Genomic DNA, 288,358 nt, shown 5'->3' on the forward strand with positions numbered 1-288,358 from the left:
TAGCTGCTTTTTTCTTGCCATAATACAAATTCTAACAGTCTATTCAGTAGGACTATCAGCTGTTTATCCACCAGACTTCTGCACAACACAACTGATGGTCCCAACCCCATTTATAAGGCAAGAAATCCCACTTATTAAACCTGACAGGGCACACCTGTGAAGTGAAAACCATTTCCGGTGACTGCCTCTTGAAGCTCATCAAGAGAATGCCAAGAGTGTGCAAAGCAGTCATCAAAGCAAAAGGTGGCTACTTTGAAGAACCTAGAATATAAGACATATTTTCAGTTGTTTCACACTTTTTTGTTAAGTATATAATTCCACATGTGTTAATTCATCGTCTTGATGCTTTCAGTGTGAATGTACAATTTTCATAGTCATGAAAATACAGAAAAATCTTTAAATGAGAAGGTGTGTCCAAACTTTTGGTCTGTACTGTGCGTATACTGTATATGGGTGTATATATGTATACTGTATATGTGTGTGTATATATGTATACTGTATATGTGTGTGTGTATATATATACAGTACAGACCAAAAGTTTGGACACACCTTCTCATTTAAAGATTTTTCTGTATTTTCTTGACTATGAAAATTGTACATTCACACTGAAGGCATCAAAACTATGAATTAACACATGTGGAATTATATACTTAACAAAAAAGTGTGAAACAACTGAAAATATGTCTTATATTCTAGGTTTTTCAAAGTAGCCACCTTTTGCTTTGATGACTGCTTTGCACACTCTTGGCATTCTCTTGATGAGCTTCGAGAGGAAGTCACCGGAAATGGTTTTCACTTCACAGGTGTGCCCTGTCAGGTTTAATAAGTGGGATTTCTTGCCTTATAAATGGGGTTGGGACCATCAGTTGTGTTGTGCCGAAGTCTAGTGGATACACAGCTGATAGTCCTACTGAATAGACTGTTAGAATTTGTATTATGGCAAGAAAAAAGCAGCTAAGTAAAGAAAAACGAGTGGCCATCATTACTTTAAGAAATGAAGGTCAGTCAGTCCGAAAAATTGGGCAAACTTTGAAAGTGTCCCCAAATGCAGTTGCAAAAACCATCAAGCGCTACAAAGAAACTTGCTCACATGAGGACCGCCCCAGGAAAGGAAGACCAAGAGTCACCTCTGCTTCTGAGCATAAGTTTATCCGAGTCACCAGCCTCAGAAATCGCAGGTTAACAGCAGCTCAGATTAGAGACCAGGTCAATGCCACACAGAGTTCTAGCAGCAGACACATCTCTGCAACAACTGTTAAGAGGAGACTTTGTGCAGCAGGCCTTCATGGTAAAATAGCTGCTAGGAAACCACTGCTAAGGACAGGCAACAAGCAGAAGAGACTTGATTTGGCTAAAGAACACAAGGAATGGACATTAGACCAGTGGAAATCTGTGCTTTGGTCTGATGAGTCCAAATTTGAGATCTTTGTTTCCAACCACCGTGTCTTTGTGCGACGCAAAAAAGGTGAACGGATGGACTCTACATGCCTGGTTCCCACCGTGAAGCATGGAGGAGGAAGTGTGATGGTGTGGGGGTGCTTTGCTGGTGACATTGTTGGGGATTCATTCAAAATTGAAGGCATACTGAACCAGCATGGCTACCACGGCATCTTGCAGCGGCATGCTATTCCATCTGGTTTGCGTTTAGTTGGACCATCATTTATTTATCAACAGGACAATGACCCCAAACACACCTCCAGGCTGTGTAAGGGCTATTTGACCAAGGAGGAGAGTGATGGGGTGCTACGCCAGATGACCTGGCCTCCACAGTCACCAGACCTGAACCCAATCAAGATGGTTTGGGGTGAGCTGGACCGCAGAGTTGAAGGCAAAAGGGCCAACAAGTGCTAAGCATCTCTGGGAACTCCTTCAAGATTGTTGGAAGACCATTTCCGGTGACTACCTCTTGAAGCTCATCAAGAGAATGCCAAGAGTGTGCAAAGCAGTCATCAAAGCAAAAGGTGGCTACTTTGAAGAACCTAGAATATAAGACATATTTTCAGTTGTTTCACACTTTTTTGTTAAGTATATAATTCCACATGTGTTAATTCATAGTTTTGATGCCTTCAGTGTGAATGTACAATTTTCATAGTCATGAAAATACAGAAAAAGCTTTAAATGAGAAGGTGTGTCCAAACTTTTGGTCTGTACTGTATGTATACTGTATATGGGTGTATATATATGTATACTGTATATGGGTGTATATATATGTATACTGTATATATGTATATATGTATACTGTATGTGTGTATATATATGTATACTGTATATGGGTGTATATATATGTATACTGTATATGGGTGTATATATATGTATACTGTATATATGTATATATGTATACTGTATATGTGTGTGTATATATATGTATACTGTATATGGGTGTATATATATGTATACTGTATATATGTATATATGTATACTGTATGTGTGTATATATATGTATACTGTATATGGGTGTATATATATGTATACTGTATATATGTATACTGTATGTGTGTATATATATGTATACTGTATATGTGTGTGTATATATTTATACTGTATATGTGTGTATATATGTATACTGTATATGGGTGTATATATGTATAGTGTATATGGGTGTGTATATATGTATACTGTATATGGGTGTACATATGTATTCTGTATATGTGTTTGTATATATGTATACTGTATATTGGTGTATATATGTATGCTGTATATGGGTGTATATATACAGTACAGACCAAAAGTTTGGACACACCTTCTCATTTAAAGATTTTTCTGTATTTTCATGACTATGAATATTGTACATTCACACTGAAGGCATCAAAACTATGAATTAACACATGTGGAACTATATACTTAACAAAAAAGTGTGAAACAACTGAAAATATGTCTTATATTCTAGGTTCTTCAAAGTAGTCACCTTTTGCTTTGATGACTGCTTTGCACTCTCTTGGCATTATCTTGATGAGCTTCAAGAGGTAGTCACCGGAAATGGTTTTCACTTCACAGGTGTGCCCTGTCAGGTTTAATAAGTGGGATTTCTTGCCTTATAAATGGGGTTGGGACCATCAGTTGTGTTGTGCAGAAGTCTGGTGGATACACAGCTGATAGTCCTACTGAATAGACTGTTAGAATTTGTATTATGGCAAGAAAAAAGCAGCTAAGTAAAGAAAAACGAGTGGACATCATTACTTTAAGAAATGAAGGTCAATCAGTTCGAAAAATTGGGAAAACTTTGAAAGTGTCCCCAAGTGCAGTTGCAAAAACTATCAAGAGCTACAAAGAAACTGGTTTACATGAGGACTGCCCCAGGAAAGGAAGACCAAGAGTCACCTCTGCTTCTGAGGATAAGCTTATCCGAGTCATCAGCCTCAGAAATCGCAGGTTAACAGCAGCTCAGATTAGAGACCAGGTCAATGCCACACAGAGTTCTAGCAGCAGACACATCTCTACAACAACTGTTAAGAGGAGACTTTGTGCAGCTGGCCTTCGTGGTAAAATAGCTGCTAGGAAACCACTGCTAAGGACAGGCAACAAGCAGAAGAGACTTGTTTGGGCTAAAGAACACAAGGAATGGACTTTAGATCAGTGGAAATTTGTGCTTTGGTCTGATGAGTCCAAAGTTGAGATCTTTGGTTCCAACCACCGTGTCTTTGTGCGACACAGAAAAGGTGAACGGATGGACTCTACATGCCTGGTTCCCACCGTGAAGCATGGAGGAGGAGGTGTGATGGTGTGGGGGTGCTTTGCTGGTGACACTGTTGGGGATTTATTCAAAATTGAAGGCATACTGAACCAGCATGGCTACCACAACATCTTGCAGCGGCATGCTATTCCATCCGGTTTGCGTTTAGTTGGACCATCATTTATTTTTCAACAGGACAATGACCCCAAACACACCTCCAGACTGTGTAAGGGCTATTTGACCAATAAGGAGAGTGATGGGGTCCTACGCCAGATGACCTGGCCTCCACAGTCACCAGACCTGAACCCAATCGAGATGGTTTGGGGTGAGCTGGACTACAGAGTGAAGGCAAAAGGGCCAACAAGTGCTAAGCATCTCTGGGAACTCCTTCAAGATTGTTGGAAGACCATATCCGGTGACTACCTCTTGAAGCTCATCAAGAGAATGCCAAGGAGTGTGCAAATCAGTCATCAAAGCAAAAGGTGGCTACTTTGAAGAACCTAGAATATAAGACATATTTTCAGTTGCTTCACACTTTTTTGTTAAGTATATAATTCCACATGTGTTACTTCATAGTTTTGATGCCTTCAGTGTGAATGTACAATTTTCATAGTTATGAAAATACAGAAAAATCTTTAAATGAGAAGGTGTGTCCAAACTTTTGGTCTGTACTGTATGTATACTCTATATGGGTGTGTTTATATTTATACTGTATATATGTGTGCATATATGTATACTGTATATGGGTGTATATATAGGTATACTGTATATGTGTGTATATATAGGAATACTGTATATGTGTGTATATATATTTATACTGTATATGTGTGTATATATATGTATACTGTATATGTGTATATATATGTATACTGTATATGTGTGTATATATGTATACTGTGTATGTGTATATATATGTATACTGTATATGTGTGTATATATGTATACTGTATATGGGTGTGTATATATGTATACTGTATATGTGTGTATATATATGTGTACTGTATATGTGTGTGTATATATATGTATACTGTATATGTGTATATATATATACAGTATATATACTGTATATATGTGTATATATGTATATATGTGTATATATATATGTATACTGTATATGTGTGTATATATGTATTCTGTATATGGGTGTGTATATATTTATCCTGTATATATGTATACTGTATATGTATGTATATATATATATGTATACTGTATATGGGTGTACATATATGTATACTGTATATGGGTGTGTATATATGTATACTGTATATGTGTGTATATGAATACTGTATATGGGTATGTATATGTATACTGTATATGTGTGTATATATGTATACTATATATGGGTGTATATATGTATACTGTATATGTGTGTATATATATATGTATACTGTATATGTGTGTATATATGTATTGTTATGTTCTGCTACCAGAGCTAAGGAAAGAGGGGAGATCTGTCCCTACGATAGAACTCAGCTTGATCCCTACGATGTAACAGGGAACCTGATCCTGCGATCAGACCTGCTAAAGTCCTCAGCTAGTCTGTACGGAGACCTATAGATGTGGGGAAGGAATCCCTACAAGTGCTAGGGACTGGGAGCAAAATGGACACCTCCTAACAGAAATAGTAGCAGACAGACGAACAAACAAAATATATAGAACACAGAGGTCCGAAGACCAAGCAAACTAACAGAGTTAGATACAGAGCACAGGCTAGCTAAAGAGTAGTAATACAATGAAGTCCAGCAAAGCCAGAAGGGCGGAGCAGGACTAAATAGGCCAACAAGGTCATGTGACCAGCAATAGAAAAAACCTAAGAGCAAGGTTCTAACAGTACCCCCCCCCCCCCCCCCTTCTAAGAGGATCCTCCGGATCCCCTAGGACCAGGCTTATCAGGAAATCTCCTGTGAAACGCTCTGATAAGTCTGGACGCGGAAACATCATCCGACCTCACCCATGAGTTATCCTCGGGTCCGAAACCTTTCCAGGCCACGAGATACTGCAAACTACCTCTATACCGTCTAGAATTAAGGATGCGAGAAATTTCATATTCCCCGTCCTCCACCACCGGAGGAACAGAGGCAGAGGCGTCACAATCCGACACAACAGCTTTTTTTTAACAGAGAGACATGAAACACCGGATTAATTCTCCAGGAGGTAGGAACCTCCAACCTAACAGCAGATTGGTTGACAACCTGAAGCACCTTAAAGGGCCCTACAAACTTGGGACCCAATTTCTTAGAAGGAATCCTCAACCGCAGATTCCTAGAGGACAACCAAATCATGTCACCAACAGCGAACAAAACCTCCTGTCGTTTCCTATCAAAGTAGTCTTTAGATTTTCTGTTAGCCTCCTGAAGATTACCACGCACATCCGTCCAAACTCTCTCCAAATCGCCGGAAAAATTCTCCTCCTCAGGCACGGCAGATACCAACTTGGAGAACGACCCAAACGACGGATGTCTCCCAGAACAACAAAAAAAAGGCGAACAACCAGCAGAAGAAGATGTATGATTGTTCAGAGCAAATTCAGCAAGTGGCAGAAACTCAGACCACCCCTCTTGATTGTCTGCCACAAAACAACGCAAGAACTGCTCAACATCCTGGTTTTTCCTTTCTGTCTGGCCATTAGATTCAGGATGATATCCGGATGAGAACGACAAATGAACACCCAACCTGTCACAAAAGGCGCGCCAAAAACGAGCCACGAACTGAGGTCCCCTATCAGAAACAATGTCAGTAGGAACGCCATGAAGTCTGACAATTTCTTTGACAAAGGCCTTAGCGAGAGTCTTAGCGCAGGGCAGTTTGACGAAGGGAACCAAGTGACACATCTTGCTAAAACGGTCCACGACCACCCAGATGACAGTAAAACCCTCAGAGGGGGGAAGGTCAGTTATAAAGTCCATAGCCAAATGTGTCCAAGGAGCACTGGGAACCTCCAGAGGGCAAAGTAACCCCGCAGCAGGAGTATGTGAGGACTTAGATCTAGCACATATAGTACATTGACGCACCCACTTAATGACTTCCTTCTGCCATCCAGGCCACCAAAAACTGCGACCCACCAGTCTCTTGGTCTCAGAGATTCCGGGATGACCTGCCAACCGAGATTCGTGACACTCAACAAACAAATCTCTCCTAAAGGTCCCAGGCACAAACAACCTCCCATGGGGAGTGTTAGATGGGGCATTCTCCTGTGCTTTAAGAATCTCATCTTCCAAAACGGAGTCCAAAGCAGCTATCACAACACCTTCTTGTAAAATGTTCTCCTCTTTCTCAGCACCGACTATGGGAGAAAAACTGCGAGACAAGGCATCCGCCTTAACATTCTTAGTACCTGGGATGTAAGTAACGGAAAAATTAAACCGCGAGAAAAACAGTGCCCACCTAGCCTGACGGGCATTCAGGCGCTTGGCAGCATCAAGATATATCAAATTTTTATGATCCGTAAAAACCTGAACGGGAAATTCAGCACCTTCCAAGAGGTGGCGCCAGTGTTCAAATGCGAGTTTAATAGCCAATAATTCCCGATTACCAATATCGTAATTCAGTTCAGTCTCCGAAAATTTTTTTGAAAAAAAGGCACAGGGATGTACTCCATCCCCGTTATCCTGAGACAATACTGCGCCAACCCCCACAGAGGAAGCATCAACCTCCACCAAAAACGGCTTAGTCACATCAGGCTGCATAAGGATGGGAGCAGAGGTGAACCTCTCCTTGAGATACACAAAAGCTTCAATGGCCTCAGCAGTCCACTGAACCGCATTAGCACCTTTCCTGGTGAGATCGGTCAGAGGTTTGACAATAATAGAAAAATTTTTAATGAATTTTCTATAATAATTGGCGAAACCCAAAAACCTCTGTATCGATTTCAAACCAATAGGCCTAGGCCATTCCTGCACAGCTTGAACTTTCACCGGGTCCATCTCAAAACCTTCGCTGGAGATAATGTAACCCAAAAAACTAATTCTCTGTACAGCGAACTCACATTTCTCCAGCTTAGCAAAAAGCGAATTGTCAATTAATAACTGTAATACTTCACGTACGCTCCGCCAATGAGATTCCAGATCCGGCGAATAAATCAAAATGTCATCCAAATACACAACCACATTTTTGCCGATCAAAGGTCTAAGGATGTCATTAATAAGATTCTGAAAAAATGCTGGAGCATTGGTGAGACCAAAAGGCATAACCAAATTCTCAAAATGACCCACAGGAGTGTTAAAAGCAGTCTTCCATTCGTCACCCTACTTCATGCGCAACAGATTGTATGCCCCCCGAAGGTCAATTTTAGAGAACCACTTGGCCCCCACTAACTGGTTAAACAGATCAGGAATCAATGGCAGTGGGTAAGGATTGCGTACAGTAATTTTGTTAATCTCACGAAAATCCAGACAAGGACGTAAACCGCCGTCCTTTTTTTTTACAAAAAAAAATCCAACCGCCACAGGAGACTTAGAGGGCCTAATGTGACCGGCGGCCAAACTTGTCTGTATGTATTCCTCCAAAGCCTTTCTCTCAGGAATAGTAAGGTTAAATAAACGACTTTTAGGAAGAGTCGCTCCAGGGACAAATTCAATAGTACAATCATAGTCTCTATGGGGAGGCAAAACCTGCGATTCCTTCTCAGAAAAAACTCTCCAAAAATCCTGAATAGGAACAGGCAATTCCCCCCTATCCACAGCTGCAATACGCCCGTTACAACACTTGTCATAACATTTATGGCTCCAGGATTTAATTTCATTGGTAGACCAATCCAGTACAGGATTGTGCAATTTTAACCAGGGCAATCCCAACACCACCGGAGAAGGCAAGTTATTCAAAACTACCAAATCCAATTTCTCATGGTGAACACCATTAATAGTGAGAGGAAATTCACAGACCTTGAGAGTAACATTCTTCAAAGGGGAGCCATCCACAGAAACCACAGCAATGGGGGATGACAAAGGTTCGGGTTTTAAATTGAGTTTTTCCAAGAATCCCCCATCAATTACATTCAGAGTAGACCCACAATCGACAAACACCCAAAATTCCATTAATTTTTCCTGAGCAATAGTGGAAGCAGCTAAAAATACACCCTTGGAATTTAAACAGGCAATACGGGCATGACTGACCATTTTTTTTTCTTTCTTCATACGAAGCACACAGCTTTTAATGAAATGACCAGAATTTCCGCAATAGAAACACAAACCTTCAGAAAATCTGCGGTCCTTTTCTTGAGAGCGAGGTGCCATCGCTCCAATCTCCATCGGCTCTCCCCTGTCAGTACACACATTCTCATGACCAGAAACTGACATAGTAGAGGATTTGCTCTCATTAACCCTTGCACGCAGTCTCCTATCCACCCGTATAGCTAATTGCATAGCCTGTTGCAAATCTTCAGGTGTGGGATAAGCAATTAGCAGGTCTTTAACCCTTTCACTAAGCCCAGCAAGAAACAGACTCTTCAGAGCAGAATCGTTCCACCCTATTTGAGTAGACCACCGACGGAAATGAGTACAATATTTTTCCACATTACCTGATCCCTGTCTCAAACGTCTCAACTCAGTCTCAGCAGATGAGACACGGTCAGGATCATCATATAATAGCCCTAAAGCAGAAAAAAAAACTATTCACTGATCTAAAGCATGTATCACTAGGTTGCAAAGAAAAGGCCCACTCCTGAGGCTCTTTGCGCAAAAGTGACATTATGAACCCTATGCGCTGGGATTCATCCCCAGAGGACCTGGGTCTCAAACGAAAATACAATAAGCAAGCATTTTTAAATGAAAAAAAATCTTGGTGTTCACCAAAAAATAAATCAGGCAAACGTACCTTAGGCTCCAAGAAATGTGCTCCAGGACAGTTACTCACGTGCTGATGGAGCTCGGCCACCTCCAGAGAGAGTCCCTGCAGGCGTTTAGCCAAATCCAGAACCGACACCATGATAGAACAGAAAATCTTTCCTTAGAGAATTTGCAGGCTGGACTTACTGTTATGTTCTGCTACCCGAGCTAAGGAAAGAGGGGAGATCTGTCCCTACGATAGAACTCAGCTTGATCCCTACGATGTAACAGGGAACCTGATCCTGCGATCAGACCTGCTAAAGTCCTCAGCTAGTCTGTACGGAGACCTATAGATGTGGGGAAGGAATCCCTACAAGTACTAGGGACTGGGAGCAAAATGGACACCTCCTAACAGAAATAGTAGCAGACAGACGAACAAACAAAATATATAGAACACAGAGGTCCGAAGACCAAGCAAACTAACAGAGTTAGATACAGAGCACAGGCTAGCTAAAGAGTAGTAATACAATGAAGTCCAGCAAAGCCAGAAGGGCGGAGCAGGACTAAATAGGCCAACAAGGTCATGTGACCAGCAATAGAAAAAACCTAAGAGCAAGGTTCTAACATGTATACTGTATATGTGTGTATATATATGACGCGCCCCCTGGGCCGCGTGGGGAACCCGGAACGGGGCCTCTGGTGGGATGCTGGGGGTGGTAGTCTCAGTGTGGCGGCGACCCGGTCTGTGGCTCAGGGTGGTCAAACCAGTGGCAGTCTTAGTGTAATAACAAATGTCCGACTACGCCACCCGTGGATTGCGGTCAGTGGGGACCGCCGCTGCGCTGCAGACCGCTGAGGCTGATGTTGTAAGCACAGTCAAGTATGGGATAACTCCCCACGGGAGAAGTATTGCCTCAGGGCAGCTAGTGTGGATGATGGGAGTGATGGTGTGAGCGTCCCAGTACTAATGGTGCTGGTGCGGCGATGAAACACAGACGTGTGGTGCAGTTCAGGGTCTTTACTGATGGTATAAAGCAGACCCTCCCGGGAGTACTGGTTAGCAGTAGAGGCCTGGTCAGTCTGTGAGCAAGCTGGATCTCCCCTGGCCAGGCGGAGTTGTAGGCCTCCCCGTCTATCTGCACTCTTTCCTGGCTACCTTGCTGTAAGCGGTTACAAATAGCCCACGTCCCTGAGTATACCGTGTGGTGCTCACCCGTATGGCTGGTGACTTGGGGCCTTCTGTTAGCCTCCGCTCCTGGATGGCGGCGCTGGCCCCTTTCTTGTGACTGAGCCTCCGGGCTTCTATGGCCAGAGGACCTGGAATCCCCTGCCGGCTGGTTTCTGCTGCTGGGTGTATATCAGTCCCCACAGCCTCGGACTCCGGTGTCCGGTTGTAGTGTCCTCAGCCAGGGCGAGCTCTGCTCAGCTCCAGCCCCTGGTCTTCAGCTACTGTTCCTACAGAGCTCCTGCTGTATCTTTCCCTCTCCAAGCTCTAACTAACCTAATCCCGCCCCAGACCTAGTTTATAAGGGCAGATTCCTCCCCTCCCAGGTCTGAGTGGGCAGTGTTGCATGCTTAGGGCTCCTGACCAGAGAAACCTCCCACTTGCTCTCAGACATAATATTTCTATTACTATGGCAACCAGACCCCTGGGGTGCCAGATTCCCCCCTAGTAAATTTTAGTACTCCGGGACTAAACACATTTTTAAAGAAACATGAAGACAAGGGTATAAACGATAATACAATAACATATTTACATGAAGCTTTAGTTCTTTAAAGGTCACGGCGTGTCCCCAACCGGGTGTCCATATCACCCAAGGTGAAGTTTTAAGCGAAGTAGGGGACCTGTCCAAAGCAAACCCCTTGCGTTGGCCTTGGGCGTGGCTGCAAGGCTGAAGCTAACTACTTTGGGCCGCAAGGAGGCCACGCCAGACAGGTTTTCTCTTCCGCGGCCATCTTCGCAAGAGGCACAATGTGCAACTATCTACAAGAATTGTTCCGGTTATCCAGCGTCCATAACCTGTTAGTCCAAAGAAATCTACAGGGTAACTGAGAAACATAATTAATAACAAGCAACAACAAAAACCGTAAACATTTTCAAGAAACAGGTACATTTACAGTGCATTAGTTTATATTTTCTAGCGAGCGGGCATCTGACCTCTAGTGACTCTAGTGGACCTACGGAGCTCACTAACTGGTTCTGCACTACAGGGTGTAGGGCATGTTGCGGGTAGGCTGGGCAGCTGTCTGCGCACTCTTTGGCTCACTAGGGGCACGACTGGCTCACTACTAGCAGAGGGTTGATTCTCCTGGTCTGCTGGTATGGATTCTTCTGCCTCCTGGGCCGGCTGCTCTTCCAGCTCTACCTGGTCTTCTGTAGGCACTTGAGGGGCTGGCTGGAGAAATGTGAGGACGGGCACCACGATAGCGTTGTTTACTTGTGTCCAGGACCGGGGAAAGTCTCCGAGTACGGTGCTGATCATTTCCTCCTTTTCCTCTACGGGTTGAGGGTCTTCCTGATCTTCATCCGTGCTTTGCAACTTCTCGGGGCACTTTTTCAGGTGGTCTCTGGAGACAGTGGCTGTGGTCTCTCCTCCATCCTTGCTGATGACGTACACCTTTGGATTATTATGGCTTGAGGGCAGTACGGTGTACGGGTCCTTTTCCCACTGGTCGTCCAACTTATAGAGCCGCCTTTTTCTTTTCAAGACCTGCTCTCCAGGTACCAGGGGAACAGTGAGAGCATGTTGGTTATAAGTCCTCTCCTGCCTTTCTCTTGATTGACAGAGACTTCGCTCGACGCTCTCCTGTACTTTCTGGTACTGCTGCTGCCGTTCTGTATCCCAGTCTGCCTCTGGCGAGGTGTCCTCAGGTGTCAGGACTCCCATATCCAGGTCAATAGGCAGCTTACCAGGTCTTGCTCTCATTAGGTATGCCGGGGTACAGTTGGTGGAACCTACAGGGATGTGATTGTACAGGTCCACCAGATCGGGCAGTTTCTCAGGCCACAGGCTGCGTTCTTCCAGGGGCAATGTTTTTAGCAGATCTATCACCACCTGGTTCATCTTCTCGCAGAGTCCGTTGGTCTGCGGGTGATAGGGCGTTGTTCTTATCTTCTTGCAGCCATACAGGTTGCAGAACTCCTGGAAGACCTCTGCTTCGAAGGCTGGTCCTTGGTCTGTCAACACTTTCTCCGGGTACCCGTGTGGACGGCAGAAGTGCTGCTGGAAGGCTCTAGCTGCTGTTTGAGCCGTTAAGTCCTTGACGGGAACCACCACCAGGAACCGGGAGTAGTGATCTACGATTGTGAGGGCGTAGGCATACCCAGATCTGCTCGGAGCCAGTTTCACATGGTCCAGGGCTACCAGTTCCAGTGGCTGTCTGGTGATGATTGGCTGCAGGGGAGTCTTCTGGCTGGCACGGTCCTTTCTTCTTAGGTTGCACGGGCCACAGTCTCTGCACCACCTCTCGATGGCTCCTCTCATGCCTACCCAGTAGAACCGTTCACGCAACAAGTACTCCAGCTTCTTCCATCCAAAATGCCCTGCTCCATTGTGGTATGCCTCTAGCACCATAGCCGCGTCTCGTCTTGGGACCACTACCTGCCAGGTCAACTCATGTGTTCGAGAGTTAACCATTCTTCGGCATAGCTTCTCCCTGTAGAGGAACAGCTTACTTTTCTCCTTCCACAGTTGCTTGGTCTCCTCCGGAGCGTCTGGGTCAAGACGGGCATCGGCCTGTGTCAGCATTTCCTTTACCAGACTGACTGCGGGATCACTGTCTTGCGTTTCCGCCCAGCTGTAGTGGGGCAAGGGATTGAACGTCACAGAGCGCCTGTCCTTCACACGGTGGGAATACAGGGTAATCCCATGACTGTGGAATGCAAGGAGCTCGACTTCTTCCAGATCTTCTGGATCTTCCCCTACGTCCGGTAAGTTTGGCATTCTAGACAGGGCATCCGCGTTGGCATTTGAGCGTCCCGCCCGGTATTTGATGGTGTATTCATAGTTGGACAGGCGGGCCATCCATCTCTCTTCCAGGGCACCGAGCCTTGCAGTGTCCAGTGTGTCAACGGGTTGTTATCCGTGTACACGGTGAACTTGGAAGAGGCAAGGTAATGCTTAAAACGTTCGGTTACCGCCCACACCACTGCCAGGAATTAGAGCTTAAATGAGCTGTAATTCTCAGGGTTTCTTTCCGTGGCTCGCAGTTTTCGGCTGGCGTAAGCAATTACCCGTTCTCTCCCCTGCTGGATCTGGGACAGTACGGCTCCTAGCCCGATGTTGCTTGCGTCCTTGTGGAGGATAAAGGGCTGGCTGTAATCAGGGTATGCCAGGATTTCATCCCCCGTGAGGGCCATCTTCAGCTGGCAGAAGGACTCCTCTTCCAGCTTTTCCCACCTGAAGGGCGGCTTCTGGTTTTTGGCTTTCCGAGATTGACCTATCAGGAGGTCCTGCATAGGGGCTGCCATTTTGGTGAAACCGGGAATGAATCTTCAGTAGTAGCCTACCAACCCGAGGAACTGCCGCACTTCCTTTATGCTGGAGGGTCTTGGCCAGTCTTTAATCACGGTGATCTTATCGGGGTCCGGAGCCACTCCGTCAGCACTCACCACGTGTCCCAGGTATTGCACCTTTGGTTTCAGGAGGTGACACTTGGAGGGTTTCACCTTTAAGCCATAGTTTGCCAGAGCTTCAAACACTTCGGCCAGGTGTTTAAGGTGGTCCTCGTAGGTCTTGGAATAGACGATTACATCGTCCAGGTATAATAGGACCGTCTCGAAGTTCCGGTGTCCCAGACAGCATTCCATCAACCGTTGGAAGGTTCCTGGTGCGTTGCAGAGCCCGAACGGCATACAGTTAAATTCACTGAGACCCATCGGGGTGGTGAATGCGGTCTTCTCCCGGTCCGCCTCTGCTACAGGAACCTGCCAGTACCCGCTAGTGAGGTCCAAAGTAGAGAAGAAGTTAGCAGATTTTAATGCAGCTAAGGACTCTTCTATCCTTGGTAACGGGTACGCATCTTTGTGTGTGATACGGTTGACCTTCCTGTAGTCTACACACATTCTCATGGTGTTGTCTTTCTTTTTCACTAAGACTAGTGGAGCTGCCCAGGGGCTACAGCTGTCCCTAATTACCCCAGCCTCCTTCATGTCCTTTAACATACCCTTGGCGTGCTGATAGTGTGCAGGGGGTATGGGTCGGAATCTCTCCTTTATGGGAGGATGGTCTCCCGTGCGGATGTGATGTTCTACCCCCTTTACTCGCCTGAAGTCCAGCGGGTGTTTACTAAACACTCTCTCGTACTCTTGAACCACCCTGTAGACTCCCTGTTTTTGGTGTGAGGGAGTGGAGTCAGTACCCAAATGCAGTTGCTGACACCAGTCCTCCATTGGTTTCTTAGAGCCGTTACCTTCCTCTGGTTGAGATGGAGGCAAGGGTTCCACGGCCTGTACAGAGTTCTGGTTTATGGTGAACAATTTGGCTAGCGTGGCATACCGGGGCAGGTATACTTCTCTCTCCCCGATATTTATGATGCGGACGGGCACCCTCCCATGACGTACATCGACCACCCCCCGTGCTGTCAAAATGGTGGGCCTACTGTCTGAGTAGACGGGTTCTACCATTGCTTGGTAGTCTCTACCTCTCAGACCAATAGCTGCCCGACACCAAATCATCATCTCACTTTTTGGGGGCATGGCAATAGGGAACGGGTCACACATTCTCACGCTACCTATCTCACCACCAGATAGTTCCACTTGTTGCCGCTTCATCAGTGCCCGGATCTCTTTTTGGAGCACACGCTGCTGGCTGGAACTGGCGTTCTTGGCAACCTGCTGCAAAATAAGAATCACCTCTGCAAGACAGTTTTCAATTACGTTAGTACCTAGGGTTATTTTTGGGTGACTGTCGCAACGGTCAATGTCCACAATGATCAGTCCTTGTGCCGGCAGTTCAACTTTACCGACCTTGATGATCACCTCTTTAAATCCTATCTGGGGCACGGGCTGACCATTGCTGGCGATAATGCTCAGGTCGTCATCTGGGTAGCGGGTTATGTCCGAGTCATTCCAGTACCGCTTGAAGAGCACGTACGGGATGGTGGTGACCTGTGACCCGGTTTCCAGTAGGGCACTCATAGGAATGCCGTCCAGTATCACAGGCAAGACCGGACGTCCTCCTACGTATTTGTCACGCCAGTTCGATGGGCCTGATGATCTTAAGCCTGGGGGTTGGCCCTCTACCCCAGGTTGTGCCCGTTTAAATGACAGTACCTTGCCATATGTCCGGGTTGATTGCAGCGGCGGCAGATGGGTCGTCCGTCCTCGTTGTATCTGTCGCTGGGTCTTCCTCTGGCCGGTGGGGCCCTCCTCAGTCGGCGCCACGGGACGTCCTCTGGTCCGGATGCCAGCTGGATCTTTCCTGGAGAAGAGACCTGCAAAGACTGCACAGTTCTGGTTAGCGCGGCAACGCTCTTAGTCAGCTCTTGGACCTGATGGTGCAGGTCTGTAGCCGGGTTATTATTCAAAGCCTGCGCATCAGCTCCCACAGGCCCTGCAGACAAGGGCGCCACGTCCTGGTGATAAGTGATAGCAGGGCGCCTGTGGGTCACAGCGCCACCTGGTGCCGGCTCTCGGAGCACCCGGATGGCTCTGTCCTTGAACTGTGCAAAGTCCAGGTCAGGGTCCTGTAAAGCCATTGCCCGCAACTGGGTTCGGTGGGCATTGCACAGTAGACCCTCAATAAATTGTTCGGTCAACAGCTTGTCTTCATTTCCCACGCTGTCAGGGTCTGCCTGGTTAATGGCTCTCAGGGCCTCTTGTAGGTTTAGAGCATAGTCTCTTATACTTTCATGTGCCCGCTGTTTGCACCCGTAAAATCTGAGCTTTATTTCGGCTGAGGTTCGGGTATCAAATGTGTCTTTCAGCCGGGCTAGTATTTCTCTGACAGTCCTCTTCTTCCCAGGTGACCAGGACTTTACCTCCCTTTGGGCTGCCCAGATTAACTGGGCCACCAGGATGCTTACTTTTTGCTCTTCCGTGAGGGTGTATACCTGGAAGAGGCTATCCAATCTTTCCCTAAAGTCACTTAGGGTATGTGACTCCCCTGAGTACTGGGGTAGCCAGGTTGCCCCCGGGATATAGGGCATGGTAAATGGCATGACCGCTGCAGCGGTTGCGCTGGAGGCCGGTGGAGCTCCCCTCGGTATCCGACATCCTCCTTCCCCCCTAGTGGACCGTGGCCTACCTTGCGATGCTCTTCTTCCATAGGCCGCGGCTCCGCAGTCACTTGTCGGGGTAGAGGACCTGGCGTCGCGCTCCGATGACGTCAGCGTCGCTCTTCCTCCCTTCCAGGACCTTGGCAAGCGTCAGTGCGTGGGGCGGAGCTTCGGATCTCGCGCGCTTTCGGCGTCCACGCCCCTCTTCTTCCCGTGCGGCTTCCCGAAGATGGCGTCCGATGGTGGGAAGTGGCTGCGGATGGCGGAAAGACGGCAGAAGATGGCGGGAAGCGACCCAAGATGGCGTCCGATGGCGGGAAACAACTCCGGACGGCGAGAAACTTCGCCACAGGTAAGTACAAAAGTCTTTTTTCAGACACGCAGTACCCGGTGGTTGCAGGCATGAAATCCTGCCGACTACGCCAAAATTGACGCGCCCCCTGGGCCGCGTGGGGAACCCGGAACCGGGCCTCTGGTGGGATGCTGGGGGTGGTAGTCTCAGTGTGGCGGCGACCCGGTCCGTGGCTCAGGGTGGTCAAACCAGTGGCAGTCTTAGTGTAATAACAAATGTCCGACTACGCCACCTGTGGATTGCGGTCAGTGGGGACCGCCGCTGCGCTGCAGACCGCTGAGGCTGATGTTGTAAGCGGAGCCAAGTATGGGATAACTCAGAAGTATTGCCTCAGGGCAGCTAGTGTGGATGATGGGAGTGATGGTGTGAGCGTCCCAGTACTAATGGTGCTGGTGCGGCGATGAAACACAGAGACGTGTGGTGCAGTTCAGGGTCTTTACTGATGGTATAAAGCAGACCCTCCCGGGAGTACTGGTTAGCAGTAGAGGCCTGGTCAGTCTGTGAGCAAGCAGGATCTCCCCTGGCCAGGCGGAGTTGTAGGCCTCCCCGTCTATCTGCACTCTTTCCTGGCTACCTTGCTGTAAGCGGTTACAAATAGCCCACGTCCCTGAGTATACCGTGTGGTGCTCACCCGTATGGCTGGTGACTTGGGGCCTTCTGTTAGCCTCCGCTCCTGGATGGCGGCGCTGGCCCCTTTCTTGTGACTGAGCCACCGGGCTTCTATGGCCAGAGGACCTGGAATCCCCTGCCGGCTGGTTTCTGCTGCTGGGTGTATATCAGTCCCCACAGCCTCGGACTCCGGTGTCCGGTTGTAGTGTCCTCAGCCAGGGCGAGCTCCGCTCAGCTCCAGCCCCTGGTCTTCAGCTACTGTTCCTACAGAGCTCCTGCTGTATCTTTCCCTCTCCAAGCTCTAACTAACCTAATCCCGCCCCAGACCCAGTTTATAAGGGCAGATTCCTCCCCTCCCAGGTCTGGGCAGGAAGTGTTGCATGCTTAGGGCTCCTGACCAGAGAATCCTCCCACTTGCTCTCAGGCATAATATTTCTATTACTGTGGCAACCAGACCCCTGGGGTGCCACATATATGTATACTGTATATGGGTGTATATATATATGTATACTGTATATGGGTGTGTATATGTATACTGTATATGTGTGTGTATATATATATATATGTATACTGTATATGTGTGTGTATATATGTATACTGTATATGTATATATATATATATATATATATATATATATATATATATATGTATATACAGTACAGACCAAAAGTTTGGACACACCTCATTTAAAGATTTTTCTGTATTTTCATGAGTATGAAAATTGTACATTCACACTGAAGGCATCAAAACTATGAATTAACACATGTGGAATTATATACTTAACAAAAAAGTGTGAAACAACTGAAAATATGTCTTATATTCTAGGTTCTTCAAAGTAGCCACCTTTTGCTTTGATGACTGCTTTGCACACTCTTGGCATTCTCTTGATGAGCTTCAAGAGGTAGTCACCGGAAATGGTCTTCACTTCACAGGTGTGCCCTGTCAGGTTTAATATGATAAAGTGCTTTATTCTTTGTCAGGTCCAGGGGTCCTGTAGAATGTGAATCCCTGAGGAACAGCGTATCCTTGGCTTGTGCCAAGACAGAAGATAAGTTGCTGAACACTTGGTACCCCAAAGTGATCAATCTATTTGCCAATCAAGATGCCCTGCAGTTGATTAAAGCGGACAAATTGGATTCCTTTTATAACTGCGTCTCGACACTTATGTCCAACCAGGCAAAGGCGGCTGCAAGATCCGTGATATATAAGGATTCATGTTCATTATTGTATCTCTGGGTCAAACATAGACTCAGAGTGGTATTCCCATCTCATATATTTATGGCACATCCACAGTCTGAGGACGCACATCCGGCTGAAGTATATTGCTGCGCAGGGACATGCCGGGTCCCTGAGCTGCAGTGCATGCCACCAGACAATCAAAGGCCGGTAGCTCATGTCGGCGTGCCAGTCACGAGTGACACATGGAAGTGACGTCATGCGCTGCCCGTGCCGGCACACTGAAATCAGCTACAGAAGAAGACGTCGCATGTCGTGGGAGCGGAAGAAGGTAAGAAGAATCATTTATTTTTGTTTATTTAATGTATTGGAAAAGAACGACAGAACATTATACCAGGAAAGGGCCAAGGATGGGGAGCATTATATAAGGAAGGGGCCCAGGATGGGGAGCATTATACAAGGAAAGGGCCAAGGATGGGGAGCATTATACAAGGAAGGGGCTCAGGGTGGGGAGAATTAGACAAGGAAGGGGCCCAGGATGGGGAGCATTATATAAGGAAGGGGCCCAGGATGGGGAGCATTATACAAGGAAAGGGCCCAGGATAGGGGGAATTAGAGAAGGAAGGGTCCCAGGATGGGGAGCATTATACAAGGAAGGTGCCCAGGATGGGGGGAATTAGACAAGGAAGGGTCCCAGGATGGGGAGCATTATACAAGGAAGTAGCCTAGGATGAGGAGCTTTACACAAGGAAGGGGCACAGGATGGGGAGCATTACACAAGGAAGGGGCGCAAGATGGAGAGAATTATACAAGGAAGGGGCGCAGGATGGGGAGCATTACACAAGGAAGGGGCGCAGGATGGGGAGCATTATACAAGGAAGGGGCGCATGATGGGGAGCATTATACAAGGAAGGGGCGCAGGATGGGGAGCATTATACAAGGAAGGGGCGCATGATGGGGAGCATTATACAAGGAAGGGGCGCAGGATGGGGAGCATTACACAAGGAAGGGGTGCAAGATGGGGAGCATTATACAAGGAAGTAGCCTAGGATGAGGTGCATTACACAAGGATGGAGCGCAGGATGGGGAGCATTACACAAGAAAGGGGCGCAAGATGGGGAGCATTATACAAGGAAGGGGCGCAAGATGTGGAGCATTACACAAGGAAGGGGCGCAGGATGGGGAGCACTATACAAGGAAGGGGCGCATGATGGGGAGCATTATACAAGGAAGGGGTTCATGATGGGGAGCATTTTACAAGGAAGGGGAGCATTATACAAGGGAGGGGTTCAGGATGGGGGGCATTGTACAAGGAAGCGGCCCAGGATAGGGAGCATTATACCAGAATGGGGGTCATTATACCATGACATGGGCCAGGATGAAGGACATTACACCAGGAAGGGCACAAGGATGGAGGTCATTATACCAGAATGGGGCCTAGGATGGGGGACATTGTTATAGGATGTGGGACATTATACCAGGATGGGGGACATTGTTACAGGAAGGGGCCAGGATGGGGGACATTATTACAGTAAGAGACCCAGGACCAAGAACATTATACCAGGAAGGAGCCCAGGATTGGGACATTATTGCTGAAAGGGGCTCAGGATGGGGGGTATTATACACAGAAGGTGGATATTATAACAGGAAGAGGCCCAGGATAGGGGATATTATAACAGGAAGGGGCGCAGGATGGGGAACATTATACCAGGAAGGGGCCTAGAATGAGAGACATTATTATAGGATGGGGCTACGATGGGAAACATCCAAGGCAGGGGCGAACACACGCATCATTATCGGATCTAGAACGCTACAAGGGCCCATACATCTGACCAACATGCGGTTGGGGGCCCAGGTCCAAATTTTGCACATCTACAGGAACATGACATATGGCATAACAGTATGTCATATGTTGGGAAGGGTTTAAGCTACAGCACATTACATAGCCTCTTGCAGCTATATCAATGGAAAAATTAAAAAATGTATGGCTTTTTGAAGAAGGGAAGGAAAAAATGCAAAACAAACAATTATCCGGTCCTGAAGGGATTAAGGAGTTCCCACCCACAGTAAATGTTGTCACTCAGCTTTCTTCTCTTATGGCCCAGTCCGTCTCCCTGTTTTCTGCACCACTCTCGTAGTCATGTATTTTTTCTCCTTATAAACACTAATATATACTTGCTGATTTCTCCCCCCACAGGTGAGAGACCTTCTGCAGGAAACTGTAGAAACTTATGTCCGTTTATTTGACCTGATAGACGTGCAATTTTTACCAGTCTTCAAAATGCAACTTACATTTGATGACGAGAAAATGGATTTCTATCCAAGCTTCCAGGACGTAGAAGAAGTTATACTATTTATATTAACTCCGATCTCCAAGACCCTTCAGGTATCAGGATTTTTTTTCTATGCTGACAACTTACTTTTTATAGTAGGTACATGTGTGGCTCACAGGTAAAAACTGCAGTAAAAAAAATTGGAAATTTGCTGCCACCATTTTGGAATATCACAGCAAAAAAAAATATTGTACCGGCTGATTTACAATTGCTATTGGCTGTCACCTAGTATATGAGCGTCCGCAGCAGTATCCTCCGGTGGGCCCCCATGCAGGGATAGGACAACGAGTATATTGACTCTGTAATACACATTGCAAAAATATATGAGAATTATAAGTAGAAGAGTTGGATAGCATGAACACTTTTACAGGCTTGGACTGGCCAACAGGAGAACTGGAGAATCCTCCGGTGGGCCCCCATGAAGGGATGGCTCTCCACTCCAGTCCCCTATTAAAGTGCACCTGTCAGCAGGAGTGTGTTCAGTAAACCACATACACTGTCAAGAGGGCGACATTACACAGAGTAAAATGATACCTTAGTTGATTAAATTCGTCCTGTGGTTCTTGTGTAATCTTTACTTTCAGTTTGGAAATAATGATACGCTTATGCTCCGGGGCGGCGTGTGGGGGCACTCTATCTGGTGCTCTGCTTACATATTCATGTGTATGCTCTTATGACAGCTCACTGATTGTCCACTGACCTGCCTCCTATTTTACCTAGCCCCGCACTACTAGATGCATTATGTAAAATAGGAGGCAGGTCAGTGAAGGCACAGTGAGCTGTCATAAGAGCATACAGATGAATATGTAAGCAGAGCACCAGATAGAGCGCCCCCCACAGGCCGCCCCGGAGCACAAGCATATCATTATCTCCAGACTGAAAGTAAAGGTTACACAAGAACCACAGGACGGATTTAATCAACTAAGGTATCATTTTAATCAGTGTAGTGGCACCCACTTGACATTGTATGTGTTTTACTGAGCTCAATCCTGCTGACAGGTGCGCTTTAAATGTATAAGTGGTTAAATCTGAATTTTTGGGGTGACAGATGCCCTTTAAGCTCCCATTAGTGGCCACTGAGGATACACAGCATGGCAGCTTTTATTCTATGTCTATGCTGAGGATATGGAGCTTTGTATGGAGTTTTTGATTTATTTATATCATAATAGGTGGCTGTTCAGGGGGTTTATATTAGAGACTTCTGCAGTATTCATGTCACTTTATAGAACGTTCTTCTTTGTCCAGAACATTCAGACGGTGCAGCCGTGGCTTTCTGGTAGTAACACGGTTCAGATCATCGAGGCCAAACTCCCTGATTACATCTTTGATTCTGCTGCGCTGAAGCTGAAGGAGGCCGTCAGCCACAATCTACACCAGCCATTCAGGCATTTCCAAACCTACGGTAAGCGGGACGTGAATCATTAAAGGGATGGTACATATGGTAAGCTGGACGTGAATCATTAAAGGGATGGTACATACGGTAAGCTCGACGTGAGTTATTAAAGGGATGGTACATACGGTAAGCTGGCCGCGAATCATTAAAGGGATGGTACATACGGTAAGCTGGACATAAGTCATTACAGGGATGGTACATAGGGTAAGCAGGATGTGAGTCATTAAAGGGATGGTACATACGGTAAGCAGGATGTGAGTCATTACAGGGATGGTATATACGGTAAGCTCGACTTGAGATATTAAAGGGATGGTACATACGGTAAGCTCGACGTGAGTTATTAAAGGGATGGTACATACTGTAAGCTGGACGTGAATCATAGGGATGGTACATACAGTAAGCAGGACGTGAGTCTATAAAGGGATGGTACATACGGTAAGCTGGCCGCGAATCATTAAAGGCATGGTACATACGGTAAGCTGGACATAAGTCATTACAGGGATGGTACATATGGTAAGCAGGATGTGAGTCATTAAAGGGATGGTACATATGGTAAGCAGGATGTGAGTCATTAAAGGGATGGTACATACGGTAAGCAGGATGTGAGTCATTACAGAGATGGTACATATGGTAAGCTTGACTTGAGATATTAAAGGGATGGTACATATGGTAAGCTCGACGTGAGTTATTAAAGGGATGGTACATACGGTAAGCTCGACATGAGTTATTAAAGGGATGGTACATACTGTAAGCTGGACGTGAATCATTATAGGGATGGTACATACAGTAAGCAGGACGTGAGTCTTTAAAGGGATGGTACATACGGTAAGCTGGCCGCGAATCATTAAAGGCATGGTACATACGGTAAGCTGGACATAAGTCATTACAGGGATGGTACATACGGTAAGCAGGATGTGAGTCATTAAAGGGATGGTACATACGGTAAGCAGGATGTGAGTCATTACAGGGATGGTACATACGGTAAGCAGGATGTGAGTCATTACAGGGATGGTGCATACGGTAAGCTCGACTTGAGATATTAAAGGGATGGTACATACGTAAGCTGGACGTAAATCATTAAAGGGATGGTACATATGGTAAGCTCGACGTGAGTTATTAAAGGGATGGTACATACTGTAAGCTGGACGTGAATCATTATAGGGATGGTACATACAGTAAGCAGGATTTGAGTCATTAAAGGGATGGTACATACGGTAAGCTGGCCGCGAATCATTAAAGGCATGGTACATACTGTAAGCTGGACATGAGTCATTACAGGGATGGTACATAGGGTAAGCAGGATGTGAGTCATTAAAGGGATGGTACATACGGTAAGCAGGATGTGAGTCATTAAAGGGATGGTACATACGGTAAGCAGGATGTGAGTCATTAAAGGGATGGTACATATGGTAAGCTGGACATGAGTCATTACAGGGATGGTACATACGGTAAGCAGGATGTGAGTCATTAAAGGGATGGTACATACGGTAAGCAGGATGTGAGTCATTAAAGGGATGGTACATACGGTAAGCAGGATGTGAGTCATTAAAGGGATGGTACATACGGTAAGCAGGATGTGAGTCATTAAAGGGATGGTACATATGGTAAGCTGGACATTAGTCATTACAGGGATGGTACATACGGTAAGCAGGATGTGAGTCATTAAAGGCATGGTACATATGATAAGCAGGATGTGAGTCATTAAAGGGATGGTACATACGGTAAACTGGACATGAATCATTAAAAGGATGGTACATACTGTAAGCTGGACATGAATCATTAAAGGGATGGTGCATACGGTAAGCTGGACATGAGTCATTACAGGGATGGTACATACGGTAAGCTGGATGTGAGTTATTAAAGGGATGGTACATATGGTAATCTGGATGTGAGTCATTAAAGGGATGGTACATAAGTAAAGCAGGATGTGAGTCATTAAAAGGATGGTACATATGGTAAGCTGGCCGCGAATCATTAAAAGGATAGTACATATGGTAAGCTGGCCGCGAATCATTAAAGGGATGGTACATACGGTAAGCTGGCCGCGAATAATTAAAAGAATGGTACATACAGTAAGCTGGACGTGAATCGTAAGTATTAAAGCGATGGAACATATGGGAAGCTGGACGTGAATCTAGTATTAAAGGGATGGAACAATCACAATCAGAAATCTCCTGCCGGCGCTTGCAGCGTGATCTTCCTGTGGACGCTTTGATCCTGATACCTTTCCAAAAGCCATTGAACTCAGTGTTAGGGGTTCCCAGGGGTGTGATCCTCATCTATCAGACATTATCATGCAGAAATACTATATATCATTGGTCTAACAAGCACTTCAAAGAGGATCTGTCTCTAGATTTCACCATATAAATGTAGATTATCAAATTGATCTCTTAGACCTGATGAAGCCAGAGTACTTGCTTTCAAAAATCCATGTCCGATCAGCTGTATAATCCTCTTTGAAAGTTTTCTCCGCCCGACATTAAGATGAGTCTAGATACAACTATAAATTCTGTGTTATATTATTTGATAGTTGAAAGCTTCAGCTGGCTGGTGGATGGTTCAGCCGCGGAGAAAGTAGAAACTTTCTTATCCGAGGAGCACAGTTTTGATGAATACACAGAGGTACGTATGTCTGATCATAATGTGTTTTTTTTTTACATATTGGACTTTCTTGCTTATTATCTCGAACCGTCATTATGTTAAATTGACTCATCCCTGCACAGCAACACTGGCTTTGATGTTTCTAGTAAAAATCGACTGCTTATGTGCCGTTCATCATATGCAAGTTATCTAGGACTAGTCCAGCGGGACGTCACTTCCCACAAACAAATCCCACCTCAGATGCTGTGATCACACCCAAATCATGGCATCTTAGTCTCACCTGGTGAGGTGGATCTTCTAAGCCTCAGGTCCGGGTGGCCACACGGACCCCAGGCGTTGGTGTGGTAAGCAGGAAGGCACATGAGCAACAAGGAATTGGCACTCAGGAATCTTGGGAGCTGCAGGATGGATGTAGCGTAACCCAGTAGGAATGGAAGAAAGTTAACGCAGAAGGTGGAGCACACCAAACAAAAGTCTAAAAACTCAATCCTAAGACCGAGGTGTGTGTCCTAACTGTCCATAAATAGGATTTAGGAGATTATGTCACTGAGCTACACAGGATAACCTGTAAAACCTGACGTGGAGCACAGCACGGGGCAGCAGACCGAAGTGAAGGAAGCAGAGCTCGGATACCCAAGACAGGTGTATAATACTTAATTTCACATGCCCAATTTACATATGACGGCCGGCACATAAAAAGTTTAGTTTTTTAAGGTAGAAACATTTTTGCCAGATATATACCGTGGATGTCAATGCAGGAATTTGGCATGCCTGAAGAACCTGACAGGTTCACTTTATGGGGACCCCCTTTGGTTCATTTGAAGGGTCCCTTGACAATAAGCTGATCACAGCTGTAGTCGGGTGGACGCAGCAACGAGGACTAAGTTGCAGGAATCATTTTCTTACCATTCCCATTAGAATCAATACTGTCCTAAGTCCTACAGAGCGAGGGGTGCAACGTGTCCGATAATAATTGAGGGTCAAATCAGAAATCTCAAGGGTAAACGAGACTGATTTATATTTGTATTCCAGTTTATAGAACAATTTCACACCCTGGCCAGAGATATCATGGGACTGCCCACCCGCGCTTACTTCACCATGGTACACCTCGACTGCGATGACTTAAAGCAAGGCCTGGCTGACAAAGCAAAAAGCTTTGCAAATATATTACTAGATAGACTGGTGACAAATCACAGATTGGAGAATGAAGAGTGAGTAAAATCCTGGATTCAAGGAGGTTTCACAATAGAAAAAAATAATCTGTAATGGGCCTCTAGCTGCCATGTGCCGTTCAGGGGCCCTTGGGGTCGAGGTCAAGTGCTACTTCTGCTATGATTTCATACAGTGAGTTATAGATGCTGATGCTACAGTAAAAGTTAAGAATCTGACATTACTTTACTTATGATACTATAAAATATCATCACATTCCAGTATATAATATACAGGTGCATCTCACTAAATTAGAATATCATCAAAAAGTTAATTTATTTCAGTTCTTCAATACAAAAAGTGAAACTCCTATATTATATAGAGTCATTACAGACAGAGGGATTTATTTCACGTGTTTATTTCTGTTAATGTTGATGATTATGGCTTACAGCCAATGAAAACACTAAAGTCATTATCTCAGTAAATTAGAATACTTTATAACAACAGCTTGAAAAATGTTTTTAAAATCTGAAATGTCTGTTCAGTAAATGCCTCAATACTTGGTCGTGGCTCCTTTTGCATCAATTACTGCATCAATGCTGTACGTACGTCCCTGGGTATAATTCGTGTAAAACATAATATATAGGATTATTCCGCTATTTCTTGTGTCCTGGTTAATATGTATTTTTCCATATATAGGTCATGTCATACTAGCTATACTTACCACTCCCCCTCCAGGTTTCAGTGATGAGATCCCCAACATGATCATGTGATTGCTGCAGCCTATCAGTGACGACGGTGGTAACCTGCTACAGCCAGTGATTGGCTACAGAAATCACATGTCCACATAGAGCAGGAAGAACACAAACCGATGGAGGGAACTGTAGTTGTGGAGCATCAGTATCATTTTATAACCTAAGTTTTTGGAAAAAATATAATTGGTGCAACCCCTGTGATTGTAGATGCTAGATACATTAATACAGAGTGAGTTTCATTTTTTTAATTTTAGGAGTGTCAGCGGAGGATGAATTATCTTCTAGACGTTCATTTATTTGTACCTGAAGATATCATCCTGAACTCAACAGTGTTACTGTGGCCAAAAAATATCAACCCAGTGTTTGATGAAAATGACCAGGTATGTGGGCTAATTTCTGAAAATGGGGTCTCGGGTGCCAGCTCCAATGAAGCAGCAGCCCCCTGCAGTGTCCAGGTAATTAAACAGGGGGTGCTCTGGGAGCGTTTTTTGATAACTGTTCCTTTCTAAAAGCTGATTGAAAACGCCAAGCGTAAAGGAGAGGGCGAGCTGCTGGGGAAAAGAGAGAAGCTTATGCTGGAACTGGAGAAACTTTCGCGTCGGATGGAAGAATTTGCAGAGTGCTCTGAGCTGGATATGATGCAGCAGGTATGATAGTCACAGGCTGTGTTATAGTTTTCCCTCTTCTTATTTTCATTACTTTAAGACTCTGTTCATATTTGTACAAATCCTTTTACCCAAAACGCATCATGGTTGTCGTGAACGATAATTTTTTTGTCCAACACAAAAGATCATTTCACCCGACGAACAAGTGTTTGGCCATTCGTCGGTGATTGGCAGCCTATTTATACTGCACAATTATCCTTAAACGAGCGTTCCTGGGAAGTAGTTATAAAATGCTCCCTAACTCCGGTTTGGAGCTGCATTAGGCCTTTTTTATGTTGTTTTTTTGGGGGGGTTCTATCCCTTTTTAAAGGCAAGAATCAAGAATATTGAGACTACAGCCAATAGTGTAACCTGAAGCTTCAATGCAAAATCTCCATTAGGGCCCCCAACTATTGCAGGTCTTTAATAGTAGTGGTCTTCTCATATGAGTCAAAGAGACCTTTTGGACCCCCCTTAGCTCCAGATGCGACTGCAACCCCTGCACGCACTGTAGTTACGCCCTTGACTGCAGCATTATTTTTGCTATACAAAAAAAACCTATGAAAAAAACATAAACCCGACTGACCACCATTATCATCCAGAACAGTCTTTATAGAGGCAGTCCCTAGTGCTTGACCAGAAGTGCAGTCAAACAAAGGCAGGTCAGTGGCAGTCGTCACACCTGAGCACTGGCGTATGAAAGCGTCCACTAGGCCTGAAACGCGTTGCGTCCAATAGGCCTGAAACGCATTGCGTCCAATAGGCCTGAAACTATTTGAGTCCAATAGGCCTGAAACGCGTTGTTCCAATAGGCCTGAAACGCGTTGCGTCCAATAGGCCTGAAATGCATTGCGTCCGATAGGCCTGAAACGCTTTGCGTCCAATAGGCCTAAAAATCGTTGCGTCCAATAGACCTGAAAATCGTTGCGTCCAATAGTCCTGAAATACATTGCGTCCAATAGGCCTGAAATGTATTGCGTCCAATAGGTCTGAAACGCGTTGCATCCAATAGGCCTGAAACGATTTGCGTCCAATAGGCCTGAAATACATTGCGTCCAATAGGTCTGAAACGCGTTGCATCCAATAGGCCTGAAACAATTTGCGTCCAATAGGCCTGAAACGCGTTGCGTCCAATAGGCCTGAAACTCATTGCGTCCAATAGGCCTGAAACGCGTTGCGTCCAAAAGGCCTGAAACGATTTGAGTCCAATAGGCCTGAAACGCGTTGTTCCAATAGGCCTGAAACGCGTTGCGTCCAATAGGCCTGAAATGCTTTGCGTCCGATAGGCCTGAAACGCGTTGCGTCCAATAGGCCTAAAAATCGTTGCGTCCAATAGGCCTGAAAATCGTTGCGTCCAATAGGCCTGAAATACATTGCGTCCAATAGGCCTGAAATGTATTGCGTCCAATAGGCCTGAAACGCGTTGCATCCAATAGGCCTGAAACGATTTGCGTCCAATAGGCCTGAAATACATTGCGTCCAATAGGCCTGAAACGTTGCGTCCAATAGGCCTGAAACTATTTGAGTCCAATAGGCCTGAAACGCATTGCGTCCAATAGGCCTGAAACTATTTGAGTCCAATAGGCCTGAAACGCGTTGCGTCCAATAGGCCTGAAACGCATTGCGTCCAATAGGCCTGAAACTCGTTGTTCCAATAGGCCTGAAATGCGTTGCGTCTAACTCATTTTCTTTAATGGAGGCAGTCCGGTTAACTCTTTACTTATCTGTGTTTATTGTGCCTGGTTTCAGTACGTGACAGATGTGAGGACTGTACAGAAGCGAATAGCAGACGCAGAGGAGGCGGTGGCTTATTTTAACAAAGAAGAAGCACTGTATAAATGGGACCTTACAACATACCCTCAGCTGGATTCTTCAAAAGTCAACATCGAACCTTACCAGAAACTTTTTGCACTGATTAACAAATGGCAAAAAACTGAAAAAAAGTATGTGCACCCCATTGGGGAATTCTGAGTTAACTCTTGGCATGCCGTTATTTATTAACACCATATGTGATCTGAAGTGGAGAGTAAATGGCGCATATAAACAAGCTGATGATCATTCCCAATTATCAGCCCGTGTAAATGTGCCAGTGATCACCCGATAAACAAGCAAAACACTAATTCGTCAGGAACGAATCATTTATGGCAGCAAAAATCATCTTTATCTACAGCACTTTGCCCCTTGTAACGTTATAGGGACAAAGTATATCTAATAACCAATCGTTCTGTCCCCATCACTGTTCTTCAGTCCTGGAAATAACCAAGCGCCAAAAGTCTTGCATATATTACAAGGGGATTATGTGTTATTAAAGGGCTGTCCGGCCTTGGGGCACAAGTCTGCAGTCACTCCATGTGACTGCAGACATGTGAATCCTCACAGCATGTGTACTGTGCGCGTTATAAGGATTCTCCAGCATCGGGAGCACAGGCGTGTGACAGCAAGTATGTGATTTGCATACATACGGTCACATCCCAACTAGACATATCCGGCCTTGCTCAATGCAAGCATATTGAGTGGAGCCAGACACGTCTAGTCGGAATGTGGTCAGAAGCATAGGCGGATTATAATGAGGGCAATCCGGGCGACCGCCCGGGGCCCCGAGCCTGCAGGGGGCCCGCGGCTCCAGGCGGGGTGTCTAATGCCGGATTGCCCTCATTATATGTGCGGGCCGCCGCGGCACATAGCAGTAGCAGTGGCGGGAGGGGGGCCCCGGACCGCTCCCTCAGCAGCGGCCGCCGCTACTTCTTCATCGGCCGGGCCAGCACTGCAGCAGTTAACTTCCCTGTGCTGGCCCGGCCGCGTCACTGCTAGGAGACACGGCCCTGTGCGCGGCTGTGTCTCCTAGCTGTGACTTCACGCCGTGCTCCCCGGCCTGCAGTGCTGCACCGGAAAAGAGAGAGAGCAGGCAGGAGGAATGGAGCCGGGGGATGGTGAGTGTGTGTGTGTGGGCAGATGTGTGTGTGTTTGTGGGCAGGTGTGTGTGTGTGGGCAGGTGTGTGTGTGTTTGTGGGCAGGTGTCTGTGTGGGCAGGTGTGTGTGTGTGTGGGCAGGTGTGTGTGTGTATATGTGTGTATGTGTGTGTGTGTGTGTGTGGGCAGGTGTGTGTGTGTGTGTGTGTGGGCAGGTGTGTGTGTGTGTGTGTGGGCAGGTGTGTGTGTGTGTGTGGACAGGTATGTGTGTGTGTGTGGGCAGGTGTGTGTGTGTGTGTGGGCAGGTGTGTGTGTGTGTGTGGGCAGGTGTGTGTGTGTGTGTGGGCAGGTGTGTGTGTGGGCAGGTGTGTGTGTGTGGGCAGGTGTGTGTGTGATGTCTGTCTGTGTGTGTGTGTGTGGGCTGATGTCATTGTGTGATGTCTGTTTGTATGTATTTTTGTGTTTCAAATGTGTTTATGCGTGTCTGTATATGTTTGTGTGTGTGTGTATGACTGTATGCGGCCTCCTGCTGAGTATAGTTGGCGCCGTGCGGCCTCCTGATGTCTCTGGGGGGGGCACCGTGCGGCCTCCCGCTGTGTATAGATGGCTACGTGCGGCCCCCCGCTGTGTATAGATGGCTACGTGCGGTCCCCCGCTGTGTATAGATGGCGCCGTGTGGCCCCCCGCTGTGTATAGATGGCTACGTGCTCCCCCCGCTGTGTATAGATGGCTACGTGCAGCCCCCCGCTGAGTATAGATGTCGCCGTGCGGCCTCCTGCTGTGTATAGATGGCTATGTGCGGGTTCCCGCTGAGTATAGATGGCGCTGCGCGGCCTCCTGCTGTCTCTGGGGGGAGCGCCGTGCGGCATCTATACTCAGCAGGAGGCCGCACATAGCCATCTATACACGTATACTCAGCAGGAGGCCGCACGTAGCCATCTATACGGCGCCATCTATACACAGCGGGAGGCCGCACGGCGCCATCTATACACAGCGGGAGGCCGCACGGCACCATCTATACACAGCGGGAGTCTCAGTGCTTGGCAAGAGCAGTCAATAAATTCTGCTTGACTAATTCTGAGCACCATAAAGTCTGGTTCGCTTCTAACCTACTGTCTTCATTTTCAGCTTGCTGAATTCTATCTCATTTACTGTCATTCGAGACGATGCCTTTGCTGGTCTCTTTCACCTTGAATACCTGTAAGTGCTCCACTTAATGTCAGATTTTTGATTCTGTCCTTCTTCATCTTTTGGCATGTGCAATTGTATGAGCAAGTATTCATATGAATTTATGACCTACTTAAACCTTGGAGGACCTTAAATTTTATTCAATCAAATTTTTTTCCAGTTTAAAACTATGGGACATATATGTGCCTTGGTCCTCAAAGGGTTTTTAAAGGGGCTGCAAACATAAATACGAAAAAAATAATTCAATTAGTGCTTTTTGTGTTCATTTAATTTTTATTTGAAGTCCATTTTTTTTATATACCTTGAAATTAAGCCCTACCCCATGGAATGAAGCCCTACCTACATGACATCTGAGAGCTACATGGATTCCGCTTGTGAGGTGCCTGTCCGTCACTACTATTCAGTTTTAGGGTCCACTCACTAAGCCATATATTCTCTCATGCAAGAGAATAGGGCCAATTATGCTAATGACACTCGGCTCAAACTCTGTCAGAGCTTCAACTGAGTGTGATCCGATTCTCTCGCAGCACAGATATGGAGAAGATGGAGAACTTAATTTCTCCATCTTCTCCATAGTCTCTGTGAGTGTTCATCGGACTGCACTTGGATGACATCCGAGTGCAGTCCAATGTTTTACGTGCACCCATAGACTTGTATGGGTGCACATGGTCCGAATATCGAATGAGATTATTTTCTCATGCCAATAATAGCAGATCTGCACTGTCCCATAGTATAACATAGGGCCGAGTCCTATCCGATAAAACATCACATAGCATTCGGCCGTGTTATACGACAGTGTGAGCGAGCCCTTAGAGTCAAGGAATATTTACATGCAGATGATGATATTACTCTCCAAGTGTATATTTTTTTAGGCGAGTTCATAGTAAATGCTTTGCCTTTTTGACATGAGATCAACTAAAGAACAAGAAAGATTTAGGACCTCCCCTATAGAGAAACGGAAAATAGTTTGGAGGACTTGCATGTCCTTTTTTATTTATTATGAGAAAATCATAAAAGATCCCATTTTTTAACCATGCTGTGACTTTCTGCTGAGGGAGAGGGAGAGAGCTGCCCTATTCAGAGTCTGTAATAAGACCTGCTGACAAAAGTGTTGAAGATACAGTCTAATGTGAATTAACAATGAAAAAAAGTTAATTTCACAAATGGCTTGTATTTTTTTTAATACAAACTTTTTTGTCTTTACAGCTCCTTTAAAGGGAATCTGTCATCAGGTTTTTGCCACCTAATCTGAGAGCAGCATAATGTAGGGTTAGAGCAGGGGTCTCAAACACGCGGCCCGCGGGCACAGACCCCTTGACGATCCCGACCTGGTCCAGGAGGAGCCGCCGACAGCAGCGCTGAATTGCCACACAGAGACTGTTTCCCAGCACTGCATTTCCAATGTCAGCCGCCGGCCAATCAGAGGCCAGCAGCTGATATCTGCGTGTCGGCGCAGCGAGTATGACGTCATTGCCATATGCAGATGTCAGCTGCTGGCCTCTGATTGGCCGGCGGCTGACATTGGAAATGCAGTGCTGGGAAACAGTCTCTGTGCGGCAATTCAGCGCTGCTGTCGGCGGCTCCTCCTGGACCAGGTCGGGATCGTCAAGGGGTCGGACTCTGTGGTGCCTGCGGGCCACATCTGCAGGAAGGCCGCCGAGGGAACGGAGGACAGGTGAGAATCATCTTTTTTTTTTTCTATTTTATGTGTGTGAAGAACAACACAGGGGGCACATAGCCACAAGAGGGGACCTGGATGGGGCACATAGCCACAAGAGGGGACCTGGATGGGGCACATAGCCACAAGAGGGGACCTGGATGGGGCACATAGCCACAAGAGGGGACCTGGATGGGGCACATAGCCACAAGAGGGGACCTGGATGGGGCACATAGCCACAAGAGGGGACCTGGATGGGGCACATAGCCACAAGAGGGGACCTGGATGGGGCACATAGCCAAAAGATGGGGACCTGGATGGGGCACATAGCCAAAAGATGGGGACCTGGATGGGGCACATAGCCAAAAGATGGGGACCTGGATGGGGCACAGAGCCAAAAGATGGGGACCTGGATGGGGCACAGAGCCAAAAGATGGGGACCTGGATGGGGCACATAGCCAAAAGATGGGGACCTGGATGGGGCACATAGCCACAAGATGGGGACCTGGATAGGGCACAGAGCCAAAAGATGGGGACCTGGATGGGGCACAGAGCCAAAAGATGGGGACCTGGATGGGGCACATAGCCACAGGATGGGGACCTGGATGGGGCACATAGCCCCAAGATGGGGACCTGGATGAGGCACATTAGTACAAGATGGGCGCCAGGATGGGGAACGTTGCTACAGGATGGGGACCTGGATGGGGCACATAGCCACAGGATGGGGACCTGGATGGGGCACATTAGTACAAGATGGGGACTTGGATGGGGAACATTACTACAAGATGTTTTCCATTATTACTATATGATGCTAATTGTAAGACAATATTACTGTATGTGGCCAATTGGGGGAAATAAAATTGTATAAAAAATAAAATAAAGCATGAAAAAATATTGGGCACTAAAAATGCTGTTTTATATGTAAACTAAAGTAAACACAAAAAAGTGCACGTTTATTATCGCCACATCCATAACGACCCAAGCCATAAAAAAATATACACGGCAAAAATGTTCAAAAGGTGTATACAAAAAAAATGGTATCACTAAAAATGTCACATTGAACAAAGAATGCGGCCCCCCAAATTCAAATTTTTTTCATGTGCGGCCCATATACCCAGCCGAGTTTGAGACCCCTGGGTTAGAGGCACTGATTCCAGTAATGTGTCACTTACTGGGCTGCTTAGTGTTGTTTTGATAAAATCATTGATTTGTCAGAAGGTAATTATCACTAGATGACTAGTAAGTTCTGTAGGACCCCACCCCCATCACTGATCAGTAGATTTCTGTGTACACTGAGCATGGGCAGAAAGCTGCCAATCAGTGGTGTGGGCGGGGCTATACAGAGCGCAGCATTCAGAGAGCTGCTAGATCTGCAGCAGATAAAACGGTGATTTTCTCAAAATGACAACAAGCAGCTGAAAAAGTGACACATCGCTGGAATCAGGGTATCTGCCCCAATATTGTGCTGCTCTCAGATGAGGCAGCACAATTAATATTGTGCCAAATTAATTTCCTGTGAACTATCACATGATCTATCACAGGGGATCATGTGACATGTCACGTGATAAATCAGGTGGGGGGGGGGGGCCGCGCCTTCTAAACTGCCCGGGGCCCTTGCTACTCTTAATCCACCCCTGGTCAGAAGTATGCAAATCACATACTTATGGTCACATAACAGCCCGTTCCCGGCACCGGAAAATCCTCGCAGTGCGTGCAATGTGAGGATTTACAAGTCTGCAGTTACATAGACTGTAGACTTGTACCCCAAGGCCGGACAATCCCTTCTGCAAAATAGGAGATAAATGTATGATCGGTAGGGGTGCTCTAACCACAGGGTCCTCCAGTAATCCTGAGGACAGAGGTTCCTAAGTCTGCTGTGTGAATGGAGTGATCGTGCGCATGCATAGCCAGCGCTCCATTTGACGCGCCCCCTGGGCCATATTCTTTTAGGGGGAATATCCGGAGCCGGATCAGATGGGGGTTGTAGTCTTCCGAGTGGCTGTGACCCGGTCCGTGCCCAGGGTGTCAAACTGAGTTGTATGTGGCAGTCCTACAGATGTTATAAGTTCTTTATTTGTCGACTACGCCACCCGTTGTGTTGCGGTCACTGTGGCCGCCGCTGCAGCAGGGTCCGCCGAGGCTGGTGGTGTTGGTGCAGCTTGATAGGATAACCCCCAACGGGAGGGGTATAGCCTCAGTGGGATCAGGTGCAGAGGATGGGAGTTGTGGTGATGCAGTGTAGACGGCAATCAGAGACAGAGTCGGGTTATGCAGTTTAGGATGTTTACTCACTGCTGATGTTCTGGTCACTCCAGCTTCGAGTGACCTCCCGAGCCGTGCTGCGTCCACCAGGTTCTGGATCCAACCAACTCCCAAATAAGTCCGGAGCGTGACCCTGAGCTCTACTTCAGTCCTTTCTCTGGCCGTCCCCACTATTGATCCACCCAGGTCCAGCTCCCTCGGGCCTTCTGTTGGGAGACCCTTGGCCTTGGGTTCCCTGACCCTCCTCGTGGTATGCCTTCGTGGTGGATGTGGTGGGTGACCGTGGCAAACGCTGCCCACGGTCTCCGGTCTCTGGCTGGGGAGTGTTTTTACCCCCACCAGCTTGGGTTCCGGTACCCTGATGCCGACTCTTCACCCGGGGATTTAAGTTGGGATCTTGGAGTCCTTTTCTGCTGTTTCCCCCTCTGGGTCTCTCTCTCTTCTCCTCTCTCACTCTGGGTCTCTCTTCTCCTCTGCTCCTGACTTTCTCTCTGCAACTGACCCTGTTCTTAGTTGGTGCCCACCTTATATACACCCTCTATGTGTGAGCTCAGGTGACCAGCACCCAATGAGCTCCTATCTTTACCCAGGCTGCTCCCCCTATCTGCCCCTACACTACTTGGGATGTTCCACCCCCCTCCCACTCCAGCCAGGAACAGACTCGGTCGTACCTGCACATTTCTAAGTGGGAGTACCGTCGGTCTGCTCCTCGGAAATGGGATGTGTGTAGTGCATGCAGCCTACCGAGCTCAGATCCACACTCCATCCTTACCCGGGAGTGGAATATCACACCTCTGGGTTGAGGTGCAATACCCCTGTAGCAGCCGAATCCTCAGGGTGCTACACATTCATGGGAGCAGTCATGCGCATGCATAGCCATCACTCCCATAGATGCACACATGCTTCATTCACAAAGCTGTATCTAGGACCACCGCTTTCAAAACTGCTGGGGGCTGCAGCAGTCAGACTCCCAGTGATCAGACATTTATCAACAACCTTGTGGATAGGTGATTAAACATTATTTATGGGACAACCATAGCCATAGATGTAGAAGAGAAAAAAAGCAGAATAAACAGTAATAGATGAGCTAAAAACATGAAATTTATCAAAATATGTCTTGAAAAATCTCACGCTTCCAGGTGGATCGACGGCGCTTTCCTTGACCTGAACGGAGAAAGCATGGAAGCCGAGGTGGACGAATTCTTCCAAGAGGTCTACAAGATGATGAAACTATTTCAGCAGAAGCAGAAGACGTTAGAAGAGGAGAAGAAAAAGGCGGCTCAACACCGGACACTGTCTGAAGATAAGGATTCGGTGGACGAGGAAAAGAAGGAAAGCCGCATAGTTCTCATGTGTTCTGCCATCACCGAGCAAATCAAGGCTTTTAAGGTAGATGCATCAAATAATGGATATATCAGTAATCTGGGCCAGGTTTGCTGGAGCGCGCTGTTACCTCCCAATCCCAGCCAACTTCAGCACAGTGGTTACTATCGAGACAGCAGCGGTGGTCGGTCTCCTAGGCAACGATCTGTAAACAAAAGAAAAGTGTTAATATCTCAAGAACGGCTGCAAATGTCAAGAAGCAGTAAATTGCCAAAGTGCAGGTTTTTACAATATCTATGAAGATGGGAATAACCCTTTGATTCATTTTTGTAGCCGTAATCCCGGGACACTGATTATGATTGACTCCTTTTTCAGGAATATATCCCTCTGGTGAGCATCCTTTGCAACCCAGGAATCAGAACCCGACATTGGCTCCAGATGTCTGAGATAGTTGGCTCTGAGCTCACTCCGAATTCTGGCAGCAGCCTGAGGAAGGTTCTGGAGCTGAGCTTGGATCCGTACTTACACCAGTGTGAACAGATTAGTGCGGCAGCTAGTAAGGTAAGCATCTCTGGCTAATAAATGTGTATCGGTGGTCGAGAATACTATCCTGTTATTGAAATGAATAACAAACAATGGAAAACCAAAAAAAAACTAAAGGAGAATTGAGTTAAAAGAAAGCCGATAGCTGTCAGGGGAAAGTGCTGGAGCTTTTTACATTTTAGAAAGCTGAACATTTAGTTCCCACAAGGAATAAATTGCTGCAAACTGTTTGTCAGGGACTTTTTCCCATCTCGCTGTTTAATTAAGCATGCATGCTCAGCCGAGCAGGGTGTGAATGTGTATTGGGAGAAATAGCTGTCTACCAAAGGGCAGTTTCGCCAGTGGCTATCTCAAGAGTGTGACAGTTTCTCCAGTGGCTATCTCAAGAGTGTGACAGTTTCACCAGTGGATTTCTCAAGAGTGTGACAGTTTCTCCAGTGGCTATCTCAAGAGTGTGACAGTTTCTCCAGTGGCTATCTCAACAGTGTGACAGTTTCTCCAGTGGCTATCTCAAGAGTGTTACAGTTTTGCCCGTGGCTATCTCACCACTGTGACAGTTTCTCCAGTGGCTATCTCAACAGTGTGACAGTTTCGCCAGTGGCTATCTCAAGAGTGTGACAGTTTTGCCCGTGGATATCTCAAGAGTCTGACAGTTTCACCAGTGGCTTTCTTAAGGGTATAACAGTTTCACCAGTGGCTATCTCAAGGGTATAACAGTTTCACCAGTGGATTTTTTGCCTGTGGCTATCTCAAGAGTGTGATGGTTTCGACAGTGGCTATCTCAAGAGTGTGACAGTTTTGCCAGTGGCTATCTCAAGAGTGTGATGGTTTCGACAGTGGCTATCTGTTACGGATCCGGGTGGTGGAACCTCTGTGCTGCGGTGCAAGGAGGGACCCAGAAGGGCGTAACTAAGTATCAACTCGGACCGACCTAGGTCGTTCGGCGGCTAACGACACTGTGACCAGGGAGGGACCGAGCAGAGGGACCAGGTGCTACTCTGGGGACGACCTTGTAAGAGAGCAGGTAACTCCCACGGGTCAGATGGCAGAGACTGACCGATACTGCAGATGGGCACAGCAGGCAGGCTGACGAGAGGTCCGGGTAGATGAACTGGCAGAGACAGCAGGCGACAGGCAGGAGCCTCTAGGTAGGCTGTCAGGTGGTCACGGCAAGTGACGGGAAGGAGCCTCCGGGTAGGCTGACAGGTGGTCACGGCAAGTGACAGGCAGGAGCCTCTAGGTAGGCTGACAGGTGGTCACGGCAAGTGACGGGCAGGAGCCTCCAGGTAGGCAGACAGGTGGTCACGGCAAGTGACAGGCGGGAGCCTCCAGGTAGGCAGATAGGTGGTCACGGCAAGTGACAGGCGGGAGCCTCTAGGTAGGCTGTCAGGTGGTCACGGCAAGTGATGGGCAGGAGCCTCCAGGTAGGCAGACAGGTGGTCACGGCAAGTGACGGGCAGGAGCCTCCAGGTAGGCTGATAGGTAACAGGCAGGTGCTTCCAGGTAAGCAGGCGGACAAAGCCCATAGACAGACTGGCGGACTGAACGGAAGACAGACTGTCGGGCTGGAGAGTAGTCAGGTTGGCGGACTGGACTGATAGTCAGGCTGGTGGGCAGGACTAGTAGTCAGGCTAGCAGTGGGACCTGAGGGCTGAAGCAGAGGTAAGTACACTGTGCATCAACTATTGCTCGGGCACCTCCATATTGGAGGAGGTGCTTTAAATATGGGAGGACCTCCGGCAATTGGCCAGGGACTCCTTAGGGCGGCGCGCGTGGCCCCTTTAAGAGGGAGGGAGCGCGCTTGTACCCTTAGCACAGTGCCCGGAAGCTGTGCGCGCCGGCAGAAGCAGGAAGAGGAGCACTGGAGGACGCCGGGCGGGGAGCGCGGCGGTGAGAGGGGCGGCGTCTCTGCCTGGCAGGCGGCAGAGATGCCGATGCTACACTATCTCAAGAGTATGACAGTTTCGCCAGTGACTATCTCAAGAGTGTTACAGTTTTGCCACTGTCTATCTCAACAGTGTGACAGTTCCTTCAGTGTCTATCTCAACAGTGTGACAGTTTCGCCAGTAGCTATCTCAAGAGTGTGACAGTTTTGCCAGTGGCTATCTCAAGAGTGTGATGGTTTCGACAGTGGCTATCTCAAGAGTGTGGCAGTGTCGCCAGTGGCTATCTCAAGAGTATCACAGTTTCTCCAGTGGCTCTCTCAAGAGTGTGGCAGTTTCGCCAGTGGCTATCTCAAGAGTGTGACAGTTTTGCCAGTGGCTATCTGAAGAGTGTGGTAGTTTTGCCCGTGGCTATCTCAAGAGTGTGACAGTTTCACCAGTGGCTATCCTAAGGGTATAACAGATTCACCAGTGGCTATCTCAAGGGTATAACAGTTTCACCAGTGGATTTTTTGCCAGGGGCTATCTTAAGAGTGTGACAGTTTCGCCAGTGGCTATCTTAAGAGTGTGACAGTTTAGCCAGTGGCTATCTTAAGAGTGTGACAGTTTCGTCAGTGGCCATCTCGAGTGTGACAGTTTCACCAGTGGCTATCTCAAGGGTATAACAGTTTCACCAGTGGCTATCTCAAGGGTATAACAGTTTCACCAGTGGCTATCTCAAGGGTCTAACAGTTTTACCAGTGGATTTCTCAAGAGTATGACAGTTTCACCAGTGGCTTTCTCAAGAGTGTGACGGTTTTGCAGTGTCTATCTCAAGAGTGTGACGGTTTCGACAATGGCTATCTCAAGAGTGTGGCAGTTTTGCCAGTGGCTATCTGAAGAGTGTAACAGTTTTACCAGTGGCCATCTCGAGTGTGACAGTTTCGCCAGTAGCTATCTCAAGGGTATAACAGTTTCACCTGTGGCTATCTCAAGGGTATAACAGTTTCAACAGTGGCTATCTCAAGGGTATAACAGTTTCGCCAGTGGCCATCTCAAGGGTATAACAGTTTCACCAGTGGCTATCTCAAGAGTGTGACAGTTTTGCCAGTGGCTATCTCAAGAGTGTGATGGTTTTGCCAGTGGCTATCTCAAGGGTATAACAGTTTCACCTGTGGCTATCTCAAGGGTATAACAGATTAACCAGTGGCTATCTCAAGGGTATAACAGATTCACCAGTGGCTATCTCAAGGGTATAACAGTTTCGCCAGTGGCTATATCAAGGGTATAACAAGTTCACCTGTGGCTATCTCAAGGGTATAACAGTTTCACCAGTGGCTATCTCAAGGGTATAACAGATTCACCAGTGGCTATCTCAAGGGTATAACAGTTTCACCAGTGGCTATATCAAGGGTATAACAAGTTCACCTGTGACTATCTCAAGAGTATAACAGTTTCACCAGTGGCTATCTCAAGAGTGTGACAGTTTTGCCAGTGGCTATCTCAAGAGTGTGATGGTTTTGCCAGTGGCTATCTCAAGTGTGTGATGGTTTCGACAGTGGCTTTCTCAAGAGTGTGACGGTTTTGCAGTGTCTATCTCAAGAGTGTGACGGTTTCGACAATGGCTATCTCAAGAGTGTGGCAGTTTTGCCAGTGGCTATCTGAAGAATGTAACAGTTTCACCAGTGGCCATCTCGAGTGTGACAGTTTCGCCAGTAGCTATCTCAAGGGTATAACAGTTTCACCTGTGGCTATCTCAAGGGTATAACAGTTTCACCAGTGGCTATCTCAAGGGTATAACAGTTTCACCAGTGGCTATCTCAAGGGTATAACAAATTCGCCAGTGGCCATCTCAAGGGTATAACAGTTTCACCAGTGGCTATCTCAAGAGTGTGACAGTTTTGCCAGTGGCTATCTCAAGAGTGTGATGGTTTTGCCAGTGGCTATCTCAAGGGTATAACAGTTTCACCTGTGGCTATCTCAAGGGTATAACAGATTCACCAGTGGCTATCTCAAGGGTATAACAGATTCACCAGTGGCTATCTCAAGGGTATAACAGTTTCGCCAGTGGCTATATCAAGGGTATAACAAGTTCACCAGTGGCTATCTCAAGGGTATAACAGTTTCACCAGTGGCTATCTCAAGGGTATAACAGATTCACCAGTGGCTATCTCAAGGGTATAACAGTTTCACCAGTGGCTATATCAAGGGTATAACAAGTTCACCTGTGACTATCTCAAGGGTATAACAGTTTCACCAGTGGCTATCTCAAGAGTGTGACAGTTTTGCCAGTGGCTATCTCAAGAGTGTGATGTTTTGCCAGTGGCTATCTCAAGGGTATAACAGTTTCACCTGTGGCTATCTCAAGGGTATAACAGATTCACCAGTGGCTATCTCAAGGGTATAACAGATTCACCAGTGGCTATCTCAAGGGTATAACAGTTTCGCCAGTGGCTATATCAAGGGTATAACAAGTTCACCAGTGGCTATCTCAAGGGTATAACAGTTTCACCAGTGGCTATCTCAAGGGTATAACAGATTCACCAGTGGCTATCTCAAGGGTATAACAGTTTCACCAGTGGCTATATCAAGGGTATAACAAGTTCACCTGTGACTATCTCAAGGGTATAACAGTTTCACCAGTGGCTATCTCAAGAGTGTGACAGTTTTGCCAGTGGCTATCTCAAGAGTGTGATGGTTTTGCCAGTGGCTATCTCAAGTGTGTGATGGTTTCGACAGTGGCTTTCTCAAGAGTGTGACGGTTTTGCAGTGTCTATCTCAAGAGTGTGACGGTTTCGACAATGGCTATCTCAAGAGTGTGGCAGTTTTGCCAGTGGCTATCTGAAGAATGTAACAGTTTCACCAGTGACCATCTCGAGTGTGACAGTTTCGCCAGTAGCTATCTCAAGGGTATAACAGTTTCACCTGTGGCTATCTCAAGGGTATAACAGTTTCACCAGTGGCTATCTCAAGGGTATAACAGTTTCGCCAGTGGCTATCTCAAGGGTATAACAGTTTCACCAGTGGCTATCTCAAGAGTGTGACAGTTTTGCCAGTGGCTATCTCAAGAGTGTGATGGTTTTGCCAGTGGCTATCTCAAGGGTATAACAGTTTCACCTGTGGCTATCTCAAGGGTATAACAGATTCACCAGTGGCTATCTCAAGGGTATAACAGATTCACCAGTGGCTATCTCAAGGGTATAACAGTTTCGCCAGTGGCTATATCAAGGGTATAACAAGTTCACCTGTGGCTATCTCAAGGGTATAACAGTTTCACCAGTGGCTATCTCAAGGGTATAACAGATTCACCAGTGGCTATCTCAAGGGTATAACAGTTTCACCAGTGGCTATATCAAGGGTATAACAAGTTCACCTGTGACTATCTCCAGGGTATAACAGTTTCACCAGTGGCTATCTCAAGAGTGTGACAGTTTTGCCAGTGGCTACCTCAAGAGTGTGATGGTTTTGCCAGTGGCTATCTCAAGTGTGTGATGGTTTCGACAGTGGCTATCTCAAGAGTGTGGCAGTTTTACCAGTGGCTATCTGAAGAGTGTGGCAGTTTCACCAGTGGCTATCTCAAGAGTGTGACAATTTCACCAGTGGCTATCTTAAGGGTATAACAGTTTCACCAGTGGCTATCTCAAGGGTATAACAGTTTCACCAGTGGATTTTTTGCCAGTGGCTATCTCAAGAGTGTGACAGTTTCGCCAGTGGCTATCTTAAGAGTGTGACAGTTTCACCAGTGGCTATCTTAAGAGTGTAACAGTTTTGCCAGTGGCCATCTGGAGTGTGATAGTTTCGCCAGTGGCTATCTCAAGGGTATAACAGTTTCACCTGTGGCTATCTCAAGAGTATAACAGTTTCATCAGTGGCTATCTCAAGGGTATAACAGTTTCACCAGTGGATTTGTCAAGAGTATGACAGTTTCACCAGTGGCATTCTCAAGAGTGTGGCAGTTTCGCCAATGGGTATCTCAATAGTGCGACCAGATCAACTTTTTTTACAGTATGAAATTGGTCACTTACCCACTTAGTTTAGATATATTGGCCGAACCTACATTTTTGACAGGACTAACCATCCAGTGTGCTTGGGGTTGAGATGGGGGAATGACGATCACAAATGTGGAGGTGATAACTTGAATTTCAACTGTCAGACTGGCTTCCGCTTACTCCCCTCTTCATGTACAGGATATATACCCGCTGAGATCAGATAGGCATGAATGTATATTCTGAGAGATGGGGTGGGATAGATAGCTGTTGGGTAGCCTTAATGACCAACCTAAAGCTCAACCTAAAAGTCAACTTGATCAGCCAACAATATAATGTGAATGAAGGCCGTCTCGCTATCCCCTGTTGGCCAATGTCAGAGCAAAGAGGAATCTGCTACTAGTGAAAAGTTTCTGTGTTTTCTTATTAGGAGTTTTCCTGGAGAAATCGATGCATACCATGGAAGAAATGTGGGACTCCATATCCTTTAATACCAGTCCCTATCGAGAATCTGGCGTTTCTATTCTATCAGCCGTGGATGAAATCCAAACCACTCTGGATGAGCAAATTGTGAAGACTCAGACAATGAGGGGATCGCCTTTCATCAAGCCCTATAAGAAAGAAATCAAGGTATAAAATCTTCACTTGCTTATTAGCAGAAGCTAAGGTTTCATTAGGATCTCCGAGGCTAAAGTTACATGCGGCTCCAGCTTACATGTAAAGGGGATGGTATCAAGGAGTCTCACCAAACTTTCCCTACAAATGTCCAACAATTCAGAATTCATATCCATTGATAATTTATCTTCTAAAATGATAGGATTTTTTTCTATCATTTTCATTTTATGTGTAATTAACTTTTTGCTCTCCTCCTTTAAGCAATGGGAGGAACGACTGATAAGGATCCAGGAAACCATTGATGAATGGCTGAAGGTGCCGGCCCAGTGGCTTTATCTAGACCCCATCTTCTCTTCTGAGGACATCATGCAGCAAATGCCTGAAGAAGGACACTTATTCCAGACTGTGGATAGAAACTGGAGAGAGATCATGAAACATTGCGTTAAAGACCCGAAGGTAAATGGATGCTTCATGGTGGACTGATACAAGAAAGCACGGTCATCTTGCATCCAGGATTGATGTTTTCCAAGAGTCCGTGTCCTGATGCTTCCATCACAAGGATCCCGGGTTATGGGGCTCCGCACTGCCTGGACTCCAGCCTCCCGCATCTTCTATTTTCTATCCAAATAGGTTCTAATTTTTTTTTTAATATGAACTATTGGCATAATAGTCAATGAATGTGACCTTTTTTCAGTCTCTATAACTATATAATGGAATCTTACTTATGGGCTATCTACTTTGTTTAAGGTTTTAAGCGCCACTTCTCTGACCGGACTTCTGGAGAAACTTCAGGACAGCAATGTGCTTCTGGATAAAATCATGAAAGGGCTGAATGCCTATCTGGAGAAGAAGAGACTTTTTTCCCACGGTATAGTCCTTTCACTTGTTGCAATGATTCTATATACTCCTTAAATAATTTTTTTTTTTCTTATTTAAACGCATTGAAATCATTTTTGTAATTGGATTTCATGAATCATTTTGCACTGTTTGCCTTCTATTGGCTCTGTGTTGCGCTGGCTATTGGACTTATTTTTAATCTGTCTTTTTCCAGCTCCTCTTAGCCGATTTATGACCACAGATTACATCAAAGCTGAATGTGCAGGAAACAAAAAGCCTAACGGTGCAACATTTTTAATGAAACTGAATTGTCGCAAATACTCGCAATTAAATGGGTATTCCCATCTCCAAGATCCTATCCCAATATGTAGTAGGTGTAGAAATAATAATAATATTAGCAAATACCTCCAATTAGAAGTGTAGTATAGTTCTCCTGATTCGATATGTCGGTTTCCCCATGTGCAGGGCATTGCAGTAGCTTCGGTATCCATGGTTACGACCACTCATATAGTAACAGTTATTTGCTAGTGGTCGTAACCTAAGCTACTGCAATGCCCTGCACATGGGGTAAGCGACAAAGCAAATCAGAAGAACTATTCTACACTTCTAATTGGAGCTATTTGCTAATATTATTATTATTATGCCTACTACATATTGGGGTAGAATCCTGGAAATGGGAATACCCATTTCAGTTAAATAAAAAAAGTTCCCAAAGCTGGATAGACACTTTAAGCTAGCCATACGCATGAGATATGAGATACCCGTGGTCTGAATGGTTATTTGGCTATTTCTCCTGACTCCCACATATTCTGCTGAACAGTCATGTGTTTTTAATGGGGAGAGAGGAGAAAGTCGGTACTGGACACCTCCGGCAGTGGGTTATCTCCCCTGAGAACCAAAAGACCGGGTATTGAAATCCCATCTGCCTGATCCTTCTGGCCCTGACATCCTCTATCGGGGGAGAGTCAGGAGACCCCCATACACATCAGTGGGTAGGCCGGTCCTGCTGCAATCGTCAGGTTTAAACTATTTTAGTCCAATGTGTATGGGGACTGAATCTTTACTTTGAAGCTTTGCTTTTCTATTTTCTCTCACATAGACACTAATACAAATGGCGCCTGACCCAATACTTTAATGACATTTTTATCATATTGTGCATTTTGGCTTTAGCTTTTTCTTCCTTTCCAACGACGAAATGCTAAAAATTCTCTCTGAGACTAAAGATCCTCTGCGGGTCCAACCACATCTAAAGAAGGGCTTGGAAGGCATCGCAAAGCTGGAGTTCCTTCCTAACCTAGACATCAAAGCCATGTACAGCACCGAGGGGGAACGCGTAGAACTCATCCAGACCATCTCCACCTCCGAGGCTCGGGGGGCCGTGGAGAAGCGGCTCATCCAAGGGGAAGATGTCATGTTAAGGAGCATGCATGATGCTATTGCTCGGCCACGAATGGTACGGATCTACCTACAGACCAAAAGCATTAATTGGAACTAATCTAGTACTTTTATATTTGTATAAGATTATTTGGCAGCAGTGAATGATTTGTGGATGATGCATCTCTTGCAATAGAGCCAGGTAGCAGATCTTCTACCTGCAATCGGTAGAAATGAATTTGCTAGATAATACTAGTAAGGTTGTCCCTCTCTAAAATGTTTCTGTCAACGTAATTTAACTTTGTTTTTTAAAAGGCATACCCCGAAACTGCAAGAAAAGACTGGGTGAGGGAATGGCCGGGACAGGTCGTGCTCTGTGTGTCTCAGATGTTCTGGACAAGTGAAGTGCATGAAGCTATCGGCAGTGGCCCAGAGGTACGGCATAAGCTCCTTTACTCATCAAGGTTGCTTCACTAGAAACAGTCATGGCCGGAAGTGTTGGCACCCTTGAAGTTATTCTAGAAAATGAAGTATTTTTCCATAAAATTATTGCAATTGCATGTGTATTTTCTGTTATACACATGTTTATTTCCTTTATGTGTATTGGAACAACACAAAAAAAAACAGAGAAAAAAAAGGCAAATTGGATATAATTTCACACAAAACCCCAAAAATGGGCGGGACAAAATTGTTGGCATCTTTCCAAAATTGTGGGTAAACAATTTTGTTTCAAGCATGTGATGCTCGTTCAAACTCACCTGTGGCAAGTAAAAGGTGTGGGCAATATGAAAATCACACCTGAAACCCGATACAAAGGGGAAAAGTTGACTCAATCTTTGCGTTGTTACGTGCCTCACTAAGCAGGGAGAACAGAAATAGGAGAAGACAACTGTCTGAGGACTTGAGAACCAAAATTGTTGACCAATATCTTCTTTTCGTGTTGTTCCAATACACACAAATTAAATAAACATGTGAACAACAAAACATGTGTAATTGTAATAATTTTCTGGGAGAAATACATATATATACATTCATAGACAGACTTCATGAGTTCTCCTGCTAATAGACTGTCATACCTAGGGACGCAGCTTATAGGAGTTTCCAGGGGCGGATATACCATTGGTGCAACAGAGGTAAGGGGACCCACATTCACATCAAAAGATGCAAGCAGCTTCTTTCACAGTACGTTATTAGACTGCAAAGAGCCCATGTATTGTTCTTGCCCAGGGGTCTTCTCCTGGGGGTTGCAGTTGTACAGCGGCTCAATATCTTGAAGGCACCCAAAAGGCTCCACAGTATTGTTGGGATTTTGCATTGATTCATGCATCTTGTCTAGAGATGAGCAACTAAATTTGCAGGACCTTGGTCTAAGAGAGCAGGTTAGTAGTCTGTGGCTGTTGGATGGGAGCCTTGCTAACCACCTCTTACATGCCGGCATCCCTGGCTCCTCTTTTGATTAGCCGGCCAGGCGTGATGTCATTTGTGCCTCACGCCACAACTATGACATTGACATCAAAAGAGGAGCCGGAGATGCCGGTTCACGGGGCTCCGGTCCTGCGGCCGTGGAATACTGACCCGACTGTTGGACCAGAGTCCTGCAAATCCATTCGCTCATCTCTACTCTCGTCATATCTACCAATAAGGGAAGACATTGTATGGGATTTCCCATAATACCAGCATAAAATGAATCCATCTGCATTGAGTTTTCCATGCTGTTTGTGGCAGGGTTTTATAGAGGTACATCTGGGTATTTGGAGCTCTGGGTTCAATCCAGATCTCCAACTTCTATAAAGATATGTTGTAAAATTGTTGTGTACATTAAAAAGTGCCTGCATATTGTGGAGTTCTCAATCTAGTCTGCAGGCTTATAATCTGTAGATATTTCAGCCCCCTTGCAATATGTATGTTCTATGAATGTTTCTGCAGATGATTTCACCGTTACATCCTTCTTGTAGGGCCTGAAAAACTCCTATGATAATCTGCAGCTCCAGCTAAATGATATTGTGGAGCTTGTGCGAGGAGGCAAATTGTCCAAGCAGACTGGCAGCACATTGGGGGCTCTCGTCACCATAGAGGGGCACGCTCGTGACCAGGTCATGGAAATGATCCAAACAGGTTTGTGCAAACATCATGGCTGGCACCAAACTTTCCAATACCATGTTCTATTTATTATACACTACATGGAGAAAGGTATTGTGCCCCCTCCACATTACACCCACAGGAGCTTTTATGGCCTCCTATCCTAAATCTATATACCGGATGTTAATATGGAGTCAGTCCCTCTACAGATATCACAGCTCAATATGCCGAGCACCTTCATACATTTCACCACATTCCTATGCTCTTTCCATATCTATGTTATATTCCCCCCTCTTTTCTTTGTGTTTTCATAGGACACAATTGATCTTGTCACAGTAAAGCAATCTTGGGGTGTACTTACAATGACGTCTATGGGGCAGTAGTCATTATGCATATTGAGATGGTGGTCACTATATAGGAATGTTTTGGCATCTGTAGGTGTCGGCATCCCCTGTATATGACTCATTGCCACAATTGATATTCTTTATAGTCAATGTTGTGGATGGCCTAGGTGCGGTTTGTAATATTTTCTATCAATGGTGTGTGTGCCCTCCTCTGTGCAGTGTCGTTCCATAACCATGGATGTACTAATAAAGGGTTTTTTATTTCAATTCCTTTAATGACCTTTTATTCGGTTTCTTTGTAGGTATTATGTAATTCTCCGAGTGGTCAGCCATTCTAAGCCTGAGCAGACATATGGCAATGTAATTGATGTGTGACTGACATTGTTCTTCCCTATGTTGCGGTGACATATTTATGCTGCCATTGTCCAGTATTTTTTCTAATTAATCATCCTAAAGGTGTTTAGTGGGGTTGAGGTTGAGAACGTGTGTGAAACAGTTCTGCTCTTCTATTCCCTTAGGGTTGGAAGCTACAATTGTTTAAAATGTCTTGTGCTGAAGCATTAAGATATCTTTTCACTGGAACTAAGGGGCCTAGACCAACCCCTAAAAACAAGGCCATACCCCCACCACCAAACTGTACAGCGGGCACAATGCAGTTAATAGGGTAACATTCTCCTGGCATTCACCAAATCCAGACTCGTCCATCAGATGCCAGATAGAGAACTGTGATCTGTCACTGCACAGAACTGGTCTCCTCCAGAGTCCTGTGGTGGCGGCTTCACACCACTCCATCCGACGCTCGGCATCGTGCTTGGTGATCCTTGGTGCTCCTCCTCACTATGCTCCGCACTATTGGCCTCAAGGACACTGTTCTCTCCTGGTTCTCCTCCTATCTCTCTGACCGCTCCTTCTCTGTGTCTTTCGCCAGCTCCTCCTCCTCTCTCCTTCCCCTTACTGTCGGGGTTCCTCAAGGATCAGTCCTAGGCCCCCTTCTTTTCTCCTTATACACCGCTCCCATTGGACAAACAATCAGTAGATTCGGTTTTCAGTACCATCTCTATGCTTATAACACCCAATTATACACCTCTGCTCCGGACATCACCCCGGCATTACTACAAAAGACCAGTGATTGTCTTTCTGCTGTGTCTAACATTATGTCCTCCCTCTGTCTAAAACTGAATCTGTCAAAAACTGAACTACTCGTCTTTCCTCCCTCCACTAACCTACCTGTGCCCGATATTGCCATTTCCGTTTGTGGCTCAACCATTACTCCCCAACAACAAGCCCGCTGTCTTGGGGTAATTTTTGACTCAGATCTTTCCTTCACTCCTCACATCAAATCACTCGCTCGTTCATATCATCTACACCTCAAAAACATCTCAAGAATCAGGACTTTTCTCACCTTTGACTCGGCAAAAACTCTTACTGTCACTCTTATTCATTCTCGTCTGGACTACTGCAACTCTCTACTTATCGGGCTCCCTCTTACTAAACTCTCCCCTCTCCAATCCGTCCTTAACGCAGCAGCCAGGATCATATTCCTCGCCAACCACTACACCGATGCCTCTTCCCTGTGCCAGTCATTGCATTGGTTACCCATCCAATATAGAGTTCAATTTAAACTTATCACGCTTACCCACAAAGCGCTCCATGCTTCAGTACCCCCCTACATCTCCTCCCCTGTCTCAGTCTACCACCCTACCCGTGCCCTCCGTTCTGCCGGTGACTTAAAACTTAAATCCTCCATAATCCGAACTTCCCACTCCCGTCTCCAAGATTCCTCGCGTGCTGCGCCAATTCTTTGGAATGCATTACCCAGGACAGTTCGATTAATTCCCAATACTCACAGTTTCAAAAGGACCCTAAAAACCCATTTCTTTAGACTGGCGTATCGCCTCCACACATTATCTGTCCATCCCAGTTGTCCGTCCCAGTTTTCCCTCATATTAAAATCTTCTTCAATTTCAGGTTCATACCAACCATGCACATAATAGCCTCGGTCAGGACTGCACACATACTGGCTGGCGACCAGTCCATGTATTATTTATCCTATATAGTATATCAAGGCTGCATTATACAATATATGTACATTCTACCTTTTGTGTCTCCCCCATTTCCTCATAGACTGTAAGCTTGCGAGCAGGGCCCTCACTCCTTTCAATATGAGTTATGTTTATTCTGTATTGTTTGTATATGTCCCCCCTAAAATTTGTAAAGTGCTGCGGAATATGTTGGCGCTATAAAAATAAAAATTATTCTTATTCTTCTTATTATTATTATGTAAGGCTGCATGCAGCTGCTCGGCCATAAAGCTCCTGGCGGGGGCGCAGTATTTGTGGTGATGTTGTTACCAAAGGAGATCTGGACTCTGCAGTTATGGAGTCAGGAGAGCGTTCTGCCCTCTGCTCCTCAGCACTCAGTGACCCCGCTCTGTAATGTTCCGGGGTCTCCTGAGTTGCTGCAGTTCCTTCCACTCCTTAATAATATCACTCACATGTGATGGGGGAAGATTTAGGAGGGAAGAAATGTAATATGCAGACTTGTTACCCCTGTGGCTCCTATTACAGGACCGCGCTGGTATCAGAGATCTCTGCACCACCAGCCGTTCTGTCATATGTTAGTAACAGCACACAGCATGGGAGGGCGGATGTTATACACCGGGGGGCGTGGGGATTGATGTTATACACTGGTGGGGGGCGAGAGTCTTAATGTTATACCAGGCCGAGGGGCCAGATGTTATACCCTAGGAGTACGAGGGGCTAGATGTTATACATGTCCGAGGGCTGGATGTGATACACTGAGGGGCGAGGGGACGGATATTATACACCAGGGGCGAGGGGATGGATGTTATACACCGGGGGGCGTGGGGATTGATGTTATACACTGGTGGGGGGCGAGAGTCTTAATGTTATACAAGGCCGAGGAGCCAGATGTTATACCCTAGGGGTACGAGGGGCTAGATGTTATACATGTCCGAGGTCTGGATGTGATACACTGAGGGGCGAGGGGATGGATATTATACACCGGGGCGAGGGGACGGATATTATACACCGGGGCGAGGGGACGGATATTATACACCAGGGGCGAGGGGACGGATATTATACACCAGGGGCGAGGGGACTGATATTATACACCGGGGGGCGTGGGGATTGATGTTATAGACTGGTGGGGGGCAAGAGTCTTAATGTTATACAAGGCCGAGGGGCCAGATGTTATACACTGGGGGTACGAGGGGCTAGATGTTATACACTCAGGGGCGAGGGAACGGATATTATACACCAGGGGGCGAGAGGCCAGGGGGAGGGAGCTAGGGGACAGATGTTATACACCGGGGCTGGGGGCCGGATATTATACCCTGGGGGCCGGATGTTATGCAATGGAGGGCTTGGGGTTGGATGTTATACAGTGGGGTTGAGGGGATGGATTTTATGCACTGGCGGGGGGGCGAGGGGACGGATGTTATTCTAAACTAGGGGCGAGGGGTGGATGTTATACACCGGGGGAGGCGAGAGGCCGGATTTTATAAACTGGGGGCTGAGAGTCCAGATGTTATACACCGTGGGTAATGGGACTAAATTAAAAAAGCAGAATTCGGTGACTCGGAGTTTTGTCCTATAATGTATGTGCATTTGCCTTCCCTTTAGAAACTCTCCCTAGTGATTCTGCAGTGTCTTAGAGGTTGACCATCTTTTCCTACATTGCTCAGGAGTTTCTCATGAGACAGACTTCCAGTGGCTTGCCCAACTCCGCTATTACTGGGAGAATGAGAATGCGAGAGTGCGAATCATCAACTGCAATGTGAAGTCCGCCTATGAGTACCTGGGCAACTCCCCACGCCTGGTCATCACTCCGCTCACTGACAGATGCTAGCGGACTCTGCTATGATGTGATGGGTTATGCTCAGAAATGACTTTTGTATGATGCATGAAACTTACAAGCAAGTTTATTGATATTTCATACCAGTTCTTTCATGTTTCATTGGAAGATCGGTGCTTTTTATCTAAATCTTGGTGGAGCTCCAGAAGGTCCGGCCGGCACAGGAAAAACTGAGACCACCAAAGATTTGGCCAAGGCGCTGGCCGTGCAGTGTGTGGTCTTTAACTGCTCTAATGGTTTGGACTACATAGCAATGTCAAAGGTACATACAATGTTAAGCTGCTCCATTGCAGATAATAAACTGACTCCAACCGATGTTCTGCTGACATCTTTTGATTATATAGTACAGACCAAAAGTTTGGACACACCTTCTCATTTAAAGATTTTTCTGTATTTTCATGACTTTGAAAATTGTACATTCACACTGAAGGCATCAAAACTCTGAATTAACACATGTGGAATTATATACTTAACAAAAAAGTGTGAAACAACTGAAAATATGTCTTATATTCTAGGTTCTTCAAAGTAGCCACCTTTTGCTTTGATGACTGCTTTGCACACTCTTGGCATTCTCTTGATGAGCTTCAATAGGTAGTCACCGGAAATGGTCTTCCAACAATCTTGAAGGAGTTCCCAGAGATGCTTAGCACTTGTTGGCCCTTTTGCCTTCACTCTGCGGTCCAGCTCACCCCAAACCATCTTGATTGGGTTCAGGTTTGGTGACTGTGGAGGTCAGGTCATCTGGCATAGCACCCCATCACTCTCCTTCTTGGTCAAATAGCCCTTACACAGCCTGGAGGTGTGTTTGGGGTCATTGTCCTGTTGAAAAAGAAATAATGGTCCAACTAAACGCAAATCGGATAGAATACCATGCTGCTGCAAGATGCTGTGGAAGCCATGCTGGTTCAGTATGCCTTCAATTTTGAATAAATCCCCAACAGTGTCACCAGCAAAGCACCCCCACACCATCACACCTCCTCCTCCATGCTTCACGGTGGGAACCAGGCATGTAGAGTCCGTCCGTTCACCTTTTCTGCGTCGCACAAAGACACGGTGGTTGGAACCAAAGATCTCAAATTTGGACTCATCAGACCAAAGCACAATTTTCCACTGGTCTAATGTCCATTCCTTGTGTTCTTTAGCCCAAACAAGTCTCTTCTGCTTGTTGCTCGTCCTTAGCAGCGGTTTCCTAGCAGCTATTTTACCATGAAGGCCTGCTGCACAAAGACTCCTCTTAACAGTTGTTGTAGAGATGTGTCTGCTGCTAGAACTCTGTGTGACATTGACCTGGTCTCTAATCTGAGCTGCTGTTAACCTGCGATTTCTGACGCTGGTGACTCGGATAAACTTATCCTCAGAAGCAGAGGTGACTCTTGGTCTTCCTTTCCTGGGGCGGTCCTCATGTGAGCCAGTTTCTTTGTAGCGCTTGATGGTTTTTGCAACTGCACTTGGGGACACTTTCAAAGTTTTCCCAATTTTTCGGATTGACTGACCTTCATTTCTTAAAGTAATGATGGCCACTCGTTTTTCTTTACTTAGCTGCTTTTTTCTTGCCATAATACAAATTCTAACAGTCTATTCAGTAGGACTATCAGCTGTGTATCCACCTGACTTCAGCACAACACAACTGATGGTCCCAACCCTATTTATAAAGCAAGAAATCCCACTTATTAAACCTGACAGGGCACACCTGTGAAGTGAAAATCATTTCCGGTGACTACCTCTTGAAGCTCATCAAGAAAATGCCAAGAGTGTGCAAAGCAGTCATCAAAGCAACTTTGAAGAACCTAGAATATAAGACATATTTTCAGTTGTTTCACACTTTTTTGTTAAGTATATAATTCCACATGTGTTAATTCATCGTTTTGATGCCTTCAGTGTGAATGTACAATTTTCATGAAAATACAGAAAATTCTTTAAATGAGAAGGTGTGTCCAAACTTTTGGTCTGTACTGTATATATATTCAGTAGAAAGTGGCTGGATTGCTCCTCTGACGTGTTATATATTTATATTAAGTAGAAAGTGGCTGGATTGCTCCGCTGACGTATTTTGTGCGGGATTGCTCCGCTGACGTATTTTGTGCAGGATTGCTCCGCTGACGTATTTTGTGTGGGATTGCTCCGCTGACGTATTTTGTGCGGGATTGCTCCGCTGACGTATTTTGTGCAGGATTGCTCCGCTGACGTATTTTGTGCGGGATTGCTCCGCTGACGCATTTTGTGCGGGATTGCTCCGCTGACGTATTTTGTGCGGGATTGCTCCGCTGACACATTTTGTGCGGGATTGCTCCGCTGACGCATTTTGTGCGGGATTGCTCCGCTGACTTATTTTGTGCGGGATTGCTCCGCTGACGCATTTTGTGCGGGATTGCTCCGCTGACGTATTTTGTGCGGGATTGCTCCGCTGACTGTGTTGGAGTACTCTGATAACTATTCTATATAGTAGATATATATATGTATATTTGTATATAGTATCTTCTTTAGATATATATAGATATATGTGTAATATATATATCTATATATACTACAAAATGTTTTTTTAAGCTAGAGACTGGAGGCGCTGTGTGACACAGAAATCTTCTGTCTTTAAAACGGCGGTGAAGTGTGAGGGTACGTTACATATTTAAATTATTAGTGATGTCAGGAGAGGGCGAGGGAGGGCGGGGAGAACACTGACGCCGGATCAGCGCCTGCACAGACCTCGCTTTCCGGCGACAGGGGTACATAACATATTTAAATTCTAAGTGATGTCATGATAGGGTGGGGGAGAACTGTGACTCCGGATCAGCGCCTGCTCAGTCTGCGCTTTCCGGCGCCATCTTGTTGAAGACACAATTGAAATGTGTCTTCAATTAAACGGTGCCGGTAGCGCGCTATGCGCATGCATCGGTACCGATGGTGGATCCCGGCCTTCTGCCTGAAGAGACGCTGCGGCAACTGACCTCCTGGATAGGTAAGTTGTTATGGTGCCGGAAATCGCGGTATGCGTTCAGTGCTTACGTATACCGCGATCTCCGGCGCCACAATCCACATCCTCGTTTAGGATGGGGATGCATGCCTCTGTGGGGTCCAGACTATGCAGGCGCGTCGCGCTTGCGCAGTCTATCGAGGCTTCAGACAGAGGGACGCATACCCGGTTATATTATAGATTATATTGAATATCATTGGCTGTAGGGCTTGCAGGGCACATTCTAGAATGTTGTGACATCACAGGACCGGCGCCATGGTCACCTCTGCCTGGACATTATGACATCATGAAGGTTATACAAGCAATCGCTCGCCCGGAACTCCTTTGAGGGTTAAAGAAGAAGTTTTACAGTGAGTATCTGTATCTTACACTTCTGTCCTGTCCTGTTATTATTTCCCATTTCCTATCTATATAAGTTTCTGATTTCTTATCACAAGCTTCCTCTACTTCCCAATTCTCTTATCCCAAATATTTTTAATGAGAAAACTTTATATTTGTTCATTAGTTATGGCAATATGTACTACTAATAAAACTGGGATTTAAGATCAGGATATTTATAAGAAAACCTCTCTATTTGTCCATTTAGGTATTTGTGATTATTATAGCTACCAGAAAAAAATCGAGCAAACAACGGAGAGCAATTTATGTAAGTCCAAAATAAGAAAAGATCTAGATAAAAATGAATTTCTGTTGTCTCAAGTCCATTCTTTATGCACGGCCAAATGCCTGGACCAATCAGGTCAGCATGATTATGACGACACCAAACTTGACTTTGTTTTCTTTAAATGGGATATCCGGGACTTTGTAAAAAAAAAATGTGCCTACACACTAACAGGCGGCTAGTTGCTACCTACCTGCCTGTTGTGCCCAGCGCCATTCTTCACTGGCACATTCAACTGTCGGTCTCTGCTGACGTCACGCTGACAGATTGGCAGTTTCTTCTCTGCTCTGTTGAGGAGGTGTGACTGCCGGCATCATGCTGATTGACATCCGGCCCCCCAGTTAGGCAGCGGGCCCCTCTGTGTCGGTATAGAATGGAGACAGGGATGACAGAGAGGTGGCCTGCCTGTTAGTATTTAGCCACATTTTTTTTTTATGAAAAAAATTCAGAAATTTGTAAAAAAATAAATAAATTAGCTTGAGTCGCCATTTTCAAATGCTCATAACATTTTTATTTTTTGGTCCCTGGAGCTGTGTGAGGGCAGGTTTTTGGTGTGGTGATCTGATGTATTTATTGATACTATTTTGGAGTAGTTATGCTGCTTTGATTGTTTCTTAATGCGTTTTTTGTTGAGTTGTAGCAACCAAAGAGCCACAATTTTCATTGTTGTAAAGTCACTAGCCTGTCCATTTACTATTTGCTTATTTCATTAATTGTTGTTACTCTCACCTGCTTTTATTATGAATGTAACCTAATAAAATCTTGTATTTTATGGTAAGCAGGTCATTTGATTTATTCTAGATTATCCTTATGTATTGATTATATTGAGCACTATGTGGGGCCATTATACCATATGGTTCACTACGTGGAGCCATTATACTGTACTAGATGGTGGCCCGATTCTAACACATCGGGTATTCTAGAATATGTATGCGGCCGACCGGGCGCAATCAGCAGAACGTTGTTTAAATTTGGCGCCAAAATCGCTGATTGGTCGCAGCCGGCAACCGCGACTAATCAGCAAAGCTGTGTTTAAATTTGGCGGCAATATCGGTGATTGGTCACGGGTGGCGGCCGCGACCAATCAGCGAACTGTGTTAGTGAGGACCGGAGAGCTTGTTTAAATTTGGCGATAAAATCGACCACTCAGCAGAGCGTTGTTTAAATTTGGCGGCAAAATCACTGATTGGTAGCGGTCGCCGGCGGCCGCGATCAATCAGCAGAGCGTTGTTTAAGTTTGGCGCCAATCTCGCTGATTGGTCACGGCTGGTGGCTGCGACCAATAAGCACAGCGGTGTTTACATTTGGCGCCAATCTCGCTGATTGGTCGCGGTCGGTCGGCGGCCGCGACCAATCAGCAGAGCGGCGTTTAAATTTGCAGCCTATATCGCTGATTGGTCGCGGCCGGCCACCGCGACCAATCAGCAGAGCGACGTTTAAATTTGCAGCCTATATCACGGATTGGTCGCGGTCGGCCACCGCGACCAATCAGCAGAGCGGCGTTTAAATTTGCAGCCTATATCGCTGATTGGTTGCGGCCGGCCACTGCGACCAATCAGCAGAGTGGCGTTTAGATTTGCCGCCCATCTCGCTGATTGGTCACGGCCAGCCACCGCGACCAATCAGCAGAGCGGCGTTTAAATGTGCCGGCCATCTCGCTGATTGGTCGCGGCCGACCACCGCGACCAATGAGCAGAGCGGCGTTTAAATTTGCCGGCCATTTCGCTGATTGGTCGCGGCCGGCCACCGCGACCAATCGGCAGAGCGGCGTTTAAATTTGACGCCCATCTCGCTGATTGGTCGCGGCCGGCCATCACGACCAATGAGCAGAGCGGCGTTTAAATTTGCCGTCCATCTCGCTCATTGGTCGCGGTGGCCGGCCACGATTAATCAGCAGAGCGGCGTTTAAATTTGCCGCCCATCTCGCTGATTGGTCGCGGCCGGCCACCGCGACCAATCAGCCGAGCGGCGTTTAAATTTGCCGCCCACCTCGCTGATTGGTCGCGGTCGGCCGGCCACCGCGACCAATCAGCAGAGCGGCGTTTAAATTTGCCGCCCATCTCGCTCATTGGTCGCGGTGGCCGGCCGCGATTAATCAGCAGAGCGGCGTTTAAATTTGCCGCCCATCTCGCTGATTGGTCACGGCCGGCCACCGCGACCAATCAGCACAGCGGCGTTTAAATTTGCCGCCCATCTCGCTGATTGGTCGCGGTCGGCCACCGGGACCAATCAGCACAGCGGCGTTTAAATTTGCCGCCCATCTCGCTGATTGGTCGCGGCCGGCCACCGCGACCAATCAGCAGAGCGGCTTTTAAATTTGCCGCCCATCTCGCTGATTGGTCGCTGTGGCCGGCCACGACCAATGAGCAGAGCGGCGTTTAAATTTGGCTCCCATCTCACTGATTGGTCGCGGCCGGCCACCGCGACCAATCAGCGTCGTATTAGTGTGGGCCCGGGAGCGGCGCTGCTTGTGCGGCTCCGTATTAGCGAGGACCGGGGAGCGGCGCTGTCTGTGTGGCTCCTTCTGCTGCGAGAAGCCGGGAGATGAGCGGCTGCTCGCAGCAGAAGCATCCCGACCGGCGGCTCCGCTCCCCGGTCCTCCGTTCACACTTGCTGTCAGGAGATCAGCGGGCCAAGCCGCTGATCTTCCGACGTTAGCCGCATGGAGGTCAGCGGCACCGGTCGGGGTAGTTGTGCAGCTAGCGCCGCTCATCTCCCCGCTGCATCGCCGCTGACCTCCGTCCGCCAGATGAGCCGCTAACGGCCGCCATCTTTTTTCAGAAATCCCGCGGCGCTGATTGGCCGCTGCCGGACCAATGAGCTACGCGGGATTTCCAGGACAGACAGACAGAAAGACAGACAGACAGACAGACGGGATAAGACGATTATATATATAGATGGTGCACTATATGGTGCACTATATAGTGCTCTTATACCATATTGAGCACTATATGGGGCCATTATACTGTATGGTGCACTATATGGTGCACTATATAGTGCCCTTATACCATGTTGAGCACTATATGGGGCCATTATACTGTATGGTGCAATCTGTGTTGCCATTATACCATAACCTTGCTTATGATACTTCCACCACCAGCCGCCTTGCTGATGATACCACCACCACCAGCCGCCTTGCTGATGATACCACCACCACCAGCCGCCTTGCTGATGATACCACCACCACCAGCCGTCTTATTGATGATACCACCATCACCAGCCTCCTTGCTGATGATACCACCACCACCAGCCACCTTGCTGATGATACCACCACCACCAGCCGCCTTGCTGATGATACCACCACCACCAGCCGTCTTGCTGATGATACCACCACCACCAGCCGCCTTGCTGATACCACCACCACCAGGCGCCTTGCTGATGATACCACCACCACCAGCTGCCTTGCTGATGCCACCACCACCAGCCGCCTTGCTGATACCACCACCACCAGCCGCCTTTCTGATACCACCACCACCAGCTGCCTTGTTGATGATACCACCATCACCAGCCGCCTTGCTGATGATACCACCACCACCAGCCGCCTTGCTGATGATACCCCCACCACCAGCCGCCTTGCTGATGACACCACCACCACCAGCCGCCTTGCTGATGATACCACCACGACCAGCCACCTTGCTGATGATACCACCACCACCAGCCGCCTTGCTAATGATACCACCACCACCAGCCGCCTTGCTGATGATACCACCACCACCAGCCGCCTTGCTGATATCACCACCAGCCGCCTTGCTGATACCACCACCACCAGCCGCCTTGCTAATGATACCACCACCACCAGCCGCCTTGCTGATGCCGCCACCACCACCAGCCACCTTGCTGATATCACCACCACCAGCCGCCTTGCTGATACCACCACCAGCACCAGCCGCCTTGCTGATACCACCAGCACCACCAGCCGCCTCGCTGATACCACCACCACCAGCCACCTTGCTGATACCACCACCACCAGCCGCCTTGTTGATGATACCAACATCACCAGCCGCCTTGCTGATGACACCACCATCACCAGCCGCCTTGCTGATGATACCACCAGCACCAGCCGCCTTGCTGATACCACCACCACCACCAGCCGCCTTGCTGATACCACCACCACCAGCCGCCTTGCTGATGATACCACCACCACCAGCCGCCTTATTGATGATACCACCATCACCAGCCTCCTTGCTGATGATACCACCACCACCACCAGCCACCTTGCTGATGATACCACCACCACCAGCCGCCTTGCTGATGATACCACCACCACCAGCCGCCTTGCTGATGATACCACCACCACCAGCCGCCTTGCTGATACCACCACCGCCAGCTGCCTTGCTGATGATACCACCACCACCAGCTGCCTTGCTGATGCCACCACCACCAGCTGCCTTGTTGATGATACCACCATCACCAGCCGCCTTGCTGATGATACCACCACCACCAGCCGCCTTGCTGATGATACCCCCACCACCAGCCGCCTTGCTGATGACACCACCACCACCAGCCGCCTTGCTGATGATACCACCACGACCAGCCACCTTGCTGATGATACCACCACCACCAGCCGCCTTGCTGATGATACCACCACCACCAGCCGCCTTGCTGATGATACCACCACCACCAGCCGCCTTGCTGATATCACCACCAGCCGCCTTGCTGATATCACCACCAGCCGCCTTGCTGATACCACCACCACCAGCCGCCTTGCTGATATCACCACCACCAGCCGCCTTGCTGATACCAGCACCAGCCGCCTTGCTGATACCACCAGCTCCACCAGCCGCCTTGCTGATACCACCACCACCAGCCACCTTGCTGATACCACCACCACCAGCCGCCTTGTTGATGATACCAACATCACCAGCCGCCTTGCTGATGATACCACCACCACCAGCCGCCTTGCTGATGATACCACCACGACCAGCCGCCTTGCTGATGATACCACAACCACCAGCCACCTTGCTGATGATACCACCACCACTAGCCGCCTTGCTGATGATACCACCACCACCAGCTGCCGTGCTGATGATACCACCACCAGCTGCCTTGCTGATGATACCACCACCACCAGCCGCCTTGCTGATGATACCACCACCACCAGCCGCCTTGCTGATGATACCACCACCAGCCGCCTTGCTGATTATACCACCACCACCAGCCGCCTTGCTGATATCACCACCAGCCGCCTTGCTGATGCCACCACCACCAGCCACCTTGCTGATATCACCACCACCAGCCGCCTTGCTGATACCACCACCAGCCACCTTGCTGATACCACCACCCGCCTTGCTGATACCACCACCACCAGCCGCCTTGCTGATATCACCACCACCAGCCGCCTTGCTGATATCAACACCACCACCAGCCGCCTTGCTGATACCACCACCACCACCAGCCGCCTTGCTGATACCACCACCACCAGCCGCCTTGCTGATACCACCACTATCACCAGCCGCCTTGCTGATACCACCAGCAACCTTGCTGATACCACCACCACCAGCCACTTTGCTGATACCACCACCGGCCGCCTTGCTGATACCACCACCTCCAGCCGCCTTGCTGATACCACCACCACCAGCCACCTTGCTGATACCACCACCACCAGCCACCTTGCTGATACCACCACCACCAGCCGCCTTGCTAATGATACCACCACCACCAGCCGCCTTGCTGATTATACCACCACCACCAGCAGCCTTGCTGATATCACCACCAGCCACCTTGCTGATGCCACCAGCACCACCAGCCACCTTGCTGATATCTCCACCACCACCCGCCTTGCTGATACCACCACCAGCACCAGCCGCCTTGCTGATACCACCACCAGCAGCAGCCTCCTTGCTGATACCACCGCCAGCACCAGCCGCCTTGCTGATACCACCACCAGCCGTCTTGCTGATACCACCACCACTAGCCGCCTTGCTGATATCACCACCACCACCAGCCGCCTTGCTGATACCACCACCACCACCAGCCGCCTTGCTGATACCACCACCACCACCAGCCGCCTTGCTGATACCACCACTATCACCAGCCGCCTTGCTGATACTACCACTATCACCAGCCGCCTTGCTGATACCACCACCACCAGCCGCCTTGCTGATACCACCACCAGCCGCCTTGCTGATACCACCACCACCAGCCGCCTTGCCACCACCAGCCGCCTTGCCAATACCACCACCACCAGCCGCCTTGCTACCACCAGGCGCCTTCCTGATACCACCAGGCGCCTTGCCGATACCACTAGCTGCCTTGCCGATACCACCAGCCGCCTTGCCGATACCACCACCAGCCACCTTGCCGATACCACCACCATCAGCCGCCTTACCGATACCACCACCATCAGCCACCTTGCCGATACCACCACCATCAGCCACCTTGCCACCACCAGTCGCCTTGCCAATACCACCACCTCCAGCCGTCTTGCCGATACCACCACCACCAGCCGCCTTGCCACCACCAGCCGCCTTGCCACCACCAGCCGCCTTGCTACCATCAGCCGCCTTGCTACCACCACCACCAGCCGCCTGGCTGTCACCACCACCAACCGCCTTGCTACCACCACCACCAGCCGCCTTGCTACCACCAGTCACCTTGCTACCACCACCACCTGCCGCCTTGCTACCACCACCACCAGCTGCCTGGCTACCACCACCATCAGCTGCCTTGCTACCACCACCACCAGCCACCTTGCTACCACCACCACCTGCCGCCTTGCTACCACCAGCCGCCTTGCTACCACCACCACCAGCCGCCTTGCTACTACCACCACCAACCGCCTGGCTACCAGCACCAACAGCCACCTTGCTACCACCACCACCAGCCACCTTGCTACCACCACCACCAGCCTCCTTTCTACCACCATCAGCCGCCTTCCTACCACCACCAGCCGCCTGGCTACCACTACCAGCCGCCTTCCTACCACCACCAGCCGCCTTGATACCACCAGCCGCCTTGTTACCACCAGCCGCCTTGCTACCATCACCACCAGCTGCCTTGCTACCACCACCACCAGCCGCCTTGCTACCGCCACCAGCAGCCACCTTGCTACCACCACCACCAGCAGCCTTCCTACCACCACCAGCCGCCTTCCTATCACCACCAGCCGCCTTGATACCACCACCAGCTGCCTTGCTACCACCACCAGCCACCTTGGTACCACCACCAACCGCCTTACCACCACCAGCCGCCTGGCTACCACCACCACCAGCTGCCTGGCTACCACCACCACCAGCCGCCTGGCTACCACCACCACCAGCTGCCTTGCTACCACCACCAGCCACCTTGGTACCACCACCAACCGCCTTACCACCACCAGCCGCCTGGCTACCACCACCACCAGCTGCCTGGCTACCACCACCACCAGCCGCCTGGCTACCACCACCAACAGCCGCCTTGCTACCACCACCAGCCTCCTTGCTACCACTAGCCGCCTTGCTACCACCACCACCAGCCGCATAGCTACCACCACCACCAGCCGCCTTGCTACCACCACCAGCCGCCTTGATACCACCACCAGCCTTGATAGATACAACTTTTTTATTTTTTTTAATGCCAATTTTGGATGGCAGCCCAATAAAATTTGTTCTTGATTTCTACCTTTCATTACTCCTGAATTTCTTTTTATTTACGGCACCCTGTTTACATGCTGCTCTCCAGACTAGGTTGTGCTCCCTGTGCTTTTTTTTGTAGACTCAGAACCAGAGCTAGCACTGCCTGGCTCAATTGTCCAGCACTTGCTTCTACCCGCCCAATACTCACTCATTGGCTGTTAGTAATCCGCCTCAGCACTGACCTCATTCATTCCAGCATTGGAACTGACTGAGCAGTGATCCTGTGCTTTTATCTGTGGCAGTGCAGCACCGATCACTTCATCTCACACCCCATCCACAATGATGTCAGTATCATCCCATGTCCCCTACATTACCCAGGGGCGTAATGATTGCGGTCTCATAAAGTGCAACTGGACCCATATGACTACTTCAGTCGGATGTGCACCTCAGGATGCACAATCAGCTGAAGTGTGTTGCGGTGCAGAGAATCGTTGAGTCCCTGCACTGCGATACATGCCGCCGGCCAATCAGAGGGCAGCAGCTGACGTTGATGTGCCAGGCATTGGTGTCGCATGGCAGTGACTAAAGCCCACACACATGGTCTAGCCTAGGCTGGGGCTACACGAAGTTTGGTTACAACATAGGTCAAGCTGCCAAACTTCGTTCTATGCCGCTGCTGCATGGTAGCGTGATGCAGGTGAGTAGGGTCACATTGCGACTCCGGCGGTGACAAGCTCCAATTTTTTTTAATCTGCTTGTTGCAGTACGTAATTGTGACACCCCAGGGGTCTGGTTGCCACAGTGATAGAGATATTACGTCTGAGAGCAGGTGGGAGGTCCTTTGGTCAGGGATCCTGTGCATGCCACACCTCCTGCCCAGTCTTGGGAGGGGAAGGACTTCCCCTATATAAACCTGGGGCTGAGGCAGGGTAGGGAGTTCTGAGAGGAGAAGACAGGGAGCAGAGCTGCTCTATGGGCTCTGCTCCACAGGCAGGCCCTGTCCAGGGGCCTGAGCCTGGAGTCAAGGAGAGTAGAGACAAGAAACAGCAGAAGCAATACTACTACAAGTCAGGGGCTGGCAGCTGCAGAGCTCGCCCTGACTGAGAAGCTTTCTTACCGGACCCGGCGTCCGAGGCTGTGGGGACTAACTCTTACCCAGCAGCAGAAGCCGACCGGCAGGGGATTTCAGGTCCTCAGGCCCAGAAACCCGAAGGCACGGTCACACGCGTGGGACCAGCACCGCCATCGTGGAGCGGAAGCCATTAGAAGGCCCCGAGTCACCGGCCATACGGGTGAGCACCACACGGTACACTCAGGGACGTGGGCTTCTTATATCCGCTTCTAGCAAGGTAGCCAGAAGAGTACAGTCAGTTTGGGAGGCCTACAACTCCGCCTGGCCAGGGGAGATCCCATCTGCTCAAGGACTGACCAGGCCCCGTTCACTAGCAAGTACTCCGGGAGGGTCTATCGTTGTTACCAGTAAAGACCCTGAATTACACCGCATCGTCTCTGAGTGGTTCCTGCTACCCCCATCATCCACATCTGCTGCCCTGAGGCCATACCCCTCCCGTTGGGGGTTATACCATCTACGCTGCACCATCCATCCACCGGCCTCAGCGGACTGTCCTGCAGCGGCAGCTCCATAGCTGCATTCAACGGGTGGCGTAGTCGTCCTACATCTACCGCTGTTACATCGCCGCTCAGTTTGACTCCCTGGGCACGGACCGGGTCACCGCCACGAGACTACAACCCTCAAGAGATCCGGCTCCGGGTAAGCTCCCGCGTGCGCAACGCAGCGCGACACAGGCCCAGGGGCGCGTCAACTTTGGCGTAGTCGGCAGGATTTCGTGCCCGCAACCACCGGGTACTGCGTGCCTGAAAAAGAGACTTTTCAAACTTACTTGTGGTGAAGATTCCCACCATCCGGCGCCATCTTCAGCCTTCTTCCCGCCATCGGTGAAGTTTCCCGCCATCCGGCGCCATCTTCTGCCTTCTTCCCGCCATCCGTGGAGTTTTCCCGCCATTGGACGCCATCTTGAGGACGCCGCGCGGGAAGAAGAGGGGCGTGGACTCTGAAAGCGCGCGAGAACTGAAGCCCCGCCTCACGTCCGGACGTTGCGTAGGGTCCTGGAAGGAGCCCAGCAGACGCCGACGTCACAGGAGCGCGACGGAAGGTCCTCAACCCTGACGATCCACTGCGGAGCCGCGGCCTACGGAACAGGATCATCGCAAGGTAGGCCACGGTCCACTAGGGGGGAGGAGGACACCAGGAACGGACAGCAAGATGGCGAACCGGCAGCAGACTAAGCTGCCCAGCATCGGCAGCGCCCCAGCCGTCGCGGGCCCCGACCAGCACCAGGAGAAGACGTGTGACGCAGGAGCGGTCGCGGGAGCAGGTAAGAGGAGTCTCCCTGTCCCGGACGCTGCCAGCGTCAGCCTGCTCCCGGGCCCCCTGGTGGAGCCGCTGACCCCGGGCGCTGCGAACACCGACCTGCTCCAGCCCCCGCAACAAGCCCTGCGGCCGGGCCCTCCAGCCCTGGGCACCGCCACCACCAGCCCGCGCCCAGGCCCAAAGTCGCACTCTCTGACCCCGGGCGTCATCAACGGCGACCCTCTCCAGGCCCGGTTGCAAGGCCTAGTGAACCAGGGCGCCGCTGTTCCAACAGTGCCCTCTACTTCCAAAGCACCCCCGGCCTGGTCGCAAGGCCGAGTACCCCCGGGCGCTGCCGCCCCTACGGCGCCCTCAACCTCCACAGTGCCACCCCTGGGCGCAGATCTTTTCGCACAACATGCCAGCCCGGACGGGCACCGCGGACGTGATCTCTATCCGGGTGATGTGGTTACCTTCACCCGGCATAAGGGTGCCAAAGGACTGTACGCCCTCCATGTACACCGTCTGACTGAGGAGGAGCTGCAGTACTACCAATACGAGGAAGGCCAAGAGGACCCGGACGGGTCTGAAGCCTACACACAAAAAGGAGCAGGAGGATGCCGTTACTGAAGTACGGTAAAGTGGAACTGTACATAGTTACCCGTAGGGGTACTTGTGTTGCTAATTAAAATATGGTCCCCGTTGGGACAAGTGTGAACTGTTCCCGTGTGTCCCCTATCCTTAACCAGGCTGAGGACTGTGAGCAGCCATCCCATCTCCCCACAGGCTGAGGACTGTGAGCAGCCAATCCTTATCCCCACTGGCCGAGGACTGAGAGCGGCCATATCTTGTAAATATTATGTGTTTCCAGTTATTTATAGGAGTCCTTGGTGTATTTACCGGGAATCCTTTGTACAGTTAGTGGAGCATAACCCAGGATGGACTAAAAGACTGTTAAGGACTCGGGGTAGGACAGACCCCTACCTGGTTACGTCTCCCTGTTTTGGTGAAATGGACACCTTGCTTTTCAAAACTGCACCCGGTTGCGGACACGCCGTAACCATCTTATGTGTTTTTCTTATTGTATTGTTATTGTTATACCTTGTTATGTTTTTCTAAAAAAATATGTTTAGTCCCGGAGTACTAAATTTCACTAGGGGGGAATGTGACACCCCAGGGGTCTGGTTGCCACAGTGATAGAGATATTACGTCTGAGAGCAGGTGGGAGGTCCTTTGGTCAGGGATCCTGTGCATGCCACACCTCCTGCCCAGTCTTGGGAGGGGAAGGACTTCCCCTATATAAACCTGGGGCTGAGGCAGGGTAGGGAGTTCTGAGAGGAGAAGACAGGGAGCAGAGCTGCTCTATGGGCTCTGCTCCACAGGCAGGCCCTGTCCAGGGGCCTGAGCCTGGAGTCAAGGAGAGTAGAGACAAGAAACAGCAGAAGCAATACTACTACAAGTCAGGGGCTGGCAGCTGCAGAGCTCGCCCTGACTGAGAAGCTTTCTTACCGGACCCGGCGTCCGAGGCTGTGGGGACTAACTCTTACCCAGCAGCAGAAGCCGACCGGCAGGGGATTTCAGGTCCTCAGGCCCAGAAACCCGAAGGCACGGTCACACGCGTGGGACCAGCACCGCCATCGTGGAGCGGAAGCCATTAGAAGGCCCCGAGTCACCGGCCATACGGGTGAGCACCACACGGTACACTCAGGGACGTGGGCTACTTATATCCGCTTCTAGCAAGGTAGCCAGAAGAGTACAGTCAGTTTGGGAGGCCTACAACTCCGCCTGGCCAGGGGAGATCCCATCTGCTCAAGGACTGACCAGGCCCCGTTCACTAGCAAGTACTCCGGGAGGGTCTATCGTTGTTACCAGTAAAGACCCTGAATTACACCGCACCGTCTCTGAGTGGTTCCTGCTACCCCCATCATCCACATCTGCTGCCCTGAGGCCATACCCCTCCCGTTGGGGGTTATACCATCTACGCTGCACCATCCATCCACCGGCCTCAGCGGACTGTCCTGCAGCGGCAGCTCCATAGCTGCATTCAACGGGTGGCGTAGTCGTCCTACATCTACCGCTGTTACATCGCCGCTCAGTTTGACTCCCTGGGCACGGACCGGGTCACCGCCACGAGACTACAACCCTCAAGAGATCCGGCTCCGGGTAAGCTCCCGCGTGCGCAACGCAGCGCGACACAGGCCCAGGGGCGCGTCATAATGTGACCCTATTCACTTCATTTCTGCTGCTATGTAATGTAGCAGCAGCTTACAATGATTTTAAGCCGCACAACCTGAGCCATGGCCAAAATCACTGGATAACCAGCATCAATATATAATAGTGTAATGTAGAGGTGAACAAAAAGATTCACAGGACTCCATGGGAATCGGATCAGGGGCAAGTAAAGTTATTCAGTCGATCAAGAACTAGTGTGCCCTTGTATTAAATGCTACATACATCCAAGATGCTTCAGTCTGAATACCAGCCGAAGAAGTTTTACAATAGATCCTGCCGATTGGCTGGAGTCTGTATATTCTACTCTAATATATATGAGGACAAATCTATGCAGTTTTTGTTTTACATATAGAAATGTAACCATATAACTAGAGATTCATATAGGAAAAAAAGAGAAAAAATCAGCACAAACAAAATGTGAATGGCTGGGTGCCCGTCCTCCAGGTAAATACCAAACCTTCTTACATATGGAAAAAATAGTAGAGACAGCACTCCAAAAACAGATGATTTATTAGCTCAGCAAGAGCTGTGGCAACGTTTCGGCTAGATATAGCCTTTTTCAAGCAAAGTGCAGAGTATACAGGTGAGGTATATATCAGATCAACCATTTATAGTACAATTATATTATAAAGTGCAAAAAGTGCAACGTGCAAAGTGCATAAAAACATACAATACATATACATAGATCATAATGTATATACATTTCTGTGATTCATAACAATACATACACATCATTTGGTCTCATAATGTGGCTCAATTTACTATGCATCTAGATAGGTGCCTTGGGGGTCTAGTTTCCAAAATGGTGTCACTTGTGGGGGGTTTCCACTGTTTAGGCACATCAGGGGCTCTCCAAACGCAACATGGCGTCCACGAATTATTCAAGCAAATTTTACAATCAAAAAGTCAAATTGCGCTCCTTCCCTTCCGAGCCCTGCCGTGCGCCCAAACAGTTGTTTTTCCCCACATTTGGGGTATCTGCGTGCCCAGGGGAAATTGCACAACAAATTTTGGGTCCATTTTTTCTTGTTACCCCTGTGAAAATAAAAAAAATGGATCTAAAGTAACATTTTTGTGAAAAAAGTTAAATGTTCATTTTTTTCTTCCACATTCCCAAAATTCCTGTGAAGCACCTGAAGGGTTAATAAAGTTCTTGAATGTGGTTTTGAGCACCTTGAGGGGTGCAGTTTTTAGATTGGTGTCGCTTTTGGGTATTTTCTGTCATAAAGACCCCTCAAAGTGACTTCAAATGTGATGTGGTCCCTAAAAAAATGGTTTTGTAAATTTTGTTGGAAAAATGAGAAATCACTGGTCAACTTTTAACTCTTATAACTTCCTAACAAAAAAAAATTTGGTTCCAATATTGTGCTGATGCAAAGTAGACACGTGGGAAATGTTATTTATTAAGTATTTTGTGTGACATATCTCTCTGATTTAAGGGCATAAAAATTCAAATTTTGAAAATTGCAACATTTTCAAAATTTTAGCTAAATTTCTGTTTTTTTTTCACAAATAAACGCAAGTGATATCGAAGAAATTTTACCACAATCATGAAGTACAATATGTCACGAAAAAACAGTCTCAGAATCAGGGGGATCCGTTGAAGCGTTCCAGAGTAATTACCTCATAAAGTGACAGTGGTCAGAAGTGTAAAAATTGGCCTGGTCATTAACGTGCAAACCACCCTGGGGGGGTAAAGGGGTTAAAATTGCCCTGACCAAAATCTAATTAGTGAGCGCATCTACAGATCTGATGGGTAACGAGCACAATAATCCCCTTAAGCCCTACTAAATGCATAAATGTCCAATATGAGTACAGAGCAGTCCATACAGAATGGATGATACAGAGGGCAATACAGTTAGATAAAGAAGTAGAAAGCCAAACCAAGTAAATGTCTCCTGAGATCTCGGCTACTGAGGTCTCAATTGCGCATCTGCTGCCTCAGGCGGCCATTTGTGTAACACAAGCGATCGGAAGATCACAGCTTCTAGTCTGCTAAGGAGACTATTGAAGCATGTAAAAAGTAAAAAAAATATATATATAAAAATTCAAATCACCCCCCTTTTGCCCCATTCAAAATAAAACAATCAAAAATACACGTTTGGTATCGCCGCCTTCAGAATCGCCCGATCTATCAATATATAAAAAGAATGAATCCGATCAGTAAACGGCGTAACGAGAAAAAAAATCTAAACTCCAGAATTAAGTTGTTTTGGTCTCCGCAACATTGCATTAAAATGTAATAACAGGCGATCAAAACATCATATCTACACCAAAACGGTATCAATAAAAACGTCAGCTTGGCGCAAAAAATAATCCCTAACATGGCCCCAGATCACAAAAAATGGAGACACTACGGGTCTCGGAAAACTGTGCCATTTTTTTTTTTACATGCTTTGGATTTTGATTTCACCACTTAAATAAAATAGAACCTGTACATGTTCGGTAACTACGAACTCGTAATGACCTGGAGAATCATAATGGCAGGTCAGTGTTAGCATTTAGTGAACATGGTAAAAAAAAAACTTTTGTGGAATTGCACTTTTTTTGCCCTTTCACGACACTTGGATATTTTTCCAGTTTTCCAGTGCACTATATGGTAAAATCAATGGTGTTGTTCAAAAGTATAACTCATCCCATGGGCGTACCCACCGTGGGGCGGGGGGGCAGCTGCCCCCCCTAGAAGCAGGGACGCACGCCACACACCAGGGCCGGTGTCAGCACCCAGCGCACCCGGGCAAATGCCGGGGCCCTGAGCAGGCGGGGGGCCCCTCACCGTCGGGCACCCCGCGCGCTATGGGACCCGTGAGCGGAGGAGAGCGGTGTCAGCACCCGCTCCCCCCCGCTTGCTCAGGGCCCCGGCACAATACTTACCACTCCCCGTGCCTCCGCAGCAGCTCCTGCATCCTCCGCTGCTGCTGCACTGTGACGTCTCAGGTCAGAGGGCGCTCTCTCCTGAGCAGTCACTGCGCAGAGCGGGATGAAGCCGGCGACGCTGGAGTCCGGAGCAGCGGCAGCAGGTGAGCCGTGAGGTGAGTATTTGATTTTTTTTCTACTGTATGGAGGCCTGTGGCAGTATAAGGGAGGGGGGTGAGGTGGGGGTGTGTGACATCCTACATGTGGCATTATATGGGGTGGTTGTGTGACATCCTGCATGGGGCATTATAAGGGTGGGGGTGTGTGACATCCTGCATGGGGCATTATAAGGGAGGGGGGGTGTGACATCCTGCATGGGGCATTATAAGGGAGGGGGGGTGACATCCTGCATGGGGCATTATATGGGGTGGTTGTGTGACATCCTGCATGGGGCAGTATAAGGGAGGGGGGTGTGTGACATCCTGTATGGAGCATTATAAGGGTGGGGGTGTGTGACATCCTGCATGGGGCATTATAAGGGAGGGGGGGTGACATCCTGCATGGGGCATTATAAGGGAGGGGGGGGTGACATCCTGCATGGGGCATTATATGGGGTGGTTGTGTGACATCCTGCATGGGGCAGTATAAGGCAGGGGGGTGTGTGACATCCTATATGGAGCATTATAAGGGGGGGGGTTACATCCTGCATGGGGCATTATAAGGGGGGGGTGACATCTTGCATGGGGCATTATAAGGGAGGGGGGTTGTGTGACATCCTGCATGGGGCAGTATAAGGGAGGGGTGTGTGTGACATCCTGTATGGGGCATTATAAGGGAGGGGGGGTGACATCCTGCATGGGGCATTATATGGGGTGGTTGTGTGACATCCTGCATGGGGCAGTATAAGGGAGGGGGGTGTGTGACATCCTGTATGGAGCATTATAAGGGGGGGGTTACATCCTGCATGGGGCATTATAAGGGGGGGTGACATCTTGCATGGGGCATTATAAGGGAGGGGGGTTGTGTGACATCCTGCATGGGGCAGTATAAGGGAGGGGTGTGTGTGACATCCTGTATGGGGCATTATAAGGGAGGAGGGGGTGACATCCTGCATGGGGCATTATAAGGGAGGGGGGTTGTGTGACATCCTGCATGGGGCAGTATAAGGGAGGGGTGTGTGTGACATCCTGTATGGGGCATTATAAGGGAGGGGGGGTGACATCCTGCATGGGGCATTATATGGGGTGGTTGTGTGACATCCTGCATGGGGCAGTATAAGGGAGGGGGGGGTGTGACATCCTGTATGGAGCATTATAAGGGGGGGGGTTACATCCTGCATGGGGCAGTATAAGGGAGGGGTGTGTGTGACATCCTGTATGGGGCATTATAAGGGAGGGGGGGTGACATCCTGCATGGGGCATTATATGGGGTGGTTGTGTGACATCCTGCATGGGGCAGTATAAGGGAGGGGGGGGTGTGACATCCTGTATGGAGCATTATAAGGGGGGGGGTTACATCCTGTATGGGGCATTATAAGGGGGGGGTGACATCTTGCATGGGGCATTATAAGGGAGGGGGGTTGTGTGACATCCTGCATGGGGCAGTATAAGGGAGGGGTGTGTGTGACATCCTGCATGGGGCATTATAAAGGAGGGGGGTTGTGTGACATCCTGCATGGGGCAGTATAAGGGAGGGGTGTGTGTGACATCCTGTATGGGGCATTATAAGGGGGGGGAGACATCCTGCATGGGGCATTATAAGGGGGGGTGACATCCTGCATGGGGCATTATAAGGGAGGGGGGGTGTGACATCCTGCATGGGGCATTATAAGGGGTGGAGGTGTGACGTCCTGTATGGGGCATTATAAGGGAGGGGGTGTGTGTGACATCCTTCATGGGACATTATAAGGGAGTGGGGGTGTGTGACATCCTGCATAGGGCATTATAAGGGAGGGGGTGTGTGTGACATCCTGCATGGGGCATTATAAGGGAGGGGGGTGTGACATCCTGCATGGGGCATTATAAGGGAGGGGGGGGTGACATCCTGCATGGGGCATTATATGGGGTGGTTGTGTGACATCCTGCATGGGGCAGTATAAGGGAGGGGGGTGTGTGACATCCTGTATGGAGCATTATAAGGGTGGGGGTGTGTGACATCCTGCATGGGGCATTATAAGGGAGGGGGGGTGACATCCTGCATGGGGCATTATAAGGGAGGGGGGGTGACATCTTGCATGGGGCATTATATGGGGTGGTTGTGTGACATCCTGCATGGGGCAGTATAAGGGAGGGGGGTGTGTGACATCCTGTATGGAGCATTATAAGGGGGGGTTACATCCTGCATGGGGCATTATAAGGGGGGGTGACATCTTGCATGGGGCATTATAAGGGAGGGGGGTTGTGTGACATCCTGCATGGGGCAGTATAAGGGAGGGGTGTGTGTGACATCCTGTATGGGGCATTATAAGGGAGGAGGGGGTGACATCCTGCATGGGGCATTATAAGGGAGGGGGGTTGTGTGACATCCTGCATGGGGCAGTATAAGGGAGGGGTGTGTGTGACATCCTGTATGGGGCATTATAAGGGAGGGGGGGTGACATCCTGCATGGGGCATTATATGGGGTGGTTGTGTGACATCCTGCATGGGGCAGTATAAGGGAGGGGGGGGGTGTGACATCCTGTATGGAGCATTATAAGGGGGGGGGGTTACATCCTGTATGGGGCATTATAAGGGGGGGGTGACATCTTGCATGGGGCATTATAAGGGAGGGGGGTTGTGTGACATCCTGCATGGGGCAGTATAAGGGAGGGGTGTGTGTGACATCCTGCATGGGGCATTATAAAGGAGGGGGGTTGTGTGACATCCTGCATGGGGCAGTATAAGGGAGGGGTGTGTGTGACATCCTGTATGGGGCATTATAAGGGGGGGGAGACATCCTGCATGGGGCATTATAAGGGGGGGTGACATCCTGCATGGGGCATTATAATGGAGGGGGGGTGTGACATCCTGCATGGGGCATTATAAGGGGTGGAGGTGTGACGTCCTGTATGGGGCATTATAAGGGAGGGGGTGTGTGTGACATCCTTCATGGGACATTATAAGGGAGTGGGGGTGTGTGACATCCTGCATAGGGCATTATAAGGGAGGGGGTGTGTGTGACATCCTGCATGGGGCATTATAAGGAAGAGGTGGTGTTATCCTGCATGGAGCATTATAAGGGGGGTGACATCCTACATGGGGCATTATATGGGGGGGAACTGCCTGCATGGGGCATTATGTGGGGGGAACAGCCTGCGTGGGGCATTATGTGGGGTGAACAGCCTGCGTGGGGCATTATGTGGGGGGAACAGCCTGCATAAGGCATTAGGTGTGGGAAACAGCCTGCATGGAGCATTATATGGGGGCCAGTATTCTGTATGGAGCGTTATATGGGGGCCAGTATCCTTCATGGAGCTTTATATGGGGGCCAGTATCCTGCATGGAGCGTTATATGGGGGCCAGTATCCTGCATGGAGCTTTATATGGGGGCCAGTATCCTGCATGGAGCGTTATATGGGGGCCAGTATTCTGTATGGAGCACTATATGGGGGCCAGTATCCTGTATGGAGTGTTATATGGGGCCAGTATTCCGAATGAAGCGTTATATGGGGGCCAGTATCCCCAATGATGGGGATTGGAGGGAGCAATGATGGAGGAGGTGGGAGGAGAGCAATGATGGAGGTGGGGGAGAGAAATGATGGTGAATTATTTGGACGCTATATGTGACGCGCCCCCTGGGCCAGTGCTGTTAGGGATACCCGGAGCCGGATCAGATGGGGGTTGTAGTCTCCGAGTGGCTGTGACCAGGTCCGTGCCCAGGGTGTCAAACTCAGTGTGTGGCAGTCCTACAGATGTTATTAGAGTTCTTTGTGTCGACTACGCCACCCGTTGATTTGCGGTCAATACGGCCGCCGCTGCAGCAGAGTCCACTGAGGCTGATGATGTGAGTGCAGCTTAGGTAGTATAACCCCCAACGGGAGGGGTATAGCCTCAGGGGGTCAGCCGTGGAGGATGGTGGTTGTGAAGGTGCAGCAAGGAGACTCAGAGACATAAAATGCAGTTCCAGGGTTTTACTTACTGGTGTTGCTCGGGTCACTGTGTACAGCATTGACCACCCAAGCCGTGCTGCGTCCACCAGGTCCTGGACTCGGTCAACTCCCAGGCAACTCCGGAGTGTGGTCCTGAGCTCCTTTCTGTCTCTCCCTTCTTCTGGCCGTTCCCACCAGGGATCCACCTAAGTCCGGCTCCCTCGGGCCTCTTGTTGGTCAAGCCTCCTCTGGGCTCCCTGACCCTATTCTTGGTCTGCCTTCCGGGTGGATTTAGTGGGTGATCGTGGCAGATCCTGCCAACGACCTCCGGTTCCTGGCTAAGGTGTGCTGTAGCCTCTGCCAGCTTGGGATCCGGTACCCTGTTGCCGACCCTTCACCCTATTAGCTCTCTTATGGGCTCTTGGGGTCCCCTCTGCGCCTCTGGGTCTCTCTCTCTTCTCCTCTGCTCTGCTTCTCAGGTTACACTCTGACAGACTGACTGACGTCTCACAGACTGACAACTGACTGACTGACTGACCCTGATCTAAGATGGTGCCCACCTTAAATACTCCCTCTATGTGTGAGCTCAGGTGACCAGCACCCAATGAGCTCCTAGCTTTACCCAGGCTGCTCCCCCTATCTGCCCCTACACTACTGGGATGTTCCACCCCCCTCCCACTCCAGCCAGGAACAGACACTGTCGTACCTGCACATTTCTCTAGTGGGAGTACCATTGGTCTGTCCCCCGGAAATGGGATGTATGTAGTGCATGCAGCCTACTGAGCTCAGTTCCACACTCCATCCTTACCCGGGAGTGGAATATCACACCTCTGGGTTGAGGTGCAATACCCCTGTAGCAGCCGAATCCTCAGGGTGCTACATTCCCCCCTGGTAAATCACAGCACGTCCTCGGGCTGTAAAATATAAACATCCAAAACATACAAATTTTTTTTTTCATAACATAAACATATAAAACATATAAACATTATCAGCAGCATAAACTTTTCATATAAATAACATTCTTGTTTCTGGTTCCTCCGGTCACTGTGCAACTTGTGACCGGGTAAAGTGCGACAGTCTCTTGAAGAAAACAGTTCCCTATAAAACCGGTAGGGGGCGCTTTAGGAAGCGCAACTATATACAAGGGGAATATGGCCGCTCTCAGTCCTCGGCCAGGTATTAGGAACTAGGGACACACGGGCATCAGTTCACACTTTGTCCCAACGGGGAACATATTTTAAATAAGTAACAGTTCTTGGTACCCCGACGGGCAACTTTATACAGTCTCTCTCTACCGTACTTCAACGACGGCGTCCTCCTGCTCCTTCTTTATCTTCAGACCCGTCCGGGTCCTCTTGCTCCTCCTCACACCGCAGCTCCTCCTCCGTCAGGCGATGTACATGGAGGGCGTAGGGTCCTTTGGCACACTTGTGCCGGGTGAAGGTGACCTCGTCCCCTACATACAGGTCACGACCTCTGTGTCCCTCCGGCAGATGGCTTTCTACGTCTCTGCGGGTGACAAAGACGTCGCCGGGGGTATGATGGTCTCTTATGAAGCCCCACCCATGCTGCAGGTTGAATTTAATCACAGTCCCGGTGGTACGGGGACCATGAGCTGCACGGGGGTTCCTCCTGGTCCGGCTCTTCTGCCCTGCGCTCTGTTCTTGCAGCCGCTGCTCTCGGACCCGCCTCTCTCTCCGTTCTCGCTCGAAGTCTGCCAACTGCTGGCGGCAGCACTCCACTCCCTCTGCTGCGGCTGCCCGCGTTTCTTGAGTGAACCCCATGAGATCTCCTCCGGTGGGGTCCCACTCGAATTGTGCTTCTTCTAGCGGGAGCGGGGTTCTCCTGACGGGCTTCGAAACCGGAATCAGGGGCTCATCTAGGGGTCTTTCTTTCCGGAGTCGGGGATGGTGAAACTCCGGTGGCCACACAAAGGGCTGCCCATCCGGGCACGTATGCTGGGCGAACAGGTCTTCACCCAGGTGCGGCACTCTAGATGTTGAGGGCGCGTTGATGGTAGCGGCGCCCGGGTTGACCAGGCCTTGCGACCAGGCTTGGGGCACCCTAAAGGCAAAGGGCACCGTAAGAACGGCGGCGCCCGTGGTTACTCGGCCCTGCGGCCAGGCCGGTGGCTCCGCGGAGGTAGGGGGCGCTGTTGGAATGGCGGCGCCCGGGTGTACTAGGCCTTGCGACCAGGCCGGTGGTATTTCCTGCTTGGCCACGCTCGAGGTCGAGGCGTGTGACGTCACAGGGGTCGCGGCCGCGGTTTCCGGTTGAGGCCTAGTCGGCGGCGGTGACGATGCAGCGACGGGCACGGCAGGGGGAATTTCGGGCTCTGCGACGGGGAGCTGGGGCAGGCACGCGGTTTCCCGGCTCGGGGTAGAGACGTCCCCTTTACCTGCCTCCATTCGTTCAGCTCCCTTCTCGGCGCCGTCTCCTGCCTTCATTCTTCCTGCGCCATCCTCAGAGGCGGTCTGTCTCCTCGTCTCAGGTGGCGTGCTCCGCTGTCGGGTTTCGGTCTGCTGGGCCATCTCTCGGCTCCACTCCGCCAACGTCTCCCGCTGCACCCGGGCCATCCTCCGTGCGAGGCCCTCCAACGCGGTCTGTGCACACTCCCGGTCTTGGGGGAGCTGTGTTAGGATCTCCAGCAGGCCTTCTGGAGTGGCGACCTGCAACAGGCTCCTGACCACTGGGTCGGTGCTGCCTGACTCTCCCTCCATCTCCGGGTAGGCTCTCTCTGGACTCTCTTCCAGACGTCTTGTCTCCGGGTGCGCTCTCTCCAGACTGCTCCAGGCGACACCCATCTTTGTTCTCTTCTTCTGTCTCCGCCCACATCGAGGGTGGTCCTGGGGCAACTTTGTGATTGTCAGTTCCAGGGGCAGTTCTCTCACGCTGATGGACACTTCCAGCATCACAGTCTCTGTTGGTGGGCGCGGTTTCCGCTTTTGGCGCCATTCTTCGACCTGGCCCACGATGGGAGGTGGCCTTTTGCCACCCTCTGGCACGCCCATAATGGCGTCCGCTCTTCCAAGGCGGGAAATCTTTGGAAATGGCGGGAATCGTCTCCCAGTGGCGGGAAACTCCATGGATGGCGGGAAAAAGCTGCAAATGGCGGACAACCGGCGGGAAACGACCTGTGATGGGGTCCGTTGGCGGGGACCCTCCGGAACCGGCAGGAGACTTCTTTTTGAGGTAACGGTGAACTTTTCTTCAGGCACGCAGTACCCGGTTGTTGCGGGCACGTAATCCTGCCGACTACGCCAAAGTTGACGCGCCCCCTGGGCCAGTGCTGTTAGGGATACCCGGAGCCGGATCAGATGGGGGTTGTAGTCTCCGAGTGGCTGTGACCCGGTCCGTGCCCAGGGTGTCAAACTCAGTGTGTGGCAGTCCTACAGATGTTATTAGAGTTCTTTGTGTCGACTACGCCACCCGTTGATTTGCGGTCAATACGGCCGCCGCTGCAGCAGAGTCCACTGAGGCTGATGATGTGAGTGCAGCTTAGGTAGTATAACCCCCAACGGGAGGGGTATAGCCTCAGGGGGTCAGCCGTGGAGGATGGTGGTTGTGAAGGTGCAGCAAGGAGACTCAGAGACATAAAATGCAGTTCCAGGGTTTTACTTACTGGTGTTGCTCGGGTCACTGTGTACAGCAGTGACCACCCAAGCCGTGCTGCGTCCACCAGGTCCTGGACTCGGTCAACTCCCAGGCAACTCCGGAGTGTGGTCCTGAGCTCCTTTCTGTCTCTCCCTTCTTCTGGCCGTTCCCACCAGGGATCCACCTAAGTCTGGCTCCCTCGGGCCTCTTGTTGGTCAAGCCTCCTCTGGGCTCCCTGACCCTATTCTTGGTCTGCCTTCCGGGTGGATTTAGTGGGTGATCGTGGCAGATCCTGCCCACGACCTCCGGTTCCTGGCTAAGGTGTGCTGTAGCCTCTGCCAGCTTGGGATCCGGTACCCTGTTGCCGACCCTTCACCCTATTAGCTCTCTTATGGGCTCTTGGGGTCCCCTCTGCGCCTCTGGGTCTCTCTCTCTTCTCCTCTGCTCTGCTTCTCAGGTTACACTCTGACAGACTGACTGACGTCTCACAGACTGACAACTGACTGACTGACTGACCCTGATCTAAGATGGTGCCCACCTTAAATACTCCCTCTATGTGTGAGCTCAGGTGACCAGCACCCAATGAGCTCCTAGCTTTACCCAGGCTGCTCCCCCTATCTGCCCCTACACTACTGGGATGTTCCACCCCCCTCCCACTCCAGCCAGGAACAGACACTGTCGTACCTGCACATTTCTCTAGTGGGAGTACCATTGGTCTGTCCCCCGGAAATGGGATGTATGTAGTGCATGCAGCCTACTGAGCTCAGTTCCACACTCCATCCTTACCCGGGAGTGGAATATCACACCTCTGGGTTGAGGTGCAATACCCCTGTAGCAGCCGAATCCTCAGGGTGCTACATTTGCTGTTAATATTTGGTCTTGTCACGGTGTGGTGATATGTGGTCTGGTCATGGTGTGGTGGCATTTCTCCCTTGTATGTAGTATTATTCTGTCACTATTGTGGTAATATGTGTTCTGGTCATGGTGTGGTATTTCTCCATTGTATGTGGTATTATTCAGTCACCATGTGGTGGCAATATGTGGTCTGGTCATGGTGTGGTGGCATTTCTCCCTTGTATGTAGTATTATTCGGTCACTATGTGGTGGTAATATGTAGTCCAGTCATGTTGTGGCAGTATTTCTCCCTTGCATGTGGTACTATTGGTATTGTTATAGTGGATTGTGTTGTGTATGGCGGTCATTTGTTCTCTCTGATATTAATTAGGAGAAGATTCTTTATTTCCATTAGTGATTTAATACTTGGAACAAGATGCACTTACAGGGGTTCTCCGGGGAAAACAAGTAATCACCTCTCCACAGAGTAAGTGATAAATTATTGATTAGTGGGGGTCTGACTGCTGGGACCCGCACTGATTGGTAGAATGTGGAGCTTTTTTCCCCATTAGACTGGACCTCATGTGTGTTTCGACCACGGATCTATACATTCCCTCAGTGGCTGAGAGCGCTGTTCTTGTTTTTCTTCTGGAAGCCACAAAGAAAATGAATGAAACTGCGGTCAGACGTCCCACCTGCCGCTGCATTTTAAAATTGGGATAAGTGTCCTGCCAGGGATAAAACTTCCCCATTCTTCCGATAGGTGCGTTTTCCAATGTTCGGACCCAAACGATCAATAAGTGATCACCGATCCTGTGGATCCCGTGGATCGGTGATAACTTGTTTTGACCAAAGAACCGCTTTAATGCAAACTACCGTAATTATACATCCCAGTTCTAGCGGTGCACAGTATATGTGCAGGAGCCGCCTGTGATTTACAGCCGACGCTCCACTATAACGGGGATATCGGCTAACAGTTACTTGCATATTGCTGTAGGGTGGGCCCCGAGGATCAATTCCTCCTGTGGGCCCCAGACACCCCAGTCCGACACTGGCTGCACTCACCATTCTGCTGTTACATCATATCTTATCCTCCAGTCACCTCCAAAGCTGCAGTCACTATTCTGCTGTTACATCATGTCTTATCCTCCAGTCACCTGCAGAGCTGCAGTCACTATTCTGCTGTTACATCATGTCTTATCCTCCAGTCACCTCCAGAGCTGCACTGACTATTCTGCTGTTACATCGTGTCTTATCGTCCAGTCACCTCCAGAGCTGTAGTCACTATTCTGCTGCTACATCATGTGTTATCCTCCACGCACCTCCAGAGCTGCACTCACTATTCTGCTGTTACATGATGTCTTATCCTCCAGCCACCTCCAGAACTGCACTCACTATTCTGCTGTTACATCGTGTCTTATTCTCCAGTCACCTCCAGAGCTGCAGTCACTATTCTGCTGTTACATAGCGTCTTATCCTCCAGGCACCTCCAGAGCTGCAGTCACTTTTTTGCTGTTACATCATGTCTTTTCCTCCAATCACCTCCAGAGCTGCACTCACTATTCTGCTGTTACATCGTGTTTTATCCTCCAGTCACCTCCAGAGCTGCACTCACCATTCTGCTGTTACATCGTGTCTTATCCTCCAGTCACCTCCAGAGCTGCACTCACCTTTCTGCTATTACATCATGTCTTATCCTCCAGTCACCTCCAGAGCTGAAGTATGTATTCTGCTGTTACATCATGTCTTATCCTCCAGCCACCTCCAGAGCTGCAGTAACTATTCTACTGATACATCGAGTCTTATCCTCCAGTCACCTCCAGAGCTGCAGTCACTATTCTGCTGTTACATCGCATCTTATCCTCCAGTCACCTCCAGAGCGGCAGTCACTATTCTGCTGTTACATCACATCTTATCCTCCAGTCACCTCCAGAGCTGCACTCACTATTCTGCTGTTACATCGTGTCTTATCCTCCAATCACCTCCAGAGCTGCAGTCACTATTCTGCTGTTACATCGTGTCTTCTCCTCAAGTCTCCTCCAGAGCTGCACTCACTATTCTGCTGTTACATCGTGTCTTATCCTCCAGTCACCTCCAGAGATGCAGTCTCTATTCTGTTGTTACATCGTGTCTTATCCTCCAGTCACCTCCAGAGCTGCACTCACTATTCTGCTGTTACATCGTGTCTTATCCTCCAGTCACCTCCAGAGCTGCAGTCACTATTCTGCTGTTACATCGTGTCTTATCCTCCTGTCACCTCCAGAGCTGCAGTCACTATTCTGCTGTTGCATTAGGTCTTATCCTCCAGTCATCTCCAGAGCTGCACTTACTATTCTGCTGTTACATCGTGTCTTATCCTCCAGTCCCCGCCAGAGCTGCACTCACGATTATGCTGTTACGTCGTGTCTTATCCTCCAGTCACCTCCAGAGCTGCACTCACCATTCTGCTGTTATATCATGTCTTATCCTCCTGTCACCTCCAGAGCTGCAGTCTCTATTCTGTTGTTACATCATGTCTTATCCTCCAATCACCTCCACAGCTGCAGTCACTTTTCTGCTGTTACATCGTGCCTTATCCTCCAGTCACCTCCAGAGCTGCAGTCACTATTCTGCAATTACATCAAATCTTTTCCTCCAGTCACCTCCAGAGCTGCAGTCTCTATTCTGCTGTTACATCGTGTCTTTTCCTCCAATCACCTCCAGAGCTGCAGTCACTATTCTTCTGTTACATCTTGTCTTATCCTCCAGTCACCTCCAGAGCTGCACTCACCAATCTGCTATTACATCATGTCTTATCCTCCAGTCACCTCCAGAGCTGCAGTCTCTATTCTGCTGTTACATCATGTCTTATCCTCCAGTCACCTCCAGAGCTGCAGTCACTATTCTACTGTTACATCGTGTCTTATCCTCCAGTCACCTCCAGAGCTGCACTCACTATTCTGCTGTTACATCGTGTCTTATCCTCCAGTCACCCCCAGAGCTGCAGTCTCTTTTCTGCTGTTACATCATGTCTTATCCTCCAATCACCTCCAGAACTGCAGTCACTATTCTGCTGTTACATCGTGTCTTATCCTCCAGTCACCTCCAGAGCTGCACTCACTATTCTGCTGTTACATCATGTCTTATCTTCCAGTCACCTCCAGAGCTGCACTCACTATTCTGCTGTTACATCATGTCTTATCCTCCAATCACCTCCAAAACTGCACTCACTATTCTGCTGTTACATCGTGTCTTATTCTCCAGTCACCTCCAGAGCTGCAGTAACAATTCTGCTGTTACATCAGGTCTTATCCTCCAATCACCTCCAGAGCTGCACTCACTATTCTGCTGTTACATCGTGTCTTATCCTCCAGTCACCTCCAGAGCTGCAGACACTTTTATGCTGTTACATTGTGTCTTATCTTCCAGTCACCTCCAGAGCTGCACTCACTATACTGTTGTTACATCGTGTCTTATCCTCCAGTCACCTCCAGAGCTGCTCTCACTATTCTGCTGTTACATCGTGTTTTATCTTCCAGTCACCTCCAGAGCTGCACTCACCATTCTGCTGTTACATCATGTCTTATCCTCCAGTCACCTCCAGAGCTGCTCTCACTATTCTGCTGTTACATCGTGTTTTATCCTCCAGTCACCTCCAGAGCTGCACTCACCATTCTGCTATTACATTGGGTCTTATCCTCCAGTCACCTCCAGAGCTGCAGACACTATTCTGATGTTACATCGTGTCTCATCCTCCAGTCACCTGCAGAGCTGCACTCACTATTCTGCTGTTACATCATGTCTTATTCTCCAGTCACCTCCAGAGCTGCACTCACCATTCTGCTGTTACATCATGTTTTATCCTCCAGTCACCTCCAGAGCTGTGCTCACTATTCTGCTGTTACATCGTGTCTTATCCTCCAGTCACCTCCAGAGCTGCACTCACCATTCTGCTGTTACATTGTGTCTTATCCTCCAGTCACCTCCAGAGCTGCAGACACTATTCTGATGTCACATCGTGTCTTATTCTCCAGTCACCTCCAGAGCTGCAATCACTATTCTGCTGTTACATCGTGTGTTATCCTCCAGTCACCTCCAGAGCTGCACTCATTCTGCTGTTACATCATGTCTTATCCTCCAGTCACCTCTAGAACTGCACTCACTATTCTACTGTTACATTGTGTCTTATCCTCCAGTCACCTCCAGAGCTGTAGTCAATATTCTGCTGCTACATCAAGTGTTATCCTCCAGGCACCTCCAGAGCTGCACTCATAATTCTGCTGTTACATGATGTCTTATCCTCCAGTCACCTCCAGAACTGCAGACACTATTCTGATGTCACATCGTGTCTTATCCTCCAGTCACCTCCAGAGCTGCAATCACTATTCTGCTGTTACATCGTGTGTTATCCTCCAGTCACCTCCAGAGCTGCACTCATTATTCTGTTGTTACATCAGGTCTTATCCTCCAATCACCTCCAGAGCTGCACTCACTATTCTGCTGTTACATCATGGCTTATCCTCCAGTCACCTCCAGAGCTGCATTCACCATTCTGCTGTTACATTGTGTCTTATCCTCCAGTCACCTCCAGAGCTGTAGTCACTATTCTGCTGTTACATCATGTCTTATCCTCCATCCACCTCCAGAGCTGCAGTCACTATTCTGCTGTTACATCGTGTCTTATCCTCCAGTCACCTCCAGAGCTGCAGACACTATTCTGATGTTAGATCACATCTTATTCTCTAGTCTCCTCCAGAGCTGCACTCACTATTCTGCTGTTACATCGTGTCTTATTCTCCAGTCACCTCCAGAGCTGCTCTCACTATTCTGCTCTTACATCGTGTCTTATCCTCCAGTCACCTCCAGAGCTGCAATCACTATTCTGCTGTTACATCGTGTCTTATCCTTCAGTCACCTCCAGAGCTGCAGTCACTGTTCTGCTGTTACGTTTCTTATCCTCCAGTCACCTCCAGAGCTGCAGTCATTATTCTGCTGTTACATCAGGTCTTATCCTCCAATCACCTCCAGAGCTGCACTCACTATTCTGCTGTTACATCGTGTCTTATCCTCCCATCACCTCCAGAGCTGCACTCACTATTCTGCTGTTACATCGTGTCTTATCATCCAGTCACCTCCAGAGCTGTGGTCACTATTCTGCTGTTACATAATGTCTTATCCTCCAGCCACTTCCAGCAGTCACTATTCTGCTGTTACATCATGTCTTATCCTCCAGCCACCTCCAGAGCTGCGGTCACTATTCTGCTGTTATATTGTGTCTTATCCTCGAGTCACCTCCAGAGCTACAGTCTCTATTCTGCTGTTACATCAGGTCTTATCCTCCTGTCTCCTCCAGAGCTGCAGTCAGTATCCTGCTGTTACATAGTGTCTTATCCTCCAGTCACCTCCAGAGCTGTAGTCACTATTTTGCTGTTACATGAGGTCTTATCCTACAATCACCTCCAGAGCTGCACTCACTATTCTGCTGTTACATCGTGTCTAATCCTCCAGTCACCTCCAGAGCTGCACTCACCATTCTGCTGTTACATCGTGTCTTATCCTCCAGTCACCTCCAGAGCTGCACTCACCATTCTGCTATTACATCATGTCTTATCCTCCAGTCACTTCCAGAGCTGCAGTCTCCATTCTTCTGTTACATCATGTCTTATCCTCCAGTAACCTCCAGAGCTGCAGTCACTATTCTGCTGTTACATCGTGTCTTATCCTCCAGTCACCTCCAGAGCTGCAGACACTATTCTGATGTTACATCACATCTTATTCTCTAGTCACCTCCAGAGCTGCACTCACTATTCTGCTGTTACATCGTGTCTTATCCTCCAGTCACCTCCAGAGCTGCTCTCACTATTCTGCTCTTACATCGTGTCTTATCCTCCAGTCACCTCCAGAGCTGCAGTCACTATTCTGCTGTTACATCGTGTCTTATCCTTCAGTCACCTCCAGAGCTGCAGTCACTGTTCTGCTGTTACAACGTTTCTTATCCTCCAGTCACCTCCAGAGCTGCAGTCATTATTCTGCTGTTACATCAGGTCTTATCCTCCAATCACCTCCAGAGCTGCACTCTCTATTCTGCTGTTACATCGTGTCTTATCCTCCCATCACCTCCAGAGCTGCACTCACTATTCTGCTGTTACATCGTGTCTTATCATCCAGTCACCTCCAGAGCTGTGGTCACTATTCTGCTGTTACATGATGTCTTATCCTCCAGCCACTTCCAGCAGTCACTATTCTGCTGTTACATCATGTCTTATCCTCCAGCCACCTCCAGAGCTGCGGTTACTATTCTGCTGTTACATCATGTCTAATCCTTCTGGCACCTCCAGAGCTGCACTCATCATTCTGCTGTTTTATCATATCTTATCCCCCAGTCACCTCCGGAGCTGCAGTCTCTATTCTGCTGTTACATAATGTCTTATCCTCCAGTCACCTCCAGAGCTGCAGACTCTATTCTGCTGTTACATGATGTCTTAACCTCCAGTCACCTCCAGAGCTGCAGTCACTATTCTACTCTTACATCAGGTCTTATCCTCCAGTCACCTCCAGAGCTGCACTCAATATTCTGCTGTTACATCGTGTTTTATCCTCCAGTCACCTCCAGAGCTGCACTCACCATTTTGCTGTTACATCGTGTCTTATCCTCCAGTCACCTCCAGAGCTGCACTCACCATTCTGCTATTACATCATGTCTTATCCTCCAGTCACCTCCAGAGCTGCAGTCTGTATCATGCTGTTACATCATGTCTTATCCTCCAGCCACCTCCAGAGCTGCAGTCTCTTTTCTGCTGTTACATCGTGTCTTATCCTCCAGTCACCTCCAGAGCTGAAGTCACTATTCTGCTGTTACATCACATCTTATCCTCCAGTCACCTCCAGAGTTGCACTCACTATTCTGCTGTTACATCGTGTCTTATCCTCCAGTCACCTCCAGAGCTGCAGTCAGTATTCTACTGTTACATCGTGTCTTATCCTGCAGTCACCTCCAGAGCTGCAGTCACTATTCTGCTGTTACATGATGTCTAATCATCCAGCCACCTCCAGAGCTGCAGTCACTATTCTACTGCTACATCGTGTCTTATCCTCCAGTCACCTCCAGAGCTGCAGTCACTATTCTGCTGTTACATCGCATCTTATCCTCCAGTCACCTCCAGAGCTGCACTCACTATTCTGCTGTTATATTGTGTCTTATCTTCCAGTCACCTGCATAGCTGCAGTCACTATTCTGCTGTTACATCATGTCTTATCCTCCAGTCACCTACAGAACTGCAGTCACTATTCTGCTGTTACATCATGTCTTATCCTCCAGTCACCTCCAGAGCTGCAGTCTCTTTTCTACTGTTACATCATGTTTCATCCTCCAGTCACCTCCAGAGCTGCAGTCTCTTTTCTACTGTTACATGTTGTCGTATCCTCCAGTCACCTCCAGTGCTGCAGTCAATGTTCTGCTGTTACATCACATCTTATCCTCCAGTCACCTCCAGAGCTGCACTCACTATTCTGCTGTTACATCGTGTCTTATCCTCCAGTCACCTCCAGAGCTGCAGTCTCTTTTCTGCTGTTACATCGTGTCTTATCTTCCAGTCACCTCCAGATCTGGAGTCTCTATTCTGCTGTTACATCTTGTCTTATCCTCCAATCACCTCCAGAGCTGCACTCACTATTCTGCTGTTACATCGTGTCTTATCCTCCAGTCACCTCCAGAGCTGCACTCACCATTCTGCTGTTACATTGTGTCTTATCCTCCAGTCACCTCCAGAGCTGTGGTCACTATTCTACTGTTACATCATGTCTTATCCTCCAGCCACCTCCAGAGCTGCAGTCACTATTCTGCTGTTACATCGTGTCTTATCCTCCTGTAACCTCCAGAGCGGCAATCACTATTCTGCTGTTACATCAGGTCTTATCCTCCAGTCACCTCCAGAGCTGCACTCACGATTCTGCTGTTACATCGTGTCTTATCCTCCAGTCATCGCCAGAGCTGCACTCACCATTATGCTGTTACATCGTGTCTTATCCTCCAGTCACCTCCAGAGCTGCACTCACCATTATGCTGCTATATCATGTTTTATCCTCCGTTCACCTCCAGAGCTGCGGTCTCTATTCTGCTGTTACATCATGTCTTATCCTCCAATCACCTCCATAGCTGCAGTCACTTTTCTGCTGTTACATCGTGTCTTATCCTCCAGTCACCTCCAGAGCTGCAGTCACTATTTTGCTGTTACATCGTGTCTTATCCTCCAGTCACCTCCAGAACTGCAGTCACTATTCTGCTATTACATCACATCTTTTCCTCCAGTCACCTCCAGAGCTGCACTCACTATTCTGCTGTTACATCGTGTCTTATCCTCCAGTCACCTCCAGAGCTGCAGTCACTATTCTGCTGTTACATCGTGTCTTTTCCTCCAATCACCTCCAGATCTGCAGTCACTATTCTGCTGTTACATCGTGTCTTATCCTCCAGTCACCTCCAGAGCTGCAGTCACTATTCTGCTGTTACATCAGGTTTTATCCTGCAATCACCTCCAGAACTGCACTCTCTATTCTACTGTTACATCGTGTCTTATCCTCCAGTCACCTCCAGAGCTGCACTCCCCATTCTGCTGTTACTTTGTGTCTTATCCTCCAGTCACCTCCAGAGCTGCAGTCACTATTCTGCTGTTACATCATGTCTTATCCTCCAATTACCTCCAGAGCTGCAATCACTATTCTGCTGTTACATCGTGTCTTATCCTCCAGTCACCTCCAGAGCTGCAATCAATATTCTGCTGTTACATCGTGTGTTATCCTCCAGTCACCTCCAGAGCTGCACTCATTATTCTGTTGTTACATCAGGTCTTATCCTCCAATCACCTCCAGAGCTGTACTCACTATTCTGGTGTTACATCATAGCTTATCCTCCAGTCACCTACAGAGCTGCATTCACCATTCTGCTGTTACATTGTGTCTTATCCTCCAGTCACCTCCAGAGCTGTAGTCACTATTCTGCTGTTACATCATGTCTTATCCTCCATCCACCTCCAGAGCTGCAGTCACTATTCTGCTGTTACATCATGTATTATCCTCCAGTTTTCTCCAGAGCTGCACTTACTATTCTGCTGTTACATTGTGTCTTATCCTCCAGTCACCTCCAGAGCTGCAGTCTCTATTCTGCTGTTACATCAGGTCTTATTCTCCTGTCACCTCCAGAGCTGCAGTCAGTATTCTGCTGTTACATCGTGTCTTATCCTCCAGTCACCTCCAGATCTGCACTCACCATTCTGCTGTTACATTGTGTCTTATCCTCCAGTCACCTCCAGAGCTGTGGTCACTATTCTACTGTTACATCATGTCTTATCCTCCAGCCACCTCCAGAGCTGCAGTCACTATTCTGCTGTTACATCGTGTCTTATTCTCCAGTCACCTCCAGAGCTGCAGTCACTATTCTGCTGTTACATCAGGTCTTATCCTCCAATCACCTCCAGAGCTGCACTCACTATTCTGCTGTTACATCGTGTCTTATCCTCCAGTCACCTCCAGAGCTGCATTCACCATTCTGCTGTTACATTGTGTCTTATCCTCCAGTCACCTCCAGAGCTGCAGTCACTATTCTGCTGTTACATCATGTCTTATCCTCCTTCCACCTCCAGAGCTGCAGTCACTATTCTGCTGTTACATCATGTCTTATCCTCCAGTCACCTTCAGAGCTGCAGTCACTATTCTGCTGTTACGTCATGTCTTATCCTCCAGTCACCTCCAGTGCTGCAGTCACTATTCTGCTGTTACATCGTGTTTTATCCTCCAGTCACCTCCAGAGCTGCACTCATTATTCTGCTGTTACATAATTTCTTATCCTCCAGTCACCTCCAGAACTGCACTCACTATTATGCTGTTACATTGTGTCTTATTCTCCAGTCACCTCCAGAGCTGCAGTCACTATTCTGTTGTTACATCAGGTCTTATCCTCCAATCACCTCCAGAGCTGCACTCACTATTCTGCTGTTACATCATGGCTTATCCTCCAGTCACCTCCAGAGCTGCATTCACCTTTCTGCTGTTACATTGTGTCTTATCCTCCAGTCACCTCCAGAGCTGTAGTCACTATTCTGCTGTTACATCATGTCTTATCCTCCATCCACCTCCAGAGCTGCAGTCACTATTCTGCTGTTACATCATGTATTATCCTCCAGTTTTCTCCAGAGCTGCACTTACTATTCTGCTGTTACATTGTGTCTTATCCTCCAGTCACCTCCAGAGCTGCAGTCTCTATTCTGCTGTTACATCAGGTCTTATCCTCCTGTCTCCTCCAGAGCTGCAGTCAGTATTCTGCTGTTACATAGTGTCTTATCCTCCAGTCACCTCCAGAGCTGTAGTCACTATTCTGCTGTTACATCATGTCTTATTCTCCATCCACCTCCAGAGCTGCAGTCACTATTCTGCTGTTACATCATGCATTATCCTCCAGTTTTCTCCAGAGCTGCACTTACTATTCTGCTGTTACATTGTGTCTTATCCTCCAGTCACCTCCAGAGCTGCAGTCTCTATTCTGCTGTTACATCAGGTCTTATCCTCCAGTCTCCTCCAGAGCTGCAGTCAGTATTCTGCTGTTACCTAGTGTCTTATCCTCCAGTCACCTCCAGAGCTGTATTCACTATTTTGCTGATACATGAGGTCTTATCCTACAATCTCCTAGAGAGCTGCACTCACTATTCTGCTGTTACATCGTGTCTAATCCTCCAGTCACCTCCAGAGCTGCACTCACCATTCTGCTGTTACATCGTGTCTTATCCTCCAGTCACCTCCAGAGCTGCACTCACCATTCTGCTATTACATCATGTCTTATCCTCCAGTCACTTCCAGAGCTGCAGTCTCCATTCTTCTGTTACATCATGTCTTATCCTCCAGTAACCTCCAGAGCTGCAGTCACTATTCTGCTGTTTCATCGTGTCTTATCCTCCAGTCACCTCCAGAGCTGCACTCACTATTCTGCTGTTACATCGTGTCTTATCCTCCAGTCACCTCCATAGCTGCTCTCACTATTCTGCTCTTACATCGTGTCTTATCCTCCAGTCACCTCCAGAGCTGCAATCACTATTCTGCTGTTACATCGTGTCTTATCCTTCAGTCACCTCCAGAACTGCAGTCACTGTTCTGCTGTTACAACGTTTCTTATCCTCCAGTCACCTCCAGAGCTGCAGTCATTATTCTGCTGTTACATCAGGTCTTATCCTCCAATCACCTCCAGAGCTGCACTCACTATTCTGCTGTTACATCGTGTCTTATCCTCCCATCACCTCCAGAGCTGCACTCACTATTCTGCTGTTACATCGTGTCTTATCATCCAGTCACCTCCAGAGCTGTGGTCACTATTCTGCTGTTACATAATGTCTTATCCTCCAGCCACTTCCAGCAGTCACTATTCTGCTGTTACATCATGTCTTATCCTCCAGCCACCTCCAGAGCTGCGGTCACTATTCTGCTGTTACATTGTGTCTTATCCTCGAGTCACCTCCAGAGCTGCAGTCTCTATTCTGCTGTTACATCAGGTCTTATCCTCCTGTCTCCTCCAGAGCTGCAGTCAGTATCCTGCTGTTACATAGTGTCTTATCCTCCAGTCACCTCCAGAGCTGTAGTCACTATTTTGCTGTTACATGATGTCTTATCCTACAATCACCTCCAGAGCTGCACTCACTATTCTGCTGTTACATCGTGTCTAATCCTCCAGTCACCTCCAGAGCTGCACTCACCATTCTGCTGTTACATCGTGTCTTATCCTCCAGTCACCTCCAGAGCTGCACTCACCATTCTGCTATTACATCATGTCTTATCCTCCAGTCACTTCCAGAGCTGCAGTCTCCATTCTTCTGTTACATCATGTCTTATCCTCCAGTAACCTCCAGAGCTGCAGTCACTATTCTGCTGTTACATCGTGTTTTATCCTCCAGTCACCTCCAGAGCTGCAGACACTATTCTGATGTTACATCACATCTTATTCTCGTTACCTCCAGAGCTGCACTCACTATTCTGCTGTTACATCGTGTCTTATCCTCCAGTCACCTCCAGAGCTGCTCTCACTATTCTGCTCTTACATCGTGTCTTATCCTCCAGTCACCTCCAGAGCTGCAGTCACTATTCTGCTGTTACATCGTGTCTTATCCTTCAGTCACCTCCAGAGCTGCAGTCACTGTTCTGCTGTTACAACGTTTCTTATCCTCCAGTCACCTCCAGAGCTGCAGTCATTATTCTGCTGTTACATCAGGTCTTATCCTCCAATCACCTCCAGAGCTGCACTCACTATTCTGCTGTTACATCGTGTCTTATCCTCCCATCACCTCCAGAGCTGCACTCACTATTCTGCTGTTACATCGTGTCTTATCATCCAGTCACCTCCAGAGCTGTGGTCACTATTCTGCTGTTACATGATGTCTTATCCTCCAGCCACTTCCAGCAGTCACTATTCTGCTGTTACATCAGGTCTTATCCTCCAGCCACCTCCAGAGCTGCGGTCACTATTCTGCTGTTACATTGTGTCTTATCCTCGAGTCACCTCCAGAGCTGCACTCACTATTCTGCTGTTACATCATGTCTAATCCTTCTGGCACCTCCAGAGCTGCACTCATCATTCTGCTGTTACATCATATCTTATCCTCCAGTCACCTCCGGAGCTGCAGTCTCTATTCTGCTGTTACATAATGTCTTATCCTCCAGTCACCTCCAGAGCTGCAGACTCTATTCTGCTGTTACATGATGTCTTAACCTCCAGTCACCTCCAGAGCTGCAGTCACTATTCCACTCTTACATCAGGTCTTATCCTCCAGTCACCTCCAGAGCTGCACTCACTATTCTGCTGTTACATCGTGTTTTATCCTCCAGTCACCTCCAGAGCTGCACTCACCATTTTGCTGTTACATCGTGTCTTATCCTCCAGTCACCTCCAGAGCTGCACTCACCATTCTTCTATTACATCATGTCTTATCCTCCAGTCACCTCCAGAGCTGCAGTCTCTATCATGCTGTTACATCATGTCTTATCCTCCAGCCACCTCCAGAGCTGCAGTCTCTTTTCTGCTGTTACATCGTGTCTTATCCTCCAGTCACCTCCAGAGCTGAAGTCACTATTCTGCTGTTACATCACATCTTATCCTCCAGTCACCTCCAGAGCTGCACACAGTATTCTGCTGTTACATCGTGTCTTATCCTGCAGTCACCTCCAGAGCTGCAGTCACTATTCTGCTGTTACATGATGTCTAATCCTCCAGCCACCTCCAGAGCTGCAGTCACTATTCTACTGTTACATCGTGTCTTATCTTCCAGTCACCTCCAGAGCTGCAGTCACTATTCTGCTTTTACATCGCATCTTATCCTCCAGTCACCTCCAGAGCTGCAGTCACTATTCTGCTGCTACATCGCATCTTATCCTCCAGTCACCTCCAGAGCTGCACTCACTATTCTGCTGTTACATCGTGTCTTATCTTCCAGTCACCTCCAGAGCTGCAGTCACTATTCTGCTGTTACATCGCATCTTATCCTCCAGTCACCTCCAGAGCTGCAGTCACTATTCTGCTGCTACATCGCATCTTATCCTCCAGTCACCTCCAGAGCTGCACTCACTATTCTACTGTTACATCGTGTCTTATCTTCCAGTCACCTCCAGAGCTGCAGTCACTATTCTACTGTTACATCATGTCTTATCCTCCAGTCACCTCCAGAGCTGCAGTCTCTTTTCTACTGTTACATCATGTTTTATCCTCCAGTCACCTCCAGAGATGCAGTCTCTATTCTGCTGTTACATCATGTTTTATCCTCCAGTCACCTCCAGAGCTGCAGTCTCTTTTCTACTGTTACATGTTGTCTTATCCTCCAGTCACCTCCAGTGCTGCAGTCAATATTCTGCTGTTACATCGCATCTTTTCCTCCAGTCACCTCCAGAGCTGCACTCACTATTCTGCTGTTACATCGTGTCTTATCCTCCAGTCACCTCCAGAGCTGCAGTCTCTTTTCTGCTGTTACATCGTGTCTTATCTTCCAGTCACCTCCAGATCTGGAGTCTCTATTCTGCTGTTACATCTTGTCTTATCCTCCAATCACCTCCAGAGCTGCACTCACTATTCTGCTGTTACATCGTGTCTTATCCTCCAGTCACCTCCAGAGCTGCACTCACCATTCTGCTGTTACATTGTGTCTTATCCTCCAGTCACCTCCAGAGCTGTGGTCACTATTCTACTGTTACATCATGTCTTATCCTCCAGCCACCTCCAGAGCTGCATTCACTATTCTGCTGTTACATCGTGTCTTATCCTCCAGTCACCTCCAGAGCTGCACTCACTATTCTGCTGTTACATCGTGTCTTATCCTCCAGTCACCTCCAGAGCTGCACTCACTATTCTGCTGTTACATCGTGTCTTATCCTCCAGTCACCTCCAGAGCTGCAGTCTCTTTTCTGCTGTTACATCGTGTCTTATCTTCCAGTCACCTCCAGATCTGGAGTCTCTATTCTGCTGTTACATCTTGTATTATCCTCCAATCACCTCCAGAGCTGCACTCACTATTCTGCTGTTACATCGTGTCTTATCCTCCAGTCACCTCCAGAGCTGCACTCACCATTCTGCTGTTACATTGTGTCTTATCCTCCAGTCACCTCCAGAGCTGTGGTCACTATTCTACTGTTACATCATGTCTTATCCTCCAGCCACCTCCAGAGCTGCATTCACTATTCTGCTGTTACATCGTGTCTTATCCTCCTGTAACCTCCAGAGCGGCAATCACTATTCTGCTGTTACATCAGGTCTTATCCTCCAGTCACCTCCACAGCTGCACTCACTATTCTGCTGTTACATCGTGTCTTATCCTCCAGTCACCGCCAGAGCTGCACTCACCATTATGCTGTTACATCGTGTCTTATCCTCCAGTCACCTCCAGAGCTGCACTCACCATTATGCTGTTATATCATGTTTTATCCTCCGTTCACCTCCAGAGCTGCGGTCTCTATTCTGCTGTTACATCATGTCTTATCCTCCAATCACCTCCACAGCTGCAGTCACTTTTCTGCTGTTACATCGTGTCTTATCCTCCAGTCACCTCCAGAGCTGCAGTCACTATTTTGCTGTTACATCGTGTCTTATCCTCCAGTCACCTCCAGAGCTGCAGTCTGTTTTCTACTGTTACATGTTGTCTTATCCTCCAGTCACCTCCAGTGCTGCAGTCAATATTCTGCTGTTACATCACATCTTATCCTCCAGTCACCTCCAGAGCTGCACTCACTATTCTGCTGTTACATCGTGTCTTATCCTCCAGTCACCTCCAGAGCTGCAGTCTCTTTTCTGCTGTTACATCGTGTCTTATCTTCCAGTCACCTCCAGATCTGGAGTCTCTATTCTGCTGTTACATCTTGTCTTATCCTCCAATCACCTCCAGAGCTGCACTCACTATTCTGCTGTTACATCGTGTCTTATCCTCCAGTCACCTCCAGAGCTGCACTCACCATTCTGCTGTTACATTGTGTCTTATCCTCCAGTCACCTCCAGAGCTGTGGTCACTATTCTACTGTTACATCATGTCTTATCCTCCAGCCACCTCCAGAGCTGCATTCACTATTCTGCTGTTACATCGTGTCTTATCCTCCTGTAACCTCCAGAGCGGCAATCACTATTCTGCTGTTACATCAGGTCTTATCCTCCAGTCACCTCCAGAGCTGCACTCACTATTCTGCTGTTACATCGTGTCTTATCCTCCAGTCACCGCCAGAGCTGCACTCACCATTATGTTGTTACATCGTGTCTTATCCTCCAGTCACCTCCAGAGCTGCACTCACCATTATGCTGTTATATCATGTTTTATCCTCCGTTCACCTCCAGAGCTGCGGTCTCTATTCTGCTGTTACATCATGTCTTATCCTCCAATCACCTCCACAGCTGCAGTCACTTTTCTGCTGTTACATCGTGTCTTATCCTCCAGTCACCTCCAGAGCTGCAGTCACTATTCTGCTGTTACATCGTGTCTTATCCTCCAGTCACCTCCAGAACTGCAGTCACTATTCTGCTATTACATCACATCTTTTCCTCCAGTCACCTCCAGAGCTGCAGTCACTATTCTGCTGTTACGTCAAGTCTTATCCTTCAGTCACCACCAGAGCTGCAGTCACTATTCTGCTGTTACATCGTGTTTTATCCTCCAGTCTCCTCCAGAGCTGCAGTCACTATTCTGCTGTTCCATCGTTTCTTTTCCTCCAATCACCTCCAGAGCTGCACTCACTATTCAGCTGTTACGTCATGTCTTATCCTTCAGTCACCACCAGAGCTGCAGTCACTATTCTGCTGTTACATCGTGTCTTATCCTCCAGTCTCCTCCAGAGCTACAGTCACTATTCTGCTGTTACATCATGTCTTATCCTCCAGTCACCTCCAGAGCTGCAGTCACTATTCTGCTGTTACATCAGGTTTTATCCTGCAATCACCTCCAGAACTGCACTCTCTATTCTACTGTTACATCGTGTCTTATCCTCCAGTCACCTCCAGAGCTGCACTCACCATTCTGCTGTTACTTTGTGTCTTATCCTCCAGTCACCTCCAGAGCTGCAGTCACTATTCTGCTGTTATATCATGTCTTATCCTCCAATTACCTCCAGAGCTGCAATCACTATTCTGCTGTTACATCGTGTCTTATCCTGCAGTCACCTACAGAGCTGCAGTCACGATTCTGCTGTTACATCGTGTCTTATCCTCCAGTCACCTCCAGAGCTGTAGTCACTATTCTGCTGTTACGTCATGTCTTATCCTTCAGTCACCACCAGAGCTGCAGTCACTATTCTACTGTTACATCGTGTCTTATCCTCCAGTCACCTCCAGAGCTGCACTCACTATTCTGCTGTTACATCATGTCTTATCCTCCCAGTCACCTCCAGAGCTGCAGTCACTATTCTGCTGTTACATCGTGTCTTATCCTCCCGTCACCTCCAGAGCTGCAGTCAATATTCTGCTGTTACATCATGTCTTATCCTCCAGTCACCTCCAGAGCTGCACTCACTATTCTGCTGTTATATCGTGTCTTATCCTCCAGTCACCTCCAGGGCTGCACTCACCAATCTGCTTTTACATTGTGTCTTATACTCCAGTCACCTCCAGAGCTGCAGACACTATTCTTATGTTACATCGTGTCTTATCCTCCATTCACCTCCAGAGCTGCAATCACTATTCTGCTGTTACATCATGTCTTATCCTCCAGTCACCTCCAGAGCTGTAGTCACTATTCTGCTACTACATCATGTCTTATCCTCCAGGCACCTCCAGAGCTGCAGTCACTATTCTGCTGTTACATGATGTCTTATCCTCCAGCCACCTCCAGAGCTGCACTCACTATTCTGCTTTTACATCGTGTCTTATTCTCCAGTCACCTCCAGAGCTGCACTCACTATCCTGCTGTTACATCGTGTCTTATCCTCCAGTCACCTCCAGAGCTGCAGTCACTATTCTGCTGTTACATCGTGTCTTATCCTCCAGTCTGCTCCAGAGCTGCAGTCACTATTCTGCTGTTACATCAGTTCTTATCATCCAATCACCTCCAGAGCTGCACTCACTATTCTGCTGTTACATCACATCTTATCCTCCATTCACCTCCAGAGCTGCACTCACCATTCTGCTGTTACATTGTGTTTTATCCTCCAGTCACCTCCAGAGCTGCAGTCACTATTCTGCTGTTACATCGTGTCTTATCCTCCAGTCAGCTCCAGAGCTGCAGTCACTATTCTGCTATTACATCAGTTCTTATCATCCAATCACCTCCAGAGCTGCACTCACTATTCTGCTGTTACATCACATCTTATCCTCCAGTCACCTCCAGAGCTGCACTCACCATTCTGCTGTTACATTGTGTTTTATCCTCCAGTCAGCTCCAGAGCTGTAGTCACTATTCTGCTGTTACATTATGTCTTATCCTCCAGTTACCTCCAGAGCTGCAGTCACTATTCTGCTGTTACATCATGTCTTATCCTCCAGTTTCCTCCAGAGCTGCACTCACTATTCTGCTGTTACGTTGTGTCTTATCCTCCTGTCACCTCCAGAGCTGCAGTCACTATTCTGCTGTTAAATCATGTCTTATCCTCCAACCACCTCCAGAGCTGCAGTCACTATTCTGCTGTTACATCATGTCTTATCCTACAGCCACCTGCAGAGCTGCAGTCACTATTCTGCTGTTACATCGTGTCTTATCCTCCAGCCACCTCCAGAGCTGCAGTCACTATTCTGCTGTTACATCATGTCTTATCCTACAGCCACCTGCAGAGCTGCAGTCACTATTCTGCTGTTACATCGTGTCTTATCCTCCAGTCACCTCCAGAGCTGCAGTCACTATTCTGCTGTTACATCATGTCTTATTCTACAGTCACCTCCAGAGCTGCGGTCACTATTCTGTTGTTACATCGTGTCTTATCCTCCAGTCACCTCCAGAGCTGCAGTCACTATTCTGCTATTACATCGTGTCTTATCCTCCAGTCACCTCTAGTGCTGCAGTCTCTATTCTGCTTTTACATCAGGTCATCAGGAAGCCAGGGATTGAAGCTTGAAGAGGACAATTTGCATATTCCAGGTGCCTTCTGGGAAAAGCGAAGAGTCTCCCTCAGCTAGAAGATCGTTGGGTACAGCCGGGACCAGCTGCTTGGAAAGCATCGCCAAACCGCGCAAATTTGTTTATCCTAGGGTATCACAAGAAAGAAGACAGACATCAAGTCAGCAGGGACAAGGAGCAGCATGGCAGATGTGACAACCTACATGGTGAGCTGCAACATGTGCTACATGTTCACAGATCGACCAGAAGATGAAACCAACTTCACCTGCCAGAAGTGTAGACTACTGGCTCTTTTAGAAGAAAAGGTGTGGCGACTGGAAGAAAGAATTGCGACATTAAAGCTCATCAAGGAAAATGAAGACTTCCTGGACAGAACAGAAGCGTCACTACTGGTCACGGAAAGTGAAGGAAGCGTCAGAGAACCTCCAGAGGCAGACAAGTGGAGGCAAGTGACCAAAAGAAGCAAGAAGACCATGGAGACACCACCAACCACACAACTGAGAAACAGATTCCAAGGACTTGTGGAGGATGAAGATGGCACACCTAAGGATGAGGAACTACCAGCAAGCAAAAAAGGAAAGAGCACCCAGAAACACCCAGAAGCGACAAGAAAAAGGACAGCCGAGAAGGGAAGAAGAGTGGTGGTGGTGGGAGACTCACTACTGAGAGGAACAGAAGCAGCTATCTGCAGACCGGACATAACCGCAAGAGAAGTATGCTGCCTCCCAGGGGCGAAGATCAAGGATGTTACCGATAGGATACCGAAGCCCATCAGTTCCAAGGATGTCCACCCATTTCTTCTGATACATGTTGGCACCAATGACACGGCAAGGAAGGACCTACCGACAATCTGCAAGGACTTTGAAGCATTGGGGAAGAAAGTAAAAGAACTGGATGTGCAGGTAGTTTTTTCTTCTATCCTTCCAGTAGACGGGCATGGCGTCAGGAGATGGAACAGGATCCTTGATGTGAACAACTGGCTGAGACGATGGTGCAGACAACAAGGATTTGGATTCCTGGACCACGGTGTGAATTACCTCTATGACGGACTCCTTGCCAGAGACGGACTACACCTCAACAAACCCGGGAAACACACATTCGCCAGGAGACTCGCAACACTCATCAGGAGGGCGTTAAACTAGAAGAAGAGGGGATGGGAAGAAAAACGCCGGACACGAACATGCAACCAGAGAACATACTAATGAAAGATATGAAGTGCGACAAAGAAGGTCCAAGACAAGATACTTGGAAGTAAATCGTGTAAAGTGCGTGCTAGCAAATGCCAGAAGCCTGACAAACAAGATGGATGAACTGGAAGCAGAAATATCTACAGGTAACTATGACATAGTGGGAATAACCGAGACATGGTTAGATGAAAGCTATGACTGGGCAGTTAACTTACAGCAGGGGTGTCCAAACTTTTTTCTAAGAGTGCCAAATTTGATGAAGTGAACATGTGCGAGGGCCGATCATTTTGCTTGACATTCTTTGGACCATTAAAATGAATGCAAATAAACTTTTTTTGCAAAGTTTATTGAAAACGGCATACTTTTTATTTTGTGACTTGGATGACAAATCTAAACAGGTGTTTAATCAATCTGCCTTAAAGAGGTTAACCCAGACATACCCCCATTCTCACCCAGGAAGCCCCTCCCCGACTTGAGCATCGAAGCAGTTTATGCTCCAATGTCCTACTTTTGCCCTGCACTAAATTGCGCAGAGGAAAGGCATTTTCTGGAGTTCTAGTGACATACCCGGCTCTCCACGGGGCTGGCAGAAAGCCCAGTGACGTCACCGGCACTGATGGGCGGGCTTTATCACCAGTAAACCAGCTAGAGCAGCGCTAAAGCCTGCACATTAGAGCCGGTGAAGCCTCCTACCGGCAGTGTGTCATTGTAAATAGCACAGGGCAAGGGAGCACATCGGAGCATGAGATGCTTTGATGCCCATGGCAGGGGGGCTGCCTGGGTGAAAAAGGGGGTATGTCTGGGTTCTGAACTTGGACAACCCCTTTAATATAATAAAAACAGGAAACTGAGATATCTCAGGAACATTTTAAAGTACATTACACAAAGTAATGTAAGGTTGTCTGTCAACTTATAAGTTCAAAAAATGTGAACAGGAACATAACAGCAAGTATACATGTGTTCAAATATATAACTGTCTATCCAACTGACATTAATTGAGATTTTACAACATATTAATCTCAATTAAAAAAAAGAAACTAGCCTGCACTAATGTGAAGGGTGAAACTGGGATCTGGACTGCAGCACATAGACTAGGTCTGGTTCAATAGCCGTGGTTTTGATGCGCAAAATGTCACGCAGGTGAGAGTCACTTAGTCTTGTCCTCACGCGGTTCTTGTTAAAGTTCATAACAGAGAATGTCTTCTCACACAAATATGTTGAGCCAAACAAGCTCAGGGTTTTCTTAGCCAATGTTCGAATCTCTTGAAACCGGCTCTTATCCAGTTGGCGGTAAAAGTTAACAAGAGAGAGCTGTTGATGACGACTGCGTAACTCGCTGTCACAATGTAGCTCAATGAGCTCGAGCTGCAACTGATCAGGAGCATTGTCGGGGTCAACAGAGAATGGAGAGGAGAAAATGCTGATCTCCTTTTCAATAGCTGCAAAATCTTGAAAGCGCCGTTGAAACTCCCCAGCCAGAGATGTGATGTCTGCTGCATACCTGCTTATTTGCGCATGGATATCATCCTGTGGAAAACTGTTAATTATTTCCTGTAGCGCTGAAAAATGGATGGTATTGGGCGGTGTTTGTGACAACTGCCTTAGGAAAAGTTGCAGCTTTGTTCCAAAGGCTTTGAGGTGTGAATAAAGTTGGTTCACCGCTGCATCTTTGCCCTGAAGATTCATGTTCAGTACATTCAGATGCTTTGTTAGGTCGACTAGAAACCCCAAATCAGCCAGCCAAATTGGATCAGATAGTTCTCGCATCGTTTGTCCCTTTGTTTCCAAGAATTCTCCTATTTCCTTTCTGAGAGAGTAGAAACGTTGCAGTGCAGACCCCCGACTGAGCCATCTTACATCGTTATGATATGAAACATCTTCATATTCAGCCTGGATATCCAGTAGAAACTGTTTAAACTGGCGGTGGCACAGGGCTTTAGAGCGGATAAAATTAATGGTCTTTAGTACCGGTTTCATAACATGATCATATTGGAGATGTTTAGCACAGAGAACTTGTTGATGAATGATGCAATGAAGTTTAATAGCTTTGCCTCCTTCTTCGCTCACCTTGTTACAGATTAGGGTTGATAATCCACTTCGTTCACCAGTCATGGCAGGTGCCCCATCAGTAATAATCCCAGTAACTTTGTTCCAAGGCAGTTTCATGTCATCTATGGCAGAACTAACAGAATCAAATAAATCTTTCCCTCTTGTTTGATCCTTGAGGCTCTGGAGGTCAAGTAGCTCTTCAGTCACATTCATTTCATCGTCCACCCCTCTTAAAAAAATCAGCAACTGAGCCGTGTCAGATAGGTCCGTGCTTTCATCACAGGCTATTGAAAAGAAGTCAAAATCAGCTCCTTTTGACATTAACTGTCTCTTAATATCCGATGAAATTTCTTCAATTCTCCGTGCTACAGTGTTACGAGCCAGGCAAATGTTGGAAAACTCTTGCTTCTTCTCGGGACAGACATTCTCTACCATTTTCATAACACATTCTTTGATAAAGTCACCCTCTGCAAAAGATTTGCAATTTTTAGCAATTAACGCTGCCACCTCATAGCTCGCCTTTGTGGCATTTTCATTTGACTCACGGGCTCTTGTAAAAAATCGCTGTTGTGACAATAAAACAGCTTCAAGTTGCTTATACTTTTCACTTCGGTCGTGCCCTGTTAGCTTGTCGTATGTGCTATGTCTCGTCTGATAGTGTCGCTTGACATTAAATTCTTTATAAACAGCAACGGTCTCTTGGCATATCAGACAAACACAGTGATTCTTTATTTCAGTGAAAAAATATTCTACTTTCCACTTGTCCTGGAAGCGGCGGCCCTCACTGTCAACTTTTCGTTTCTTATTTGTAGTTGCCATTATAAAAATTGGCCAGAAGGGGAGAGATTAAAAGGCGCAGAGGGTGGAACAGCAAAAATAAGATACTGCTATATGCTTTATAACACAGGCAGAGAATAGCAAGCTGTGCAACAGTCGCACATCAGATAATGGAATTATAGCACAGTGACAGGCAGTCAGGGGTTAATGAAGGGTATGACAGCTTGCTACCACAAGCTTGTGTGAGAGCCCTGCTGGCCTAACCTTTCTGGAGGTGTAAGGTGGCGCAGGGACTTATATATAACTTAATATATATATTATTTATATAATTTTACACAACTAAGCTGAGGTCTTCAGCCTATCTGACCTCTGAACGTCTTACAACCCCTGGGGGCTGGAGATCTCGCACGTCGCGAGATCTTGGCTGGCCGGTTGCCGCCGCTCAGTACTCCGGCGCAGGGAGAAGGAAAGCCGAAATCTCGCGATGTCCGAGATTTCGGCTCTTCTCCCTGCGCCGGAGTACTGAGCGGCGGTGGCGACGAGAGCGGCGGTGGCGACGAGAGCGGCAGCGGCCGCAAGGTACATGCTGCTGGATACCTGGGGGCCTTATTAGTCCGGACCGCGGGCCGCAAATGGCCCGCGGGCCGGACTTTGGACATGCCTGACTTACAGGGTTACAGTCTGTTTAGAAGGGATCGAAGAAATCGGAAAGGGTGTGGAGTCTGTCTATATGTAAAGACGTCTCTAAAGCCTACAATACGGGAGGATGTATGGGAGGGAAATGAGGAGGTCGAGTCCTTATGGGTGGAGATACATGGGGCAAAAAACAATAATAAAATTATCATAGGAGTCTGTTATAAACCACCAAATATAGCAGAAGCCACGGAAAGTCTATTAATGAGACAAATAGACGAAGTAGCAAAAAATAACGAGGTGATTATTACGGGGGACTTCAACTACCCCGATATAGACTGGGAAACCGAAAGCTGTAGATCTCAGAAAGGAAACAGGTTTCTGTCAATTATCAAAGACAATTATTTGTCACAACTTGTGCAGGAACCAACTAGAGGGACGGCCCTTTTAGACTTAATATTAACTAACAGGCCAGACAGAATAACTGAGGTGCAGGTCAGGGGGCACCTGGGAAATAGTGACCACAACATTATACAATTCCACATGTGCTTCAGTAGGTGCCCAGCAAGGGAGTCACAAAAACACTGAACTTCAGGAGGGCAAAGTTTGATCAGCTAAGAGATGCCCTTCACCTTATAGACTGGGATAGTATCTTCAGTAATAGGAGCACGGATAGAAAATGGGAAATTTTCAAAACTGTCCTACATAGTCACTGTAGAAGGTACATACCTTATGGGAATAAAAGGGCGAGGAATAGGAGGAAGCCAATGTGGCTACATAAGGAAGTCAAGAGGGCAATGAAAAACAAAAAAAGGGCTTTCGGTAAACTTAAACAAGAAGGCAGCGAGGAAGCGCTAATATCTTATAGGGAAAAAAACTAAATCTGTAAGAAACAAATAAGAATAGCAAAAGAGGAGACAGAGAGACTAATTGCCAAGGAAAGTAAAACGAATCCCAAACTGTTCTTTAACTATATAAACAGTAAAAGGATTAAAACTGATGGAGTTGGCCCATTGAAAAATAACCTGGGTAAAATCATAGAGGGCGATGAGGGTAAAGCAAACCTACTCAATAGCTTCTTCTCCACTGTTTTCACAAAAGAAAACAATTTATCGGAGGAAATGCAGAGTGATAAAGTAAACCCTCCGCTAAATATCACCCACCTAACCCAGGAGGAAGTTCAGAAACGCCTAAATAATATCAAAATAGACAAGTCACCAGGCCCAGATGACATACACCCCCGGGTACTAAAAGAATGAAGTAATGTGATAGACAGACCGCTGTATCTTATATTCAAGCACTCTTTATGGACAGGGACTGTCCCACTAGACTGGCGCCAAGCAAATGTGGCACCAATATTCAAAAAGGGGTCTAAAAGTGACCCTGGGAACTATAGACCAGTAAGCTTAACGTCTGTTGTGGGTAAATTGTTTGAAGGATTTCTTAGAGATGCTATTGTAGAATATCTTAATGATAATAACTGTCTAACTCCATATCAACATGGATTCATGAGGGATCGCTCCTGCCAAACAAACCTGATGGCCTTCTACGAGGAGGTGAGCTCACAGCTGGACCGGGGAGAGTCAGTGGATGTTGTAGACCTTGACTTCTCCAAAGCGTTTGATACCGTGCCACACAAAAGGTTGGTATATAAAATGAGAATGCTTGGTCTGGGGGATAATGTGTGCAAGTGGGTAAATAGCTGGCTGAGTGATAGAAAGCAGAGGGTGGTTATCAATGGAGTAAGCTCAGGGGGTGTCAGGGTTAGTAGCGGGGTGCCTCAAGGGTCTGTCTTGGGCCCTATATTATTTAATATATTTATTAATGATCTAGTGGAAGGGTTGCATAGTAAAATAGCAATATTTGCAGATGATACTAAACTTTGTAAAGTAGTTAATACAGATGAGGATAGGGCACAGCTACAGGAGGATTTAGATAAATTGGGGAGTTGGGCCAAAAAATGGCAAATGGGGTTCAATGCCGATAAATGTAAGGTCATGCACATGGGAAAGAAAAACAGCAGTCACCCATACATATTAAATGGGAAACCGTTGGGGAAATCTGACATGGAGAAGGACCTGGGCGTCTTGGTTAACAGCAAATTAAATTGGAGTGCCCAGTGTCAGGCAGCAGCTGCGAAGGCAAATAGAGTCATGGCATGCATCAGAAGAGGAATAGGGGCATATGATGAGAACATTGTTCTTCCTCTGTATAAAGCGCTGGTAAGGCCGCACTTAGAATATTGTGCACAGTTCTGGGCTCCGGTGTTCAGGAAAGACATATTGGAGCTACAGAGGGTACAAAGGAGGGCGACTAAGGTAATAAAGGGAATGGAGGGGCTAGAATACCCGGAGAGGTTGTCAAAATTAGGCCTATTTACATTGGAAAAGAGAAGGCTTAGGGGAGACCTCATAAACATGTATAAATACATCAGGGGGCAGTACAGAGATCTCTCCCATGACCTGTTTATACCAAGGATGGTGACAAAGACGAGGGGGCACACTATGCGTCTGGAGGAAAGGAGGTTCCTGCACCAGCATAGAAGGGGATTCTTTACGGTCAGAGCCGTGAGACTCTGGAACTCTCTGGGAGAGGAAGTGGTGATGTCCAACTCACTTAATGAGTTCAAGAGAGGCCTGGACGCCTTTCTTGAGAACAATAAAATTACATCTTATGTTTAGTGATAGTTAATTAATCCAGGGATTTAATCTGACTGCCAGATTGGAGTCGGGAAGTGAATTTTTCCTCAATGATGTAAATTGGCCTATACCGCATGGGTTTTTTTTTTGCATACCCCTGGATCAACGCTGCGGAATAGCTGCAGTGCACAAGAAATAGGCTGAACTGGATGGACGCTTGTCTTTTTTCGGCCTTGTAGTACCTGTTCAAGAGATTCGGTGTTATGCAAACAATAAGCCATGGATTACAAAAGAGTTGAAACATTTACTAAACATGAAAAAACTGGCTTTTAAAAGGAAGGACAAGGAGGCATTGAAAATTATACAGCGAGACCTAAAGGGGAAAATTAAGATTGCCCGTGAGGCATTCAGAGTTAAATTAGAAAATCAATTTGCACAAAAAAGCTCCAGAGAGGTGTGGGCTGGAATGAAGCTAGTGACTGGGTTTAAGGCAAGGTCGGAGCAGGGGGGTGGTGGACTTAGAATGGCTAATGAAATTAATGAGTTCTTCAATAGATTCAGCAATAAAGGTGCGGTAGCAGCAGGGAAGGGGGAGGAGGCCGGGGAACAACTAGCTAAATTAACAGGGGGTGAAATAGATCATTTCTCGGTCTCCAAAAATGACGTGAGGGACCAGTTTAGTAAGCTGGCCAGGGAGTTGGTGATGAGCTATGGAAGGTGCAAGAAGGTATGCCTACCTGCTACCATTGACGGTCAGGATGTGGAGATGGTGGACAGTTTCAAATATTTGGGGGTTTACCTGGATAGCAAGCTAGACTGGAAGTGCCACATGGAGAAGGTCTACAAGAAGGGGATGAGTAGATTGTACTTCCTAAGGAAGTTAAGGTCTTTTAATGTGTGTGGCAAAATGCTTGAGGTGTTCTACCAATCCATTGTGGCTAGTGCCACCTTTGAGGCAATAATTTGCTGGGGTAACAGTGTGCGTGTTGCTGACGCCAACAAGCTCAACAAACTTATAAAGAAGGCTAGCGCGACGGTGGGCCTACAGCTTGGGACTTTTGAAGAGGTGGTAGAGGATAGGATTAAGAAGAAGTGCAGAGCTATAATGGGCAACAACACACACCCGCTTTATGAACTGTTTGCGAAACAGAAGAGCACATTCAGCAATCGCCTAATACAACTAAGGTGTAAAAAGGAAAAATACAGGAGATCGTTTGTTCCAAAAGCTATGGGGGTGTTTAACAAATGTCTGAAAAGCAATGTCTAAAGCATTCCAAATGTTATGTTATCATATGTGTCATGTTCGAGATCTGTGTTCTGCTGCTGTGATACCGCAATTTCCTCCGGGATAAATAAAGTATGTCTTATCTTATCTTATCTTATAAACTATGTAACTATGTGTGTGACATCCTGCATGGTGCATTATAAGGGAGGGGGTGTGTGTGACATCCTGCATGGGGCATTATAAGGGAGGGGGTGTGTGTGACATCCTGCATGGGGCATTATAAGGGAGGGGTGTGTGACATCCTGCATGGGGCATTATAAGGGAGGGGGTGTGTGTGACATCCTGCATGGGGCATTATAAGCGAGGGGGTGTGACATCCTGCATGGGGCATTATAAGAGAGGGCGGGTGTGACATCCTGCATGGGGCATTATAAGGGAGGGGTGTGTGTGACATCCTGCATGGGGCATTATAAGAGAGGGGTGTGTGTGACATCCTGCATGGGGCATTATAAGGGAGGGGGTGTGTGTGACATCCTGCATGGGGCATTATAAGCGAGGGGGTGTGACATCCTGCATGGGGCATTATAAGAGAGGGCGGGTGTGACATCTTGCATGGGGCATTATAAGGGAGGGGTGTGTGTGACATCCTGCATGGGGCATTATAAGAGAGGGGGGGGTGTGACATCCTGCATGGGACATTATAAGAGAGGGGGGGTGTGACATCCTGCATGGGGCATTATAAGGGAAGGGGTGTGTGACATCCTGCATGGGGCATTAAATGGGAGGGGGTGTGTGACATCCTGCATGGGGCATTATAAGGGAGGGGGGGTGACATCCTGCATGGGGCATTATAAGGGAGGGGGGGTGACATCCTGCATGGGGCATTATAAGGGAGGGGGGGTGTAACATCCTGCATGGGGCATTATAAGGGAGGGGGGGTGACATCCTGCATGGGGCATTATAAGGGAGGGTGTGTGTGACCTCCTGCATGGGGCATTATAAGGGAGGGGGTGTGTGACCTCCTGCATGGGGCATTATAAGGGAGGGGGGGTGTGACATCCTGCATGGGGCATTATAAGGGAGGGGGTGTGTGACCTCCTGCATGGGGCATTATAAGGGAGGGGGGGTGTGACATCCTACATGGGGCATTATAAGAGTGGACATCCTACATGGGGCATTATATGGGGGGAACAGCCTGCATGGGGCATTATATGGGGGGGAACAGCCTGCGTGGGACATTATGTGGGGAGAACAGCCTGCGTGGGGCATTATGTGGGGAGAAAAACAGCCTGTGTGGGGCATTATGTGGGGGGAACAGCCTGCATGAGGCATTATGTGGGGGGAACAGCCTTCATGGAGCGTTATATGGGGGCCAGTATTCTTTATGGAGCATTTTATGGGGGCCAGTATACTGTGTGGAGCGATTCGCCGGTTTCTGAACTATTGTGGAATTTACAATAGATATCACTCATGTAATGTAAGAAGTGAAATCTTTGGCCTTGTACTATATATATATTTCTCTGCAGTATCTGTGCATCATGAATCGTGTATGTATTAAAGGGGCCCACTGAGACTTTTTCGCCTGGGGCCCAGAAAAACCTGGAGCCGGCCCATCCCATATATTGCTCCATACAGTACATACTGGGCACCATATATTGCTGCACAGTGTAATGGCCCCATATAGTATATAAAGGACCTCATATATTGGTCCATACAGTATATACTGGGCCCCACATATTTCTCCATACAGTATAATGGCTTCATATAGTATATAATAGGTCCAATATATTGCTCCATACAGTATAATGGTCCCATATAGTATATAACAGGCCTCATATATTACTCCATACAGTATATAATGGGTCCCATATATTGCTCCATATAGTATTATGGCCACATATAAGATATAATGGGCTCAGTATATTGCTCCATACAGTATATACTGGGCCCCATATATTGCTGCACAGTATAATGGCCCCATATAGTATATAATGGGCTCCATAAATTGCTCCATACATTCTAATGGCCCCATATAATATATAATGGGCCCCATATATTGCTCCATACAGTATAATTTCCCCCATATAGTGCTCCATACAGTATAATGACCACATAAAGTATATAATAGGCCCCATATAGTACTCCATACAGTATAATGGGCCCCATATATTGCTCCATATAGTATATACTGGGCCTCATAAATTGTTCTCTACAGTATAACTGCCCCATACAGTATATAATGGCCCCCATATATTGTTCCATACAGTATAATGGCTCCATACAGTATATACTGGGCCCCATATATTGCTCCATACAGTATATACTGGGCCCCATATATTGATCCACAGTATAATGGCCTCATATAGTATATAATGGGCCCCATATATTGCTCCATACAGTATAATGGCCCCATATATTTTATAATGGACCCCATATATTTCTCTATACAGTATATACTGGGCCCAATATATTGATCCACAGTTTAATGGCCCCATAGAGTATATAATGGGCCCCATATATTGCTTCATACAGTATAATGGCCTCGTGTAGTATATAGTGGCCCACATATATTGCTCCATACAGTATAATGGCCCCATATAGTATATAATAGGCCCCATATATTGCTCAATACAGTATATAATGGACCCCATTGATTGCTCCATACAGTATTTATTAAGCCCCATATATTGCTCCTTACAGTATAATGGCCAAATATAGTATATAATAGGCCCCATATATTGCTCCATACAGTATAATGGCAACATATAGTATATAATGGGCCCGATATATTGCTTCATACAGTATAATGGCCCCATATAGTATACTAGATGGTGGCCCGATTCTAATGCATCGGGTATTCTAGAATAGGTATGCGGCCGACCGGGCACAATCAGCAGAGCTGTGTTTAAATTTGGCGCCAAAATCGCTGATTGGTCGCGTTTGGCAACCGCGACCAATCAGCAAAGCGGTGTTTAAATTTGGCGGCAATATCGGTGATTGGTCGCGGGCCGCGGCCGCGACCAATCAGCAAACCGTGTTAGTGAGGACTGGAGAGTGTGTTTAAATTTGGCACCAAAATCGCTGATTAGTCGCGACCAATCAGCAGAGCGGTGTTTAAATTTGGCGCCAATACTGCTGACTGGTCGCAGCTCCCGACCGCGACCAATCAGCAGAGCGATGCAGAGCGGGGTTTAAATTTGGCGCCAAAATCGCTGATTGGTCGAGGCCGGCGACCGCGACCAATCAGGAGAGCGTTGTTTAAATTTGGCGCGAAAATCGCTGATTAATCGCGGCTGACGGCCGTGACCAATCAGCAGAGCGTTGTTTAAATTTGGAGCCAAAATCGCTGATTGGTCGCGGCCACCGGCCTCAACCAATCAGCAGAGCGGTGTTTAAATTTGGCGCCAATCTCGCTGATTGTTGGCGGCTGGTGGCCGCGACCAATCAGCAGAGCGGGGTTTAAATTTGGCACCAATAATGCTGATGGGTCGCGGCCGGCGACCGCGACCAATCAGCAGAGCGGGGTTTAAATTTGGCCCCAATACTGCTGATTGGTCACGGTCGCCAACTCCGCGACCAATCAGCAGAGCGTTTTTTAAATTTGGCACAAAAAACGCAGATTGGTCGCGGCCGGTGGTTGCGACCAATCAGCAGAGTGAGGTTTAAATTTGGCGCCAATACTGCTGACTGGTCACGGCCAACAACCGCGACCAATCAGCAGAGCGGTGTTTAAATTTTGCGCCAATACTGCTGATTGATCTCGGCTAGCGACCGCGATCAATCAGCAGAGCGTTGCTTAAATTTGGCGCCAATCTCGTTGATTGGTCGCGGCTGGAGTCCGCGACCAATCAGCAGAGCGTTGTTTAAATTTGGCGCCAATTTCGCTGATTGGACGCGTCCGGCGTCCGCAACCAATCAGCAGAGCGTTGTTTAAATTTGGCGCCAAGCTCGGTGATTGGTCGCGGCTGGCGTCCGCGACCAATTAGCACAGCAGTGTTTAAATGTGGCGGCAAGATCGGTGATTGGTCGCGGCCGCTATATAAATGTGGCGCCCAAATCGGTGATTGGTCGCGGGCAGCGGCCGCGACCAATCAGCAGAGCTGTGTTTAACTTTAGCGCCAAGATCACTGATTGGTCGCGTGCGGAGAGCGCGACCAATCAGCGAATCGTATTGGTGAGGAGCGGGGAGCGGAATCGTATTAGTGAGGACCGGGCAGCGCCGCTGCCTGTGCGGGTACTTCCGCTGCGAGAACCAGGGACATGAGCGGGCGCTCGGAGCAGAAGTATCCCGACCCGCAGCGCCGCTCCCCGGTCCTCCCTTCACACCCTAGCCGCTGATGTACCCACAGTATCCGCATGGTGTTACAAAGGTCCAGACATTTGTGTTAAAAATCGGTGATTGGCCGCTGGCGCTGCCCGCGACCAATCACCGATCTTGGCTCCACATTTAAACACCGCTGTGCTGATTGGTCGCGGCTGATATTTAAATTTGGCGCCCAAATCGGTGATTGGTCGCGGGCAGCGCCAGCGACCAATCAGCGATTTTTAACACAAATGTCCGGACCTTTGTAACACCATGCGGATACTGTGGGGACATCAGCGGCTAGGGTGTGAAGGGAGGACTGGGGAGCGGCGCTGCGGGTCGGGATACTTCTGCTCCGAGCGCCCGCTCATGTCCTGGGTTCTCGGAGCGGAAGTATCCGCACAGGCAGCGCCGCTGACATCCATGCGGCTAGGGTGTGAAGGGAGGACCGGGGAGCGGCGCTGACATCCAATTGGTCGCGGCCGCTATTTAAATCTGCCGCACAAATCGGTGATTGGTCACTGTCTTGGCCCGCGACCAATCACTGATCTTGGCGCCAAAGTTAAACACTATTGTGCTGATTGGTCGCGGACGCTGACCGCGACTAATCACCGATTTGGGCGCCAAATTTAAATATCGGCCGCGACCAATCACCGATCTTGGCTCCGCATTTAAACACCGCTGTGCTGATTGGTCGCCGACGCTGGGCGCGACCAATCACCGATTTTGGCGCCACATTTAAATAGCGTCCGCGACCAATCAGTACAGTGGTGTTTAAATGTGGAGCCAAGATCGGTGATTGGTTGCGGCCGATATTTAAATTTGGCGCCCAAATCGGTGATTGGTCGCGGCCAGCGACCAATCAGCGATTTTTAACACAAATGTCCGGACCTTTGTAACACCATGCGGATACTCTGGGGACATCAGCGGCTAGGGTGTGAAGGGAGGACCGGGGAGCGGCGCTGCGGGTCGGGATACTTCTGCTCCGAGCGCCCGCTCATGTCCCGGGTTCTCGGAGCTGAAGTATCCGCACAGGCAGCGCCGCTGACATCCATGCGGCAAGGGTGTGAAGGGAGGACCGGGGAGCGGCGCTGACATCCAATTGGTCGCGGCCGCTATTTAAATGAGCCGCACAAATCGGTGATTGGTCGCGGTCTTGGCCCGCGACCAATCACTGATCTTGCGGCTAAAGTTAACCACTACTGTGCTGATTGGTCGCGGACGCTGCCCGCGACCAATCACCGATCTTGGCTCCAGATTTAAACACCGCTGTGCTGATTGGTCGCGGCCGATATTTAAATTTGGCGCCCAAATCGGTGATTGGTCGCGGGCAGCGTCCGCGACCAATTAGCACAGCGGTATTTAACTTTTGCGCTAAGATCAGTGATTGGTCGGGTCCGAAGACCGCGACCAATCATCGAATCGTCTTGGTGAGGACCGGGGAGCGGCGCTGCCAGTGTGGCTACTTCCGCTGCGAGAACCCGGGACATAGCGGGCGCTTGCAGCAGAAGTATCCCGACCCGCAGCGCCGCACCCCGATCCTCCCTTCCGCATGGAGGTCAGCGGCGCCGGCGGTCCATCCGCTGCTACCGGCCGGGAGATGAGCGCCTTGCGTCGCTCATCTCCTGGCTGCATCTCCGTCCTGCAGATGGGTCCGGCGGTCGGGGTCCTTCTGTTGATACGGGCCGGGAGCTGAGCGCCTCGCGGCGCTCATCTCCCGGCTGCATCGCCGCACAGCTCCGTCCCGCAGATGAGCCGCTAACGGCCGCCATCTTTTTTCTGAAATCCCGCGGTGCTGATTGGCCGCTGTCGGACCAATGAGCGACGCGGGATTTCCTGGACAGACAGACACACAGACAGACAGACAGACGGGATAAGACGATTATATATATAGATAATGCCCACATATATTGCTCCATACAGTTTAATGGCCACATATAGTATATAATAGGCCCCATATATTTGCTCCATACAGTATATAATGGGCCCCATATATTGCTCCATACAGTATATACTGGGCCCCATATATTGCTACATACAGTATATACTGGGCCCCATTTATTGCTCCATACAGTATATGCTGGCAGTATATACTTTATGGAGCAATAAATGGGGCCCAGTATATACTGTATGTAGCAATATATGGGGCCCAGTATTTACTGTATGGAGCAATATACGGGGCCCATTATATACTGTATGGAGCAATATATGGGGCCCATTATATATTGTATGTAGCAATATATGGGGCCATTATACTGTATGGAGCAATATGTGGGGCTTATTATATACTATTAGGGGCTATTATACTGTATGGAGCAATTTATTTGGCCATTATACTGTATGGAACAATATATGGGGCTCATTATATACTATATGGGACTATTATACTTTATGGAGCAATATACGGGGTCCAGTATATACTGTATTGAGCACTAGATGTGGCCATTATAATGTATGGAGCAATATGTGGGGCCCATTATATGCTATAAGGGGCTATTATACTGTATGGAGCAATATATGGGGCCCATTATATACTATATGGAGCCATTATACTGTATGAAGCAATATATGGGGTCATCATACTGTATGGAGCAATATATGGGGCCTATTATATACTATATGTGGTCATTATACTGTATTGAGCAATTTATGGTGCCCAGTATATACAGTATGGAGCAAAATATGTGGCCCATTATATACTATATGTGGCCATTATACTGTATGGAGCAATATATGGGGCCCAGTATATACTTTATGGAGCAATATATTGGGCCCATTTTTAACCTGCTATGATTACAACACAGAGATACAGATGTCTAAAATGTTCTGGATTTTCTTCATTACAGGAAAATAAAGGTGGCAAGACAAAGTTATATTTATAATCTTGTGTATTTTATTACTTCCTTATTCTTTAAACTAATAAATTTGAGGTTCTTAGTGCACATTTTGATCAAATTGTGCAAGCCCATCTGCCAACGACAAGGCGACCTCATCAGATGGGGCCCTACACTAACAAACTAACCTATTTATTGTATTTATCTTATTCTTATCCTCACAATCTATTGCTTGTTATTACAACATTATTATACTTATTATTGCTATTATTACTCTAGTACTATGAGATTCCTAGAATTAAAGCTGTTGATCCAGAAGAAGGCAAAAACCCCTGGACACATTCAGCCAATTTGTATCAAGGGGAAAAATTCCTTCTCGACCCCGGGAAAAAGCGATCAGTCCTAGAACACTGGATCAAACCTGCTGATGCCAAATAATGTCCTATGCTATTATTATACTATTTCTAATAATGCTATACTATTATAACTTATTTTGCTATTTTATTACTACCGCTATTTTTTTTTAACATTTATTTCGATTTTTTTACTATTTAATATTATAATTATTGTTACTAATATTTATATTATTTCTCTAGTTACTATTAATTAGATCCTACTCCTAATGTTATTGATCCAGAAGAAGGCAAAAAAAACCTGGACACATTCGGCCAATTTATGTCACTCGGGAAAAATTCCTTCTTGACCCCGAGAAAAGGCGATCAGTCCTAGGACCCTGGATCAAAACCCTAATATATATTAATTATTTACTAATTATTAGAATCATTACATTAGATACTATTTTTTGTATTACTATTATTTGTGTTATTTTTAGTTTCCTGCTATTTTACTGATATTATTACTAATATTCTACTATTTTATGCTAGATATTTTTGTATTATTGCTATTTTATTCTTACCATTTTTGCTAACATTTGTATTGATATTTTACTAAAACTAAAAATTAGATCCTAATTCCTAAAGATGTTGATCCAGAAGAAGGCAAAAAAACCCAGACACGTTCGGCCAATTTGTGTCATGGTGGAAAAATTCCTTCTTGACCCCGAGAAAAGGCGATCAGTCCTAGAACCCTGGATCAAATCTCCTAATACTTATTCAAATTTTAATAATTAATATTTAATTTAATTAATAATTAATCATTTAACAAATATTATTAATATTTTATTTTTAATATTATAGTATAAATGTATTATTACTTTACTAGTGAAATTATTCCTGTTTTATGGTCACTAATATTACGCTATATACTATATTATATTACTACTCCACTATTGCTAATTCTACTATAATCTTACTAATTCGTAGGTCCTTATTCCTAAAGCTGTTGATCCAGAAGAAGGCAAAAACCCCTGGACACATTCAGCCAATTGGTGTCTCAGGGGGAAAATTCCTTCTTGACCCCGGGAAAAGGCGATCAGTCCTAGAACCCTGGATCAAACCTGCTGATGTTATTTTTATGTCTCTACCATTATTACACAAATTAATATTATATTACTGCTATTATTACTGCTCCTAATATTATTAAAGTCTTTACTATGATTTTACTACATTTTTAAGCTTTCTTAATCTAATAATAACTATTTTATGTCTATTATTTTTATTATTTTTAGATATGAAGCTGTTGATGTTCCTTCAGCTGGAATGTTGGTGCCTTAGCGTCCATCAACGTCTCGTTGATTTGAGGAGGATGGTCCAGATGATGTTCCTCCTTCCTCTGAGGTTGGTATTCACGTATTTAAGGATGGACTGCTGGCGGATCTTGTGTCTTCCTGCTGGCTGGTTCTCAACTCTTCTGGCCCAGGTGTTGTTCTTTTCTTCTTTTGCTTTTGATATTTTAGCATCTTCTTCTTTTTTCCCCTTGGTATCTTCTGCCTTATCTTCTTCTTTTTTCCCCTTGGTATCTTCTGCCTTATCTTCTTCTTTTTTCCCCTTGGTATCTTCTGCCTTATCTTCCTTTTTCCCCTTGGTATCTTCTGCCTTATCTTCTTCTTTTTTCCCCTTGGTATCTTCTGTCCTATCTTGTTGTTTTTTCCCCTTGGTATCTTCTGCCTTATCTTCTTTTTTCCCCTTGGTATCTTCTGCCTTATCTTCTTCTTTTTTCCCCTTGGTATCTTCTGCCTTATCTTCTTTTTTCCCCTTGGTATCTTCTGCCCTATCTTGTTGTTTTTTCCCCTTGGTATCTTCTGCCCTATCTTGTTGTTTTTTCCCCTTGGTATCTTCTGCCTTATCTTCTTTTTTCCCTTTGGTATCTTCTGCCTTATCTTGTTTTTTCCCCTTTGTATCTTCTTCCTTATCTTGTTTTTTCCCCTTGCTATCTTCTGCCTTATCTTCTTCTTTCGCCTTGGTGTCTTCTGCCTCATCTACTTCCATTTCTTCTATCTCCCAATACTTCATTGCCTCCTTCATCTCCTCTTCTTTCGGCTCTTCTGGCATCACTGATGTTGGCTCAGGTTTTTCTTCATCCAAAGGAAACGGTAGATATTTCTTCTGAGCTTCCCGGTTGGTCGGCATGAGGCGCTAATAAAAGAAGATATTCATTCAGTTGACTATTGAGACGTTCCTTTACATCTATGGAGAAAACATAGACAACATATTCTGCGGTATGATCAGTGACCTCCATGTTGAAGATCGGAGACAGCAGGAATCTGGTGTAGTATATCAGAAGTTGTAGATCCCTTTCTTCTTTTGTTCTTGGACAAGCTGGCAAGAAAAAACAAGCACATAATGGGATCAATCATACAAAGCCCAGAGGTATTAAATCTTTAAATTACAGGTAAATTTATTTAATCCAGCATCCAGTTTCGGCCCACCAGTAGCCAACTCCAGGACCCCACTTTTCAATTAACGTAACATTATCCTCAGTCATAAATCTATATAACAATGAACTTGATAGATTGTTAAGTGAATAAGATGCTGACTTTGTCTGTACATAGAGATTCAAGTATATTATGCCAAGTACTGTTCATATCAGAGGGTGGTGGCCCACCGGAGGATTCTCCCGTTTTCCTGTTGGCCAGTCCAAGCCTGTTAACATCAACGTGACCTGCTGAATTCGGAATTATTCCCGGCATAGAAAGCAAACAATCTACTATTGGAAACTGTCTTTTAACTGACTTTCTGCTCAATCTACATTGTGTTTCAATTCTGTACTGAACTAATAGATGGTCTGCATTATCAAATGCTGGATTAACCCCTTTAAAGCCTGGGGCGTATTAGTACGCCCCAGGCCATCACCCCCGTACAACTCGTCCCGCAAAAAATAAGCCCTCACATGGCCATATTGACCAAAAATAAAAACGCTATGGCTCTGGGAGCAAGGGGAGCAAAAAAAGAAGATGCAAAAAACGGAAAATCCCAGGGTCTTTAAGGGGTTAATGGCACAATATTTTCAGATTAATGGAAAAAAAAATATTTAAAAAAATAATCTCACATGAGAAGAGTCCAGGTCCGAAGACACATTCCTGTTGGAGGTAGACGTCCTAAAGAAAACAGAATCCAATGAGTGTCCACTTATCATTCACCAGGGATGAAGCATAGGATAAGGGGTCCGGTTATAATAAAGCTGCTGACCCCCCAAGATCTGCGGCTCGCGGCCATCCTGTATCTATTCTCTTCTGCAGTAGTCATAGGAAAAGCTGTGAATCCAAAAAAGACTTAGTCACAGATCTGATAAAGACACAAACCGCGCAGCTTTCCACATTTATTCATAGTGAACGTCCCCCCGGTATCGGACCCCCATTACACACATACACTCATATGACCACATGGAGCATAGTCTTTACTGGGTGTAAATAAAGATATATGACATTCATGTATTTCTATGTTCTTCATTCCCATAAGTACAGGAAACCCCCTAAAAACAACTGCCAAAGTGACTTCATTAACAGCGGATAAAGCCTAACCCCCATTATCAGTGCCAGCACACTCATCCCATTGACAACAGTGGCATAAACCCCTCAATAAATAATACTGGCAGAGTGTCCTGTGTGACCTAATGATACAATTCTGCTTTCCTGCAGCCACTAGGGGGAGCACAGTGCACCAGTAGATATATATTGTACTGATAGCTCCCCCTAGTGGCAGGTGACAGCAGCCGTTCTCTCCTATATTGAATTTAGGTGAGATCAGTGACATCAGATGATGGGATGGGAGCACTCACCGACATCCATCTTCACCGCTCACTGTCCTGTAACAGACTGAGGATGAATGACAGTTTGCTTTATTTTCAAATTCAAATCCAGCGATCCTATTGGCTGAGCAGTGTTATGTAACACACTGAATTTAAAGGGACAGAACGCTCTTATTTCTCTTCAGTGTATTTCATATGTGCGTGTTGTAATTCTGCTTATAATATGAAGCTGTGGAGATAATCCGTGGGCACAGCTTTAATTTACATACAGAGGGACTGAAATCTCATTAGATTTCATATCAGGACATTCATTAAAGGGAATGTGCCATCAAAATTTTATTTTTGGCAATTGAAAACATGTAAACTGTCACTTTTTTTTAAATATTAACATTTGTTTTTAACCCCTTCACGACCTTGCGATTTTCCATTTTTGCTCTTTTGTTTTCTGCTCCCCTTTTTCCCAGAGCCATAACTTATTTATTCTTCCGTCAATATGGCCGTACGAGGGCTTGCTTTTTGTGGGACAAGTTGTGTTTTTGAATGACACCATTGATTTTACCATATAGTGTACTGGAAAACGGGAAAAAAATTAAAAATGCTGTGAAATTGTAAAAAAAGTTAATTTCCACAATTTTTTTTTAATCATGTTCTCTAAATGCTAAAACTGCCCTCTATTATGATTCTCCAGGTCATTATGAGTTCGCAGATACCAAACATGGATAGGTTCTTTTTCATTTAAGTGGTGAAACAAAATCTGAAATTTGTAAGAAAAAAAATTTAGCTTATGTCGCCATTTTCCGAGACCCGTAGCGTCTCCATGTTTTGGGATCTGGGGCTGGGTGAGGGCTTATTTTTTGCGCAACAAGCTGATGTTTTTATTGATACCATTTTGGGGTAGATCTGATGTTTTGATTGCCCTTTATTGCATTTTATTACAATGTTGAGGCGATCAAAAAAACGTAATTCTGGCTTTTCGATGTTTTTCTTGTTACTCCATTTACAGATAGGATTAATTTACTTTATTTACTATATTTTGATAGATCAGGCGATTCTGAACAGAGCGATACCAAATATGTTTATTTTATTATTTTTTTATTTTCTATGGGGCAAAAGGGGGATGATTTGAACGTTTGTTTTTTTTTATTTTTAAAATATTTTTTTAACTTTTTTTTTAACTTGCTTCAATATTCTTCATAGGGGACTTGAAGCTGCGATCATCTGATCGCTTGTGCTACACATAGCAAGGCTTCAGCACTGCTATTTGTAGCAAAAATCACGATCTCCCATGAATGCTGGCCATGCGCCAGCGTTCATAGTAGATTCCCAATGACAAGCACAGGGGTCTTCTGCAGAGCCCCTGGCTGTCTTGACAATCCATGGGCGGGACATGTGATGCACTTTCGGCTGGCACTTATTTTAAATGCCACGGTCAGTGATTGACAGCAGCATTTAACTGGTTAACAACCACGGGTGGATCTCGGATCCTCCCGCAGTTGTTAGAGGCACATGATAGCTGATCAGATCAGCTGTCATGTGCACGTATTTAGACATGTGACTCTACATTCCCCTCCCTCTGCACTTGGCGCCATTTTTTTTTTTTTCTGTATTTAAACCATGTATGCCTGTAACTGGTTATGTATGATTGTCCTGAGGAAGGAGTCTGTGGACTCTGAAACGCGTTGACAATAAACCTACAATTCTATTACCAACATTTGTCTCTTTGGAGAGCGCAGAAATTCTTCCTATCCTGCTATATAAGTCTACTGAACACTGCAGTGACAGCGGCTGAGAGCGGTGATCAGTATTGTTCTGCTAATGTCAGGCTGTAGAACACTGTTCACCACCGCCGATACTCATCTCATCCTGGACCTCCGCTCAGCATTCACTGCATCCCTGCGCCTCCTGTCACTGCTCGCACTGAGCAGTGTGAATGGTGACAGGTGGAAAGTGTAGCTCGCAGTACAGCTATGGGCTTCAAAAAACATGGTGCCGATCTCCTCCCACAGTTGTGACCTGGACAGCCCAGGAGGTGTGCCTAGGTCACAGCAGGAGGCAGCCACAATGTGTCATGGGTGTGTCAGAGGTGACAGACAGTCGCCCTGAAGTGGGTTGCAGGAGATCTCTACGTTTGGCATTTCAGACAGCCTCTTAGATAAGAGGCTGTCTTTAGGACCGAGCGGCTACCTCTCTCTTGCTAATTAGCTCTCTGGCCTGGGTGTATATATACCTGGTGTGTCTGAGAGGGAGTCGCCGGCTATATCCATTTCTACTTGTGAGGCTTAGCAGGAGCAGTACTTTGTCCTCTCTGGAGCTTGAGGCCGTGTGCTTATTTGGACTCATCTAAAGCTAAGCAATTCCCCCCTGTTTTGTCTTCCCATGTTGTCTATAGTGTTTAGTGGAGGTTGACTAGTGCTCATCTCCTCCCTTCCATAGCCTTAGCCATACGCCAGGGAAAGTGGGGCGAGGCATGCGTGCGGCGATTGCTGAAGAGGCAATATAGGGACAGTAGTTGAGACAGGGTGACGCTAGACCAGACTAGGAGGTCTCCACTTCCCCCTTTCCCTAGTGTCTGGGCTCCCTTTTCCTTTGTGTTGCACTAACACCTGGTGTGACACAATGCAGGAGATGCAGGAGGACACAGTACACAGAGGCTGCCATATTTGAAGTGTGTAAGCTTCGTGTTCAGACAATTACACATCAGCAATATTATATGGCCGCCCACTGTGGCTGTAGATAGAGTTAATAATTTAAAAAATATTAAACCAGTGCAATTAATTTTGTATTAAAAATAATTGATTATATACTCAATAATTATTAATACAAAAATAAAAATCACGGCACCTTCCATTTATATTGACATTGTATACCCCAGTTTTAATGAGGGAGTATTTTATAGTTGGATGCATCAAATTCATGAAGAGGCGCACACCACTTAATCAATAAAACACATCTTCTCAGTGGTGTCACCTCTGTGTATTCTGCCAACTATTTAATTTTTCAGTCTGCCTTTAAATAACTGAATATTTTAATCTATAGTGTCTATTTTTCTCTCTTTTAATGTAATGCTGTATATGTTATACTTTGTTGTGTTGCAATGTATTACTGTGACCTCTAGATGGCTCTGGTGCAACAATGATATATAGCAGATTACTGACAGAGTACTGAGCAGTGTGAGGTGTGAGCCACATGGAGTGCTGGGGGAACCTGTTACCTCCTACCACAAAGCTGAAGGACCTGGAATAGATATTATTGTGATCAGTCAGAGAAGGAGGAGAGCAGCGACTGAGAAAAACAAGCTGTGGGTCCTGCAGAAATCATCGGCATATCTCACAACCGTCCCGGATCCAGTGGGGCTGTAACCTGGACGTCATCTGAAGTCAGCATAGTCTGCGCAGCACAGATGCAGCACACATTGTTTAGTTCCACTTTGGAGGAAGGGCCGGCATCTGTCTGTGCTCTGTACAACATTACATTCACACAGGGTCGGACTGGCCTGGCCGGGTACAGGTGAAATGCCCGATGGGCCCCAGAGAGGAGGAGGAAAAGGGCACTGGCCCTTTAAAAGCGAAGGATGCAGGAGTGAGCACATGCAGAACTGACCTGCCATGGCAACAATGGCTGGCATCACCACCCCATGCATGCAGGCAAGTACTGTGGCCCAGGGAGGGGGAAACAATGGCACGCTATGGGGCCCGTGCAGCCACCGGGATCCCCGCCACCCTTGGCCCCTTCCCCATCTCTCCTCATTCCCCACAGCTCCAGTGTCTTCTAACACTGATGTGTCAGGGCAGAGGGCGCAATGACGTCACCTCAGCGCGCCCTCTGACCTGAGCACTCCAGAATTAGAAGACGCTCTGAGTATACCGAACCTACGGGGAAAGGGAAAGGTGAGTATTTGATATACTCTATGAAGCCAGTATACTGTATGGAGCAAAATATGAGGAAGGCCCATTATATACTATATGGGGCCATTATACTGTATGGAGCAATAATTGGGGCCCAGTATATACTGTATGTAGAAATATATGGGGCCCATTATATACTGTATGTAGCAATATATGGGGCCCAGTATAAACTGTATGGAGCAATATATGGGGCCCGCTATATACTGTATGTAGCAATATATGGGGCCATTACACTGTATGGAGCAATATATGGGGCTCATTATATACTATATGGGACCATTATACTTTATGGAACAATATACGGGGTCCAGTATATACTGTATGGAGCACTATATGGGGCCATTATACTGTATGGAGCAATATGTAGGGCCATTATACTGTATGGAGCAATATATGGGGTCCAGTATATACTGTATGGAGCACTATATGGGGCCATTATACTGTATGGAGCAATATGTGGGGCCCATTATATACTATATGGAGCTATTATACTGTATGGAGCAATATATGGGGCCCATTATATACTATATGGAGCCATTATACTGTATGAAGCAATATATAGGCCTATTATATTCTATATGTGGTCAGTATACTGTATGGAGCAATATATGGGGCCATTATACTGTATTGAGCAATTTATGGTTCCCAGTATATACAGTATGGAGCAAAATATGTGGCCCATTATACCCTACATGGGGCCATTATACTGTATGGAGCAATATATGGGGCCTATTATATGCTATGTGGGGCCATTATACAGTATGGAGCAATATATGGGGCCCAGTATATACTGTATGGAGCAATATATTGGGCCCATTATACTGTATGGAGAACTATATGGGGCCTATTATATACTATATGCAGTCATTATACTGTATGGAGCGCTATATGGGGCCATTATACTGTATGGAGCAATATATGTGGCCTATTATATGCTATATGGGGCCATTATACTGTGGATCAATATATGGGGCCCAGTATATACTGTATGGAGCAATATATTGGGCCCAGTACATACTGTATGGAGCCATTATACTGTATGGAACAATATATGGGGCCCATTATATACTGTACGAGGCAATTATACTGTATGGAAAAATTTATGGGGCCCAGTATATACTGTAAGGAGCAATATATGGGGCCCAGTATATACTGTATGGAGCAATATATGGGGCCTATTATATACTATATGTGGTCATTATACTGTATGGAGCACTATATGGGGCCATTATACTGTTTTGAGCAATATATGGGGCCCATTATAAATTGTATGAGGCCATTATACTGCATTTAGCAATTTATGGAACCCATTACTTACTATATGGGGCCATTATACTGTGCAGCAATATATAGAGCCCAGTATATACTGTATGGAGCAATATATGGGGCCCATTATATACTATATGTGGCCATTATACTGTATGGAACAATATATGGGGCCCAGTATATACTGTATGGAGCAATATATTGGGCCCATTATATACTATGTGTCCATTATACTGTCTGGAACAATATATGGGGCCCAGTATATACTGTATGGAGCAATATATGGGGCCTATTATATACTATATGTGGTCATTATACTGTATGGAACAATATATGGGGCCCATTATATACTGTATGGAGCAATATATGGGGCCTATTATATACTATATGGGGCCATTATACTGTATGGAACAATATATGGGGCCCAGTATATACTGTATGGAGCAATATATGGGGCCTATTATATACTATATGTGGTCATTATACTGTATGGAACAATATATGGGGCCCATTATATACTGTATGGAGCAATATATGGGGCCTATTATATACTATATGAAGCCATTATACTGTATGGAGCTATATATGGGGTCCAGTATAAACTGTATGGAGCAATATATTGGGCCTGTTATATAATATTGTGGCCATTATACTGTACTAGCTTTTACCCGCGGCTTCGCTCGCGTGGAATTTGGTCTGCCACATTAAGTTTCGTGACAGATCATTTTAATAGTAAAAAAAAATAATCTTAATAGTAAAAAAAAATAATCTTAATAGTAAAAAAAAATAATCTTATTTAGTTACGCGTACATCCAAAATTTCAGATGTCTAACTTCAAAACTGACGGATTCCATACAATCTTTGAACCCCTATAATATGAAGAGGGAAACTCTTGAGGGTGGAATTATCAAAATTCCTTTCTTAGTGCTCATTTAAGCTATAATAAAACCTATCTGCAAATTTCAAGATGCTAAGTTCAGTGGTTTCGGCTGTGCGTTGACCGCTAGGTGTGTCAGTCAATCAGGTTTACAGTTTTATATAACTTCGCCTGTATGGTGTGTTTATAAAAAGTAGCCCTATGTCCTTCCCCAGGCTTGAAATTATCCATATCAAATTTCATCACAAACGGATTACTAAACACTGATTAATAAACAGGACGGACTGAAGTTACTTGCGTTTAATATTGTTCGTGTTAGTAAAGAATTAGTATGTAATTGGAATAAAGGACATCTGCAGGTAATTTATCTATGCGTTTTTACTGCAATATACTCCTGTAAACTATGTTATTTGATTTCTTTCGTTCAGCGAAAATATGTAGATTTTGCGATTTAGAAACACGTGAGCAAGCTACGTATAGCTGACCGTGGGAAAAACAGGGCGTGCCTAAATGTATCCCCGCTACCTTCAAAGTTTGCGCTTGCGATTTATTGATGGTCATTGAAAATGCAACTTTAAGTGGGAACTGCAAACGTTTGAAATTAAAGGGTAAGTTATTGGGTATTATTGGGATGCGTGATATAAGAATATTTTCACCCTTAGCTTCTCCAGTTAAAATTGTGGCCTTTACAATGTGCCTGCCTAGTTCAGTGACTCGCAATCTAGTGCCATTACATAATCTCGGGGCGTCCAAGTTGCGCATTAACAAAACGGATATACTGACCTTTAATTTGAGCTTATGAGATGGGACCCCGGATAGCTCCAAAGAGTTAAGAAACTCCACGGGGTAGCTCGTACAGTCTTCAGATGACATGACTGTGTCGATAGAGTTGTAGGTTGTTGCATCGCTGGTTACTTGGTCCAAGATAATTTTATTGATTTTCGCAACTGTTTCATTTCTTGGTGCTAGTATAGTTCTTTCACATAGCCAATTTTCATCGTGGATGTTTTGTTGCAAATTTGGAAAAACTTGAGCAATAAGTGCGTCTTCCGAATCCACAACATGACAAAATTGGTTAGTGAATAGAACCATACCTTCTTCGTCAGTTTCGATTCGACCTTCACCGATCTCGAGCAGTTTCTCAGCGTACGCGCCCGACTCTAGATCACTGAATAACTGGACACGCATGTTGGTGGTGAGGTGCAGCTTTTCAACTTTGGTCCATAAATATGAGGATTTCAGACATGCTTTAATTTCGTCTGCTGCAGTGCCTCACTCGATGATAGGCAAAGTTTGCCTAAAGTCCCCAGCCAATAAAACAACCACACCACCCATTATTGTTTGTTTACTGTATAAATCTTGTAGACAACGATCAAGAGCTTCGATGGCACGTTTGTGTGACATTGTGCACTCGTCCCACACGATTAGTTTGCACTGTTGCAACAGGAGGCCACGGGCGCTGCTCTTGCTGATATTACACGATGGGGTTTCTTCGTTCACCAGATGAAGAGGTAATTTAAAGACTGAATGTGCCGTCCGTCCACCGCTTAGCAATGTTGCAGCAATTCTAGAGGAAGCCACAGCTAATGCAACGTTATGACCGCTACGAATTTTTGCTAAAAGTAAATTAAGCAAGAAAGTTTTTCCTGTACCACCCGGGGCATCAAGGAAAAAAAGTCCACCTTCACCATTCTCAACTCGTCCTACTATTTTGTGATAAATCTCTCTTTTATCAGGTAGCAAACGTGGCTCAGTTTCACAAACGTGAGCGTCTAACTGGTTGGTATCATAGCTTAGCTCTTTTATCAACTCATTCGACAGCTCTCCTCTACGCCGCGGTGAGGGTAGACCAAAATCGGACAATTTCTTTCCAGAAATTATTAATATTTTGTCCTCGATAAGCCCCAACGCCTCATTGAAACAGAGATCATCGTTAACGTGATCCATTCTTTCAAATCTGTGCATGATATCCTCTGATAACGCAGTTTTATACTTGTGCCAGAGTTGTAGAGGATTGGATAAACCGCAAGTGCATATCAATATGGCAAACAGCTCTCTTATTTGCGCCGGGGTGCGACATAGCACGGCCTCTTCTAAGGTGGTATCCCAGTGGTTATCATCTTCCAACAACCCCATCTTCTCACACACCTGCCGAAAAGTTGCAAGTTCTTGACCTTCAAATGTTTTTAAATCCGAGAAGTTGGTTGGACCCCTTATTACATTCAGCAGCATACGCAAGCAATAACATTCAAAATTGCTAACGTGCACCGTGTAAATGCCACCTAGAGCGTCTCCTGCCTTCACACCTGGCCAGCCATCGACAGGTGTTCCTTGTAAACGACGTTTCCATTGCTTCCGTGCCACATTCCAAGTATAGTAGCGAGGCACGTCAATGTAAAGTAATGTTTTTACAAACGTATCACTTTGGCACAACAGGAAAAATGCAGTTAGTGTAGTTTTAGGTGGTGCTTCTAATCTCTCTCTAAAATTATTTTCCGTAAAGTAAACCCTCTCGCCATTGGGTAAATGAATCGCGAGATGAGTAACGGTTGGGTGTCTCTCGTGCAGAGGCAGACCTAAGATCCGCCACGCTGCTTCGTTACTACTAACATATCGGCCGGTTCTAAAGGTCTGCACCTCATCTCTTGGGTCAATGTTAACATTCCCTTGCTGGCTGATGTTAAAAATAGCCTGGTCGCTACCCTTATTAATATATTTGCAAATATATTTTATCGCATGTACCGTATTACAGAACTCTACATTTAAATGAGAATTAAAATTTTTTGATAAGAGTGGAGAATATGGGACCACCCAGCCATTGTCCACCAATATTTCCTGTGTCCCTCTACGGGTTTTTATAATCGTCGTGCGTCCACTATTCTCTGGTGCTCTGTGCCTGTACAAAGGATAACCTTTGTCATTGGTTTGAGTATCTTTTAAAAGCTTCCTCGGATATTTTTTGGTACATTTTCCTTCCTTCATGCATGGCGATGAAGAATTGAATGTACCACATGGCCCGTGAATCATATTCTTTGTCACTGTATCATAGAGCTTTTGATTGGTTTCTGGGTTTGGTATCTCAGCACATATGATTTCGTCAATTTGGTTCGGATGCAATTTTTCCTTTAACCACAGCAGTAAGTGCACATGAGGCAAACTTCGCTTTTGCCACTCGATCGAGTACATGAAGCATTGCATATCACCAAATATGTTACCTTTTGTAAGTAGAGCTACCAACTTCTGTACTTTTATTCTAAATACTCGAGCTGTTAAGTCACGTCTGTCCGTTGAATTTTGACCAGCCATAAGCTCTTTGGTGATTTCTGGCCAAGCGGGGTTGCAAGTCATTGTAATAAATAAATCAGGCCTCCCATAATTACGTACGTATGTGAACGCATCTTGTGTGTATTCGTGTAGGTATCTCGGGCTATTTACAAATGATGACGGGAGAATCACCATCTGACCTAAGTTATTTGGATCCAAATCCGCATCATTTCTTATTGCATCTTGCAAGTGAATATAATTTTCTGCGCGCAGTTTTTTTTTATTTAAAGAAATGAACCTTAAGCGCTCACTTTCCATCTTTACATACATGTCGACCAGAAACTGATGAAGTAGGAGCCTACACTTAAGCATCAAATTAAAATCGCTGCGACGGACCATCAAGTGAAAGGCATAAAAATCTTTGCAGGACACCTTTTTGCTTGGCATTGCTTGTTTGGTAATTGGATTTATCTGAGGAATATCAATGCTGTACCCCTCTTGTCCTTTCCAAAAAATTATTGGGTACTCGAGAGCGTCATAGAATCTATGTGTATCGGGAACCCTAGTGAGCATGCCATCGCGCGGCTGCACAACGATGTCCCGAGACATAGTTTGTTCGCTACTATTACAGCAGCTATTTCATTTGTAGTAGGGGCATTGAATCGTCTCTCATGTTGACCACGTGGTACACGGTCTGGGTGAATCACTACTTTGAAATGATCGTCATTGATCATTCTGTCTCTAGCCGTTTTAAATTCATGCACCAAAATGTTGTGGTCGTGAAGTACTTGTTGTAATATTTTAACTATGTTTCTATCTACGCTTTGCACGCACTCAGTATGCCTGTTGATTTGTTCTTCTTCCTCGCCACCTATGAAATAAACTTGTAAAAATTGTGGTTGCGAAATGGACATAGGAATTAAAGAACCGATACGGTGGTATACTTGTCCTCGTATTGTAAAGGTCGGGCAAAACCCTGGCATTGAGACAATTTGATCTGCTCCAAAAGACGTCATATGAAAGCACATGTTGTATTTTCTTATATTATTTAGAAAAAGGCGAGATTTATCAGTTTCATTAGAGAAAAGCTCTTTTAAAGGTTGAACTGGCTCGTCTATATAAGGAAGAGCTACTTTCCCACCCAAACAACACATACCTGCTGCTTCCTCTTTCCACTTAAGAGCTCCGCAATATTTGCAATCTATGGTCATTGTTTCTATTTTTATAAGCTTGTGAGTTTCATAATCAAGAGTCTCGTCATACTCAAATGCAGCTTTATTAAACAATATCCATGTATTTCTTGTAAATGTTTGACGTCGCTGTGCTGCCCTTTCAGCAACAGTGCGTCTGCGAGATTCGGCCATTTCATAAGTTTCAGTGGCTCTTTGGGACGCCATGTAAGTCGCTTGCTGCTGACGTCGAGCTTGGGACTGTTCTGGAGTTTCAGCAGCCCGTTGAGACGCCAGATACTCCGCATGCTGTTCACGTCGGGCTTGGGACTGTTCTTGAGTTTCAGCAGCCCGTTGAGACGCCAGATACTCCGCATGCTGTTCACGTCGGGCTTGGGACTGTTCTTGAGTTTCAGCAGCCCGTTGAGACGCCAGATACTCCGCATGCTGTTCACGTCGGGCTTGGGACTGTTCTTGAGTTTCAGCAGCCCGTTGAGACGCCAGATACTCCGCATGCTGTTCACGTCGAGCTTGGGACTGTTCTTGAGTTTCAGCAGCCCGTTGAGATGCCAGATACTCCGCATGCTGTTCACGTCGGGCTTGGGACTGTTCTTGAGTTTCAGCAGCCCGTTGAGACGCCAGATACTCCGCATGCTGTTCACGTCGGGCTTGGGACTGTTCTTGAGTTTCAGCAGCCCGTTGAGACGCCAGATACTCCGCATGCTGTTCACGTCGGGCTTGGGACTGTTCTTGAGTCTCTGCAGCCCATTGAGACGCCAGATACTCCGCATGCTGTTCACGTCGAGCTTGGGACTGTTCTTGAGTTTCAGCAGCCCGTTGAGACGCCAGATACTCCGCATGCTGTTCACGTCGGGCTTGGGACTGTTCTTGAGTTTCAGCAGCCCGTTGAGACGCCAGATACTCCGCATGCTGTTCACGTCGGGCTTGGGATTGTTCTGGAGTCTCTGCAGCTCTATGTGCCGCACAACGCACCGCCTGCTCAGCCTTCGTTGCTCGGCTTGTTGAGACGTCTCATCACGTCTAATTATTTTCATAGCTCGGGCTTTATTAGAGCTTTGCGAAATGTTAGACTTACGCTTTCGCGGCATTTTTATAAGTACTAATTACAAAATAGATACTTAGTAAAGTTCAAACAAAATACTAAAACAATCTAATTAGTTATATTACGATCGCTGTACAGACGATATCAGTTGTATATGACTGGTCTATGAGGAGCAGCTGTGGCACGGTTACCCATAGCAACCATTCCCAGTGCTCTGTGGGAGCTGAGAGCAGCCTGCTGGTGCTGTGGGTGACATGCTGCGCTGCACACACACAGGGCTGTGCTGCACACAGGAGGGGAGGACGCCATTTGTGTAGCGCTGCTGCCGGTGCTGTCAGGCTGCAGTGTGTGCATCCTCCATGGAGCCGCGCTCAGGTTACTGCCCCTCCCCGTGTGTGAGTCACTTCCCCTCCGCCCAGGTGAGGCGCTCGGAACTTTCCCGGCTGCAGCAGCTGGCGCAGGTGAGCGCATGTTTTATTATACGGTGTTATGTGGAGGGACAATGGCGGCGGGGACCCCCTGTGTGAGGACAATGATGGCCCGGTGCCCCCGGGCAACCTGCAGGAGGAAGCCTCACACTCCCCCAGGGCTGTGGGCGCGGGCAGGCCGTGCTGGGACGTGTAGTTCCCTAGTAACCTGTTCCTGACATATGGGCTGTTTTCTGGGCTATTTTTTTTTTTTTTTTTTTAAGTCTGAGAAAATGTCATAAATTATCCTTCTCCCTTCAGCTGTTTCCAGAGTGTAATGTATCAGGGTGAGCTCATGACTGACAGCTGCCAAAGTTTCTAGGAAATGTCAGTCCCTGGGGGTCTTGTGTGAACCCCCTGTGCCACACTTGTACCTGGCCACGGTATATGATCACCCCTGTATTCTGACTGTGGACAGGCGGCAACTGTGACCTCCCTATACAATGATCCACTATGGGCAAATTATTGTATTATCAACCTCTTCTGACTGCTGTAAATCAGCCATTTAAATATCACCTGTGTATGTGTGTATATAAGAGTTTGATAAATATACTAAAAAGTTTGATAAATATACTAAAATGTGCATTGTAAAATAGTATCTAATTTAATTAAATTTATGGTTCACAATTTTGGTCATAGTGGCTTCCACATAAAAGGTAGATATATGCTGTCGCGGACTTTTATTTAGAACTATTCAAGACAAACAATTCTACGGTACATCATCTTTGTGTAACTCCAACGGTTTAGGCAGCGTACGCCAAGAGAGCTCTCAGAGGCCAGATTTTTTTCCAACTTAATTGACATGTATCGTTATATTACAACCAAAATTACATAAAATCATTACAAATTGTAGCCTATATGTTATTCCGATGTATAATCTATATTACTGTAAAGTTTCATGCAAATCCGTCCAGTAGTTTTTTTGTGAAAGAGTAACAAACATACATACTCACGAACTTTCGCATTTATAATAGTAGTAGGATTGATAAAAATCAGTACATTTTATGGTTTGGAGTAGCTGCTACAGGTAAGAATGCATGCTACAAGAAGCCCTATTGTATGACCATTGAAAAGCACTACAATGATAAATAAGTGCTACAGCTCATAAGTCTAATAGATGAGATACAAGGGCGGCAGTAGAAGCATTTACCTCACTGCCCACTAATGAATGAAACCAAATATTGCCGAATAAGGCTCATTTGGATATGAAAAGATATCTATTGTGATCCAAATAGTTTTCTATCTATAGAAACTGGAGAGACGGCTGAACACCGGGATGACCAGTGTAGTTGTACATAGAAGCAGTTTTCTCTTGCTATGTACAGTACAGACCAAAAGTTTGGACACACCTTCTTATTTAAAGATTTTTCTGTATTTTCATGACTATGAAAATTGTACATTCACACTGAAGGCATCAAAACTATGAATTAACACATGTGGAATTATATACTTAACAAAAAAGTGTGGAACAACTGAAAATATGTCTTATATTCTAGGTTCTTCAAAGTAGCCACCTTTTGCTTTGATGACTGCTTTGCACACTCTTGGCATTCTCTTGATGAGGTTCAAGAGGTAGTCACCGGAAATGGTTTTCACTTCACAGGTGTGCCCTGTCAGGTTTAATAAGTGGGATTTCTTGCCTTATAAATGGGGTTGGGACCATCAGTTGTGTTGTGCAGAAGTCTGGTGGATACACAGCTGATAGTCCTACTGAATAGGCTGTTAGAATTTGTATTATGGCAAGAAAAAAGCAGCTAAGTAAAGAAAAACGAGTGGCCATCATTACTTTAAGAAATGAAGGTCAGTCAGTCCAAAAAATTGGGAAAACTTTGAAAGTGTCCCCAAGTGCAGTTGCAAAAACCATGAAGCGCTGCAAAGAAACTGGCTCATATGAGGATCGCCCCAGGAAAGGAAGACCAAGAGTCACCTCTGCTTCTGAGAATAAGTTCATCCGAGTCACCAGCCTCAGAAATCACAGGTTAACACCAGCTCAGATTAGAGACAAGGTCAATGCCTCACAGAGTTCTAGCAGCAGACACATCTCTACAACAACTGTTAAGAGGAGACTTTGTGCAGCAGGCCTTCATGGTAAAATAGCTGCTAGGAAAACACTGCTAAGGACAGGCAACAAGCAGAAGAGACTTGTTTGGGCTAAAGAACACAAGGAATGGACATTAGACCAGTGGAAATCTGTGCTTTGGTCTGATGAGTCCAAATTTGAGATCTTTGGTTCCAACCACTGTGTCTTTGTGCGACCCAGAAAATGTGAACGGATGGACTCTACATGCCTGGTTCCCACTGTGAAGCATGGAGGAGGAGGAGTGATGGTGTGGGGGTGCTTTGCTGATGACACTGTTGGGAATTTATTCAAAATTGAAGGCATACTGAACTAGCATGGCTACCACAGCATCTTGCAGCGGCATGCTATTCCATCCGGTTTGCGTTTAGTTGGACCATCATTTATTTTTCAACAGGACAATGACCCCAAACACACCTCCAGGCTGTGTAAGGGCTATTTGATCAAGAAGGAGAGTGATGGGGTGCTACGCCAGATGACCTGGCCTCCACAGTCACCAGACCTGAACCCAATCGAGATGGTTTGGGGTGAGCTGGACCGCAGAGTGAAGGCAAAAGGGCCAACAAGTGCTAAGCATCTCTGGGAACTCCTTCAAGATTGTTGGAAGACCATTTCCGGTGACTACCTCTTGAAGCTCATCAAGAGAATGCCAAGAGTGTGCAAAGCAGTCATCAAAGCAAAAGGTGGCTACTTTGAAGAACCTAGAATATAAGACATATTTTCAGTTGTTTCACACTTTTTTGTTAAGTATATAATTCCACATGTGTTAATTCATAGTTTTGATGCCTTCAGTGTGAATGTACAATTTTCATAGTCATGAAAATACAGAAAAATCTTTAAATGTGAAGGTATGTCCAAACTTTTGGTCTGTACTGTATAGCATAATCCCTTTTATCCAATTTCCTGATAAATAAGCCCTCATAATAAAGTGAATAGTGTATACCGAGTAGGATTATATTGAGGACTCACTATTGGTGGTGATTTATTCTGAAGAATAATATATTAGACAAATAAGCCCTCGATACACAACTGCCATAACAGAAGCACAAGCACTTTAATAGTTATGGCTCATATAACCCAGCGCTGAATTATCAGAAACATCCAGTACTGTGTGATTTTAAGTGTGTGTTATCTTTTCCGTTATTATATCTAATAATCAAAATAAAAGTTATGTTTTATATTTCGGTCTTTATTAAGGGATCTCTATTTGCCTTTGGCAATTTGTGTGTACATGAAGTAAACCCTAAGCCGACCTTTGAACAGAGTTTTTGTGTGTCTGATCCACACAATGTTACTCCACATTATGAGCTAAAGAGGAGTTAAAAATGAGCAATTGCTGCCTATTTGCTTCTGTGCTGATCTGACACATGGGCCCATCAGGTAAAGTGATGGAAGGAAGTTTTTTCCTCTCATGTTGAAAAATGACATTTTCTGCCACCTATTGATGAGAGAAAAAAAGTGATGAAGATTTACAAACTTCTAACATTAGTCAGTGAAAAACATACAGAACAAGGATGCAAATGTATCTTTTTTTTGACAATCCAATCATTTGAATGGGCCAGTTTTATCTGCAAATCAGATTACAATCAAACATGTCTCAAATTTCTTTTGTGAACCATCAGCATCAGAAAAGGTCCATAAGACTATAATTATTATGTTTTTATAAGCAAAGAAAAGGAACACAATGCAAACTCTAAAATCAGACATTTAAATGGATGAGTTTTGTGGGCAAACAGGGTCTGACTGGAGCACCGGGACACTGGACGATTATCCGGTGGGCCAGGGTCCTTGGCAGGACCCTGAGCAGGACATAGAGGGGGCACACTGGTTTCAACTGAATGTGCGTCCGAGGACATTTCATTAATGATCAGTATTGTAATATTCGGTCACTATGTTGTAATATCTGGTCCGGTCATGGTGTGGTATTTATCCCTGTATGTATTATTATTTGGTCACTATGTGGTGTGGACATGGTGTGGTGGTATTTCTCCCTTGTATGTGGAATTATTTGGTCGCTATATGTTGGTAATATCTGGTCTGGTCATGGTGTAGCGATATTTCTCCCTTTTACAGTATGTGGTATTGTTCGGTCACTATGTGGTGGTCATATGTGGTCTGCTCACGGTGTGACATTAGTTCTCCCTTGTATGTGGAATAATTTGGTCGCTATATGCTGCTAAAATCTGGTCTGGTCATGGTGTGGCAATATTTGTCCCTTATACAATATGTGGTATTATTCGGTCACTATGTGGTGGTAATATGTGGTCTGGTCATGGTGTGGCTGTATTTCTCCCTTCTACGTGGGATTATTCGGTCGCTTTATGCTGGTAATATGTGGTCTGGTCACAGTGTCGCGTTAGTTCTCCCTTGAATGTGGTATTATTGGTCTTGAAAAAGTGGATTGTGTTGTGTATAGCAGTCAATTGTTCTCTCTGATATTAATTAGGAGAATAATCTTTATTTAGATTTGTGATTAAATACTTGGAACAAGATGCACTTACAGGAATTCTACTGTGAAAACAAGTAATCACCTTTCCAAAGGATAAGTGATAAGGTATTGATTGGTGGGGGTCTGACTGCTGGGACCCGCACCGATTGGTAGAATGTGGAGCTTTTATCCCCACTAGACTGGAGCAGCATGTGCGACTTCACCACTGATCCATTCATTCCCTCAATGGCTGCGAGCGCTGCTCTTGTTTTTTTCTGGAAGCCCCAAAGAGAATGAATGGATCTGCAGTCAGACATCCCACCTGCCGCTGCATTTTAAAATGGGGATAAAAGTGTCCTGCCAGGGATAAAACTTCCCAATTCTGATCAGTGTGGTTTCCAATGGACGGACCTAAACGATCATTAAGTTATCACCAATCCTGAGGAGCCCATGGATTGGTGATAACTTGTTTTCACCAAAGAAGCCCTTTAATGCAAACTACCGTAATTGTACATCCCAGTTGTGCTGTGCGCACAGTAGATGTGCAGGAGCCGCCTGTGTTTTACAGTCGAGGTCCCACTATAACGGGGATAAAGGCTAACAGGTATCTGCATCTAGCTGTAGGGTGGGCCCCAGTCTCCCCAGTCTGACGCTGTGGGCAAATATAACCTGGCTGGGCAATTGTAGCCAATTTTGCTGCAAAAAAAGAAAAGTCTTTTTAACCGTTACTTTCAATGTCTTGGATAAATGTGTAACCCTTTATTAAATTCTGCCTTTATTCTGGGGATCTCATGGTAGTAGAGCATACCAGAGGTTGACTATATTTTATTTTTTATTTATTTATTTTTTACAGAAAGATCCAGGTAAAGAAAAAAAAAAAAAGTAAAAAAAAAATGGAAACCAAAAGAAAATAAACAGACCACACCTTTTTGGTAAATTGTTATACTTTGAGCAGCCCCATGATATAAGCTGGTGCAGGTCACTAATCAGACAAATCCACATGAATGAGTGTAAGAAGTGAATGCAGCACTCACCGCTATAATAAAACATTGTATTCCATAATTAATAACCATCAGCTTCTCACAGAGGGAGGTCGGCGAGTGGTAGATACAGCGCATTGTGAAAGGATTTGGCCCCCTTGAACTTTTCTACCTTTTGCCACATTTCTGGCTTCAAACATAAAGATATAAAATTCAAATTTTTTTGGGAAGAATCAACAAGTGGGAATGAAATCTATTGGATATTTTAAACTTTTAAAAAATAAAAAAAAAATGAAAAGTGGGGCGTGCAATATTATTTGGCCCCTTTTACTTTCAGTGCAGCAAACTCACTCCAGAAGTTCAGTGAGGATCTCTGAATGATCCAATGTTGTCCTAAATGACTGGTAACGATAACTAGAATCCACTGATCCAATGTTGTCCTAAATGACTGGTAACGATAACTAGAATCCACCTGTGTGTAATCAAGTCTCTGTATAAATGCACCTGCTGTGTGATAGTCTCAGGGTTCTGTTTCAAGTGCAGAGAGCATCATGAAGACCAAGGAACACACCAGGCAGGTCCGAGATATTGTTGTGGCGAAGTTCAAAACCGGATTTGGATACAAAAAGATTTCTCAAGTTTTAAACATCTCAAGGAGCACTGTGCAAGCAATCATATTGAAATGGAAGGAGTATCAGACCAATGCAAATCTACCATGACCCGGCCGTCCCTCTAAACCAGTTTTTCCCAAACTCCAGTCCTCACGGACCCCCACAAGTTGTGTTTTCAGGATTTCCTTAGTATTGCATAGGTGATGTAAGTATCATCAAGGCATCAGGAATTCTCTCACCTGTGCAATACTATGGAAATCCTGAAAACATGACCTGTGGGGTCTGTGAGGACAGGAGTATGGGAAACACTGCTCTAAACTTTCATCTCGAACAAGGAGAAGAGTGATCAGAGATGCAGCCAAAAGGCCCATGATCACTATGGATGAACTGCGGAGATATAGAGCTGAGGTGGGATAGTCTGTCTATAGGACAACAATCAGTCGTACACTGCACAAATCTGGCCTTTATGGAAGAATGGCAAGAAGAAAGCCATTTCTCAAAGATATCTGTAGCACCCTGAGGATTCAGCTGCTACAGGGGTATTGCACCTCAACCCAGAGGTGTGATATTCCACTCCCGGGTAAGGATGGAGTGTGGATCTGAGCTCGGTAGGCTGCATGCACTACACACATCCCATTTCCGAGGAGCAGACCGACGGTACTCCCACTTAGAAATGTGCAGGTACGACCGAGTCTGTTCCTGGCTGGAGTGGGAGGGGGGTGGTACATCCCAAGTAGTGTAGGGGCAGATAGGGGGAGCAGCCTGGGTAAAGTTAGGAGCTCATTGGGTGCTGGTCACCTGAGCTCACACATAGAGGGTGTATATAAGGTGGGCACCAACTAAGAACAGGGTCAGATGCAGAGAACAAGTCAGGAGCAGAGGAGAAGGAAAGACCCAGAGTGAGAGAGGAGAGAGAGAGACCCAGAGGCACAGAAGAACAGGACTCTAAGATCCCAAATTAAAACCCCGGGTGAAGAGTCGGCATCAGGGTACCGGAACCCAAGCTGGTGGGGGTAAAAACATTCCCCAGCCAGAGACCGGAGACCGTGGGCAGCGTTTGCCACGGTCACCCACTACATCCACCCCGAAGGCACACCACATGAAGGGTCAGGGAACCCAAGGCCAAGGGTGTCCCAACAGAAGACCCGAGGGAGCTGGACCTAGGTGGATCACTGGTGGGGACGGCCAGAGAACGGGACAGAAGGAGAGCTCAGGGCCACGCTCCGGACTTGTTTGGGGGTTGGCTGGATCCAGGACCTGGTGGACGCAGCACGGCTCGGGTGGTCACTCGGAGCTGGAGTGACCAGTACAACATCTGCAGTAAGTAAACACCCTTAACTGCATAACCCGACTCTGTCTTCACTGCCGTCTGCACTGCACCACCACAACCCCCATCCTCTGCACCTGTCCCCCCTGAGGCTATACCCCTCCCGTTGGGGGTTATCATCACAAGCTGCACCTGCATCATCAGCCTCAGCGGACCCTGCTGCAGCGGCGGCCACAGTGACCGCATCACAACGGGTGGCGTAGTCGACACAAAAGAACTCTTAATAACATCTGTAGGACTGCCACATAACACTGAGCTTGACGCCCTGGGCACGGGGCCGGGTCACAGCCGCTCGGAGACTACAACCCCCCATCTGATCCGGTGCCGGGTATTCCCCTCAAAAAGGAATATGTCCCAGGGGGCGCGTCAACTTTGGCGTAGTCGGCAGGATTACGTGCCCGCAACACCCGGGTACTGCGTGCCTGAAGAAAAGTGCAAGTTTACCTCAGAAAGAAGTCTCCCGCCGGTTCCGGAGGGTCCACACCATCGGACCCCATCACAGGTCGTGTCCCGCCGATTGTCCGCCATTTCCAGCTTGTTCCCGCCATCTGCAGAGTTTCCCGCCACTGGGCGACGCTTCCCGCCAAATCCGAAGATTTCCCGCCTTGGAAGAGCAGCGGACGCCATTATGGGCGTGCCAAAGAGGGCAAGAGGCCGCCTCCCATCGTGGGCCGGGACAGAAAATGGCGCCAAAAGTGGAAACCGCCCCCACCAACAGAGACTGTGATGCTGGAGGTGTCTGTCAGCGTGAAAGAACTACCCCTGGAGCTGACAGTCACCGAGTTGCCCCGGGACCGCCCTCGAAGTGGGAGGAGACGAAAGGAGAGAGCAAAGATGGGTGTCGCTTGGAGGAGTCTGGAGCGAGCACACCCGGAGGCAGGAAGCCTGGAGAGGAGCAGCAAAGAAGCTCACCCGGAGATGTCCAGAGAGCAGAGCAGCACCGGCCCGCTGGCCAGGAGCCTGCTGGAAGAAGAGCAGAGCAGCACCGACCCGTTGGTCAGGAGCCTGCTAGACACCACGACCCCGCTAGGCCTAGTGGAGGTCCTTGCACAGCTCCCCCGAGACCGGGAGTGTGCACAAACTGCCCTGGAGGGCCTCGCACGGAGGATGGCCCGGGTACAGCGAGAGATATTGGCGGAATGGAGCCGGGAGATGGCCCAGCAAGCTGAAACCAAGACCCGGAGCATGCCAGCCAAGATGAGGAAACAGACTGCCTCTGAGGATGGCGCGGGAGGACCAAAGGCCGGAGACGGCGCCGAGAAGGGAGCCGAACGCATGGAGGCAGGTAAAGGGGACGTCTACACCCCAAGCCGGGACACCGCTTACCTGCCCCAGCTCCCCATCGCAGAGCCCGAAAGTCCCCCTGCTGTGCCCGAAAACGCCATGTCACCGACGCAGACTAGGCCCCAACCGGAAGCCGCCGCCGCGACCCCTGTGACGTCACACGCCTCGACCCCGAGCGTGACCAAGCAGGAAGTACCACCAGCCTGGTCGCAAGGCCTAGTACCCCCGGGCGCCGCAATACCAACAGCGCCCCCTACCTCCGCGGAGCCTCCGGCCTGGCCGCAAGGCCAGGTAGCCCAGGGCGCCGCCGTATTAACGGTGCCCTTCACCTTCCAGGTGCCCCAGGCCTGGCCGCAAGGCCTGGGCAACCCGGGCGCCACCACCACCGCGCCCATAAAACCTAAAGTGCCGCATCTGGGAGAAGATCTGTTCGCCCAACACACATGGCCGGACGGGCAGCCCTTTGTCTGGCCCAGGGAGTACTACGAACAAGAGCTCCAAAAGAGGGCAAGGCCCATGTGTGAACCCCTGATCCCGGCTCCAAAGCCCGTTAAGAGGATCTCGCCCCCGCTAGCAGAAGCGCAGTTTGAGTGGGACCCCACCGGAGAAGATCTCATGGGGTTCACTCAAGAGACTCGGGCAGCCGCAGCGGAGCGTGCAGAGTGCTGCCGCCAGCAGCTCGAGGTCTTTGAGAGGGAGCGGAGAGAGAGGCGGGTCCGGGAACAACAAGCCCAGATAAGGAGCGCGGAGCAGAAGAGCCGGGCCAGGAGAGACCCCCGTGCAGCGCATTGTCCCCGCACCATCGGGACAGTGATCAAGTTCAACCAGCAGCATGGGTGGGGCTTCATCAGAGACCACAACACCCCCGGCGACGTTTTTGTAACGCGCAGAGACGTTGAGTCCCATCTGCCGGAGGGGCACAGAGGTCGTGACCTTTATATCGGGGACGAGGTCACCTTTACCCGGCACAAGTGTGCCAAAGGACCTTACGCCCTCCACGTACACCGCCTGACGGAGGAGGAGTTGCGGTGCGAGGAGGAGGAGCAAGAGGACCCGGACGGGTCTGAAGTTACCACCAGCTATAAGCAAAGAGCAGGAGGAAGACGCCGTTGAGTGCGGCAGAGCAGGTGCTGTAAATAAGTTACCCAATCGGGGTATAAAGAAACTGAAACTGTTGCTGCTAATATAGTCCCCGTTGGGACCAGCAAGTGTGAACTGTTTACCCGTTTACCCTTAATCCCACAGGCTGAGGACTGTGAGCAGCCATTCCCTTTCCCTCCTTACCTGGCCGAGGACTGAGAGCGGCCAACTTCCCTTGTAAATAGTTGCGCGTCCTAAAGCGCCCCCTACCGGTTTTATAGGAAAACCAGTTTTTCTAAGAGACTGTCGCACTTTTCCCGGACACACGTTGCACAGTGTCCGGAGGAGGAACCAGAAACAAGAGACGACGAGAATGTTATATGAAAAGTTTTATATATATATAATGTTTTATATGTTTTATATGTTTATAAAAATTTGTATGTTTTGGTGATGTTTTATGTCTTACAGCCCGAGGACGTGCTGTGATTTACCAGGGGGGAATGTAGCACCCTGAGGATTCGGCTGCTACAGGGGTATTGCACCTCAACCCAGAGGTGTGATATTCCACTCCCGGGTAAGGATGGAGTGTGGATCTGAGCTCGGTAGGCTGCATGCACTACACACATCCCATTTCCGAGGAGCAGACCGACGGTACTCCCACTTAGAAATGTGCAGGTACGACCGAGTCTGTTCCTGGCTGGAGTGGGAGGGGGGTGGTACATCCCAAGTAGTGTAGGGGCAGATAGGGGGAGCAGCCTGGGTAAAGTTAGGAGCTCATTGGGTGCTGGTCACCTGAGCTCACACATAGAGGGTGTATATAAGGTGGGCACCAACTAAGAACAGGGTCAGATGCAGAGAACAAGTCAGGAGCAGAGGAGAAGGAAAGACCCAGAGTGAGAGAGGAGAGAGAGAGACCCAGAGGCACAGAAGAACAGGACTCTAAGATCCCAAATTAAAACCCCGGGTGAAGAGTCGGCATCAGGGTACCGGAACCCAAGCTGGTGGGGGTAAAAACATTCCCCAGCCAGAGACCGGAGACCGTGGGCAGCGTTTGCCACGGTCACCCACTACATCCACCCCGAAGGCACACCACATGAAGGGTCAGGGAACCCAAGGCCAAGGGTGTCCCAACAGAAGACCCGAGGGAGCTGGACCTAGGTGGATCACTGGTGGGGACGGCCAGAGAACGGGACAGAAGGAGAGCTCAGGGCCACGCTCCGGACTTGTTTGGGGGTTGGCTGGATCCAGGACCTGGTGGACGCAGCACGGCTCGGGTGGTCACTCGGAGCTGGAGTGACCAGTACAACATCTGCAGTAAGTAAACACCCTTAACTGCATAACCCGACTCTGTCTTCACTGCCGTCTGCACTGCACCACCACAACCCCCATCCTCTGCACCTGTCCCCCCTGAGGCTATACCCCTCCCGTTGGGGGTTATCATCACAAGCTGCACCTGCATCATCAGCCTCAGCGGACCCTGCTGCAGCGGCGGCCACAGTGACCGCATCACAACGGGTGGCGTAGTCGACACAAAAGAACTCTTAATAACATCTGTAGGACTGCCACATAACACTGAGCTTGACGCCCTGGGCACGGGGCCGGGTCACAGCCGCTCGGAGACTACAACCCCCCATCTGATCCGGTGCCGGGTATTCCCCTCAAAAAGGAATATGTCCCAGGGGGCGCGTCATATCCATAAACAGTCTGGTTTGAAGTTTGCCACAAGCCACCTGGGAGACACACCAAACATGTGGAATAAGGTGCTCTGGTCAGATTAAACCAATATCGAACTTTTTGGCCACAATGCAAAACGATATGTTTGGCATAAAAGCAACACAGCTCATCACCCTCAAAACACCATCCCCACTGTCGGACATGGTGGTGGCAGCATCATGGTTTGGGCCTGCTTATCTTCAGCATGGACAGAGAAGATGGTTAAAATTGATGGGAAGATGGATGGAGCCAAATACAGGACCATTCTGGAAGAAAACCTGTTGGGGTCTGCAAAAGACCTGAGACTGGGAAGAAGATTTATCTTCCAACAAGACAATGATCCCAAACATAAAGCAAACTCTACAATGGAATGGTTAGAAAATAAAAGTATCCAGATGTTAGAATGGCCAAGTCAAAGTCCAGACCTGAATCCAATTGAGAATCAATGGAAAGAGCTGAAAACTGCTGTTCACAAACGCCCTCCATCCAACCTCAATGAGCTCGAGCTGTTTTGCAAGGAAGAATGGGCAAGAATTTCAGCCTCTCGATGTGCAAAACTGATAGAGACATACCCCAAGCGACTTGCAGCTGTAATCGCAGCAAAAGGTGGCACTATAAAAGTATTAACTCAAGGGGGCCAAATCCTTTCACAATGCACTGTATAGGCGACGGCAGTACTGTGTATTTGCAGGATTCCAGGCCAGTATCTGCCACCCGCTGTATTTCCCATGTGAGAAGCTCTGATATTTTATTACAGGGAAACTGTCATCAGGTTTTTGCTATGTAATCTAAAAGCAACAAGTCGGGGCAGAGGACCTTATCCCAGCGATGTGTCACTTGCTGGTCTGCATGATGGCATTTTGATATAATCCCTCTTATCTGCTGCAGATCTAGCAGTTCCCTGAATTCACAGATTATGTAGAGACCAATGCGGGAAAGTTACCCCAAATGTTCTAGAAGTCAGCATTGGATTTTCTTCTTTCAGATCACCTCACAGACCAATGTAAGTTAAGGGACAAGTTCAGATGACTGTTTATCCCACTGTTTTTTGAAAGAAATTTGCCATTAAAACTCATGCATACAGTACAAAAAGAAATAGATGCCACAACCAGGGCCGGCTCCAGGATTTCATGGGCCCCGGGCAAAAGTCTCAGTGGGCCCCTTTCACACCTACCACGATTCATGATGCACAGAAATATAGGTATAGTACAATGCTAAAGATTTCACTGACTTCTCACATTACATGAGTGATATCTATTGTAAAGTCTACAACAGCTCAGAAACCGGCGAATCCTCCCAGCGCACAGTGCAGACAATATAGTCCTCTATACAGTATTATGGGCCCCACGTAGTCCTCCATATACAGTATTATGGGCCCCACGTAGTCCTCCATATACAGTATTATGGGCCCCACGTAATCCTCCATATACAGTATTATGGGCACCACGTGGTCCTCCATATACAGTATTATGGGCACCACGTGGTCCTCCATATACAGTATTATGGGCACCACGTGGTCCTCCATATACAGTATTATGGGCACCACGTGGTCCTCCATATACAGTATTATGGGCACCACGTGGTCCTCCATACAGTATTATGGGCACCACGTGGTCCTCCATATACAGTATTATGGGCACCACGTGGTCCTCCATATACAGTATTATGGGCACCACGTGGTCCTCCATATACAGTATTATGGGCACCACGTGGTCCTCCATACAGTATTATGGGCACCACGTGGTCCTCCATATACAGTATTATGGGCACCACGTGGTCCTCCATATACAGTATTATGTGCACCACATGGTCCTCCACACAGTATTATGGGCACCACATGGTCCTCCACACAGTATTATGGACACCACATGGTCCTCCACACAGTATTATGGACACCATATGGTCCTCCATACAGTATTATGGACACCACATGGTCCTCCATACAGTATTATGGACATCACATGGTCCTCCATATAGTATTATGGGCAGCACATGGTCCTGCATCCAGTACTATGGGCACCATATATTGCTCCATACAGAATAATGGACCGCATATAATGCTCCATACAGTATGATCCCCATATATTGCTCCATTCAGTATAATGGACCCCATATATTGCTTCATAAAGTAAAATGAGCCTCATATATTGCTCCATACATAATGGGTACCATATAATGCTCCATACAGAATAATGGAGCCCAAATATTGCTCCATTCAGTATGGGCCCCATATATTGCTCCATACAGTATGGGCCCTATATATTGCTCCATAAATAGTGGGCCCAATATATTGCTCCATAAAAAATAGGCCCCATATAATGCTCCATAGATAATGGGCCCTATATAATACTCCATACATAATGGGCCCCATATATTGTTCAATAGATAATGAGCCCCATATAATACTCCATACATAATGAGCCCCATATATTGTTCAATAGATAATGAGCCCCATATAATACTCCATACATAATGGGCCCCATATATTGTTCAATCTATATATATAATTGTCTTATCCCGTCTGTCTGTCTGTCTGTCTGTCCAGGAAATCCTGCGTCAATCACTGATCTTAGCGCAAAACTTAAACACCGCTGTGCTGATTGGTCGCCGACGCTGCCCGCGACCAATCACAGATTTGGGCGCCACATTTAAATATCGGCCGCGAACAATCAGCACAGCGGTGTTTAAATGTGGAGCCAAGATCGGTGATTGGTCACGGCCGATATTTAAATTTGGCGCCCAAATCGGTGATTGGTCGCGGGCAGCGTCCGCGACCAATCAGCACAGTAGTGTTTAACTTTGGCCGCAAGATCAGTGATTGGTCGCGGGCCAAGTCCGCGACCAATCAACGATTTGTGCGGCACATTTAAATAGCGGCCGCGACCAATTGGACCCGCAGCGCCGCTCCCCGGTCCTCCCTTCACGCCCTAGCCGCATGGATGTCAGCGGCGCTGCCTGTGCGGATACTTCCGCTGCGAGAACCCGGGACATGAGCTCGCAGCAGAAGTATCCCGACCCGCAGCGCCGCTCCCCGGTCCTCCGTTCACACCCTAGCCGCTGATGTCCCCACAGTATCCGCATGGTGTTACAAAGATCAGGACATTTGTGTTAAAAATTGCTGATTGGTCGCGGGCGGTGCCCGCGACCAATCACCGATTTGGGCGCCAAATTAAAATATCGGCCGCGACCAATCACCGATCTTGGCTCCACATTTAAACACCGCTGTACTGATTGGTCGTGGCCGATATTTAAATTTGGCCCCCAAATCGGTGATTGGTCGCGGGCAGCGGCCGCGACCAATCAGCAGAGCGGTGTTTAACTTTAGCGCCAAGATCACTGATTGGTCGTGTGCGGAGAGCGCGACCAATCAGCGAATCGTATTGGTGAGGAGCGGGGAGCGGCATCGTATTAGTGAGGACCGGGGAGCGCCGCTGCCTGTGCGGATACTTCCACTGCGAGAACCCGAGACATGAGCGACTGCTCGCAGCAGAAGTATCCCGACCCGCAGCGCCACTCCCCGGTCCTCCCTTCACACCCTAGCCGCTGATGTCCCCACAGTATCCGCATGGTGTTACAAAGGTCCGGACATTTGTGTTAAAAATCGCTGATTGGTCGCTGGCGCTGCCCGCGACCAATCACCGATTTGGGCACCAAATTTAAATATCGGCCGCGACAATCAGCAGTATTGTCGCCAAATTTAAACACCTCTTTGCTGATTGGTCGCGGTCGCGACTAATCAGCGATTTTGGTGCCAAATTTAAACACGCTCTCCATTCCTCACTAACACGGTTCGCTGATTGGTCGCGGCTGCCGCCCGCGACCAATCAGCGATTTTGGCGCCAAATTTAAACAACGTTCTGCTGATTGCGCCCGGTCGGCCGCATACATATTCTAGAATACCCGATGTGTTCGAATCGGGCCACCATCTAGTAGATAATAAGCCCCATATAATACTCCATACATAATGGGCCCCATATATTGTTCAATAGATAATAAGCCCCATATAATACTCCATACATAATGGGCCCCATATATTGCTCAATAAATAATGAGCCCCGTATAATACTCCATACATAATGAGCTCCATATAATACTCCTTACATAAAAAAAAAAATCAAATACTCACCGTTCCTTGCTGGAAGCAGGCCTGTCTTATCAGCGTCTTCCGACTCTCTGCACTGGGACTGATCAGCAGAGGGCGCTCTGTAGTGACGTCATCGCGCCCTCTGCCCTGAGATGTCACAGAGTAAGAAGACGCAGAAGACAAAGGAGCAGCAGAGGAACAGGGAGAGGTAAGTATTGCAAACAGTTTAAAGCACTGGGGAAGACCCAGTGCAAGTGCCCATTCGCTGGCATCAGGCCCCGCCGACTCATGGGCCCCATAGCGCGCTGGTGTCCCAGAGGGTGAGTGGGCCCCCTGCTCGCTCAGGGCCCAGGCACTTGCCCGGGTGGTGATGCCGGCCGTGGCTACAACACATACGGCACCCGTTTTTAACTGATCCGCTGCAATGATTATGTAGGAAACTGTATTCATTTACAATCATCCACAGCGTGAGAGCAAACAGCTACAACATTACTGAATAAACAGAAACCCTGCAAGTATAAGAAAATGATTTTATTAAAAATATTTTGCATATCAATCCAGTTTGAAAAAAAATAACTTATTAAGCATTTTTTGCAACGTAGCAGTCCACATCTGACAGACTCCTGTAACTCTGGACACAGTATAATAGTGTGGCCGCTGTTCTCTAGCAGGACCCTCTAATGATAGAAGCTGGACGGCATACTGGATCTCGCACAACGCTACCTGCATGCCATCTGATTTGCTAAGTGCTCCAGCCGTATAAATATAAATATATGTATACAATATACTCCGAAAAGATGTCAGGGATTACTGTGAAGTTAAAATATTGTCGCCCCCATTGAGCAGGAATGATTAGAGATGGACAAGCTCCAGTTGGCAGACAGTCAGTGATGGCGGAGAGCTGATCATCTTTACTCGCTGCTCATTAGGAAAGTGGTCGCTTTCTGAAACCATTTGACTCTGAACTCGGCGTCAGACGGCATTATATAAGAGGCCAATGTCTGAGTGGTTTTTGTGTCCGTTTGTCCTTCCTCTGTTCTTTCTGCCAAAAGATCCTCACCCATAACCTAAGGACTAAAATAAAGTTGAATTGTTACTAATATTATTTTTTTAAATTTAGCACATGAATTGAATTTCATAAATGAAAAGAAAACTTTCCCTCCGATGTCCACAAAACTGAGCGCCACTACATAAGCCACAAATAGTCTCCCCTCTCTCTCCCAGTCTGTGCAGCGGACGGGAACCATTTAAATGGGTGCAGGGCCGATTTTAGATAAAGAAAGGGGCTGGAGGCAGGGCAACCTAGAAGGAAGCCCCACATGACCGGGATGGGCCAGCAGGGTGTAATTTGAATCCCAATAATTGGGATTGGGTAGAGGTCAGGAAGGGCGGGCATTGGGACGGGATGGAGATGGGGGAAGAGAGGTATAAGAAGGAAAAGTGCGGGAAACTGTTAGTCCAGAGGAGAAGAGCATAGGAAAAAGTAACAGAGGAACATTAAAAAAAAAAAAAAAAAAATCTTACCTTAATTCCAAGTCGTTTGGGACGCTTCTCTGGCTGTCATGGAGTCTGTGGAGTCCCTTGTCGCTAGGTTGAGGGAGGCAGTAAGATCCAGGCGAGGAGGATGGCTCGAGGCCCAGCTGTCTGGTCTGCTGGGGAATGCAGGCGAAGAAGAATCCACGTCGGGATCAGGAAGAACCGCCAGGAGGACGCGGCCACCCGAGAGGCTCTCCCCGGAGATGGTGGCTACGGGCAGCAGGCGCAGGCTGCGGAGCCCCTCAGGGGACCCTGCGTCTGGTGACCATGCCGGCGGAACTCCCCGCCAGCGTGCACGCCGCGGCAGGAATCCGCCCAGCCGGCCTGCTGGCTCCCCAAGTGTCGGGTTGCGGTCCAGGAAGATGGTGCCCCGCTCCGTTGTGGTGCGGCCTGCTCCGGTGGCGCGCCGCAGTACCAGAGCGCAGGCCGCGCCGGAAGGAAGGCCCATGCTGCAGACGCGTCATCCAGGGGGCGGGGCCTCACCGGAAGGGCGGCCCACGTCACTTCCGCCCCAGGAAACAGACGGCAGGAACGACAGGCCTATCAGCGGCGGGCGTGGGGACACGCCCCCCACTCCAAGATCCCGCGGCAACGTACGGAGCGGGAAATTCAAAAGTCGGAGCACCAGCGCTACTGCAGAGGCGGATAACGGAGGGAACACTAGCACGGCAGGCACACCTGGCGAGGTACCTGTCGGGGTGCCTGCTAGACAGACCAGGGGAAGGATGCAGCAGAGGCGCAAGGGCAGGCAGCAATTCCAGGACCTCCTGCCTGGCCAAGTCACACCAGGCAGAGGGATGAGGCGGCAGGCAGCAGCATGGGGTTGCCTGGCAGTTTTTCGCTGTCTGACACGGATCGGGCCAGGGAGTCCGGATCTGTCAATCAAGGCCGTACATGGATGGCGGTGAGGACCGGAGCAGAGATGAGTGGAGGACGAGCGGCTGGGACATCAACACAGGCTCGGGTCCCACCTGGTGACGTGGAGGCCAGGGGCGCGGGCCCTGAACGCATGGAGGCGGGTGGATTGGACTTCGGTGGAGATCAAGGCGAAGCAAGGAATCGTCAGGACTCGGGGCGTACGGCTGGCGGGGACACAGCACCCGTGCAGCTCGGTGAGTATGCATCTATGTATGGTTTGTCGCCCGCGGGGTCTTTAGCGGACGGGGTGGGGGATAGGCAGTTGGCGGGCCCCAGCGGGGGAAATGTTAGAGGAGGTAGTGGGTCGGATGTATGCGGGATTAGGGATATGTTGGTTAACATGTCGCTCATTCTGGCCAGATTAGAAGGCGGTGGGGCTAATCAAGTGGGGTCGTCACCAGCGGGGGCTTGGGTACATAGTCAAGTGGCGCTGTCACAGGAGGGGAGCGAATCGGCCAGGTCAGCGGTGGTGGCAGCCGGGATACCGTCTGGGGTGTCGGTGTGTGTGCAGACGGAAAAGGAGAAACGGGATACCGTAAAACTGGATGATAGGGCGAAAGGGGAAGTATATGTGTGTTTTGAGGGGCCGTTGTGGGCTCATTTAAAAAAAGAGGTTAAGGAAAAAATTTGGCGGGATGAGTATGTGGAAATTTTCCCTTCTTCCGATGGAAAAGTTTAACCTGGATAAGGGAAAAAAGGACGACAGTAAGAAAGAGGAGGAAGAAAAGCGCAGGTGGAGGTTGATTCCACAGACGTTTGTTAACTGGTTACAAGCTTTTGCAATAATGGCTAGCGTTATTGGGGAAAAGGCTCCTGATAATTGCTCGGGGCTGTTTTGCTACTTGGACGCCATTGGGGAGGCTCATAGGACTTATGGGGGTCAGGCATGGTTACGGTATGACGAGCAATTTCGTCAGAGGAAGACAGTTCGCCCGGAGATTAGATGGGATCAAAAGGACATTGGATTGTGGCTGAAGGTTATGGCCCCAGTGAGGTATGGGCAGTCCTTTCACGGGAGCAACAGTGGCGGGAACCAATCAGCAGGACATGGGGGAAACTGTCAGGGGGCACAAAGCACTAAGAAAGAAGCGGGAACTTGCTGGCAATTCAACGATGGCCATTGCAAATATGGGAGCTCCTGTAAATTTAAACATGTGTGCTCCCATTGTAGTGGAGGGTCACACGGAGCAACAAAATGTTTTAAAAAGGGTAAGGGAAAGCCGACAGTGGGTACCGGTCAAAGGGGGGACTCCAGTGAGGGTGCACGCAATGGCCCCCTTTCTAAGTAGGTATCCGGATCAGTTGAAGGCTAAGGTTATTTCGGAAGGTTTTTTGGAAGGTTTTAGAATACCTCTTCCTGAGCACGAGGTCCCCGTTTCAGTAAAAAATTTGTTGTCTGCCTCCCTTCATCCTGATGTGGTCAGTGTGAAATTGGCTAAGGAAGTGGAATTGGGCAGGATGGCAGGACCGTTTCAGGACTTACCTAGTAGCAAAGTGATTATCTCGCCACTGGGGGTTGTGCCCAAAAAAGAGAGGAATAAGTTTCGGTTAATTCAGCATTTGTCGTACCCCAAGGGGCTCTCGTTGAACGATGGCATTGCACAAGAATTGTGTTCAGTTGAATATACTTCATTTGATGCTGCGGTGCAATGGGTACGGCGATATGGGTCAGGATCGTTGCTAGCAAAAACGGATATCGAGTCGGCTTTTAGGTTGCTGCCAGTTCACCCGGATAGTATCCCGTTGTTAGGTTGTTTTTGGAATGGGGCATATTACGTGGATAGGTGTTTGCCAATGGGTTGTGCAATTTCGTGTTCTTTGTTTGAAACATTTAGTACATTTTTGGAATGGGTTGTGAAGGACCTGGCATCAGTTAAGTCAGTCATTCATTATTTGGATGATTTCTTGTTTATAGGCCCTCCGCAATCGTTGTTGTGTAGGAATTTATTAGGTACTATGGTGTGGGTGGCAGAGCATTTTGGCGTACCATTGGCTGAAGAAAAGACAGAAGGCCCTTGCACAACCATAAGTTTTTTGGGCATTGTAATTGATACAGAAAGGATGGAGTGTCGGTTACCGGAGGACAAATTGATTTTGCTCAAGCAGGAGGTTGATAGAGTCGGGAGGCTGCGCAAGGTGACCCTGAGGGAGTTGCAATCGCTGTCAGGGCGACTGAATTTTGCATGCAGGATTATGCCAATGGGCAGAATATTTTGTCGCAGGTTGTCAGGCGCGACAGCAGGAGTGCGGGCCCCCCATCATTTTATTCGGCTAAATAGGGAACACAAGGAGGATCTAAAGGTTTGGAAGCTGTTTTTGGAAAGTTATAACGGCAGGTCATTAATCCAGCAGGAGTTCTTAAGCAGCTTTGATTGTGAGATATTTACGGATGCGGCAGGAGGTGCTGGTTATGGGGCCTATTGGAAAGGGAGGTGGAGTGTTGGAGTATGGCCGGGCGAGTGGACGGAGAAGGGTCTTATGAAGAATTTGGCTTTTTTGGAATTGTTTCCCATTGTTGTTGCGGTTACTATTTGGGGTGAGTGTTTTGCCAACAGGAGAATTCAGTTTCATTGCGACAACATGGGAGTGGTGTCTGTCATAAACAGCTTGTCGGCCTCGTCCCTGCCTGTGATTAGGCTGCTGAGGGAACTAGTTCTTTGTTGCCTTAACTTGAATGCTTGGATTACAGCGGTACATGTTCCAGGTGTGCAAAATACCATAGCAGATGCCTTGTCTCGTTTTCAGTGGGACCGTTTTCGGGCGCTAGCACCAGAGGCCGAGGACGCGGGACAGGAATGCCCTTCGCATTTGTGGCAGCTGGTTATGGAAGAGCAGGACGTTTAATACAGGAGTCCATTACAAGGCAGACTTGGGCATCATACGAGGCATCATGGCGAGTATGGCAAAGCTGTATTTTGCAGTGGGGTGGCGTGGAGAGTGAGGGAGATAGAGAGATGGCGGTGTTGTTTCTTGTGGGAAAGGCAGCGGAGAGCGGATGGTCCGTTTCAAAAGTTAGTAAATTTGTTGCAGGATTGGCATTCGGTTTTAGATTACAGGGGTTAAAAGATGTTACAAAATCGTTTTTAGTGAAACAAGCAATTAAGGGCTTTAGGAGGGGAAGTAAAGTGTTAGATAAACGAAGACCGGTGACTTTTAGTATTTTAGAGCAGTTGGGTTTTGCGTTGGATAAGATCTGTTGTTCGGCTTTTGAAGCCACACTGTTTAGGTTGGCTTTTTCATGGGCGTTTTTCGGCGCACTAAGATTAGGTGAGTTGGTGGCACCAAGTAGGAATAAGGCTGGGGGTTTGTTTGCCGAGGACGTGAGCGGTCGGGACAGGTGCATTGAATTCTGGATCAGGAGGGGGAAGACGGATCAATTGGGAAGAGGCAAGCGAGTGGTATTGGGGGAAGTTGATGGATCGTTTATGTGTCCTAGGAGATGTTTAATGGCTTATTGGCAAGTCTGGTCGGGACGTAAGGGCCCATTATTGTGTCATAAAAATGGTGAGTTTTTGTCTCATTTCAATTTATTGCAGTGTTTAAGAAAGGGATCATAGAATTGGGCCTTAGCCCTGAGGTATACGTTTCGCATTCGTTCAGAATCGGTGCGGCGTCAGAAGCGGACGGTTTGGGTTTAAGCCAGGAGGTGATAAAGTGCATTGGGAGGTGGAGTTCAGATCGTTATCTGTCCTATGGGACAGATGGGAGGAATAGAGCTAAGCAAAAGTACATGTGAAAAAGACTTAGGTATACTAATAGATCATAGACTGAACATGAGTCAACAGTGTGATGCAGCAGCAAAAAAGGCAAATACAATTCTGGGATGTATTAACAGAAGCATACAGTCTAGATCACGTGAAGTCATTATCGGACTTTACTCCTCTTTGGTCAGACCTCATCTGGAATACTGTGTACAGTTTTGGGCACCACATTTTAAAAAAGACATAGACAAACTGGAGCAAGTTCAGAGAAGAGCGACCAGAATGGTGACTGGTCTGCAAACCATGTCCTATGAGGAACGGTTGCAGGATTTGGGAATGTTTAGCTTGCAAAAAAGAAGACTGAGAGGAGACTTAATAGCTGTCTACAAATATGTCAAGGGCTGTCACATTGTAGAAGGATCATCTTTATTCTCATTTGCACAAGGAAAGACTAGAAGCAATGGGATGAAACTAAATGGGAGGAGACACAGATTAGATATTAGAAAAAACTTTTTGACAGTGAGGGTGATCAATGAGTGGAACAGGCTGCCACGAGAGGTGGTGAGTTCCCCTTCAATGGACGTCTTCAAACAGAGGCTGGACAGACATCTGTTTGAGATGATTTAGTGAATCCTGCTTTGAGCAGGGGGTTGGACCAGATGACCCAGGAGGTCCCTTCCAACTCTACATTCTATGATTCTATCTATGTACGGCATTAGGTGTGCAGGCTTATGTTTTATCTGGTCAGAAGTGAATACAATTCTTTGGTTGTCTTTTTGCAGGTGGCGTCCCATTATTAGTCTGGATTCTCGGACACTCTTTCGTTCATTGGGGGGCGCTGCGGGCGGACGTGAGGCCGAACGGTAGGCAATTGGGTTTTAGCAGGGAGCAAGCGGTGGTTCGGTGGCTAGGTTTTCGAGGGATGGTATGGAGAAGGATGCTGTCTGAATTCCATAAGGCGGCTCGTTTGGACCGGGCGCCGGATATTTTGGTAGTGCATTTGGGGGGGAATGATTTGGGGTCTCCGCCGGTTAGGGAATTGATGAGGGATATTCGGATTGATTTTTTAAAGTTGTTGACATCTTTTCCGGGGGTGTTAACGGTTTGGTCTGACATTGTACCGAGAAAAAAATGGAGGGAGGCTAGATCAGTGAAGGACATTAACAGGGCACGAGTTAAGTTAAATAGGGCCATAGCAGCGTTTTTCGGTAGGAACGGGGGAATAAGTGTTCGGCATCTTGATCTTGAGGCAGGGGTTGGAGAATTTTGGGCAAAGGATGGCGTACATCTGAACGATGTTGGAATTGATTTGTGGACATTGGCTATACAGGAGGGGATTGAGAGGGCCATGGCGGTGTTGGGGCGCTCACAAGCCTGAGGTGGTCAGGGCTGTTCGTTTGTGGCGGGGGGTGGGGTTCTTGGAGTTGGCACAGAAGTGTCGGTGGAAAATTATTTGAATTTTACAGGCAGTGGTTTGATTAAGAGGGATGATCTGGCATCTGGTTTTTGGGGCTCTGGACGGGGTTTTACCCTGGGAGCTTTTGGTGCCCTCGAGCTGGTGATGGACAGCTGAGGGTAACACGGTGGTTCGACTTCGGTTTAGTTTTGCCAGATCAATTTTTAACTCCAAGAACCCTCCCTTCTTATTTATTTCATAATAATGTATATATGTTAATGTTGTTTGTTAATAAAATGGCCGTTGTGGCCAAATTTATCCAAAGAAAATTACAGGTGCAGTGTTTTTATTTGTTAAAGTATGTAAGTGTGGTAAGATGGGGGCGGAGGCATATGAACGGTGGAACCCGGGTTGGCCGTATACGGTCAAGTGGGGCCCTGGGGAAAAGTTTAAAGTGGGGTCCCAAATGCTGACATACAGCACCACACAAACATTTAGCTTGTATTTACATGCGCTGAGATCAGGCCGCTAAACGAGCGCAATCCACAATACTGAAGCCGTTCGACGCTTGTTTCCCGACCTCTTTACACCAGCTGAGGAAGAATGATGGATACAGAACAATCACTAATAGATCAATCTGTCCCCATACAGCATCATGTTATCCACCGGCCGATGTGCTGCTGAGAACAAGGATTTTTGTTCTGGCATAAACAATCCAATTACTCGATGAATAGGCAGCATTTTGCTTGTTTAGTATAATACATGCCATAGACTCCATATTTTATAATGTGCCCCACAGCCCCCCATATTGTATAATGTGCCCCATAGTCCTCCATATAGTATAATACACTCCCCATAGATCTCTATATAGTATAATGCCCTCCCCATAGCCCTCCATATTGTATAATGTGGCCCATATTCCTCCAAATAGTATAATACACTCCCCATAGCTCTCTATATAGTATAATGCACCTCATAGTTCTCCATATAGTATAATGCACCTCATAGCCCTCCATATAGTATAATGCACCTCATAGCCCTCCCTATAGTATAATATACTCCCTATAGTCCTTCATATAGTATAATGCACTCCCCATAGTCTTTCATATTGTATAATCTGGCCCATATTCCTCAATATAGTAAATACATTCCCCATAGCCCTCCATATAATATAATACACTGCCCCATAGCCCTCCATATAGTATAATACACTGCCCCATAACCCTCCATATAGTATAATACACTCCTTATAGTATAATGCACTCCCCAAAGTCTTCAATATTGTATAATGTGCCCCACAGAGCTCCATATTGTATAATGTGACCCATATTCCTCCAAATAGTATAATACACTCCCCGTAGCCCTCCACATAGTATAATGCACCTCATAGTCCTCCATATAGTATAATACACTCCCCATAGCCCTCCATATAATATAATGCACTCCCCATAGCCCTCCATATAGTAAAATGCACTTCATAGTGTTGTAAAAGACTCATTGTCAATTATCCCAAACACTTGATTGTAGTTGTTGTTGCTGAGGGTGCTTCAACCAGTTATTAGGTTTAGAGGGCCATCACTTTTTCACACAGGGCCCTGTAGGTTTGGATTTCTTTTTCCCTTAATAATTAGGATCTTCATTTAAAAACTCCATTTTGTGTTTACTTGTGTTATCTTTGTCTAATATTAAAATTTGTTTTGAGATCTGAAATATTTAAGTGTGACAAACATGCAAAAGAATGAGAAATCAGGAAGGGGCAAACAACTTTTCACATATACATATACATATATATATATTCATCCCACAATGTCACATTCACCGCAGGAGAGAGGGATTGGTAAGTTGGGACAACCATTACAAACCAGCCACCTGATCAGACGTTATTGAACACCTTTCCAGAAGCTTTAATCAATCTTATCTACTGTTATTTTCTGAAGAGAGGAAACAAATGTCCTAAAAATAAAAAAATATAAAAATGAAAGTTAAAAAAAATAAAATAATAATAATAATAGGCTCACCTCCACTATGAGCATTTTTTGCTCTTCTAATAATCCAAGCTTTCCTAATTGTTCTTCTATTTGCTCCTGCGTCTTCATATTCCTCTCCAGCACAAATGATGCATGCTGGGGCTGTAAGAGCTGTAATAGAGACCTAGAAGAACCATCAGAGGTCAGGCCGATCTGGTTACAGCAAGAACACAGATACACGCTGTATAAGACAATTGGATGGAAACAAGATTTTAAAAGGAGTTATCAAACACTTTTATACTCCACTGGATAGGTCATTAATATAAGATAGGTTGGGGTCCAACCATCGGCCCCCCGATGATCAGACGCCATCACCTCTGGCAAGATGCAGGCAATGTTCAAAGTGGAAGAAAACCGCTCTGTACACTGCGGCCGCTGCCGGGTGCAGACCAGCTATTGAGGAGTACCGGAGGTGATCTGCAGCACCAGGCAGTGGCCACTGGGGTGCGCTCTGTGCACAAGTTACATCCGGCCGTTGCCAGAGCTATAAACAACTTATTGGTGGGGAGCCAAGAGTCGGACCTACAACCATCTGATATAGACGACCTATTTTATGCATAAATCATCTGCATTAAAGTATTAGAGAACGTCTTTAAGAGCCCTGCATTTTCAGAGCCAAACTTCAGTCAACATCTAATAACCAATTACAATGTCTTTCTTAGGACTCGTTCACACGAATGTATTTTCAGTAGGAAAGTTGTCTGTGGAACAAATGGACGGCACTCAGACCAATGCTATTCAATGGGAAAGTGCAGAGGAGTCTTTTTTTTTTTTGTCACTGATCGAATCTGTGTGTGAGCAAAAAATAAAGAAAGAAAATGGCAGCATGTCCTCGTTTCATCCGTCAGACAAGATTCACCCATTCAAGTCTATGGGTACAGAAAAAATCTGCTTTATACAGATACATTGCAATCCTGTAGCCCTGGAAACTGTAAATGGTTAAAAAGCCAGATTAGATCTGGACTGCACATGGATGACAAGTGAGAAAAGAATTCTCCCACTTTTCTGGATGAAACTCTGAATGATATTTTATCTGCTTGTGTGAACAGGCCCTTAGAGGTCTCGACAAGACGGAGGAGCTGATCCAGAGTGTCCAGGTAAAGCTAGCAGTCCAGGTAATGGCGGATACGGAGGCAACCATCCACATCGTGCTCCATGCCCTTCTAATCTGACGTCCGTGACAGTGATGCTCAGTGTAAAGCCTGAGCTCAGGAGATGTGGGCTCGGACCCTGTTCAGACACACTGCAACTGATCAATCTCCATTCAACATTATGAACATAAAACTGGAGCACTGGCCCCACTCAAATATATTGTATTATGGTCAAATCATTCCCTTTAGGAACTGAGTGATGTGTAATAGAGGAGGATAAGGCCCCCCGTATACAGCAATTTATTCTCTGATAGGCGAGAGGGAAGAGACGTCATCTCCTCCTTTCTGATAATGTCCCCTGTATCCTGGTGACAGTGATTGTGCCATCCCAGCAGGTGACACTAGAGCCGCTCCCCGCTCTTAGGCTATGTGCCCATGAAAACGCTTGTAAAACCGTCTGCCATGCGAAGCAATGTGAATTCGGATGTGCTGTGCACATGATGCGCTAATTAGAGAGCCGAATTCGCATTGCGTTGCAAAACGCAGCATGACCATTTCTACTGCGATTACGCTGCAAATTCGCGGCCATTGAAAAGCAGCAACCCCGCAGGTATATGTGGATTTGCTGCGTTTCAATTAAATTCAATGGCCGAGAATTTGCAGCGTAATCGGGGTGCGTGTGGTACCCAGGATGAAGAAGAGACTACAACTCCTCTTCATCCCGGCTACCAAGCATTGAAAAAAAGAAATAAATAAGTTAAAAATAAAAAAACCTGTATACTCACCTCTCCGGTCTGCTCCCGGCGGCGATCCTCTCTCCTCGGCGTCCAGCGGTGTACTTGCAGGACCTGCGGTGAAGTCATCTAGTCAGCTGATGGTCACGCGACCGCTGACGTCAGAGGTCAGGTGATGGTCGCGTGACCATCAGCTGACTAAATGACGTCACCGCAGGTCCTGCCAGTATACCGCGGGACGCTGAAGAGAGAGAACGCCGCCGGGAGGAGACTGGAGAGGTGAGTATACAGGTTTGTTTTGTTTTTTTTTACTTTTTAATTCTTTTTTTTTTACTATAGATGCAGCATTTAAAGCATCTAAGTTGGTCACACAATATAAATCCATGCCGGTTGTATGGATTTATATTGTGTGACCAACTTGTCAAGCACTTTTCCAAGTTATGCTCAAAATCACTTGGAAAAGTGCTTGAAAAAACGCATGCGAAAACGCTGAAAAAATGCTGAAAAAACACTTCTCTCTGGCAGAAAAAATGCATGTAAATCTGCATGTAAATCTGCATGCGTTTTTTTCTGCCAGAGAGAGGCAAAAACGCTCTGCATCAAATCTGCTACGTGGGCACATAGCCTTAGCGTGTATGTGCTGTACTTATCATTCAGGACTGTGCAAAGACCTGCCTGTGACCAAAAGAACAACAAGGCTGTGTGCACACGCTGCAGATTTGGTGCGTTCTTCAATGGAACAAGCTGCCACGAGAGGTGGTGAATTCTCCTTCAATGGAAGTCTTCAAACAGAGGCTGGACAGACATTTGTCTGAGATGGTTTAGTGAATCCTGCATTGAGCAGGGGTTGGACACTAGGACCCTGGAGGTTCCTCCAATTCTAATGTTCTAGGATTCTATTTATAAACACCAGCTGCAATCTTCCATGGAGAAGTAACTGTGGTTTCAGGAGAACTTGCAGCAGAAGGTCTGTGCCTTCCGCTAGCTCCTCCCCTTCCGCTAGCTCCTCCCCCTTCCTTCTTTAAAGAGTATTAATAGCACTAACTGTCATCTATCTCACTAATAGGAAAGTTTGTCTTCACTGAATACAGATTTTACAGATGTTACCGCGAATTGAGACTGAAAGATCAATCCAGCAGGATAAAGACGACTTCTCTGATAAGATTATAAAATTACTTATTTTCATGTGTAATATTAATTTACAAAACAAAAATTAAAACAACGGTTATTCTTTAACTAATAAAGCACTTAGGACACGGATTCATTAAGACTGGCCATATTCAAGCTGCTCTTGATGAGGGAGCGCGCTGGAGTCAGACGGTCCAGATTCATTAAGTGGCGCATGAATTATGCACTTCTGACAAGTGGTGCGTGCACCTTGTCACAAATCTTACTCCAGTCACGGACTGGAGTAAGATTTCTGGTGTAAGGGAATCCACAGTTCGCCATGAATTAGACAAGCTGTGGTGCCACACTTCCATCTTGCCCCAACTCTGCCCATTTTGGTGAAGCTGGGCAAAACTGACGTGAAAACACCAAACGTCACAACATTTTTGATCAACTCAACAATGCACAAAAATTGTGACTTTTCAAAGTGATTTACACCAGAATTCTGGCATAATTGCATTGATCAATCAGGACTATAGTGTCCTAAGTTTTTATACTTCATTAAAACATCCTCCTCCTCCCAAGAGGTGGTCCTAGGTACTGACCCTCGCAGTGCTCGGTCACTTCTGCGGCAGGACTGCTCGTCCGGCTTCTCGGTACAGATGAGATCCTCTATATACCTTGCCCTAATGAAGCCGGCACAGGACCACGTCCACAGCTGCTCCCTGTGTGTGGGGGCCGTCCACTTCTATTACAGGGTCCTAGTACGGAGTGATCAGCTCTGGATACAGTGGGGTGGTCTGTTCTGGCAATGTCATGTATACATTGCTGGGGGGCTCCCAGTGATGTCTGAGCACATAAGCTGAATCTATGGCAGTTATGTGATGGATCCTCGCAGTCAGTGATGGAGGAAAAGCCTCATGGAAGATTCAGCCGGACAAATCCACAACTGTGGACTGAATGGAGGCAGAGAAATCAGTGGCTGCAAACAAGACATTTCTTCTTGTAGATTCCCCGGATGATTGGGAATAGTTGCTTGAAGATGTAAGACCCCAGTCAGGTGGTCGCTGTTATTAACTCCTTTTGCCTAAAAAAAATACAAATAAAATCTGCAGTCACTTTTGATAATTTTTTGTCACAGCTTCGAGCCTTAGTCTTTCTTCTCTAATTCTATCCAGTAATGGAGATTACAATGATAGCATACACGGTGCCATCTACAGCCCACAATACATTTATATGGAAAGGAGTTATAGAACATCAGAAAATGTCTGTTTTGTCACAGAAACAATCACATTAAATAGGATCTGTCACTTGTCATAAATCTGTGACATTTATTTGGTGTAAATGCCGCTGTTCTTCTGAATCTGGGATTGGTTTTATTCCCTTTTCCATCGGCCACTCCACTCCTCTTACTTATATATTAATCTTCTCCCTTTAGCTAAGTGGTAGTGATACAAAACTCCTCTACATGGGAGGCTTTTTAACCCCTTAATGACCGGAGCATTTTCCATTTTTGCATTTTCATTTTTTGCTCCCCTTCTTCCCAGACCCATAGCCTTTTTATTTTTAGGTCAATATTGCCATGTGACGGCTTATTTTTTGCGGGACAAGTTGTACTTTTAAACGCCATCACTGGTTTTACCATATCATGTACTGGAGAACGGGGAAAAAAATTCCAAGCGCGGTGAAATTGCAACAAAAAATGCTATTCCACGGTTGTTTGTTTTTTACCACGTTCACTGAATGCTATAACTGACCTGCAATTATGATTCTCCAGGTCATTACGAGTTTGTAGACACCAAACATGTATAGGTTCTTTTTTATTTAAGTGGTGAAAAAAAAATCCAAAGTTTGCTAAAAATGGCGCCATTTTCCGAGACCCGTAGAGTCTCCATTTTTCGGGATCTGGGGCCAAGTGAGGGCTTATTTTTTGCGTGTCGAGCTGATCGCCCATTATTTCATTGTATTTCAATGTTGTGACGACCAAAAACATAATTCTGGCGTTTAGAATTTTCTCGTTACGCCGTTTACCGATCGGATTAATTCTTTTTTTTATATTGATAGAATGGGCGATTCTGAACGCAGCAATACCAAATATGTGTTTTTTCTTTACTATTATTTTATTTTGAATGGGGCGAAAGGGGGCGATTTAAACTTTTATATATTGTTTTACCTTTTTCATATTTTTAAAAACATTTTTTTCCACTTTCTGCCTCTTCAATAGTCTCCACAGGAGACCAGAAGCTGCAGATACCTGATCGGCTCGGCTTCAGAAAGGCGATGAGCAGATTGCCTCTATGTAGCAGAAATGCTCATGTGCTATGAGCGCCAACCACTAGGTGGCGCTCATAGCAAGCAAGACATGACAACCACAGGGGTCTGCTGCAGACCCCAGGTTGCCATGCCCACGCATCGGTAACCCGCGATCACGTGACAGGTCACCAATGGGCGGGGCTAATGCCGCTGTCGGAGATTGATAGCGGCATTTAAGTGGTTAACAGCTGCGGGTGGATCGCAATTCCACCAACGGCTGTTGCAGCCACATGTCAGCTGTAAGAATCAGCTGACATGTGCCTGGTTCAGTGCGGGCTCAGCGCCGGAGCCAGTGCTGAACCGGGGGTGATGGCCTGGGGTGTACTAATATGCCCCTGGCCAGTAAGGGGTTAAAGACCACTCCGAGTTGGCTAAAAAGACTACTTTACACAAGGCGTAAAGTGCCATCTTTTAGAAATGAAGGGGCACAGGAAAGAAAAACTAAATGACGCAGATTCATGAGAACGGAAAAAATTACACATTTATGTCAAGTGACAGCTTCTCTACAAAGGAAGTTGTTCAACAGAAAAAGTTGTCTTAATGTACTTAAAATAAAAACTGATGAAACTTCCTGTAACACGGCTGGGTGTGGACCCACTGCTCCTGGGGCCGGGCTTACCCTGGAGTGGCGTGACTAAGCAACTAACTGGTTTTCACTAGAGTCTCTGGTGGCGAGGATAGTCTTGGCCGCAGGTAGTCGCCAGGTACCACTCCTGATCTCTGCAGGACAAAGCAGGGTTAAAGAGAAAAAGCCTCGGCACTCAAATATTCAAAAGCGGTGAAATTTATTTGCAGTCCATATACATACAAAAACGTTTCGGTCTTAGCGACCTTCATCAGTTTAACAATAGTAGTATATAGTGGAATTTGCCAAGAGATAAGTCCAACTGGGACCAATATGATGGGGACCACCTTATACAGAGGGACTGGATGCAGACCAGAAGGGCTCCACAACGCGGTGGATACTCGACAGGGAGATTGTTCCAAACATCTTGGAGATCTAACCACAGATCCTATGTAGGCTTTCACAAAACCTTCTGTCTCTTCATGTAATCCCAGACAAACTTGATGTTGAGATCAGGGCTCTGTGGGGACATATCATCACTTCCAGGACTCCTTTTTCTTCTTTTTGCCATTTACAGTTCTTAATGACATTGGCTGTATATTTGTGGTCGTTTTGCTGCTGCAGAATAATGTTGGAGGCAATCAGACGCCTCCCTGATGGAATTGTATGATGGAGTCCTTAATGCTGAAAAATACAGGCAGATAATTAGCCATCAATCCTGACTAAATCCCTAACTCCATTTGCTAAATTGCAAGGACAATCCACTGTGCTTCACTTGGCAATCAACCTCTGCCTTAACGAGACACGCGTTCCCACAGTGCAGAGCAAATTCACACCACCTCCATACTGCGCAGCACAGCAACCAGGCAGACTTCAAATTAATATGCCTTGAAGATCGCAGTCATACAGCTGAAGAGTTGTGGACAGCTCTCCAGGCTCAGTTTCAGCAATAGCCGTCTCCGCTGAACCTGGAGCCAGGGAAGGCCATGTACGATAACGGTGCGAACCTGTTTGCGACTCTACGCCAAGGCGAACCCACACACGTGCTTTGCATGGCTCACGTCCTCAACCTGGTGGTACAGCGATTTCTCCGCCACTATCCCGGCCTGGATGAGCTGCTTCAGAAAGTCGGGAAGCTGTGTGCTCACTTCCGCCGTTCGCACCCCTCATGTCATCGACTTGCATTGATACAGAGGTCTTTCTCCATGACAGTTAACAGGTTGATAGTGATGTGCCAACGCGGTGGAATTCCACTCTGCACATGTTGCAGCGACTGTGGCAGCAACGAGCCCTGACGCAGTATGTCATGTCGTATAGCCTGTGCCAACGCAGTACAGACGTGGGGCGTATCACGTTTACGGAGTGGGAACAGATTAAGGACCTCTGCACCCTTCTGCACAGTTTTGAATTGGCTATTATTAACCCCTTTACCCCCGAGGGTGGTTTGCACGTTAATGACCAGGCCAATGTTTACAATTCTGACCACTGTCACTTTAGGAGGTAATTACTCTGAAACGCTTCAACGGATCCCGCTGATTATGAGAGACTGTTTTTTCGTGACATATTGTACTTCATGATAGTGGTAAAATTTCTTCAATATCACTTGCGTTTATTTGTGGAAAAAAATGAAAATTTGGCGAAAATTTCAAAAATTTCACAATTTTCAAAATTTGAATTTTTATTCCGGTAAATCAGAGAGATATGTTACACAAAATAGTTAATAAATAACATTTCCCACATGTCTACTTTACATCAGCACAATTTTGGAACCAAATTTTTTTTTTATTAGTGCGCTATAAGGGTTAAAAGTTGATCAGCGATTTCTCATTTTTCCAACAAAATTTACAAAACCATTTTTTTTTTAGGGGCCTTTATGACAGAAAATACCCAAAAATGACACCATTCTAAAAACTGCACCCCTCAAGGTGCTCAAAACCACATTCAAAAAGTTTATTAACCCTTCACGTGCTCCACAGGAATTTTTGGAATGGGGAAGAAAAAACTGAACATTTAACTTTTTTCACAAAAATGTTACTTTAGACCCCAATTTTTTTATTTTTGCAGGGGTAACAGGAAAAAATGGACCCCAAAATTTGTTGTGCAATTTCCCCTGAGTACGCAGATACCCCATACGTGGGGAAAAAATACTGGGCGCACAGCAGGGCTCAGAAGGGAAGGAGCGCCATTTGACTTTTTGAATGTAAAATTTGCTTGAATAATTAGCGGACGCCATGTTGCGTTTGGAGAGCCCCTGATGTGCCTAAACAGTGGAAAGTGATACCATTTTGGAAACTGGACCCCTCAGGGAACTTATCTAGATGTGTGGTGAGCATCTTGAACCCCCAGGTGCTTCACAGAAGTTTATAACATGGAGCAATGTAAATAACATTTTCACATTTTTCCCACGAAAATGTTTTTCAGCCCCCATTTTTGCATTTTCATAAGGGTAACAGGAGAAATTGCACCATCTAACTTGTTGTGCATTCTCTCCTGAGTAAGCCAATACCCCATATGTGTGGGAAAACCACTGTTTGGGCGCACGGCAGGGTTCGGAAGGGAAAGAGCGCCATTTGACTTTTTGAATGTAAAATTTGCTTGAATAATTAGCGGATGTGCCCATGATGTGCCTAAACAGTGTAAAAACCCCACAAGTGACACCATTTTGGAAACTAGACCCCTGAGGGAACTTATCTAGATGTGTGGTGAGCACCCTTAACCCCCAGGTGCTTCACAGAAGTTTAGAACATGAAGCCGTGAAAATAAAAAAAATCTAACTTTTTCCACAAAAATGCCCCAATTTTTTTTAGTTCCACAAGGGTAAGAGGAGAAAATGGAACCTAAAAACTGTTGTGCAATTTCTCCTGAGTGCGCCAATACCCCATATGTGGGGAAAATACACTGTTTGGGCGCACATCAGGGTTCAGAAGGGAAGGAGCACTGTGTGACTTTTTGAACGCAAAATTGCCTGGAATCAAGAGCGGACGCCATGTCGCATTTCGGGAGCCCCTGATGTGCCGAAATAGTGAAAACCCCCCACAAGTGACCCCATTTTGGAAACTAGACCCCTCAAGAATTTTATCAAGGGGTATAGTGTACATTTTGAACCCAAAGGTACGACAGAATTTGATAACATTAGGTCAACATATTAAATAAGTTGTCATTAGTCTTGAGCACAAGTGCTCGCTACTTGAGTTTGCATCGGGTACTCGGGTATGCACTGAGTATCGCGGGTGCTCGAATGACATGCTCGAGTCCCCGCCCCGCATGTTTCACGGTTGTTAGACATCCAAAAAAAACATGCGGGGATCGCTCGTGCATGGCAGGCGATCCCAGCAACGTTTTTTTTTGGCCGCGAAGCATATGGGGCGGAGACTCGAGCATGTCACTCGAGCACCCGCGATACTCAGTGCATACCCGAGTACCCGATGCAAACTCAAGTAGCGAGCACTTGGGTCAACACTGGTCGCCATATTATCTTTTTTTTTTTCTTTACTTTTGAAAAAAAAACAACCCTAGCCCCAACCCTAATACAACCCCAACCCTAACCCTAGCACATCTGTAACCCTAGTGTTTATTTTTTTACACCATTCCTCGCGTGGTATAAGTGATTAGACTACTTTATTCTTCGGGTCGGTGCGATTACAGCAATACCAGATTCATATCGGGTTTTTATGACTGACAGCGGTCACACACTAAAAGACGCTTTTTTTTGCACAGACTAGTGTTTGCATCACCATATTTTGAGAGCTATAATTTTTCCATATTTTGGCCGACAGAGTCATGTGATTTCTTGTTTTTTGCAGGACAAGTTGAGGTTTTTTTATTGGTACCATTTTCAGGCACGTGACATTTTTTTTCTATTCTGATTTTTGGGAGGCAGAATAAACAAAAAGTAACAATTCAGGAATTGTTTTTTTGCGTTTTTTTTATGCCATTCTGCGTGTGGTAAAATTGATAATGCAGCGTTATTCTTCGGGTCAGTGCATTTTTTATATAGTTTTTTTTATGTTTTGCCGCTTTTACACAATAAAAACGATTTTCTAGAAAAAATATTTTTTGGTGTCGCTTTATTCTGAGAGCTATAACTTTTTTTTTTTTCGGACAATGTTGCTGTGTGGTGGCTTGTTTTTTTACGGGACAAGATGCCGTTTTTAGCGGTACCATTTTTATTTACATTCGTCTTTTTGATCGCGTGTTATTCCATTTTTTGTTTGACAGTATGATGATAAAGCATTGTTTTTTGCTTCGTTTTTTTTTTTTTTACTGTCTTCACTAAAGGGGTTAACTAGTGGGACAGTTTTATAGGTCAGGTCGTTCCGGACGCGGCGATGCCAAATATGTGCACTTTTATTGGTTTATTTTTTTTTTTCATAATAAATAAATATTATGGGTTCAATATATTTTTATTTTTTGGGGATTTTTTTTTTCTTTTTTTTTTATATTTTTACAATTTTTTTTACATTTTTTTTTTTTCACTTTTCTACTTTTTTTTTTTTTTTTACTTTTACACATTGTCCCACTATGGGACTTTCACTTTTTGCTGCCTGATCGGCTGCATGGCATAGAGAGCAGCAACTCTCTTTGTCATGCAGCCTGTCAGCGCTGCACACCGGGGAGACATTACTTTGGTCGCACACTGCGCATGACCAAAGGAACGTCCTGCCTCCTGGTGACCCGGATGTTGTCATGATGACATCGGATCGTCATGGCAACATCCGGAAGCCGCCGCAGATATCGCTGGACGCCGGCAGGAGAGGCGAGTATACCGATCACCTCCCCCCTTGCCACCGCAATGCTGTGATCGACTTCGATCGCAGCATTGCGGGGGATAATGTGCTGGGAGCGGTGCGGGACCGCTCCCAGCACATTGTCACAGCTGACACCCGGTGCTATCAGCTGACACTCGGCGGCGATCGCCCCGCTTGTGTGCGGGCGCGATCGCAGCGCGCGTAATAATACGTAGCTGGTCCATAAGTCCCAGGGCACAGCTACGTACTATTACTGACAAGGTCAGAAAGGGGTTAAAATAGTTAGCGCTGACGATGCCATCATCAGCATCACTATTCCGGTCATACACATGCTGGAGCAGAATTTGAATAGTGTGCAGCACGAGGTGGTTGTCCCAGAAGAAGAGGAGGATGCGGAAGGGATAAGAATGTCTCAAAGTTCCAGACTATCGTCACACAGGCGGATGCCAAGTGACGGTGGATTCCGGCGATCGAGGGGTTTGGTGACACCAGACATACTGTTAGTGAAGGTGCAAGAGCCGAGGAACAAATGGAGGAGGAGGAGGAAGAGGTGATGGGCGAGTAGCTGTCAGAGGATGAAGAGGATAATCATCCCCTCTCTGTTGAACGTGGTTTGCAGGAGGGGACGGAGGAAAAAAGCATCAGTGTTACGCAGCCAGCAACAGAGCCTGGCTTTGGACCACCTGGAAGAGCCTGACATACAAGTGCCTTCTTGATGCACTATATGCAACATGATTCCCGTATAGTTAGGATTCGAAATAATGCTGACTACTGTGTTGCCACTCTTGTTAGATCCACGTTATAAGACTAAATTTTGCCAGATGCTTCCCGCCCTGGAAAGGGACCTGCTAATGTTGGAGTTTCGAAACAAGCTTTTAAGCAACCTTAATAGAGCTTTTCCCCAAGATAGGAGTGAGGCACACAGTGTGCGTCGCAGCTGTAGTCTTTCAACCTCCAGCACGTCAGTTTGTCAACGCCAAAACATTAGCAGCAGCAGCGTAAGTGGCAGAAGCAATTTCTGAGTCCTTTCACACATTTTTTAGACCAGTTCATGCACCAGCACAACAGAGTACAAGTTTGACACATGGTAAACGACTGGAGAGGATGGTGGAGGAGTATCTAGAGCTCAATATGAATACTATCAGGGAGGATTTTAACCCTTTTACATTTTGGTCTTCAAAAATGGATCAATGGCCTGAGCTCGCCTGTCACGCCTTGGAGGTTTTATCATGCCCGACAGCCAGCATTCCCTCAGAACGTGTCTTCAGCGCTGCTGGTCGTGTCCCGACGGATAAGCGCAGCCGGCTGTCCCATGAAAGTGTTGACCGCCTAACTTTCATCAAGATGAACAAGTCATGGATCTCCAAGGACTTTTGCACCATAACTGCAGACTGTACAGAGTAGGCGATGTTGTAGTTTTTAGTGTGCTGCATTGATCTTGCGGAATTGCGTCTGTGATGTGGGTTGTGTGCCTGCTCTTGCTGCTGCTGCAGGTTTTAGGCCCTAATTTTTGGAAATGTGGGGAATCCTAATTAGATCTCCATCTACTGGGTTGGCTGTAGGGGAAGAGGTGTCCTTCCTAATTCTACAATTTCTACTGTAGTGAAATTGATGCCACTTCGGTGGTTTTAGGCCCTAATTTAGGGAAATGTGAACACTCCTGATTGGATCTCGATGTGCTGGGTTGGCTGTATTCGAAGAGGTTTTGGTCTCCTTTACAATAGTTATACTCTAGTGAAATAAATTTTTTGGTGCCAATATTTTTCTCCACAAAAGGGGTACACAGACCTGATAAACTCAAAATTGGTATATAAAGCAGGCTACATCTCCGCTTAAAATTGTTTGGGAGAGATATTGTTCTCCATACGGGGGGGGGAGGGGGGAGTTGAGTAAGAGTAGCTCCGTGACCCTCGACTGTACTGTGCGGTCGGGGCAAGAAGAGGAGGAGGGTGACTCTGAAGGTGAGGAATGGGATAGCACATGGGATGATGAGGTTGTTCATCCAACTTGGTGTGAACCCAGAGGTACGCAGCTGAGTAGCTCATCTGAGGAGGTGGAGGAGGAAGACGAGAAGGTTACGTTGTGTCCTATGGCGCAGACACAAAGTAATGCAAACACGAGGAGCACTGCATCCTTCGCAACAACCGTGGCAGTGACTGGAAGCGGCCGCTGGTCTGCAGCTCGCAGGGGCGGCAAAGGTTGCCTAGTCTGGGCTTTTTTTTTTGAGACCGCAAAGGATGAGCCAGATCGCGTTATCTGCAAAGTTTGCGATAAAAAACTCAGTAGAGGGAAAAAGTGCTAATGATTTGACTACTACATGCATGAACCTTCACATGCGCACACAACATGTGTTACGCTGGTAATCTTACCGCGCTAAAATGCGGACCTCAACAACCATCAGCTGCCCCATCAACCGCATCAGCTGCTTCTTCCTCCTTCTCTGTTACCGTGCCAAGTATTGTCACGCAGGTCTCCCACCGCCGAACTTCTAGTTCTGTACCCGCTCCAGTCAGGCTGAAAGAGAGCCTGTCAGCTGTATCAGAAGCAGACATGCCTGCTGTGTTTGTTTCACTGAGCTCACCACGTTTCTCAATCCACCGTTACATCTGTGCTTGCACCTCACTCACGGTCCAGCAGTTTGTCCGTTTCACCATACTCCGACCTCTATCAGCACCACAGCCAGCCCTCAGTCCCGCATTTGTGGTCACGTAAAAGATTGTTTCCTCCCACACATAAGAAAAAGACAAGGGGGATTGGGACAAATCCAGGGCACCAAATACAATTAATAAATAGATATAAAGACACTAATGTATAAAAATATGCAAAATTTTATTAGTCTCAAAGCACACTACATAGGACATTATTAAAAAACATGATAAAAAACATACACAGGACAAAGAAGGAAAAAAATCCACCCAGACAAAAGAAAAATAATCAATAGATATGTCAAAGATGTATTACACAACTGTGCAAGATAAATGTACTTCAATAACAATGGTACATAATTCCAAATATCGCTAAAATATATATGGCATGTTATAGATAAATCAATTGGTAAGAGAGCATAGTGGAAAATATCTATGCTCCACTATCGAGCCCACAAATAAATGAAGTATAAAGCAATATAGGAATAAGGAGAGTACCAGAAAATAAAGATGCACAGAGAAAAGGAAAGAGTATAAATAACCTACGCGTTACGCCAAATGCTTATGGCTTCATGGCTTCATAAGCATTTGGCGTAACGCGTAGGTTATTTATACTCTTTCCTTTTCTCTGTGCATCTTTATTTTCTGGTACTCTCCTTATTCCTATATTGCTTTATACTTCATTTATTTGTGGGCTCGATAGTGGAGCATAGATATTTTCCACTATGCTCTCTTACCAATTGATTTATCTATAACATGCCATATATATTTTAGCGATATTTGGAATTATGTACCATTGTTATTGAAGTACATTTATCTTGCACAGTTGTGTAATACATCTTTGAAATATCTATTGATTATTTTTCTTTTGTCTGGGTGGATTTTTTTCCTTCTTTGTCCTGTGTATGTTTTTTATCATGTTTTTTTAATAATGTCCTATGTAGTGTGCTTTGAGACTAATAAAATTTTGCATATTTTTGTACATTAGTGTCTTTATATCTATTTATTAATTGTATTTGGTGCCCTGGATTTGTCCCAATCCCCCTTGTCTTTTTCTTATGCTTGTTTGCATTCATGGGGACATTGGCACAAATACATAATTTATATTTAGTGTGGTGCTAGGTCTGCCCCTTACTTCTTACAAATTTCCTCCCACACATGACAAAGCTAAGAGGTCGAACTCCACCATCTCCAAACTGTTGGCCACGCAAATGGTGGTGTCAGTCCCTAATTTTTTGAACTGTGAACACTGCTGTATGGCTGCTTTTTCACTGAGGAGGTAACCGGAGAACCTGAAGGAAACCCCCACAAACACGGGGAGAACATACAAACTACTTGCAGATGTTGTCCTCTATCATCATGGAGTTAGCTCGTTGTGTAGGAGACCGACCACCACTGCTGTCTACCTTGTGAACATTGTGTTGAAGCTTGCAAGGTGTTATGGGTTTACCGTCACAGAGAGGAGCCAGAAGTGTTTGATTCCTCCCACTCCTGCAGTCATTAGAAGCCTTTCGCCTTCATATTAATTGGTGCAGGGGTTTATCTGCTCAGTTGTGAGCTCTTGGAAGCTTACCGAGATTTAGGCTCTCAGCAGATTTGTTCCATGCATCTCCCCTACTGTGATAACGCTGTACCCCAACACATCAGACTGTCGCCTACCATGGAAACCTTGAAAAAGAAGCTGAAGATCCACTTCTTCTGACAAGCGTACAATATGTGGTAACCCTCACTCCAGCGTACTTTTGCACAACCAGCTGTACCCTGACCTACTGTATCCTCAACCATCCCTTGCAGATTGTTTGTGCACCCTCGCAGGCAGGGTCCGCTCTCCTCTTGTACCAGTCGGTGACCCCTTTTCACATGCAAAGCACCACGGAATAAATGTCGCTGCAATAGTAATAATAAATATAGTATTTGTACTCTGGCATCAATTGACCCACTTTCCTGGTGTCTACACCCTTAATTTGATGTGTTTTGACAGCTTTTGGGCCAGAGTGAAGGTGTTGCATATGCTTTTTTTTTGTCCCCCCCCCCCATTGAACAGTATGGTGTTCGGAAATGTTCGGCGAATGTCTAAATATTCTATGAACATTTCCGAACCGAACATTGAAATGTTCGCTCATCTCTACTTGTTAGCTAATTAAAAAAAAAAAAAAAAAGATTGCTCTCAGTAGGAAAAAACAAGATAATCTTGTAGTTATGATATCTTTTAATGGCTAACAAAAATAATAAAATAAATGATGTTACAAAGCAAGCTTTCAGGACTTCTTAGGTCTCTTCCTCAGGCATGGTATAACAAAATATCTGAAGAAACACAAATATATGCACAAAAAAAAGACAGAGGTATGGCATCATAAATGGACATTTAACTAAACAAACAAACGGAGCTTAGAGCTGATGACACTGCTGGACATATTCCAACACTGAAGGGAAGTAATCCTGATATATCTTTCATCTGCTGCACTACGTTTCCTTGGTTGACCATTGCATCTACAGCACTTAACGTTGCCCATTTCTTGGTGTCCTCGATGTTGAGAAATACAGGCAGATTCTTATCCACCATTCAGTACCATTACGGAGGTGTCTGACTGGTGCCAAAATCATTCTGCAGCCGGACGATCCAGGCAATGTCATTAAGAAAATACAGAATGAAGTACATACTACAGTACAACAAAAGAACAAGTCAACCGAACATGCAGTGTACAACTAGGAGGGACCGATGTGCAAAGAAAATATCACGTATACCAAGTGCACTGCCATGAGATTGTACATTATGAAGGCCTGGGATCAAACAATTTTAATAATAAAAAAATAAAAATAAACTGCTCCCACTGGGGGCCCGGAAACAGAGAATGGGCCGGGGGTGAGACCGAGGAACAGTAAGAAGGAAAAAAATGACGAACACTCCACCATACCACAAACTCTGCCACCAGATATGAGGATCGACGCTCTCACCCTTCCACCAGCCCCAAAAGAGTGCAGGCAGTTAGGAGTGACCCAGGCACGCCTCAAGGTCAAGAACCAAAAGGCAGGTTACAGGGTCCTCTGCGACAGGCTTCTCCATACTGTCATGTAGGAATCTAACCAACTTGGCCAGTAAGCCCAAATCTCTGGACAGTGTCACAGAAGGTGGAGGAACGTCCCCCGGCCCTTGCGGCACATGAGGCATACATCCAGGAACTGGGGCTGGACCCTACTCATCCTGGCTGTGGTGTAATATGTGCAATGTAGGATACAGAGTTGAGCCGCTCTCTCGGAATAGCTAGGAATTAGTTTGTCTAAGCTGTAGGAAATGGAAGGGTAAAGAAGATTTCACTTCAGAACATGAAATGGGTCACCAGCCACATAGACCTGACCCAAGTAAACCGAGCCTGCCCTTTCCCATAAAGGCCCTCACTCCAAATCTAATAATTCAATAAGAGTGCTGCTATGCCAGAGAGGGGTATGATTGTGAGAAAAAGGAGCACAGAAAAGTTTCCATACCATGGTCTAGATTGATATAGCCTGCATGAAAATCAGTTATGTATTGAAGGGGCCCTCTAGAACAGGGATGTCAAACTCAAACACACAGAGGGCCAAAATGAAAACCTTGGACAAAGTCGTGAGCCAATCAGTATACAGTATAATGTGCCCCACATAGTCCTCCATACAGGGTAATGGGCCCCACATAGGGGTGGAGGTTCTGGTGCCGCAAGCCAAATATAAATCACCCTGCGGGCCAGTGCTTTCCATGTATGCTCTTGGAGGAGCAAAAAAGTATGTGCAAAGGGTGTTTAATCTCTGGGTCATAGGGTCAAACAATGGCCACAAGGGCTCTCAGGAAGTCATCCCTGTTCCACCTACATATACAAGAAAGCTGAACAAACCAATAATGCGCAAAAGGATAATAATACGCCCAATAATACAGTCTAGGGTCCGATAAAGCCACCCCCTCACCCGAGCATATTACAGGACCGGGCGATGGATCCCAGTTCTGTGACCCTGCAAAATGAATGAGGAAAAGATGGAGTTACGCTTATTGAAGGTATTGAAGTTCACATATATTGGGGATATAACCTGATGTGAGCCGCGACCGACAGGAGTAACTTCTCTTATCTCCTTATCTTAGCTTTTATAATCAACAAAAGAGCGAAGCTGTGTAGCGAATTCACCTAAATATGTAGATACTTGGACTCCTAGATAAGAGAACTTTGAAACCCATATCAAAGATAGGAGGGAGGCTTGTCTGGAGGTGACTTTCAGGTCTACAGGGAAGACAAAAGACTTATCCCAGTTGATTTTTTGACCTGAGAAGAGGCCGCACTCATCAATCACATTCAGCGCTGCTGGTACTGACACGTTAGCACCTTGCAGGTACAGGAAAGTGCTGTCTGCGTAGAGACTAAGTTTGCTGTGTGTTGGGGCCGGGATAAACCCCTGAATCTCTGGGGTGGAGCGGATAAGGGCGGCCAGTGGCCCCACTACAGTCACAGCATTGGGGACAGCGGACATCCCTGCTGCGCGCCCTGGATCAGGGGGAAGCATATACGCACCACAGTGTCCGCGTATAGGAGCTTCTCCCATTTAGTAATCACTGGCCGAAAGTCCATCCAACGCTTGGTCGCCCAAAGAGCAGACCATTCAATAGAGCTGAAGGCTTTATTGGCATCAAGTGAGACCATAACGTGTCCTCCTTAGAGAAAAATAAATAAAAACGCTGGAGGTTGAGGGTTGTCGACTTTCCTGGCACAATGTCAGTTTGGTCACAATGAATAATTTGCCGAATATATGAACGCAGAGGAATTTCCAATACTTTATCTAGAATTTTTACATCAAACTGAAGTAATAAACAGGCCTGTATGAGGAATAAAGATTGGTAAAAATTATCAAACTCCGACAGAACATGTTTAGGGTCCCCTCTAGTTCTCCTCTCCTCGCCCCTAAGTGCCCTGATTACCATGGGGTCACAGTAACGATTTGCCATAAGTAGTTTACCACATTTGTCCCCATTTAGTATTCCTGTCATACATAAAAGGACCATGTTGCTCATCATCTCTAAGCAGAGGGAGTGTAACAAGTAAGGCTGCCGGCCACTGGGAATTATGCTCCACAGGTACTGGAGCTCCTGTGTGATACCTCAGTCATCTCCACATCCCTCACAACAGGAGCCAGGATATCATGAGCAAATGCTTCAAAAGTATCCCATACCTGTTGTATTATACGGTCCTCATTGTTATTTTGAAATAAAAAAAAAGGAGAAGGAGAGAGACACAAGATGGATTTATATGTCACAGTGGCCTTGGAAATGGACCCTCCCAAGAGGGGAACAGGGAGAGGAGTAAGATCTGGGATGGAGTGACAGAGGTAATAATAGAAAATGACTGCAGCCAAGGCAGAGTCCGGCACCAGGGCAAGATCTATGTGGGAGAGGCAAGAAAACAAAAACCTGACCAGAACCTCTGTAGCATCGGCGTCGACGCCGTCCCCCTTACCGCCGCGCTCACGGCCCGGCACCTTCCGGCTCTCCTGCTGCTGCTGCCGGCGCGTGCAGCTTCCCGGGCACTGTGCTTAGGGCGCGCGCTCCCTCCCTCTTAAAAGGGGCCGCACGCGCCGTCCTAAGGAGTTCCCGGTCAATGGCCGGAGGTCTTATCATATAAAAGGAACCTCCTCCAAAATGGAGGTGCCTGTGCAAGGTTGTAGCTCGGTGTTCTAAACTCTGCTTCAGCCCTCAGGTCCCGCTGCTAGCCTGACTACCTGTCCAGTCCGCCAGCCTGACTACCAGTCCAGTCCGCCAGCCTGACTACCAGTCCAGTCCGCCAGCCTGACTACCAGTCCACTCCGCCAGGCAAGTACACTCTCCAGCCCGACGGTCTGCCTACGGTCCAAACCCGCCAGTCTGTCTATGGGCCAGGCTTGCCTGCCTACCCGGAGAACGTACCAGTTACCTGCCGTGCCTACCAGCCAGCCTACCCAGAGGCTCCTGCCAGTTACCTGTGGTGTCCGCCAGTCCGTCTACCCGGATCACCTGTCAGTCTGCCTGCCGTGCTCATCTGCTGTACCGGTCAGTCCCTGCCTTCTGACCCATGGGAGTCACCTGCTCTCATAGAAGGACTGGCCCAGAGTAGCAATTGGTCCCTCTGCTCGGTCCTTCCCTGGTTCACGGAGTCGAGTGAGCCGCCGTGTGACCTTGGTCAGTCCGAGTTGATACCTAGTTACGCCCCTCTGGTCCCTCCTTGCACCGCAGCACAGAGGTTCCACCACCCGGATCCCTAACAGCCTCCATATAGTGTGAACAGGTGCACGCTGCAATGACTGCATAACATAAAATAAGAAAGAACAGCAGCACTCTGTAAGGGCCAAGAGGTGGTGGTCAGGTTTTTTGTTTTCTTGCAGTTTACCATGGAGGTTTTGACTGCCTCCTTTTCTGACTCTGCACTCCACCCATCAACCCAAGAGTGCTTTTAATTAGTGTTGCTTTCTAACTGCCCACTTAAAAAGGTAGGCTTATAGCCCAAGAGAGGCATGTTTAGGAAAATAGTTACCCATCATGCGGAGGTCACCTTGCCGTGGTTGATGGGCACACATGAATTGGCCAATTTATGAGCTAAGAACCTTGATTTTTTCTAAGTACATTTTATTTAGCAATAGTGCAGTTTAGATCTTATTTTCTTAGCGTTTGCATATGTCTTGGTCCTTACAGAGTGCTGCTGTGCTTTCTTATTCTATGTGGGAGAGGCAGTCATGAGTGAAAGGATAACAGGAGTGTGTCCTAGACGATGAGATGGAAGAGCACCAGACCCAGTCCCCATACACTGCAATATTACAGAGGAGTCCACATCAGTGTCAGGGCTCAACAGCCGGGACCGCTCCCTATTTATACCACGAGTACAGTTAAAATACTGGAGCCAGATTACTAGTGGGGAACTATATAGTAGCATGAAAGCAACAGCTTTGTGCATGACGACTGGTATAAATGGAGGGGGTATATAAATATCCAGATGGGTAATAGGACACACAAGTTCCGTACAGTACAAGAATACACACATACCTTCTTTATATAAATTTCAATGTTGTAAAGGGTACAATTTAGGGTGCGCATGACTAGGATAGAAACTCCCCGGCATATGTACAAAAGACTGAATAGTAAGCCCACCTGAAGACAGATAACGTGAAAACGCCTCCAGTGGGATTTCAAAGAAGTCAGACTGGTTGTCAGCAATGACCTTCAGGCGAGGCAGAGAGAACATGGAGTATATAAGGTTGAGTTCCTTCAGGAATTTGACAGAACTGAGCGAGTATTCTCAAACTACATATGGTCTTTTCGAGACAAGCAAAGAAGAAAGTCTCTGTCCCTACAGTTGAAGAATTTTGCAATGAAGGTGTAAGGTGCAGACCCAAGGGGCAAGGGATGGAGGGATGTGATATGCCCTCTGCAATGTACATAGCCGAGAAACTATCCCGGCCATAGGTGGAGATCAGTACATTCCCTAAAAAGAGCTGTGGATACTTGGGAATATGTCTGAAATACCCCCACAAAACAAGGTCTAGGAGTATGCGCCAAAGGGGCCTAGACTGCAATGATGCAAACTGAGAGAACGTCCAGTATACGCCTCCCGGAGACAGACACCCAGACCCAGTCTACTATGTCCAGTCAGTGAATACGCCTGGACCCTGTTTTTTGGGGAACTTCGGAAGTATGCCCCGATGGGGACACAGAATGCAAGGTGAAAGCACCCTAACAAGTTGCAGCTTATCTGCTGTTCTGTTGTGAGATGAAGCCCATTTTGGTGGAGTCCGTATAAAATGGATCAACTCAGACTCCTAAAATATATAATAAATTGGGTACAGTAGTTTGTGGGGAATATTTTTTTCACAAGAATTTGGTAAAGTTATGAAATGTCCTATAAATGTCTGTCCTATTCCTGATCTAAGGGTCTAGACTTTTAGCTGAGATGAATCTGTGCTACAGTAAATTTATCACTTACACATGAGCCGTGTATGAGGGAGTCGGAGGCCTGGAAATGGAGGAGTCGGAGGTTTGGCTTACTGACTCCACAGCCCGGGTTAGCAATAGCCGGATGCAGGTGAAGCCGAGCAAAGGACGGACACTACATCTCCCCTTCTAATGAGCCGTGTAGTAGGTGGTCTCTGTCACAGAATAAGGTAAGGGTCCGGTGTGCTACCGGGGGTGTACAACTCCAAGAGGGGCAGGAAGAGAAGGATAGAATCCAACGGAAAAGGAGATCGCACAGTTTCCCAAGGAGACCGGATCACTAATGATCTACTCCAGACACACAAACAAGAGGATCTGATGGGGGAGGGGTGACAGACAAATTCATAGAGAACTGGATTCATGTAGCCAAAGTAGAATTAGCAAATGAGCTATAATGAGCCTGAAAAGGACGGACCCCACAAAGCCAGAGTTAATGCTGCAGATTTCACCGGCATCAGAGAATGAGAGCGGGGGGCTTTGCACAGCTTAAGATACTGAGAGAGTTCAGTATATAAATTGTAAGCTTGCGAGCAGGGCCCTCACTCCTCCTGTAACGGATAAAATGTGTTACATTGTATTGTTTTTATTGTCTGTATAGGTCCTTACTTAATTGGAAAGTGCTGCAGAATATGTTGGTGCTATGATACAATAATCATTTTTATTTATATGTGCAGAGATGTTTCAGTTTTCACATTCACCACATGAGGGCAGCAGAGTACTATGCTCAGAATAAGGTCAGCCATAACAGTACCTGCATATTACATGTGCTGACTAATGAGAGATACTGCCACTTGCACTGGTATGGCTGACATCAGACTGTAAGTGCGCCCGATAATGTCTGTGAGGGCGTATCTGTGCCCTGTTCCTCAGTCTCCTCTCACTCTCCCTCTGAGCGCTGGTAAATAGGTGATGGTATCAGGGGGAACAATGTCTACCTAGAACTGCACCCTTGGTCTGGGCCAACTACGCCATCTTGTGGTAAGGGACAGTACCAATTAGTGAAGCGCTGCTAAGGGGCCATGTGTTTCTGAGTCGGGTCTCACAGTCTGGGGCCCATTGGTAACAGGACAATGGCAGACAAGGTCCTCTGGTCTCCCACCTCAGCTCAAGTGAGGCCGCAACTCTGAGCATCGCGTAGGCCATGCTAATGGAGCACAGCCAAACTCATCTGAAAATGGGCCCATAAGCTTCTTGTAACCAAGAGGAGTCACACTGATGGCCCTCCATGCCGGGATGAGCCCTCTGTGTAGCTCGGAGCCCCCTTGGACACATACGCACCCAATGGCTGCCGGACATGCCCCCCCTACACAACACTTATTTTTTAAAGCATTCTGACTTTGCAGCGTTTTCCCACAACACTATATCAGCGCTGGTCCCAGGTGTTGGCAGCTCCATTCCCACATAGGTGTCACTGGCAGAAGGAGATCCTGGACCAATGCAAAGATGACAACTTTTCCATACCTTTTTTTTTAACTAGAGCATAATAGTAAGTTTCATCCATTTTTACTTTTAAACATAATAAAGCAACTTTTTCTTCTCAAGTTGGACAAATAATGTTTCCCTATAATGTCTCCAATTCCATTCCCAGCAGTTCTGCGCTCTCCAGCGCTTCTTTGCGCCTCCCCAGACGTAGTAAGCCGCACGCCTGACTTTCCTGGACGTCGCTCCTCATTGCGGTGTTTGCCAGCGGTATAAGTGCAGAGCAGTCGCTGGACACATTAAACGCCTTCTGAAAGGGAAGAAAGAGAACGGCCATTATCCTTCCTAAAAGAAAGGGATGGTGGCAGAATTCTTTTCAGATGTTTTAGCAAAGTCTTTTGGATTTATGGGCAAAGTCTTTCCTACAAAACTGCAGAACTGATTTCTTGCAATTCTGCGAGTCTGATCATTCTATAAGAAAATCAACTAAGTGACAAATCTATTGTTTTATTATAGTTCTGTGAGTACAAATCATTACATAACCTTGGGTTCACCCTGGTATTACACACAAAGCAAATGGTTGGTTTGCTGTAAGGCAGGGGTCTCAAACACGCGGCCCGCAGACACCATAGACCCCGATGGCGGCCCGGTCCAGAAGCTGCCGGCAGCTGCGCTTCAGTTCAGTGTACTGCTCTGCACAGCAATACCAGTGGCAGCCGCCGGCCTATCAGAGGCCAGCAGCTGACATCTGCGTCCAGCGCAGCAGTGTATGACGTCCCTGACACGCGCAGATGTCAGCTGCTGGCCTCTGATAGGCCGGCGGCTGCCACTGGTATTGCTGTGCAGAGAGCCGGTCTCTGCGCGGCAATACACTGAACTGAAGCGCAGCTGCCGGCAGCTCCTGGATCGGGGTCTATGGTGCCTGCGGGCCACAGGTGCAGAAAAGACGCCGAGGGAACGGAGGACAGGTGAGAAGAATCTTTTTTTTCTCTTGTATGTGTAGAACGGCATAAGGGACAGTCCTCCAAGATGGGGACCAGGCTGGGGACAGTCCTCCAAGATGGGGACCAGGCTGGGGACAGTCCTAATAGATGGGGACAGTCCTAACAGATGGGGACCAGGCTGGGGACAGTCCTAACAGATGGGGACCAGGCTGGGGACAGTCCTAACAGATGGGGACCAGGCTGGGGACAGTCCTAAAACGGTGGGGACCAGGCTGGGGACAGTCCTCCAAGATGGGGACCAGGCTGGGGACAGTCCTAAAACGGTGGGGACCAGGCTGGGGACAGTCCTAAAACGGTGGGGACCAGGCTGGGGACAGCCCTAAAACGGTGGGGACCAGGCTGGGGACAGTCCTAAAACGGTGGGGACCAGGCTGGGGACAGCCCTAAAGCTGTGGGGACCAGGCTGGGGACAGTCCTCCAAGATGGGGACCAGGCTGGGGACAGCCCTAAAATGGTGGGGACCAGGCTGGGGACAGCCCTAAAACGGTGGGGACCAGGCTGGGGACAGTCCTCCAAGATGGGGACCAGGCTGGGGACAGTCCTAAAACGGTGGGGAACAGGCTGGGGACAGTCCTAAAACGGTGGGGACCAGGCTGGGACAGTCCTAAAACGGTGGGGACCAGGCTGGGGACAGCCCTAAAACGGTGGGGACCAGGCTGGGGACAGCCCTAAAACGGTGGGGACAGTCCTAAAACGGTGGGGACCAGGCTGGGGACAGCCCTAAAACGGTGGGGACCAGGCTGAGCACAGCCCTAAAACGGTGTGGACCAGGCTGGGGACAGCCCTAAAACGGTGGGGACCAGGCTGGGGACAGCCCTAAAACGGTGGGGACCAGGCTGGGGACAGTCCTAAAACGGTGGGGAACAGGCTGGGGACAGTCCTAAAACGGTGGGGACCAGGCTGGGGACAGTCCTAAAAACGGTGGGGACCAGGCTGGGGACAGTCCTAAAAAGGTGGGGACCAGGCTGGGGACAGTCCTAAAATGTTGGGGACCAGGCTGGGGACAGTCCTAAAACATGGGGACCAGGCTGGGGACAGTCCTAACAGATGGGGACCAGGCTGGGGACAGTCCTAAAACATGGGGACCAGGCTGGGGACAGTCCTAACAGATGGGGACCAGGCTGGGGACAGTCCTAAAAGATGAGGACCAGGCTGGGGACAGTCCTAAAACATGGAGACCAGGCTGGGGACAGTCCTAAAACATGGGGACCAGGCTGGGGACAGTCCTAAAACATGGAGACCAGGCTGGGGACAGTCCTAAAACGGTGGGGACCAGGCTGGGGACAGTCCTAAAACGGTGGGGACCAGGCTGGGGACAGCCCTAAAACGGTGGGGACCAGGCTGGGGACAGCCCTAAAACGGTGGGGACCAGGCTGGGGACAGTCCTAAAACGGTGGGGACCAGGCTGGGGACAGCCCTAAAACGGTGGGGACCAGGCTGGGGCAGCCCTAAAATGGTGGGGACCAGGCTGGGGACAGCCCTAAAGCGGTGGGGACCAGGCTGGGGACAGTCCTCCAAGATGGGGACCAGGCTGGGGACAGCCCTAAAACGGTGGGGACCAGGCTGGGGACAGCCCTAAAACGGTGGGGACCAGGCTGGGGACAGTCCTCCAAGATGGGGACCAGGCTGGGGACAGTCCTAAAACGGTGGGGAACAGGCTGGGGACAGTCCTAAAACGGTGGGGACCAGGCTGGGACAGTCCTAAAACGGTGGGGACCAGGCTGGGGACAGCCCTAAAACGGTGGGGACCAGGCTGGGGACAGCCCTAAAACGGTGGGGACAGTCCTAAAACGGTGGGGACCAGGCTGGGGACAGCCCTAAAACGGTGGGGACCAGGCTGAGCACAGCCCTAAAACGGTGTGGACCAGGCTGGGGACAGCCCTAAAACGGTGGGGACCAGGCTGGGGACAGCCCTAAAACGGTGGGGACCAGGCTGGGGACAGTCCTAAAACGGTGGGGAACAGGCTGGGGACAGTCCTAAAACGGTGGGGACCAGGCTGGGGACAGTCCTAAAAACGGTGGGGACCAGGCTGGGGACAGTCCTAAAAAGGTGGGGACCAGGCTGGGGACAGTCCTAAAATGTTGGGGACCAGGCTGGGGACAGTCCTAAAACATGGGGACCAGGCTGGGGACAGTCCTAACAGATGGGGACCAGGCTGGGGACAGTCCTAAAACATGGGGACCAGGCTGGGGACAGTCCTAACAGATGGGGACCAGGCTGGGGACAGTCCTAAAAGATGAGGACCAGGCTGGGGACAGTCCTAAAACATGGAGACCAGGCTGGGGACAGTCCTAAAACATGGGGACCAGGCTGGGGACAGTCCTAAAACATGGGGACCAGGCTGGGGACAGTACTACAAGAGGGGGACCAGGATGGGGACATTCCTAGAAGATGGGGACATTACAACAAGATGGGGACCAGGATGGGGCATTGCTACAAGATGAGGACATATCTACAATATGGGGACCGGTATGTGACATTACGACAATATGGGGCCCAGCATGGAATATTACAACACGATGGGGACAAAGATGGGGGACATTACAAGACGCAGATCAGGGTGGGGCACGTTACTACTAGATTTTGGTACAAAAACTTCAAAATAAAGCATGAAAAAATATTTTGCCACTAAAAATGCTGCTCTATATACAGTACAGACCAAAAGTTTGGACACACCTTCTCATTTAAAGATTTTTCTGTATTTTCATGACTATGAAAATTGTACATTCACACTGAAGGCATCAAAACTATGAATTAACACATGTGGAATTATATACTTAACAAAAAAGTGTGAAACAACTGAAAATATGTCTTATATTCTAGGTTCTTCAAAGTAGCCACCTTTTGCTTTGATGACTGCTTTGCACACTCTTGGCATTCTCTTGATGAGCTTCAAGAGGTAGTCACCGGAAATGGTCTTCCAATAATCTTGAAGGAGTTACCAGAGATGCTTAGCACTTGTTGGCCCTTTTGCCTTCACTCTGCGGTCCAGCTCACCCCAAACCATGTTGATTGGGTTCAGGTCTGGTGACTGTGGAGGCCAGGTCATCTGGCGTAGCACCCCATCACTCTCCTTCTTGGTCAAATAGCTCTTACACAGCCTGGAGGTGTGTTTGGGGTCATTGTCCTGTTGAAAAATAAATGATGGTCCAACTAAACGCAAACTGGATGGAATAGCATGCCGCTGCAAGATGCTGTGGTAGCCATGCTGCTTCAGTATGCCTTCAATTTTGAATAAATCCCCAACAGTGTCACCAGCAAAGCACCCCCACACCATCACACCTCCTCCTCCTCCATGCTTCACGGTGGGAACCAGGCATGTAGAGTCCATCCGTTCACCTTTTCTGCGTCGCACAAAGACACGGTGGTTGAAACCAAAGATCTCAAATTTGGACTCATCAGACCAAAGCACAGATTTCCACTCGTCTAATGTCCATTCCTTGTGTTCTTTAGGCCAAACAAGTCTCTTCCGCATGTTGTCTGTCCTTAGTAGTGGTTTCCTAGCAGCTATTTTACCATGAAGGCCGGCTGCACAAAGTCTCCTCTTAACAGTTGTTGTAGAGATGTGTCTGCTGCTAGAACTCTGTGTGGCATTGACCTGGTCTCTAATCTGAGCTGCTGTTAACCTGCGATTTATGAGGCTGGTGACTCGGATAAACTTATCCTCAGAAGCAGAGGTGACTCTTGGTCTTCCTTTCCTGGGGCGGTCCTCATGTGAGACAGTTTCTTTGTAGATCTTGATGGTTTTTGCAACTGCACTTGGGAACAGTTTCAAAGTTTGCCCAATTTTTCGCACTGACTGACCTTCATTTCTTAAAGTAATGATGGCCACTCGTATTTCTTTACTTAGCTGCTTTTTTCTTGCCATAATACAAATTCTAACAGTCTATTCAGTAGGACTATCAGCTGTGTATCCACCTGACTTCTGCACAACACAACTGACGGTCCCAACCCCATTTATAAGGAAAGAAATCCCACTTATTAAACGTGAAAGGGCACACCTGTGAAGTGAAAACCATTTCCGGTGACTACCTCTTGAAGCTCATCAAGAGAATGCCAAGAGAGTGCAACGCAGTCATCAAAGCAAAAGGTGGCTACTTTGAAGAACCAAGAATATAAGACATATTTTCAGTTGTTTCACACTTTTTTGTTAAGTATATAACTCCACATGTGTCAATTCATAGTTTTGATGCCTTCAGTGTGAATGTACAATTTTCATAGTCACGAAAATACAGAAAAATCTTTAAATGAGAAGGTGTGTCCAAACTTTTGGTCTGTACTGTATAAACTAAAGTAAACAAAAAAAGTGCATGTTTTATTATCGCCACATCCACAAAGACTCAAGCTATAAATAATAAAACAGCAAAAATGTTTAGAAGGTGTATAGAAAAAAATGGTATCACTAAAAATGTCACTTTGTCCTGCAAAGAATGCGCCCCCCCAAATTAAATTTTTTTTCCGTGTGCGGCCCATATACCAAGCCGAGTTTGAGACCCCTGCTGTAAGGGGTTGTGGGGTCACTGTGTAACTGCAGACTTATAAATCCTCCAGCGCAGAGACTGTGCACTGTGCGGAGTCGCTGGTTTCTGACCCGGGGACGGCGGTGATATATGCATTATACATACTCCCGGGCAGAACCCGACTAGTGGGCGCAGCCCCGCTCCAGAGTGGACTTGTACACACCAGTTTTTTGATTCGGAAGTGACAGTCAGTTTTTTGCTATTTGTACATTGTCTCTCTGACCGAGCACTCCACCCTCCAGCCTGTGGCGGATTTAATTGCAGCAGGATCCTAGCTACCCATAAATGCAGGCTTTAGCCTAGCAGAGGATTCACATTAGATCAGTTCCCAGCAAACCGGAAAGTGCCTTGTCGTTGGCTGCTGGGTTTGCATGAATTGGCCAAATTATGTGCTAAACATCTCCATTTTTTCTTATTATCTAAAGCAGTAATGACATTCAAATTCCATGTATTTCATGTTTCCATGCTTTAGCACTACAGAGTGCTACTTTGTCTTTATATCATGTGGCTTCTGCCACAGAAACAGCACGGCCATGCCAGCCACACATCTCCTGGATGCTCACTATGGTTATAGTGATATACTGTACTGCTGCTCCTAGGGCTGCCATTGCTGGCCCTACACTGGAGTGTCTGGGCAATGGGGAGCCAGTGAAGGGATTGACAGAGAGGAGAGGCGGGGGACACGTGGATTAGTCGGGCAGCAGAGTTTAGGATAGATTGGAGGTGTGCGAGTGGTAGAAGGGAGGCCACAGAGCAAGAGGTTGCAGTAGTCAAGGCAGGAGATGATGAGGGCATGCACTAGTGTTTTTGCAGATTCGTGGTTGAGGAATGTGCGGATCCGGGAGATATTTTTTGAGTTGGAGTCGGAAGGAAGTGGAAAGGGCTTGGATATGTGGTTTAAAGGAGAGGTTAGAGTCCATGGTTACCCTGAGGCAGCGGGCTTGCGGGACTAGGGAGATTGGGCAGCCATTGACTTTGATGGATAGGTCAGTTGGGGGGGGTTGAGTGAGACAGTGGAAAAATGATGAATTCAGTTTTGTCTATGTTAAGTTTTAGAAACCTGTCAGAGAAGAAGGATAAAATAGCGGACAGACATTGTGGGATTTTGGTTAGTAGGAAGGAGAAATCGGATCCAGAGAGGTAGATCTGTGTGTCATCAGCATAGAGGTGATACTGAAAGCCATGGGACCCTATGAGCTGTCCCAGGCCGAATGTGTAGATGGAGAAGAGCAGGGGTCCTAGGACTGAACCTTGGGGGACACTGACAGAGAGGGGGCGAGATGAGGAGGTGGTGTGTGAGTGGCAGACACTGAATGTCCGGTCAGTTAGGTATGAAGAGATTCAAGATAGGGCCTAGTCCATGATGCCAAGAGATGAGAGTCTGTAGTAAGAGGGAATGGTCGACTGTGTCAAAGGCAGATGACAGGTCCAGGAGGAGGAGGACAGAGTAGTGTTGCTTGGATTTGGCAGTTAGTAAGTCGTTGGTGACTTTAGTCAGGGAAGTTTCAGTGGAGTGGTGCGGTCGGAAGCCAGATTGGAGGCGGTCAAAGAGGAGAGGTGGGAGGACAGTTCAGAATGGACGTGTTGTTCCAGTAGTTTTGAGTCATAGGGGAGAAGTGATATGCGGCGATAGCTAGACAGAGAGGATGGGTCAAGGGATGGCTTTTTGAGGATGGGTGTGATCGAGGCATGTTTGAAACATGAGGGGAAGACACCAGTTGTTAGTGACAGGTTGAAAAGGTGGGTTAGGGTTGGGATGAGAATAGTGTTAAGGTTAGGGATGAGGTGGGATGGGACTGGGTCAAGTTTGCAGGTGGTGAGGTGTGATTTGGAGAGTAAAGAGGAGAGTTGATTGTCTGTAATGGTGGAGAAGCTGGTTTTGGAGGAGGATGGTTGAGTAGGTGTGAGGAGGGGCTGTGGGGACTTTAGTCAAAAGATATGTCTGATAGTGTCAACCTTCTGCTTGAAGAATGTGGCAAAGTCTTCGGCTGAGATGAGAGGAGATGAAGGAGGCGCTGGGGGACAGAGGAGAGAACTGAAAGTTTTGAATAGCTGTTTAGGGTTGTGAGACAGGGATGATATGAGAGGTATGTTTGTTTTGCTGCAGTAAGTGTGGACTTGAAGGTAGTGAGGGACTGTTAGAATGCAATGAAGGGCTCGTTGGAGTGGGACCTTTTCCATTTCCACTCAGCAACCCTGGAGGCCCTTCGCAGTTCTTTAGTCAGGTTGGTGTGCCAGGGTTGCCGGTTGAATGGGCGAGCTGTGATACGTGTGAGGGGGCGACCGATTTGAGAGCTGCAGCTATTGAGGTGTTATATAAAGTGGCAGCAGCATTTGCATTGTGTAATGAACTTATGCCTGTGAGAGGGAGAAGGGATTCAGAGATTGAGTGTAGGTCAAGGTGTTTGAGATTTCTGTGAGGGTGTGCAAGTTTGTGGAGTGTGGCTTGTGTACCTGGAGAGGAGAGGTTAGAGAATGTAAATTGTGGTCAGAAAGAGGGAGAGGTGAGCTTGAGAGGTTAGATAGGGAACAGAGGAGGGTGAAGATGAGGTCCAGTGTGTGGCCATCTTTGTGAGTGGGGGCTGAAGACCATTGAGCAAGGCTGAAGGAGGAAGTGAGGAATAGAAGCTTCGAGACAGATGAGTGGGAAGTGTCAATGGGGATGTTGAAGTCACCCATGATGATAGTGGGGATGTCATCCGAAAGGAAATTAAGCAGCCAGGTGTTGAAGTGGTCAAAGAAGGTGGTGGCTAGTCCTGGGGAGCGGTAAACGACGGCCAGTTGGAGGGGGGAGTAGATGAGCACACAGTGTACTTCAAAGGAGGGGAGAGTAATGGAGGGTGGCAGTGGGATATGGGTGAAGGAGCAGTTGCCTGACAGGAGAAAACCTACTCCTCCACCATGCTTGAAATTGGAGCGGGGTGTGTGAGAAAGATGGAATCCACCGTACGAAAGTACAGCTGGGGATGCCGTGTCAGAGGTGGTGAGCCAGGTATCGGTGATGCCGATGAAGAAGAGTTTGTTAGTAATGAAAAGATCATGGATGTAGGAAAGTTTGTTGCACACGGAGCGAGCATTGCATAGAGATCCTGTTAGTGGGACTGGGGAGGCGGGTGCTGGGCGGATGGGAATAAGGTTTGAAGGGTTGCGAGAGTTTGTGACAGATCGTGGATAGGAGGTGGAAGTGACTATATGACAGAAATACCCAACAGTGACTGCATTCTAAAAACTGCACCCCTCAAGGTGCTCAAAACAGCATTCAGGAAGTTTATTAACCCTTCAGGTGCTTCACAGGAATTTTTGGAATGTGGAAGAAAAAAATGAACATTTAACATTTTTCACAAAAATGATCTTTTAGCCCCAAATTTTTTATTTTCACAAGGGTAAGAGGAGAAAATGGACCCCAAAACTTGTTGTGCAATTTCTCCTGAGTACGCCAATACCTGATATGTGGGGAAAAACCACTGTTTGCGCGCACGGCAGGGTTCAGAAGGGAAGGAGCACTGTGTGACTTTTTGAATGCAAAACTGGCAGGAATCGAGAGCGGACGCCATGTCGCATTTGGAGAGCCCCTGATGCACCTAAACAGTGGACATTCCCCACAAGTGACCCCATTTTGGAAACTAGACCCCCCAAGGATTTTATCAAGGGGTTGTTGTAGATCGGCTCACTTGGTTGCATATAGCGGTACACAGGAACATTGTGACGCGCCCCCTGGGCCATGTTGTTAGGGATACCCGGAGCCAGATCAGATGGGGGTTGTAGTCTCCGAGTGGCTGTGACCCGGTCCGTGCCCAGGGTGTCAAACTCAGTGTGCGGCAGTCCTTGTAGATGTTTTTAGTGTCGACTACGCCACCCGTTGATTTGCGGTCAAAAGGCCGCCGCTGCAGGATGGTCCGCTGAGGCTGGTGGTGTGTGTGCAGCTGTGGTAGTATAACCCCCAACGGGAGGGGTATAGCCTCAGGGGGTCAGACGTGGAGGATGGTGGTTGTGAAGGTGCAGCAAGGAGACTCAGAGGCATGAAATGCAGTTCAGGGTTTTTACTCACTGGTGTTGCTTGGGTCACTCTGTACAGCAGTGACCACCCAAGCCGTGCTGCGTCCACCAGGTCCTGGACTCGGCCAACTCCCGGGCAATTCCTGAGTATGGTCTTGAGCTCCTTTCTGACTCTCCCTTCTTCTGGCCGTTCCCACCAGGGATCCACCTGTGTCCGGCTCCCTCGGGTCTCTTGGTGGTTGAACCTTCTCTGGCTTCCCTGACCCTATGCTCGGTGTGCCATTCTGGTGGATTTGGTGAGGGTCGTGGCAGATCCTGCCCACGACCTCCGGTTCCTGGCTAAGGTGTGCTTTGGCCTCTGCCAGCTTGGGATCCGGTACCCTTTTGCCGACCCTTCACCCTTATCAGCTCTCATACGGGCTCTTGGGGTCCCCTCTCGTCCTGCGCCTCTGGGTCCCTCTTCCTTCTCCTCTCCTGGAGTACTGCTGACTCGCTGACTGACTGACTGACTCTGTCCTAAGATGGTGCCCACCTTATATACTCCCTCTATGTGTGAGCTCAGGTGACCAGCACCCAATGAGCTCCTACATTTACCCAGACTACTCCCCCTATCTGCCCCTACACTACTGGGATGTTCCACCCCCCTCCCACTCCAGCCAGGGACAGACGCAGTCGTACCTGCACATATACTGGTGGGAGTGCCGTTGTTCTGTCCCCCGGAAATGGGATGTATGTAGTGCATGCAGCCTACTGAGCTCAGTTCCATACTCCATCCTTACCCGGGAGTGGAATACCACACCTCTGGGTTGAGGTGCAATACCCCTGTAGCAGCCGAATCCTCAGGGTGCTACATTCCCCCCTGGTAAATCACAGCACGTCCTCGGGCTGTAAAAGAATAAACATCCAAAAACATACAATTTTTTTTCAAAACATAAACATATAAAACACTATAAACATTATCAGCAGCGATAAACTTTTTCTTGTTCCTCCGGCCACGGTGCAACTTGTGACCGGGTAAAGTGCCACAGTCTCTTGTAGAAAAACAACAGTTTCCTATAAAACCGGTAGGGGGCGCCTTAAAATGCGCAACTATGTACAAAAGGGGAGGTGGCCGCTCTCAGTCCTCGGCCAGTGGGATTAAGGAATGGCTGTTCACAGTCCTCAGCCTGTTAGGGGATAGGGACACACGGGTATTCACTTGCTGGTCCCGACGGGGACTACACTTTGGTAGCAGCAGTTTTTGTACCCACACGGGTAACTATTTACATATTCTATTTACAGTTCATCAGTGGCGGTGTGCTCTTGGCTGAGGGTAATCTTTAGACCCGTCCGGGTCCTCTTGATCCTCCTCACCCCGTAGCTCCTCCTCAGTCAGTCTATGCACATGCAGGGCATACGGGCCCTTGGCGCACTGATGCCGGGTGAAGGTGACCTCATCACCCAGGTATAGGTCACGGCCTCTGTGTCCCTCCGGCAGATGACTTTCAACGTCTCTGCGGGTGACAAAGACGTCGCCGGGGGTCTTGTGGTCCCGTATGAAACTCCACCCGTGCTCCAACTGGAATTTTATTACAGTCCCGCTGGCACGGGGACCGTGGGCAGCACGGGGGTTTCTGCGGGCTCGGCTCTTCTGCTCGGCGCTCTTCACTTGGAGCCGCTCCTCGCGGACCCGCCTCTCTCGTCGCTCCTTAGTAAAAACCTCCAACTGTTGCCGGCAGCACTCCGCACGCTGGGCTGCGGCTGCCCGGGTCTCCTCGGTGAATCCCATCAGGTCCTCACCGGTAAAGTCCCACTCGAACTGAGCTTCCTCCAACGAGAGTGGGGTGATCTTGGCGGGCGCCGGAGCCGGGATCAGGGGCTCATCCAGGGGTCTTTCTTTCCGGAGTCGGGGATGGTGGTACTCCGGTGGCCACACAGGGGGCTGCCCATCCGGGCAAGTCTGCTGGGCAAACAGGTCTTCACCCAGGTGTGGCGCTGTGGACGTTGAGGGCGCGGTGGTGGTAGCGGCGCACGGGTTCACCAGGCCTTGCGACCAGGCCTGGGGCACCCTGAAGGTGAAGGGCACCGTGAAGACGGCGGCGCCCGGGGTTACTTGGCCCAGCGACCAGGCCGGTGGCTCGGCTGTGGTATAGGGCGCTGTTGGTACTGCTGCGCCCGGGGTACTCGGCCCTGTGACCAGGTCGATGGCGCTTCCTGTTTGGCCGCGCTCAGAATTGAGGCCCGTGATGTCACAGGGGGCGTGGCCGCGTCTCCGGCCGCTTGAGGCCTAGCTTGGAGCGATGACGCAGCGGCTACGGGAACGGTGAATGGGGCTTCGGGCTCTGCGACGGGGAGCTGGGGCAGGTTTACGGCTTCTGGGCACGGGATGTTGTCGTCCCCATTACCTGCCTTCATCTCTTCGGCTCCCTCCGCGGCGTCGTCTCCGGCCGTCGTCCATCCTTCGCCGTCCTCAGAGGTGGACTTGCTCCTCGCTGCGGGTGGCATGCTTCGCTGGCGGGCTCCGGCCTGCCGGGCCATCTCTCGGGTCCACTCCGCCAGTGTTTCCTGCTGCACCCGGGCCATCCTTCGTGCTAGGCCCTCCAGCGCGGTCTGTGCACGCTCCCGATCTCCGGGGAGCTGCGCCAGGATCTCCAGCAGGCCTTCTGGAGTGGCGACCTGCAACAGGCTCCTGACCACTGGGTCGGTGCTGCCTGACTCTCCCTCCATCTCCGGGTGTGTTCTCTCTGGACTCTCCTCCAGACTCCTCCAGGCTGCACCCATCTTCTCTCCTTTGTTCTCGGTCCGCCCACACTGAGGGTGGTCCCGGGGCAACTTGGTGATTGTCAGCCCCAGGGGCAGTTCCCTCACGCTGATGGACATCTCAAGCATCACAGTCTCTGCTGGTGGGGGCGGTCTTCGTTTTTGGCGCCATTCTTGGTCCTGGCCCACGATGGGAGGTGGCCTCTTGCCACCCTCTGGCACGCCCATAATGGCGTCCGCTCTGCCAGGGCGGGAAATCTTCTCAGATGGCGGGAATCGTCTCCCAGTGGCGGGAAACTCCGTGGACGGCGGGAAAAGACCGCAGATGGCGGGCAAACGGCGGGAACCGATCCGAGGTGGCGTCCGATGGCGGGGACCCTCCGGAATCGGCGGGAGACTTCTTTTTGAGGTAAATACGAACTTTTCTTCAGGCACGCAGTACCCGGTGGTTGCGGGCACGTTATCCTGCCGACTACGCCAAAGTTGACGCGCCCCCTGGGCCATGTTGTTAGGGATACCCGGAGCCGGATCAGATGGGGGTTGTAGTCTCCGAGTGGCTGTGACCCGGTCCGTGCCCAGGGTGTCAAACTCAGTGTGCGGCAGTCCTTGTAGATGTTTTTAGTGTCGACTACGCCACCCGTTGATTTGCGGTCAAAAGGCCGCCGCTGCAGGATGGTCCGCTGAGGCTGGTGGTGTGTGTGCAGCTGTGGTAGTATAACCCCCAACGGGAGGGGTATAGCCTCAGGGGGTCAGACGTGGAGGATGGTGGTTGTGAAGGTGCAGCAAGGAGACTCAGAGGCATGAAATGCAGTTCAGGGTTTTTACTCACTGGTGTTGCTCGGGTCACTCTGTACAGCAGTGACCACCCAAGCCGTGTTGCATTCACCAGGTCCTGGACTCGGCCAACTCCCGGGCAATTCCTGAGTATGGTCCTGAGCTCCTTTCTGACTCTCCCTTCTTCTGGCCGTTCCCACCAGGGATCCACCTGTGTCCGGCTCCCTCGGGTCTCTTGGTGGTTGAACCTTCTCTGGCTTCCCTGACCCTATGCTCGGTGTGCCATTCTGGTGGATTTGGTGAGGGTCGTGGCAGATCCTGCCCACGACCTCCGGTTCCTGGCTAAGGTGTGCTTTGGCCTCTGCCAGCTTGGGATCCGGTACCCTTTTGCCAACCCTTCACCCTTATCAGCTCTCATACGGGCTCTTGGGGTCCCCTCTCGTCCTGCGCCTCTGGGTCCCTCTTCCTTCTCCTCTCCTGGAGTACTGCTGACTCGCTGACTGACTGACTGACTCTGTCCTAAGATGGTGCCCACCTTATATACTCCCTCTATGTGTGAGCTCAGGTGACCAGCACCCAATGAGCTCCTACATTTACCCAGACTACTCCCCCTATCTGCCCCTACACTACTGGGATGTTCCACCCCCCTCCCACTCCAGCCAGGGACAGACGCAGTCGTACCTGCACATATACTGGTGGGAGTACCGTTGTTCTGTCCCCCGGAAATGGGATGTATGTAGTGCATGCAGCCTACTGAGCTCAGTTCCATACTCCATCCTTACCCGGGAGTGGAATACCACACCTCTGGGTTGAGGTGCAATACCCCTGTAGCAGCCGAATCCTCAGGGTGCTACAATTGTCTCTTTAAATCTTCGCTGGGTTTATTAAGAATGCTGCATAAACCACAGCAAAAACAAACACGGCCTTCCTGGCCTAACCGGAAAAAACAAAACATAACGTATGGCACAGTCCTTGTAGCTACGAGGAGCCGCCCGCTTCAGGAACAAACAACTCAAGGTTTGTCTTTCCTTCACATGACAAAACAGCTCAGAGCTTTCACCTCCAAACCCACCCTACACACATATGCTCTAAAAGGCTGGGATTTTATCCTCTGACCTCCTTCCTTTCTACATGTGTTTAACCACCTTAGAACTAAAGATGGCTGAGTAACCCCTTCGTGTGCTGGAACCTTTTTCCTATATTTAATTACTGGAGCTCCTAATCTCAGTGCTACACATCTTCCCTCCAGTACTTTGCCAGTGACTTTGTCACAGGGTATAGTGAACATTTTGAACCCAGAGGTACGACACAGAACACAGAGTTTGATAACATTATGTCATCATATTGAATATGTTGTCATTAGTCTTAAGCGCAAGTGCTCGCTACTTGAGTTTGCATCAGGTACTCAGGTATGAAACAAGTATCGCGGGGGCTCGAGTGACATGCTCGAGTCCCCGCCTCGCATGTTTCACGGTTTTTAGACACTCAAAAAAACAACAAAAAAAACATGCAGGGATTGCCGATGCATAGCAGGCAATCCCCATGTGTTTTTTTCTTTTGGCTGTATAACAGCCGTGAAACATATGGGGCAGAGACTCGAGCATGTCACTTGAGCACCTGCGATACTCAGTGCATACCCGGCACCCGACGCATACTCAAGTAGCGAGCACTTGTGCTCAAGACTAGTCACCATATCGTCATCATTTTTTTTTTTCTTTACTTTTGAAAAAATCCCAACGTCAACACAACCCTAACCCTAAAACAACCCTAAGGCCAGGGCCCCATTATCAGTATCTGGTCAGTATTTTTTCTCAGGAGTGGGAGACAAAACCAGGAGAGGAGCAATCAGAGAAAAGGTATAATAGAAACAAGTCACCAACTCTGCATTTATCACCCACTCCTGGCTTTGGTTCCCACTCCTGAGAAAAAATACTGACCGAATACTGATAATGAGGCCGTGGTCTAACCGTAACTCTAATGCTAGAGCTTATTTTTTACGCTGTTCCTCGTGTGGTATAAGTGATTAGACGACTTTATTCTTCGGGTTGGTGCGATTACAACGATACCAGATTCATATTCATAAAAGACGCTTTTTTTTGCAAAGACTAGTTTTTGCATCCCCATATTTTGATAGCTATAATTTTTCCATATTTCGGCTGAGAGAGTCATGTAAGGGCTTGTTTTTTGCGGGACAAGTTGACGGTTTTATTGGTATCATTTTCGGGCACATGACATTTTTTGATCGCTTTCTACTCCTATTTTTGGGAGGCAGAACAAACAAAAACCAACAATTCAGGAATTGTTTTTACTTTTTTTATTCTGTTCCACGTGTGGTAAAATTGATAAGGTCGCTTTATTCTTCGGGTCAGTACATTTACTGCTATACTACATTTATATAGTTTTTTTATGTTTTGGCGCTTTTAGGCTATGTGCCCACGTTGCATTTATGAAGCAGAAAATTTCTGCTGCATAAATGCAAGTCCTCTCCCGGAAAAACGCATGCGGAATTCCGCACGCGTTTATCGCGCTTTTTTCGCGCGTTTATCACGCGTTTTCCACATGCGGAATTGCCTTGCGTTTTTTATGCATTGAACAAAGGCAATTCTGCTTGCGGAAACGCAAAATTAAATGACATGCTGCGGATTTTTGAACGCAGCATAAACGCTGCGGAAAAATCCGCAGCATGTGCATAGAACTTGCGGAATCCCATTGGGGACCATGGGGTGCGTGTTACCAAGCGTTTTTCAAGCGTTTACGCTGCGGAAATTCCGCATCAAAAACGCTTGAAAAATGCTACGTGGGCACACAGCCTTACACAATAAAAATGCATCTGAATTGATGATATTTCGCCAACGAGGAATTGGTCTTCACATTCCGGAGTTATGTTCATCATACTTATCTGAATAAATACCAGTGACAGGCTGCTGTATATTAATACAATAGCTTTTTTGATATAGAGGTTTTTAAAATTAGTGGCTCCTCTCAATCCTTATATATTTATTATTGTTTTAAATAAATTATATACACATTTTTTATTGTTCATATATGCACTGTAGCACTTTCATTAGTGTATGGAAAGTATGATCAATTGTTATTCACTTTGTGTCGTTTACTTTTAGTTCACAATCATATACAGTACAGACCAAAAGTTTGGACACACCTCATTTAAAGATTTTTCTGTATTTTCATGACTATGAAAATTGTACATTCACTCTGAAGGCATCAAAACTATGAATTAACACATGTGGAATTATATACTTAACAGAAAAGTGTGAAACTACTGAAAATATGTCTTATATTCTAGGTTCTTCAAAGTAGCCACCTTTTGCTCTGATGACTGCTTTGCACACTCTTGGCATTCTCTTGATGAGCTTCAAGAGGTAGGCACCGGAAATGGTTTTCACTTCACAGGTGTGCCCTGTCAGGTTTAATAAGTGGGATTTCTTGCCTTATAAATGGGGTTGGGACCATCAGTTGTGTTGTGCAGAAGTCAGGTGGATACACAGCTGATAGTCCTACTGAATAGAGTGTTAGAATTTGTATTATGGCAAGAAAAAAGTAGCTAAGTGAAGAAAAACGAGTGGCCATCATTATTTTAAGAAATGAAGCTCAGTCAGTCCGAAAAATTGGGAAAACTTTGAAAGTGTCCCCAAGTGCAGTTGCAAAAACCATCAAGCGCTACAAAGAAACTGTCTCACATGAGGACCGCCCCAGGAAAGGAAGACCAAGAGTCACCTCTGCTTCTGAGGATAAGTTTATCCGAGTCACCAGCCTCAGAAATCCCATGTTAACAGCAGCTCAGATTAGAGACCAGGTCAATGCCACACAGAGTTCTAGCAGCAGACACATCTCTACAACAACTGTTAAGAGGAGACTTTGTGCAGCAGGCCTTCATGGTAAAATAGCTGCTAGGAAACCACTGCTAAGGACAGGCAACAAGCAGAAGAGACAAGTTTGGGCTAAAGAACACAAGGAATGGACATTAGACCAGTGGAAATCTGTGCTTTGGTCTGAGGAGTCCAAATTTGAGATCCTTGGTTCCAACCACCGTGTCTTTGTGCGACGCAGAAAAGGTGAACGGATGGACTCTACATGCCTGGTTCTAACCGTGAAGCATGGAGGAGGAGGTGTGATGGTGTGGGGGTGCTTTGCTGGTCAAACTGTTGGGGATTTATTCAAAATTGAAGGCATTTTGAACCAGCATGGCTACCACAGCATCTTGAAGCGGCATGCTATTCCATCCGGTTTCGTTTAGTTGGACCATCATTTATTTTTCAACAGGAGAATGACCCCAAACACACCTCCAGGCTGTGTAAGGGCTATTTGACCAAGAAGGAGAGTGATGGGGTGCTACGCCAGATGACCTGGCCTCCACAGTCACCAGACCTGAACCCAATCGAGATGGTTTGGGGTGAGCTGGACCGCAGAGTGATGGCAAAAGGGCCAACAAGTGCTAAGCATCTCTGGGAACTCCTTCAAGATTGTTGGAAGACCATTTCTGGTGACTACCTCTTGAACCTCATCAAGAAAATGCCAAGAGTGTGCAAAGCAGTCATCAAAGCAAAAGGTGGCTACTTTGAAGAACCTAGAATATAAGACATATTTTCAGTTGTTTCACACTTTTTTTGTTAAGTATATAATTCCACATGTGTTAATTCATAGTTTTGATGCCTTCAGTGTGAATGTACAATTTTCAAAGTCATAAAAATACAGAAAAATCTTTAAATGAGAAGGTGTGTCCAAACTTTGGTCTGTACTGTATACTCATTACTTAATTTCTTTTTCTATTTTCTTCTTTCTTACTTACATTTTTCACATTTGCTTATCCCCCCCCCACACACTGTTTATTCATAATAGGTCACTAACATTCATTCATTCACCTTTCACACTTCTGTTTTACGTTTCAGGACATGAGGTTCCTTGTATATTTATTGCGCTGAGCCCAGCCGGCTGTAATTTGACCCTTGTGTTCTAACGTGGAGCGCAGAAGTCGCCATCTTGTTTTGCGCTCCAACGCTGAATGCATACCGCCGTCACTTCTGCCCTATTGATGCGCTCAAGCGAGTCGAGTCACGCGGACCGGATGTGACGTTGTCATGCATGACAATCCCTCTCTCTGTTACCAGCTAATCGCGGCTTGCTATATAGCACTTTGCACCCTTTTTGGCTGACTCCGGCTTAAATACCAACTCTGCCTTTTTGTTCCTTGTCCCTAGTCAAAGCCCAGATGGCGAAACGTGCGTTGGGAGCAGCAGCATGTGTGTGTCGTTTCAGCTCATGCCGGTATGTTAATTTTTTCTGGCGATATGGCACCAGAGAGATCCCGCAGAATCCCACCACTGCCACCACATGTGAAGGATCCACACCTCGCCACCCGCCTGACATCACAGTTACGTCTGATGGATCACATGATATGGATCTGCCCTTTGCACCAACGTGACATTCCGCACCCCCTCGAGGATGCGTAATGTCAGATTGGTACAGTTCTACACAGACACCCCTGTCCACACAGGTACAGGAAGATACCGGGCGTGAGAAGAGGTTGCCCACTCAGTGTCTGACGTGGCACCACACTCGCTCACACCCCTGACAGGCTGAGAGGCCCCTTCCACTAGCCCCAGTGAAACAGAACCTTGTCAGCCTGGTAGAGCTGCTACCAGTTTCTATTAGATATAAGCCCCCCGGTCCATTAACGGGAATTATCGGGCCAGAAACCAGCCCCGGTATCGTGTTAGTTGGACCGTACAATGGACATGAGGATTCGTGGATCGAGATAAAAGATCAGCCCAAAGTTAAACTATATATTTAATCGCCATCACATCGCCTATATACATAAGGATTATAAATACATAATGGTCAGAGATGCAAACACAATAGTAGTGGTACAAAAGATAAAAACAGATATTAAGAGTGAGTTACCAGTCAGATGGAAAGCCTGGCTTGCGGGGGAGGGCTGCCACATGAGAGGCTTGTGGGTCCCTCTGTGGAGATGACTTCCCTCACATGATGTGTTGTCGCAACCTCCCAGAGAAAAAGCCCTGGGCTAGAACTGCAGGAGCTTTTAAACTCTCTGGGTCACTCCCCCTCCTACCCCTTGGACTGGACCTAAATCTCCACCCATGGCCTCCCTCAGCTATAAACTCCAAAAACGAAAATGGGTTATACTTCCTTAATGGACGGTCCTAGGGAGCCGGTTCTGGTGTCATCACGATCCAGGCGGGCCCCTGCTACGCGTGGAGACTAAAGACAGTGACCCTACGGGTCTTCAAAAGGCTGTGTCTAGTATCTCCCCATCCCTACGCGCTAGACTGGGCTGGGAGTAAGGCTGACATTCCCCATTCTCTTGGGATCTTGAAAATCTATTTTATAAATAACTAGGACATATAGCATTTCCATAATTTGGTATTGAATTATAATTGTCTGACACAAAGGGAACGGCATGGCTTGGATCTCCAGGGGGTCTTCCTGTTGAAGCCCACCGCTAGCTGGTGGGGGTGTAATTTCTTGGCTTGGAGCTGCTAAGTGAAATATTTGTCACTCACTCTCTCAGGCCCCCTTCCTCCTTCTTGGCTGTAGAAGTATCCAGTTACAACTGTATGCAGTAGATCTTTATAATCCCCTGCCAAATAGGATACAATGATTGACATGGGATTATATCTACAATATTCTTTACATATTTTGTATTTTTATTGCATCGTTTTATTCTGAGAGCGATAACTTATTTTTCAGCTGATGGAGCTGTATGGTGGTTTCATTTTTGCGGGACAAGATGACGTTTTCAGCGGTACCATTTTTATTTACATTTGTCTTTTTGATTGCGTTTTATTCCATTTTGTGTTCGGCGGTATGATGATAAAGCACTGTTTTTTGCATTTTTTTTTTACACCGTGTTCACTAAATGGGTTAATGAGTGGGACAGTTTTAGAGGTCAGGTCGTTCTGGACGTGGTGATGCCAAATATGTTTACTTTTATCATTTTGTTTTTTTCATAATAATATTTATTTCTGGGTATAATATATTTTTATTCTTTAAGATTTTTTCATTTTGTTTTATATTTTTCCAATTTTTTTTTTTACTTTCTGACACTTTTTTACTTTGTTCTACTATGGGACTTTCATTTTTTTGCAGGCTGATTGCTTGTATAGCATAGGGATGCAGCAGCATCTCTAAGCTATGCAGGCTGTAAGCTCTGCACTGACACAAGTTAGATAGTTAGTGCTCTGCACATGATCTAACAAACTTGCTGGTGCCTGGTGACCCGGATGTAGTCATGAAGACATCGGGTCACCATGGCAACAAACAAGACCACCCCACTGAGGCAGCGAGGGGTCTCCGATCCAAGGTAGGAGGGCCTGTCTTACCTCTGCCTGCTCCCGAAATGCTGCGATCCACTTCAAATCGCAGCATTTTGGGGGTTAATGTGCCGGGTTGCTCCTGGCACAGAATACTGGGTGTCAGCTGTCAGAATCAGCTGACACTCGGAGATGAAGGCGCCAGCACAGCATGTGTGCGGGCGCGATCGCCGAGGTGTAATAATACGTACCTGGTCATTAAGGCCCAGGGCACAGGGATGTCTTATTACGCCTCATGCCAGAAACGGGTTAAAGAAATTTTTGTATGACTGTGACGCTGGATTTCCTGCATTTCCATTGCTGGTGAGCTGGATTTTTCCTATAAAGTCTGTTAGTGCAGTTAATAGTTACCATCCGTTTTCCTCTAGTCAGATAGGTTGAGATCACTTGGACACTAAGTTTGTGTTAAAAAACTCAAAAGAGAATAAAAAAAGTTAGAGAAGACCTCCATGTGTTATACACGTATTTTCCCATCAATATTTTGCCACAAATCAATTTATTGTGGAAAACTCATCATGGCTGGCAAACTGAAATGTTACCAGATTCTCTCATCTGCTCCTCAATGTTTGCTGATCCCTCAGTGCACACGGTGTATAATGCAGTCACAGCACCCGGCACTTACTTCCAGCTGTTAGGAGGTGCTGGGAAGTTTCCTTCAGTTTAATGCTGACTGATATTATAGTGAATGATTCCCAGTGAATAGACCATGCTGGCGATGTGGAGCATTATTCTATTCAGGGGTCGCCCACCCGTCACCTCCAGTGACTCCGCTCAGTAAGCGCTGCAACTGCAAGAACTGGTAATAATCAGTGTGGGGCGTCACATTCCTCCCGCAGCGGCCATTTCATCCATCTGCCACATTCTTACACTGTCTTCTCCACATTTACACCATCTAGTTAGTTAGTTACTTATTTTCTGCCAGAAATGTGAGCTACAATTTTGGTGTAATTTCTGGAGTAGAATGTTAGGCCCCTCCCCTCTCACATAAGCCACACCCCTTTTCAGCTAAGCCACGCCTCTTGTCAGACAAGGCACAGAAAGGGTTTAAAACATGTGAAGCAAATCATGAAATACAGATTTTGCTGCACAGAACTACAGGATTCTGTCATTTAGCTGATAAATCTCTCCCAGTGACTTCTGATTAATATTTAGATTTGTATTGAACATAAACCGCAATCGTATGACCATTAATAGATAACCAGCCTTCTTTATACACGTTCAATTGTTACCATAAGTTATTTTCCCCCAAAATATCTCTGCAGATCCTCTAAATGAATCTATGTAAAATATGAAGAGCTATATATGGAGAGCTATATATGCCCCCACATTATCTGCACAGGGACACATAATATACAGTATTTGGGGAACATTATAGTAAAATGTATTATAGCACTACAACAGCATCCTGTCCCTTTAAATCTTCAGATACTTCTGTCACCATGGTAACTGCATTTCTGAACAACCAATAGGATTGCTCAGTTTGAATTTGGAAAAAAAAAAAAAAAAAGAAGTCAGTCTGTTATATCTCATCCGAGTGTGAAGACAGACACCTGCAGTCAGCGCGAGATTCCAGGTATAAGACGTCTATAAGATAACTGAGGAGCCACATCCCATCACACGCACTCACAGACCACAACCAAGACGTCCTGAGAAATCTGCTCAGCACCAACTTATTATTCCCCAACACACAATAGGATGAGATATCAGGGGGTGAGGCCGCACTCGTCACATCTCCCATCTGGATGGATCCGGCGACTAGATCCCGATATTTACCCCCCGCTCTGCTCCTCCATGGGGAACGGCCCCGGCGCACACAGGATGGCCGCAGTGTAGTATTGCTAGTACTCTGCACGATACCCCGTCCTCCATATATACCACATACTAAAGGGGAGCTCCCAACAAGTTATCACCTATCTGCGGGATAAGATCAGAGTCCGACCACTGGGAACCACCAATCGCCAGAACAGGGCCCTGTTATCCTGTTAGGAGGCAGCGGCAGTACCCTCGCCCAACCACCGAGGGTGCCAGAGAACATTGAGTACAGCTCCTGCAGGCCCCAGAGAGGGTGAATGGAGCGGCGGTGGAGCATGTGCACCTCCTCTACCATCTAACGGGGATAAAAGTTCTGGTGACGGCTGGAGTTCCCAGCGGACGGACCCCACTGATCTATAAGTCATCACCTATCCCAGGTATAAGTGATAACTGGTTCCAACTGAAAATCCCCCTGTAATGGAGCCGACATATGTAACAGTCAGTATCCTATACATTTCCCAATGTTGCCCTTCCCCTGCACCAGAATTTATAGTCAAAACCCCTGCTGACTATTCCTGATGTTTTATAGGATTTGGCTACATTGTCAGTGAAGATGTCAGCAGTCACCATGTGCCCCGGATACGTCCCCCCTGAGGAGATACTGAGAAGACTGGCGTATTGTACGAAGCTTCTCCCTTCTCCCCTCTACAAGAAGGAGCGCCTCATGCCAACCAACCCAGAAGCCCAAAGAAGGTATACTGTAAGGAGAGAAGAACGGCCCGCTCCACCCATAAGCATCCAAGCCAGGGAGAAAAGGAAACGGGAAGAAGAAGAACAAATGGCTCTAAGAGAAATGCTGGACTATCTGGATGAAGAGGAAGACAAGAAAGAAGAGCAGAAGGCGGCAAAGAAGATCAAACTGGACATTAAGCTCCCGAGAAGCAGCACAAGAAGAAGCAGGACCAGGCCGCACAACTTCCACCACCAAGTCAGCCAAGTCTTCCCTATGACAAGAAAGAAGAACATCCTGTGGACCGTCCTGCTGGGACCTCTCTGCCGATAACATCAGATGCGGCATTACCGGCCCATAAGTATAAAAACACCAGTAATAATAATAGCAGGAGAATGGTAATATAGTGGGAATAGATCAGTATTAGACTAACAAGAGTAATTATATTAGTGATAATAAGAAAGTCATAAAAGTAGTAATAAAATATCCGTAGTAATAGTACAGTAGTAGGTGGAATAGCAGTGTGATCCGGGGTCCTAGGACTGATCGCCTTTTCTCGGGGTCAAGAAGGAATTTTTCCCCTGTGACACAAATTGGCTGAATGTGTCCTGGGGTTTTTGCCTTCTTCTGGATCAACAGTGTAGGAATAGGGTAGTATTAATGATAATAGAAAAGTTAGAATAATAGTTATAAAATAGCAGTATTAATAATAGTAAGAATATAAAATAGTTATATCTATAAAAAGAACAAAACACTAAATTAAAATAATTATAGTAGTACCTCAATCAGTAGTGTAAAGTGAAATAGTCATAGAAAAGTTAGAATAGTACTATAAGATAGCAGGACGTAAGTAATAAATATAAAATCTATAAAAAGAACAAAACCTAATCTAAAAGTTAGAATAGTTCTGTAATAAAATAGCGGGATATTAATAATAGTATAATATCTATAAAAAGAACAAAACCCTATATATAAAATAATAATAACTATAGTAGTAGTATAATTAGCACTGCAATATTAATTAGATAACTAGTAATAACATAATTAGGTTTGATCCAGGGTCCTAGGACTGATCGCCTTTTCTCGGGGTCAAGAAGGAATTTTTCCCCAGTGACACAAATTGGCTGAATGTGTCCTGGGGTTTTTGCCTTCTTCTGGATCAAAAGCTTTAGACATAGGGATTTTAGTAATACCATTATTAGAGTCACAAGAGTAATAAAAAAAATGATAAAACTAATAAATAAAGTAAATAATAAAAGGTACATTTTTAATAAATCGTAAAAATGGTAGTAATAATAAGATATTTGTGAGGCCGAGTTCCAGTTAGTAAATAAATTAGTGTTAGGTTAGTGTAGGGACCCATCTGAAGAGGTCGCCTTGTCGTTGGCAGATGGGCTCGCACAATTTGCTCAAAATGTGCGCTAAGAACCTCATATTTACAGTACAGACCAAAAGTTTGGACACACCTTCTCATTTAAAGATTTTTCTGTATTTTCATGACTATGAAAATTGTACATTCACTCTGAAGGCATCAAAACTATGAATTAACACATGTGGAATTATATACTTAACAAAAAAGTGTGAAACAACTGAAAATATGTCTTGTATTCAAGGTTCTTCAAAATAGCCACCTTTTGCTTTGATGACTGCTTTGCACACTCTTGGCATTCTCTTGATGAGATTCAACTTTTGGTCTGTACTGTATATCTATAGTAAATCTAGCAGTAATACCATTCAGGAGATATAGATATACATGTATACGCTCGTTTTGTGAATAACTTTTTGTGCAGCACCACAGCAGCAGGTATACAGGTATAGGGAGCTCACATCTAATGATAGTGTTACAGTGATATTATAGCTGGGCCTTAACGGGAATCTGTCAGCAGGTTTTTGCTATGTAATCTGACAGCAGCATGATGTAGGGACAGAGACCCTGATTCCAGCGATGTACCACTTACTGGGTGCAGCAATTGTGATAGAATCACACTTTTCTCTGTAGCAGAGCTCAGATGTTGAGCCCTGTATAACCCCGAACACACCATTGATTGGCAGCTTTCTATGTACACTGTATATTGACAGAAAGCCGCTAACCAGTGATGGCGGTGTGGTTGGACTAGGAGACATGACATGACATGACATGACAACATCCGGGTCACTAGACAGCAGGAAGATTGTTTGGACATGCCCAGTGCATCTCCAAACAATCTTCACACTGTGCACCGCTGATAGCCTGCATGGCATAGGGATGGTGCTGCATTCCTGTGCCATGCAGGCGATCAGAGAAAAAAAAGTGAAAGTCCCAGAGTGGGACAAAGTAATAAAGTGTATAAACTGTCTGAAAGTAGAAAAAAAAAAAAAAAAATTGCAAAAATATAAAAAAAAAATAAAAAAAATAATCCACCAAAAATAAAAATATAATGTACCCATCAATAAATATTATTATAAAAAAAAACAAAAAAAAAACAATAAAAGTACACATATTTGGTATTGCCGTGTCCGGAACAACCTGACCTATAAAACTGTCCTACTAGTTAACCCCTTCAGTGAACACGGTAAAAAAAAAAAAAAAAAAAACGAAGCAAAAAACAATGCTTTATCACCATACCGCCAAACAAAAAGTGGAATAACACGCGATCAAAAAGACGCATATAAATAAAAATGGTACAGCTGAAAACATCATCTTGTCCCGCAAAAAACAAGCCGCCATACAGCTCAATCAGCCGAAAAATAAAAAAGTTATAGCTCTCAGAATAAAGCGATGCTAAAAAATATTTTTTTCTATAAAATAGCTTTTATTGTGTATAAGCGCCAAACATAGAAAAATGATACAAATGTGGTACCGCTGTAAACGTACTGACCCGAAGAATAAAGCTACCTCATCAATTTTACCACACGCAGAACAGAATAAAAAAAAAAAAACAATTCCTGAATTGTTGGTTTTTGTTTATTCTGCCTCCCAAAAATCGGAATAGAAAGCGATCAAAAAATGTCACGTGCCTGAAAATGGCACCAATAACAACGTCAAGTCATCCCGCAAAAAACGAACCGTCACATGACTGTCTGCCAAAATCTGGAAAAATTATAGCTCTCAAAATATGGCGATGCAAAAACTAGATTTTACAAAAAATGCGTCTTTTAGTGTGTGACAGCTGTCAGTCATAAAAACCCCATATGATTCTGGCATTGCTGTAATCACACCGACCTGAAGAATAAAGTCGTCTAATCACTTATACCGCACAAGGAATGGCGTCAAAAATAAACTCTTGGGTTAGGATTGGGCTAGGGTTAGGGCTGGGTTTGGGGCTAGGGTTGTGCTGGGGCTAGGGTTGTGCTGGGGCTAGGGTTGTGCTAGGGCTAGGGTTGTGCTATGGTTAGGGTTGTGCTAGGGTTAGGGCTGGGGTTGGGATTTTTTTCAAAAGTAAGAAAAAAAGATGACGATATGGTGACTAGTGTTGAGCGCAAGTGCTCGCTACTTGAGTTTGCATCGGGTGCTCTGGTATGCATTGAGTATCGTGGGTATTTGAGTGACATGCTCGAGTCTCTGCCCCATATGCTTCGCGGCCAAAAAAACTTTACGGGGATTGCCTGCCATGCACGAGCGATCCCCGCATGTTTTTTTTTGGGTGTCTAATAACCGTGAAACATGCGGAGCAGGGACTCGAGCATGTCACTCGAGCACACGCTGTACATGGTGCATACCTGAGTACCCGATGCAAACTCAAGTAGCGAGCACTTGCGCTCAAGAATAATGACAACTTATTCAATATGATGACCTAATGTAAACAAATTCTGTGCCGTACCTCTGGGTTCAAAATGTTCACTATACACCTTAATAAAATCCTTGAGGGGTATAGTTTCCAAAATGGGGACACTTGTGGGGGAGCTCCACTGTTTAGGCACATCACGGGCTCTCCAAACACGACATGGTGTCAGCTAACGAATTGAATGGAAAATCGGCTCAAATTGTTAGCGGACGCCATGTTGCGTTTGGAGAGCCCCTGTGTGCCCAAACATTGGAGCTCCCCCACAAGTGACCCCATTTTGGAAACTAGACCCCCCAAGGCACCTATCTAGATGCATAGTGAGCACTTGGAACCCCCAGGTGCTTCACAAATTGATTCGTAAAAATGAAAAAGTGAAAAAAAAAACACTTTTTCATTTTTATGAATCAATTTGTGAAGCACCTGGGGTTCCAAGTGCTCACTATGAATCTAGATAGGTGCCTTGGGGGGTCTAGTTTCCAAAATGGGGTCACTTGTGGGGGAGCTCCAATGTTTGGGCACACAGGGACTCTCCAAATGCAACATGATATCCGCTAACAAATTGTCGGCTCAAATTGTTAGCGGACACCATGTTGCGTTTGGAGAGCCCCTGTGTGCCCAAACTTTGGAGCTCCCCCACAAGTGACCCCATTTTGGAAACTAGACCCCCCAAGGCACCTATCTAGATTCATAGTGAGCACTTGGAACCCCAGGTGCTTCACAAATTGATTCATAAAAATGAAAAAGTGTTTTTTTTTCACTTTTTCATTTTTACAAATCAATTTGTGAAGCACCTGGGGGTTCCAAGTGCTCACTATGCATCTAGTAAGGTGTCTTGGGGGGTCTAGTTTCCAAAATGGGGTCACTTGTGGGGGAGCTCCAAAGTTTGGGCACAGAGGGGCTCTCCAAACGCAACGTGGTGTCCGCTAACAATTTGAGCCGATTTTCCATTCAATTTGTTAGCGGATACCATGTTGCATTTGGAGAGTCCCTGTGTGCCCAAACATTGGAGCTCCCCCACAAGTGAACCCATTTTGGAAACTAGACCCCCCAAGGCACCTATCTAGATGCATAGTGAGCACTTGGAACCCCCAGGTGCTTCACAAATTGATTCGTAAAAATGAAAAAGTGTTTTTTTTTTCACTTTTTCATTTTTACGAATCAATTTGTGAAGCACCTGGGGGTTCCAAGTGCTCACTATGCATCTAGAAAGGTGCCTTGCGGGGTCTAGTTTCCAAAATGGGGTCACTTGTGGGGGAGCTCCAAAGTTTGGGCACACAGGGGCTCTCCAAACACAACATGGCGTCCGCTAATTATTCAAGCAAATTTTACAATCAAAAAGTCAAATGGCGCTCCTTCCCTTCCGAGCCCTGCCGTGCGCCCAAACAGTGTTTTTTCCCCAAATATTCGGTATCTGCGTGCCCAGGGGAAATTGCACAACAAATTTTGGGGTCCATTTTTTCTTGTTACCCCTGTGAAAATAAAAAAAATTGGGTCTAAAGTAACATTTTTGTGAAAAAAGTTAAATGTTCATTTTTTTCTTCCACATTCAAAAAAATCCTGTGAAGCACCTGAAGGGTTAATAAAGTTCTTGAATGTGGTTTTGAGCACCTTGAGGAGTGCAGTTTTTAGAATGGTGTCACTTTTGGGTATTTTCTGTCATAAAGACCTCTCAAAGTGACTTCAAATGTGATGTGGTCCCTAAAAAAATGGTTTTGTAAATTTTGTTGGAAAAATGAGAAATCACTGGTCAACTTTTAACCCTTATAGCTCCCTAACAAAAAAAAAATTTGGTTCCAAAATTGTGCTGATGTAAAGTAGACATGTGGGAAATGTTATTTATTAACTCTTTTGTGTGACATATCTCTCTGATTTCAGGACTTAAAAATTAAAATTTTGAAAATTGCAAAATTTTCAAAATTTTTGCCAAATTTCCGTTTTTTTCACAAATAAATGCAAGTGATATTGAAGAAATTTTTCCACAATCATGAAGTACAATATGTCACAAAAAAACAGTCTCAGAATCAGGGGGATCCATTGAAGCGTTCCAGAGTAATTACCTCATAAAGTGACAGTGGTCAGAATTGTAAAAATTGGCCTGATCATTAACGTGCAAACCACCCTCGGGGCTTAAGGGGTTAAAGAGAGCAGAAAAAATTGTGGACAGTAAAAATAGACTGGATCTAATTGATCTGTCTAGGGCAAGGATTAATCGCAATGATATTACAGCACATAAAAATCGAAATGTTATTTCCTTTTGATATAGTTCACAATTTCAACTGATTAAAAATATAATACCGAAACATCTTCCCATTTTATATGAGGATACTGTATTATCTAAAATTCTTGATTCTGGAGTTCTGGTGGTGGCAAAAAAAGCGCAAACAATAGGGGGGCTATTAGCATCTAGTCGCCCAAATAATCTACAAAAACGGCATACCTGGCTTAATTGTAAAGGGTTTTACAAGTGTGGTTACACCAGATGCGGCATTTGTCGCTATGTAAAAATCACTAAAAACTTCACTAATGCTGATTCTAGTGAAACACACAATATAAAAAGCTATCTGAATTGCAACAGTAATTATGTGGTTTACATCATAAGATGTGCCAGCTGCGATCTGTTATATGTGGGATGCATTATAAGAAAATGAAAACAGCGAGTGGCAGAACATCTTTCTGATATTTTTAATGTCACTAATCATAACATTTCTTGTGCCTCCTGACATTTTATTGAGCAGCATAATAGAGAGACATCCTCATTTCAGGTCTTTGGCATTGAAAAACTTACCTTTGATCCTCGGGGCGGGGATAATAGGAGACGCCCACTCGATCGAGAAGCATTTTGGATGTATCATCTGAACACTTGCCAACCGAATGGACTAAATTTACGGAGGGAACTACTGTTCCATTATAGCGAGTAACTTGTCTATGCATATGTGATTTCTTCTTTGTCATGTGATTGCTTTTACTATGCATATACTCTGCAAATTGGTTTTATATTTTTGTATGCAAATTTATGTATCATGTGACTTCCATTTTGTATGTGATTGGTGAACAATGGTTTATATACCATGGGTATGCCATTTGCAAGCCAGTCTTGACAAAGAACGCATCTTTAGGGTTCGAAACGCGTTGCCCTGGCTACACTATGTGACTATGAAATCTGTTTTTAAAGAGCTTTTTTCACAATAAAGAAACCTATTTTTTGAACTATTCATGAAGCTGGTAATCCTTTCTCCTTATCCTGCATATTTTTGTAGAGATAATTCATTACAGGTCTAGATCCCTCCAGTCCTTTGAGGACTTTTTATCCAAATTTTCCCAGTCCTTTGAGGACCTTTCATCTAAATTTTCCTTCCATGTTGAAGCAGATATCACTACTTTCAAATTCACCACTTTGGTTCCTCTTTACTTCAATATACCCGAGTTTCTATTTCAACTAGGTTTGAGAGAATATGCAGAGTGGGATCCTCGACTAAGGGTCTAATCTTAGTCATCTACATACTTCATCCCTCACCAAAATACTTAGCTAGACCCCCATATATACATGTATTAATACTACTATTATTTCTTTACTTACTGCAGGGTATTTGCTCATTGTTTTATCCTAAGTTTTGTTTGGTAATGCTTTTATTCTGTGTACATACATTGCACAATACAACTTCTTCTGGCTCGTTGGCTGGGAGGCATTGGACTTGGGGAGCGTCAGTATTGGTGGGTTTATTATTTTCTATGTCTGCAATCCATTAGGCAAATAAAAATTAATTATTGACAAATTGTTTAAAGGGTTATTTTACGAAAACTCTGGAAGAGGTGATATCCATAAATAAAATTTATTCTGCGATACGGGCCTCCCCATCATGTAAATGCCCGGGCCCAGATGGCTTTACGCCGGCATTTTACAAACAGTTTAGAGAGCAACTCTCTCCAATAATGGCTAAAACATTTAATGCAATTGATGGAAATGCTGGATTTGTCCCCCAATCTATAGAGGCACATATTAATGTTCTCCCCAAGCCAGGAAAAGACCCCTCAATAATTGCTCATTTTAGACCAATGTCTTTATTAAATATAGATATTAAATTATTTTCAAAAATCTTGGGCCGATAGGTTAGCTCCTTTACTCCCCTCTTTAGTTAATAATGATCAAGTAGGCTTTGTCAAAGGATGAGAAGCTAGGGACAATACTATTAAGACACTACTCATTATTTCTATAGCAAGAATTGAGTCTACTCCACTAAGTCTTCTATCTATAGGCGCAGAGAAGGCTTTTGATAGAGTTCACTGGGGGTTCATGGAGGAAGCTTTAAGACAGATAGGTTTGGGCCCTTGCTACCTACAGAAAATTATGGCACTATATAAAAGCCCAACAGCAAGAGTGAGAGTAAATAATTATCTTTCTGCTCCATTTGCAATTAACAATGGAACTAGACAAGGGTGCCCCCTATCTCCATTGCTATATGTAGTGGTAATGGAGCATCTGGCCAATGCTCTCAGAAATAATCCCAATATTCATGGATACAAGGTGAGATCTAAGTCTTATAAAGCAGCTCTGTATGCAGATGATTTACTTCTCTATATATCCCAACCACAAATAACATTTCCAATGACTCTAAAAGAATTTGATAGGTTTGGATCAGTCAGTAATTTTAAATTCTAGAGGCCTTGAACATATCTCTCCCACAGACTGAAGTCTCACAACTTATGACTAAATTTCCATTTAAATGGCAGAAAGAATCATTGAAATATTTAGGGGTCCATATTCCCTCAGATCCTAATAAATTATTTGCGCTTAACCATCAAGCTTTACTGAATAGAACATATAGAGATCTATTGAAATATGGTAAATTGAAGCTATCTTGATTTGGAAGAATGAACGCCATCAAAATTGACATTTTACCTCGTTTCTTGTACATTTTTCAAACAGTCCCGATCTCTCCTCTCCATAGTTTCTTTCGTAGACTAAGATTAGCTATGATTAAATTCATTTGGTGTAAGATTAAACCTCGCATAAACATACAGACACTCTCTCGTCATAAATCAATGGGTGGTGCAAGCCTTCCAAATTTCAAGAGATATTTTCAGGCCTCTGCCTTGCTGAGGATCCTAGATTGGCACTTTTATGCAGACACTAAACAATGGGTGGGGGTGGAACAGGAAGGCTTAGAAGTCCCTCTACCACATCTACCATGGTGTCAAGAAGACTCAGTGACCTTGGTCAAGTGCAAATTAACTAGGGAAACACTTAGAACATGACATTCACTGAGGAAAAAGTGTTTCCAGATAAAACTATTAGTCCACTCACATCAATATTTTATAACCTTTCCTTTCTTCCCGGATATCTACGGGGGTCCTTCCTCGGTCGGAGGGCAGTGGAGGACACCTGATTGTTTCAAATATTGGAAAATGGTATGATACCTTCTTTTGTATCTTTACAAACAAAGTCTCCAAATGTGAAAATCAAATGGTTTGAATACTTGCAAATACAATCCCTTCTAGTAGCACATAACCCTAATGTAAATTCGCTCCCAAACTACACCTGCTTTGAGAACATGTTCCTTCAGGAAAATGGACCGACTCACTCTATTTCTGTGATCTGTGAGGGATTGGGTAGAGAGGAGGGAATGGAGAAGCTGGCATATCAGCGAGCATGGGAGAGGGACTTGGGGATTAGTTTGTCCCCTCTTGAATGGGCAAAAGGGTTCCTCTTCACACATACGCTCACTAATGCTGGGAGTGCACAAGAGAAGAACTATAAAATACTTACACAATGGTATCACTACCCATCTAAATGACATGCAATGTTCCCTACAGTTTCAGAAATGTGTTGGAGATGTGAATGTGAAGTGGGTTCCATGATTCCTATCTGGTGGGAGTGCTCTAGAATGAAACCATTTTGGGAGAAGGTATTCGATAATTACCAACGTATCACAGGTAACAGAGTAACAAGGTCTCCCCAAATAGCTCTCCTGTCAATTCTCCTTTCTTCAATAGGTACTTAAAAGAAAGACCTACTTCGATTTTGCTTTACAACGGCAAGGACGGTAATCCCGCGGTTTTGGAAACTTAAAAACCCACCTAGTATATTGGATTGGTACAATGAAATGGTGAATTTATGTAGAATGGAAGAACTTTCTGCAGAATTTAATGGAACCAATGATAAATTCAGAAGGGTTTGGAGTGGTTGGATTCTGTTTCAGGATTCACATAATTATCATACTATGTTTTAATAGTTTCAACAGATTTATGTTATTGTGCTCATAATCAGCTACGTGGGCATAAGGACCTCCTCCCCCTCCCATCCCTTGTCCCTATGTCTTTTCTCTCTCTTTTTCTTTCTTCTCTTTATATGATTTCTTCAGACATAATATAGAAGTTACCTCAACATAAGAACCTCTTATTGCTGATTATTACATAAACAATATGATGTTCAAGGTATTACAATGTGAATTGATATTGAAAGAGGTGATCTCATTGGAACTGTGGACATTTTCCATATTGTTATGTTTTCTTCAAATTCAATATATTTTTTGATTTGCAAAATGTTTAACAATCAATAATTAATGTTTAATTAATGTTTAATAAAACATATTGAACATGTAGCACCCCGAGGACTCGGCTGCTACAGGGGTATTGCACCTCGATCCAGAGGTGTGGTATTCCACTCCCGGGTAAGGATGGAGGGTGGAACTGAGCTCAGCTAGTTGCATGCACTACACTCATCCCATTTCCGGGGGACAGAACAACGGTACTCCCACCAGATAGATGTGCAGGTACGACAGCGTCTGTCCCTGGCTGGAGTGGGAGGGGGGGAGGAACATCCCAGTAGTGTAGGAGCAGTCAGGGGAGGGACTCTGGGCATAGGAAGGAGCCCATTGGGTGCTAGTCACCTGGGCTCGGGTGTCAGAGGGAGTATAAGAGGTGGGCACCATCTTTAGACAAGGTCCTGTTCAGAGGAGAGTCTGTTCAGAGAGGAGCTCAGCCAGAGAGGGCTGAGGGGGGGAGCTGTGGCTCCGTCTGGGCCCAGCTCCAGAGCCAGGCCTGAAGCAGAGAGAGGAAGAAAAGGGAACACAAGGAAAGGCCCAGAGACGCAAGCAGAGGGAACCCTGAGATCCCACGAGTGAACCAGAACGGGTGAGGGGTTGGCAGAGAAGGGTACTGGATCCCAAGCTGGTGGAGGCAAATCATCCTTAGCCAGAAACCGGAGGTCGTGGTCAAGCTTTGGCACGACCCCTCGCCACATCCACCAGGAAGGCACGCCACATAGGGTCAGGAAAACCGGAGAGAGGTTTTGCCCCATAAGGCCCGAGGAAGCCGGACATAGGTGGGTCCCTGGTGAGGACGGCCTGTAGGAAGGACGAGAGGGGAGCTCAGGACCACGCTCTGGAACTGCCTGGGAGTTGGCCGAGTCCCGCACCTGGTGGACGCAGCACGGCTCGGGTGGTCACCCTTGGCCGAAGTGACCGGAGCAACACCTGTGAGTAAAAGCCTTGAAACTGCACCACACGTCTCTGAGCTTCCTTGCTGCACCATCACTACCACTATCATTCACATCTGCTGCCCTGGGGCCATACCCCTCCCGTTGGGGGTTATACCATCTACGCTGCACAACCATAACACCGGCCTCAGTGGACTGCCCTGCAGCGGCGGCTTCATCGCCGCATTCAACGGGTGGCGTAGTCGAACATTCTAATATCTACTGCTAAATACTGCCACTCAGTTTGACTCCCTGGGCACGGACCAGGTCACCGCCACGAGACTACTACCCCTATCTGATCCGGCTCCGGGTAAGCCCCCGTGCGCGCGATGCCACACGACTCAGGCCCAGGGGCGCGTCAAACATAAAGGGTAATTTTAACTTTGGAAACAATTCTCTATCCGATGGGGTAGAAGATAACTGTTCAACTACTGGGACCCCCACTGATCCTGAAAGACAGGGCTCTGAAGTGCCCGGTGTGAATGGAGTCCTGGTCAGTCATGTGCACTGCCACATCATTAACAGATGACTCCTCCAAAGGAGTGGTAAGGGGCATGAACAACTAAAGCAAAATTTGTTAAACCGTTCATTGCCCCTTGTTTGGGGTGGGGTTATAGTTTATGGCCTGGTAGGGTTTGAGTCACAGTCTGACCCTGATTCAGGGTGTGTGCAGAGCAGGATATCAGTCAAGCAGGAGGGAGTGATTACAGCGACCTCACTGTGTAGTGAGCACTGACTATTCATTACCCCAATGACTGGAAGCAGAAGCTGCAGGGAGAATATAACGTCATTTTCTCCCTGTAGCTGCACTTCCAATTAGACTGCAGCACATGTGTAAATTGTTATTTACCAGCAGGTTCAAATAATAGCAGCAGGTAAATACTATTTTATATAATCGTTTAACCTGTATCTCTGTGTTTTGAGAAGAAAATAAATAATGATTTTTATTGTATTAATTATTCCATTTATAATGAAAAAATATAAATGAGCGTGCAAGTAAAGTTCTTTCAATAAAACACAAGTGCCTGAATATTAACTGTAGAGAAATCAAATCATATCTCTTCCCATGTGTACATTCACACCAGTGTATTGTCCGAGTGCTATGGCCTATGGCTGGGCAAAAGAATCGGTATCCCATACTGATCATCTGTTTTGCATCTAATTTATACAGACACGTTGGTCTTGTAAACTTTTTTAACTGGTGATTTATAAAACAGATGCCATACAGATGTATAAAAGGACGTACAGATAATATACGGATAATATACAGATGACAATAACGATGAAAAATCATTCTTTTTTAATGGATGAAAATCGGAAGATTTTTTCTGCACTTGTGTGAACTTAGCCTATGATCCATCCAGCGATTCCAGAACAACATTCAGAAAACATTAATTATTTTCCTGGGACTTTGGGTGTTATCAAAATAACTCTGCTCTGGGAATCTGTATGTAATATAAAAAAACTTTTTCAGATAGTTAACATTAAAATTCTCCAATGTGCCCGGCCAGCAGAATCCTATGGCCCTTAATAATGATTAGGTACAGTGACGTACCGTCCTATATAATGGACACAGACTATTTCTTAAGCACTTTGGAAGACTTCACTTGGCAACCCGTTTTCCTTTTGGCTTCTATTGATATTAAAAGTCTGTACACCAGGATTCCCCAGGACGGGGGTCTCCATGCGGTCCAAGACATTCTGATTAACCCAAATACAAATGAACAATTCATTGTATTTATGAGCGAAGCATTACATTTCATACCTACTGCTAATGCTATTAAATTCAATAATAAATGGCATCATCAGCAGTTCGGCACCGCGGTAGGATTCTTCGTCACATGTATTTGCACCGCTATTTTATGTCCGTTTTTGAAAATAATTATATTTTAATCTAAAGTCATCCGTTCATCAGATTTATTTGTATTTTTTGCTGTTTTGTGGACGACATTTTTCTGATATGTTCCGGTACAGACTCACAACTTAACCAGTTTATTAATGATTTAAATAATGTTAAAAAAATGTATATGAAATTTACTAGCAAGTTTAGTGATATCAGAATAGAATTATTAGAGATTTCAGTCTCTATAATAAACAATGAAATCATTACTAAAAACTACAGAAAACTAGTCTTTCCGGCAATAAGAAAGTGCACATGCTCCACATGTAGAAAATCCAATCCATACAGTCACTTCTTGTGAATGCGATGTATATATAATATTATGGAGAATTTCATGGAACAGGACACATAATTAAAAGAAAGATTCACAAAAAGATGGTACCCAAAAAATGAATCCCAGAAGCTCTGAATGGAGTAAGCTCCAATTGCCTTTTATATTCTAAAGATGAAGAAAGAAGAATAGAAAATCACTTTTGCTTTTCTGTTAAACACCGTCCCTTACCTGCGTCTATAAAATCAGTTATTTATAAAACTATTGGCATATAATTGAAAACTATCCAGATTATAAAGTAGTGGCCTGAAACGCAATTGCAATAAAAAAATACATTTTAGTGAGGAGCCGCTTTAGTGATAGGAAAACCACCTGGTTAGAAAAATCCGCACCAAACGGAAATTACAGATGGGGCAATTGCACAATATGTGATTATAATGCGAAAACGAACTACATCAGACTGTGAAACATAACGCATCAGGGTAATGAGTTTATTTCATGCCAATAAACATCATAGTCTATGTCCTGCTCTGTGAATGAGGAGCGTTTTATATAGGAAGAACAATACGTAACCTACAGGTCTAAACAAAAGGAACATTTTAAATCAATTAATACAGGAGCTTTTTCTTCTCATTTAATCGAACATATAAACACCAAGAAGGGAAAATTAATATATTACAGTTTGCAGGTTTAGAAAAGGTTCCACCACCACTCGGGGGTGGTGACAGACATAAGATCCTATTAAGAAAAGAAGCATAATGGATCCTCCATACTAACACATTAGGACCTCTGGGGTTAAATGCTAAATTTGACATGAGAGTGTTCTTCTAATTCATATTTTGTCCACTTGACCTTCCTCTATCGAATGCAGCAGAATAAGTTTCTACCATGACACTTTGTAGCAGGGCGTATATAAGGCATACACTGATGTCATGATAGACTCGGGCCAGATGAAGCGTTAGTCACAGTGCGAAACGGCCGATACATTTTCATGTTGCCTGTGTGCACATCCCATCCACCGCTGCACAGAAATAAAGTATATGGGCATTTTACTTCCAGGGTGACTGACATGCTTTTATCTTTTCTTTGAAGATCCTGTATGTGGACTACACCTTTCAGAGTGTCCAGCACTGACCTTGTGGTCGTATGTCCTGGGAGATCCATTATATACATGACATGGCTGCTCTTCCAGTGCAGCCAAGTGATCCATAGTGCTGACCAATTTCTTTTTACTTTTTTCCTCGCAGTAATAATACAGTAACATTACATCCATAGAGAGATAAAGCCATGAAACTACATCATCCTGTGGCTACTGCAGGGTATTACATCAATGTGGACAAAACACCACAGTATAAAACCCACTGGAGAATGTAGAGATTTATATACTCTTGTATGTAGATGAAATGTCAGTGTGGCCTCTACACAACACAGGGCTGTGGATAGCGGCAGTAGGAGGCAGAATGTGAAATATAAGGATTAGTTCCTATTTTCATTCATGTACATCACTGCAGATATACACCCATCAGCCATAACATGAACACCACCTGCCTAATATTTTGGGTACTTTGGAGACCTCAGTGATGTTTGCCGTGTAGCAGGGGGCATTCTCCTAATGAAAGGGTCCTCTGCCAGTAGGGAACATGGCTGCCATGAAGGGAGATACTCAGTTTTAGATGAGTCCTGGGACATAATATCAGGTTGGTAAATTCACCTTAGTTTAGTGAACAGGACGGTGAGGGGAGGACACAGAAACATTCACCTCGTGGGCAATATGGGCCTGAAAACACCGGTATTTACTTGTCTTGACCTGTGTTGTGGTGTCATATACTGGAGCACAGAACTATTTCTCTTATACTTATTTATTTGGGAAATCACTGTTCCTCTTCCATCTGCAATCTTTACGTGTACCCTAATGTTACAATATATTATTTCTGCTGCTATATTTAGGCGATTTGGTGTCCTCCTTACTATATTCTGTAACACTGCTGTGTTCCTCCATCGCCGATTGTTATTTTAATATGTCTTTGTGCATATGTTGTTTTTAATCAGATCATGCCCAGCAATTTTGTATATCTAATAAAGATACATTTATTTATTAAACTTTATATTTGTTGGTGCATCGGTCCTTGTTTTTTTTCTAGGTGCTCAGTTTTTTGGACAGTTAGATGCACAACATTTAGGACCCATCAGTAGAATCTTAAAAAAGGTATGTTACACTGCAAAACAAAACTTTTCTCATACTGGGTTATCTGATTATGTCAAACTTAGACCTTCAGCGGTTGATGACATCATCGCTTACGCTCTGACTGATGATGTCACAATGGCGATGATATCACAATACTATGGAATTGTAAAGTTAAGATTCCACTATCACTTTTCTTACTTTACCTTCAACTGTTGAAGAGTGAGGACGACTTTTGTATACTTAGCAAATTCTTTTTCATTGATATTAACTTATCATGGGAAGTAAAAGGAAGTGTGGTGAGGAGAATAAGAGGAGCGCTAAAAAGAGATGCATGGAAGAGAGTTTTTCTCAGAGAGGAGAAACTTCTCAGGACATTGTACAGGATGTACCTGTTGAGAAGACAGAAGATCCCTGTACAACATTTTTTGGGCATCCTCTACAGAAAAAGACCCTTAAGAAGGGGAAAAGAAGAGGGAACACATCTCCTGAGAAGGCAGATGAAGCCCCAAATAAGAGAGGGAGAATGATGGAATCTGAGAGTGGAAAGGATGATACCTCTGAAATAAGGTTTAGCGGGTCAGCTAAAACCAGGAGCTCTCACAAACATCAAGAGAGTGGTGAAGATCTAAGTTGTAGAGAACAACTTAAGAGAAAGAGGACATCTGACACTCAGACCACTACAAAGAGAAGACGTGAGAATGACAAAGCCATCTACCAAGCTCCAGAAGGTAAATTCTATAGTCATTAAGTCACAGACCACATCCATGTTTTATATAGTGTTCATTTATTTTACAAAATGTAACCTAATGACATAATCGTATCCCGTACATCTTACCATGTACATCAGAGCTCTCCACCTTCTATACTTGGGGCTCTCTGGCCGGAACATGGTGGTATCCAGCTTCATCATGTTCAAAGTTCATGACTGGGTTAAAATAATTGTCAATTTATTGTAGCATTAAATGCGAGTGCGACAGTAAGATTAATTGTTAATTCTAATGTTTTTCTTTCTAGGAGTAATTGGTGCACAGACCACAAGCATTTCAGACCCAGTGACTGCCCGTATTTCCCTGGAGAGTTTCACCTTTACCAGGAAGCTTGGAGAGGGCAGCTTTGGCAAGGTGATGCTGGCCACACATAAAACCAGCGGACATCAGCTGGCGATCAAGATGGTCAAGAAGAGGGAATTGGTGGAGAACGCTAGAGACGCCATCCGCTTAGAGAGAGAGGTCCTGGAAATCACTGGAGAGAGCAGATTCTTCACACACGCCTATGGCACCTTCCAGACAGCGGTAAGAGACTCCTTTCCTTCTAGAAATCCCCCCTTTCCCCCCATCATGTTTAGTTGCTTCCATTAGAGTGCAAATCCAATCTTTGCCAGTGCAAATGAAAAGATCTGCTGTGTGCCCTTGCCGCCATTACTGATGACTATCGTTAGTGGATTTTGACTGAATCTTGAACTCGTACGCCTCCAGAGTTTGCAGATCATGGGGACATTTTTTCCTGAACATACAGTATAGTTCCCTGAACCATGGTAAATGTTATCAGGATGTAAAAAAGCCACATTATTTACCATCATCTTCCCTCCTTTCACACAGGACTATGCATTTTATGCCATGGAATATCTGAGTGGTGGCGACTTGACTGCATTTATCAATTCCAGAGCCCCCCTGGATGTCTGCACGACCAGGTAAGAGAACAGCAGCTCTGTGACATCTGTGGCCGCTGTCTCCCATCATAGTTATTAGTGGTTCTATAGAAGTATTAATGCTGATAGGATTTTTTTTCTTCCTTCTCAGGTTCCTTGCAGCAGAAATCTTGAGTGGACTAGAGTTTCTCCACAGCCAGGGGATTATTCACCGGTAATAAGTCATTTCTTTTTTATACATAGGAGAAGGTTTACTTTGTTAAATTGTGAAATGTGCCAGAACTAAGTAATCCGAATAATAGGTGGTGTAACGTCAGACAAAAGTCACTAAAGATGCTCCAAATTTACTGTGATGAAATTTGGTGTGTTTTCAGACAGTCTGGTATACGTCTACACAAGACGGAATTAGTAACTCTGCCCCCCAGTGTTTAGTGAGTGGTCCTGTGCAGCCGCCCCCACAGCAACCCAAGCACTACAACTGATCCACGTCTGATTCACAGAACTATTTTTCTTTCTTTTTTCAGGGATTTAAAACCAGACAACATCCTTCTGGACAGCGATGGACACGCTAAGATCGCTGATTTCGGCCTTGCTGCAATGAATGTATTTGGCTCTCAGAAGATCAGTGACTTTGCCGGCACTCCCGGCTATATGGCTCCTGAGGTGACTATGTGACTACTGATATCTCATATCTTATTATCCACCTGTGATCTTCACTTACTGTGGAGCTTGTGCAATCACAGACCCATCACCACAGCGGCCCACATTTACTAATGCTGTCTAATAAATGGACTGTGTAAGGGCCCCTATACATATAAGACTAAAGTCAGCCGAACCTACCAATATCACAGGGTTCAGCCAATGGTCTAATGTGTATGAGGACCTCTCAAGTCTTCACCCGGGAGGAGAAAAACACGGCACATCGGATTTCCAATGACCGATCTTTTGTTCTTCGGAGGAGTCTAGCAGCTTCTTTCTCATAGAGAACAAAGGAGCTCTCGCCCGAGCCGTGCATTCCTGTTTATGGGGGAGGTAGCTAACAACGATCTTTTGGCCAACACCTATGTAATGTTTATGGGGGCTTAGGAGTGGAGGAACACTACCGGTAAACCTGGCCACGGTTGTTTTGTCTCCCAGAATGGAAAATATACTAACTTATCATTTTAATCTGATTTTTCCACAGATGCATCGTCAGAAGCCCTTTAATTACACGGTCGACCTGTTCTCTTTTGGGATCACAGTCTTCCAAATGGCCACAGGATCTTACCCGTTCTATACTGGTCGGAATCGACTAAGGATTAAGCGTTCAGTGCAGCATGATAAACCTCGCTATCTGAACACCATGGATTCTAACATCAGGGACATCATAGAGACAGTGAGTAATTAGACACTTATATCTGGAGACACAGAACAGATAGGACTGTCATGAGTTGTGATAACACGCTGAATATTTCATCACCGTTGTGTTGGGTATTTCAGCTTTATCCAATACAAGTGATTGGGACAACGCTGCAGCCCCCGGCACAGCCCCTCCTATATGTACAGAGTTCTTATGTACAGCCTTATTCATATTATAAAGAGGCCGCGGAGCTCACCAAAATCTCTTCAAACAGCTAATCATCATGATCATTGGGCATCGGCCCCCGTCTGATCTACTACAGACGGCCTATCCTGTCCTATCTTAACCTGTCCTATCGTATCCCATCCTGTCCTGTCTTATCCTGTCCTGTACTATCCTGTCCTGTCTTGTCCAGTCTTATCCTGTCCTATCCTATCCTGTCCTGTCCTGCCCTATCCTATCCTGTCTTATCCTATAATGTACTTTCCTATCCTATGCTGTACTATCCTATCCTATCTTGTACTATTCTTTCCTATCCTGTACTATCATGTCCTATCCTGCACTGTACTATCCTGTCCTATACTATACTGTCCTGTCCTGCCCTATCCTATCCTGTACTGTCCTATCCTGTACTGTCCTATCCTGTACTGTACTATCCTGTCCTATCCTGTACTATCCTGTCCTATCCTATCCTATTTCTTTCTAGCAATGGTTGTTATAATAAATTCATCTTTCTATAAGAAAATGAGAATACATTTGTGACACTGATGTTTTTCTGGGATTATTTATATTATTACTTGTGATATAATAATGGTTCTTATATATTTGCAGCTCTTGTGTAAATCACCAGAGAAGAGACAGGTTGCTTGCAGCAATTTAAAAGGACATCCATTCTTCTCGCCCATAAACTGGGAGGAATTGGAGGCAGGAAGGTTACGTCCACCATTTACAATGACACCTGTAAGTACGCAGCATTATTTTATTATAATGTCACCTCCTCGTCTGTGTAATGTGACAATATGTGTAAGAAATACTCAAATAATGAGTAATAATCATACATAGTGTAGGCCAGAATGTGTTTATCCTCCCCTGCTGGTAAACGTGTGGAATTACAGCATGGGGCAGGATGGGCAGGCCTTTACATATTTCTCAAAAGTGTATTTATTGTCCCCAATTCTCCAGAAGGCCACTTATTTAATAACTTGGATCCATTAGGCTGCTTTCACACTGTGCATTTTTTTGGTGAAAGCGCCATAATGCTCTTGCCATTTTTTTTGGAAAACCACAACAAAAGTATGCATTTTTGTCGATACTGCGGCAAAAGAAACCAATGTGGTTGTAACGTGTGAGCGCAGCCTAGTGGTGCAGTTGTAGCCGATGTGCATACCGCAGATTGCCAGGCACCACCAGTAGCTGACTTGTTCTCAAGCTAAAAGTACCGGTGGATGGTGGTGATTAGGGGTAATCTGCACATGGTTACCACGGCTCATCCACAATCTGTACAGGTGCCCTATGGAGGGGACTGATATAATGAAATACCTAATGAATTAACCAGACTGATTTGTTTTTCTTCTATAGATCCCAGTGATGCAAACTAGCAAACAAATTGAATTGCAGCAAGTGATGTCCAGCACTGAAGCTCGGAAACCACCTATAACCCCGGAGGACCAGCGGCTGTTCTGTGGCTTCTCCTATATCAGCGACAGGTGGAAGAACATTCAAAGCCGCAGCAATAACAGCAATGGAAATGTAAAGCAGTTCCCTCCCCCCAATACCTGACTACTGGGTCAGGGAGGCGTGGACCTGGGTGTGGTCTGAAGAAACAGGCGGGGTCTGTTTGAATCCCACCCATGAGCTTTACCATTGGTCTCTTGTCCAGAGTTCTTCCATCTACTCTGTTACATATCAGAGACCATGACCTCCTGCATTCTCTGTTGCTGCCCCATACCTCATCTGGTGGCATGCTGCTTGGAGATGTAGGACCATCATACTACAGGACGGCACGGTGGCGCAGTGATTAGCGCTGTTGGCGAGCAGCACGGTGGTCCTGGTGTAAATCTGGGACACCATCTGCAATGAGTTTGTATGTTCTCCCCGTGTCTGTGTGGGTTTCCTCCGGGTACTCCGGTTTCCTCCCACAACTCAAAACATACTGATAGGAGAAAAAAATAAAATTATTAATTATTGAACATCATCATCATGTACCTCGTGTGTTTCTGTATTTATTACCAGTAAGTGATATATAGAAAGGTGGTAACACTGGACATTCTGTCATGACTTTCATATCCTATTACTTATAATGTCTACAGTGACATAAAACATTAATTTCTCAATAAGTAAGTTTTGAGCCTCTAGTAGTCTGCACAGTTACAATGTAACACGTAAACTCACCGGCTCCTTCCTACAGCCTCCCTATACGTTGTTATTGCTTCCTCCTGAGAATGAGGTTGTGTTGTTACTAGAACTCCGGGTTTTCTGTTCCTACGTGTGTTATGGGAATCTTACTTAGCTGTATATGTACAGCGGGTGATGGTTGTGGGTGCATGGAGTGGGCTCAGGAGCTGAGACTGGGTCATACAAGGCGGGAGTGGGTTGGGTACACAGCTGACTCGTGCCTCTAACTGACTAAGGTTGTATTGTTACTAGAACTATGGGTTTATGGTTCTGAGTCAGGGGCGCATCTTCCTGCAGCCTCAAACTCTGATATTATCACTCACTTCCATCTCTCCATGAGGCCAAATAAAAATAATGATAAAAAGTGATCAAAAAGTCATATGTATTCCAAAATGGCACCAATAAAAACAACAGCTCATTTTACAAAAATACAAGCCCTCATACAGTTCTGTTTACAGAAAAATGAAACAGCTAGGACTCTGACAATATGACGAGCCCCTAAAAAGCTAATAAAAAGTAATTAAAAAAATATATGTGGCGCCCCTGCGGGTTCAGTCACCACAGAGGTACTGCATCTCACCCACAGGTGTGGTATCTCATTCTCAGGTAAGGAGGGAGTACTGCTCGGGACCCAAACACCTGCATCCAACACTACACTACTCCAGACCAGCAGGAGGGGCAAGATGCGTCGCTCTCCTGCTGAGCCCTGTCCCTGGCTGGAGTGGGGGGAACCAAATTAAGGGGAACCATGTAGTGGGTGTGGGTGGAGGAAGCAGCTTAGGGGAGCACTTGAAAGGAGGATATAAAATGAGAAGCTATCTTGTGAAGTCAGGTCAGTCTGAAAGTTCAGTCAGAGGAGAAGAGAGTGTGGAGCAGAAGCTCAGCAGGAGCTCTGCTCAGGAGGAGAGCCTAGTGAGACAGGCCCAGGACAGACTGAAGAGAGGAGTAGAGTGAGAAGAAAGGCTCCAGTAAAGCAGAAAGGATCCTAGGGGCACAGGCAGTGCGGATGCCACCCGTGCACCCGAACCCACCAGGAGTGGAAGGATCAGGTCGCAGAGAGGGGACTGGCCCTTTAACTAGCAGAGTTCTTCAAGTCTCAACTAGACAACCAGAGGGTGCAGCATTTCAGGTGCTGCAGCCAAAAGCCACATCTAACTCATCAAAAAGGTGGCCATAGAGGACCCAGGGGACAGAGAAGACGTCGCCCGACAAGGTCCGCGGTCACTGGCTTGGGGCACTGGGTGTGAGGTGCAGGGAGATGGCCAGAGGGAACACAAAGAACGGGGTCCCGTTAAGTACTCTGGAATTGCCTGGGGGTTTGCTGAACCCCTCCCTGAGTAAACACAGGACAACGTGGGAAGTTACCCTGGCCCTGGTAACTTGAAGTCTAAAAATCGTGAGTAAAACCCTGAAGACTGCACCCCACTGTCTCTGTGAATTTTTACTGCGCCATCATCCCCTGCACCACCCTACACACCTACTTCATCTATAACATTCCTGCAACGCCCTGGAGCTAAGCTCTACCTGTGGAGAGCTAAACCAACTCTGCTGTGCTAACATCAGCTCCAGAGGACCTGCTCCGCAGCGGCGGCTCCCTTTTGCTGGCGTCACAAACTTTATATAAAAACTATGAATCCCCTGTAAATAACCCCTTTTGATTGACCGCCCTGGATCACGGACCGGGTCAATGCCACTGTGACATCCCCTGCATCGACCGGCCCGGCACCGAGTACCCCACGGCCCAGGGGGCACATCATATACACTGCGCAAAAAAAACCAAAAAAACACTTAAACAACAGAATATAACTCCAAGTAAATCAAACTTCTGTGAAATCAAACTGTCCATTTAGGAAGCAACACTGATTGACAATCAATTTCACATGCTGTTGTGCAAATGGAATAGACAATAGATGGAAATTATTGGCAATTATCAAGACACCCTCAATAAAGAAGTGGTTCTGCAGGTAGGGACCACAGACCACATCTCAGTACCAATGCTTTCTGGCTGATGTTTTGGTCACTTTTGAATGTTGGTTGTGCTTTCACACTCGTAGTAGCATGAGACGGACTCTACAACCCTCAGAAGATGCTCAGGTAGTGCAGCTCATCCAGGATGGCACATCAATGCGAGCTGTGGCAAGAAGGTTTGCTCTGTCTGTTAGCGTAGTGTCCAGAGGCTGGAGGCGCTACCAGGAGACAGGCCAGTACATCAGGAGACGAGGAGGGGGCCGTAGGAGGGCAACAACCCAGCACCAGGACCGCTACCTCCGCCTTTGTGCAAGGAGGAACAGGAGGAGCACGGCCAGAGCCCTGCAAAATGACCTCCAACAGGCCACATATGTGCATGTGTCTGCACAAACGGTTAGAAACCGACTCCATGAGGGTGGTATGAGGGCCCGACGTCCACAGATGGGGGTTATGCTGACAGCCCAACACCGTGCAGGACGCTTTGCATTTGCCACAGAACACCAGGATTGGCAAAGTCGCCACTGGCGCCCTGTGCTCTTCACAGATGAAAGCAGGTTCACACTGAGCACATGTGACAGACGTGACAGAGTCTGGAGGCGCCATGAAGAGCGATCTACTGCCTGCAACATCCTTCAGCATGACTTTGTACAGAACAAAGTATTCAATGAGAATATTTCATTCATTCAGATCTAGGATGTGTTATTTGAGTGTTCACTTTATTTTTTTGAACAGTGTATATTTTTTTCATGTAAAAAAACTGTAAAAAATAATTAAATATATATATTTTTGTTATCACTATAATTTTATTGACCCAAAAATAAGTTAACTTGTTGTAAGAGAATGAGAAGTCCTAACAATCTGAACAGCCATGTTAAACCTAGCAGCCATCTTTTGCAAAGTTTGAGTTTTGCAGCTAATGAGATGCATGTTCTGCGGCTCTAGCCACAATGGAGCCATGGAATGATGTCAGTGCCATTAGCAGGTACGGTTAGCATACACAAAGGTTAATTGGAGCAGCTGCAGGTCATTGTGAAAGTAAATAAGTGGCATTATAGGGTAGAAAATAGTGTCATTGTAATAGTGGTAAAGAAATTAGGACAATACAGTTATCAATATGTGAGGAATTATGAGGAAACCATCATTAGTTAAGAAGGACATGGGGATTCATGGATTGTAATGGAGTTTGGCAAAAATACTCATAAATATTGTCATGTTGCATTATTTGTTGTTCTAAGACGCATGTTTTCCCTGCAGTATGAGGTTATCATGTACAGCGGGTACGGAAAGTATTCAGACCCCTTTACATTTTTCACTCTTTGTTTCATTGCAGCCATTTGGTAAATTCTAAATAGTTGATTTTTTTCTCATTAAAGTACACTCTGCACCCCATCTTGACTGAAAAAAACATAAATGTAAAAATGTTTGCAAATGTATTTAAAAAGAAAAACTGAAATATCACATGGTCATAAGTATTTAGCCATGAGTCTTCTTGGGAATGATGCAACAAGTTTTTCACACCTGGATTTGGGAATCCTCTGCCATTCTTCCTTGCAGAGCCTCTCCAGTTCCATCAGGTTGGATGGTGAAAATTGGTGAACAGCCATTTTCAGGTCTCTCCAGAGATGCTCAATTGGGTTTAGGTCAGGGCTCTGGCTGGGCCAGTCAAGAATGGTCACAGAGTTGTTCTAAAGCCACTCCTTTGTTATTTTAGCTGTGTGCTTAGGGTCATTGTCTTGTTGGAAGGTGAGCCTTCTGCCAAGTCTGAGGCCCAGAGCACTCTGGAAGAGATTTTCATCCAGGATATCTCTGCACTTGGCCGTATTCATGTTTCCTTCAATGCAACCAGTCGTCCTGTCCATGCAGCTGAAAAACACCCCCATAGCATGATGCTGCCACCACCAGGTTTCACTGTAGGGATTGTACTGGGCAGGTGATGAGCAGTGCCTGGTTTTCTCCACACATACCGCTTAGAATTATCACCAAAAAGTTCTATCTTCGTCTCATCAGACCAGAGAATCTTATTTCTCATAGTCTGTGAGTCCTTCATGTGTTTTTGAGCAAACTCAATGCGGGCTTTCATATGTCTTGCACTGAGGAGAGGCTTTGTGGAACTTTCTCCCATGTCCCTACTGCATCTCTGGAGCTCAGCCACAGTAATCTTGTGGTTCTTCTTTAACTCTCTCGCCAAGGCTCTTCTCCCACGATTGCTCAGTTTGGCTGGATGGCCAGGTCTAGGAAGACTTCTGGTGGTCCCAAACTTCTTCCATTTAAGGATTATGGAGGCCACTGTGCTCTTAGGAACCTTGACTAATGCAGAAATTCTTTTGTATCCTTGGCCAGATCTGTGCCTTGCAACAATTCTGTCTCTGAGCTCCTTGGGCAGCTCCTTTGAGCTCATGATTCTCATTTGGTCTGACATGCACTGTGAGCTGTGAGGTCTTAAATAGACAGGTGTGTGCCTTTCCAAATCAAGTCCTATCAGTTTAATTAAACACAGCTGGACTCCAATGAAGGAGTAGAACCATATCAAGGAGGATCACAAGGAAATGGACAGCATGTGACTTAAATATGAGCAAAGGGTCTGAATACTTATGACCATATGATATTTCAGTTTTTCTTTTTTAATAAATTTGCAAAAATTTCTACATTTCTGTTTTTTTTTCAGTCAAGATGGGGTGCAGAGTGTACTTTAATGAGAAAAAAAATTAACATTTTAGAATTTCCCAAACGGCTGCAATGAAACAAAGAGTGAAAAATTTAAAGGGGTCTGAATACTTTCCGTACCCACTGTATACGCCTTTTGCCGCAATATGTAGTTCCTTTGTTTAAGCCATGTATAAAAAGGCTCTGATATTGTTGTTCGGGGCCAGTCCATCGCCACAACACATCCACACCATGGTCAGACCACCACCAGATATTCCAATGCTGTGTTGCTGATCTGGACACCTGCGAGTGCCAGTGCATTTTCCCTGTCTGCATTCTGAACTGTTCTGCCGCGTACCTCTGAATAAACTTCATTCTCTGCTTTAAAGAAGAAATTGTCCACACTGTTTTCCCAGCTCTTCCAGCTCTTGGTAAGGACTTTCTTACACATGTCAGTTACTCTTTGTAAAGACTAAAATTTAAAACCAAACACAGATTTAATCTTTTTTGCTCCTGCCTGCTACCAAAATAATGATAAATGATGATAAAAAAAACCTTAAAAACCCCAAAATTGTCCCAGAAAAAACAAGTCCTCATGCAGCCCAATCTGTGGGGAAATAAAGGTTATGATTATCAGAATATGGTGACAAATAAGTATTTTTTTAATGCAAGTTCTTCTGCAAAAGCAGCAAAAAATAAGAAAAAAATCTACAGTATATAAATTTGATATTGTCGTGATCATATTGAATAAAGATTCCATGATCAAAATATAGAATTGATTCCATCCAAACTGTAAAGAAAAATATATCAAAAAGTCGCATGTACCACAAAATGGCACTAATGTAAACTACAGCTAGTAGCACAAGCAATAAGCCCTCGTACAGTTCAGTTGTCCGAAAATTGCAAAATTATAGCTCTCAGAATTTGATGACCCAAAATCAGAAGATTTTTTTTTATCCATGAGCGTATTAATTGTACAACAGTAAACTATATAAATTTGTTATTGTCATATTTGATCTGTCCAAAACAAACTGTTTACATTCGCCCTGGGATAAAATGCTCTCACTTTTACTAAAGACATTATCACTCCTGGATCACACAAATAGAGGCCAAAACTGTCTGTGACACTATGGGGTTAAGGCTTGTGCGTTCTGCTATTTCGTCCTGTAAAGCAAAAGGGACGGTTCTGTGTCAGGACAGGAGGAGGTTGTGGAGAACATTGACGCTTCAGTCAGGACGTTGCTTATGACAAAATGAAGCCCTTAACGATGAATGATGGATATGGCACATCATGAGCGAGTATAAGACTAACCACGCAAACCATGAGATCGGCGAGAGGTGCTGAAACACCATCACTTCCCTGCACGATCAGCACCGGGAGCTCGGCTTATCTGACAGCTGAGCTCCTGTGGTAACAGCCATGGCCGGTGCTAGAACTGACCCTGGCTGATTAACCTTCCAGATGCCACGATCCATAGTGATCACGGCATTTATAAGTTGTAACAGGGAGAGGGCTCCCCCTCTCACCACCATCAGCACCCCATCGACACAATCACCAGGAGTTGAAAGTTGTCATGGTACCCGGAGGTCAAACAATGACCTCCTGGTCTGCTAGGTACGGTGGCCTGTTAGACCCAGCCGTAGGCTGCCAGTTTAATATGATAGGTCTTATGCATTGCTATTGGTGTTGAGCGAGTATGTTCTGTTCCGAGTATGCTCGGGCCGAGCTCCGAGTATTTACAGCTGCTCGGTGATATGTTTGAATCGCTCCCGTGTGCATGATTTGCAACTGTTTGACAGCTTTATTACATGTGAGGAATGTGTAAGAAATAGACATTCCTCACATGTATTAAAACTGTCAAACAGTTGCAAATCATGCACACGGGAGCGATTCAAACATATCACCGAGCAGCTGTAAATACTCGGAGCTCGGCCCGAGCATACTCGGCGAAAGGGTTAACAGAACATACTCGCTCAACACTAATTGCTATACATGTGTGTTACAGTGCATGAGACCAGTGACCAGACAAATAAAAGTTAAAGTTCCATAGAGGGACTAAGAAAAAAAGGGAAAAAAAGTTAAGAAAAAAATCATAAAAATGATTTAAAAAAAAATAACCAAAGAACAAAAAATATTACACCAATAAATGTGCATATTTATTTAAAAACAAAAATAAAGAAAAAAAGTACAGATATTTGGAATCGTGGCGGACGGAACAATGTGATGTATGAAACTGTCACTCAATTTAACCCCTAAAGTGAGCACCGTAAAAAAAAAAAAAAAAAGTGGCAAAAACTTTTGCATTTTGCTGCCAAACAAAGAGGGGAATAAAACGAGATAAAAAAATGGTATATGAAATCCTGAAAAGATTATCTTGTCTGCTAAAAAATATTATAAAATTCTATGAAACACATGTATGTTCAAGACGTTCATCACACTCGTCAATATATTCCTTGAGGGGTATAGACTCCAAATTCGGGTCACATGCAACATGGCGTCTGCAATCTATTGCAGACAAATTTACGCTCTAAAAATCATACAGCGCTACTTCCCTTCCAAGCCCTGCATGTGCCCAAACAGTAGTTTTCTCAAAATTCTTTTTATTTCCACCACATATAGGGTATTGTTCTACTCAGGAGAAATTTCACAACAAACTGTGGTGTCCATTTCCACCTTTTACATTTGCAAAAATTTAAAATGTGGGGCTTAAGAGACATTTTAGTAAAGAAAATGTAAATTTTCATTTTTTTTTTCCAGGTTTTTCCAAGTTGAATTTATTCCTGTGAAGCGCCTAAATAGTTACCAAACTTTCTGAATGCGGTTTTGAATACTTAGAGGGATACAGATTTTAAAATGTGGCATTTTTTGCCAGTTTTCTCACATCTAGACGACTTCAAAAGTGAAGCGGTTCTAAAAATAAAGGTTTTCTAAATTTCAATGAAACAATGAAAAATTGCTGATAAACTTTTAACCTTTTCAATAATTTAGCAAAAAAAAGTCATTTCAAGAATGATGTTGATGTAAAGTAGAAATGTGGTGAATATTATTTATGAATTATTTTGTGTGGTATGACTGTTTTAAAAGCAGAACAAAATTAAAAGTTCGAAAATTGCACATTTTCCACATTTTTGTCAAATTTTAGATATTGTCATACATAAGCACAAATCGTATCGACCTAGATTTACTACTATCCTGAAGTACAATGTGTCACGTAAAATGACCTCAGAATCACTGGAATGTGTTGAAGTGTTCCAGAGTTATTACCACAAAAAGTGACGCATGTCAGATTAGAAAATTGAGATTCGGTCATTAATATACAAAGTGGCTCGGTCCTTAAAGGGTTAAACAGTATGGGGCTGATTCATTAGGATGTATACGTAGTGGAATAATGGGCCCCAATGAAAATTTGGATCTGGACCAGAAAAGCATGTTGGCCTGATGTATAGGCTTCTGTAGAATTCTACATCCTATAAAGACATACCGTATTTTTTGGACCATAATACGCACTTTTTCCCTCCCAAAATTTGGAAGGAAAATGAGGGGTGCGTCTTATGGTCCGAATGTCTGGGGAGTTGCGGTGGTGGTGGAGTGGGATCGATGGCGGCACACACCATAAAAGCAGCGCACACTCCTCACTCTGCCTCATCGCCTACAGCCAGACACCGGCCCCGAGCATCTCACCTCTTCTGCCACCGCCAGGTTTCTGAGGGAGGGAACGGAGGCTTCTGCTTCTTACGATCCTGCTCCACCACCACCGCAACTCCCCGCTGCTGGAACACTCCGGGTTCACAGCATTCCTCCACTTCCGCCGGCTTCTTGAGGGACCCTACCTCCTGAGGGACCGACCCCCAGGTAAGATACCTATATACCTATTCAGACTATAAGACGGACCACCATTTTATAAAAACATTTTTTTTCCTATTTTCCACCCCAAAATTTGGGGTGCGTCTTATGGTCCGGTGTGCCTTATAGTCCGAAAAATACGGTATGTGTTTATCTTACCTACATTAGAAAAAAGAAAATATGTAAACCTCATAGAAAACACAGCAGTAAGATCATTTTCTAGGTAAAACTTCTAAATAGTAATCAGAGAGTTACCAAATAACAATCATCACCATATTGCTACTGAACAAGTTCACTATACCAAAATTTATTAACCAGTCATAACAATTTGAAGGGGAAAAATGGCACCACACAATGACCAGATATTAGCACCACACCATGGCCATATATTATCACCACATAGTGTCTGAGTATAACCGCCATCTTGTTACTGAACAAAATCTTCTGCTCTGGGTGCAGAAGTGAGTATTTTGACCATATCATCATTTTTATGCAGAGCTTCAACCTCCAAGCTATATAAACTTGAATGCTTATTGGATGAAGCAGATTATGAAAGATTTTAAAAATCGCCTTCAAATATTGAAATTCTACTCTGTAAGCTCTGGCCAAGGTCATTAATAAATATGTTAAAAAGAAAAGAGCCCAATACAGATCAATGTTAACTGTGACCCAATCATAGCCAAGCTTACGCCAGAAATATACTCCAATCAAGGAGTAACATTTATGCTGGAAGTACACGGCACATGTAAGATACATCTAATACATCACGGACACGTGGACAAGTGCTTGTGGCCAGGGACGGTACATCTCCCTGACGGCACACTGGGTAAACATAGTGCAAGCCGGGTGCCCAGTCGGACCTTGGGACGGAACACATCCTCCCCTCACCGAGGATTGCGGGCCCTATGTCAGTCAGAGTTGCCCCCACAGTGTACAGCTCCTACGCATCCTCCTCCTCCTCCTCCTCATGTTCAGCCTCCATCTCACATATCAGCACATCAGTTACAAGCTGGAAGCACTGCAGTACTGCCTCAGCCAAACGGCAACAGGTTGTGCTGAAACTCATAAGTTAGGTGATAAACCTCACACTGCTTGTGAGTTGTGGACAGCTGTGAAAGAGCAGGCAGATCTGTGGCTGACACAGCTGAACCTACATCCAGGCATTGTCGTGTGTGACAATGGCCGTAACCTGGTGGCGGCTCTGAGGCAAGGCGAGATCACACACGTACCATACCTGGCTCATGTGCTTAACCTTGTGGTTCAGCGGTTTCTTAAATCGTACCCCGAGTTGCCAGATCTGCTCGTCAAAGTAATCCGCCTGTCAGCTCATTTTCGCAAGTCGGCTACAGCTTCCGCCGCCCTTGCTATGCTGCAGCAGCGTTTGCAGCTTCCGGCACACCGACTGGTGTGTGATGTCCCCACACGTTGGAACTCTACCCTCCACATGTTGCAAAGGATTTGTGAGCAGAAGAGAGCAGTTGTGGAGTACCAGCCGCAACAAGGCAGTCGATATTCAGGTCAGACTCCACACATAAGACCTCAGGAGTGGACCTGGATGTCTGACATATGTACCATCCTGACAAACTTTGAGGAGTCCACCAAGATGGTGAGTGGTGATGACGCCATCATTAGCGTCAGCATCCCACTTGTCTGTCTTTTGCAATGCTCTCTGCAGAGAATTAAAGAGGAGACATTGCAGCCAGAGTATGATGAGATGGATCAAGAAGCCGTAAAGGGCGATTACACACAGCCCAGCCTCATCTCATCCCAACGTGCATTGGGGGACAATGAGGGAGAGGAGGAGGAAGAACAGGAGCTGGTAACATGCGCTGTAGATGGTAGTACCTGTACAACTGTCATACCATCGGTTCAGCGTGAGTGGCCTGAGGACAGGGGGGGAGGAGGAGGAGGAGGAGAGCATGGTCAGTCGTCATCTTGGTGAGGACACGGAAGTCTTGCCCGTTACCAGTCTGGCACGCATGGCTGACTTTATGTTACAAGGCCTTAACCGTGACCCTCGCGTTGTCAAAATGTTGGGTGACAGTCATTACTGGTTGGTGACACTTTTAGACCCCCGCTACAAGGAGAACTTTCACTCTCTTATTCCTGAGGTGGAGGGGTCTACAAAAATGTGGCAGTACCAGAAGGCCCTTGCTGCAGAACTGTTAAAAAAATTCCCATCTGAACACGCTAGCAGCAGAGGTCACAGTTCGTTGACCAACCAAGGCGTACAGGCGAGAGAGAAGCAACTGCAATCCAGCAGAGGCAGGGGAACACTGTCAACATTCTGGGACAGTTTTCTGAGACCCGCCCCACTTACAGGCCCTGAGGCGTGGGAAGTTTCAAAAGATGGTGAGGGAGTACCTTGCCAACCTTACCAGCATCCTCCGTGAATCCTCTGTGCCTTTTAATTATTGGGTATCCAAGCTGGACACTTGGAATGAACTCGCTCTGTACGCCTTGGAGGTCCTGGCCTGCTCTGCCGCTAGCGTGTTAAAGGAGCGTGTTTTTAGTGCCGCTGGGGGAATTATAACTGGTAAGCGCACTCGCCTGTCAACTGACAATGCTGACAAGCTGACCCTTATCAAAATGAACAAGGGCTGAATTGGGCCAGACTTCTCATCACCACCAAATGACAGCAGAGTAACATAAAGTCAAATCCACTGTGTCATTTCGGGAGGTGTATTCCCATGCACCGCTTCACATCCACACATGGGTATACGCTTCCTCATTTCGGCTGTATTTTGTTCTTCTCCTTATCCTCAGCCTCTACCACCACTATACCACCAGGGTGACCGTGGTCCGTGTTGAAGCACTGCAAGTTCCTCCGTCCTAATTTTTGGCAGCTTTTGCTTGGAAGGCATAGGCAAAGACTAGGGGAGACCCACTCCCCAATAATGGGAATAATGTTTTGAATATGCTGTACTGCATGTCTCTTGTAAGGGGCATTAAAATAGTCTTGTTAAGCTACTGTGACCTCCACCACTCTTCCAAGATAAATTGATATTGTCTTTTCATTCCACTTTGACCTCCACGTCTCTTCCAAGGGTCTTTAAAACAGTCTTGTTAAGCTACTGTGACCTCCACCACTCTCCCAAGGGGCATTAAAAGCGTCTTGTTAAACCACTCTGACCTCCACGTCTCTTCCAAGGGGCATTAAAACCGTCTTGTTAAACCACTCTGAACTCCACGTCTCTTCCAAGGGGCATTAAAACCATCTTGTTAAGTTACTGCGACCTCCACCACTCTTCCAAGGGGCATTAAAACAGTCTTGTTAAACCACTCTGAACTCCACGTCTCTTCCAAGGGCCATTAAAACCGTCTTGTTAAGCTACCGTGACCTCCACGTCTCTTCCAAGGGGCATTAAAACCGTCTTGTTAAACCACTCTGACCTCCACGTCTCTTCCAAGGGGCATTAAAACCATCTTGTTAAGCTACTGTGACCTCCACGTCTCTTCCAAGGGGCATTAAAACCGTCTTGTTAAACCACTCTGAACTCCACGTCTCTTCCAAGGGGCATTAAAACCGTCTTGTTAAGCTACTGCGACCTCCACCACTTTTCCAAAGGGCATAAAACCCGTCTTTTTAAGCTACTGCGACCTCCACCACTCTTCCAAGGGGCATTGATATTGTCTTTTTATTCCACTGTGACCTCCACGTCTCTTCCAAGGGGCTTTAAAACCGTCTTGTTAAGCAACTGCGACCTCCACCACTCTTCCAAGGGGCATTGATATTGTGTTTTTATTCCATGTCACCTCCACGTCTCTTCCAAGGGGCTTTAAAACCATCTTGTTAAGCTACTGTGACCTCCACCTCTCTTCCAAGGGGCATTAAAAGCATCTTGTTAAACCACTCTGAACTCCACAGCTCTTCCAAGGGGCATTGAAATGTTGTTTTTAATTAACTCTAACCTCCACGACTCTTCCAACGGACATTGCAATTCCTCCTAATTTTAGTCAGCTTTTGCTTTTCAATGCATAGGCGAACACTAAGGGAGACCCACTCCCCAATAATGGGTAGGAGGTTTTTAGTACGCTGTAATCCACGTCTGTTTCAAGGTGCATTGCAGTTCCTCAGAATTTTTGGAAAGCCTTCCATTCACTGCTTAGGCCAACAGTGTACAGGAGACCCAGTTGCTATAAATGGAAAAAATGGTTTAGTTAAGGCCCTCTACCTCCATGTCACTTCCAAGGGGCACTGGAGTGCCTCGAAATTTTTGGTAGGCATTGCACTCATTTTATGCCCTATAACTGTGTAGCCGAACCGTTCCTTTTGGTACAGAAACATATCCTACAAGACATGTGTGGTTGACTGGCCTGATATTGATGTGAATGGTCCCTGTTCCTCCTGCTCTTTCTCCTTTGCCACCACCTCATCCATTATTCATCACCTGAAGCTTTGTTTTAACGGGAGTCATAGAACTGGGATAGTAGCAGGAAAACATCCAGCAATCCTCAGAGGAGGTAGGATATGCGCCAAAACCCTGACCACCTCAGGCCTAGCCGCAACTACATACATGCGCTTGCATTCCAAGGAACAGAAAGCTAAGGAGATGGATGGCCTCATGATCATGAATAATTTACTCGTTGTGTAGGAGGCCCACCACTGCTGCTGTCTACCTTCTGAACTTTGTGTTGAAGCCTGATTGACCCAGGACCCGCAATCCTCTATGTCTGGAGGAAGTGTTGCATCCCAGTGTCCAACTGTGTCCCGGCTTCCACAATATTAACCCAGTGTGATGGCATCAGTCAGATGGACCATTCCTGGCCACATTCATATGTCCACGTGTTTGTGGTTAGGCTGTCCTTCAAATAGGGGCAGCTGGGGACCGTTTATGGACACCCGGCCACCCCCAGGTGGCTGGGGACTGTGTGTGGGCACCCGGCCGCGGGGTGGCTGGGGATGCCATGACATGGTGGCCGGCGTCTGCCTCCACATGCCTAAAAGGCCCAATTTTAAGTGCAAGCAAGCTAGCAGTATGGTATTGCAGCCTGGGGGTGGTCGGGTGGCAGGCTGCATACTTGCGCTTGCATTGCAAGGAATGGGGGAGGTACAATTGAACACTGCCCTGGGACAAGGACTTGCATGGGGATAGTTGCAAGTCTGCATCTTCTGATGCGGCAAGGATCACTTCTGATGGGCACACTTTTAGGCAGTGACCTGGGTGTCAGAGATGCTTCCAGGTATCTTCCCCATGATGTTCCCATGTCTTTTCAGCACTGTATGCATGTGTCACACAGCACATGGCAAGATAAGATTGTAAAATGATAAAATGACATTTCCCGGTGAATGCATTTGTCACGGTTGAAAGCAATACAAAAGTGCAAAAACGCATAAAAAATGCTACTTGTGAACATAGCCGAAGGTGTGGAGGAATATTTTTGTTTTTGGTTATTTATTTTACCTTATACACAAGTCTTTACCCTGGAAAGGAAGTTCCTTAACATATTTCACAGGAAAACCGTTTCAGTTTCGTTTTTGAACGTTTTATTGTGTGCCCGTAAAAGTGGCTTAATACCTCTGACCACATTGTTTACAGCAGTGACCTGGGGGTCAGAAATGCTTCCTGGGGCGATGCAATAGGTACTCAAAAGAAAGACCTACTTCAATTTTGCTTAATCGCGCGGTCCGTCCTAAAAATTCCCCGGCCAATGGCCGGAGGACTTCCCCTATAAATGGCACCTCCTCCAATATGGAGGTGCCCGTGCAAGGTTGTTGCTTTGTGATTCTTACTTTGCTTCAGCCCCCAGGTCCTCTGCAAGTCAGTCCTGTCCGCCAGTCTGATCTTCAGTCCAGTCCGCCAGCCTAACTACTCTCCAGCCCGACAGTCTGTCTACAGTCCAGTCTGCCAGTCTGTCTATGGGCTCTGACCGCCTGCTAACCTGGAAGCACCTGCCTGTTACCTGCTGTGCCTGGCAGCCCGCTTACCTGGAAGCACCTGCCTGTTACCTGCTGTGCCTGCCAGCCCGCTTACCTGGAAGCACCTGCCTGTTACCTGCCGTGCCTGCCAGCCCACTTACCTGGAAGCACCTGCCTGTTACCTGCCGTGCCTGCCTGCCCGCTTACCAGGAAGCACCAGCCAGCTACCTGTTGTGCCGCAAGTTTGCCTACCCGGAACACTCGCCTGACTATCTGCCTGCTTGTCTACCCAGACCACCAGTCAGCCTGCCAGCCGAAGCTCATCTGTTGTACCGGTCAGTTCCTGCCTCCTGACCCGTGGGATTCACCTGCTCTCATACAAGGTCAGTCCCAAAGTGGCACCTGGTCCCTCTGCTCGGTTCCTCCCTGGTTCACGGAGTCGACTGAGCCACCGTGCGACCTTGGTCGGACCGAGTTGATACGAGTTGATACTTGGCACGCCCCACTGGCCCCTCCTTGCACCGCAGCACAGAGGTTCCACCACCCGGATCTGTAACACCATCCAATGATTCCAGAACAACATTCAGAAAACATTAATTATTTTCCTGGGACTTTGGGTGTTATCAAAATAACTCTGCTCTGGGAATCTGTATGTAATATAAAAAAACTTTTTCAGAAAGTTAACACTAAAATTCTCCAATGTGCCTGGCCAGCAGAATCCTATGGCCCTTAATAATGATTAGGTACAGTGACGTACCGTCCTATATAATGGACAGGGACTATTTCATGAGCACTTTGGAAGACTTCACTTGGCAACCCGTTTTCCTTTTGGCTTCCATTGATACTAAAAGTCTGTACACCAGGATTCCCCAGGACGGGGGTCTCCATGCGGTCCAAGACATTCTGATTAACCCAAATACAAATGAACAATTCATTGTATTTATGAGCGAAGCATTACATTTCATACTTACTGATAATGCTTTTAAATTCAATAATAAATGGCATCATCAGCAGTTCGGCACCGCGGTAGGATTCTTCGTCACATGGATTTACACCAATATTTTATGACCGTTTTTGAAAATAATTATATTTTAATCTATAGTCATCCGTTCATCAGATTTATTTGTATTTTTTGCTGTTTTGTGGATGACATTTTTCTGATATGTTCTGGTACAGACTCACAATTTAACCAGTTTGTTAATGATTTAAATAATATTGAAAAAATGTATATGAAATTTACTAGCAAGTTTAGTGATATCAGAATAGAATTATTAGAGATTTCAGCCTCTATAATTACCAATGAAATCATTACTAAAAACTACAGAAACTAGTCTTTCCTGCAATAAGAAAGTGCACATGCTCCACAGGTAGAAAATCCAATCCATACAGTCACTTCTTGTGAATGCGATGTATATATAATATTATGGAGAATTTCATGGAACAGGACACATAATTAAAAGAAAGATTCACAAAAAGATGGTACCCAAAAAATGAATCCCAGAAGCTCTGAATGGAGTAAGCTCCAATTGCCTTTTATATTCTAAAGATGAAGAAAGAAGAATAGAAAATCACTTTTGCTTTTCTGTTAAACACCGTCCCTTACCTGCGTCTATAAAATCAGTTATTTATAAAACTATTGGCATATAATTGAAAATTATCCAGATTATAAAGTAGTGGCCTGAAACGCAATTGCAATAAAAAAATACATTTTAGTGAGGAGCCGCTTTAGTGATAGGAAAACCACCTGGTTAGAAAAATCCGCACCAAACGGAAATTACAGATGGGGCAATTGCACAATATGTGATTATAATGCGAAAACGAACTACATCAGACTGTGAAACATAACGCATCAGGGTAATGAGTTTATTTCATGCCAATAAACATCATAGTCTATGTCCTGCTCTGTGAATGAGGAGCGTTTTATATAGGAAGAACAATACGTAACCTACAGGTCTAAACAAAAGGAACATTTTAAATCAATTAATACAGGAGCTTTTTCTTCTCATTTAATCGAACATATAAACACCAAGAAGGGAAAATTAATATATTACAGTTTGCAGGTTTAGAAAAGGTCCCATCACCACTCGGGGGTGGTGACAGACATAAGATCCTATTAAGAAAAGAAGCATAATGGATCCTCCATACTAACACATTAGGACCTCTGGGGTTAAATGCTAAATTTGACATGAGAGTGTTCTTCTAATTCATATTTTGTCCACTTGACCTTCCTCTATCGAATGCAGCAGAATAAGTTTCTACCATGACACTTTGTAGCAGGGCGTATATAAGGCATACACTGATGTCATGATAGACTCGGGCCAGATGAAGCGTTAGTCACAGTGCGAAACGGCCGATACCTTTTCATGTTGCCTGTGTGCACATCCCATCCACCGCTGCACAGAAATAAAGTATATGGGCATTTTACTTCCAGGGTGACTGACATGCTTTTGTCTTTTCTCTGAAGATCCTGTATGTGGACTACACCTTTCAGAGTGTCCAGCACTGACCTTGTGATCGTATATCCTGGGAGATCCATTATATACATGACATGGTTGCTCTTCCAGTGCAGCCAAGTGATCCATAGTGCTGGCCAATTTCTTTTTACTTGTTTCCTCGCAGTAATAATACTGTAACATTACATCCATAGAGAGATAAAGCCATGAAACTACGTCATCCTGTGGCTACTGCAGGGTATTACATCACTGTGGACAAAACACCACAGTATAAAACCCACTGGAGAATGTAGAGATTTATATACTCTTGTATGTAGATGAAATGTCAGTGTGGCCTCTACACAACACAGGGCTGTGGATAGCGGCAGTAGGAGGCAGAATGTGAAATATAAGGATTAGTTCCTATTTTCATTCATGTACATCACTGCAGATATACACCCATCAGCCATAACATGAACACCACCTGCCTAATATTTTGGGTACTTTGGAGACCTCAGTGATGTTTGCCGTGTAGCAGGGGGCATTCTCCTAATGAAAGGGACCTCTGCCAGTAGGGAACATGGCTGCCATGAAGGGAGATACTTGGTTTTAGATGAGTCCTGGGACGTAATATCAGGTTGGTAAATTCATCTTAGTTTAGTGAACAGGACGGTGAGGGGAGGACACAGAAACATTCACCACGTGGGCAATATGGGCCTGAAAACACCGGGATTTACTTGTCTTGACCTGTGTTGTGGTGTCATATACTGGAGCACAGAACTATTTCTCTTATACTTATTTATTTGGGAAGTCACTGTTCCTCTTCCTTCTGCAATCTTTACGTGTACCCTAATGTCACAATTGATTATTTCTGCTGCTATATTTAGGCGATTTGGTGTCCTCCTTACTATATTCTGTAACACTGCTGTGTTCCTCCATCTCCGATTGTTATTTTAATATGTCTTTGTGCATATGTTGTTTTTAATCAGATCATGTCCAGCAATTTTGTATATCTAATAAAGATACATTTATTTATTAAACTTTATATTTGTTGGTGCATCGGTCCTTGTTTTTTTTCTAGGTGCTCATAGTTTTTTGGACAGTTAGATGCACAACATTTAGGACCCATCAGTAGAATCTTAAAAAAGGTATGTTACACTGCAAAACAAAACTTTTCTCATACTGGGTCATCTGATTATGTCAAACTTAGACCTTCAGCGGTTGATGACATCATCGCTTACGCTCTGACTGATGATGTCACAATGGCGATGATATCACAATACTATGGAATTGTAAAGTTAAGATTCCACTGTCACTTTTCTTACTTTACCTTCAACTGTTGAAGAGTGAGGACGACTTTTGCGTACTTAGCAAATTCTTTTTCATTGATATTAACTTATCATGGGAAGAAAAAGGAAGTATGGTGAGGAGAATAAGAGGAGCGCTAAAAAGAGATGCATGGAAGAGAGTTTTTCTCAGAGAGGAGAAACTTCTCAGGACATTATACAGGATGTACCTGTTGAGAAGACAGAAGATCCCTGTACAACATCTTTTGGGCATCCTCTACAGAAAAAGACCCTTAAGAAGGGGAAAAAAAGAGGGAACACATCTCCTGAGAAGGCAGATGAAACCCCAAATAAGAGAGGGAGAATGGTGGAATCTGAGAGTGGAAAGGATGATACCTCTGTAATAAGGTTTAGCGGGTCAGCTAAAACAAGGAGTTCTCAAAAACATCATGAGAGTGGTGAAGATCTAAGTTGTAGAGAACAACTTAAGAGAAAGAGGACATCTGACACTGAGACCACTACAAAGAGAAGACGTGAGAATGACAAAGCCATCTACCAAGCTCCAGAAGGTAAAGTCTATAGTCATTAAGTCACAGACCACATCCATGCTTTATATAGTGTTAATTTATTTTACAAAATGTAATCTAATGACATAATCGTATCCCGTACATCTTACCATGTACATCAGAGCTCTCCACCTTCTATACTTGGGGCTCTCCGGCCGGAACATGGTGGTATCCAGCTTCATCATGTTCAAAGTTCATGACTGGGTTAAAATAATTGTCAATTTATTGTAGCATTATATGCGAGTGCGACAGTAAGATTAATTGTTAGTTCTTCTGTTTTTCTTTCTAGGAAAGCGTTTCAGACCCACCAGCGTTTCAGACCCAGTGACTACCCGTATTTCCCTGGAGAGTTTCACCTTTACCAGGAAGCTTGGAGAGGGCAGCTTTGGCAAGGTGATGCTGGCCACACATAAAACCAGCGGACATCAGCTGGCGATCAAGATGGTCAAGAAGAGGGAATTGGTGGAGAACGCTAGACACGCCATCCGCTTAGAGAGAGAGGTCCTGGAAATCACTGGAGAGAGCAGATTCTTCACACACGCCTATGGCACCTTCCAGACAGTGGTAAGAGACTCCTTTCCTTCTAGAAATTCCCCCTTTCCCCCCATCATGTTTAGTTGCTTCCATTAGAGTGCAAATCCAATCTTTGCCAGTGCAAATGAAAAGATCTGCTGTGTGCCCTTGCCGCCATTACTGATGACTATCGTTAGTGGATTTTGACTGAATCTTGAACTCGTACGCCTCCAGAGTTTGCAGATCATGGGGCCATTTTTTCCTGAACATACAGTATAGTTCCCAGAACCATGGTAAATGTTATCAGGATGGATAAAATCCACATTATTTAACATCATCTTCCCTCCTTTCACACAGGACTATGCATTTTATGCCATGGAATATCTGAGTGGTGGCGACTTGACTGCATTTATCAATTCCAGAGCCCCCCTGGATGTCTGCACGACCAGGTAAGAGAACAGCAGCTCTGTGACATCTGTGGCCGCTGTCTCCCATCATAGTTATTAGTGGTTCTATAGAAGTATTAATGCTGATAGGATTTTTTTTCTTCCTTCTTAGGTTCCTTGCAGCAGAAATCTTGAGTGGACTAGAGTTTCTCCACAGCCAGGGGATTATTCACCGGTAATAAGTCATTTCTTTTTTATACATAGGAGAAGGTTTACTTTGTAAAATAGTGAAATGTGGCAGAACTAAGTAATCCGATCAATAGGTGGTGTAACGTCAGACAAAAGTCACTAAAGATGCTCCAAATTTACTGTGATGAAATTTGGTGTGTTTTCAGACAGTCTGGTATACGTCTACACAAGACGGGATTAGTAACTCTGCCCCCCAGTGTTTAGTGAGTGGTCCTGTGCAGCCGCCCCCACAGCAACCCAAGCACTACAACTGATCCACGTCTGATTCACAGAACTATTTTTCTTTCTTTTTTCAGGGATTTAAAACCAGACAACATCCTTCTGGACAGCGATGGACACGCGAAGATCGCTGATTTCGGCCTTGCTGCAATGAATGTATTTGGCTCTCAGAAGATCAGTGACTTTGCCGGCACTCCCGGCTATATGGCTCCTGAGGTGACTATGTGACTACTGATATCTCTTATCTTATTATCCACCTACGATCTTCATTTACTGTGGAGCTTGTGCAATCACAGACCCATCACCACAGCGGCCCTCATTTACTAACGCTGTCTAATTGATGGACTGTGTAAAGGCCCCCATACATATAAGACGTAGTCAGCCGAACCTGCCAATATCAGAAGTTTCAGCAAACAGTCTAATGTGTATGAGGACCTCTCAAGTCTTCACCCGGGAGGAGAAAACCACGGCACATCGGATTTCCAATGACCGATCTTTTGTTCTTCGGAGGAGTCTAGCAGCTTCTTTCTCATCGAGAACAAAGGAGCTCTCGCCCGAGCCGTGCATTCCTGTTTATGGGGGAGGTAGCTAACAACGATCTTTTGGCCAACATCTATCTAATGTATATGGGGGCTTAGGAGTGGAGGAACACTACTGGTAAATCTGGCCACGGTTGCTTTGTCTCCCAGGATGGAAAATGTACTAACTTATCCTTTTAATCTGATTTTTCCACAGATGCATCGTCAGCAGCCCTTTAATTACATGGTCGACCTGTTCTCTTTTGGGATCACAGTCTTCCAAATGGCCACAGGATCTTACCCGTTCTATACTGGTCGGAATCGACTAATGATTAAGCGTTCAGTGCAGCATGATAAACCTCGCTATCCGAACACCATGGATTCTAACATCAGGTACATCATAGAGAGAGTGAGTAATTAGACCCTTATATCTGGAGACACAGAACAGATAGGACTGTCATGAGTTGTGATAACACGCTGAACATTTCATCACCATTGTGTTGGGTATTTCAGCTTTATCCAATACAAGTGATTGGGACAACGCTGCAGCCCCCGGCACAGCCCCTCCTATATGTACAGCGTTCTTATGTACAGCCTTATTCATACTATAAAGAGGCCGCGGAGCTCACCAAAACCTCTTCAAACAGCTAATCATCATGATCATTGGGCATCGGCCCCCGTCTGATCTACTACAGACGGCCTATCCTATCCTATCTTAACCTGTCCTATCGTATCCCATCCTGTCATGTCTTATCCTGTCCTGTACTATCCTGTCCTGTCTTGTCCAGTCTTATCCTATACTGTCCTGTCCTATCCTATCCTATAATGTACTTTCCTATCCTATCCTGTACTATTCTTTCCTATCCTGTACTGTACTGTACTATCCTGTCCTGTCCTGCCCTATCCTATACTGTACTATCCTATCCTGTACTATCTTGTCCTATCTTGTCCTATCCTGTCCTATCCTGTCCTATCCTGTACTATCCTGTCCTATCCTGTCCTATCCTACTTCTCTCTAGCAATAGTTGTTATAATAAATTCATCTTTCTATAAGAAAATGAGAATACATTTGTGACACTGATGTTTTTCTGGGATTATTCATATGACTACTTGTGATATAATAATGGTTCTTATATATTTGCAGCTCTTGTGTAAATCACCAGAGAAGAGACAGGTTGCTTGCAGCAATTTAAAAGGACATCCATTCTTCTTGCCCATAAACTGGGAGGAATTGGAGGCAGGAAGGTTACGTCCACCATTTACAATGACACCTGTAAGTACGCAGCATTATTTTATTATACTGTCACCTCCTCGTCTGTGTAATGTGACAATATGTGTAAGAAATACTCAAATAATGAGTAATAATCATACATAGTGTAGGCCAGAATGTGTTTATCCTCCCCTGCTGGTAAACGTGTGGAATTACAGCATGGGGCAGGATGGGCAGGCCTTTACATATTTCTCAAAAGTGTAATTATTGTCCCCAATTCTCCAGACGGCCACTTAGTTAAAAACTTGGATCCATTAGGCTGCGTTCACACTGTCCATTTTTTTGGTAAAAGCGCCATAATGCTCTTGCCATTTTTTTGGGAAAACCACAACAAAAGCATGCATTTTTGTCGATACTGTGGCAAAAGAAACCAATGTGGTTGTAACGTGTGAGCGCAGCCTAGTGGTGCAGTTGTAGCCGATGTGCATACCGCAGATTGCCAGGCACCACCAGTAGTTGACTTGTTCTCAAGCTAAAAGTACCGGAGGATCGTGGTGATTAGGGGTAATCTGCACATGGTTACCACGGCTCATCCACAATCTGTACAGGTGCCCTAAGGAGGGGACTAATATAATGAAATACCTAATGAATTAACCAGACTGATTTGTCTTTCTTCTATAGATCCCAGTGATGCAAACTAGCAAACAAATTGAATTGCAGCAAGTGATGTCCAGCACTGAAGCTCGGAAACCACCTATAACCCCGGAGGACCAGCGGCTGTTCTGTGGCTTCTCCTATATCAGCGACAGGTGGAAGAACATTCAAAGCCGCAGAAATAACAGCAATGGAAATGTAAAGCAGTTCCCTTCCCCCAATACCTGACTACTGGGTCAGGGAGGCATGGACCTGGGTGTGGTCTGAATAAAACAGGCGGGGTCTGTTTGAATCCCACCCCTGAGCTTTACCATTGGTCTCTTGTCCAGAGTTCTTCCACCTACTCTGTTACATATCAGAGACCATGACCTCCTGCATTCTCTATTGCTGCCCCATACCTCATCTGGTGGCATGCTGCTTGGAGATGTAGGACCATCATACTACAGGACGGCACGGTGGCGCAGTGATTAGCGCTGTTGGCGAGCAGCACGGTGGTCCTGGGTGTAAATCTGGGACACCATCTGCACTGAGTTTGTATGTTCTCCCCGTGTCTGTGTGGGTTTCCTCCGGGTACTCCGGTTTCCTCCCACAACTCAAAACATACTGATAGGAGAAAAAAATAAAATTATTAATTATTGAACATCATCATCATGTACCTCGTGTATTTCTGTATTTATTACCAGTAAGTGATATATAGAAAGGTGGTAACACTGCACATTCTGTTATGACTTTCATATCCTATTACTTATAATGTCTACAGTGACATAAAACATTAATTTCTCAATAAGTAAGTTTTGAGCCTCTAGTAGTCTGCACAGTTACAATGTAACACGTAAACTCACCGGCTCCTTCCTACAGCCTCCCTATACGTTGTTATTGCTTCCTCCTGAGAATGAATTTGTGTTGTTACTAGAACTCCGGGTTTTCTGTTCCTACGTGTGTTATGGGAATCTTACTTAGCTGTATATGTACAGCGGGTGATGGTTGTGAGTGCATGGAGTGGGCTCAGGAGCTGTGACTGGGTCATACAAGGCGGGAGTGGGTTGGGTACACAGCTGACTCGTGCCTCTAACTGACTAAGGTTGTATTGTTACTAGAACTATGGGTTTATGGTTCTGAGTCAGGGGCGCATCTTCCTGCAGCCTCAAACTCTGAATTATCACTCACTTCCATCTCTCCATGAGGCCAAATAAAAATAATGATAAAAAGTGATCAAAAAGTCATATGTATTCCAAAATGACACCAATAAAAACAGCAGCTCATTTTACAAAAATACAAGCCCTCATACAGTTCTGTTTACAGAAAAATGAAAAAGCTAGGACTCTGACAATATGACGAGCCCCTAAAAAGCTAATAAAAAGTAATTTAAAAAATATACACTGCGCAAAAAAACCCAAAACACTTAAACAACAGAATATAACTGCAAGTAAATCAAACTTCTGTGAAATCAAACTGTCCATTTAGGAAGCAACACTGATTGACCATCAATTTCACATGCTGTTGTGCAAATGGAATAGACAATAGATGGAAATTATTGGCAATTATCAAGACACCCTCAATAAAGGAGTGGTTCTGCAGGCGGGGACCACAGACCACATCTCAGTACCAATGCTTTCTGGCTGATGTTTTGGTCACTTTGGAATGCTGGTTGTGTTTTCACACTCATAGTAGCATGAGACGGACTCTACAACCCACAGAAGAATTACCTTTGGAAGAATTACTTGCGTTATCAAATAAGAGAATCACAGTTATGGGAGCGGCCATCTTGGGTTTGGCGGCTCGGCGTCCTGTGCTCTGAGACACGCCCCCAGAGGCTGGTTGCTAGGCAGCGCCTCTGGTCAGCAGTGTAGTGACCCTAAGAGCTCATTTATCAAATGGTTGTAATAGAAAGGGGGACAATCTATATAAAGGGTCTACTGTCTATATATACTGTGTGTAGAGCCAGAGAGAAGGCTACAGAGTGACCACAGCATGTATCACCCATATCTGCGAATAAAGATCCACATTTACATCTCGTGGCTAAAAATGGAGCAAGTTAAGAGTTGAAGCAGCGCTCCAGTGGAAATAAGTGAAAAAGGCCGACATTATCCATCCAGATCAGATGGGGGAATAAAGTGCGCATCACTTATTTTCAGTGAAGTGCTGCTTCCATTCTATTTTTTCCTAATTTGAAGGTTTTTGGCCGGTTGCTGATATTTTTTCCATATATCTCTCTATATCTATAGCAAAAAAATGGCAGCCAGCTCTCCAAAAAAAAATATAGACTTTATTAGCCCGGTGTGGCGATGTTTCAGTTGCAGACAACCTTCATCACTGCTTGATCACTGCACCGCAACCGAAACGTCGCCACGCCGGGCTAATAAAGTCCATATTTTTTCAAAGATCTTTTGGAGCGCTGCCTGCCGTTTTTTTGCTCTACTGTCTATACTTATGGATATCTGTTTGGGGGCCTTGCACCCGATATTTTGAAGATATGGTGCTGTTCCAATTTTGACTCTCTCTATATCTATAGATTTATATATAGCGCAACTTTATGTAACTGCACATGATGTTGAGCCCCTCTGTCTATATAACACACGAATGCTTATATACAGTATATATAGCACTGTCTCTTGCTATATATAAATATGTATGTGTACACAAATATACCTGTGTAATATATAGTAGTATATATACAGTATAGACCAAAAGTTTGGACACACCTTCTCATTTAAAGATTGTTCTGTATTTTCATGAGTATGAAAATTGTACATTCACACTGAAGGCATCAAAACTATGAATTATGTGGAATTATATACTTAACAAAAAAGTGTGAAAGAACTGAAAATATGTCTTATACTCTAGGTTCTTCAAAGTAGCCACCTTTTGCTTTGATGACTGCTTTGCACACTCTTGGCATTCTCTTGATGAGCTTCAAGAGGTAGTCACCGGAAATGGTGCTGGACTAGCCGAGCATGTGTCCAGACCGAAACCCTGTTGAACATTTGTGGGGCATCCTCAAACAGAAGGTGGAGGAGTGCAAAGTCTCTAACATCCACCAGCTCCGTGATGTCATCATGGAGGAGTGGAAGAGGATTCCAGTGGCAACCTGTGAAGCTCTAGTGACCTGCATGCCCAAGAGAGTTAAGGCACTGCTTGAAAATAATGGTGGCCACGAATCATCTATTTAATTCTCTTCCTCTTGTCGGAACTAATCCTCACCTTTAGCTCTACTCAACTGGCACTTCTGTTTGATTTCTAATTTTTGATCTTCCTGTAATATCTTATTTCCAGATGTTGTTCCACCATTGTTGTATCTCTGATTTGTCTTTACTTTTTTGATTCATGATAAATAAATAATTTAAATCAAAACGAAAATAATGGTGGCCACACAAAGTTTTGACACTATGAGCACAATTTGGCCATTTTCAAGTAGGGGTGTACTCACTTTTGTTGCCAGTGGCTTAGACATTAATGGCTGTGTGAGTTATTTAGAGGGCACACCAAATTTACAAGCTGTACACTGACTATTTTACATTGTATCAAAGTGTCATATCTTCAGTGTTGTCCCATGAAAATATATAATAAAATATTTACAAAAATGTGAGGGGTGTACTCACTTTTGTGATATACTGTATCCCCAAAGATCAATGGCTGTAAGCTATTCTAGTGCCTGATCTGCATTGTCTGGTGATGACTGCTATACATTGACTGGGACTACACACTGGAAATCTGGGAGATGAGACATGGGAGCCAGAATGGGAGATGAGACAAGGGAGGCAGAATGGGAGATGAGACATGGGGGCAGAATGGGAGATGAGACAAGAAGGTCAGAATGGGAGATGAGACATGGAAGCAGAATAGGAGATGACACATAGGGGCAGAGTGGGAGATGGCACATAGTAGGCAGAATGGGAGATGAGACATGGGGGCAGAATGGGAGATGGCACATAGTAGGCAGAATGGGAGATGAGACATGGGGGCAGAATGGGAGATGAGACATGGGGGCAGAATGGGAGATGAGACATGGGGGCAGAATGGGAGATGATACATGGGGCAAAATGGAGAGGAGACACATGGGAGCTGAATGGAGCAAAAAAATGGGGGCAGAATGTAGAGGAGACAAGGAGGCAGAATGGGAGCTGAGACATGAGGGCAGAATGAGAGCTGACACATGGGGGTCAGAATGGGAGCTAACACATGAGGGGGGGCAGATTGGAAGCTGAGACAGGGGGAAGAATGGGAGATGAGGCATGGAGGTCAGAATGGGAGATGAGACATTGGGGGCAGAATGGGAGCTGAGACATGGAAGCAGAATGGATGATGATACATGGGGGGCAGAATGGGAGATAACACATGGGGCAAAATGGAGAGGAGACACATGGGGGCTGGATGGAGCAAAAAAATGGGGGCAGAATGTAGAGGAGATGTGGAGGCAGAATGAGAGCTGAGACATGGGGGCAGAATGGTAGATAAGACATGGGGGGCAGAATGGTAGATGAGACATGGGGGGCAGAATGGTAGATGAGACATGGGGGGCAGAATGGTAGATGAGACATGGGGGGCAGAATGGGAGATGACACATGGGGGGCAGAATGGGAGATGACACATGGGGGGCAGAATGGGAGATGAGACATGGGAGCCAGAATGGGAGATGAGACATGGGAGGCAGAATGGGAGATGACACATGGGGCAAAATGGGAGATGAGACATGGGAGCCAGAATGGGAGATGAGACATGGGGGCAGAATGTGAGCTGACACATGGGGGTCAGAATGGGAGATCACACATGGGGGGAAGAATGGGAGATGAGACATGAGGGTCAGAATGGGAGATGAGACATGGAAGCAGAATGGGAGATGAGACATGGGGGGCAGAATGTGAGTCAATTTTGGGGGCAGAATGGGAGTCAATTTTGGGGGCAGAATGGGAGATGATACATGGGGCAGATTGGGAGCTGACACATAGGGCAAAATGGAGAAGAGACACATGGGGATCAGAATGGGAGCTCAGACATGGGGGGGCAGAATGGAAGATTAGACAGGGGGGAAGAATGGGAGATGAGACATTAGGGTCAGAATGGGAGATGAGACATGGAAGCAGAATGGGAAATCACACATGGGGGCAGAATGGAAGATGAGACATGGGGGGCAGAATGGGAGATGATACATGGGGGGCAGAATGGGAGATGACACATGGGAGCCAGAGTGGGAGATGAGACATGGGGGCAGAATGGGAGATGAGACATGAAGGTCAGAATAGGAGCTGACACATGGGGTTCAGAATGGGAGCTAACACATGGGGGGGGGGCAGAATGGAAGCTTAGACAGGGGGGAAGAATGGGAGCTGACACATGGGGTTCAGAATGGGAGCTCACACATGGGGGGCAGAACGGAAGCTTAGACGGGGGGAAGAATGGGAGATAAGACATGGGGGCAGAATGGGAGATGACACATGGGGGGTAGAATGGGAGATGACACATGGGGGGTAGAATGGGAGATGATACATGGGGGGCAGAATGGGAGATGAGACATGGGGGGTAGAATGGGAGATGATACATGGGGGGAAGAATGGGAGATGACACATGGTTGGCAGAATGGGAAATGAGACATGGGGGCAGAATGGGAGATGACACATGGGGCAGAATGGGAGCTGACACATGGGGCAAAATGGAGAGTAGACACATGGGGGCTTGATGGAGCAAAAAAATGGGGGCAGAATGTAGAGGAGACGTGGAGGCAGAATGGGAGCTGAGACATCAGGGCAGAATGGGAGATTAAACATGGGGGGCAGAATGGGAGCTGAAACATTGGGGGCAGAATGGGAGCTGAAACATTGGGGGCAGAATGGGAGCTGAGACATGGGGGCAGAATTAGAGTTAACACATGGGGGCAGAATGAGAGCTAACACATGGGGGCAGAATGGAAGCTGAGACATGGGGGGCAGAATGGAAGCTGAGCATTGGGGGCAGAATGGAAGCTGAGAATTGGGTTCAGAATGGGAGCTGAGACATGGGGGCAGAATGGGAGAAGACACATAGGGGGCAGAATGGGAGAAGACACATAGGGGGCAGAATGGGAGCTGACACATGGGGGGCAGAATGGGAGCTGAGAAATGGGGGCAGAATGGAACCTGCGAATTCGGTTCAAAATGGAAGCTGAGACATGGGGGGCAGAATGGGAGATGACATATGGGGGGCAGAATGGGAGATGACACATGGGGGGCAGAATGGGAGATGACACATGGGGGGCAGAATGGGAGATGACACATGGGGGGCAGAATGGGAGATGACACATGGGGGGCAGAATGGAATATGAGACATGGGGGCAGAATGGAATATGAGACAAGGGGGCAGAATGGAATATGAGACAAGGGGGCAGAATGAAAGCTAACACATGGGGGTAGACAGAATGAGAGCTAACACATGGGGGGCAGAATGAGAGCTAACACATGCACATGGGGGTCAGAATGGAAGCTGAGACATGGGAGGCAGAATAGGAGATGACACATGGTTGCAGAATGGGAGCTGAGACAAGGGGGGCAGAATAGAAGCTGAGAAATGGAGGCAGAATGGAAGCTGAGACATAGGGGCAGAATGGTAAATGACACATGGGGGGCAGAATGGAAGCTGAGACACGGGGGGCAAAATGGGAGAGGAGACATGGGGGGCAGAATGGGAGTTGACACATTGGGGGGCAGAATGGGAGCTGACACATTGGGGGGCAGAATGGGAGCTGACACATTGGGGGGCAGAATGGGAGCTGAGAAATGGGAGGCAGAATGGGAGATGAGACCTGGGGGGCAGAATGGAAGCTGAGAATTGGGTTCAGAATGGAAGCTGAGACATGGGGGGCAAAATAGGAGATGAGACATGGGGGGCAAAATGGGAGATGAGACATGGGGGGCAGAATGGGAACTGACACATGCGGGGCAGAATGCGAGCTAACACATGGGGGCCAGAATGGAGAAATATGCAGGGAGAATGAAGTCACATGGGGCCAGGATGGGAGAACATATCAGGGCAAGATGAAGACATATGGGGTCCAGAATGGAGTACATATGGAAGCAGGATGTGGGACATTATTACATTATTACTGTAGGGGCTGATAAAAGGATATTATTACAAGTGTGATGTATTTTATTTTTGAGAATGCTGTTTTCAGTGGGGAGGGGGCCCTGTTCCTGTGCAGGGTGGCACTATGTCGCTTTTTTTCTTCATTTGGTGTAGTGTAGAAGTTGGTGAAAAATTAGGGAATGTGCTCTGGAAACTGCTCTAGATAACTATGTGTTACTTTCTGCAGAGACGAGTCCTTGCTGGAAGAAGTGATGGCAGTCTGTGCTGGATGAAGAGGAAAAGCGAAGATGAAAGACTTCAACTAGAGACGTTACCGGTGAGTCAGTGTGTTACCTGTACATTTACACTATGCATTACATACTATACACAGAGCTCCTATATACTGTACTTAAAAAGAGTTTTAGGTAAAATAAGAAATGTTTAATAGGTTAGAGTAGAGTAGGGCCCGGGCAGAAGAATCTCCTTGTCGTGGTGGCAGCTTAAAAAAATCTTTTGGCCAAAACAAAAGCTGCTGGCTATGTAGGTGATCTGGTATTCGATGGAACTGTTAATATGTGATTGGTGAGGACGTGGTGCAGAAAGTGGAGTTTTTCCAAGAGTGAGCGGTGGCACTGTGGAAGGTTCGAGGGGTGGAGCTGGTGTGGAGCCTGGGGTGAAGTCTCAGGGGGGCCCAAAAACTTTGGCTGTATGGGGCCCTAAAATTCCTGGAGGCAGCCCTGCAATGTATTCAGGCAGGTCACATTCTCCTGGCATTCACCAAACCTAGAGCCATCCATCAGATGCAGGGCTGCCACCAGTAATTTGGGGGCCCCATACTGACAAAATTTTTGGGCCCCCTTGAAACTCCAGCCAGGCTCCATCCCAGCTCCACCTCCACCCCAGCTCTGTCTCCATCCCTCAAAAGTTCCACAGTCCCACCGCCCACTCCTGGAAAAACTCTACTTTCTGCACCACATCTTCACCAATCACACATTAACATTTCCCATTGAACAGCAGATCACATATATAGCCAGCAGCTTTTGTTTTTGCCAAAAGATATTTTAAGTCACCACCACGACAAGGAGACTCTTCTGGCCGGGCCATAATCTACGCTAACCTATTAAAAATTTCTTATAATATCCAATATTCTTTTTAGGTATATTTTTATTTATGGGAATGTGTTACATATATTTTTTAAAATGACCAATAATACCACGTATAAGGGACAAATACCATCACACCATGACCAGATCACATAATACCACCACATAGTGACCGAATAATACCACATACAAGGGACAAATACCACCACACTATGACCAGATCACATATTACCACCACATAGTGACCGAATACAATACTGATTATTAATAAAAAAAAGAAAACTAATATTACCATAAGTACCATTATACACAGGAGCTCTGTACAACGTACACAGTGTATAGTGTAAATGTACAGATAACACATTGACTCACCGGTGACATTTCTAGTTGAAGTCCTTCATCTTTGCTTTTCCTCTTCATCCAGCGCAGACTGCCATCACTTCTTCCAGCCAGGACTCGTCTCTGCATAAGATAACACAGTTATCAAGAACAGTTTCCAGAGCACATAACCCAATTTTTCCCCAGCTTCTACACTGCACAAGATAAAGAAAATAAAGCAACCTAGTGTCGCCTTGCACAGTAACATGACCCCCCTCACAAGGTCTTCATCCTGTCCCCCATGTCTCCATCCTGCCCCCCATGTCTCCATTTTGCCTCCATTCTGCCCCCATGTCTCCATTTTGCCTCCATTCTGCCCCCAATGTCTCCATTCTGCCCCCAATGTCTCCATCAAGCCCCGCCCCCTACACCCCCTGTACAGAGAACAGAGGGCCCCCCCGGTTCGCTAATCATGTCGGCAGCACTGCCGATATGATTAGTGATGGGCCCTCTGGAGAGCGATCTCCCTGCTCTGCCTGCTGCCGCAGTGGCCTTCTGCCTCCTGTGCGCAGGAGGTCAGTCTCAGGGTGATGACGTCATCGCCCTGGGACTGCTTCCTGTACGCGCTGACGGACCCGGCGTCGCTCCAGGCAGCGTGTTCAGGGCCCCGGCAGCCGGATACTTACCTCTCCTCGTGCCTCCGCAGATCCGCTGTCTTCCTGCTCTGCGCTCCCTGTGACGTCTCAGGTTAGAGGGTGCGGTGACGACTTTCCACCGCGTCCTCCCCTGAGCCATCACAGGCAGCGCAGAGCGGGAATACGCCGGCAACGCAGGAGTATAGACCTGAGCAGCGGCAGCAGGTGAGGAGGAGGGAGGTGAATATTTGATTTTTTTTTTTTTTTATGTATGGAGGCATGGGGCATTATATGGGCGGGGGTGACAGCCTGCATGGGGCATTATATTGGGGGCGGGTGACATCCTGCATGGGGCTTTATATGGGTGGGTTAACAGCATGCATGGGGCATAATATGGGAGGGTAACAGCCTGCATGGGGCATTATATGGGGGGATGACATCCTGCATGGGGCATTATATGGGGGGAGGACATCCTGCATGGGGCATTATATGGTGGGAGGACATCCTGCATGGGGCATTATATGGTGGGGTGACAGCCTGCATGGGGCATTATATGGGGGGGGGTGACAGCATGCATGGGGCATTATATGGGGGGTGACATCCTGCATGGGGCATTATATGGGGGGAAGGGACATCCTACATGAGGCATTATAAGGGGGGGTGACATCCTGCATGGGGCTTATATTGCGGGGTGACATCCTGCATGGGGCATTATATGGGGGGGAGAAGTGACATCCTGCATGGTGCATTATATGGGGGATGGCATTCTGCATGGGGCATTATATGGGGGGGGAGTGATATCCTGCATGGGGCATTATATGTGGGGGAGTGACATTTTTCATGGTGCATTATATGATGAGTGACATTCTGCATGGGGCATTATATGGAGGGGAAGGGACATCCTACATGGGTCATTATATGGGGGGGGAGGGACATCCTGCATAGGGCATTATATGGGGGGGGGAGTGACATCCTGCATGGGGCATTATATGGGGGGAAGTGGCATCCTGCAAGGGGCATTATATGGGGGGTGACATCCTGCATGGGACATTATATGGGGGGGGGACAGCCTGCATGGGGCATTATAAGGGGGGGGGGAACAGCCTGCATGGGGCATTATAAGGGGGGGACGGGACAGCCTGCATGGAGCTTTATATGGGGGCCAGTATCCTGTATGGAGCCTTATATGGGGGCCAGTATCCTGTATGGAGCATTTTATGGGGGCTAGTATACTGTGTGGAGCGTTATATGGGGCCATTATCCTGAATGGAGCGTTATATGGGGGCCAGTATCCTGTATGGAGCATTTTTGGGGGGCCAGTATCCTGTATGGAGCGTTATATGGGGACCAGTATCCTGTATGGAGGATTTTTTTGGGGGCCAGTATCCTGTATGGAGCGTTATTTGGGGGCCAATATCCTGTATGGAGCATTTTTGGGGGGCCAGTACACTCTGTGGAGCGATTCGCCGGTTTCTGAGCTATTGTAGAATTTAAAATAGATATCAGTCATATAATATAAGAAGTGAAATCTTTGCATTGTACTATACTTTTATTTCTCTACAGTATCTGTGCATCATGAATCGTGGTATGTGTTAAAGGGGCCCACTGAGACTCTTTCGCCCGGGGCCCAGAAAAACCTGGATCCGGCCCTTTGTGGTACTATCATGCTAGTAGTACTACCACCAGTGGCTGGCTGGCAGGACATGCCGGGTGGGCATGATAGTACCACAGAGGCTTGCAGGACATACTAGGCATGAATCATGCTTAGTATGTCCTGCCAGCCTCTGTGCACTATCATGCCCAGCATGTCCTGTCCTGCCAGCCAATGGTGGTACCATCATGCATGCCCATTGCCCAGTCACTGGTGGTGTGGTACTATCATGCTAGTACTAACACCAGTGGCTGGCTGGCAGGACATGCCATGTGAGCTTGAATGCTAGTACCACAGAGGCTGGCAGTACATACTGGGCAATGGTCATGATAGTACCACCAGTAGACTGACTAGGCGGTCTCCAGGGCTCCATCTCCCCTTCTCGCTGCTGTTAGGATGGGTTAACATTGCGTTTATGCTGTGCGTTACAACGGATCCGTTGTAAATCAGCGCAGACGCAATGTACCGTAGACTTGCATTGCAAAAATAGGCATGCATTTGAAAGTATGCATTATTTGTAACGCGCAGGAAAACATGGTCGGCGGCTGGAGGCCAGCTGAGCACTTCTCTGACAACTGTGTTCTAGTGTCATTCTGTGCCTGCTCATCTCTGTCAGCAGGCATATTTGTCTGATGGCAAAGATGTAGCAGAGCTGGAGACAGAAGATCCGTGGATTACGTCAGGGCGAGGATTTTGTTATTTATTAACCGGTTCCCGACCGCCCACTGTACATAAACGTCCGCGCTGCCTGGGCTCTGTGCAGCGCGGACGTTTAAAAACGGTGGGTGGTCTCGCAGCGCTCAGGACCCCCAGGGTCCTGCAAGCGCTGCGATTCCGGTGCAAAGCGTTAGCTCTGACAGGGAACATCATCGGGACCTGATTGGATCTGGTCCCAGTGATGTTAACCCTTTGCTGTCTTCTATATGCTGCGATCTATAGTGATCGCGGCATATAGGAGACAGCAGGAGGAGAGGGGGTCGTCTTACTTACCTCCGAAGACCTCCGATTCCTTTCAGGACCTGGGGTTGCTATGGCAGCTGGAGGTCACATGACCGCCTCCAGCTCTGCCATATATGGTGTCCTGTCTGGCTCAGCCTGCAAGCTGAGCCAGACAGGAGACTCTGCCTGAAACAGGGAAGATCTCATGTAATGTAATGTAATATATGTCTATTACATTACATGAGATCAGTGATCAGAAAAATAAAAATTAATGTCCCATACAGGGACTAAGTAAAAATGTAAAAAAAAGTAAAAAAAAAAAGTTTTTAAACTGTTAAAAAAAAAAATCACAAAATAAATAAAAATAAATAAACAAAATATTAAACCAATAAATCCGTATATTTTTACAAAACCAAAAAAAGAACACATATTTGGTATTGCCGCGTCCAAAACAACCCGAGCTATAAAACTGTCACACTAATTAACTCCTTCTGTGCACACCGTAATAAAAATAAATAAAAAACGGAGCAAAAAAATATGCTTTTTCCTCATATCGCCAAACAAAAAGTGGAAAAAAATGCGATCAGAAAGCAAAATAGAAAAAAAAATGGTACCGCTGAAAACGTCATCTTGTTCCGCAAAAAACAAGCCGCCATACAGTTCCATCAGTCGAAAAATAAAAAAGTTATAGTGCTCAGAATAAAGCAATGCAAAAAAAATATTTTTTTCTATAAATTTGTTTTATTGTGTAAAAGCGCCAAAACATAAAAAAATATACAGTAAGTGTAGTATCGCTGTAAATGTACTGACCCGAAGAATAACGCTGCCTGATCACTTTTACCACACGCAGAACGGCATAAAAAAAACCTCAAAGAACAATTCCTGAATTGGTTTTTGTTAATTTTACCTCCCAAAAAACGGAATAGAAAGCGATCAAAAAATGTCACGTACCCAAAAATAGTACCAATAAAAATGTCAACTCGTCCTGCAAAAAACAAGCCATCACATGACTGTCGGCCGAAATATGGAAAAATTATAGCTCTCAAAATATGGTGATGCAAAAACTAGATTTTGCAAAAAAAAGCGTCTTTTAGTGTGTGACAGCTGTGAGTCATAAAAACCCGATATAAATCTGGTATCTCTGTAATCGCACCGACCCGAAGAATAAAGTAATCTCATCACTTATACCGCACGAGGAGTGGCGTAAAAAATAAATATAACCAATTCTTCACCTGCTACTGATTTGTTTATTATGTCTCCGAAAGATCGCAGTAAGGCTCCGCTCACATTTATCCTGCGCTCTGCGCTGAGCGCTTACACCAGAGTTTCCGTGTAAATCTCTGAAATACGTGATTCAGCCAGAACCCATGACGGAAGATTCCCTGTAATGAGGCAGATATAGACCACTGTGGACGCCGTCTAGCCTGGGATCCCACGGTGTCATTTGTTTTAGGCGTGCATAAAAGTGCGGTTGGCCGTTTTGTGCACTTCTGAAAAAAAGGACACCGCTAAACAGAGGCCAGACGGAGTCCAGAGTAACTCTGCTGCCTCATTACAGTGAATGGATCCCGCAGGGGTTTCATCTGAATTATATCACTTGGAAATTTAGATGGAAACCCCGATGTAAGTGCTCGGCCTAGAGCGCCGGATAAATGTTACATAAAATGTTCCCAATAAAAGCTTCAACTCAGTCCTCAAAAAAAGCTAGTCCCCACTCAGGTCTGTCATCTGTTAAAAGTATAAGGGACTTCCAAGTTACTGGTAGCAGAAAGTCTCTGGAAAAGCGAAATGGCCCTTGCCCCCCAAAAGAAATTCAGAAAATTTTGTGCTCCCAAATCCAAATGCCTATTCTACAATAATTTGTTCTCCAATTGTCAAATAGCACTCCGTCCCCCCCAGATCTCGCCGTATGGTTGAGCGGTACGATACAGCCACATATGGGGTATTGCCACTTTTAGAAGAAATTGTGTGACACATTTCGGCACCATGCCCTGTGTGAAAATGTAAAATCTGAGGGTAAAACATTTTTTTGTGGTAAAAATATAATTATGCTTTTTTCACTGCCCAATTGTATAAAATAAAAAATTAAAAAATACTCACTACTTCCCTAGATGAATTCCTTGAGAGGTGTAGTTTACAAAATGGGGTCACTTGTGGGGGTTTCTGCTGTTTTGGCATGTCAGCGACTCTTCAAATGTGACATGGTGTCAGCCACCTATCCCAGCCAACATAGCGCTCCTTTCTCTTCCGAACCCTGCCGTACACCAAAGCAGTGGTTTTCCCCCACATATGGGGTATCGGCGTACTCAGGAGAAATTGCACAACAAATTTCATGGTGCAATTTATTCTGTTACCCTTATGATAATGCAAAATTAAGGGATGAAAAAAGGTTTTGTGGGAAAAATTAGAAAATTTTATTTTTACAGCTCAATATTATAAACTTCTGTGAAGCACCTTGGGGTTCAAGGTGCTCACCACACATCTAGATAAGTTCCCTAAGGGGTCTAGTTTCCAAAATGGTGTCACTTGTGGGAGGTTTCCACTGTTTAGGCACTTCAGAAGCTCTCCAAACGCAACATGGCGTCCTCTAATTATTCAGACAAATTTTACATTCAAAAAGTCAAATGGCGCTCCTTCCCTTTCAAACCCTGCCGTGCGCCCAAACAGTGGTTTGCCTCCACATATGGGGTATCAGCGAGTTCAGGAGAAATTGCACAACAAATTTCATAGTGCAATTTTTCCCATTACCCTTATGATAATGCAAAATTAAGGGATGAAAAATGTTTTTGTGGGAAAAATGTGAAAATTTTATTTTTACAGCTCAATATTATAAACTTCTGTGAAGCACCTTGGGGTTCAAGGTGCTCAACACACATCTAGATAAGTTCCCTAAGGGGTCTAGTTTCCAAAATGGTGTCACTTGTGGGGGGTTTCCACTGTTTAGGCACATCAGGAGCTCTCCAAACGCAACATGGCGTCTGCTAATTATTCAGACAAATTTTATATTCAAAAAGTCTAATGGCGCTCCTTCCCTTCCGAACCCTGCAGTGCGCCCAAACAGTGGTTTTCCCTCACATATGGGGTATCAGCACGCTCAAGAGAAATTGCACAAAAAAATTTGGGGTCCATTTTTTCCTGTTACCCCTGTGAAAATAGAAAAAATTGGGTCTAAAGTAACATTTTTGTGAAAAAAGTTAAATATTAATTTTTTTCTTCCACATTCCAAAAATTCCTGTGAAGCACCTGAAGGGTTAATAAAGTTCTTGAATGTGGTTTTGAGCACCTTGAGGGGTGCAGTTTTTAGAATGGTGTCACTTTTTGGTATTTTCTGTCATAAAGACCCCTCAAAGTGACTTCAAATATGATGTGGTCCCTAAAAAAATGTTTTTGTAAATTTTGTTCAAAAAATGAGAAATCGCTGGTCAACTTTTAACCCTTATAGCTCCCTAACAAAAAAAAATTTTGGTTCCAAAATTGTGCTGATGTAAAGTAGACATGTGGGAAATGTTATTTATTAACTATTTTGTGTGACACATCTCTCTGATTTAAGCTCATGAAAATTCAAAGTTGGAAAATTGGAAAATTTTCAAAATTTTTGCCAAATTTCCGATTTTTTCACAAATAAACGTAAGTTATATCGAAGAAATTTTACCAGTATCATGAAGTACAATATGTCACGAAAAAATAATCTCAGAATCAGGGGAATACGTTGAAGCGTTCCAGAGTAATTACTTCATAAAGTGACCTTGGTCAGAATTGAAAAAATTGGCCCGGTCACGAAGGCAAAAACAGGCTCTGGTGCGAAGTGGTTAAAGATGGAGTCCTTACATGTGTTTTGTGTTTTATTTTTATTAAAAAAAAATTTCTGTGTTGTGGTTTTTTTTTCTGTTTACTAGAAATTCATGGTGGCCATGTCTAGTTTGGCGTGACGCCATGAATTTCAGGCTTAGTGCCATCTGATAATACAAAGCTGGTACTGACCCCATTATTACCCAGCGTGCCACCCCCACCAGGGCCGTTGGAAGAGCCGGATAAAGTGCCTGGAAATGGCGCTACGATGTATGCACCAATTCCAGGGGTGGCTGCGGGCTGCCGTTTTCAGCGTGGGGGGCCCAGAATGCTTGGGCCTTACCATGCTGAGAATCCCAGACCCCAGCTGCCTGGTTTTTTACCAGGCTGGCGATCAAAATATGGCGGGAGCCCACGCATTTTTTTTTGTATTATTTTTTTAAATAATTAAAAAAAAAATTGGGCTTTCCTGACTTTTGATCACCAGGCAGCTAGAAGTGGCAGCCTGTAGCTGTCTGCTTTATCTGCGCTGAGAATCAAAAATTCTGCGGAGCGCTATGTCATTTTTGTTTTATTATTTATTTATTTTCACACTTCTATATGTGTGACAGGCCCAACAGCTAATCACAGACGCTGACACAGAAAATGGGCGTCTGTGATTGGCTGCTTGAGTAACCTGAAAGTAGCCCATACATAGTACCATACTAGAATGTATGGGCTGATTGTACATTACTCGAACAGCCAGTCACAGACGCCCATCCTCTTTGACAGCATCTGTGATTGGCTGTTGGGTCTGTGACATATAGAAGTGTGAAAAGAAATCATTTTTAAAAACATGATGTAGCACTCTGCAGAATTTTTGATTCTCACCGCAGGTAAAGCGGACAGCTACAGCCTGCCACCCCCAGCTGCCTGGCTTTACCTTGGCTGGCGATCAAAAGACAGAGAAGCCGAATATTTGTTTTAAACTTATTTAAAATATTTTTTTTTAGAAAAAGGTGTGTGCTCCTGCCATATGTTGATCACCAGCCAGATAAAACAAGGCAGCTGGGGGCTGGGATTCTCAGCATGGTAAGGCCCAAGTGTTCTTGGCCCCCCACGCTGAAAATCGCAGCCCGCAGCCACCCTTGAAAATTTCCAGGCGCTTTAGCTGGCTCTTCTAGCGGCCCTGATGGTGAGTACCCTGGGTAATAATAGGGTTAGTACCAGGCCAGCTTTGTATTATCAGCTGATACTAAGCCCGATATTCATGTTGTCACGCCAAATTAGATATGGCCACCATGAATTTCTAGTAAACAGAAAAAAAACACAGAAATTTTTTTATTATTAAAAATAAAACACAAAACACATTTAGGCTACTTTCATACGCGGCGCAAAAAATCGCTACTACATGCCGACGTTGCGCTTTTCTCAGCGCGCTTTTCCCAAAGCCATGTTAACATGTAGCCTATAGGGAAATCGTGCCGAAAAAAACGCCAAGAATTGGCATGTCAATTCTTTTTGCACGGCCGCTTTTGCAGTGAAAGCGCCCGCGCAAAAATACGTGGCAAAACGCGGCGTCTGAACGCTTTTCAGTAAAAGCCATAGCTTTTGCTGGAAGCCGTTTCCAGCTTTCTTTGGCACTGCTTTTACGCGAGCGCTCTACAGCGCCGCATAAAAGCAGGAATATGCGGCTATTACTCCGCGTGGGAACGTAGCCTAAGGGACTCTATCTTTAATATAAAAAAAAATCCTCGCTCTGACGTAATCCATGGGTCTTCTGTCTTCAGCTCTGCCACATCTTTGCCATCAGACAAATATGTCTGCTGACAGATGAGCAGGCACAGAATGACACTGGAGCACTGTTACTGTGTAGTGCGGCACTATGTTGCTTTTTTGTCATTTCATGCAGTGTAGAAATCTTGGGAAAAGTGTGGATTGTGCTCTGGAAGTGATCAGTTATAGCTAACTATGTTATTTTCTGCATAGATAAGTCCTGCATAGAAGATGTGATATATCGGTCAGCAGATAAAGAACTTCACCTAGAGACATCACTGGTGAGTATGTGTATTACCTATACACACACACTGACACTATATACAGAGCTTCTGTGTATAATGTCACTGGTGATGACTGTATAACCTGTACACTATATACAGAACTCCGGTGTATAATGTCACTGGTGATCACTGTATAACCTGTACACTGACCCAATATACTGAGTTTTTTACATTTTTATTATTTTAGCATTATTTGTCACTATGTGGTAGCATTATGTGCTTTGGTCATGACTAGTGTTGAGCGATACCTCCCGATATTGGGAAATATCGGATCGGATTGGATCGGACCGATACCGAAAAAGTATCGGATATCGCCGATTCCGATACCGGAAACCAATGCAAGTCAATGGGACATAAATATCGGAATTAAAATAAACCCTTTCTTTCCTTGTAGGTTAATTCTACATGAAGGAAAACAACTAAGAATAATGTAGAATGTATTGGGGGAGGTGGGGGAGACAATAAAGGCATAGAGGTTTAGCCCAGTCAAATGGAATAGCAGGAATTACTATTTTTTTAAGATGTTCTGAGTTACGGAAATATTAACTATGTTAAGTATTTTTATATTTTGTCAGATATTTATGTTTCACTACTTCCATGCTCTTCACCTTCTTTTTTACTTCTCCCACACTTTCTCCTTCATCATCCTCAGCATCTTTTTCATCCACTTCTTCTTCACCTTCTTCTTCTTCACCTTCTTCGTATTATTCTTTTTTTTACATTCTTCATATTCTACTTCTTCATCTTCTTCATATTCTTCTTCTTCATCATATTCTTATTTGTGACAGGCATTCCTGTAGTTGTTATCTATAAAAGGTTGGACATTACACCTTTCGTTCTGCCCGTCACAAAAGATTCACAACAGGATTTGTCCGCGTTCAGTTTGGCCTGCAGCAGCAGGTCTTTTCCAGGGGCACCACGAGGAGGAACGGACTCACCCCCATACACTGCTTAGTCATATTCTGCTTATAATTTAGATATTATCTTTTGCTCTGAATTTTAATCTTATGCTTAATGTTCTTCCGCTTTTTGTTCTGCAGCTTCTTGTATTTCTGCTTCTTGGTTTTCTGTCTCTTGTTCTTCTGTATCTTGGTACTTGTCTTCTCTTCTTTGTCCTCTTGGTCAACTTCTTCAGGGTCATCTTCTTGGTCTTCTTCAGGGTGGTCTTCAGGGTGGTCGTCTTCCGGGTCCTCGTCTTCGGGGTCCTCGTCTTCTTCGGGTTGGTCTTCTGGGTCCTCGTCTTCGGGGTCCTCGTCTTCTTCGGGGTGGTCTTCAGGGTCCTCGTCTTCTTCGGGGTGGTCTTCAGGGTCCTCGTCTTCTTCGGGGTGGTCTTCAGGGTCCTCGTCTTCAGGGTCCTCGTCTTCTTCGGGGTGGTCTTCAGGGTCCTCGTCTTCAGGGTCGTCGTCTTCGGGGTCCTCGTCTTCTTCGGGTTGGTCTTCAGGGTCCTCGTCTTCAGGGTCCTCGTCAGGGAGATCCAGAGTGATTACCAAGAACCATTTCAAAAAGCTTGAACTTGGAAATGTAGCAGAAAGTACAAGAAGGCTGAGGAACTACCGAGGACCAGCTGACGGTACTGGAACCCGGATGGGTAGCAGAAGGTACAAGAGCCAATGGAACTACCGAGGACCAGCTGATGTTACTGGAACTCGGTTACTAAGCAGGAGGTACCTGTGCCAGAAAGCACTACCAAGGACCAGCAGACGTTGGTGGAACTTGGATACCGAGAAGGAGGCACCTAATCCAAAGGCACTGCCGAGAACCAGCTGACGGTACTGGAACCCGGATGGGTAGCGGAAGGTACCCATGTAAAAAAAAGTTCAAGGCCGCGAGCTGGCCGCAGTTACCAAAACCCACAGTCCTACAGGGGGTGCTTGTCCTATTGGCACTATGGAACCAGCCTTCATTGCCAGATCCCGCAGCCCACATAGGAGTCACCTAAACTGCAGGCACCATAGAGTCGGCTAACCCGACCGCAACACGACAGGACAACGCATTGGAGGCAAAGTGACGCTGACACTACCCGGAAACAGCTGGCGTGCTGGAACCAGGCTGGGCAGGAGGGAGTACCCGTGCCAAAGACACTGCCGAGAACCAGCTGACGGTACTGGAACCCGGATGGGTAGCAGAAGGTACAAGAGCCAATGGAACTACCGAGGACCAGCTGATGTTACTGGAACTCGGTTACTAAGCAGGAGGTACCTGTGCCAGAAAGCACTACCAAGGACCAGCAGACGTTGGTGGAACTTGGATACCGAGAAGGAGGCACCTAATCCAAAGGCACTGCCGAGAACCAGCTGACGGTACTGGAACCTGGATGGGTAGCGGAAGGTACCCATGTAAAAAAAAGTTCAAGGCCGCGAGCCGGCCGCAGTTACCAAAACCCACAGTCCTACAGGGGGTGCTTGTCCTATTGGCACTATGGAACCAGCCTTCATTGCCAGATCCCGCAGCCCACATAGGAGTCACCTAAACTGCAGGCACCATAGAGTCGGCTAACCCGACCGCAACACGACAGGACAACGCATTGGAGGCAAAGTGACGTTGACACTACCCGGAAACAGCTGGCGTGCTGGAACCAGGCTGGGCAGGAGGGAGTACCCATGCCAAAGACACTGCCGAGAACCAGCTGACGGTACTGGAACCCGGATGGGTAGCAGAAGGTACAAGAGCCAATGGAACTACCGAGGACCAGCTGATGTTACTGGAACTCGGTTGCTAAGCAGGAGGTACCTGTGCCAGAAAGCACTACCAAGGACCAGCAGACGTTGGTGGAACTTGGATACCGAGAAGGAGGCACCTAATCCAAAGGCACTGCCGAGAACCAGCTGACGGTACTGGAACCCGGATGGGTAGCGGAAGGTACCCATGTAAAAAAAAGTTCAAGGCCGCGAGCCGGCCGCAGTTACCAAAACCCACAGTCCTACAGGGGGTGCTTATCCTATTGGCACTATGGAACCAGCCTTCATTGCCAGATCCCGCAGCCCACATAGGAGTCACCTAAACTGCAGGCACCATAGAGTCGGCTAACCCGACCGCAACACGACAGGACAACGCATTGGAGGCAAAGTGACGTTGACACTACCCGGAAACAGCTGGCGTGCTGGAACCAGGCTGGGCAGGAGGGAGTACCCGTGCCAAAGTCACTGCCGAGAACCAGCTGACGGTACTGGAACCCGGATGGGTAGCAGAAGGTACAAGAGCCAATGGAACTGCCGAGAACCAGCTGGCGGTGCTGGAGCCCAGGGTAAATACTAAAAACAGAGGAGCCAGAGGTGTATTTGGAGGAGGTTTTAAATCCGTAGTACAGTGGATGTGGACAAAGCAGGAGAATTTGCCGGACACACAGCTGGGGATCAGCTGACGTTACTGAACCCCAATAACACTGGAGCAAGCGTTGACTGTGCAGACGGCACTTCTGAGCAGCAACTAGCGGTATTGGAGCCCAGGGTAAATACTAAAAACGGAGGAGCCAGAGGTGTATTTGGAGGAGGTTTTAAATCCGTAGTACAGTGGATGTGGACAAAGCAGGAGAATTTGCCGGACACACAGCTGGGGATCAGCTGACGTTACTGAACCCCAATAACACTGGAGCAAGCGTTGACTGTGCAGACGGCACTTCTGAGCAGCAACTAGTGGTATTGGAGCCCGGGGTAAATACTAAAAACGGAGGAGCCAGAGGTGTATTTGGAGGAGGTTTTAAATCCGTAGTACAGTGGATGTGGACAAAGCAGGAGAATTTGCCGGACACACAGCTGGGGATCAGCTGACGTTACTGAACCCCAATAACACTGGAGCAAGCGTTGACTGTGCAGACGGCACTTCTGAGCAGCAACTAGCGGTATTGGAGCCCAGGGTAAATACTAAAAACGGAGGAGCCAGAGGTGTATTTGGAGGAGGTTTTAAATCCGTAGTACAGTGGATGTGGACAAAGCAGGAGAATTTGCCGGACACACAGCTGGGGATCAGCTGACGTTACTGAACCCCAATAACACTGGAGCAAGCGTTGACTGTGCAGACGGCACTTCTGAGCAGCAACTAGCGGTATTGGAGCCCAGGGTAAATACTAAAAACGGAGGAGCCAGAGGTGTATTTGGAGGAGGTTTTAAATCCGTAGTACAGTGGATGTGGACAAAGCAGGAGAATTTGCCGGACACACAGCTGGGGATCAGCTGACATTACTGAACCCCAATAACACTGCAGCAAGTGTTGACTGTGCAGACGGCACTTCCGAGCGCCAACTGGCGGTGTTGGAGCCCAGGGATAAGAATGAAAACAGAGAGGAGTCAGAGGTGTAATTGGAGCAAGTTTTAAATAAGTAGCACAGTGAATATGGACAGAGCAGGAGAAATTGCCGTGAACACAGCAGGGGAACAGCTGACATTACTGAACCCCAATAACACCGCAGCAAGTGTTGACTGTGCAGACGGCACTTCTGAGCGCCAACTGGCGGTGTTGGAGCCCAGGGATAAGAATGAAAACAGAGGAGCCAGAGGTGTAATTGGAGCAACTTTAAAATGTGTAGTACAGTGGATGTGGACAAAGCAGGAGAAATTGCCGTCCGCACAGCAGGGGAACAGCTGACGTTACCGAACCCCAATAACACGGCAGCAAGTGTTGACTGTGCAGACAGCACTTCCGAGCGCCAACTGGCGGTGCTGGAGCCCAGGGATAAGAATGAAAACAGAGGAGCCAGAGGTGTAATTGGAGCAACTTTAAAATGTGTAGTACAGTGGATGTGGACAAAGCAGGAGAAATTGCCGTCCGCACAGCAGGGGAACAGCTGACGTTACCGAACCCCAATAACACGGCAGCAAGTGTTGACTGTGCAGACAGCACTTCCGAGCGCCAACTGGCGGTGTTGGAGCCCAGGGATAAGAATGAAAACAGAGAGGAGCCAGAGGTGTAATTGGAGCAAGTTTTAAATAAGTAGCACAGTGAATATGGACAGAGCAGGAGAAATTGCCGTGAACACAGCAGGGGAACAGCTGACGTTACTGAACCCCAATAACACCGCAGCAAGTGTTGACTGTGCAGACGGCACTTCCGAGCGCCAACTGGCGGTATTGGAGCCCAGGGATAAGAATGAAAACAGAGAGGAGCCAGAGGTGTAATTGGAGCAAGTTTTAAATAAGTAGCACAGTGAATATGGACAGAGCAGGAGAAATTGCCGTGAACACAGCAGGGGAACAGCTGACGTTACTGAACCCCAATAACACCGCAGCAAGTGTTGACTGTGCAGACGCCACTTCCGAGCGCCAACTGGCGGTATTGGAGCTCAGGGATTACAGTTCAGGTGGTAGAAACATGAACAGAACAGGAGACCTGGATACTGTTGCCAACCAATTATTTATTCTGGAAGAGGACTGGCAAATTCATGAGAGATCCAGGCCTTGTTCATTTTGAGAAAAGTAAGCCGGTCAACGTTATCGGAGGATAGTCGCATGCGACGGTCTGTTAGTACACCTCCTGCGGCACTAAAGACGCGTTCCGATAATACACTAGCAGCAGGGCAAGCTAGCACCTCCAATGCATACTGACTAAGCTCTGGCCATGTATCCAGCTTACAGACCCAAAACTTGAAGGGAGAAGAGCCGTCTGGGAGTACACTAAGAGGGCAAGACATGTAGTCTGTCACCATCTGACGGAAACGTTGCCTCCTGCTGACTGGAGCCGTCTGTGATGGTGTAGACATTTGTGGTGGCGGGGACACAAAACTTTGCCACATTTCGGCCATAGTGGTCTTGCCTTGTGCTGAGGCGCTGCTTCTGCTCCCTCTTTGTGCAGAGCTTCCTCCACTGCCTCGACGCACTGAGCTGCTTTGTAAAGCACTAGCAGCACTGCTCTCGGTTGGAATGGAGAACATGATGGAATGCACCAGTGCGTCTTGGTACTCCCGCATTTTACGCTCCCGGTTCAACGGTGTTATGAGGCTTTGTAAGTTGTCCCGGTAGCGAGGATCTAAGAGGGTGGACACCCAATAATCAGCCGTGTTGAGAATGTGGGCGATGCGGCGGTCGTTTCTCAGGCACTGCAGCATGAAATCAACCATGTGCTGCAGACTGCCAACTGGCCAAGAAACGCTGTCCCCTGCTTGAGGCGTGATCTCTGCCTGCTCTGCATCACCCCACCCTCGCTCTAGATACTGACTACTAGAGCATTGTGTACCTCCCTCCTCTGGACAGATGTCTTCCTCATCCATTGACTCCTCCTCATCCTCCTCACAAAGTGTCCCCTGCCTAGGCCTTTGTGAGGAACCACGTTGCGCAGACTGTAGAGAAGCAGATGGCATTTGTGACTCCTCATCCTCCACCTCTTCCAAAACCTCGTCCCTTAGTGCTTGCAGTGTTTTTTCAAGCAGGCAGATAAGGGGGATAGTCATGCTGACTAGTGCATCATCTGCACTCGCCATCCGCGTGGAATAATCGAAGGCACGCAAAACGTGGCAAATGTCCTTCATAGAGGCCCACTCAGTGGTGGTGAAGTGTGAACGGCGCGCACTGCGACTTGTTTGCGCCTGCTGCAGCTGGTACTCCATTACTGCTGCCTGCTGCTCACACAACCTCTCCAACATATGTAACGTTGAATTCCACCTGGTGGGTAGGTCACATATGATGCGATGTTCCGGAAGACGTAATCGGCGCTGCAGAGCTGCAATGCGTGATCTTGCATTGCTGGAATGCCGCAAGTGAGCGCACTCTATGCGGACCTTGTGAAGCAGTGCATCAAGATCCGGATAGTCCCTCAAAAAACTCTGCACGACCAAGTTGAGCACATGTGCCAGACATGGGATGTGAGTGAGGTTGCCTAGGCCCAGAGCTGCCACCAGATTTCGGCCATTGTCACACACTACCATGCCTGGCTGGAGATTCGCTGGCACAAACCACACGTCGCTCTGCTGCTTGATGGCATTCCAGAGCTCCTGCGCTGTGTGGCTTCGATTCCCCAAAGAAATTAATTTTAATACGGCCTGTTGACGTTTGGCCACGGCTGTGCTCATATCGGTCATCATAACAGGTAACCGTTCACGGGTCGATGTGGAGGTAGACCGTGACGGCTCCTGCAGCGCTGATTCAGAGGAACTGGAGTATGAGGAGGAGTCAATGTGTACAGACTGGATTCCTGCAATCCTTGGAGTTGGCAGAACACGTACAGCGCCACTCTCAAGATCTGTACCCGGCTCCACAACATTTACCCAATGGGCAGTGAGGGAAAGGTATCGTCCCTGTCCATGCTTACTGGTCCACGCATCAGTGGTCAGGTGGACCTTGCTACTGACGGCGTTTTGTAGCGCATGTTTAATTTTTCCCTCCACATGATGTTGCAGGGCAGGGACGGCTTGCCTGCTGAAATAAAAGCGCCTGGGTACGTTGTATTGTGGGACTGCCAATGCCATAAAGTTACGGAATGTGTCAGTCTCCACCAGCCTGAATGATAGCATTTCAAGGGCCAGTAGTTTAGCAATGCCAGCATTCAGAGCCTGTGCTCGGGGGTGGTTTGCCGAGTATGGGCGCCTTTTCTCCCATGCCTGTGCTAACGATGGCTGTAGACTGGCCTGGGAGTGTGAGGATGACTGGGAAAGTGGTGCTGTGGGTGGAATTACACTGTGTCTCTGTACAACAGTGCCAGAGATTCTTCCATGGCGATCCTGTGAGGAAGCCGAACCAGCTGTGTGTGAGCTGGAGGAAGAGGCTACAACACGAGCTGAAGAGGTGGTAGGTGGCGCTGTAGGTTGGCCTAGGTCTTCAGTGTGTTTTTGTAACTCCACCACGTGCTTGGTCCGCACATGTTTCCACATATTTGTGGTATTGAGGTTGCTGACACTTTTCCCTCTTTTCACCTTCTGATTACACAGCTTGCATTTGACAAAGCAAATGTCATCTGCAACTGTGTCAAAAAAGGACCAGGCACTGCAAGTCTTGGGAGCGCCCGCTTTGGATTTTGGAAGAGCCATGCTCCTAATGGGTGCCGAAGTGGAGGCTACAGGCAACCAAGTCTGCCCCCTCCCTCTCCCTCCTTTTTGGGCCGTTCGGGGAATCTCTTCCTCAGAGCTGCTCCCACCACCTTCCTGTCCCTCACGCCATGATGGGTCAAGGACCTCATCATCTACACCACCCTCTTCAAACAACTGCTTCTCCTGGGTAGTCTCGACAGCACAGTACGCACCAGAAAGTGGCACCTGAGTCTCATCATCAGATGCGTACTGAGGTGTGCTGCTGACCATAGGCACTGGCCCACCCGCCTCTTCAGATTCAGAGAGACAAAACGGTTGCGCATCACTGCATACTACCTCTTCTTCAAATTCTAGAATTCTGCTTGGCTGGCCCCCTCTTTCCAAGCCAAGAGATTCAGAGAACAGAAGTAGAGATGGCTCCTGTCCAGAGCTCTCTGACTGCCTGGGCAATTTGGCAGGTGGTGAAGAGACAGATGGGTGCTCTTCAGTGCTCAGGACCTGAGAGGATCTGGAACTAATTGAAGTCGATGCGTTAGCTGCCATCCATCCGACAACGGCTTCAATTTGGTCCTCGCGCAGCAGTGGGGTACGGCTAGCTCCTACAAAGCTGCGCATAAAGGACTGTTCCCTGGTAAAACTGGGGGATGCTGAGTCACTGGTGCCCGCAGCAGGCACAGAATCCCCACGTCCTCTCCCTGCAGGCACAGAATCCTCACGTCCTCTCCCTGCAGAAACTCCACGCCAACGACCACATGCCTTACTCCCTGCCTTCTTCATCTTGGTAGACTGATAAAGATAGGCAGAAAAGTACTAAGGGCTTAGTGTGCTTATTCCTGAACAGCTGCTAACAGGTATAAGAAACACTCATTTTATAAAGTGTGGACTAGATTTTAATATGAGCTAATGTGGCCTACACAACTGTAAAGTGGAGTGTTTGGTGAACTTTATTTAGGTTTTTTTTTGTCACAAAAAGACACTGGATGTGCCTAAAGATGTAATAACGATAGTATCACAAACTTTTTGTAGCTATTACAATGTAGGAAGGTAACCTACAATGCAATAGATGAGGCTGCAAAAAATAGGCTAATACTAATCTGGCTGGGGCTGCAGGGCCCAATGCTGCAGAAAGGCTCCTCTATCTACTCCTATATAGTGTGTTTGGAATCAATTTAGCTGAATACGGATGGAACCACCACACTAATAGGAGATATCAGGAAAAATTATGAATTGGCAATAAAGGACAATGTATGAGGCAGTGACACACACTGAGTGCACTACAACCAGACGGGGTTGAAGCACACACTACAGGGTGAGCTGCACTCACACACCAGACCTTGCAGACAGCGGTGAACAGTACAGATGCAGAGCACTGTGCACTAGCGCTGCAAGACCAAAAAAATTTCTCTATCTACTCCTATATAGTGTGTTTGGAACCAATTTAGCTGAATACGGATGGAACCACCACACTAATAGGAGATATCAGGAAAAATTATGAATTGGCAAAAAAGGACAATGTATGAGGCAGTGACACACACTGAGTGCACTACAACCAGACGTGGTTGAAGCACACACTACAGGGTGAGCTGCACTCACACACACAGACCTTGCAGACAGCGGTGAACAGTACAGATGCAGAGCACTGTGCACTAGTGCAGCAAGACGGAAAAAAAATTCTCTATCTACTCCTATATAGTGTGTTTGGAACCAATTTAGCTGAATACAGATGGAACCACCACACTAATAGGAGATATCAGGAAAAATTATGAATTGGCAAAAAAGGACAATGTATGAGGCAGTGACACACACTGAGTGCACTACAACCAGACGTGGCTGAAGCACACACTACAGGGTGAGCTGCACTCACACACACAGACCTTGCAGACAGCGGTGAACAGCACAGGGAACTGTGCACTAGCGCTGCAAGGCACAGTGATTTAGAAAGTAGCTTGGGTAAAGCAGTATAGAGCAAATAGGTAGCTAAAACTGTCCCTCAGAACAACAGCGTCCTATCCCTAACTGAATTCACAGCAGAGTGAGCTCAAAATGGCGGCGGCGGCTTTTATAGTGCATCATGACATCATTTCAGCAGCCAATCACAGCCATGCCATTAGTTAAGATGCCTACATGCCTAACAGGATGTGCCCACACTTCTTAGGATCCTCATTGGCTGAATAAAATGAAAATGGCTCATTGCATTATGGGAACTTCCGATTCCGGTATACGATATTGCAAAAGTATCGGAATTAAGTATCGGAATTCCGATACCGCGAATATCGGCCGATACCCGATATTTCAGTATCGGAATGCTCAACACTAGTCATGACATGACGATATTTGTCCCTTGTATGTGGCATTATTCAGTCACTATGTGGTGGTAATATGTGGTCTCATGGTGTGTCAGTATTTATACCTTGTATCTGGTAGCATTTGATCACTATATGGTGGTATTATGTGCTTTGGTCATGGTGTGGGGGTATTTGTGCCTTGTATGTGGCATTATTTGGGCACAATGTGGTGGTAATATGTGATCTGGTCACGGTGTGATGGTATTTCTGCCTTCTATCTGGTAATATTGATCTTGGTAGAGTGGATTGTGGTTGGTCATTTGTTTTACCTGATATCAATAAGGGGAAACCTCTTTATTTCCAATAGATATTAAATACTTGGATGTTTAACTCCTCCCTGCCCTGTGACTATTACACAGCAGCAGAGATGCAGTTACAGAGGTTCACCAGAGAAAGCAAGTTGGCATTTGGTGAGATTTTCACCTCTGAAGTTGACGCGCACCCTGGGCCGTGTGGGGAACCCGGAACTGGGCCTTTCGTGGGACGCTGGGGGTTGTAGTCACCGTGGCGGTGACCCGGTCCCGTGGCTCAGGGTGGTCAAACCAGTGCCAGTCTATTTGTAAGGTTTTAGGTTAATTGTCCGACTACGCCACCCGTGGATTGCGGTCAGGGTGTACCGCCGCTGCGAGGCAGACCGCTGAGGCTGGTGTTGTATGCACAGCAGAGAATGGGATGACTCCCCACGGGAGGAGTATAGCCTCAGGGCAATGAGTGTGGATGATGGGAGTGATGGTGCACGAGCGTAACAGGAACGACTCAGAGTCTTTGCAGTGCAGTTCAGGGTCTTTACTGATGATAATAAGGCAGACCCTCCCGGGAGTACTGGCTAGCATAAGAGGCCTGGTCAGTCTGTGAGCAAGCAGGAGCTCCCGTGGCCAGGTGGAGTTGTAGGCCTCCCCGTCTGTCTGCACTCTTCCTGGCTACCTTGCTATAAGCGGGTGATAGTAGCCCACGTCCCTGAGTGTACCGTTTAGTGCTCACCCGTATGGCTGGTGACTTGGGGCCTTCTGTTAGCCTCCGCTCCTCGATGGCGGTGCTGGTCCCTTGCTTGTGACTGAGCCTCCGGGCTTCTATGGCCAGAGGACCTGGAATCCCCTGTCAGCTGGGTTCTGCTGTTGGACTTAGAGATCCTTACAGCCTCTGACTCCGGTGTCCGGTACTTAGATTCTTCTGCCAGGGCGAGCTCTGCTCAGCTCCAGCCCCTGGTCTTCAGCTCCTGCTCCTACAGAGCTCCTTGCTGTTACTTTCTCTGTGTCTGCTTGTTCTCCCTAACCCCGCCCCAGACCCAGTTTATAAGGGCAGATTCCTCCCCTCCCAGGACTGGGCCGGAGGTGTTGCATGTTTAAGGGCTCCTGACCAGGAAACCTCCCACTTGCTCTCAGACGTAATATTTCTATTACTGTGGTAACCAGACCCCTGGGGTGCCACATATTTATACGACAAAACCAGGAGTGGGTGAGAAATGCATAAAACATTACCTCTGATTGCTCCACTCCTGGTTTTGTCTTATAAATACAGAGGTAAAAATGTCACCAAATACTCAAAGTGCCACAATCTTCTGACAGTGCGGATTCCACCAATAAATAAGTGATCACCTTCCCAACCTGTGTATCGCTGATAACTTGTTTTCACCAATAATAACCCTTTAATGCAAACTACAGTAATTGTACATCGCAGTTCTTGTGAGCGCACAGTGATGTGCAGGAGCCGACAATATAATGGGTATAACGGCTAACAGGTATTTGCAAATAGCTGAAAGGTGGGTGGGCCCCTGGAGTCAATGTCCCTGGTGGGCCCCAGACACCCCAGTCCGGCGCTGTATGTACAGTAGTATTCAAAATAATAGCAGTCCAATATGACTAACCAGATTGATCACTGTTTTTGGTATAAATTATATTAAACATTAACAGCAAAATTCAAGGGGCGGCAATATGTGTGGGTTGCCCCTCCTGCCAAGTCCACAATTCGAAAATCATACAGTTAGGTCCATATATATTTGGACAGAGACAATATTTTTCTAATTTTGGTTCTAGATATTACCACAATGAATTTTAAACAAAACAATTCAGATGCAGTTGAAGTTCAGACTTTCAGCTTTCATTTGAGGGTATCCACATTAAAATTGGATGAAGGGTTTAGGAGTTTCAGCTCCTCAACATGTGCCACCCTGTTTTTAAAGGGACCAAAAGTAATTGGACAGATTAAATAATTGTAAATAAAATGTTCATTTCTAGTACTTGGTTGAAAACCCTTTGTTGGCAATGACTGCCTGAAGTCTTGAACTCATGGACATCACCAGACGCTGTGTTTCCTCCTTTTTGATGCCTGGCCTTCACTGCGGTGGTTTTCAGTTGCTGTTTGTTTGTGGGCCTTTCTGTCTGAAGTTTAGTCTTTAACAAGTGAAATGCATGCTTAATTGGGTTGAGATCAGGTGACTGACTTGGCCATTCAAGAATATTCCACTTCTTTGCTTTAATAAACTCCTGGGTTGCTTTGGCTTTATGTTTTGGGTCATTGTCCATCTGTAGTATGAAACGACGACCAATCAGTTTGGCTGCATTTGGGTGGATCTGAGCACACAGTATGGCTCTGAATACATCACAATTCATTCGTCTGCTTCTGTCCTGTGTCACATCATCAATAAACACTAGTGACCCAGTGCCACTGGCAGCCATGCACGTATGCACGTCACTTCCGGTGCACTGGAGCGCAGAATACGTTTGAGGGTCAGTCAAGATTATAGGGACTGAAAGGGATAATCAACCCCTTGGACTCCATGATTTGGGCCTTTATGGATGAGGACCTGTTGGAGGAATTTGGAGACCAGCGAATTTGGTGAGATCTTTCCTTATATCCATTAGCCCTACTGTATACAATTTCTGGACTTTATTGTCTGGTTTTGTTGTAACATGTTATATATTTATATAGGTATTCACTGATGCCTTGTTGCCACCTTTTTGACTATTGTCAGAGTATGATCCTAAACAAACACATGGACATATTTTCTAGTTTTTAACATATTTGTTATGTGTATTGTCAATTTTGTATTGAGGATTGCCAAATCTTTTATTCTTAATAGTAAAAGTTAAGTTTTAAATCCACTATAGTTGCTATATATGATTTATAAATTATATTACCACATGTCAAACAATTTACCAGTTGGTGCAGTAGATTCTAAGAAAACCAACAGACTCCGCATTCATGATCTGCATGAGTCTGTGTATTTGAATAATTAATTGTTAGGGGGTGTGTTCAAAATAATAGCAGTGTGGAGTTCAATAGTGAGGTCAATCATTCTGTGAAGATACAGGTATGAATCAGGTGGCCCTTATTTAAGGATGAAGCCAGCACATGTTGTACATGCATTTCTCCTTGAAAGCCTGAGAAATATGGGTCATTCGAGACATTGTTCAGAAGAACAGCGTACTTTGATTAAAAAGTTGTTTGGAAAGGGTAAAACTTATATAGAAGTGCAGACTATGATAGGCTGTTCAGCTAAAATGATCTCCAATGCTTTAAAATGGAAAGCAAAACCAGAGAGACGTGGAAAAAAAACAGAAGACTACCATTCGAGTGGATCGAAGAATATCCAGAATGGAAAAGGTTCAGCCAATGATCAGCTCCAGGATGATCAAAGAGCGTCTCAAGTTACCTGTGAGTACTGTGACAGTTAGAAGATGCCTGTGTGAAGCTAATCTCTTAGCAAGAAGTCCCCGCAAAGTCCCACTGTTAAAAAAAGACATGTACTGAAGCGGATACAATTTGTCAAAGAACACATCAACTAGCCTAAAGAGAAGTGGAGAAACATTTTGTGGACTGATGAAAGTAAAATTGTTCTTTTTGGGTCCAAGGGGCACAGACAGTTCGTCAGACGACCCCTAAACTCTGCATTCAAGCCACAGTACTCTCTGAAGACAGTGAAGCATGGTGGAGCAAGCATCATGATATGGGCACGTTTCTCTTACTATGGTGCCGGACCTATTTACCGCATACCAGGGATTATGGACCAGTTTGCATATATTAAAATAATTGAAGAGGTCATGTTGCCTTACGCTGAAGAGGATATGCCCTTGAAATGGGTGTTTCAACAAGACAACGACCCTAAACACACCAGTAAACGATCAAAATCTTGGTTCCAGTCCAACAAAATAGAGGTTATGGAGTGACCAGTCCAATCCCCGGTGTTACGGATCCGGGTAGTGGAACCTCTGTGCTGCGGTGCAAGGGGGGACCAGAGAGGCGTAACTAGGTATCAACTCGGACCGACCAAGGTCGTACGGCGGTTCAATCGACTCCGTGACCAGGGAAGGACCGAGCAGAGGGACCAGGTGCTACTCTGGGTACCAACCTTGTATGAGAGCAGGTGACTCCCACGGGTCAGAAGGCAGGGACCGACCGATACAGCAGATGAGCACGGCAGGCAGGCTGACGGGTGATCCGGGCAGACGGACAGGCAGGCGCGACAGGTAACAAGCAGGAGCCTCCAGGTAGGCTGACAGGTAGGCACGGCAGGTAACAAGCAGGAGCCTCCAGGTAGGCTGACAGGTGGGCACTGGCATGCACGGCTGGCATGCAGACAGGTAGGCACGGCAGGTAACAGGCAGATGCTTCCAGGCAAGCAGGCGGGTTGAGCCCATAGGCAAACTGGCGGACTGGACCGTAGGCAGACTGTCGGGCTGGAGAGTAGACAAGCTGGCGGACAGGACTGGTAGTCAGGCTGGCGGACAGGACTGGTAGTCAAGCTGGCGGACAGGACTGGTAGTCAAGCTGGCGGACAGGACTGGTAGTCAGGCTGGCGGGCAGGCAGGACTTGTAGTCAGGCTAGCAGCGGGACCTGAGGGCTGAAGCAGAGTTTAACATACAAAGCTACAACCTTGCACGGGCACCTCCATATTAGAGGAGGTGCCTTTTATAGGGGAAGTCCTCCGGCCATTGGCCGGGGACTTTTTAGGACGGCGCGCGCGGCCCCTTTAAGAGGTAGGGAGCGTGTGCGCACCCTAAGTACAGAGCCGGGGAAGCTGCGTGCACCAGCAGCAGCTGCAGGGAGGCCAGAAGACGCCGGAGCAGGACCGCGGCGGTAAGGGGGACGGAGTCTCTGCCGGGCAGGAGGCAGAGACGCCGATGCTACACCCCTATCTTAATCCGATAGAACACTTGTGGGGTGACATCAAAAATGCTGTTTCTGAGGCAAAGCCAACAGATGCCAAAAAATTGTGGGGTGTAGTCAAAGCATGAAACTACTTGCATTTTGCACTTAGTGCATAGCCTTTATGAGTCTAGAAGTACTACTATATGTCAAATTGACCAGAATGTGTATGAGACCCTCCTTTATTCTAATACAGGATGTATCAGAATCCCTAATTTTTGGCAGTTCTTTCTTCCTTCATAAATTACACTGAAATTACCTATTTGTTAATAAAAAATAAAATTTTGGTTTAAGTCATTATACAGGAAAAAAATGATTCTTAAAGAAGTTGTCCAGTACTTTAGATTACCCCCCCCCCCCAATGTATCCCCACGGGGCCCCTAAGGATTTTTGTAATTAGCTGACGTTGCAGCCAAGGATAGCGCCGCTCACAGGCATCACGTGACCCCGCGCTGACGTCACGACAAGTGAGGCGTGACAGCTGGATTGTGGGCGCGATCACCCCCCGCGTCACACCCAGCATTCACCGCGTGCGTTCCCAATGAATGGGGAGAGGGAGAGCGCGAGGTGGATGCCGGGTGTGATGCAGGGGGTAACCCCACCTACAGCCTGGCATTCACCGTGGAATGTGGAAGAGAGAGACCCCCGGCTGCTGCCAGCACTTGTCGTGACATCAGCGGATATCAGAGCCGGCTGCAGCCGGGGGTCACGTGATGCCTGTGAGCGGCCAGTGATAGCGCCACTCACAGGCATTATCTGCAACGTAAGGTAATTACAAAAATCCTTAGGGGCCCAGGGGGGATACATTGTGGGGGTAATCTAAAGTACTGGGCAACCCTTTTAACATTTTTGTTCCTGTAAAATGCAATTTCTCATTGATTGGGAATGTTTTATTGTCAGTCCTTAAAGTGGAGAAAAAGTGTCACACCATTGTTCTCAGCAGCGATCTGGGAGTCAGAGATGCCTCCAGGGGTCTTCCCCATGCTGTTCTCCTTCCATTCAGCACTTTTTCCATCCATTTGAACATTTTCACTGCCACCCAGACCTCCTTGTAGGGTCTTCCAGAAAAATGCTCGGATTTCTCATTGACTTCCATTATACTTGTTACTTGAAATGAGCACACGAGCATTAGGAATTGTTCGGTTCGAGTAACAAGCATCTGAGCAGTTTAGTGCTCACTCATCTATAGTCTTAATATGTGCTGTTATCTACCACTATATGGTCACCAAATAGTGGTAATATCGGTTAGTGACCCACTCGGATGTTTCGCCTCGTCAGTGCTTGAAGTCTTAGCTACGATTTTGGTGGATTGTGACTGCTGGGACCCCCAGGATGCACAGCACAGAATCCAACTTGTTCTTGTGCCTGAATCTGAAATAGAGCGCTACTAAGGTAAAAGTATCTGAGTTCTTGTAAAATCAGTGGATCAGGGCATGTTTCCACCTAGCTTGATTTCCACTTTTTGTGCACACAATGTCTATTTCAGGTGGTTTCCTCCTGGTTCCCTTATGAAAAGTACTCAATAAAAATTAAATTGAACATACACTGCAATGTAAAAACAACTTGCTGTGCAAACTGTATGTTTCAGTCTTGTCTAATCTTCTGTTTGGTGTCCAAACCGTTGGACAGATATAACATGTATAGCATTGATATGCCATAAATGTCAGTAATATTCAATTAAATTCAAAAGGACATTAATCAATTTTAATTTATTTTTTTTAATTAAGAATTACATGGAAGGTTGAAAAGATGTTCTTGGAGGCCTTTGACTTTTGCAGATATTTCTTGCTGGTCAGACGGCCGCAGGTACAGTAGATGGTACAACTCTTTCCATGCAGGTACAGCATTGATGGTGGATGTGCTGTACTTTCTTCAGGGCACTAGATGTGAGGGTTTTCTGCCCTTGAGATGTTTCTGGTGCCCTGGTGACAGTGGGCAAAAATGCAGCTTTGTCTGATAGTGCGAGCAGCCCTGGATAATCCACGCCGGCAGGATGATATCATCCGGCGGAAGATAGAACCTATAAAAAAGATGTAAATCCGAAGTAAGTAATGGGACTCCATATTAGAGGACACTACTGTGGTGTCTCTGTGGGAGGCCGGTAGAGGAATCTTCTCCATACAGAGGTGCGGGATCATTGTCAGCCATCATACATGTGACAATCCCACCACTGACAGATGACATCTGCTCCACATGACTTATCTCACTGACATCATACAACATGGAGATTATCGTCACACTTACCTCGCCTACTACTTTCCCCCTCTTCCACTTTATCTGTTCTTTGCTGTTTTCTCAGATTTAGTGCAGATTTCTTTCTCTCCTGAACTGGAGGTTCTAATAAAAAGTCAGAAAAAGATGTTGATTATAAACTCCTCAAAGATTAATTTTATATGTTTATAGAGTTACTCAAACTGGTTAATATGCACTTGTAGCTTTTCTGTGTGCGGCCGTGTGGTGTCTCCCTTATTAACATGACATTACTTGCAGCAAGCCAAAGTGTTTTTATATAATTCGTCAGATAACACTTAAGCGTAAGTTTAAAGAAGACTCATCACCAGGTCTTAAGTGTCCAGAATTCACTCTTACTTTATTCCCCCTGCTCCCCTGAGGACTCTGTTTTTGGTTTTTATTAAAATCCCCCTTAGGCTATGTGCCCACGATGCAGAAATGCTCCGGATTTTTTCCTGAGCGTTTCTGCATCTTCCTGCCACAAAAAACACATGCGGATTGTACATGCGGATTGTACATGCGGATTGTACATGCGGATTGTACATGCGGATTGTACATGCGGATTGTACATGCGGATTGTACATGTGGATTGTACATGCGGATTGCACATGCGGATTGCACATGTGGATTGTACATGCGGATTGTACATGCGGATTGTACATGCGGATTGCACATGTGGATTGTACATGCGGATTGTACATGCGGATTGTACATGCGGATTGTACATGCGGATTGTACAGGCGGATTGTACAGGCGGATTGTACATGCGGATTGTACATGCGGATTGTACATGCGGATTGTACATGCGTTTTTCCTGCCAGGGACATGCGGATGTGAAGCGTTTTGATCATGCGATTTCGCATGCGGGTTGTCAAGCGCTTTCCAAGCGATTTTAGTATCACTTGGAAAGTGCTTGACAACCTGGTCACACTATATTAATCCATGCAACTGGCATGGATTTATATAGTGTGACCGAAAGAATGGTAAAAAATAAAAAATAAATATACTTGCCTTCTGATGGCCCCCGGAGTCCTTGTCTTGGCTTGCCGGCAGCTCGCGATAGATTTAAGGACCTGCCGACATCATTGGTCGCATGACCCGTCACATGACTAAATGACGTCAGCGCAGGTCCTTTAGTCTACCGCGATCTGCCGGCAAGCCGAGACAAGGAACCGGAGGCCATCAGAAGGTAAGTATAATATTTATTTTTTATTTTATTCTTTTTTTTACAGGTTCTATGGTGGGGGGGGTCTGGAGGAGAGTCTCCTCTTCTCCAGACCCGAGTACCATCCGCACATTGAAACACATGGATTCCGCATGTACAGATGCAGTGATGTGGATTCCATGCGTTCCAATGCAAGTCAATGGCGGTGAAAACGCAGCACTTCTGCAAAATAATTGGTAGTGCTGCGGATTTTTCCGCAATGATAATCTGCAGCGGAAATTTCCGCAGCATGTGCACAGCAGATGCGGATTATCATTGGGGAACATGGCAGACCTTCTACCAAGCGTTTTTTAAGCGTTTCTGCGGCGGAATTGCCGCTGCGGAAACGATTAAAAACGCATAGTGAGCACATCGCCTTACAGTTCCACAGACAGGGGCCTTTTTATTTAGTGGTCATTTTTATGGTCTTTACCACAGTATAATACTGAAGAAGAGGCTGAAGACCCCCCCCCAGATAATCCTGTAAGCACCACCCTCTTGTAAAGAACATAAAAATTAGCACTAAATAAAACTGCCAATAACTCTGGAACCGTATGGTGGATTTTACCAAAACAAAAAATTGAATACTCAGGGGCAGCGGGAATAAAGTAAGTCATTATCTGAGCCTTCATGTGCAGATTCACATTACACTTTTGTATCATAGCCTATAATGGGATGGTCTATAAATCTGTACATACCTGACAATGAGGGCGAGGATGACTCACACTTTTTAGCAGTGACACACTGATTGTCACCATCATCAGTTTTGGAAGGGGGAGATTCTTTCTGCCTGTTTGGTAGAAGAAAGTCAAGTAAATTACAAGTGAAAACAATACAAAAAGGAAGAACACTTGTCTGTAAGGCCATTTGGGACATCATGAAGGGGATACTCTGCTCAGGACCCATTCTACCAGCAAGAATGGAGTCTAACTAGTAATATTGGCCTATAAAGAGCTGGGAATGAATGGCTGGTTGCAATGATCAACTGATATTGCTGTGTAATCACAAGCCAGATGAGCAGCAATCAGTTATCATGGGGTGGTGGATGCTGGATTTAGATGTGTTACTCGTGTCTGAGCATATATCAGAGCTAAATCTCATAATAATAATAATCTACTCACAAGTCTGGGTGTTTTTTGCTGTTCTCAGGGGTACACTCTGGAGGTGACATAGGTTCTTCAATGGTCACCATCTTGGTACTGGTGGTATATAGCTAAAAAACACAAAGAAATATAAAATATAAATAGATATATTTTTAAACTTTTTTTCTAATTATAGGTTTTATTCATTTTATTGACCTACATGCTTTAGACATACTTACTTTGGAAAACCTTTGAGAAGATGATTCAAAGTTTTTGATTTCTGGACAGTCATTGTCCTCACTTGTGTCCCCATCATCTGAATTCCTAAGTTTATAACGTACAGAGCGATCTGAAAAGTAAAAGTTTTATGAGAAATTATTAGTATAAGAGCCGGTCAGACAGTCACCATGTTATTACTCATTATGATGGGAACTGATTGTCACACATAATGAAAGAAAAGACACTCAGCAGTTTTCTGCTGATAACGTCTCATTTTACTTACTGCTAAAGTAGCAGGTGTCCTCATCTGATTTTAGATCAGGAACGAACAGAGGCTTCTGACTTAGAAGGTTGTTAAAGTTTAAGGCACGCAGAAATGGATGAATTTTGATCTCGTGTGCCCCTCCTGGAAAAGGAAGACAAGAAAGAAATCGATACAGTTATTGTCAGAGAAACTACTCCGTATCTATACAGTTTATGTTAATCTGAACTGGAGATTTAAAAGAGCCAACATGAAGGAAATGTACTGAACATTAGAGCATGAAGAATGGGGAATGGACACGTTGGTAGAGACCTTCAGTGCTCATCCTCATGGACACCTTCATTTGTCCAGAGGTGTAATAAGTCATTATTAATACTATTATCATATTACCTGTCCCAAGTCTTTGTTCTGGATTTTTTCTGAGTAGCTGAGTGATGATGCCCCGAGCATTTGGTGGAGGAAAGTAATTACATCTCCAAACAATGTCATCTGTGATATAAAAAGAAAATATTACAGGAAATAAAACCTCTTCATTTATTTACATAAAAAAGCATTTTCCTTAAAAAAGCTAGAAGCTAAACCAAGGAACCAATCAAACCAAATAACAGCGACATGACAAGCAGTCAGATTATTTTACTTACCACTGAGGATACTGCGTAATTTCTCCTTTTGGGAAGCCCTATAAAATGGTGTATATCCAAAGAGAAATTCATATAGGATGATGCCTACTGACCACCAGTCAACAGGTCTTCCATAGCCTTTCATTAGAATAACTTCTGGGGCCATGTAACTAGACGTGCCAGCAGTCTGGAAAACAACAGAAGAATGAGATGATGATCAATACATACGACAAATAACATCAGTGGAAATGTGATGAGAAATGATCAGAGAAGGAGAAAGAGATGAGATATGTAAAGTAGAAGATCCTGTAAGTAAAGCCGACCTCTTTATCACAGAACTCTTTGGTGATGTCCTTAGTTGGAGCCTTATAGATGTTTGATGTTGGTCTCATGAGGCCAAGTTTTGAAACTCCAAAATCGGTCACTTTAATATGTCCTGTTGATGTTATCAGGATGCTGTAAAAGAAAAGATGGTGTCAGCCCCAAGTAATAACCCATAGACTGTATAACAAACTAACTTTCATCCCCTTTATTATACCTCAAGGGTCACTTACTTTACAGGCTTCAGGTCTCTGTGCACCACACCATAGCTGTGCAGATATTCCACAGCAAGGACTGTTTCTGCAATGTACAGACGGGCCAAGGTGATAGGTAAAGGACCCCTGTGCTGTAGAAGATTGCCACAGTCTCCTCCTACAGGAAAAAGCAAATATGACAGGTGAGGGTCTGTTACAGAGTAAATTACACATGATGAGTGTGAATGTGAAACAAGCGGAGATATTGGGACAGGATGGTATATATAGAGATACACTGTGTAATGTAGAGCGTATACTGCAGAGGAACCCTGTACATAGAGACAGAGCCAGGCCTCATCTACAAGCCTCTAATTTATTTCTCTGTGAAAGTTCTCATCTATAAAAACTGTTCAAATACAGAGAAATCTTCCTTTCCTCCATAGCAGATATTGCCGCCATGCTCAGTGAGGACACACAAGGCATCTTAGTAACATTATAGTAAATGCGGTGTGGACATGTAACCGTCCATGTGGACATGTTCAGGTTATATATAAGGTGCTAGGATTAGGCCGACGTGGGCTGGATATAAATACAATGGATGTGTCCTACCTGGTGCATACTCCATGACCATACACAGATGAAGTTTAGTAGGAAAGGAGCAGAACATGGAGGCCACAAAGGGACAATCAGCGAATGTAGAGATGTCCCTCTCCTGAAAGGCCCATTTAAGGGTCTTTGGCTTTTTCAGGTTCTGCTTGTCCATTTTCTTCATAGCACATATCTTGTTTGTGTCTGTATGGCGAACTAGGTGGACGGATCTGAGGAGGAAGAAAATCCATGATTTATTATGAATTCTTACTAACAGTCCATCCATAGACCTGATCAAGTGATCTCCTGTACTAATGGTTAATACTAGATGTGCGGCCATCACTAGAAATCCATAAAATAACACTCCATAAATGATCACCTATGGAAAGTCCTCATCCACGTCACATCCTAACTGACCTGAAGAGAGACAATTAGATGTGGACAGTGATGTGGAACCATAATTTCTCTATGGTAGCATTGCACGGGCAGGAGGTAGAGACATAGGCATCGTCATAAGGAGCCCTGAGAAATGAATATTATACCAAAGTAAAGCTCACCCAAATCCTCCACAGCTGATCAGTTTGATAGGATTAAAGTCGTCCTTACAAGGATTTCTCCCCGGGTTCACTGATCCGATCAAGGCCTAAAAAGGAATAAGAAATGACATTAAGACAACGAAGCTGCAGGAGGATAAAAGCTCCAGATGCAGGAACATCTTCCGTCTATATTATATCCCCCCTGATTACACTGCAACCGAAGTAGAGGACGTGATAAAAGCCGGACCCCCCACAGACACTATTATATTATAGGGGGATATTCCCCATACACATAAATCATTGTACTGCAGGGGAGGATAAGGGACATCACACGGAGGAGACAGAATAATAACACCACCGTCACACATAATAGGTCTGATCTACATAAGAGCAGAGATATCCCATTGTCATATGGGGTATAATATGGGATGTGTAATTCCCACCCGTCATCTGATGATATACAGACGTCCCATGATACTTACACTGGCTGATTCCTGGATGATTTCTGGTGGCTCAGATGTTCCACCATCAGTATTTGCCGGCACAGTTATTCCTATAATAATGATAAAATAATGAAGAGACGACATGTATTAGTCTATATCACCACTTATATAACACATCCATATAATAATGGAAATGATAAGACCCCTGTACATGGAATATACTAGATATAAGGATATTCTGCACACACTGTATATATTTATGGCATATGTATATATATATACTGTATTATGAACGTGTCATTGCTCAGGATCTGACCGAATCCTCAACAATTACATGATTGGGGACCAATGAGCCTCTTTGTACATTTGTGACCCCCTCCATTATAGTCCATGGGGGCTCATGAGCCGCCAGCGGCCTCATACATTGGATGAAGAGTAAATCTCCATGTTCTCTGCCTTTCTCTATAACTTGATATTTGTATGTAGAATATTAGATGACCGGCTTACCTTCCATCAGATCAGGGTTCGGCCCCGGCTGACTGATATCAGGGTCAGCAATATTTCCGTTTTGCCCCTCTTTGGAGTCGCCTTCAGATGTTTCCTGATGGATATAATATATACAATTAATATAACATTTCACAAATACTACATTACCACATACAATAGACAGGAAGGACTAAACATTGGATTTCCTGGATAATTTCAGTATTGGACGAACTGTACAACGCCGCTCCCCCCAGTAAATCCACATTAATATACAACCCCTGGCAAAAATTATGGAATCACCGGGCTCGGAGGATGTTCATTTAGTTGTTTAATGTTGAAAAAAAAGCAGATCACAGACATGGCACAAAACTAAAGTAATTTCCAATGGCAACTTTAGGGCTTTAAGAAACACTAAAAGAAATCAATATTAAAAATGTGGTACTCAGTAAGGGTAATTTTTTTTAGACCAAGCAGAGGGAAAAAAATTATGGAATCACTAAATTCTGAAGAAAAAATTATGGAATCACCCTGTAAATTTTCATTTCCAAAACTAACACCTGCATCAAATTAGATCTGCTAGTTAGTCTGCATCTAAAAAGGAGTGATCACACCTTGGAGAGCTGTTGCACCAAGTGGACTGACATGACTCATGGCTCCAACACGAGAGATGTCAATTGAAACAAATTAGAGGATTATCAAACTCTTAAAAGAAGGTAAATCATCACACAATGTTGCAAAAGATGTTGGTTTTTCACAGTAAGCTGTGTCTAAAATATGGACCAAATAGAAACAACATGGGAAGGTTGTTAAAGGCAAATATACTGGTAGACCAAGGAAGACATCAAAGCGTCAAGACCGGAAACTTAATCCAATATGTCTTCAAAACAGGAAATGCACAACAAAACAAATGAGGAATGAATTGGAGGAAACTGGAGTCAATGTCTGTGACCGAACTGTAAGAAACCGCCGAAAGGAAATGGGATTTACATACAGAAAAGCTAAACATAAGCCATCATTAACACCTAAACACAGAAAGAAACAAGGTTACAATGGGCTAAGGAAAAGCAATTGTGGACTGTGGATGACTGGATGAAAGTCATATTCAGTGATGAATCGCGAATCTGCATTGGGCAAGGTGATGATGCTGGAACTTTTGTTTGGTGCCGTTCCAATGAGATTTATAAAGATGACTGCATGAAGAGAACATGCAAATTTCCACAGTCATTGATGATATGAGGCTGCATGTCAGGTAAAGGCATTGGGGAGATGGCTGTCATTACATCTTCAATAAATGCCCAAGTTTACATTGATATTTTGGACAGTCTTCTTATCCCATCAATTGAAACGATGTTTGGGGATGATGACATCATTTTTCAAGATGATAATGCATCCTGCCATAGAGCAAAAACTGTGAAAACATTCCTTGAAAGAAGACACATAAGGTCAATGTCATGGCCTGCAAATAGTCCGGATCTGAATCCAATTGAAAATCTTTGGTGGAAGTTGAAGAAAATGGTGCATGACAAAGCTCCAACATGCAAAGCTGATCTGGCAACAGCAGTCAGAGAAAGTTGGAGCCAGATTGATGAAGAGTACTGTTTGTCACTCATTAAGTCCATGCCTCAGAGACTGCAAGCTGTTATTAAAGCCAGAGGTGGTGCAACAAAATACTAGTGATGTATTGGAGTGTTCTTTTGTGTGTTTGTTTTTCATGATTCCATAATTTTTCCTCAGAATTGAGTGATTCCATATTTGTTTCAATTGACATCTCTCGTGTTGGAGCCATGAGTCATGTCAGTCCACTTAGTGCAACAGCTCTCCAAGGTGTGATCACTCCTTTTTAGATGCAGACTAACTAGCAGATCTATTTTCATGCAGGTGTTAGTATTGGAAATGAAAATTTACAGGGTGATTCCATAATTTTTTCTTCAGAATTTAGTGATTCCATATTTTTTTTCCCTCTACTTGGTATGAAAAAAATTACCCTTACTGAGTACCACATTTTTAATCTTGATTTCTTTTAGTGTATCTTAAAGCCCTAAAGTTGCCATTTGAAATGACTTTAGTTTTGTGCCATGTCTGTGATCTGCTTTTTCTTCAACAACATTAAACAACTGAATGAACATCAGACTGTCCTCACAGATGATGGAGCCGCAGAGACAGGCGGTCATAAAATGTCCTGTGTCTGCCTGGAGCGGACAGGGAGGCCTCTACCACCATAAATCTGAGCTTCTGCTATATGACGGTAATCTGGAGAGGATCAGACAACAAGGACATGAGATATAGAAGACGATGGCTCCTTACCAGGCGCTCCAGGGAGTAGGCCGGATACTCCAGTACAAGCAGGACATTCTGGGCCAGTTGTTTAATAAAGGCCAATTCTCCACTATGGGATTTTTCTTCAGCCTATAGAGATGGAAATAAACAAGAAAGGAAAATCATGAGAGAAAGTGCAGAATGGAGGACGCCATTTATATCGCCGTGTTACTCCTGATATCGCCACTACAAATGCTACATGACAGCTGACGAGGGATCCGGTCATTTGTAAACCTCTAAAGGGAACCTGTCATGTAAAGTAATGCTATTAACCTGCAGATATGGAGTTGATATACAGGTTATTAGCATTCTGACACTGTGCTGCCATATTAGCACCGGCTGTCAGTCAGTGCCGGGTGCGGTTACAGCCGCCGCTCACTATGCAGAGAACGGAGACTGAAAGCCTGCCGGCGCCACCGATATGACTGAATGAGTGAGGCTGCCAGGGGGGATACAGTTTATTTCAGTGTGGCGGCTCCATGGTGTCAGAACGCTATTAAACTGCAGATTAAGGTGCAGATTAATAGCATTATTTTAGGCGACAGGTTCCCTTTATATCTCCACGTCCACCTTCCACACCTAGGGCATGTAAGTAAGACACATGACTGCTTACGACTTGTGTAAATCGGCCTGTGACAATTAAAAATCACATCTCCCCAAACCCTCTATTTATCAAGTGCCGCCTTTTAAATCCTCCTTCCTCTCCTCCATTTCTTACAGCGTAAAAAACAAGTCTTCACTGGGCCCCATCAACAGAAAAATAAGAAATGTTACGGGTCTCAGAATTTAGCGACACAAAGGAAAAAAATGTTTTTGCAATATTCTGCATTTTCTTTGCATATTCGGTATCGCCTTAATCGAACTGACGTGGAAAATCATTTTTCCAGGTCATTTTTACTGCATAACAAACGCCGTAAAAACAAAACCCCCAAAAACTACTGTATATTTTATGGTAAAAAGAATGGAGCCACTCAAAACT

At 46.3% G+C, this 288,358-nt stretch overlaps 2 protein-coding genes across 2 annotated transcripts; both read left to right on the plus strand.

The window, feature by feature from the left end:
• Positions 1 to 20,669: 20,669 nt before the first annotated feature.
• Positions 20,670 to 26,329, plus strand: LOC141157768 (dynein axonemal heavy chain 12-like). The gene is made up of 5 exons (XM_073645297.1): positions 20,670 to 20,687; positions 20,985 to 21,173; positions 22,366 to 22,522; positions 25,044 to 25,135; positions 26,147 to 26,329. Exons 1-5 carry the CDS (start codon positions 20,670 to 20,672, stop codon positions 26,327 to 26,329), a joined length of 639 nt encoding a protein of 212 aa, XP_073501398.1.
• A 921-nt stretch (positions 26,330 to 27,250) lies between these two features.
• Positions 27,251 to 217,219, plus strand: LOC141157769 (dynein axonemal heavy chain 12-like). Its single transcript, XM_073645298.1, has 6 exons — positions 27,251 to 27,398; positions 27,531 to 27,665; positions 29,412 to 29,605; positions 36,818 to 37,022; positions 37,377 to 37,562; positions 217,214 to 217,219. The coding sequence occupies exons 1-6, from the start codon at positions 27,288 to 27,290 to the stop codon at positions 217,217 to 217,219; spliced, it is 837 nt and encodes a 278-aa protein (XP_073501399.1). The 5' UTR covers positions 27,251 to 27,287.
• Positions 217,220 to 288,358: the final 71,139 nt, after the last annotated feature.

Source organism: Phyllobates terribilis, unplaced genomic scaffold (genome assembly GCF_046119375.1).
Source record: "Phyllobates terribilis strain yellow unplaced genomic scaffold, ASM4611937v1 Scaffold_8__6_contigs__length_399053987, whole genome shotgun sequence".
NCBI lineage: Eukaryota > Metazoa > Chordata > Amphibia > Anura > Dendrobatidae > Phyllobates > Phyllobates terribilis.

Bases quoted from the DNA above. Each gene is read 5' to 3' on its own strand.
- LOC141157768 (XM_073645297.1), top strand. The intron at 21,174-22,365 runs GTATCAGGATTT...TTCTTTGTCCAG, and splicing joins CGATCTCCAAGACCCTTCAG to AACATTCAGACGGTGCAGCC. The intron at 22,523-25,043 runs GTAAGCGGGACG...ATTATTTGATAG, and splicing joins CAGGCATTTCCAAACCTACG to TTGAAAGCTTCAGCTGGCTG.
- LOC141157769 (XM_073645298.1), top strand. From the start codon at position 27,288: ATGAATTATCTTCTAGACGTTCATTTATTTGTACCTGAAGATATCATC. The intron at 27,399-27,530 runs GTATGTGGGCTA...CCTTTCTAAAAG, and splicing joins TGTTTGATGAAAATGACCAG to CTGATTGAAAACGCCAAGCG. The intron at 27,666-29,411 runs GTATGATAGTCA...GCCTGGTTTCAG, and splicing joins AGCTGGATATGATGCAGCAG to TACGTGACAGATGTGAGGAC.